The sequence below is a fragment of the Arvicola amphibius genome, chromosome 8, assembly GCF_903992535.2.
Source record: "Arvicola amphibius chromosome 8, mArvAmp1.2, whole genome shotgun sequence".
NCBI classification, from domain to species: Eukaryota; Metazoa; Chordata; class Mammalia; order Rodentia; family Cricetidae; genus Arvicola; species Arvicola amphibius.
The window spans coordinates 19,060,241-19,348,598 of NC_052054.1; the positions used below are offsets into that span (position 1 = coordinate 19,060,241).

Sequence of the window (288,358 nt, forward strand, 5' to 3'; positions counted from 1 at the left end):
AACTAGAGTATTATACATAGTATGCTACTATATTGTATATAGTATAATAGTATACTAGAGTATAATTATTGGTTCATCTCTTTTATTTTATGAACAAGGACACTGGGGACACTAGGGTGACTTCTTTGTGGAGGGGCATGCTTCTATTTATAAATCATTTACTTTTCGTATGTATTATTTATTTTTCCTCTCAGCAGCCTTATAGAGGAACTATCCTTTCTGCTCCAAAAGTGAAGGCATTAAGGCTAGTGTCATCTTTGACTTGCTAAAACTCAAAGCTCCTTCGAATTTTAACACTCTTTTCTCCACAGTTAAACCAGATCATATCTCAGGAGACCCTGGTCCACTCAGTAACTAATGGGTATCTGGCCCCATTCTGGGCTTACGAATAAAGCAAGCAACAAAAGACTTTTATTTATTTATTTTATGTTTTACATGGATTCTAGGAATCAAACTCGGGTCCCCATGCATGCAAAATAAGCTCTTTACCAACTGAGCTATCTCCCAAGTTCCAGGAAAGGCTTCTTGGAAAAGAACTTTTAAGCTGAGTCCTGAAAGATGAGAAAGAGCCAGACACGTAAGGACATGGGAAACACGCAAAGAAGCCTCAGACAGGAAGAGGTTCTTTCTGTGGGGAGAGCCTGGAGCGGCTGCCATTTTGAACTTTTCTCTAAACATCTCTAAATTAGCTTTGTGGGTGCGTACCTTCGTGAACCTGAGCATGGGGCATTGCTCTTTGATGCCAGTGGAGACTTGGAGCCCCAGCCCCTTATCTGGTCGCTCAGTGATTTTGTTCTTGCAGCAGCTGTAATGACATCTTTAAACAATTTTACTTACAGCCTAGAGAAATGAGATGGCTCAGTGGTTAACACCGCATCCTGCTCTTGCAGGTCCCCAGAATCCAGTCTAGGCAACTCACATCCTCATCTAACTCCAGGGGTTTCAGGCGCCATCTTCTGGCTTCTGTTGACTCTGCTCTCCCATGCTTAAATAAACACACATAAATAATTTGTTTACTGGAGGTAAACATACTCTGCATATTAACTGCATAAACACCTTTTTTTTTTCTGTGAGAATCTTCTACAATGCTGATGGACACCCTTGCAAATATCTTCCCTGCCCTTGCCATCTATAGAAGGTTACTCAGTTTTGATTACTCACTGCCTCCTCCTAGGATTTCAGATCCAGAATGATAATTCACAGTGCCTTTTTCACTAACACTTAGTTGTTTCACATTTTATTTTTTCTCTAACCAGACTGCTCTAATTTCTAGTGAGTGGTGATAATATTCCTTGTTTGTCCATTTAAACACATTGTTAGGAAGACTACACAATACGGCATTTAAATTGTTTAAGAACTTAGGACTTTCATGATAGTAAGACACATCTGCACCTGGCAGCACAAATTAATTCAAGAGGAAGATGGGCATCGAAGAGACTTCTTATGGTGTTGGTTAGTCATTTGGGCAAGAAACTGCTCTTGCCTGGATTGCTTGATGAACTGGACATGCAGGACCCACAGAGAAATGACTGCTGAACTTGCCTAAAGTTGAAACGATCCTTCAGGATTCCTGCTTCATTCTGCAGGACACAGAAGAAAGTGACTGATAAACTGCCAATATAGGCAGACTGCCTTTGAAATTTTCTGCTTCATTAAAAAGTCTGCTAGATACTATGCGCCAGTAGGCTGAAGATGGATGCCCCAACAGTACAGAAGCACTTTGGGTGACTGTTCAGGCAGCAAGATGTCTCTGTCAATTCTAGTGTTTTGGAAGTTGCTTACAATGTACCTCCTGTTTACTTAGGTAATATTATATCCTTCTGGAATCTTTGATGGAGTTGAAGAATTTATAGTTATAGGATTTATTAGTTATGACAAATAATAAAGTAGATATAAATATTGTAAAAAAATCTTTCTACAGATTTCATTAAGTATCGATTACAATCACAAATCAAATATGTAATATTATGTGTGGTGATAAAACATATTTAGAAACTATAACTAATGATATTGATTATGAAAAAAATATTCTAACCAACCCAAAACTTAAAATTAGGCCACTCAACCACCACCCAGCAAACAAGACAATTTACCATTGGTGTGGTGGTTGAAATGATAAAAGCAGCCCCACTGGCTTGTACATTTGAGCCCCTGCTCCCCACTGGTGGCACCGTTGGTGAGACCTTGGTGGAAGAAGTGTGTCTGTAGGGGTAGGTTTTGAGAGTTCATAGTTTTGCCCTATTTCCAGTTTCCTATCTTTGCTTCGTGTTTTTAGTTTAACGTGTGATCTTCCTGCTCCCTGCTCTTGCTGCTTGCTCCCGGGCCTCCTCATTATGCTAGGTTCTTCTCCCTCTGGAACCATATGACCAAATGAACTCTTTCTCCTGTAAGTTGCTTTGGTCAAAGTGTTTTACCACAGCATCAAGAAGCAAACTAAAACACTCGGAGAGTGATGGCTTGTCAAAGACTAGCACTGCCCTTTTTCCAGGACCCGAGCCCCATTTTTTATTAGTCCATTTTTAAAAATAAAATTTTATTTTAAAAAATAAATTTTTTTATTAGTTCTACTATATTATACATCACATAATGCAGAATATAAAATAGGACAGCTTGTTTCCAATATGGGGTTTGGGGGAAATTTTGGGATCTAGGAACAGCCACTACTTGAAAAATCAATTCATTTATCCCAAGGAATAAAAAAGGTTCATGTAGATAGAATTCACATTTCAGAGGACATCAGGAAGGTTATTTCTTAGTTAACGTAGCTGTCCATGTCATCAGACACTCATCTTAATCTCTCTTATAAACCCAATCTTCTCTCCCTGGTGTCCAGATTGAAAACAGGTCCTCAGATATGTTACATGCACACTACATCAGTTAGAGAGCTACAGTCTCAGATTCAAAGCTGTTTTTCTCTGCTCTTGAATAACTACCTTCAATGGCCTTTAAATATCTTCTTTTAAGCAACAGAAAATCTGCACATGAACTAAGAAATTAAATAGCATGATAAAAACATACTCAGTCACTAAATAAAGTCTCACAATACTTGAGTGCACGAGTGCACACATGCATGTGCTCTCGAGCGCTTGTGCACACACACATACAGAATAATAGAAATGGGTTAATTTAAGATATAAGGATTAGCTAGGAAAACTCCCGAGTCATTGGTCAAGCAGTGTTATAATAGATAAAATTTTGTGTGCTTATTCGGGTCTGGGTGGCTGGGAAATGAAAAAGCAGTTTCCATTAACAGATGGTGCTCAACGTGGGGCAAGAATATCCACATAAAGCCTAAGAAAGCTTCTTTTAAAAAAAATATTTCTAGACCCACAAAAATGGGAATCAGTTGGAGCTTCTTGGCAATTTTTAGATGGGCTCTTTTTGCTGATGGTGAGCAGAGGCATGGCTTCTTTAAGAGAAGGCTTCCTGACTCAGTGTTAGCAGCAAAATCTGCACAGTTCCTTTAAGAAACAGCTTTCTGGTTCTTACTGGTGGCACAAATGGCTGGCTCTTTCAGGAGGTCCTGTTACAGAGCACTTGAATGAGGTTTGTGGGCTGCGTGCTACAAGTAACTTGGTGTGGCATGGGTCAACTGCTTCTATGAGTTGGGGTGGTAAACATGGCTTCCAGAGCTGGTGGTAAATGGACCCCTGCCATGCTGGAAAGCTGAGCAGGGTGGAACCAACAGTCAAAGCTGCTGCTCTGATGCTAGTCATGCCTGGTTAACAGTTTATAACAGTGATCAAAAATGGATTACAGATACATAATAAAGACATATGCAAACAGAAAAAACTTTGAATGGGTCACAATGTATTTAAAAATGTACACAGGCTTAAGAAAAACAGAAAATGGGGATAGGAATTATAGAAAAGAGTAGTTTTAAAATTAAAGCAAAGTCTTTAAAGAGACAGTAAAAGTAATACAAAAGAACACAGATAGTCATAGATTAAAGGAGTAAAGATAATAAAATAAATACTAGAAAGTAATAGAGTAAACACAAATAAGCCATGTAAAAATGGAAAATACAGGCCAGATAGTGGTAGCACATACCTGTAATACCAGCACTTGAGAGGCAGAGGCAGGTGAATATTTGTGAGTTTGAGGTGAGCCTGGTCTGCAAGAGTTAGTTCCATGACAGAAACCCTGACTCAAAAAAAAATGAGAGTCTCTGTCATGTATATTTTTGTGCTTTCTTTGAATTTTTTGATTGCAGAGATAAATTGATTCTGGGGCTGCTAAGCTAAAACATATATACATATATGTATATATATATATATATACATATAAAAGGTGTCTTGACTTCTTAGAGTTTAAGGCTATGTTACTTTGGAATAGAGGTTCTGTTTTTGTTTCCACAGAGGATGGGAACCTATGGATTCCTTCCAGGATAATGTGGTTTTGATAGAACAAAGACCCCCTGAAAGATCTCTGTAAACCCTAAGAATACTTCACCCAACAAACAGCAGAAAGCAGTTTGGAGAAACAACTCCCAAATTCCCAAAATGATTGCTTATGAATGTTTGTTTTCATTTAAAGGGTATTGATTATAAGTGGTTAAGAGTCTCAATGTCAAGCTCTTTCTAAAATAACAAAAGAAAAGAAGGGGATAAGATATAGAAATTAATGCTTTGCATTGGTATGAATCTTGTTCTATTGATACAAATTTTAGCTCAATTTTGTTACACTATGTATATGTATTTCTGCTCTTGTTTAAGGTTTTGTATTTGGGCAACTCATTTTAAGAATGTAATGTATCATTAGGAAATACAGACTAATAGACAGTATTCTATAATAATCAAACCTTTAGTCATATTAGTTAGGTTTTTTAGATATAAGAGATTTATTTCAGTTAGATAGATAATCTTCAATACTTCAAAGTCCTACAGAATATGCCATTTATACTTAGACTTTTATTGACAGTGAGACATATCTGCTTCTGGTAGCACCAACTACTTCAAGAGGGATGATGGACTCATTATGGAGCTTGATAGCCATTTGGGCAAGAAACAGCTCATGCCTAAATTGCTTGGTGGTATGCTGTATGAACTGGATATGCAGGACCCACAGATAAATGACTGCTGAACTTGCTTAAAGAAGGTGAGACAAACTTTCAGCATTTCTGCTTCATGAAAGAGTCTGCCAGATAATCTGCAGGACACAGAAGAATGTGACTGACAAACTGCCAGTATAGGCAAAACCATCTTTCAAATTTCCTGCATCATAGAAAAGTCTGCTGATACTATGGGCCTGTAGGCTAAAGATGGATGCCCCAATGTTATAGAAGAACTTTGGGTGACTGTTCAGGCAGCGAAATGTCTCTGTCAATTCTAGAGTTTTGGAAGTTGCTTACAATGCAATTCTTGTTTACTGAGGTATAGGAAGTTAAGGCCCACCAGGCCAAAAGGAGTCAACCTGGAGTCAACTGGAACTGTCAGAGGTCCTGTCTGTGCCTAGCCAATAAGAGATGAGCATGAGATGTCAACTGCCAATGGATCAGAATGCCTGGGTGCTGGGAGGGTATATAAGTTTTCCCTGTTGCTAAATAAATGAGTCTGCTGTAAGCCTTTTATCTGATTCCCAGCAACTGTGTTCAATGACATCGTGACTTTTCACCCCCTCCCCTGAGGAAGACATTAGGGCCTAGCAATCCTTAGGTAATATTATATCTTTCTGGGGTCTTTGATGGAGTTGAAGACAGATATAGTTATAGTTTTTCTTAGTTATGATAAAATATAAATTAGATATGAAATTTACACTGACAAAGAAATATTGCAACTATAATTCTTGTTCAATATCTGTTTTGTTATATGTAATTTTACTATGTAAAAGTTAAAACATCCCTTTTTATTTAGACAGAAAAGGGAGATGATGTGGGATTACCCTCTGTATGCTGTGAATATGTTTTATTACCATTGGTTAATAAAGAAGCTGCTTTGACCTAAGGCAGAGTAGAATATAGCAAGTCAGAAATCCAAGCAGAGAAAAAGGAGGAAAGAAGGTAGAGTCAGGGAGATGCCATGTAACTGCTGAAGGAGAAATACACCAGAACCTTACCAGTAAGCCACAACCTCATGGCAATACATGGATTAATAGAAATGAGTTAATTTAAGATATAAGAGTTATCTAGGACTATGCCTGAGTCATTGGCAAAGTATTATAAATAACATAATTTTGTGTGATTATTTGAGTCTGGGTGACCAGGAAACAAAAAAATCAGTCTCCATTTACAAACACCTCCCCCCCACACACACACACCACTCTATGTATCCTCTACAAATAATAGATTCTGCAGTGAGTCCACAGGTGTGCTTTAGAGTGTGTCTGCAGGGTTTGGATCAATTCTTGCAGGAGATATTAGCTTCTCACAAACTGCTTCCCTGATTGGTAAATACTGTAATGTTTCATTAGCTTCCATGGAAAGGGCAGGTCAAACATGCACCGAGTTAGCAATTTTGCTCCCTTTGTGATACATCATCTTTTAAATGTAGGTCCAGTCAGGTTCAGGGCAAAGCCTTGTGTAATTCATCCAGGTAAGCATCTCATCCATTCTGAAGATGGACAGCAAGGGCCAGGAAAAGCTGCTAGAAGGCTTTTCCTAGGACTCACACCCAGGCTCCAGTGAGACTCTGTGATCACACAGTTCAGCCTAAACAGAAGTTTTTTCAAGGAATTTACCCTCTTTCCTAGATTTTCATTTATGTCTATATAATTTACTATATTTGACCTTAAAGCACTTCTCTGAGTATTGTCCTTTACAGGCTTCTGTACAGGCCAGTCACGTGCTTACTGGCCTTCTAGAGGGTTTACTCTCCCTCCTTCTTGCCTGACACACTTCGACACAGGCCACTTTAAGCACCATTGGCAACTGTTCCCACATCTTACCGCGTCTGTCACCCCGAACCCAACCTAAAGGCAGCACTGTGCTAGATCTCTCAAATGTCTCCAAACCTTTCAGACGAAGGTTGCTGACACAACTCATCAGCAACTCCTACATGTCTACTGACTTCATCAGGTGGGTCTTGGTCGCCACCAGCTTTCAGGGTCCAAACAAATCCTGGTGCCTGCTCTGAATGGATGTCAAGGGCTTTCCTGGCCCAGGCAGAGTCCATAATAGCCATATGTAGCCACATGGTTCTATGTGGTAGCAACTAAAAACACACTAATTAAAATACACACACAAATATAGCAAGTGATAATTATTATTAAAATTAAAAAAAGAAACCCCAGGTTTTGAATAATCAGATTCTAAATAGAGATTCAGATTCAAATAGAGTTCTAGCACATGTGGCAGGGAGACGCTTGTTCGTCCTGGCTGCCCAGAACCAAAATAATCACACAGGAATTCTGTATTATTTAAATCACTGCTTGGCCCATTAGCTCTAGCTTCTTATTGGCTAACCCTTACATATTAATTTAACCCATCTCCATTAATCTGTGTATCACCACGTGGCTATGGCTTACTGGGTAAAATTCCCAGCATCTGTCTCCGGTGGGCTAAACGGCTTCTCTCTTCCTCTGCCCTGCTTCCTCCCAGCATTCAGTTCCATCTTTTCCACCTACATCTGCTCTGCCCTGCCATAGACTCAAGCCAGGTTTCTTTATTAACCGATCGTATTCACAGCATAGAGAGGAAAATCCCACATTAAGCACATTTAAAATAAAACATAGTTTTATATTTATGGCAAAATTCCAAGTAAAATGTCAGCAGTTACTGAACATTTTATGGCTGAAATGCAGATAATAAAATATGAAATATATAACACTTTCTGTGCAAACAGGTATTGTGAGAACTTCTTAACATAAACAAACATGAAAAGGAACTCTTGAATTGTCGGCAATTTACCAACAAATACTAGTGAACACTTTCTAGTGGACACTTTCTATGGATGCCTCATGGTAGATGCTGGTGTGACAAAGACAGACAAGAGTCTCTTCTGTCAAGGAGCTCAGAATCTAGAGAGCAGTTGAGCGTGGACAAAACAGGCCACTCTACAATAAGGACTCAGCTACAGGTAGCAAGAAATGCTTGTTGTAGCAGAGAAGAGAAAGCAATTAATCACTCCAGCTACAGAAGGCTTTTGAGAGAAAATGACATTGCAGACTGACCATAAAGGGATTAGTGCCGCTGGGCGATGGTGGCGCACGCCTTTAATCCCAGCTCTCGGGAGGCAGAGGCAGGCAGATCTCTGTGAGTTTGAGACCAGCCTAGTCTAAAGAGCTAGTTCCAGGACAGGCTCCAAAGCCACAGAAAAACCTTATCTCGAAAAACCAAAAAAAAAAAAAAAAGGGGGGGGGGGGGATTAGTGCCATGAAGGATGTCCTAGGAATGAACATTAAGAACACAGAGCTACATCATGGGCAACGAGGGCTGGAGCCAGCGTTAGCAAAGGAAAGCAGGACAGCATGTAGACACGGGTGACCATTAAAGGGCCACACTGTCAAAGAATCAACTTTACTAGAGGTCTCAGGAAGAACCTGGGATGTTTAGGAGAGAAGCAACTAAATAGGAAGTGAGATAAGAGAATATTCTAGAACAATCCAGAATCTTCCGGAGAAAAGATCAAAAATGCTCACCAGTGAGGAGTCACAACTTTTAACTCAGATAGAAGATGCAGAGGTAGAACTAAGTTTTAAACGGGAAAGCAAAAGTGATTGAGAACAACCGATGAGGGGCAGAGAGTGCCATGGTGACCAATGAGGTGTGCGGAGAAAGGGAAACAGGTGCTTGGCAGGCATGTGCTACAGATACGATTTCATGTTGTATTTTCCCGCTTTCCTCAAAAAATTTCTCGTTCTCCTTGCTCTGTCAGCTGGATTTCTCCCATTTGCCATGGATTTAGTGTTATCATTGAAGAAGTGGAGAGAAAGGAAAGTGTCACTGTTGTGTGCAAATTTCTCTATTTCAAAGTTATAAAACAGAGTGTCACATCTTGATGACCAATAAATATGCGTGGAATAAAAATGGCTGGAGTTTGGTATGGCGGCACACACCTGTATTTCCAGAGTCTGGGAGGCTGGAGTGAGAGAACCACAAGTTCTAGGTCAGCTTGTTCTACATGGCACTGGCACGATAGTGTCTCAAGGAGCAAGACAGTAATGAAAGGCAAACAGGCAAACAACAATCAAAAGGAGGGTAACTGCACTTCGAAATGGACTTTTAGAGATTGGGATCTGGATGACAATTTTGAGGAAAAATTCTTTTTGAGTAAATGTCATCAAAGTAGCAAGAGTGGAAAAAGGGGGAGGAGGGGGAGAAGGATGAGGGGAAAGTCAGTCGCCAGTCTCTGGACACTCCGTAAAAGCAGAGAAAGTCAAGGTTCTAACTTCAGGCCAATTATGCTTAAAGAGATACATTACAAATGGCCCACGAAGGGAAAAAATTCTTTATTCTATAAGAGCTAGACAGATGATTTTTCTGTCAGAGCAGCGCCTGGTGTGAGCCTGTTCCTTGTCCACGTGGTTTAGATCTGAGGAAGATTAATGATGGAACCAACTGGAAGAATAGAAATATCATGGCTCTAGTCCCTTCTGAAGGGAGAGGAGAACCCATACCATGATTACATGGCTCAGAGAAGTAACAGAAAGAACCCGAAGTGTCTAGCAGCCTAGAGTTAGTCAGCAGAACCTTTCTGAGCTGTAGGAGAGATGTAGAAGAATTTGCAATGTCGATACAGGAGCTACAGTTTAGGGAAGAAAGGAAGGGAACATTCTGTAGGTGTGGGCACTGGGAAGTCTTCGAAAAGAAAAGCACAGTGAGGACCAACTTGGAACCTGTGGAGTAGTTTCCTCTTAGCAACTTCTGAGAGCTGAATAGAGAATAAGGCTCATTAAGCTTCGGGTGTGCAGAAAATGCCTTTGATCCAAGCCTTCCCGATGCAGAGGCAGAACTCTTGCGTTGGAGGCCAACCTGAGATACATAGCAAATCCTTGTCACAAACAAGCAAGCAGAATAGAATGAAACTCTAAAGAACCCATTTTCTACCTCTTCCATGCCCTTAGCTGGGATGGACCCTGGTAACTGTTTCAGGGGCATGTGTTAGAGACACCATACCACTCTTCCCCTTCCCATCATCCTTTGTTTACCCCATCTATACTTCCTGCCTGGATACTGGCCAATCAGCATCTTATTAAACCAATTTGAGTGGCAAATCTTTTCAGTGTACAGAAGGATTATCCCCCAGCAGGTCATGGTGAAGCAATAAGGCCATATTATTAGTTCTGCTGAATGGGAGTGCTGAGTGAACTGAGTTTTACTCTCTGGCAGAGGGTTCAGATATTAAAGTCCTGATGGGGTGGGGGTTAAGGGATGAGTATTTACAGGAGAGGCAGTCTGAGATTCTTTTTTCTAACCTTGGAAGTATTTGGCAATTTGTTAGGACTTTATGTGTTTGTATGTATGTTGGGGTGTACCAATCACTTTTATTCCTATGCCACTTGTGTTGGGTTCAGAAGTAATACTGATTATCTGTTGATGCATTATCTAATTATTCTTTATCAATAAAAAATTTGGGAGTCAGATACGGGGTAAGGATCTGAATGATCAAAGAAGTGATGGAGAAGCAATCAATGACCTTCTATCTCTTCCATTCCTCCATCCAAGAGGCCTGAGATCCTCTCTAAGTCCCACCCTACTACTTCCCATCTACCTGTCCTCAGTCCTCTAAAACCTCTATGTTTAATGTTGGTCAGCTAGTAGCTAGCTCCACCCTCTGATTCAAAGCAAACTTTATCAGAATGCAGTCAAAATCTCACACAACAATCTGTGACAGAAGAAACTGCTTCTGCGGCATGGCTCTAGGTCAGGACCCTCAGTGTGGTGTGGACTGGTATACCAAGCTACTTGGGAACTTCTGAAGAATACAAGTCTTTTCACTCATGTTCACTGCACAGGAACTCTGATGATGGGAAGGAAGGGGAGTTAGTGGCCCAGCGGTCTACATCTATAGGTTGCTTTTCTACGAAATTCTCATGCTCAGATTTGAGCATGATGGGTTAGTCAAACGGCCTTTACAAACACATTCTGGTTGAAGGCTCACGGAGGTTACAGCTTTAGGAGTGTGCTATTGCGACTTAGTATTCGATGCCAGCACTTCCTGGAATCTTGAATTTTGAACACCCAGGCATGATCTGGCTAAGTCCTAGTGAGACAGCTAGGACTAGGCCTGCGGGCTCTGGCACAAATCTTTCTACCCCACCGCCTGTCTCCAACACTCATTATGCTGTCTCGGCACAGCTCCTTTATGTTTAATTGATTTATTGGTGTAGATTTCTGAGTGTCTGAGCAAATTATGTTCATAAAAATATCTACAAATTTACCTAATATTTAAGTCCCTGAGAAAGGGAATTTATAGTATTTTCTACTTAATGAGCAAAGAAGTGTTTTCTTAAGATAAAGTCAATGAACTTCAGAGCATTTGTGAGTTAGGGTGAGAGGCACGGCAGTCAGGGAGGGACTGACATGGAATGAGATGGGCAGTCAATACAGACAGCCCAGGGGATCTGGCATGTGGAGGAGGATGCACACAATATGAATTCAGAACTCCAGCTACATGCTATGTTAAGTTCTCACACTCCTTTGGTAACAAATATTCTTTTTTTTCTCCGTGTTTTTTTTTTATAAAATATATTTCTTGCTTTAAGTAGTCTTTGAGGGTGGTTAGCACATAAAGTATTGACAAGACAAATAGAGAAATTAAAAGCTTGAAAATACTCAGAGGCTTTTGTGTTTTAAAAGATGCCTTCACCCAAACAGCACACACTTTAATAGCTTCTAGTATAACAGCTAATTTTGGTACAGAAACTGCCAACAAAAAATGCCAACAGTATCTTTAAATTCATGGGGAAAAAAAAACCTTAGAATCTTCCCATATACTTGTAGGAAGTCAGAATAATGAGTATATATTCCTCTCAAAGCACTGAATGACACAGGGCCACTTTGACAAGACATACTTAGTTACCCTACAAAGGATACAAGGAAATCTTGTTTTCAAAATTTTACTTGTGTATGAAAGTACGAAAACACTTGATAATCAATCAGACCAGTATGAAACGGTACACACCACTATGTAATAACATAAAATGATGGGATGCATACATTTTCAGATAAAAAGACTATCATAAAAGCAGACCTCTGCAAAGCCTGTGGGCTCTCCTTGTGTGATCAAAAAGCCTTTTGCTCAGGGCAGGACTGCCCCCATGTGGAACAGGCGAGCATCACAGTAAGAGGCAGAAATGTTTAACAGAAACAAGAATGAGAATTACCTGTCAGCATTCCCTGAGAGACTTTATTCTGGATCCATTGATTGAATGCTCCTCTTTTGGTACAAGTAGTCCCACACTGACACTGACAGATCGATTAGAAAGTGATAACTATGGAAATAGCCATTATCCTCACTACTCCAGAGATGTAAAGTGACTTCCCGTCCGAGCTTGTCAGAGACACCAGTTCAGCCCCTGCTTGGATGCACTGACTCAGGATCAGTATTTTAGCAAGATCCTGGGTTCTTTGTGTGCATCTAGGTCTAGACCTTGTCTCCATTCCACCCCATCCACCTACCATCTGGCTGCCTAGGTGCCTTTCACCAAGAACCCGATCTCGTTCAATGTCTGTGCTCTCAGTTACCTATAAGCTTATCTTTGGAAATGTGACAATCTATTTTATAGGTTTATTTTCTCCAACTAATGTGTTAATTCCACAATGCGAAAAAATATTAAAACAAATTCCCAGAAAAGAGGGCTCTTTTTTGGTTTCAGGAGAGATTTGAGTATTTTATTTTGCCCAATCAGAGCCCTTCAGCAGAATTCATATACATATATATGAACATTTTTCAGAAAAATTAATTCATAATACATTCTTAAAATACCAGCATAATGGTATTTATTTATAAAAATATTTCATTACTTAATTTTGAACCTTTTGGCTGTGATGACAAGTTTTTTTTTTCTATAAGTTACAGGAATGCAAATAACTACAAACTTTCAAGACATTTTTAGCATTTGCGATAGTGCTATTTAAAAAACAAAACAATACATAGATAATTAAAAATACTTGGAAAGCATATTCTAGTAATTATCTTAGAGTTGCTGGACTGAGCGGACATAACGAGAGGATGCGTCAGCTGAACAGCACACATGGTGTTTACACACAGGCGAGCACTCTGGACCAAACATGCTCATCCTCAGTGTGGACAATGGTAGGAAACTAAATCTGTCTTTTTAAATATTTTTTCTTTGAAAACACATTTACAATGAACCAATGGTGTAACTAGAAAGCCCCTCACCCCAGCTCTAGCTACCATGTTGAGCAGAGGCCACAACTAAAGTATCCCCCGTTACTATTCAGACACGCAGAAATCAAGTCACTATTTCTCATCTTTACACTATTTCCATTGATATGTTAAGTTTGTTTGAAACTCATTACATTGTCTTTAATTGAAGCAAGGTTTAGATAAAATACAAATGATATTTAAAAAACCAAAACATCAAACCCCACAATTACATAAATAGAACTTCACAGCAATTAACCTACACGTTTTTAAATGCCCAAGTCAAATGACCTACAGTGAATGAATTGACACTATTTATTTACATCTTACAGACGAAAAAAATTAACTTTAAACTATGTGTCTGCCGAAAAATATTGGCAAAGTACATTCATTCTTTCTCCGGGAAACAGACACAGGACATCCCCTAAGCAGCTCTGGTGATGGTATCTGATTCAAGAATGAACCGGTAATTTAAGACCCATAACTGGAAAGTTACTAAAACCATTTACTTCCTCAGGAAAGCTCAGCTCCAGTTTTCCCCGCCAGCTGAAACAACTGTTTTCTGTCCACAGAACCTTCACAGCATCTGAGGCAGACAGCGGTGATGCCCACAGCGCTGTGCACGTAGACCAGAGGAGAAAGCCGCTGGAAAACCCAGCAACCCTGTATTCATTTCCAAATCAGAAGCACACGAGGGCATTAATCTCAACCCAGAACAAACGCTGAAAAAAAAAAAAAAAGACAAAACAGAAAACGAGAAGGGACACCAACTACATAGGCGTATTCTTTTCAAGGTAAATAGAGATTAAAAAGCCGAGAGATATTAAATATTAAACTGATAAAGAACAAATTCTATAAACCACAAAATAAAAACCCTTCATTGACAAAAATACATAAGCTCTGTTCCTATTTTTGGAAATTTATTTTTAAAAAAGGTAGAAGAAAATATCTGGATAATCATTTTCAATATATATATATATATTAAAACAATAGCTTAGTTAGGCAACCAACAGCAAGCTGAAACTACAGATAAAGTTACAGAAATTATTGTGAACATTTTCCCTCAAAAATAAAATCAGTATTTGAAAATATTCAGCAGTCTTTTTTTTAAAAAAAAGAAACTATATAATTTTATCTTGTCATGTATGAAGACTTGTCAATGCTGCATGACTTTTAAAACTTAATTGTATCTCTATAGGAGATATCAATATTTCTTATTATAAGTGTAAAACATAATTTTTGTATGGACAATATACATACTTTTTAAGTACTTTGATTTAACAAGTTCATCATTTTTAAAATTAAAGAAAACATTTACAAAAACTTATCTAAAAGTACTTTCTCTAGCAGTGTACAAAGATGACATGTGACTGTGTGACCGGGAAACAGCTCTGAAAGTGTCGCAACAAAGACCAAGAACACCGAAATGTACAGCAAATAATTTCATTTGTTTTTAATCTTCGAAAGCTATATAAAACCCTATTAAAGGTTTTAAAACTGATAGGTTTCATGTGCAGCTAGCAGCATAGTCATGATTTTGGTATGTTTCATACACACATATATCATTTGATTTAAACCGAAAATGCAGATTAAATGACAAATAAAAAGTCATTACCTAAAAAAGTGCAGAAAAATTCAAGTTTAAAGTTCAGTGCTCTTTTATTTTGCAGAAACAAATAAACGAAATCCCCCATTAAAATAAATCTTTGCCACAAAAAAATGTTACCTTTGGAGACAGCTTTACTAACGTCACATGCGAAATCCTTGGGCAAAGCACAATGATTCGAATACAGAACTCAGGATAAACTTGGAACGAATCCCCCAGTCCTCGGCTGTCTCCCGGCATCACCTTATCCTAAACATCTGTACACTTCACGCTTGTTGTGCACACTTGACATCTACCTGAGCTAAGTTCTCAGTAGATGCTTCTTTAAGAAATGTCCTGATGACTCTTCAGTCTACTCGTACAGAATGACAGGTGGACATAGAAGTATTTTTCCATGAAAACCTCAAATCTAGAGGAACAGGTTTTGTTTTTAAAATCGATAAGCAAATTTTTTTGAAACACAGTATGTCTGGAATGTGAGCGAGTGTTAAGGTGATGCCATATTTGAAACAGAGATAAAGATTTTTGACAAAATGAAATACTTTAGAGAACAGTATTCTAAGCAAACACATATTGATTTTAGTTTGAAGATGAAATGAATTGGGTATGTGGTACATACAGAGAAATCTCTTTCTGTTAATAATGTTAATTGCAGAATACTTGAATTTCAGAATCAAAGATAAATGCGATCAGTGCTGAGGGCGCAGAGAAGACACACACACACACGGCACACATGCATGTACACACACACACAGCACACATGCATGTACACACACATTTGCTGAGGGCGCAGAGAAGACAAACACACACACACACACAGCACACATGCATGTACACACACATTTGCTGAGGGCACAGAGAAGACACACACACACACACACAGCACACATGCATGTACACACACATTTTCATTTTCTGATATTTTTTATTTTGACCTCTTGTTGTTGCTGTTGGAATTCCTGAAACTTTTGGCTTGCTGGTGACTACTTCTTTTTGCATCAAAAAACGACAGGAGTGGGTTGGGGGAGGCAGGCCGTCTCAGGTTGCAATAGTTAGCGCCCTGGGTCGGTACTGCAGACTGTTTTATTTACAGAATCAAGCACAGCTTGGGAAGATCATTTTCTCTATTCAAAAATACTTTGTACTTTCTAATCTAGTCTCTTAGGTTGTTGTGCACAATATATAGATTAATTAAAATAAGAAACGAATGATTTAAAATAATGCATTAGGATGATCTTATAAAATCCATCTCATGTAAACACATCTACTTCTCTACTAATAAATAATTACAACTTTGATTCATTTTATTTACATCAGTTAAAATGACTATAGAAAGGAATTCGATACACAAATAATGCAACAGATAAAGAGGTGAGGCTCCACACAGAGTCAAGCAGTGTCTTAGGCTAGGTTAGTACTTTTCACCCTTGGAAAAGTCTCCACTATTGGTATTCATAAAACTGTACCCTTTAAAAAGGACACAACTCTTCCTATGAGGTATCATGGGAGATGGGTTTAGTGGACAATGTATAATGCAAATTAAGCAATTTGTAAACTGCCAAATGTTCAGAGCATAGACATGAAACAGAAATGTTATTCACTTTCAACAGATTGAGAAACTTTTAAAAATGATTGTAGTTATAAAACATTTTATCTTGATCAGTTCTCTACCACATATATCTAATCCTTACTTGATGCTATTTAAAATAAACTTTGATGTAAACTTTCATATCCAGTAGTGCACATTATAAAATGTAAACAAAAGAATTATTAGCGAAAGAGGAACAGGTGGGTGACAGGCTGCAGAACTGAAGATGTCTTACAGGGACCTTCACACATCACATGGAGGAGAAAACACGCAGGCTCCCATAAGTTCGAGCCCTGCTTATTTAAGGACAATAACTCAGTGCAGACTTTCATAGAAGACAATATATAAACACCACACTTCCACTTCATTTCTTCCTTTGTGGCTTTAACAATTATATCCTCCAACTGTGTATAACAGGCGTCTTCCCTTCTAGGCTGCAATGCCACTGCGGAAACCGACCGGTGTCTGCCATTTAATACACAGCTCCCTTCATTATGGAACACATTCGGTTACTGAAGTGATTATACTTTCCTTTCCTTTTTGCTTCTAGTATTTCAAAAGGATATGTACAGATTTGCAATGTATTTCTACAGGAGATATTTTGTAGGTCATTAGACTAGACTCTTGGACAATTACTGACAAAAGAGGTTTGCAGTCTTCCATGCAGCAGCAATGTGCACTAAGATTTAACTGGCTCATCACCTGAGTGTACTGGAATTGTTAGCAAATACAGGACATTTTAAACAGGGAGCTGAGCACTTTACTGAAATGATGAAACATTGTTGTTTTAGCAATTTTAATTAAATAATGCAAGGGTACATTTGGTTGAACATTTTATAAAAGTTCAAGCAAAATTAAAAACGTAGCCAATTTCAACTTTTCTACAAATTTAAACAGTAACTCTTTTGGTCAAATCTACCTTTAGCTGAATTAATGTGAGCGAGGACAAAGGACACTGAAGAATTCCCCTCACCACAATGGAGGGTTTCTTACTTTCCACACCGCATGGCCACTACATGGAAACTCTCAGAAGATGAGCGATTCAGTCATGCGCTACACTTTTCCATGAAAAGTGATATATCACCTTGTTTGCTTCTGAAAACATAGGAACTAAACACAAATATACAGTAACGAGAACTGAAGAGGATCCCATACAAAAGCCGTGTGTATGCTTAGATTACTGAAAGCCACCATTCAGCACAGTCTAAAGATAAGGGGACAGTTTGTTGTTTTTCATTAATGATACTGATGGCCAGTCTGCCTGAGAGAGGGCGAGTCCAGACAGTTTGTATAATTCAGTCCTGACACAAATATGACCATTTCAGACTTAGAACTTCTGATTTATTGCCTCTTCCCACATCGGCTAAAACACTGATGGCAGATACCACGGCACAAAATCTTTTGGCATATGAAAGTTTAATACAGGAATGATCCAAGGACTTCTCCACATCCCTTTGGGTTCTCCATCCATGAATGGGACCCCGCTAAGCTCTCCGATGTCATCTCACAGCCGGCACACGCCATATGCTGCAGTCTGCACGCGTGAGTTCTCAGGGAAGCCGTGAGACCGAGGTAAGAGTGCGTGACTGTGCTGGGAGGGGACGGGTTTCAGCAATGCGCTTCCCGCTTGTGTTCTTTCCCCAACACACCAGTGACCGCAACAAGGAAACTGCCTCCTCCTTCTGGCTCAAGTTGGTTTTATTAGACTCTGGTTGTCAGAACTGGTACCACTTCTTATCTTTGTATTTCAGCATCATCTAAAAGAGAGAAAAAAAATCAAGAAAAATATGTTTTCAAATTTCCAGAAAACTATTTAAAATCGGTGTCTATAAAGCATACCACCCTGAAACATTCCAGACTGATATTACACCCTGCTTATTTCAATTTATTTAAACTAGCAAGAATTATTCTATTTAGATTAAAAATGGCTATATTCATTAAAAAAAACCTATCCTAGAAGATGCTCAAGTTTCTAATACGTATCTTAATTCTTTTGACGTGTGACATTGTTTGTTGCTTTAGTGAATAAATTAATAAGACAGGCAACTGCCATGTCTCTAGAAATAAAAGTAACACTTTAAAGAGTCAGGGAAAGAAAGGCTGGAAAAAGTACTTCTGTGTCAAATTTCCTAAGCCCTCGCTGTGTGCCAGACAACAAATGACACACTCTTCTTACTTGATTTCAATTAATCTTACAATTCTTGGGGTTTGTATTATTTCCTCAGTTTCTCAATTAAAAAAAAAACCCTAAAGTTTCAGGTTTTACTCAAGGTTAACAGAATGCTGAGTCTGGGGTTTGGGCCTGATTATCTGAATTCAAGAGCCTAGGACCTCACCTCAATGCACGGTTCTCATTAGCCTCTCAATTATGTCTAAAACCTGCACCTACAGAAGGGAAAGGCAACCGGCTCCCGTGGCTTGGGATGAACAGACACTGTGAAAGTGACAGCAAGCCCTGCTCTATTCTGAAGGCTATTGGCCTACACTGAAGGTGCTCGTGGGCACCCAGGGCTCCCGCAGATGCTCTAGACAGATCGTCCAGGTTAAATTATGTCCTTCACGCAACGTGAGCAAAGAAGAGATGGCTGTTGGTTGAAAAACTAAAGGAATGCTAGTATTATAGACTGGATAATTAAAGATAAAAATAACATTGATACTGTTCATCTGGGCAAGAATCTAAGACATCCTAGAAGGCCAGTCTAGAAGCTGAAATGAGATGTCACCAGTCCAGAGCATGAAATCCAAGAGTGACCCACACATACAAAAATAATGTGCACTTTACACAATGGTTTTGAAGCCCATAAAAACATTAAAAATTTCTTTTTATTTCACACACATGAGGTTTTTGCCTGCATTTTTCTATGTGAACAACCTTATGCTGCAAGCAGGTGAGAGAAGGGCATGAGGTTTTCTAGAAGTGGAGTTAGCAGATGGCTGTGAGCTGCCATGCGGGTTCTGGGAACCAAGCACAGGTCCTTTGTAAGAGCAGTAATCACTCTTACCTGCTGGGTCATCTCTGCAACCCACAAGTTAATATTTCATAAAGCCCTGTATCAGCCAACAAAATATAGTTGTGCGAGCATCATTTAGAGATCCCTACACTTTATGGCATCTGTTTCTGAGGTCAATGAGTTCACTACAAAAGCTGTGTTGCTACCTCTCCATGAGCATTAGCCTACAACACACACAGATACAAGATGCTAACTGATTTTTAGATATTTAGAACCCAGGAGACAACTGATTTCCTTCTTAGGTCAAGATGGTTGCAGGCTCTAGAGAGTTAAGGAAGGTTAACATTTTTATTGAGGTCACTGACAAACAGCTGCATATCTTCTATATTGCTTATGAAGGTCCTAAGTGGGCATGTTCCTTCAAAAATGTACAGATTTCAGGAGTCGGAAAGCACTGCCTTATTCTTTTTAAGGGTTCCCTCTTGTGGAAAAAATTGGAACTTGCAATTTTACAAAATACATGCTTGTAGAAATAACAAAATATGCAATATGTAGTCATTTTTATATTATCTTTCTCTAGTTCTTCGGGTGACTGTCTGCATGTCAGGCATACCTCATGAGCGTGTTTAGAAAACGAATCTGCACTGGATAACATGGCTGCAGTTCTCTCTTCCAAGTCACCAAGCTTCTGCCCTCTTTCATCCAAAGCCAACCTGGCTCGGGCTAATTCACCCACAACTCCAGATGCAGCCCCTTTCACACCTTCAATCCCACCAGGACCCGGGATGTGCTGTGCAAGGCTCCTCGAGGCCCTTCCTGAGGATGACTCTCCAACTGGAAGGTTTTAATAGTGGAGAAAAAAATGAGCAATAACCCTACCACATAGCAGCGTTAGATTACAATTTTTGGATCATGCGGCAATACAACTAGAATATTAATATTTAACTTTATAATATACCTTTATTGTATTGTAAATTATTTCTAGATGCTTTTCCAAACATGCAAAACAACAATGCACTATAAACATCCTACTCTCTCCTCATTCATAGAGCAGAGCTCTGGGAAAATCAGGGCTAGCTAGCCATTGTTGGAAGAAGTAAGTACATCAATGCAGGTTTTGTAACTAAAATTGCTTTTTGAGTTGTTAACATAGTTTATGAATTTTAAGCTTTTAACTTTAAGCATAAAGATCTAAGTTTTAATTTTCACATTTGATTTATTGTTCTTATTCCACACGTGCTTATAAAAATATTATTTTCATTTGGTAGCCCAGATCTGTAGACAAGTTTTCTTTGTCTCCATTAATGTTTTCCAGATACATGAAATCACATTTTCTTTAAATGGCTTGCTTCTCCCCTTCAGTACCCAGGTTTGGACTCTCTAACACACAGATCACAACAAATCTTAGGTCCCTGAGATCAGACTCAGTTATACGCCCTGTACTTCTTCATGTTTCCTTGACCCCTCACACACACTGCGCAGTCCCAGAATGCCTTCATCATGCCCATGGCATGTCACCATCACGCTCCACTCTTCCTGTCCTGCTTGTGTTCACTACTCTACTCCTCTATATCTGCCATTGTAAATACTCCACATACATATATCACACAGTGTGGGCCTCTCTTGGCTAAAGGATCCACACTGAAGGTCTCAGTTTCTTCTTATGGCTGAAAAATGAATCATTTTTGGAGCATACCACATCTTGCCTACACTGTCATTAACCAATAGGTAGTTTCCACTTTTTTTGACTTATTATAAACAATGCTCACTTGAATACTTGTGGAAGTGTTTGGTAAACATACATTTTTCAGTTCCCTTGGGCATATATGCCCAGGAATGGGATGGCTGAGACATGGGCTGGGCACTTGGTAACTCATGTTGAACATTCTGAGGTCTAGGGGACAGCTTTCTCAAGAGCATGCAGCATTTTCATCATTTCTACCAACAACATGAGCTGCAGCTTCTCTACATCCTTCCAACGCTCCTGTGTCCGGATCGCAGCTATCCTAGAGAACAGGACCTGATGCTCCACCAAGGCTTCTGCCACACATTGCTTCCTTAATGACAAATGATGGTGGACATCTTTTGATGATTACTGATCATGGATACTTCAAATCCAAACCTTCTGCTCATTCAAAATTGTGCTACTTATTCTTTTATTAGTGAATTATAAATTCTTTGTATATTCTGGATAGTAGACTTCATCATGTATCAGATATGATATGCATGTGGTTTGTCCTATTAGTGGAATGACCATCTTCTCTTCTTGCTACTCATTTTCTGAAACAAAGCTTTCACACAGATGAACTACAAATTATCTCATTTATTCTCTGGTTGTTTGTAAGGTAGATGAAGTATCTGTGAACCACTGACTGAGGTGAAGATTTTCTTCATTCTTTACAAGAGTTTTGTATTTTAATCCTCATGTAAAAGTCCTTGGTTCTTTTGACTTAATTTTCATGTTGCTGGTTTTTTGGCCACATGAATATCTAGCTGTGTCAATATCAATTGTTGAAAGGCCATTATTTCATCTCATTGGATTTTCTTGGCATCCTTGCAGAAAATCGACTGAGTATAAATGCGGTAGGCTAATGTCTGTACTCTCAATTGTTTTCTATTGCTTATGTTCATGCCAATACCCCACATCTTACAGACTACAGCTTTGTAGTAACTTTTGCCATGGAAATGTGTCTTATCAAGTCTGCTTTCAGACTCTGCTTATGGAAGGGGTATCTTCACTTCCTTCATTTCATATAAATCTTACAAGCTGTTTATTGTTTATTGCTGCACTGATATAGCAGCAGGATAAATAAAGTCTTTAAATTCAAGAACATGAGAATCTATTCTGTTTACCTATTAATTTTTTAAAACAATATTCTCAAGTTTTAGAGAGAATGTCTTTTACTTCTTTGGTGAAATTATTTCTAAATGGTTTATTTTATAATGCAGAACTCTACCAGACCTTCCAAGAAGAGCTAACTCCATATAATGTACTCCCCTAGTTACTCCATAGAATGTAAAAGGAAGAACATCCCTCTTGTCTCAGGAAGTCTACACTACTACAACACCAAGACCACACTGAGATATAATAACTTTTTTTTCATTTTTGATGCTGAGATACATGGAGCTTTTTCCTGCTTTTTCCTTTGAGATTATTCATTGCTATCAAATAGAAACCCAGGTATCTTTTAGAGACTGATCCTAGATTCTTTGACCTTGCCAACTTGTTTATCAGCTTTTTTGATTTTTGATTGGTTCCTTAGGCTCTTCTACAATCAAAATTCTGTTACCTACACATACAGACAGTTTGACCTTTTTCCACTCTGATTCCACTTTTCTCCCCCTCCTCTTGTGTAATTATCCTAGGTTTTGCTTCTAGGACAATTTGACAAGAATTAGTGAAAACCCTCTGCACTTGCAGATGAATTCACTATTAGCCACACTATGGGGGAAGGAGTTCAATTAGAATGTCATTAAGTATGTGTGTATACATGTGCAGGCATGCACACATACATGTTGCTGTTCAGCAGCACCCATGAAAGGAGCAAGAAACACATGAGACTGGGAGGTAAACAAACTTTCTGGCCTAGGGAAGCAGGAATTTGGATGGTGAGTCTCTAAGCCCAGCCTCCAGCTTTACAAGAATGAAGATGTGTTGCAGAACGGCATGGTCAGCAGAGCTGCTGACAGACTCCTGGATGGTCCGGCTGTCTGCAAGCTACGTGAAGAGTTCTAGGGTTTGAGATCTCTTAGATATCACCTGCATTGGGCTGTTCCGTGTTGCAGCTGCTTTTGAGGCATCCTTACTCCTGTAGAAGAAACCCCTCATTGTTCGGCCTATTTACTAGGAACCCCCAATAAAAACTCATTGATTCATCAAGTTGGACATGGGTGCAATTATTACTTTGGTCAGTGATGGGTTCTCTTTCTGGGATGAACACATATGTGCACATTCCATTTTCCCAGGAAAAGTTTCTCGTGTAGCTCATGCATATGTCAGGGTTTTGAAGAACTCAGCCATTCCAAGAAGGCAGTATTCAAATCCATTGACCCTTAACTTCTCTCAACAAGTGTTACAAAATTTATATCCCCAATGGAAGTTTTAATTTTTGTTAACATTTATTTCTAGTTCATGCAGTCACGCATGCATCCAATCAGGACCTTGTGTGTGGTAGGCCAGCCCCTTTCTACTGAAATTAACCATTGACTAAATTTCTCTAAAAATAAGTAACTATTGTGAGATAAAAAAAATGCCCCCTTCCTCAAGATGGCTATACTTCAATTTCTGGAAGGCAGGGATATGGTACCCTATCATAGAAAAGGGCTCCCCAAGTAATTGAGCTAAGACTCTTGACCTGGCTTGGTGAGTGTGCATCATCTAGGCGAGTGCAACCAAATCACAGGATTTCTTAAGAGCACAGTGTTTTCGTGTTTTTGGTGGGCAGGGAGAGACACAGATTCAGAAAAGCAGAGAGATGTGACATTGCCTTGCAGAGTGACAAAAAGATGGGGAGCCATGGGATAGAGATGACCTCCAGACGCTGAACAAGAAAGGAAATGCCTTCTAACCCAGAGCCCCCAAATGAAGAACACTGTGCTGGTAGCACCAGGATAAACTGTGGTTATTTCCAACAGACAAAACTGAAGCCTAGTAAGCTGGGTTGTTTTAGGTCAATAGATTTGTGGAGTAACAGCAATGTTAGAAAACTAAGACAAATAATAACGTATAAAGATCTTATTTTAAGGTTTTGTGTATTGATTTATTCAGCAAGTCCTCGGACTTGGTACTGGTAAAGTCTTAGCTACAGGTTATTTTGCCCTGGAGGAGGACAGTAGGACCTTGGTCCTCCTTACTCTCCACTTCGCAGCTGCGATGAGGAAACAAGCTTTGCTTCCAGCAGACGGAGGATGGAAATGTAAACCACACAGACTCCTGCTGGGCTACAGCTTATAGTGGGAGAGGGCTTGTCTGGCACGCGAAAAGCCCAAGGTTCAACCCAGTAGCAGAAAAACACCCCAAACAAGTAACACAAACTTTTCCCCTTTATGTCAACTTCTCTCTGGTGTTTTATAAAAGTGACAGAATTGCAACACACTCATCAATGAACGGCAATCAAAAAATAAAACAATAAAGATCACATGTAATATAAATAAAGAACATAATTTCTAAACTACCAATTAAAAGTTGTAAACATCCTCGTTTAGCCATTTGAAGTTGTGCTGATTTTGGTTTCCTGAGAAAAACATTTTCCTGATTAAGAACAGAATGACACAGTAATTTTATACCTTTTGTTTAACCATGGGTATATCAATTATTGCGATAAATATGGAAAAGTAAGCACAGCTTATACATGTAACAAAATATTTATAATGATTGAACGTTTTTGTCTTATAGGAACATAAGCCAAATTAAACTAGCCGACTTACATAGCTCTTCTCTATCCAGAGACTGTGCGCCACCTCCGAACAGGCCTTTAAAGAAACCCCTGTTGGGTGCCTCTGGTGTTTCTACAGGAGTGAAGAGCTCACCCAGCATCTCCTTTAAAGGCAAAACCAGTTATACTGTTAATGATCCAGGGAAACAGAAATGTAATTATCAAGGTCTCCACTGTAAATGTCATGAGGTAGTGACAATTTCCTGGAGATTCATCAACAATTCACAAGACAATTCCAAGTGGTCAGAGCAGAAACACACTGGCTCACTCTAACAGTAGGGTTCAAGACCAGATCTACTAAGACAATCTATTGTTTTCCCCGCCCATTGATTCTTTGTTAGCATTAGAGTCAAGACAGTATGCCTGCCTAGAAGGTGAGGAGACCTAACTTGTGCCTGAGACTATCTTGGTATGTACCCCAGGCTGGTCTGGAACACAACATCTTTTTCTGAGTTCTGGGACTGCACTGCCATGCCCACTGAGTATCTTATTTTCAAGATAACATTTAAATCTAATTCAAGAAGCCGATAATTAAAAGATAACCAGATTATCTTCTAATAGAACATTCTCTACCAGCAGGCCGCAGCATTCAGTGCAACATTGGCCGTTGCCAGTTTCAGAATTGTCATCTTGCGTGGGGCCAGACAAATGTCATTTAGACAGGTCAACTTCATTTTCATAAACATGTAATTTCCACAAACATCATGTGACACATGGAAATTCAGAAAGCCATAGGAAGCGGGAGGAGTGCTTTGACACTGACAGTCTTTCCCTGAACTGACTGTCGGCATTCTTCAGAGAGAAGAAAAATAAGAGCAAGTTTGGAGAGAGGAATGGCTACCAACAGGGAGTAGCCAAGGAGCACAGCTCAAACATCACAAACCTACGGCCAACATGATACTAGAGGAAATGCTCCACTCATGCCCACTAAGAGCAGGAACAAGACATGGTGTCAGCCCTCTGCATTTCCTTCACTGCAGTTTGCAGTCTTCGTGAGAGCACGGAGAGAAGGATGAAGGGATGCAGCTGGAAAGGAAGACGTCCTCTATATGCTTGCAATCCAAAGTCTGACTGGAAAGAGGCACTCCTAATGTCTTAATATAGCTATGGCTTGTCTTAATTTCTCACGTGCTTCTATCTAAATGAGTAGGAGTTTATGTTCTGACGTTATCAGTTGTGTTTTCATAAGAGAAAGACACTGGGCTACAGCCAAGAAGCCATTGCTAACCCAAGGCAACAAAGAACTTTTTCCTTTAGAGACTTTATAGTTTTGAGGTTAAAATGTAACTCAGTTGATCTATTGTAATAGTTGTGTTAACCAAATTAAGGCTTAGACAAAACTTACATGTCTTTTTTTCTCACTTGTAGGCTCTAGATTTTCTATTGATCTATAAAACTGTGTATGTATAAATGACATGAGAGAAGAAGAAAAACATACTGTATAGAGTACAATCAGGATTAATTAGGGGGCGGGCAGAGAAGAAAAAGCAAAGGGATGTGGGGGTATACCCCAAGTATATTGCATGCCTACATGAAAACTACCCTCTGCAACCCAGCATACAAAGATCATGTGCTAAACATAAACCAAACAAAAAGGTTCTGAGTTTTCCTACATTGGCGTCTATGTGCATTCCAGGAGAAAAGGGGACACAGATAGTATGAGGGCCCCCAGAGAATCCTTAAGTTCTACAAAAGTTCTAATACTTGTGTTGCTCACTTGAAGATTTTCACACGTCTCTTGACTGTAGGTGAGTCTCTGGATTTCTGTAGGCGAAACAAGGTATAACGCTTGTCCATTGTTGGTGAAGCAAAAGGTCCTGGCTATCCGCATGTTCGTAAGGGGCAAGTAGTAGACATCCAACAGAGGTCTTAGGCTTGGCAAACTTGAGGGAAAGTAAACAATTTGTTAGTAATAGGCAGCAAGTTATTTATAGGGTGGGTACAATGTATAGTAACACTATGCATGAAGACATGGTGGCCAAAACCACCACTCTGAGCGCTAGTCTAGAAAAATCATGACAAACAATACAAATATGGCTGGGGCTGTCGAATCGTTTAGTTTATATAGCTGAGGGAGGGAAAATAGGGTTTGCATTGTTCATACTCTTGTTTACTATATTACCTATATAAAAATAAATTCTTAGTGTATAAGATGAACAACTCAATAAATTCTTTCAAGCTAAATTTATACTGTGATCCAAGAAGGAATGCTGTTATGTGTTAAGAAATGACCTCCTTCATACCTGAAAGTCATAATATGGCCGTTGGCGCAGAAGCAGGCGAGGCAGACACTGTTGCTCAGTGCTACGATATCTCCACGAAGCACGAAGGACGTCTCAGTAATGTTCTGCTTGTACGCACAGTTCTGGGTCGGCAGTGAGATGACCTTAGCTTGCTTTTCAGAACATATCACTGCATACTGGTTCTCACTAATTTCCTGAGAAGAGGAGGGGGACACTGAGACAGGGCGCCGCTTTTTCAGCTTCTCCTTTTCGTCTTTTTCTTCGGGAACGTTGTGCTCTTTCCAGGGTTCGGACGCAGGTGGCATTAAGCAGCCCGTGGCATCCAGAAATGCCATTCTCAAGATTGCACCTTTTAACCTCAATATAGTACCTAGAACGTAGAAGTTTAGTATATACTTCCATTTTTAAATTCAGAGTAAATATTCTTATTCCAACTCTGACACTAAATACACACAAATATGCTGGGTGCACCCTGTACTGAATATGTAATTGTATCAGGTTACTGATAAAAACCCAAAACTCAAGCCATGTTACTTAAGAGACTGGAAAAATATGTCATCCTTATTGTTCCAAACATAATGTCAACAGTTAATAGTTTATAAATTAATCAAATAATTAACTTTGCTCACACATATCTGACCTGCAGATTAATAATGAATGATAAAGTGTTTTGTTTAATGTAGAACTAGAAAATTTATTTTCCTTAAAACATTAAAACTAATTTGCGGACAAAGACACCCATGAAAGCGAGAGGACAACGTGGAGAGTTGAGTTTCTCCTTCCCCTCATTTCTGAGGCAGGGCCAGACTGGCTCGCCTGAGAGCTCTGGGCCAGTTTCCGTCTTTCCTCCTACCTGACACGGGAGTGCCGGGATTACAGATGTGTTCATGCTGAGTTCTGGGGAACTGAACTCAAGTTTAGTAGGTTTGAGTGACAAATGATTTTACTGGCTGACCCTCCTCCATAGCCCTAGAAAATTTATTTCTTAAAACAGAAAATTGCCACTAATACCATTTGTCCGTACAATGCTTAGATCAGTAAGCACTAACTGGGTCAGAGCATGTCCCGCACGGGGCACCATCTGCATGCAGAGCCAGGGCATACGCACCACTTGGAGACACAATCACTGGCTGAAGGAGTCTTTGGTCAGGCCCTGGAGGAAGGTTCAGCGTGATGATGAACACTGTTCCCAGCGTTGTTCCCACCCACAGACATGGGGACGGGGAAGAGTCCGCCTTCCGAGTATAAGTTTCACAGAAATGAAGAGCAGAGATGGCCTCTCGGGATTCCTTGTCAATGCTGGTTACACTTGAACTCCGTGATCTGCTGAAGGAATTATCTTTTATATCTGAAATGATTTAAAATGTGCAATTGTTTTAGTTATAACATGTCACACTTTTTTGTTGTTATTGCAAATTTGGTCAAGTAGTTAAATTTTCCCCAAAGCAAAATCTAAGGCACGTGAAGCTTTTAATGTCCTTTCAGGTGAAAAGATAATTTACTTTTATGTTAATCAAATTTCCTTTTTGCTTAAACACAAAATGCAAATTAAGTTTCAGAAGAGAGCAGCCAGAATGTGTGACCTTTGCATGACCTCTGTATCTAGTACCCACTGTCCTTGCAGGGCTGTTACTTCCTCGCCATCAGAAGACATGATTAGATAAAACTAGAGATGTGAAGATCCTTTCATGTCTTTACATGTACAAACTGCATCTAGAAGTGCTTGAAGGGTGAACCACGTCTCAGTCTGTTCACATGAACACCCTAAAAACCAGTGGAATTTCCCTCATTTCCCTTGAATAGAAAATATTTATCTACGGAATTTGGCTTCCAAATGTGTACGTGGCATCTGGCTCACTCTAATGCCAGGCGTATTTCTCCACTCACGTTTGACTGTAGCACTGCGGCCACTGTATTTTAACCTGCCTGAATGTCTGTCCGTGAGGGCAGCCGTCACCTGGATACGGAGTTATGACAGCTGTGCGCTGCTGCACGGGTTTTCTGTCTACTGAACCTTCCCCAGAACCTGAGGGATCTATTTGAAAATTATACTCACTACTTTTTCTTCCACTAGCTTCTTAGGTTTAATTCTAACTCCATCTGAAGCCTTGGCCTCATTTCTCTGAGAGCATGCCCAAACACTTACCAGGCATGCTCTCTCTCTGCTTTGTGTCCTGAGAAATCCTATCATCAACAGAGCTTCAAACTCCACTGACATTGGTGACATTCAGGTTACCTTAACCAACAGGCCCCGACCCGCCTTCCATGCTTTCACTGTGCCTGCACAGAGTGGGGATGCTAAGACCCGTGGCATATTGTTTCCTTTCTTTTCTGCTGTCAATCTAGTTCCATTAGTTTAAATTCGCGTTCTCATCTTCATTTACCTAGACTGACAACGCCACCTTTAGTTTCTCACTGCTAATACATCTCAGTTTTATATAGCACAATTATAATTACTGTGATTAAAAACATCCCTCAGTTGCTCCTACTTGTCTATTAGATCATGCTCAGTCTAACTATGATCGTCCAGAGCCTGTCAACAAAGTTCGAGCACAAGTTCCTGGCTGTGTCTCCGATGTTAAGCCTCTTTAGTTCATTATGGAATCTAAGTGGAGACTCCTGTTTTTTTCCAAACCTAACCTGTATTTAACTTTTGGGATCTTCTGAAGATCCTTGCGTCCGACCCTTTAGTACCAGCACCAGCTGTCATCTCTGCCATTCTTTAGGCCTCTGCTGTTGTGGGAATTCATTCGGCCAATAACTTTTGGGGTACCAGCCATTGGGTGTTGTCTGAGTTAGCTAATAAGAAGCCTAAGCCATTGTCCAAACAATTATATTTAATATACTAGCCTCTGAGTGATTATTTCAGAAGTGGTTGGAGGGACCCGGTGGGCAGAGAGAAATCGGCCCAGTGGGAGTGGGCGAGACGGACAGAAATCTCCATCCATTTGCACTCTGCCCTTGACTCTGAGCTATTGGGCTTGTTCTCTCCCTCAGCTGTCCCAGAATAATGGGGCCCACAGCTATTTCTGATCTGTCTTTTTTCCTGTTCTAAGACTGCTGTAGTGCAGTGTTTTGATGCTCTGCAGAATTTTCTAATGTTTCACTTATGAAGTTTATTCAATAAACACTTACTAAAGATGGATCTATAATCGATAGTTTAAGCCATTTTGTTCAATGGTGTCATTAGGTGTATTAAAATTCCCAGAGGCCTCCATAAATCAATCCTAGTGCACCTCACTTCTGAAATCACGGCTTTCAGTGCTTTTTAATGTTATTAATTAAAAGTGCAGGGAAGTTTTCTAAGGTGTATTTTAGTAATATAAAAAAGTATAACGCAATCCTGATACTCCATGGGCTTCCTGCAAACAAATTTAGACTCATAAATTGAAAATATTTCCCCAACAATTTCATGTGGCAGATTTTGATGATAGCAAGCCTCTACCTCACTAGAAGCTTCTACATCAGCCAGGGCCATATCTAACTGCAGGTTCTGAACGTTGCCTTTCTTTTGTTCAAAGGTCTGTACTTCTCTGACAGGTGACACCACGATGGAAAAGATGACTGCTCCTGTGTGGAGAGAGTGAGTGTCACCCTGACACGGATGGCTGGGAGTCTCGTCCCCAGAGTGGCAATGCTGACACGACAAGGCCTTTAGGAGCAGGGCCCACAGAGGACATGCATGCAGTTCTCAAGGAATCCTGGTCTGGCTGGCACAAGAAGTACTGGAGAACAAACAGTAAGCCTGGCCCCTGTCTGTCTCACTTCTAGCCTTGCCACCACATGATCTGTCCTTCTGACACACTTGCCCACTCTGATATCATACACTGTATGAGAGCCAGAAAGCTCTGACCAAAAGAAAGAAGCAGATGAGGGTGCCAAGTGAGCAAATATTTAAAATAAAAATTATTAATAAATAAACTCTTTATTAAAGAATTGGGTATTTTGTTACAGCAACAGAATATAACTAAAGCCCTTCATGTAAATGAAACAAAATTTTCCATAATCAATAAATACATTTCAGCAGTTAAGAGTACTTCCTGCTCTTCCTAAAGTCCTGAGTTCAATTCCCAACAACCACATGGTGGCTCACAACCATCTGTAATGAGATCTGGTGATCTCTTGAGGAAGAGAACTGGTCAGTCGTCCTCATCAACTTAGATCACGAAACCCAATGTGGACAAGTTCAACAGAACCGCCACATACAGGCTGCCCATGCATGCTTCAGCATTGCCAGGGCATAAATTTCATTTCATTTTTTTGAATTGTAAGCTTTTATTAGATGTATTTGAAAATAAATGTGTTGTACAACAGAGACAATCATAGAAACACACTTGAGTGGGCCTGTTCAAAGCTCCTTCAGAATTGTCGAACAATATTTGAAATTAAAATAATTCCCATATCATCTGTAACATTTATAAAAATACTAACTATAAGAATTTATGAACGTTTTCAAATCTCCAAAGTTACTTTTCAAAATTAAAATTTAAATGTATTTTCCAATGATGATATATTTTGTTACATAAACAATACACCTAAATGACAGACAAATTTAGTTATGACCTAGTGATAAGAATGGAAAGTAATGCTACAAGAAAAGTTGAGAGTACAAATTTCTGTAAACTAACAGATGGAAAATGACATATTTGTTAAAATTATAGGGCAGTTCAACCAAAAAAAATAATTTAAATTTTGAATGTTAATTCAGTGAAGTATACAGTGTATTAATTTAATAGACTGATTTAATTTCAAAATTCTAAACTATATAGCAGTTTTTACTATATGAGTTACCTATAAAAATTATATCACCAGAAAAACTCCTCAGGCTATATCAATATGAGAAAAATGGATTTGTCATAACGACAAAATTCCACCTTGATGGACATCAGTTGCCTATTTGTCATCTACCTAGAACTGTTTAAAATTAAGTTAGAATTCTCAGTGTTTCATGAAACATGACTCCACGTATTCAGTCAGTTGGTATGGGTATCTGTGACTTGATTTATTCTTAGAAAGTGAGCAAGCTAAACGAAATAGAACAGTTAATTAATTTGTTTATTTGAGACATTGCCTCAGTGTATAGATTAGACTTGTTTCAAACTCTGGATTTTCTTGTCTCAACTTTTAAAAGCTTGGATAACAAAAGGACTATTAGAAAATATTTAGCAGTTCTAGTATGAAGAACAGAAATAAAAATTGCTAGAATAGAACCAGGCTTGCCAAAATCCAGGTATGATCATAATATTATATATCATCATTTTTGTTGAATCTACATAATCACCTTGAAAAATACTGTCACTATTTAATTAGTAATTAAAGAGGTCTAAAGAGGCTTATAAAAGCAGGGTGGGCACACATTGACTAAATGATTTGTATAATTTGACAGATAGTATGTGTTTTAAAAATAACTGACTGTGCCAGGCAATGACGGCACACACCTTAAGTCCCAGTACTTGGGAGGCAGAGACTGCAAATCTCAGTGAGTTTGAGGCTAACCTGGTCTACAAAGCAAGTTCTAGGACAGCTGGGACTACACAGAGAAACCCTGTTTCACAAAAACCAAAAAAAGTTTATTGTAATAGACATAAACACACACACACACACACACACAAACACACACACTCTACTAGCTTAAAAAGCACTTTAAAATGAGTACTTGAGAATATGAGACTTTTAAAGATACTGAAAGACTCACAGTCAGTTTAACTGGCAATATTAAATGTTACTGAAACCATGAGCCTCTCCAAATGTGTGATGAAAATCCTGGGTCCTCTTCTAGAACAAACATGTACAAGTCTGAGAAAATGCTTGAGTTTAAATTATGACTTTCATTTTTTTTAGTTATAAATTTTACTTCTATAGTTTATATAGTTTATATAGTATAAATGTTTTTAATTAACTTATTCTTTAACAATTCTCTTTCTCCCTCTCCATGTTTCCTTCCCTCCCTCTTTTCTCTTCTCTGTCTCTGTCTGTCTCTCTGTCTGTCTCTCTCTCTCTCTCTCTCTCTCACACACACACACACGCACACACAAATGCACACACATATACCTACATCTACATGGCACTCAGATGTTCATTTTTATAATAAAGGACATTGCTCTTCTGGAAACAGGAGCTAGCTTATATTCTACAGTTAATTTCATTCTCCTTTAAGAGTGGTACTGTAGAATTCTACTAAATTGGATTTCCTACAGTCAGAACTCCTACTGATGATAGCTATGTATATAACAGGCCTCTACTGATTACCACGTGCTGCTTCTCAGTACAACAGAGGTAAGGAAAATAGTGAGAGGCTGAAGTTAGTATGTTATAGCATACAGAACAAATTTCTTATTAAGCACTGTCATTGTTGACTTGACAATAATTTAGAAATCCTCTCTTATAATACTTTTATGTAGCTCATTCACTATGGAATCAATGGGAAGGTACCCACACACTGTGTTCAGTCTGATGCCTGAGTCTGACAAGGACTCTAGTGAGCACAGAGGAAGGAAAACGGTGCAGTCATCCTTAAGACCACAGTCAGGAAAAGCATCCTTCACTGCTACTTCTTCCACCAAACCAAACAGGCATTTCAGGGAGGGGGTCTAGAGAGAAATGTGGCTTCACCTGTACTACATGGATCTTGTTCCCTTGTTACAATCCCATTCCACTACACGAAAGCCTGGGAGCCGTTCCGAGACAGACTAAACACAGTGTGTAGATGGAATCCTTCCCATTGACTTCAGAACAAATGAGCTACATAAAGTATTATAAGGGAGTATTTCTAAATTACTATCGAAGTCAACAATGACAATGTTTAATAAGAAATTTGTTCTATATGAAAAACTGGTTATCTATTTCAGAAATATTAAACTAGTATAAAATTAAGTTTGTAGAGTTTAAAATGGTTTTTGAAAAAATGGGATATAAACAGTTTTAGTAAAAACTAATCTAAAATTGAGAAAATTTTACTTAAAAAAAAGCAAGAGAAGCAAGGAAATATGGATTTTGTCTTGCCTGAGTGTGCACCCTAAATACTATTTTTAAAGGTGTTACATCAGGGATCATTGTAACATTGACTTTCAGTGGGATTTGCATTACAATAATTGTAATATTCTGATCTCCACTTTCCTACTATGAAGTTCAATTACTTTGCATATTTATTCTACTCACCTAAATCGGGCTTTAGGTCAGTTGGCAAGCTTAATTTCCTTGACATCTTTGCTGAAAAACAAAATAAATTTTTAAAATTCTGAGAAATATTTGACTGATATTTATCATAGCAACTGATTTTCAAGAGAGAAGTGAATAGTTTTATTACTGAATCTAGATCCTGAGATAATTAAAATACATTTATAATCATATCAGAAGTGGAATATAAATCTTTCTAAAAAATTTCTAAAAGTGTGTACTTACTTGATGTAATATCTTTGTATGCTTGAAGCTCTTACTTCAAGGCAGCATTTTAAACTTATAACAGCTACTGCTCAGGACTACGGAGCATGGCCGCTCCTCAGAGGGAAGTGTTGCAGACGAGGCAACAGCCACAAGCACAAGCTAGGGCACATGACAGAACATTTTCCTAGCTCCTAGCTCACGGGTATTGGACTCCTTGTTTTCGTTTAAAGTTAATTTTTAGAATATAAGACATGCTTATATCGCTAAACAAATAAAAGTATTTATGCAATAAACATATTTGATGGAATCACTATTTGACATAAATTAATACTTCCATTTCTATTTTAGTGAGAAAAACACAAAGTCATACTTAATCTAAAATTCTTGTATTTATATAAAATATCAATACAGGTCCTTTTATATAAAAGAAACTTCAAAACTTCATCCATAAGTTTCATGGAATTCACTTTCCATCCTCAAAATCAGTTATTGCCTTCATTTAGGAAGTGGTTTAAGGTTAGGAGTCAGTCTGCTACATCTATTATGTTAGTGGTATGGCATGCGGCATAGACTAGTGCTCCCAATGGGAAAGTTTGAAAAAAAATAGTGGTTAATACACGAATGCACACATTTGGTTACAGTGGGACGGTTAGGAGATACTTAAAGCACAGACCCTGCTAGTCCACAAGGGCGCCATATAAACAAAGAGAAATCCAGTCACAGTACATGACTTCCACATCTAAAAAAACCACAAATCCAACGTTAGGAAAAGGCATTAGGTAGGCTGGAAAGGTCCTAGGGTGGGGGAAGAGAGTCAGCGTGTTACTTCTTAGCTTGACTAAGCTAATTAGAATGTTCTAACAAAACAACTGGCCACGTTTATCCATCAGCTGTCTCATCTTCACCAGCTTACTAAATCTGAGACAAGAGATAAAAGGTAACACACAATCAAAGTAGCTGAAGATAACCATAGCTGTTGACCTTATATACCTGGGTGCTATTGTATTTGATGTACAATATGCTTAGAGTCAGAAGACACTGTGTCCCTCAAACAGTGCTCTAAAGACAATATTATTATGTCAATACTTTCAAAGAATTCACAGCAGCTTTCCCAAGATACCACAGGTCCAATATGGATAGATAAGTAGCATGAAATAGAAAAATCAGGCTTATATAGCTCAAAAATAATTTTTAAAAGACCCTTATGCCATCTCTCTGACACCACTACTCTGCTTGGTCAGATTATTATGAGCCACTAGGACCCTTTCTCAGATGTGAATGTGTTCATTCATCACTTGTTACTGTGTCTGTGATGCTTCCTTACCCTAAACCTGATGACATTTCTAGTAAAAGAGGCGAGGGACCTTTAAGACAAACGTATAGAATTTCATGCATTACTCAAATGTTTTTTTTTTTTATTGTTGTTTGTTTGTTTGAGATGGAATTCTCTATGTAACAGTCTTGGCTGTCCTGGAACACACATACTCCATAGAACAGGCTGGCCTCAAACTTACAGAGATCTACCTGCCTCTGTCTCCCAAGTGCTGGGATTAAAGGTGTGTGCCACAATGCCTAATTCAACCTTTTAAGTTCATTTCAAATCCAAAATTCAATAGATATGTAAAAAAAAGAAATATCACAACTGATTGTTATAAATAACAAGTTTATCTTTCTTGAAGTAATTTACATGAAATGAACATTTTATTAATTAGAAATGTTTTATTATTACTTTCAACAATCAGACTTGTGGTCCTGCTAAATTTTTTTCTTAGCAACAAAATTCTGAATTTCATTAAATACTTTTGCTTTCTTTAGGATTTCCACTAGAAGAAATTCATATAATCTCAAATATCTTTAGAAATGTAAACAAATCTCTCCAATAAAATAAAAACTTCTGTCTAGCACTATGATTTCTTTATTATATAAAATATTGAGTATAGTAAATATTTCTCTAGCAGTTCTTCAGATGATCCAATTCCAAAAGTTTTTTAATACCAAGAAGATAAAAAAACACATACAATGACTAGGAAGATTATTCACTATCATCTTGTTACAGTTCTCAAAACATTTTAATTATGTACTTCTGCTAATTGCTTTGTCTCCAAACTCTTTTTAACTGTAGAACTTTATAACCCAGTGTCCACCAACTCAGCTGGTCCTGAGGTCAGCACCACCCAGTGAGACCATGGACACAGCATAGGGAGGAAGAGTGTGGACACAGCATTTAGCTTTTCTCAGTATCTCTTTCTTGAGAAAAACAAGGGTGAGAGGACTGAAGCTGTAGGGTTTATTAAAGTCTACAGAATAAAGGCAGAGAGAGGAAATTGAAGCTGTGTTAGAGCCATCAGGACTTGTATAAAAAGAACCAATAAAAAGAGCACATGACCAGGTACCAGCACTCACGTCACTTACACTGACTCAAAAATTACTTCAGGCTTTACTGAGAAATGAGCCATTGGCTGAATATCCATGCTCTTAGAATTGGAGAGATAAGGGGCCCCTGAGGTATAATCTTCTCCATCAACCAATGCCATAGAATAACACAGAGAGGTGTCCATTAAAAACAGAGTTGTATTTCTATTTGTTTTGCCACAATACTTACTAAATAGCTTAATTTTGAATCTTTATTCTTTAGTTTCTAAGATTGTTCCCCCTCGCCCTGGTTTCACACATTCAGGCAATTTGGTCATCTTTCTTGACACACAGAAACTAAAATGGACCTGGAGCTAAGACAAGAGTATGGGATCCAACTAGAAATCTACTTTTAGCACGGCATGAAACAGGATAATCATCAAATGGGAATTTCCACGAAAGTTAATTCTGATTTTCTTATCAAATAGTGCTAGCATATGAATCATAGACTATACACAAGGATATCTTGGAATATTTTATATATATGTATATACATAATATTTCTATGTATAACCATTTCTATGTAAGCCAAACTATCATTTATTTGTTATTTGTAGCTTCTCACTTAAAATCTTTATAAAATGTAAATGAAGAGTAAATAAAAACAGTGACAATACTTCCTAAATGATTTATGGAAACCATTAACAGTTAAAGAAAAGGTGTTTATTTGAAAATTACTGGTCTTTAAGATTTTACTACAGCATGAAGATGCAAGCACGCTGCATGTGAAATAATGTATGTACCTTCCTTTGTGCATGATGTCACTGCATTATATTCTGCTTTAATTTCTTTAAAGGTTGTTCTTCTTACACAAAAGTGAAGAAGTCATCGCCAGAGCCATTTCCTGGGGTAGCTGCCAAAAAGGAGCCAAGAGATGAAGTGGGGCTTTGGGTTCAGGGGTCAGTGTATTCCAGTTTACTCTTGTTCACTGTCTTGAGCCTTGTCTTTGAGACAGACTTCTAAGAACTATATAACATGCTTAGGCAATGATGCCAAAGTGGTGGACAAGATCTGGTATTCAGACAGAATTTGCTGTTGCTTTTCAATAAATGTATTTTACATTTTTATAAACTTTATTATAAAAACCTTGTAAAACTTACACACAGAATTTGGTAATGAGCCATTCTTCCCAGATTACTGTGTATCAGATCAGGTCCATAACAAGATTATCTATCAATGAATTAAATAATATGTTTCATATTATATACACACGGTGCCAACAATGGCTTACATTCTGCTCTGTGATTTGGCTGTGGAGCCAACAGCTAACTCACACTCTGTCCCTCATCTGTAAACACAGAAATAACCGTCCCTGAGGTCACTAAGTGCTGGGACAGAGCTAGAAATGACACTAGATAATTATTTTAAAAAGCCGCTTGAGCCATCTTCCTCTGCTATCAAGGCAATGATAAGGAAGAAAAAAAAGAGGTTTATTTTCTATGCTTGGGGGAAGGGAAAACATGATCAAAATATACTGTATGAAAAACAATTATTTCAATGAAATAAATTTAAAAATAATTCTAATGTATGAAAGGCACCCTGTACCAGCTCAAGCAACTCACATACAATCTCTGGCACCACCACCAATTATTCTTCAACATGTGAAACTTAAGAACAATGCAATTCCGTCAGTTACCCAAGGCAGTCCTCTCATCAGTCTCCAGCTGTGAGTCTGAATCTTATTTCTCAAGGCTACTGCAAAGTCACCTAAAACCTGTCTGTGAGTGTTCTGCATTATGCTGGCGATGCTGAAGGAGCCATAGTGGTTTTTATTTTTAAGATGAGAAACATATTTTAACTTCTGTGTGTATGAGTGCTTTGCGTGCATGTACCTAATGGCTTTGGAGGTGGGAAGGGGGCTAGATGTGGATGCTGGGTACTGAACTTGCATCCTATACAAAAACAATAAGTGCTCTTAACTGAATCTGAGCCACCTCTCCAGATCCAAGTCCTAGCTGCATGTTTTGTGGTAATTATTATTATAAAATATATAGTAATGTAGAAAGGTAATATAGTATTTTTTTTTTTAGAGATTACATATCTAATGGAGAACATTTCAACCACAAAACCTTCACAATGGAATTTGGGGCAGACTCCATTTGAAGAGGGAAAATCTTGAGATGTTAGCTTTATTTTTATATACCAAAACTGTTAAATCAAGAAAGACACACGACAAAATCTTCCAATGTACAATAAAGATACTGCAGAGGAGGAAAATGTTCCTGGTTAAAACAGTTAGGAAGAGTCACACACTGGTATAACTTTGGAAAGCTGGATAAAGTCAACTTATTTTCTAAGAAGCAATCCTAAAGTAGTTGGCATTACAGAAAGAAAAAACACAAAGAATGTAGAAGAAATGAACAGTATCCAAGTATTACCCTTCCACGCGTGTTGTCTAGCCTAGCATAATTGTTCATGAAGTCTTTCAAATATGGGAACACAAATATTTCCAGTCACATATCTACTTGAAACAGAAAAAAGGGGAAGGTACACATTAATAAAGCTATATTGCAGTATAAAAGACGTCAGGCAGAGGCTACATTAATGAATTTAACCATCAGCAAATTCTTTCCTGTCAGGCAATTTAACAGTATAAGTCACACAGAAAAACCGCTGTAGAAAAGAACTTCTACGGTGCTGACAGAACTGGAATGCAACAGGATACAAAATGCTATACAGAAAATTAGCTGCAAAATTAATACATAATTAAAGCGATTTAATTATTATTACCAAAAGATTTACTAGAAAACCACAATGAAGAGTAAATAATTGATAAGAAGCCCTTTGCCCAAGAATAAACCACTTTATTTAAGATTGACCAGAAGACTAACAGTCATTCACCATTAATCTATCTAAACAGGGTTCAATTTACAATGCTAAGAAAACAAGGGTTTTCTTGCAGGAATTTCTGAAAATTCAACCACATATTCAAGGTTATGAAGTGAGAGAAAGCAAACCTCTTTCAATCACAGAGAAAACTCATCCTCTTAACTACATTAGAGGAGTATGTGGTAGGGATGTTGATAACACTTGCTTGGTAGAAGTGCTTGCCTTGCAAGTATCAGGACCTGAGTTCGATTCCCAGAACCCACATAGAAAATCTGGCTATGGTGTTGTGCACTGACAGTCCCTGAGCTGAGCAGGCAGAGAAAGAGATCCTGGGGTTTCCTGGCTGGCCAATCCAGTTAGTTACTTCGTGAGCTCCAGGCCAGAGGAAGGCACTGTCTCTGGCAAAGCCAAGCCAAGCCAAGCAAAAGGAACAACAAAAAAGTAGATAGTTCCTCAGGAATTACAAACAGGTTGTCCTGTGTGCAAGTATGTGTACATACGCATGTACACACAGGTGATTTTCTCATACTATGATCATGCACATACACATATGCCCAACAACCCCAAAAATATAAAAAGAAAAAACAAAAATCAAAACAGATGTGGCAATGATGTAGTGAAAATTAAAAATACAGCAACAACATATTAACTGTATAATGAACGTTTCATGGTTAAGTCAAAGGTGAACTGGGGCTTTTCTATATATTATTTTGTCAAGACTTTCAAAGTTTTGAACATCCTTAAATTTTTATGACCAAATAAGACAATTCTAATTTGATTATGTTTCCAAGCCTGGTGGTTATATATTTCATTTTAGGCTTTAAACTTCAAGGATCTTAGACCGAGTCACTCATTACAAAATATGCACAAAACATCAAGAGTAGAATAAAGATTTTCATGCATGGGAGGTGTTTAGTACGAAACTGCCAAACACCCTGACACCAGTGTTGATTATAGACTGAAAAATGCCATCTTTCAGAAAATTGTTTCTTTGAAAAGAGACCTTAAAAATATGAGAGATGGGAGTAAGGGCACAAAAAATACAAGTAAAACTCTAAAGGAAAAGCTGATTCAGTTTAACATGAATGTCAGTTGGGTATTTAGAGCATAAATTGAACCCTGCTTTATTTTAAAACAAAGCAAAAGTTAACAGAATAATTCACACTGTAAGTTCAGAGAAAGAGCCACAAACCCAATTTAACTGATTTTAAGAATTATTTCCCAAATGCATTAAGAAGAGACATAGCCCCAAGATTATTATTTGGCAAAGGAATAACAAATTAACACACAAGATGCAATGCACTGGATCAGTTTCTGCTGTTGGTTAGCATTGCATAGAGCAACAATTAGAAACAAAATAAAAATTTCTATTTCCTACCTAGATCACTGGCTACCATCTTGGAAAACTTTCTGCTTTTGGTCTTCACTGAAAATAATATTTTAATATAAAATGTCAAAATCTATTCAGAGTAAACTAAATGAATTAAGTATAAAAGAAGATACTTTAAAATAAAGATACTATACCCTTTTCTATAAAATTATTCACTTTTTGCTCATCATCTGAATTTTGTGGTGATGAAGAACCTACACAAATGAAGACAATGGAAGGAACAGGGCACATGGTCAGTGACAAGCGCAGTGATGGCACAGCAAACAAAGACAGATTAAAATCCTGGCGGCCACCAAGCCTTGGTGACCTCAACTCTGAGAATATTCCAGTACTGCATTCAGTAATATACAGTCTTGTATAACAGAACCAACTATATAGAAATTTATTTCTAATAAATTTTAATTCATAATAACTATATATTATTTATAAGTCAAAGAACACAGAAAGAAAAATATGACATTTAAACACCTATTAAGTACATCTTGACATATCTTATAGATTAAATTAAACACTACCTTCCTAACTGGAGATTCCTTCCCCCTCTAAGTCCTCATGATACTTGACATACTTCCGGTACAATATTTACCATTTAGTTATGCAGTATTTTCAAATTTATACACAGATGACCTTCCTTCCCTGAAACAAACTTGGAATCAATTTTATTCCCCATTTGTGATCAATGGTGTGTATTTCATGTGTATGTCACTAGTTCATGTTAGGCAAATGAATGAAGCTTTTCTGCTAGAAGAAAATATATAAAAAAATAACTGAGAGCAAATAAAAAAGATATCCTTTTATGCTTAAAGGAATCCCAGTAAAAATAAAAAACCTTAGTGAATTAGGTAGAAACTTTAAATCTTGAATTTGACTTCCCCAAAGGCATCTTTCTTTACTATGGCCAGGGAGACAGTTTCACTAGGAAAAGTCTGCCAAAAAGGGCAGAATCCAACTGCCCATGCAGAGGTTTGCAAACACTGCTCTCTGAATAGTCCACGCTGCTTTTATTAACAGCGTCCAGAGTCTCCCCAGTCTCACTCAGAACTATCACAAAGCCATTGCTGACCGCAGTAACAGTTCCAGAGCAGAAACAGGGACAGCTGTTTTTCATATAAATACAACAACATAATTAAAGAGGATAAAGGTCATAGGAACTTCACACTTTAAAATATTGTCATCTTTGATACCAAATGGCTGTATAAATTTATGGTAAGTGTATATTATTTTATATATTTCATATCAGAGTAACAATAGGCTAGCATGTCCATATATTAATATTAAAAGAAGTTTGTTGTTTTCTAAACATAATCAGGCAATATGGTTGAAAATGCTTACTACTGGTTGTTGTAATTTTTATGACAACATATGACAAGTTAAAAATTTATTTGAATAAATGTACTAGATTACTGTAATTTAACAAACACGAAAACCATATACAACTTCTTATTTTTTTCCGGGCCACATATAAATACCAAAAGTCAGCATTTTTATCAAGCTATGTGTGAATCTTCATTTTAAAAGAGCCCAGCAGATCCCTAAACTCATCGCAGCATTCTATACGCCTATATAAATACAAACAAATGGATTACAGAGACTGCACCACTTCTGAAGTGCGGCAGAACACAGTCGGCGGTCCCAGAAATAACAGTCTGTGCGGTCATCACGTCCACCTGCTCCTGTGATGTCAGCTTCAGAAGACCACTGTTTATCAAAGGGTTTCTGAAAAGAGCCCTTATAGAAATTATCTGAGCAGCTGACTATTTTGGTTACAGGATTTAAATGACCCTCAATTTTCTCCACTGCATGCATAAGCTTGGTCAATGTTGGTTTTGACAGAAGGCACACGGGCATTCACACTTCCAAAACACTGATCTCTTGTCAGTACTTCTGAGGAACTCATTCTAAGTTCCAATTCACTTTTATACCTATTTTTCTCTTTTACATATAATAACTTTTAAAATACCAACTATTGTTTTTCATAATTCATTATGGGCATTTAACAATTTTATTATCTCATTGTGAGTAATTCAATCAAGCACTTTTGTTATTTTCACTCCATTGAAAACAATTAAAAAATAAAGAGCTGTCTATTCTTACTTTTAATCCCAGCACACAGGAGGCAGGACCCGACCTGGTGTGAATAGTGAATTCCAGGCTAGGAAAGCCTGCCTCAAAATACCAAAGACAAATAGATAAGAAAAAGAAAATTGTGGCTTTTGAGTCACCTCACATTAATTTAATCCATGTTTATCAATAGACTTTAATTTGGTAGTAAGATAAATGGATGATAACAAATCTTTCCTTTATTTCTCAATTAGGAAGTAAAAATGGATGACGGCAAAGCAATTATAAATATTAAAAGTAAGATAATCAGGCCATGGTAACAAAGAATATTAGTAACTATCATAACGGAAAATATAGCCAAGCTGCAAAGGTAGCGACCAAAGGGGGCCTGACATGGGCACCCTAGCGCCCACTTCAGTGTGCTCAGCTCTGCACACTGACATCCATACTGTTTTAGATGTTAGCACGGTGAAGCTTGGCCTTTTCGAAGAACATCTTTTCTTGATGTGTAACAACAGACTTGAGTCCTCAGAATTCTGTAATCTGAGCATGAGCAAAGGCTGATCCGAATACACTGCAGGTTTTACTTTTAAGAACAAGAATTCATGTCTTATCATTGATCTCTTTGATGTTACAACTTTAACACTATTTCAAACTGACAGAAATGTTAGAAACAATAAAAACAGGTAGAGTCTCATCAATGTTAAAATCATACCAAGTTTTCATATGAACCAAGAAGCAAAATATATTCTGAAACGTTGAGCCACATTTGAGTTTCCTCTACTTTGAGGATCTCTGGGGCAGGATTTAGAGTATAAATATTTTATGTAATTTCTATACTTATATTTAAGTATCATTTTGCATTTATCTAAAATTGTGTGTGAGTATTAAATGCTTCATTCACCTGCCATTTTAAAGCTTGGCCTAGTATGAAGAGATTAATTTATTTGGCCTGAATGTAACAAAACAAATTAGCAATTTAATGATGATATGTTTCATGCCTGAAATACTCACTGTGCTCAAGCCCTTAGTATACTGACAACTATATTTGGGGAAGGTAGGAAGAATAGAAATAAACTTAATGCACTTGGAAGGAACAATGAAGATAAACTATAGTTCCAACTCCAAATTTAAAAAGATTTCAGTCTACAAGAGGGAAAGTAATTCCTTTCTATTGTCCACAACTTTACTGATAGGCAGGCAGCAGTGTGGCTTCTGTGGCTCTATGTTTTAGGAGTTTAATGGGTAAAGTGAAATAGGAGGTTTAAATAACAAAATACCTGTGTGAACAGACTCTATGTGAGTCTATGTTCATGTGTGCGCTGTGTGTTGGTGTGTGTGTTGCTGTGTGTGTGTGTGCACATGTGTGTGTGTGTGTATGCACAAGTGTACATGAGGAGGCCAAAGAGCAATCCCAGGTTTCATTCCTCAGGTGCTGTCCACCTTGTATTCTGAGGCAGAGGTTCTTATCTTGGAACTTGTCACACAGGCAAGGTTAGGAGGCCAGGAAGCCACGGGAATCCACTGTCTTCACTTCCCCAGGGCTGGGATCACAACAGCCCATCACTGTGCTTGGCTTTTCTGTGTGGGCTCTGAGGAACAAACTCACATCTTCTCAAGGGCAAGCACTTTACTCATGGTCCCTCTCCTCAGTCCACTCTTCAAGCTTAAAACATCAAATGATCAATTTGTGCAAAATCAGAAAAAAAGCAATTGTAAAAAGAAAACACAAACGCTTTCATCAACGTAGGGCTAACGAAGTGGAAGCAGAAACATGACAGTGATAAAAATATTCTGCACAGTGCACCCTACAACTCTTCCCAGCATAGGAGAATGGCTGGCGTAGGACAGAAGTGTAAACAGGGGTTACTGATGCCGAGAAAAATCTTGCTAAGAGAAAAGCTAATGAACATTCCTAGGTAGAAAACATAATAAATTTAATTAAAATAATAAAGTTAAATTTACTAATGACTAGCAAAGCTACAATCTTGTACAATAACAAACTCAAGATTGTACTTCTAAGGATACTCAAATGTAGTACAAACAATGTTGCTGTGAAATAGTAATATGCATATGGGTCACAGAAAGACCCTGCAAATAAAATGAACTGCTTTGATAAGAACATAAGTCCCCAAGAATGACCTTGCTCAAAATGAAAACCAAATGCAAATAGGCTACAATTTATTTCACTAAGAGTCCATTTTTCATACTGCATCAAAATCTTTAATTCCATTTGGTTCTGGAGGTGTCATGAGTGACAAAGGGCTTGCCTAGTATGTACAAGGTCCTGGGTTTGAGCCCTATCATTGAGCAAAAAAAAAAAAAAAAAAAAAAGGGGGGGGGGGAATCTGTCATAGCATTGGAATGGATATTATTTTATAATTATCAAAAAGGTGAATTTTCAACTAAAAATTCAACTTTCCATGATCCTACTTCATTCTACTAAACATCAGGAGTATCTAGAAGCATAGATCTGAGACAGCTAGAGCATCGATTCAGTGGTAGGTAGGAAATACATTTAACACTGTTATCTGTAAGAAAGCTAACTGAGCACTCAATCATTCAAGCCTGAACAGACACAAGCTATGGATTTTTATTAGCATGAGCCACATTTATTTCCCCTTATTAACACTGTTATGACTTTAAGACAAAATGTGATATGTTTCTCACATTTAGTTATAAGTGTGTATAATATTGTACTGATAAGCCATCTTAGTTTTTTTAAAATCTTAATTGTTAATGAAATAAAAACCAGATTACCGGAAGTTGGAGATTTGCAGCGATCCTCTGAGACAACAGTCCCTTCAGTAATATCACACAGGCCTGCTGAAAGGCAAAACAAGAGCAAATGACACCACACCATTTACACAAGCTCGTCTTCCACGTGGGGTCTATTTCACTGCTAGTCACTTAAAGACAGATTAGAGGATATGGCAATGGTGAGGCTCGAGGTGGGAGCATTCTGGTAATAAACTATCTCCAATTAATATGGCTGTGGTCCACTGAACAAGAAAATTTGGAAACGGAATTTCTAAACAAAGTGACTTATTATTCTTGGATATCAGATATGACCCAAGACCTGTACAACACCAGAGCTGTGGAGACATGTGGCTTTCTCAAGGGAGAAGAAACACTTATGTTTGGTAATTTTTATATCACAAGAGTCCTCAACTCATCTCTCTAAGTGGTTTTCCTTAAGTCTTGAACACATTGCTTAAATATTTTTAAATGATTATAAAAATATTTTGTATCTCTTGAATTTGTAGTATTTTAAAGATTGCTCATTATCTATCCTATTCAGTATCCCTCTTAAAAAACTATAGTATCACATTTTAAAACCTCTTAACAAAGACTTCTCTCAAGGCAGATATGAATTGCATAAATTATATATGATCCATACTATAAGTAGGCAGAAATTATAGAAAAAAACCACTGCAAAGTATTTTATGAGGTAAAGGGAAAGGATTAACAGAAATGAAGATATCTGAAAAAGTCACATGGAAACTTATCATATCATAAATCAATAGTAATAATGATAATAATAAAGACTGTAAAGGGATGTACACTGAATAGGTGGATAATGGTGCTCAGACTACTCAACAAAAAGGCCAACATCGTGTGCAAGACGCCTCCCTATGAGCTGTTGGTCTGGAAGGCACTAGAGGCCCCCAAGCAGGGCAGGTCACTGCTGAGGGTGAGGCCTTTCTGCTGAACACAGCACATGCTCTGGCTTCACAGAAACCAAGACTGGAACAGGGTCACCCATATCAGCCACTTTCTGATTGGACTGAGGCATATCCCACAGGAGAAAATTCATGCTTGGCACTGTAAAAGTAATTAAAACCCCATGCCAGGGGAAGTGAGGGGCACATGTGTGTCGTGTGTGTGTGGGGTATGCGGGTGGGTGGTGTGTGTGTGTGTGTTTGTATGTGTGTGTGCATGTGTCTGTGTGGGTATGTTAGTGAGTGTGGTTGTGTGTCTGTGTGGTTATGTGAGTGGGTGTGGGTATGTGTGTGTATGTATGAGTGTGTGTGTGGGTGGGTATGTGAATGGGTGTGGGTGTGTCTGTATGTGTGTGTGTGTGGGTATGTGAGTGGGTGTGGGTGTGTGTATGTGTCAGTGTGCATGTGTCTGTGGGTATGCGAGGGGGTGTGGGTGTGAGTGTGTGAGTGTGTGTGTGCGTGGATGTGAGTGGGTTTGTAATCTCCTACTGTTTTTGCTAAGCTGATCCAGTGTCGAACTTCCTTCTAAACAGTTATGTTTGTACTCATAGATCAATGCTCTCTGCCTCTTTCTGCAGTGGGTTAAGCGAGAGGCCCATACTTGGTCATATGTTGAGAATATGTGACTTGTGTCTCGCCCCTAAACAGGACATCTGTACCAACTCCTCAAGGCCTGGAGAAACTGCAGAAGAGTGGGCAGAAGGAATATAGGGCTGAAGGCTGGCACCAAGTGCTGTGGACTGCTGTCTTTGGAAGATGACATGCTGTTTCACCCATGAACCCACAGCAGTGGTAGTTTCTGATACAAGGCCTCATGTGACTGGGCCAGTCACCATTCCATCACAGGTGTGGAAGGGGACTCTTGCGCCTCTATTACTCTTTTCAGAGTTACAGGCAGCTAATGGTTGCTGAGGGTGAGGGGACCACATTCCTCATTGGTTTAGCAAATGGTAAACTGACCTTGTTCAAGTAAATAACCTTCCCTACCTATTTCATGCAAGAAACCCTAACTGAATGTAGTAGGATGGAAACAGAAGTGTGCACTAGTGCGCTTCCACGCGCGCGCGCGCGCGCGCGCACACACACACACACACACACACACACGAGGGGCACTTATTGAGAAATTTGGATTAGTTGAGAAACTGGATTGTACATTAAAGCCCCAGAAGAAGATAGGTGTTATACCATGGATGTCACGGGACCATTCAGAACCCGCTTCCTATTATTTCATGAAATAACAATCTTACAATTGCTATGCATAGTACATAGTACATAAGTGCATTTACACATTCTTTAAAATACTTTTATATCCGTCTGTCTATTCAGTGAGTATGCATGTATGTATGTGTGTGAGGAAGAGCATGCTCCAGTGCACATGTAAAGGCTAGAGGACAACTTATGGGAACTGGTTCACTTGTCCCACGTTTAGATTCAGGGAACTGCACCAAGGTCACCAGGCTTGGCAACTAGTGTCTCAGCCACTAAGCCATCTATGCCTTTTGCAATCCTGTAAACCCATTTTACTGAACACACACACGCACACGCACACGCACACGCACACGCACACACGCACACACACACACACACACACCTCTTCTTACAGCTTTACTTTCTGTGGTTTCAATTACTCACTGTTAATCTGGTATGAAATATAGACGGTAAACTGTAAAAATAATTCTTAAATTTTATGTAGGTACCTTGTTAGGTAGTGTGCTAAAATCTCACTGCATAGGGCATCACTGCTCCATCAGAGGACTAGTCCTGCTCATTGACTAAACAGTCATAGTGTGGTAGTGCTTATGGCCAAGTACCTCACAAAGGTGCAGATGCTGATGTGCCTACGAGAGCCATAAACTGCTTTGAGTACCATGCCATATCACCACAGGGAGGAGGAGCATGCATAGCAATAAGACATTTTGAAGCAGAGAGACCATTTGCACAAAAGTGCAATATAGAAATATGAATTGTTCATTTTAGTATGTTACTGTTGATAATCTTACTGTGCCTCATTCTAATTGAACATTATCACAGGAATGTATGGACAAGGAAACATAATACACAGAGGGTCTGAAATGGGTTCGGGTATCCCCTAGGAACGAACATCCCTGTGATAGTTTTACAATAATCCTTGTGAGGCCTCAATCCAAAAAGTTAACATTTTCAAACTTCAAATGATAATATTTTATTTTATAAAGCAAATTAATAAGTGACTCTAGAGTCCTAATCAAAATAGACTCCATCTGTTGGTAGTAAATACAATTCTCCATTCACACTGGCCTTTAAAAAGGTTGAAAACAGCGTGACGGCACTTGTGCTACAGAGCAAGAACGAACTACAAAAAGGAGGAGGAGGAGGAAGAAAGCAGCAAGCTAGGTTCCATATCTGTAACCCCAGACCAGGAGAGGGAGCAAACGCAGCCCTTGAGCTCACTAGCCTGCTTCTAATTTTAAGACAGGGTTTCAGCAGCCAGCCTTGAACTGGAGGAGATCCTCTTGTCTCGGCTTCCCACATCCTAGAATTGTATGCATGCACCCTAATACTAGGGTAAGAATATCATTCTTTTTATATCAATACAAATTCTAATGCCAATTATTATCCATTAATTTTGTATGAAAAATAAATAAATCAATTTTGAAATCAGAGGCACAAATATTCTTAAGATATTACTAAAACGTCAAACATTAACCCTCTTCTCCTTCCTTCTATGAAGTAGTCTCTTCTACATAGATGTACACCCCCAGTTTTTAGTTAAGAAATCTTAGGTAATGATAGTATGGCAAAATTACAACGTGAAACATTTTAGCATAATAAAACCTTGAAATAGTTCTCATATGCCTAACATCTATCTCTTCAATATAAAATGAAGCAAATAATATTATAAATTATATTAAAGAATTTACTATAAATAAATAATAAAGTAGGATGCAGTAAAATTTAAGAAAAAAATTAATTGTATAATAAACCTTGACCTATTCTTAGATAAGTTCAGACATTCAATAATAAGCAATTTAATGTAAACCTTCTAAAGTATAAAGGAGAAAAGAAATTAATTTTAAGACTAGTAAGAATTTTACAAGTTTGTAAAATCTGAATTTTTATAACAAAATGTTTTAATATATTTTCATAACTATTTCTTTCCTGGATTTATAAAGAAGCTTGGTTGGGGCATATTGCTTAATTAGCTGTTATGAGATAACTCTAAATAATGAGTTTGGTCTTTTAGATGTAAAGTATTTTAGTTAATTAGTAAAATGAAAAAGGAAACAATGATCTTACAGAGAACAAAAACGTCAAGACATAAACGACTTACTTATAAAAGAAGAACGGAGTCTTTTCACTGACTCAGAGCTAGGAAGACCGCACATGCAAGAAGCCACAGCCAGCATACCTTAGTGAAGCCATGAGGAGGGAGGGAGAAAGAAAGGAGACAGATACTAGAATGGCATGGCTGAACAGAACTTTTGCTGGAGATAATACATGACAACATGATTGGACTCACAGACAGATAAAGCAGAACAAACTGTGAAAAAAAATTCTGACCATTAAGCAAATTGCCAGAAAAGCCTAACATTACCTTTCTTTTTCGTTTCCTTTCCTCACATGGTACAAACTTGGTAGCAATCATTAGCCAATAATGTACTGAGAGCACCTTAAATCTGAGAGAATGTTAAAATGCTCTGTGTGTGTGTATGGCAAATACGTATATGCATATGTATGAGTATATATATGTGTGTGTGTAGTGCTAGACTTCATGGCTTTGGGCACCCTGAATCAAAAAGAACTTTAATTCCATGGGCATGCGGAGAATGTACAGACATTCTCTAAACCAATGCTTACCAGGATTCCGCAGACGAATGAAGCAAGCCCTGAATAGCGCTCCCCTTAATCCTGGTCCAGCTGGGAGGGACCCCAGGAAAACTAAGCTCACTGCCGATTATTGTTAGAGGTCTCCTTAATATACCCCCATATCGTATATATGAAGTTATCTGATGTATATCACGAAGTAAAATATAGGCAAGACGTACAGGATACTTAGCCAGAAATATGTGTATTTTATGTTCTAAGAGATATCAGCATTGAGGCGGTATTAATACTAGATATTTAACAAACAGCAAAGAACACTACGAAGATTTTTTTTTTTGTATGAGCCCAAGTTTGTGCCAAATCAAGGCTATCTACACATGCTCATTATCAGGGAAGCAAATCACCTCTGAGCCCACTTTCACACAGGAATGATTGCTTTCATAAGATGGTTCAAATTCAATTATTAGCTGAAAGGGACCAAACAAGAAAACTTTGAAATCCATTTCTATTCTATAATAACTGGATGTACATTCCTAGTATTCCACCGTAGCTGAAGTGTGACGCTGGTTTTCTTGTGACATTAAAAGTAACCCTATATTATTAAGAACAAAAGAAAACAAACCATGAAGGCAACACAAAACAAAAACAAGACTCCTATGTCTAGCTGGTCTTTGGTTGTTTACATATCCAGTTTAAAGCAGACTCGCCGTTTGCTTAAGGGAAGCACTCACAGACACAAGGGACATATGCATGCGAGCATCTGCAGCATTTAAAGCTCAGGAAGGTTTTCCTTTCATTTTACCTCCTGAAGGTTGGCGTGATTTCCGAGGCGACCTGGGTTCTCTTCGGTAAGGATCGTTTGAGCCGTACAGTTCTATGGTGCTGAGGTTGAGCAGTACTGCCTTCTGGAGGTAGTCAACCATTGCGATGCCGTTACAGTTGCCAAAAACCACACTAGCAACGAGAAGCATAAGTAGCTCAGTGCAAACAAGTTATTAGAAGAAATGTGCACTACAACGCTGAAGGATAGGATGGTGGGCCTTTCAGAAAATTGTTTTTCCATTTATTTTATTGACTGTGTGAGTGTGTGTGTGTGTGTGTGTGTGTGCTCGCATGTGGAGTTAGGGGATCTGGGGACTCGCCTCAGTTGCCTGAAATTAAAGGCAAGGATAGGTATAGGAATACAGAATACATAGTCTTTCTAAAGGAGCTATTCTATTCATATCTCTGTAGATATTATCTATATCATTAAGTCAAACATTAGCACCATTTATAAGAATATTTGACACAAAAGCTGAAGCTTGATCAGACCCCCCTCCACACACACACACTAAGCAATGTAAATGTCTATTTTTCTGTTCCTGGGAAAATGGAATTATAGCTTAGAATAATCTGTGGTAACTCCTCTGTCAAGAACAAAAAGGAAATATAAACCTTGGGAGACTCCCTTTGAGCTGTGCAAAATGCTTTCTTCATTACAGTTTAGGAACCACAACCTAACTTCTAGTGTATAATGGATTCTTATTCTAAGAGCTCTTAAAGCATCTTGATAGCTGGCATGTACAGGGGAGTGACGTCATAGTCAAAGAGGATGGACAAGACTTTGGCTAGCAGACGATAAACTCAGAGAGGAAACCTTGCACTCAGGTGCAGAGGAGCACACTAGGCATGAACACACAGGAGCCAGAGAGGTAGATGTTTCAACTGAAGCTTTAAAAATGAGCTACACATTATAAAGTCTTGGCAAGTAACTTAAATTTCAAAACTAGAGAAGGAGCAAAAATTTCCACCAAATAAACAAGCCCACACAGCTGAGGAGTGAGAGCCTGAAATGGCCCTTTCCTATAGCCATACTGATGAATATCTTGCATATATCACCATAGAAGTGATGGATGGAGATAGAGACAGAGACACTGGAGCGCAGGACTGAGCTCCCAAGGCCCAAATGAGGAGCTGAAGGAGGGAGAACATGAGCAAGGAAGTCAGGACCGGTGAGGAATGTGCCCACCCACTGAGACTGCAGGGGGGGGGGCGCTGATCTAATGGGAGCTTACCAAAGCCAGCTCAACTGGGACTGAAAAAGCATGGGATCAAACCAGACTCTCTGAACATGGTGGACAAGGAGGACTGACTGAGAAGCCAAGGACAATGGCACTGGGTTTTGATCCTACTGCATGTACTGGCTTTTGGGGAGCCTAGTCTGTTTAGATGCGCACCTTCCTGGACCTAGATGGAGTGGGTTGGAACTTGGACTTCCTGCAGGGCAGGGAACCCTGACTGCTCTTTGGACTGGAAAGGGAGGGGGAGGAAAATGGGAGGTGGGGAGGAGGCGGAAACTTTTAATAATAATAAAACAAAATTAAAAAAAGAGGAAGAAAGTAAAAAAATAAACAAGCCCACAAATATAATAAAAACGTATAATTAAATGATCAGTTTTTAAATAGTTTTGAAATTTCCTTTTTTTTAAGTCTGTAGTTTTTGATGTTGTTGTTGTAATGCTCAATAAAGTATTTAGAAGGTAGAGCTTTTGTTCTTCCATAAGAACAGCCAATAAAAGATATCAGGAGGCTTCTCAGCTTACAACCAGGTTAAATTGGATGTACAAATCCAAGAGACAGAGGACTGATAGTGAGTTAGTAGATTAGCAGGAACAAAAGTACAGGTGACTCTCCATGACTACTACTGAGGACAAGACAGGTCTGTGCAAAAACACTACTGTAACAGAGACCACAGGGCTGTGCAAAAACACTACTATAACAGAGACCATAGGGCTGTGCATAAACATGGCTGTAGCAGACGCCGCAGGGCTGTGCATAAACATGGCTGTAACAGAGACCACAGGGCTGTGCATAAACATGGCTGTAACAGACAGTACACAGCAGTTTCCTACTGTGATGCTGAGGTTCTAAACCTAGACAAAGTATAACAATTGCTTTATCTATATGCTGAAGGCATAAGGACAATTGCACTTGTGTACAGAGGAGTATTTTGTTAAGACTGCTGCTATACCCTTAGAAATCTGTACACGTTGACTTTGGAAGCTGAGAAAACATGACACTGTTCCAGTTCCACTTATACAGAATACAGAATCCATTTATAAAATCTATGTTAGAGTTTAAGGGAAATGTGAGAACACTACTTCTCAGGGCGACACTGGGAGGGCACACTGACTTTCCCTCTGGTAAGCACGCCCAATTGTACATCAGTAGTCACAGCACAGACATACAAGAACTCTGCAAAACAAAACCATATCCGCAAAAAAAGCAGAAATACTGAAATGATAGCTACATAGCAGCATTTTAGGTGACGATACAACAAAGCCCAAGTATTTTTATACTTTTATACTTAAATGCAAAATTACATAGGGAATACTACAAAGAGACTGAAAAACAAAATCCAATAAAACAACAAGAACACTCATACTTACAGCCCATAGGAAGAATTGAGTGCCAGGCTGGTGATCTGCTGTGGAGGTTCTCCACCCACCCACACCAACTGAATAACTAGTTCTGTCTGATAACCCGGAGACTGTTTAAGTGGTGAAGTTTTGACTCTGGAAAAGAAAAGGGAAGACACATTAGCATTTTAACACATTTCTAATTAACTAATTGCCTTTCGCACATGAAATCATACATAGTCATTCAAGAATAATTTTATACAGGAGACCACACTAGATTTCCTAAAATGTAGAAGTCAGAGCACTGTGTTCTAGAAGCATTTAACCTCGTTGCAGAGATGAACACATGCCCGAGTGACAAAGCTAGAAAAATACTGGCAAATTATGGCTATAATGTGATGAGACAGGAAAGGATGACGGGTAAGAGAGAATAAGTGGGGAATAAAAGAGGAAAGGAAGAACAAAAAAAAAAACAGGAAAAAGTGGGTTTAAAAATGAGCAAAAGCAGCAACAAGCAACCAGAAAGAAAAAAAAGCAAAAGAATAAATGAATGAAAGAATAAAGCTTAAAATCACCCCCCCACACAAAGCAAAAATAAGTATAGAAGTCAAAAATTAGTACAAGCAACTGATTTGTAATGGGTAACTTTTTACCACATAAAACAAGTAAAACACTTCTCCACACTCTGCTGTTCAAGACCCAGCAGATGAGGTGGACCAATTAGGAAACTGTTCTGATCAATTAAACGATATTTTTAAAGTAGATTTAGAATACAGTATGAGGTAAGACTTGATGTGGCATGTAACTTTCTGGTAGGTATAAATCAAAAACAATCTTACATTTATTTACTAATTTTTACTGTGTGCACGATGCAAAAACCTACATGCAGAAGACAACTGCATGAGTCAGTTCCTTCTTTCCATGGTATAGGTTCTAGGGATCAAACTCAGGTCATCAAACAGGGTGGTAAGCACCTCTCCCCTAGAAGACAGAAATCCTGTACTAATTTTAACTTCTGTATACAAGATCCACAGAAAAAGTGAGTAAAGGAGAGGTTGGACCGAGTTACATAAAGAGAGGAGAAGTCACAGTGACTGTAAGGTCAAAATCACTAAATAAATCCATTAAGTGCGTCAGTAACGAAGGTTTAGTTCAGAGGAATATCTGGGAAATTTGAGGTGATGTTACACATCTATGAATTTAGAACCACTTGGCAGAGAGGTGTCGAATACCCAAATCTCACAAATAATGGATTAATTTGTTATAAACTTGTTTCAGCTAAGTCTATAATATTAGAAAAGAAGGGGAGTGAGGGAGAAATTTATAGAAATATGAGACTTTCTGAAGAATCCTTAGATGTCACCCCTGCCTTGCATGTATCAGCAACCTTCATGTGAAAGAAATAGATTTAAACAAGAAGAGCAATTTATTTGCTTGTGTAACTATATTTTAGGCTGAGGGTGCCTTAGACTGCACAAATGCTTGCAAAGTCTGGTCTTCCACTAATTCTTTGGCTTCTGCCTTGGAGTGATAGAGTATAATGAACAGCAAGATGACTGCTCACTGTCAAGCAGCCTGTGGCTTCATGAAGAGGCAGGAGCACTTTCGAATAATTTTGCTGGTACTTCTGTAGTGAGAAGGACTCAGGTACTTGTTAGCAATGTGCTAAGAAAAAGGTAAGAGTCGGTTGTCAAGACTACCAGGAGGATGAGAGTCACTGTACACACGTGTAACAGGAAGTGAATTGGAGTCACCTCTGGCCCTCAGAACTGTACCTGCTGAGAGGGAATTTCTGTTGCTTTTCGTGGAACTGGCCAACATCCACCTGCACTTGTTGATCTTAAGGAATTAAAATGAGAATTGAGGCATCTGACCTCTCACCCAGAGGTAGTTTTGACACATACAGGCTGAGTCCAAATGGGGCTGGCTAATCTTGCCCGAATTAGGCAAGAAGACAAGCCTGCAGGAAGCACGCCTTGGACCTGGCATACAGAATGCGCATACTGGATTAGGTTCTCAAGGGCAGGAGCAGATCCTACAGTAATAACTTTAAAAGCACATACAGGCTACACTTAAGACTAGTCGTGAGGATAAAGCGATGGGTCAGCAGTTAGGAGCAGGTAGTGCTCTGGTAAAGGACCACAGTTCAGTCCACAGGACCTATGCCAGGCAGCTCACAACTGTCTATAATTCCAGCTCCAGCTGATTGGATGCCATTTTCTAGAGTTCAATTACAGGCATCCACACCCATTGTGTACATAGAAACACCAACATACACAATAAATCAAACACAAAATAAATCTTTTAAAAACTTCACTTTGCTAAGAATAAAAAAAATAAGGAAATAGCAAACCAAAAATTTCTCTAAATACTAACCTGTTGCAAAATACCTATTTTTTTTTTTTGAAACAGGGTTTCTCTGTAGCTTTGAGGCCTATCCTGGAGCTAGTTATTATAGACCTGGCTGGCCTCGAACTCACAGAGATCCGCCTGCCTCTACCTCCCGAGGGCCGGGATTAAAGGTGTGTGCCACTACTGTCCAGTTTAAAATCTCTAATTTGTATTTAAAATAAAACCTAGAAACCTGGGCTAACGGGGGAATATTTAGGTAGTAGAGTTCTTGCCTGTGTGGAAAATTAGGTCCATCCCCAGGAATAAAAAAACAAATGCATAATCAGAAGCCTGGCCAAGAAATAATAGAAAGGCGCAAACCAAGAAGATGGCTCAGTAAGTTACAACACCTGTTGTCAAGACCAAACACCTGACCTTGAAGCCCATGGCCCACATATGGAAGGAGAGGGTGAACATTTACAATCATTTTGACTTCTGTGCTTGCTGTGGCATGTTCTTGTGCCCACATATGCACGACTGTGTGTGTGTGTGTGTGTGTGTGTGTGTGTGTATAAATGTAATAAAAGAAGAAATGTCAGAGTTGGATTTTAAAAACAAAGTGTGAAGGACTGATAAATTTTTGTCTACAACTATTAAAGCTATATACTTAATATTTTAAATATACTCAATTTTCTTATTTGCTAAAGGTAAGCTGTAAAACATTCATAAGAGGTTTCACCATTGTATAAGTACATTTTAAAATGTTAAAATGATATTTGGAAGTATCATAGTTTTAAAACAACTGTCTATTTGGACAAGTACTTTGCAAAGGGTCACTTACAATATCTAAATAAAGAAACCATAAAATTGGATTGGTAAAAGGGACAAATAAAACAGCTTGAAAATATTTGTTTAAAAAATAGCCAGTTGGGTACAAAGGCATTGTGTGAGAAGCAGATGAACTCCCAAGTGAATGCATATTGCTGACATGAGCCCTGCCATGCAAAGGATCCCAGTGCCTCAGACCCATAAAAAGGGGAAGGCCTCTCACTGGTCGAGTGTGGATGCTTATTACTGCGCTGGAAAGAAGTCTCCACCAGAGCTTCTTCCTCCTGGAAGACTGCAGCTGAGACGGCTCCCTACAGAGTCTCTATGGATATTAGCTGAACTGCATTTTCTTTCTTTTTTATTTACTTATTTATTTTAAAAAATATCAATCAAAGTTCCCATTCCCTTCCCTCCTCCCATTCCCTCCACACACCCTCCCATCCTAATACTAAGATACCTTCCAATACTAAGAGATGGCAAAACACTTTGCTTTGTGTAATGTCCAAGGCCCTCCCTACTACATCTAGGCTGAACAAGATATAGGTCCAAAGAGAATAGGATCCCAAAAAGCCAGCACATGCAGCAGAGACAAATCCCATTGTCACTGTCAGTGGCCCTTCAGTCTGCTCTTACTGTCAGCCACATTCAGAGGAACTAGTTTGGACCTATGCTTGTTCCTTCCCAGTCCAGCTGGAGTTGGTGAGCTCCCATTATTAGCTCAGGTAAACTGTTTCAGTGGATGAATCCTTCACGGTCTTGACCTCTTTGCTCATACACTCTCATTCCTTCTACTCTTCAACTGGACCTTGGGAGCTCAGTCCAGTGCTCTTATGTGGGTCTCTGCCTCTGTTTCTGTTTTTGGACGAAGTTTCCATAGTGATATTTAAGATAATCATCAGTCTGACTACCGGACAAGGCCAGTTCAGGCACTCTTTCCTCTATTGCTTAGGGTCCTAGCTGGGGTCATCCTTGTGGATTCCTGGGAATTTTTCTGAGCCAGGTTTCTTGCTAACCCCATAATGGGTTCTTTGCTTTCATATCTGTCCTTCCTCCATCCATTCCCTCAAGCTCTCCTTAACCCTCCCTTTCTCCCCTACTCTTCCCCTTCTTTCTACCCTCCACCCCCATGCTCCCAATTTTTTCAGATGATCTTGTCTGTTTCCAATTTCCAGGTGTATCTACATATGTTTTACTTTGGGTTCACTTTATTATTTAACTTCTCTAGGATCATGAACTATAGGCTCAATGTCCTTTGTTTATGGCTAGTATCCACTTATGAGTGAGTACATACCATATTCATTTTTTTTGAATCTGGGTTACCTCACTCAGGATAGTGTTTTCTAATTCCATCCATTTGCATGAAAAATTCAAGATGTTTTTTTTAAAATATTTATTTATTATGTATACAATATTCTGTCTGTGTGTATGTCTGCAGGCCAGAAGAGGGCACCAGATCTCATTACAGATGGTTGTGAGCCACCATGGCTCACTCAGGACCTTTGGAAGAGCAGGCAGTGCTCTTAACCGCTGAGCCATCTCTCCAGCCCCGTTTTCTGTTTTTTTTTTACCTGCAGCAAGAACAATTGGGTCAGTTTATATGATAATATATATATATATATATATATATATATATATACATATATATTCATATAAATATATGAATATCATATAAATATATGAATATATCTCCATATACATATATGGAGAGAGAGAAAGAGAGAGAGAGTAAGGAATAGTTATAGGAATATTAAACAATATTTGTGTAAACTTCTGTTTCCTTCCTACCCTGTGGCTATGCCTCTTCCAAGTACCTTCCACAGAGCCCCCTTCATATCCTTGTTTCTCAGGGTGTAAATCAGGGGGTTCAGCATAGGAGTAACTATGGTAGTACTCTAATGTGTAGATGTGCCACACTATCTTTATCCATTCTTCAGTTGAGGGGTATCTAAGTTGTTTCCAGGTTTTGGCTATTACAAATAATGCTACTATGACCATAGCTGAACAAATGCTTTTGTAGTATGATTGAGCATCTTTTGGGTATATTCCCAAGAGTGGTATTGCTGGATCCTGAGGTAGGTTGATCCCCAATTTTCTGAGAAACTGCCATACTGATTTCTGAAGTGGTTGTGCAAATCTGCAGTCCCACCAGCAATGGATAAATGTTCCCCTTACTCTACATCTTCTCCAGAATATGCTATCATTAGTATTTTTGATCTTAGCCATTGCAGATGATATGATAGTGTACATAAGAGACTGCCAAAACTCTACCAGAGAACTCCTACAGCTGATAAATACATTCAATGATGTGGCAGGATACAAGATCAACTCAAAAAAAAATCAGTAGCACTCCTATATACAAATGATAAAGAAGCTGAGAGGGAAATCAGAGAAACAACACCCTTCACAATAGCCACAAATAACATAAAATATCTTGGGGTAACACTAACCAAGGAAGTGAAAGACCTATTTGACAAGAACTTTAAGTCTTTGAAGAAAGACACTGAAGATACCAGAAAATGGAAAGATCTTCCATGCTCTTAGATAGGAAGGATCAACATAGTAAAAAAGGCAGTCCTACCAAAAGCAATCTATGGATACAATGCAATCTCCATCAAAATCCCAACACAATTCTTCACAGACCTTGAAGGAATAATAATCAACTTCATATGGAAAAAAAACCTAGGGATAGCCAAAACAATCCTGTACAATAAAGGAACTTCTGGAGGCATCACCATCCCTGACATCAAGCTCTATTACAGAGCTACAGTAATGAAAACAGCTTGGTATTGGCATAAAAACAGAGATGCTGAACAATGGAATCAAATTGAAGACCCAGATATTAATCTACGCACCTATGGACACCTGATTTTGACAAAGAAGCTAAAATTATACAATGGAAAAACAAATGGTGCTGGCATAACTGGATGTCAACATGAAGACGGATGAAAATAGATCCATATTTATCGCCATTTGGACTCAAGTCCAAATGAATTAAAGACCTCAATATAAATCTGACCACACTAAACCTGCTAGAAGAGAAATTTGGAAGTAGCCTTCAATGCATGGACACAGAGGACCACTTCCTAAATATAACCCCCGTAGCACAGACAGTAAGACCAACAATAAATAAATGGGACCTCCTGAAACTGAGAAGCTCCTATAAAGCAAAGGACACAGTCATTAAGCAAAAAGGCAGTCTACTGAATGGGAAAAGATCTTCAACCTCATATCAGACAAAGGACTGATCTCCTAAATATATAAAGAACTCAAGAAATTAGACATTAAAATTCTAAATAACCCAATTAAAAATGGGTTATTGAACTAAACAGAGAATTCTCAACAGAAGAATCTCAAATGGCCAAAAGGTACTTAAGGAATTGTTCAACTTATTTAGATATTAAGGAAATTCAAATCAAGACAACTCTGAGTATGCTAGAGCCATTGGCCAAGCAGTGTTGTAATTAATATAGTTTCTGAGGGATTATTTTGGGCAGCCGAGAAACGAATGAGTAGTATCCAACTACAGCTCTGCTGTTCCCACACCTATACCCTGGCTTATAAATCAGATCAGAAGGGGAAAAGAAGGCACAGTTACTTCCCCTCCTCTCTCTGCATTTGTATCAAGTGAGCTCAGGGCTTCCTGCAAGAGTATTGCTACAGCAATCAAGAGGTCAGCCTCCTAGACAGCTTAGAATCAGGAGACCCACTGGGCTCTCATGCTAGCTGAAATCACTGACTTCATCATATTTCATCAGAAATTAGGGTAGTATCATAAATTATCACTTGGAAAATATTCCATTTTTAATGTACTGGAGATTATTGATGGGAAATGAACAGTAAAATTATTGAATGGTCTCACAGACATCAATCACAAGTTCTGGGTGGTGAGATTCTGGGTAAATGTTTTATGTATATTTTCAAAGTTAAAACAGCTTGAACTCCCCCCATCTCATTTGATAAAGTGATGAGGTTGTTTACTTCTTCATGCCAAATGTTGTTTACAAAAGAAATTGCCAGATAAAACACTAACAGTCTCAAAGTAAAGTGAATTAACAGTTATATTTTATGTGAGGCCAATGCCTTAATGGTTACTCCAGAAAACAAATTCTTACATAACTTAAAACAAATTAACCAGACTATAGGTGTTAGCTGCTATTCTCTTTGCTGTGACAAAATAACAAAGGCAATTTAAGGAGGGAAGGATATGGATCTTGAGTGAGTGGTTACTGTCCATCAAGATGAGAAAGGCATGGCCCTAGGAGCATAAAGAGCTGGTCACACTGCATTTGTATCAGGGAGCAAAGCGATAGGCAGATAAGCGGTGGTCCTCAGCTGACTTCTACTTTTTCTCTTTCTTCATTACCATGGGATGAAGATATTTAAGTAAGGTAAGCTTATCTGGAAATGGCCACACTCTTAGATGTCAGTCTCAGTGTCTTTCAATCTAGTCATGTTTCAATAAAAGATTAATTATGACATCTACATATGTCACCTGTGGGTTGTAACCCTGTTCCACATGGATCACATACCAGTTATTTATTTACATTACGATTTATAACAGTAGCAAAATTTACTGTTATGAAGTAGCAACAGAAATAATTTTATGGTTGGGGGTAACCATACCATGAGGAACTGTATTAAACAGTCAGAGCATTAGGAAGGTTGAGAACCACCGAAATGTAGCATTTGCTCTGGTCCTCAATAACCCTTGACTATCTGACAATACCACAGCTGAGGAGCTACTGACAGTTGATAGCTGTTGGAGGAAGGAGAGCCAGTATTCGTTAGAGGTATTTCCCCTTACAGGTTGGCCATGATCCAGTGTGCCCACACTGGAGGAGTATATGGGCAGCATACATTGGACTCAGTGGGTCATTAATAAGAAAGGGCAGGATGTTGCAGGGGATCAGGAAAGTTAAGTGGAGGGGTAGGAAATGAATATAATCAGCATGCATTGAATACATGTATGGAATTCTCAAAGAATGAAAAATATTTTTAAAAATTAATCACAGATGAATACAACATCCTTTTTATAGCTATTATTACTGATTGGTAACTATTACATAGCAATTATTAATAACTGCTAGACAGGTCTAGAAATCATATTTTATTCTGTTGTTAGACTCTTCAAGAAAGGAAGTTGGGTTCCCTGAATTCCATGTGAAGATAAGAAGAGGGCAAGAACTACATTATCTTAACAGAAATCAAGGTTGATCATATGAGGTTAAGGGAGAAACCCCTTCAAAGCAAGCTTCTCCAAAAATGGAGACAACACCACAGTGAATTTTCAAACTCAGTTATGGCCTAGAAGTCTAAAATGTCACTCAAAGTGAAGAAGAACATTATTATCAAATCAGAGTTACCTCAATTCTTCCAGGATTTTATATATATATATATATATATATATATATATATATATATATATATATATATATGATATTGTATAAGACCAGGATAGGGAAAGTATATCAACATACAAATGTTAACAGCTAATGGTAATAACAAAGATTATAAATTAGTAATAGGTTGGCTGATGAGACTTTCTAGATACAAAAAGTCTCTTGAAATTCCACCTGAGAATACTTGCAGATTAGAAGTTAGTCCATCCCACCACAGATGTGAATGTCAGACAGTAATGATGGCTATCTATAACCTCAGGTCTATGGACAGTACTGAAAACTCAGTTCCAGAAACAGTGTATCTTACAAGGATGTAGATGTCCAGACTGTGTGTTTCAGTTCCCTGGCTGGAGGTTTGAATTGTTCTTGATTATTAACTTCCTGATCTCTTTGTCCTTTCTTTCTGTCAGTGCAGAAACTGGAAAAACACCTACCTAAGCAAAACCAGAGGACAAAGACTCACTTATTGGACCTGCTTTTCATTTTAGCTGGGAAGCCAAGGCAAGGGGTCCTGTAACTTTGGATTGAGAGCACTGTGTTCCTTGTCATAACTAGTTCCTAGCCTCTCTCGGTATGGGAAAGCCATGTATTGGCAGTGCTTACTCCTCAGGTAGAAAACTAATCTCATGTTTAAGACAGGTGTATATGAAGCTTATGCACATTTAGATGAACAAGTAATTCGAAAGTCCAGATAAAAGTATTCTAATTTTGCTAATGAGGACAATATTATCTCACATTTTATGTGACAACATCATGCTAAATATACTAAAGTGTTACTTCATATAACTGATAAAACCGAGGAAATACAGAACTATTTTATCAATACCCATAAAAGACAATTGTATTTTATCCATCTATGAAATTAATAAAAAATAAAAAATGAAACCAATATAAAACATTGCAGTAACATTTTAAAATTTAGTCTTAAACTAGTACTGTATAATAAAAAAGCAAAAATATAAAACTCTATATTGTAAATTTTGTTCTAGTAACATATGCAAGAACTGTAGCTAAAAGGAGGTATGTGGTGTGTGTGTCTAAGTGTGAGAGGTGAAGAGAAGGTTGGGTAAGCAAGAGGGAGAGAGAGGAGGAGGCACAGAAAAGGGGAGGTAAACATGGGAAGAAAGGGAAGAAGCCCACTTGGGCCTTTGAGACTACCGCATTTTAAAGAAAGCAATTCTTTGCTTGTCCACTAGATATCTGAGCCTCATCTCAGGTTCCTGTCTACCATATCAACAGCAGCCCCAGCCCCTGTTGGGAAACTAACAATGTCTCTAGACACTGGCACATATCCTGAAACAGGCAAGGCAGTCCCTACTCGAGATTCACTTGTTTAAAAACCATGCTCTCAAGTTTTTGAGAACATACAAAGAATTTCTGTTAAACGTGTACTTTGAAATAAAATTTAAAAAAAATGAATCCTAAAAAACAAAATTGTATTTTTTTTTTCTTTTTCTTAAATGTCTGTTTGTCTTAAGTGGGGAGTTGCTTTTTTATTATATCGACATCCTATCCACTGCATACTCACTAGAAGAGATCCTAGCAGATGAACAGTAAAATCAACACAAAGCCTAGTTCTTCACTGAGTACAAACGCTGTCCTGTCACCTCTCCACTTAGGATCCACTACAAGAAGAGCTTTTGTCCCCATCACGAGTTTAGCTGTTTCCTGTGTGGAGACGGAGTCACAGTCTCCATGTCATCCCCTGACTACAGTTCCTCCCTCGTCACCTTAGTTCTCTGTGCTCTCTCAACAGAGACAGCCACTCAAAAACAGAAACTCAACAACAACAACAACAACAAAAAAAAAAAAAACGAAAGAAAAATTTATCCAATATATCTCTGCATGAATTAGTATGGTCTTAAAGTAACAGAAAATACAATCTTTTAAATAGAAGTGAAATTGATGCTAAGACTCAGGAAAAGATAAAATAAATAAGAGAACATTGACTTCCAAGTGAAGATGATAGGAAGGAGAATTTTCAGAGTTCAGTGAAGAGAATGATCTTAAACCACACTGAACCTGAGTTCAGAAGGCAATCATGGCTAGCTGAGAAGGTGTAGTGGGTAACCCACAGCCATTAACCTCATTATTTTAAACCTTGGCAATATCAGGTGTAAGAGCATACCATAGAGAGACAAGCTCAGTCAACCACAGCCGAACACAGAAGCACCTGTTCTTACAGGAAATGCCACCAGAGGTGTACTAATGATTAGCATTTTTCTAAATGAAGAGATAACATGGAAAGCAGACCTAATGTTTTCAACTTACTTTAAGCAAGGTACATTATCACGAAGCCCATCAGATGAGCTGCTACTGGTGGACGGATGAGACTGAGGAGGAGTGGGCTGAGGGTTGGAGCTGCCCACGGGGGTGGACAAAGGTGGCGGCTGCTCACCCTCTGGCGTTTCCACATCATTTATTTCATATAACAGTCGAACTTCAAGCATCTGTCATAAAAGAATGGCTGTTTACCTATTCCTAATAATTAAAAATCCTTGTAATATAATGTACCAGAAAGAATATCTTTAAAAGTTAAAGCTTAAAAACGCTATATTTCTAGAGATAAAAGAAAAGAAAAGAGTTTCAACTCAACCTTTAAAAACCGTGTGCATGGGTGGGAGTTCATACATGCACACATGTGCATAATGGCTTTAGACTCTATGGAATACCAATAGTTGATATTCCTTAAATAAAAGACATAACACACTTAAAAATTCAGATAGTACATTAAATATATGCAAAAGTGCTATTTTTCACAAACTAGATGGTGGCATAAATACTAAGGTGTTTTCACATTTTTATGTACAAGAAAATTGTTTACTAAATAATTTTTACAAGCTTAAAAATATCAAACAACTGACAAGGAAAACAGTGGAGAGGTGATTACCGGGATGACTTCTGTGACTACTTCCTGCTTGCTGAATCTGTAAACGATGACATGAGCGGACACTCCAGCTATGCACAGCATTCTGCTCTCTGGGCACCAGGAGATGATCTGAATGGCATATGGATCTTCATCTACAATGTCGGTGTTTGGTCTGTCATCTTTATTTCTTGACTTTTCAAATACTTTAGACGTTTTTAATTTATACAGTACTTGTAGAGTTACTAGAAGAAAGTATATTATAAATTTTAGCTGAAAAATAAAAACAAAATGCTAGTTCTTCTCTGCCAGCCCTTGCAGCTATTCCTTGTGCAGATCCATTTTTTGTGACCCCCTGCCAACCCATAAATCTCTCTCTACCAGGGACCAACAGCTCCCATACTTGGTTGGGATTTAGCCCCCGCCACCCAGATATCACACTTGGCTAGAACTCAAATTGGGAAACAGCAAGCAAAGACTGGAACAAGCACCCAGCAAAAATAAGAGCAGATATCTACAAGAAATAATCTAACCATCATAACCGTAGATACCTAGATTCCAGTGCAAAATCATAAGGATGAAGAACCATGATAATGATAGCAACCATGGGAACCTGCCTCCTTCACAAGGCAGGAAACCTACTGTAACAAGAACCCAGAAAACTAACTTAGCTAAAACACAACACAAAGACTTAAAAATAGCAGTCATGAAAATGTTCAAGCACATTAAAAAGGAATAGAATGAATGCCCCAATGAAGACTGAAAATATAAACGGACAACTGATGAGGCAATGGAAATAGTTCAAGAAATGAAAGTAGAATTTAATAAAGAAATAGGAAAACTAAAAGAGACACAAACTGGAATCAAACTCAGGAAGTCAAACAAAAATCTCACCTATAGCTTAGAAGACATGGAATAAGAAAATTTCAAGTCTTGAAGACAAGGTAGAAGAACTGGGTAGGCCAGTTAAAAAAAAGTTAAATAAAAAAAATCATGAACAGACCATCCAGGTAATCTGGGACACCATGCAAAGACCCAATCTACAAATTACTGGGATAATGATGGGAGAAGATACCAAGGTCAAAGACTCAGAAAGTATTATTTAACAAATTCATAGAAGCAAAGTTACCCAGTCTAAAGAAAGAGATGCCTATCAAGTTAAAGAAACATACTGAATACAAGATAGACAGTGCCAGTAAAGAAATTCTCCATAACACATAATAACAAAATAATAAATGTATAGAACAAAGAAAGAATATTAAAATTTTTAAGGGAAAAAAGCAAGTATCATAAAGGCACGCACATGGAAATAACACCTGACTCTCAAGGAAGACTTTCCTTGAAAACCAGAAAGGCCTGGAAAGATTTTGTATAAGCTCTGAAAGACTACAGATGCCAGACTAGACTACCATACCCACCCAAACTACCAATCACAATTGATGAAGAAAAAAAAATTCATGATAAAAGCAGTTTAAGGAATTGCTGCTCATTAATCCAGCGCTACACAAGCACTACAAAAACAACTTCAGTCTGAAGAGATTTACTGTATCTGAGAGGACACAAGGAATAAACAGTCCTAGAGTAATTCATCAAATAGGGGCAAAAAACACTGATACCACCACAACAAAGTATCAGGAACGTACAGATATGTCACCGATAATTCTCAATATTAGTGACCTCGATTCCTAATAAAAAGACACCGACTAGCAGACTGGATTAGAAACATGATCCATCTTTTTGATGCATTCTAGAGATATACCTCACCATCAAGGACAGAAATCTACTCAGGATAAAAGGACAGAAAAGGTATTCCCAGAAAATGTGCTTAAAATGAGCTAAGGAAGGACACTACATATGCATTAAAGGAAAACTTCACTAAGAGCTATTGCAAGTTTAAACATTTATACACCACACACAAGTTCAGAAACACTACTGTAGATAACAATCACATGGTGACCCCCCCCATAAAAAGATAGTAGACGACTTCAACATCCTACTCTTGCCAACGGATGGGTCAAAAATTAAGTAGGGAAACGCTGGAGCTAACTGTTGTCAGAAATCAACTGGACTTAAACAGACACCTTCAGAATATTTCATTCAAGTACTAAGAATCTACTTTCTTTTCAGCAGCCCATGGACATTTCTCGAAAACTGACCACATGTTAGGATACAAAGCAAGTCTTCAGAGACACAGGAAAACTGAAATAGCACTTGCATCCTCCTTGAACACCACGGATCACAGCTGCACAGTAACAACAAAAGAAGTGGTGGGGACTATACGAACCCATGGAATTGAACACTTTATTACTGAATGAAAACCGGGTAAAGGAAGAAATCAAGTAGGAAATTACAAACATTTTATAACGGAATGAATGTAAGAACACAGCACAGCCAAGCTCATGGGAGCAATGACATTGGTTCTAAGAAGAATGTTCATGACACTAAGACAGAGCTAAGTGCTACACCAACAGCCGGCAGAAATTGCATATTAATATCTTATTTATGACACACTTGAAAGTTCTAAAAAAACAAGAAGAAAGTACTCAGACGACAAGAAATAAATTATCAAACAAGGGGGGAATCAATGAACAAGAAACAAACAAAGCCAATACAAAGAAACAAGGAAACAAAGATCTGGTTATTTGAGAAAATCAACAAACTTCTAGCCAAATAAAACAAAAGACACAGAGAAAAGATCCAAATTAATAAAATTAGAAGTCAAAATGGAGGAATTACTGAGGAAATTTAGAGAACCTTAAAGACAGTTAAAAATCTCTTCTCCATCAACCTAAAATACCTTAAAGAAATTGATGAATTTAAAAATACATATGATCCACTAAAATTAAAATGAAATAAATGATTAATACAGATCCATAATCCATAGAGAAGTTGAAGCAGTATTAAAAGATTCTCAACCAAAAAAAGCCTGGATACAGATGGTTCAGTTCAGTATTCTAACGACCTTCAAAGAGGAGCTAATGCCATTACTATTCAGAATATTCCACTAGATAGAAACTGAAGAAATACTTCCCCGCTTGTTTTACAAAGCCATTATTACTCTTATACCAAAACCATATAAAGAACCAACAACAGAAAAAAAGACCAACACCCCTTCAAACATATATTTAAAAAATGTCAATAAAATACTTTGAAGCTGAATACAAGAACATATCAAAAAATGATTATCCACCATGAACAAACTGGCTTCATTCCAGAGATGCAGGGATGGCTCAACAAGATTAACAAGTAATCCACCACATAAACAAGACTAGAAGACAAAACTGTACAATCATTTTATTAGATGGAGATAAGTTCTTTGACCAAACCTTTCATCATGATAAAAGTCCTGGAGAGACTCAGGATAAGCACAATAAAGTCAACTTACAGCAAGCCCATAAACAACATCATCCTAAATGCAGAAAAACTCAAAGCAATTCCGCTAAAATCAGAAACAAGACAAGGATATTCTTTTCATAGCTATTCAATATATTTTTCGAAGTGTTGCTAACAGTAAGACACCTGAAGGAGAGCATAAAGAGATGAATACAGGAAAGGAAAAGTAAAGGCATCTTTATTTTCAGACGTATTGTTTTATACACAACAGACCCTAAAAACCCCACCAGGAAACTTCTATAACACTTTCAACAAAGTATCAGGATACAAAATTCACACACACACACACGCACGCACGCACGCACGCACACACACACACACTCACACACGCACGCACGCACACACACTCGCACACGCACACACTCACACGCACACACACTCGCACACGCACACACACACACTCGCACACGTACACGCACACGCACTCACACACGCACACGCACTCACACACACACACACGCACACGCACTCACACACACACACGCACACGCACGCACACACAAAGCTTTCCTATACACAAATGACAGACAGTGAAGAAATCAGGGAAACAGTACCTTTCACAATCACCTCAAAACAAACAAACAAAAAAACCTGGAATAGCTCTAACCAAAAAAGTGAAAGACTTGAATAATAAAAAGTGTAAAATACTGAAGAATAAAGTTGAAGACAATATCAGATATGGAAAAACCTCCCATGCTCTTGGGTCAGGAAGATTATTTTGTGAAAATGGCTACCATACCAAAAGCTATCTAGATTCAATGTAATTCCCATCAAAATCCTCACAATTCTTCACAGAATTTGGAATAAATAAACAGACAAAAACCTCAAAAACCAACAAGCAAATTTCTACATTTTATGTAGAAACATAAAATGCCCAGGATAACTAAAATAATTCTATTTTGTTGGTTGTTGCTGTTGTTTGCTTTTTCAAACAGGGTCTGTCTATACAGTCCTAGCTGTTCTGGAACTCACTCTTTATACCAAGCTGGTCCACAGAGGTGTACATGCCTCTGCCTCTGGAAAGCTGGAACTCAAGACATAGGTAGCCACTGCCTGGATTAAAATAATTTGGAATAATAAGAGAACTTCTAGGTACCACCACTATTGATTTCACACTGTATAGCAGAGCTATAGTAATAAAAACAGCATGGTATTGCCATAAAAATCAGACATGTTGACAAGAAATAAAATTAAAGATCAAGATATAAGTCCACACACCTGCAGATACCAGAGCTTTTACAAAGAAGTCAAAGTTGTACACTGGAGAAAAGACAGCAACTTCAACAAATGGTGCTGGTCAAAGTACATAGTTACATGTAGAAGAATGAAAATAGATCCATAGCTATTATCCAGCACAAAACTCAACTCCCATAGAAGGCAGGCAGTTATTAATGGGCAAGGATGGGAATAGAAGAATTTCCAATGAGGAGAAACTATCACTGAGCTACAAACTCTGGGACCTACAGCGGCTGCATAAAAAGCACACTGGTGCAATAGTGGCAAAAAGAGCTGGAAAGGAATAAACCACTTTTTTTTTTTTAAATTGGATTTAAGCCTACTTGATGACATAGAGCCCATACCTGACACTGTTAAATTGGTCAAGAACCCGAGACTGGCTAGGACATGTGCCTAGGGAAGGAGATACTACTGCTCTACTGGTAAGGTGACATAGGAAGAAGGTGACTCATAACGACACGCTGTTCCAGCCATATACCAGCGCTGTGCCCATCTCTGATCAGAGATGCTTCTTCCTGCATTAGATAGTAATTAACAAAGAGACCCACAATTGGATGATGTGTAGAGTGAGACTTTAGCACTTAGCCCTGGAGGTGAGGGCTGTCTCAAATCTCTCCTCTCAAGGCTTAAGATGCTGATGCACACATGAACTCACAGAGACTATGACAGCAAACATAAGAACTGCACAGGTTCAGACCAGACAAAGTCTCAGCGTGGAGAAGGAAAGCAGACATAAAATCCAGCCCTCACCAAAAGTTATTTCCAACTGTTACATGCTGGGAAAGAGAAAAGCAGTATTCTCCAGTAGTAACATATCAACCACGCTCCAGGGTAGGCCCAGGAATATTTGGCTGATATAAAATGACTCTATTTTGTGTGGGGGTGGGCATGCTTTTTGTTTTGTTTTGGTATTTTGTTTTGATTTTATTACTTTCTAAAATTTTTGGAGAGCGGGCATAAAGTTAGATGCATTGGGAGGCAGGAAGGATCTGGGCAGAGCTGAGGGAGGGTAAAGAATATAACCAAAATATAATATGAAAAAAATCTGTTAAATCTTTAAAAACCAAATATAATGGCTAATTATCATGTTATGAAAAAAAGCCTATATTTACCTAAATCATATTTTCATTTCTCTATCTATTTTCCAGTATACTATATATTCAGACATTTCTACCATTACAAAGGATTTAGATAGCCTGAAGAAAAACTTCAAAAGGAGATTGGAGCAAAATCTTTACTGTAAAATATGGAGAACATACTTTATTCCCTGAAATGACATTCTCTCTATAAACTTTCTCCCAAAAGGCACCAGTATTATCAAATATTCCTATAAAGCATCAGCTCTCCTGAGTTAGGTGATTTCCATAAATGCTTGCTATAAATGGTCTCCAATCTCTAAAGGTGTCTCTTCCCTCTTTGCTACTATCTAATCACAAGGTCTGTTCATAAGGACAGTATAATCTTTTGTGATAGTAGTTTAGAAATGGATAAAGCATTTTCTAATTTGAAATATATTTTCATGTCTATTTTTGACTTCTAAAGAGAGAAGTTCTGAAGATATTTGAAGAGATTGGAACACTATTGAGAATTATTATTTGGCTTACTAATAACATTAACATAGCTCGATTCTTCAAAATTCTCAACTCACATATTTGATAATCCAATATTGAGCTTATAATCTAGTACTTTCAAGTCTAATGCTGTTTGTACAATTATTTAAATCAACATGTATAAGGGCAAAGGCAATGAAACATGACCAACAGTTAAATTTTCAAAGCACTTACTTGCAGAAGCATCCCAGAACTTTACTGACCCATCAGCATGCCTAAGACCAAGAAAGGAGAGAAAAACGTGATGAAAAAGGAGAAGAACAACACAGAAATCCAGTTACATTGTTACTTGTCAGCACACTCATTCACAAGGACGAGTAAAGGCAGAAACAGCTGGGGGTCAGCACATCTCACCAATACTTGCTTCTCATTATACTGTAACACTGAGAAAAGCTTTACTTACCGAATGAGTTAAAATTCAAACAGCCCTAAGAAGCATACTAGCAATTAGTGACTTAATTGGCAAAAATATACTTTCACTTACCCTGTAATAATTATTTCTGGGTAACTTTGAGCACCCAAGCCCCAATTACCTCCATTGATGGGCCATTCCTATAAAAAAACACATTGGAAATTGTCTTCAAAATATATATTCTATATAGTAGATATGTAGCATACAATGTATAGGTATATTATATAGGTATGAACATAGTACACATAATTTACTTCTAAAAATGATATCCCAAAAAGCTAACAGTGTTCCCAATACCTCAAGGTGAGAAATTTAAAATAATACTATGTTACATTAAACAGTGAACTCAGGCTTGGTACCTTTTTGCTGTAGCCTTGACGTTTCTGTCTAGCTCCAACAGAATAAAGTGCAGGAATGAGGTCCACAGGACAATCAGCAAAATATTCACAACATGTAACAGGGGACTCGTGTATGCTCAAAGGGTAGGGATTCTCAAATATAGGATATCTTTAACAATAGGAATAGGAAAAAGAAAAACATTACACATTGTAATCTGTGACAATGTAACACAACCATGAAGACATTACTACACATTCTACTAAGATTACACTGATTTACTTTATGTAAATATGAAAAAAACATTTAAGAGTTTTATTACAGAAGATGATCTTTTATCACCAATAAACAGAAAAACAATGGTTGTACCTATATATCACTACTACACACAAAACTGCATGCTACATATGTATTTGTCTTATGTGCTTCTTACACCCAACTATAGTACATTTTCCTGAAGAAAAAAAAAAGGCTTAATGTGTCAGCTAGGCAGTAGCTGAGGCAGAACTCAAACTGCTGAGAAATCAACAGACTACCTGCATCACAGATCAAATACCTCACCCTTCTGCCGAACACCTCACATAAATTTCAATTCTCTTTTTCCTCCATCAATGTGATGGAGGAAATATCATCAATGTGATGATATTGGACCTCTTCCAATACCAGACCCAGAAAGCTGTTTTGCTTTAAACACGAATGTAACTCACTGAACTGAGAGTAACCGGCAGAGCATGTCTCTGGGTCTATCTGAGGGCATCTCCAGAAAGGACTAATTAAAGGTGGAAGGCTCACTCTGATGAACAGTTAGAGCCATCTCATGAGGCTGGTCCCCACCAGGCATATGGAGAAGGAGAACCTGTGGGCACCAATCCACATCCCCTGCTCTCTGGCGGTGGGAGCTTGTGAGCCTAACAGCTCTGCTTAAGCCTTCCTTCCTGCAAAGGTAAAGTGCTGCCGGCACCAATGTAAGCCCACAGTCAGGGGCCAAACCCTCTCAAACACTGATGGAGAAATAAAGGCTTTCTCTCTGAAGAGTTTTCTCTCAGGCAGCTTGAGACACTGGCAAAAAGCTAACACATTTTAGTTCAGTAAAAATCTAAATTATAACTTTACTTTTCATAGTTTTCATAGATATGAAGCCAGGAACACTACAGTTGAGCCATGAGGTTCCCTTGTTTTCTGGTTATGTAATTTATCAAGATAAGCAAAAAATGCTTCAGTCATGAAGTTAGAGTAAAATTCTTTCTAGACACATAGTAATGTGTCTAAAACTAAAAGCACAGAAACGTCGCTTAGAATGTGATTAGTTACTTTAAAATATCTGGAAAAAACCTAGGCACTAGCTGAGATACTTAAAAAGTAAAAAAATGAGTAGTCAGTAGATTTATTAATTTATCTACTTCTAATAATACTAAATAAGTGATATTTCAGGGGAAAAACCTTTATAAACTATAAAATGATCCCAATTATCTCCACTTTTACCCCCAAACAAAAGATGATACAGACACACAAAAAGAGCAGTGATAAAAATTAGCTTTTTTTTCTTCATCATAAACCTTTCCGTTAGCTCTAAGGACCTAGTATGTTACACATTTAACTGACAGTTCTGCAAAAATAAAGCATCTTATCCCATGTGATTTGAGTAATATTTTTCTTGACTTAATCATATCTCAGTACAGAGCACATGCAACAAATTCCGCTATTAAAACAACTTACCTAATAGATGAAAATGAAGAAAAGTACATTAATAACATTTTTCTAGAACTGTCATACAGAATTATCTTTCAAATGGTCTGTTATTTAAAAAAACAAAATAAAACTTACAAAAAATTGCTATAAGTAACAGATAACTACTCTGAAATGCAGTTAGTATTGTCTTTAAAACAGCACCATTCCCACACATTAGATTTCCAGCCTTGGCACTGTCCACATCTACAGAAGCCTCTACTTGGGAAGATGTCCCAACCACTGTGGATGTTTGAAGTATATTTGCCTTTTATCCACTAGATGCCAGTAGCATTCCACCTAATAAATGACTATCTGGACACAGTCAAATAGTCCCCCCTCAGCCCAAGGGTGACTGTGGATGATGGATGCAAACTCCAAGGAAGCTATGCTCAATGATTATTTTTCAGGAGAAAATAAGTAATACAGTGGTTCCATTAATAGCTCAGAGAATATCACTGTATATCAGTGTATGAATATAATGAATATCAGAAGCTGTTACAAAGAACTGAGATGGGGTCTAGGGATTTACAGATCAGACAGGCATGTCTGTAATTTAGGAAAGTCATAAAGCACATGGTGAATGAAAACTGTGTGGATTCTAACAACAGTGAAACAAGCAAAGAGTCCCAGCTGCCAGAAACTGTGTAGGGGAAGGTATGAAACATAAGGTATGCTAAACATCAAGCTGTTGCATTATTCATAATAGCCAGAACCTGGAAACAACCTAGATACCCTTCACCAGAAGAATGGATAAAGAAAATATTGTACATTTATACAATGGAATACTTTTTTTACACAGTGGTAAAAAACAATGACATCTAGAAATTTTCAGGCAAATGGATAGAACTAGAAAAATCCATCCTGAGTGAGGTACCCCAGACGCAGAAAGACAAATATGGTATGTACTCATTCATAAGTGGATATTAGATGTAAAGAAAAAGATAACCAGGCTACAAACCACAACCCCTGAGTAGGTAGGTAACAAGAAGGACACTAAGAGAGACATGCACGGATGTCCCTAGGAGGGGAAATAGGTAACATTTCATGATTAAATTGGGCACACTGGGTGGGGGATGGGAGTAAAGGGTACTGCAGAGGCGGATGAATTGTGGGAGGAACAGAGGGAGAGCAAGGAAAAGAGATCTCTTGATAGAGGGAGCCACTATTGGGTTAGGGAGAAACCTGGTGCTAGAGAAACTCTCAGGAATCTACAAGGATGACCCCAGCTAAGACACCAAGCAATAGTAGAGAGGGTGCCTGAACTGGCCTTCCCCTGTAATCAGATTGATGACCACACTAATTGTCATCATAGAACCTTCATCCAGTAACTGATAGAAGCAAATGCAGAGATCCACAGCTAAGCACTGGGCTGAATCCAGTCGAAGAGAGGGAGAAGGGATTATATGAACAAAGGGTGAAGATCATGATGGGGAAACCCACAGAGACAGCTGACCCGAGCTAGCAGTGCTCACTGACTCTGCACTGACAGCTGGGGATCCTGCATAGGACCTAACTAAGCCCTCTGAATGTGGGTGACAGTTCTGTTGCTTGGGAAGTCTGTGGGTCCACTGGAACTGGGACCAGGATTTATCCCCGGTGCATGACCTGGCTTTTTGGAGCTCATTCCCTAAGAAGGGATATCTTGCTCAGTCTAGATACGGGGGGAAGGGGTTTGGTCTTGTGTCAACTTGATATGCTAGACTTTGTAGACTCCCCATGGGAGGTTTTATCCTTTCTGAGGAGTGGATGGGGGGTTGTGTTAGAGGAAGGTAGGGGAGAGCAGCGGGAGGAGGGGAGAGAAGAATTTAAAAAAATAAAGGAAAAAAAAAATGAAGCACCTGGCCAGTCAGTGGTGGTACACACCTTCAATACCACTACTAGGGAGGCAGGTGGATGTCTGTGAGTCAAGGCCAGCCTGGTCTGCAGAGCGAATTCCAGGACAGGCTCTAAAGTTACACAGAGAAACTCTGTCTCAAAAATATATAAGTTGCTAGCCCATAAATTAAGGCCACTATGGGGAGACAGGAAGAGAGCAGGTGAGAAACACTACCACGGTCTTTTTATATCAGCAGGCAGAGAAGGTAATGATAGCAAACAAAGGTTTAACTTAGAATAATAAGGATCATGGCGTAGGTTACAGTTAAGCTGACAGGGACCTGCACCAGACATCACAGCAGACTGAACGGAGGGAACAAGACTGAGATGGCCCATTTTGGACAGGCTTGTTGTGTATGGCTTTAGCATGAAGCTGAAATGTAAGAAATTCTAGAAACTTTAAGTATCACCCTCCCCCTCGCAGAGTCATTGACCATGAAGAAGCTGAACTGGTGCCTACACAGAGCCCTCACCTCTCTGTGCTAACACCTTTGGTACAGGAAGGTACTCTGCAGGCTACCAAAGGGAAACCATAAACAGCATCCAGCCACAAGCCCTCTGGTCTACAATCCGTCCTGCCTGTAAACCACACAAGGGCAGTGGTGGCAAAGGGGTTGGGAATAACCAATCAGCATCTGACTGGACTGAAGGCCCACTGCACAAAGTGGAACTCATACTCGGTATTGAGACCACATAGACCAAGGACCTAGTATAAAATCAAATAATGCTAGTCTATAAAAAAGTAGCAATAAAATTATTCTTAGTGACACTCTTATGTATTCATAGATGAGTGTCTTGCTTAGCCATCATCAGAGAAGCTTCCTCCTGCAGCAGGTGGGAAGAAACCCAGAGACCCACAGCCAGCCAGACACTATGCAGAAAATGAGAGACCTCACCTAGCCCTAAATGGGTTGTCTCCACCAAGCTCCTCCCCTCAGGTCTCAGGGAACCCCATGGAAGAAGAGGCAGAAAGTGTTCGAGAGGCCAAGAGAATGCAGGACACCAAGGAAACAATGCCCTCTAAACCAACATGACTGATGCACGCACGGAGGGGCAGGCACGCAAGGCTTGCACAGCTCTACACCACATGAGGTCCCAGAGCAAAAGGGAAATGGACACAGGCGCCCACCACTAACACAGAAGCCATCACCAGTTATGATACCTGCAAATGAGCTGATGGCCTCAGAAAACAAGCTCATCAGTATCTCTGTCTCATAATGACATGTTGGGGTTTTCTTTTTTTGGTCTTTGTTTTATTCTATTGTTCATGTCTATAAATTTTAACTTATTTTTATTTTATTTGTATATTTTTTTCTCTTTTTACCCTACAGGTCCTTTGTGAATAAACTATGGCTTTTAATTAGTGTTTTATATGGGATTCTTGAGTGTGTGAATAAGTGGGTCTCTTTCTTCAGCCTTCTCTTGGGTTCTTATCCTTCTGTTTGTTTTGTCCAATTCCAATGTGTTAGATTTTGTTTTATCTTATTATATTTTATTATTTCCATTAAAAGACTGTTTATTTTTTAAATTAGAGACAGAAAGGGAGAGGATCTGGATGGGAGATGAAGAGGGGAGAAAGTGAGAGCAGAGGGAGGGGAAACTGTAATCAGGATTTAACACAGAGGAAACATCTATTTTCAATGAAAGGAAAATAAGAAACAAAAATCTATTAGATTCATTATAATAAATAAACTTAAGATTATAGAAATGTGGATCTGGAGCACTGAAATGAGATCATGTATGTACATATAAAGTTTTCAAAGGAAAGTAATAGCTAATGACATGTTAAAAGATCCTATAGGTTTGATTCCCCCCGACATACACACATAGTAATAGAATTGCTCACCCAGTGTTCTTACCCATTTTGTGCAAGGTCTATTAGTACTAAATCCTTTTCCAGAAGAACAACCACAGCATATGGTTCTTGAAAATCTACAATATGAGAGTAATGAATGACCATTGGTTGCTTTACAGTCACAAGAGGGCAGTCACAGATAATGGGCTTTTCTGGCTTCTTTTTCTTGTTCCAATTTCTGAGTGTTTAGCATACTGATGAGTCCAGGATAGTTCATACAATTTATATGTCTTGGGTGAGATACATTTACAAAATAACCCATCAAAATTTTTGCACATATGAGTAAGACAAGAACATCAAAGAAACTTCTGTGACATCACTTATTTCAGGGATGTGGCAAAGACATCAAAACCACAATTTAATCCTGACCAACTCCATTATGGACTCTCAGATAAACTGATAGAGTTCTGTTATCTTTTTCAAATGTTAATATGTGTCTCTTAGTCACTATAAAATGTATTCATTACATATTTAAACTTCAGAGAGATCCAAATGAAATGAAAAGATACACATTTATGTTCCTTCTCTGTGTTAACTTGTCTATGCTTCAGTGCCTCTAACTACCTGACCAGTACTAGTCTAGATGCTGTCATGAAGGAACCTTTTAGAAATGACTAACATTTGATCTGGTAAACTGAAGAAAATGTTTTCTCTGAATGGCTGGGCTGGCTGGCCTACACCTATCAGGCTAAGGCCTTAAAGGCAAAGACAGCTTTCCTTCGAAGACTTACTTCTGGGTGAGGTTTAAACCCACAATTCCTCCCCAAGATTCCTGAATCATGACTTGAACTCACTCTGTAATTTTTAGACTGTCATTCACCCCAACCAAGTCCTTCATATACACACACAAACCTATATTGTCTCCATTTCTCTGGAGAAATAGGAGGCACTACTGTGCCACAAAATTGAAAATACTTAATATGGGCAGTGTCTACTTTAGGAAGGTATTTAATATTGATGTACAGTGCAGAAGAGATAAAGTGTATTGAAAAAAGGAGATGAAATAAAATCGGGCCATGTTATGACAGAAGGAAATCTTCCCTTAAAGCATTAGGACATTAGTACGTGGAAGCTACTTAAGACAGCTTGTGTCTTTTTTGAATATTAATATTCATGAAGAGTGAGTCTTACCGTTTGGGTATGGCGTTTCACAGAGAGTGAGAAAGTCAACAATTGAATAGTCCATTTCCAGCACAGCTGTGCTTTTCCCATGCATCACTGTTAAGCAAGGCCTTCTTCCCACAGTGTCATATGACAAGCCCCCGGACAAAATGATGAAAGGTTCCCTGGAAACAGAAACAATAACATGGATCACAATTGTTAGAGTGAATGCTACCTTTTCTGCTGCATCATACAGTTATTCAGTGACATTATCATCTAAAAATTTATATAGCACATAATGGAAGAATTCTATGTGGAATTTTTAATGTGATTAAGCTCAAACCTAGTTTGCTGAAGATTAAAATACAATAAAAATGAGCATAATCCACATGTGACTCCTTGGCCTCCTCCTGGTTCTTATTTTGTTTCCTATGGACAGTTGCCATAAAGATTTCTCTAAGCTTCTGTGCAGTTTCTACCTTAGTCCTAATAAGGATTCTCAATAAATGCTCCCCAGAAAGTTTTATGGCTTCAGATAGCTGTGGTACACAACACACTGCCCTTTCAAGGATGCATCAAGAATTGGGCTAGCGACAAACCACTCAACAACTGGAAAAAGAGTCACTCAAAAAATGTTCCTATAGGCCTTAATGTTTCCTAGCACAGCCTTGAGGGCTGTCACTTGCCTTTTTAATACTTATGTTCCCAGAACCACAACATGGGACACCTATCCTCACTCCCCATATTGGTCATGAGAAAAACTAAATGATTTATCTAGAGTCTGGAATCTAGACCTATGTTTTAAAAGCTGCACCTATATATCTTTTCATATATCACAATATGGGTACATTTCTTTATCTTTGCCTTAACTTGATATTTGTTTGAAGTTATTTAATGTGTGGCAGGCAAATCATTCAAAATCATCTATGTGCTTTTTAAAAATCTCTTCATTTATACATTCAATGAAAGGTGTATATGTAGGAATGTATACATGAGTGCAGCTCCCTGAGGAGGCCAGAATAGAATGCCATATTCCCTGGAGCTGGAGTGACAAGCAGTTGTGAGCTTCCTGATGTGGATGATGGGAACCAAACCTGTACTCTCTAAAGAGCATGTTCATCTGGATCTCAGCCCCTCATATACAATGTTTCAGTTTTAAAGAAAAATGTTTACATTAAGGCTAGAATATTTAGTTTTCATGGTAGCATCCTACTTCTTCACATGTGTGGGATTTCTAAGTCTTCACATCTACCATAAGCAGCAGGTAATGACATGCAATGGTAACAGGGCCAGGTCTGGAGCTCAAGCACCAGCATTCACCTCTCTGCATGCTGGATTCCACATCCATAACACAAAGACATACCTAACCCTGAGACAATTCTGTAAACAAGAGGTTCCTGGTCCACAGAATCCTAAGAGCTACCCATTATAACTGTTGATGTCAGCAAATCATTATGATTGTCCACTATTTCCTTTTGGGGCATGTACCAAAATACATACACAAATAATAAAAAAATAAAAATAAAAATTTTAAATTATTTTAAATTAAACAAGAATAAATTTCACTGAGATTTAGTTAGTTAGATACCTTATAATTAAATATAAGTATTGGGGCAAATAATGATTTTTTTCTTACTTATGTACTTATTTAAAGTATAGAAAATGTGGGGGAATAAAAATATATGTGTATGTTCCTATATATGATAATATTGTAAAAATATACCCTCATGTATCCTACCTTCCTGTTGCTTTGTTTTCCTATAGTTTTTATGACTTAAAATGAATTTATTTTGCTCATGGTCTGTTCCATCAAAACATAGCTTCCATGAAGCCTTTTAAACTATGTTGCTCATTGCTCTATCTACAAGTGTCTTGAACAGTGTCCACAACACTAGAAAAATGTTATACTGTCCTTCAAATAAATTAATAAAGTATATGCTTCATGACCATTTTTACTTATGATTTATATTTATCATTAATATTATTTAGATAATATTATTTTTCTGGATAAATTCCAAAACTCAAATTTCAAAGACTCATCTTGAGTAAAACCATGCTCCCACAGCCATTGTTTCAAACCCTAATCACTGCATAGTTATAATCATGGTGAGCAGATACTATTTAATTTTCTTGTACTTCCTATCACATAAAATCAAATTTATCTTTATTTATCTCACCGCTACTTTGCCTCTCCTATAACTTACAACTAAATTGAAAATAGTTAAAAAGTTCACTGGTTAATAACTATTACTTAAATGTCTACAGAGTGGGATCCCTGGGTGGTTTTATAAATGTTATTCAAGGCTGTTAGGTGTTTATTTACATGCAACCAATTTCAAAAAACAAACAATGACATCAGCACCGGCGCTATGAGCAGAGGACAGCTGAGCTACATCACAATGTCTACAGCTACCCTTAGTCCAGTGAGCTATGCGATCAGTTCACAGCCATAAATAACACTGTGGTAATTAGTTGGGACTATCCTCATGAGACAAGCGACTTTTTCTGTTCTGTGGCTTTGCAAGATCTATTTCTTTCCTTAAGGCAGAAGGAAAAGAATGGTGTGCAAAAAAAAAAAAAAACAAAAAAAAAAACAAAAAAAACCAGTTGAAGGGAATGCCAGCTGACTTATCACTCAGTCATTTTCTATTTCCCTGTAAGCTTGCTAAACCTAACAGCAACACCTTTTCATGTCACATGCTGTTTCTCTATTTGTAGCGTGGCTATGATGAAACTCACAGTAAGTTCATTATACTCTAAGCTTAAGAGAAAATATTAACACTTTACCAGGATAAATTAGTCAAATATAACGACAAGTTTCAAGGATTTAACTCTACATACCAAAATCTATAAAATTTCAAAGTTGTACCTGGCATTTGGACTTATAAAAGGTCTAATGATCTAGATTTATAGGTAACATATGAAGTATAGAGGTGAAAAATATTTGATCTTTCTTAAATGAAAAGGCTAAGCTTTCTGATGTGATGTGGAGTCCTAGAGCTCACATAATTTTATTCTATGACTTTAAGAAGAATGTTAGCTCAGTCTCTAAATGGCATTGGATGTCAACCAAACCCTAATTTAGAAGCTCCCTATGTCCCTTTGCAAGACTTCTATTTGTTTAAGAAGCTAAGCCCATCATTTGGTGCACATGCTTTCTTCACTTTATGAGCCTCTCCAACCCAGCCTTGAGGTAGCTTTAGGGTAAGCTGTGTTCCCATCAGAAGCCATCCTCATCGAATGAACCAACTTTAGGTGTCCACAAAGACTCATCTATTCACTGACTCAAATATTTTTGAGTATTTGTGTTTTGGGGGATAAACAAGTGCTCTCACGTCCAGTCTAGCCATATAGTTCCCATCCAGAAGAAATCAATAGAGTGGAGAGATGGGCTGGCTGAATCTGTCAGGTCAAGCCACTAAGGTGGTGACAGATGATATGAGGCCAGAATGAAAAGAGACCAGCTGTCCAGAGTAGTTAGTTTGGTGGAGAGAAGTAGGTGCACACTGTCTATCAAAAACGACCAATGAAGACTGGGGAGATGCCTCAGAAGTTAAGGACACTGGCTGCCCTTCCAGAGGACTTGGGTTCAGTTCCTAACACCCACATGGCAACTTAAAACCATCTGTAACTCCAGTTCCAGGAGATTGTGTGCACAAGGTTCACTTACATACATCCAGGTGAAACACTCACACACAAATAAAAGAAAAACAAATACGGAAATTGCAAAGATGAGGAGACAGTTTAGTCTGAGGAAACAAAGGGCCATAACAACAGTCAAGGTGTTCATGATAACAGGATGCAGGGTTCTGATCCTGCAAACACTGTGCACTCTGTTGGTGTCTATGGAATTAGCCACCACCTCTCCAAGTCACAATTCCTTGGGTTGTGGCCTTTATATAATATTTGGAAGGATATTCACTTTATTTGGTTAATTCCTGTTTTAAAACAGTTCGACCAATACTTCTACAGACCAAATGCCTTTCTTTACTTATCCATACAACAGGCAGTCTTCTCCTGCACGTCCCTAAGAACCTCTTTCTGCCTTAATTGCCAGAGTTTATCTATTTTCCTTCTGTATTCTCTGCTATTAGAGATCCTGTGCAAGCTCACAAATACACATATAAATTTAAAATGTTTTGTGAAAGCCATTTTGACTATGACTAAAGGATAACCTTACTTTGACAGTAACCCCAGTGCTCTGATTTCTGGCCTGAGGCCTGACTCCTTGGACTCATACACCAGAGTGGAGAAGGCACACAATACAGAAGCCTCCAGTGAGCCTCCACATGCCTCGTCCTAAAAGCCAAGACCAACACTCACACTAAAGCTGCAGAAACTCAAGTAATTCATGCAGTACATGACTCTTTGCCTTAAAACATACTAAAAAAGAACATAAGCACTGACTGCCTATAATCTCCTGCTTCTCACTGTCTGTGTCTCCACTCCTCCCTGCTGCTCTCTGATCCTGCTAATTCCTTCACTGTGTTCCCAACTTTCTCTGATCTCGGACAGCCTGCCAGTGATTAATCATCTAGCCACTGAATAAACATTTAAGAATAAGTTTACTTAAATTATAAACTATTAAAGCAATTAAAAATACAGGTGAATAAGCAATCATCAAATTATCAGTTTAAGCTATAAACTGTTACAGATAACTTTCATTTAAATTATGAGCTACTAAAGATAATTTTAAGTACACATGTAAGTATAAAGCAGAGCTACTTGCTATACTACCACAGTGCAGCTACTTGATGTCCTACTACAGCAGAACTACAAGATGTCCTAGTAGGCTGCAGTGGAAACACTAGAGGATGGGTACATAATAGTACTCTTAACCATGGTGCGGGAGAATTGTCTGTATTCTGTCAATTATGCTTCAAATAAATGCTGATTGGCCAGGCAAGAAGTATAGGTGGGAAAACCAGACAGGAAGTAGAGGTGGAGCAAAGAGAACCGGAGTATTCTGGGAAGAAGGAAGTTTTTTCCCCAGTCCAGCCCAGACCACCAAAGAAGCAAGATGTGTTCTACGCCGCTGAGAAAGGTACTGAGCCACGTGGCTAACATAGATAAGGAGAATGGGTTAATATAAGCTACAAGAGCTAATAAGAAGCCTGAACTAATGAACCAATCAGTTTTATAACTTATGGAGATCTCTGTGTGATTTTTCTCTGGGACTAAATGGCTAGGGGACCGGATGGGACAGAAATCCCCAAAAGCCCAGCCCTCATGTTACATAACTATATCATTCATTAATCAGACATGAAATGCTACACTGTCAATTTTGCCATTGTCCACATTACTAATTAAATGTATTACTAATCTTTGAAAGCATCAATACTTGATTCCAAATGGAAAGCACAATTTTACTTCAGAGAGAATAAAACAGTCTCTAGTGCAAATTATTAATATTTAACCTGGATGGTCTGATGGAAATATATGCCCTGATATTTTGCATCAAAAAGTTATGTTTATATTGATTTTGCTGATTATATGACAATAGTAAATAGATTTGTGAATAAATATGAGCTACAGTTTTAATAAGTGACCACAGTCACAGCCATTCTTCCTTTTAGAATGACATTAACTCTTTATTAGTGTATACTGTAAATACGGAGGTTTGGTTTTGTTTAAGACAGGTACTCAAGAGAATTTTCTGAGTCCCAGCAGACTCTGAGTATAGATTTTGAACAACGTTGGAACTATTAACACTTTGCAGATTTTCCGACACACCAAATGTGTGTTACATAGAGATGAACGGAGGTGGAAGATTATGGTTTCAAAGCGGTATCTTTGGTCTTCAAACCAACAAGGGCAAACTTGTGCCTATTGATCTTGGTTGTCAAAGGACTTAAAATCATCTCTGGGTGATAACACCTTAAGATAAACCTCTGGGTGTGGCTGTAAGGGTGTTGGCAGTGAGGCTTAACTGTGACAGGAAGCTCACCGTGCCTGTGGCTGGCACCCTTCTATAGGTGCTGGTCCTGGAGCGGGAAACAGCGCGGCCCGAGCAAAGCACAAGCACTGACCACTTTGCTTTCTGGGTATGCAGAAGATATGACTACTGTTTACATCCCTACCGCCTCAGGCAGAGCTGCCCTCACGGTCAGGCTCCCTACCATGATGGACTGTACAGCCTCGTGAAGTCAGCCAAGAATAGCCCCTCGTCCTGACGCTGTTTTTATCAGATATTCTGTCGAAGCAACAAGTAGCCAATGCAATGTGCAAAGTATTTGTTTTGTTGGAGATACATCACACAAAAACCTGCACACGGTGTTTAAGAAAGAATGTCTGCTCTATGTTTGTACGTTTGCCTCACTCTGGCTCTTTTCCGAAATCTTCATCTTTATACTTTGCAGTTTCAATAGCCCTTTCTTTTCTCCATTATTTGTATTTTATTTACCATGAGAATCTCCAGTTCCATCCATTCTCCTGACATTGCCATAATTTCATTCTTTATGGGCAAATATCTGTTATAAATTCCACATCTTCACTCATCTGCTGATGAACCTCTAGGCACATTCCATAATTTAGCTATTGTGAGCTCTAGTGATAAACACAGGTGTTCAACTATGTTAAATACTTTTCTCTGGTTTGTTTCATTTTGTTCTCTGACAATCACACACATACAAAAACAAAACACACTATTATATTCTGAATACGTTCTTCCCGAAACAGGGTTTCTCTGTAGCTTTGGAGTCTGTCCTGGAACTTGCTCTGTAAACCATGCTGGCCTCAAAGTCAGAGATCCACCTGTCTCTGCCTCCTGAGGGCTGGGATGAAAGGCCTGCACCACCACAGTCTGGTTCCCTCCCTCTCTTTATCATCCTCTCTTCTATCTATCCAAGACCCTTTCCTAGATGCATGGCTTTTGTTCCCATTTTGTGACTGACTCATTTAGTTTAACCATCTCTGTGAGCACTGGATTGAGCCCTAGCAGGGCAAAAAAATAGGTACACAGCTGAAGGCAACGACTTACCTCCCTGTATCTATCAGTAACAGTTTAGTGATGAGATATGGAGGCCCCTTTCCCTTCCTCCATACATGCCTAAATGTCAGCAGATTTACTCTTATGCAGACATACAGGCATTCACAGGCTGTGTGTTCATGACTCTAATGTCTGTGTCTTGCCAGGAGACAGGGATTCACTGTATAGTCCAACCAGCCAGAAATTCAGTATATAGAAAAGAGTGGCCTTGAATTTGCAGTGATTTTCCCATCTCTATTGTCCAAGTTATAGAAGTATAAGAATATACCTAGTGCAAGTTATCTCTATGGTATATTGATTTATCAATCTTTGGATATATATCCCAAAGTGGTATATAGTTGAGTATTTGGTATTGATTTCCAATTTATATTCTAGTTATATAAGTCTATAGCCACTTTAGCATACAAGGGACCCTTTCCCACATCCCTGTAGCATCTGTTGTTATAAGTATCTTAGTAATAGCCATCTGACTGGGGCAAGATGGAGCCTCAAAACAGAATGATATTTCTCTGATGACTAGAAATGGTGAACATTTTAGTCAGTAAATATTGGTTATGTATGTTTCTTCTTTTGAGAAGTATCTACTCAATTCAAATGCTCACTTTTGATGGAATGACATGGGTTTTCAATATTTTATTAAAATTTCATTTATCTATTTTGTGTGTCCATATACTCATGTATGTGTTTGAACATATGTGCCATGGCATGCACGGGGAGTCAAAGTACAACTGATGGGAGTTAGCTTTCTCCTTCTACCACGTGAGGCTTGGGAACTGAACTCAGTTCATCAAAGTTAGTGCCAGTGCTTTAAATGGCTGAGCCTTAAACTGATGAGGTTTGAATGGCCTGGTCTTGCTATTTCTTGACCCCTTCCTATTCCCCCCCCCTCCTCCTTTTTCTTATTTCAATGATCCTACTTCTCCTTTGTACCTTGACGTTAGTGTCTCATGTGCAAAACCAGTGTTTGGGAACTGGATTCAAAGGGCTCCAAGCTGACAGGGAGTCATTCTTTCTGTATGTGTTCCCTTTTCTAAACTCCAACAACATCTGATCCATTTTAGTACTGGTTAAATGTACCTCCATAGTTTAATAAGTGTCCATTTTGGATAAGCTTTAACCAATAAATTTTCCAAAGGGATTAAGAATGGTTTGTAAATTAAGAGTTAATATCTGCTATCAATTTTAACAGCAAGTATAAAACAAACAAACAGATAAAGAGGTAAGTTTTAAACAAACAGACAGATAAAGAGGTTAAGTTTAAAGTGTGCGTATGTGGGGGACACGGAAAATGCAGCTTTTGAAATTGCTAGAGGGAGGCCTGGGGAAAGACCCATTCTTGGGCATATATTATATAACTAGTATATGAAATATTCTAATGTCAAAAACAGCAATCAATCTAGAAGATAGCTTTCTAGCCATATATCAGAAGATAAAGTCACAGACTCCCCCTCAAAAAATGAGGAATTTAAAAAAGCAGCAAGCAGTCTGATATGGCTCCAGGAGAAGTCATACTGCAAACATAAAGCTTCCAAGTTAATAAGCAAAATAACTGGATTTGAAACAGTGACAATTCAAGGCTTTTATTACTTATACTATTTCAGAGGCTTCCTGTCTTTTTTTTACCATGACCCATTCTAAGAAGGGCAGTTTTCTTCATGGTTCAGTATATGAATGTATGACATGAACCATAGTATCACGAATTAACGCCTACCCCTAAAGGCACACACTCTGTAACTTCCTAGTCTCCTTTATATGACTGCTGGGCACCAAACCAAAGTCCTCTCTATATGAGCTATAGGTGCTCTTAACTGCTCAGCTATCTTTCTAGACCCTTGCTAGAAAGCTTTTTAATAAGAATTGGCTGTTTAATGAAGTAGTACCATATTTTAAATAAACTACTAATTAAATAAATTGTTTCTTAATTTGTACTGCCACTAACTTCATTCCATCAAAAGAAGAATCCATGCTTTCTAGATTTCACAGCAATATCAAGAGTGCATATATATCTATACTTTATATATACCTTCCTATACCTATCCACATTTACACTCTAACTCCTCACATTCAGCAACACTAAGTAGGATCTGGACAAATAGACAGAGGCTGGGGATGCATCTCAGCAACAGAGAACTTACTTAGTATGCATAAGGCCCTAGCTTCTGTCCATAACACAGGGCTGTAGGATAGGTGGGGCTTTAACTGAGATAGCTGTGTTTCATGCCTAATGCTTCAATGATGTTTAATACTTAAAGAGGATACAAGCATTCAATAAGTAACTTTGTTACTAATGGCATGTGTAAGTCCTAGAATGGAAAAGTGCATCTCTCAAGAGCATATTTCTGGAGACCCTAAGCCAGCCAAGGAGGCCATTATTCTAAAAAGAGAAACATGCTGAGATAGAGGGAAAGGAGAAAAGTCCTCAGCCCTAGAAAGACTTCTAGGTGAAGAGAAGAACATGAACAGGACCCCTGCATGTGTGATGACAGCTCTCTCGACAGCCTCATAGTTTGCCAACAGGAAATGAAACTGCACACTTGGTATGACAGCACCAAATGATGCTTCTCTAGGCGGGCGGGGGTGGGTTCTTACACTAGCGAATCTAAGACGAAAGTTGTGCAGCACAGCAAAATAAAAACTTCCTTAATTTATTCAATTTCCTATCCAGAATTTAAAAAAAAAAAGAAATTTAAGGAGACAGTTAAAATGCTATCCTACTGTTCGTATTAGATAATTTAAATAATTGCCTACATATTTAAAATTTTTCCTTTCAAATCTGTGACAGGGAAGCAGCGCTGCCATCCTGAGTAAGGGGACTGAAGCAGTGGCACTGTCGTGAGAACGAGCAGGTGCGGGCACAGCGGCCGGAGCTTGCTCTTTGGTTTGGAACTCACTTTATGATGTATGTAAATACAGAGTAAATACAGACTTTTTTCTGGGATGTTTCCTTTTTTTATATTCTGCTATTGTTGCTTTTGCTATTCCTTCTTTTTTTTTTTTTTTTTCTAGTTTAAATCTTTCGTTAACAGGACATATGTGACAAATGATTAATTGAGGGTTTCCTAAGGAAAAAGGTGCATGTGTGTACATGAGCAGCTCACTAAATTCATCAGTCACCTATGGTACATGTATGTAAAAACAAGAACATCCAAGCAAAAACACATCAGATAACTCTGTACCAAAGATTATACAGTGAAGACCAAGGTCAAATAAACAATGTTCTGCCTCTTGGAATTCCTTCAACTTATGATCTGTTTCTGCATCAATTCTAGCAGTGCTTTCCTACTAGATCTCACAGGAAGGTAGGAATGAGGGAAAAATAAACAAGAGCAATCTTTTCTTCTTTTCCAAAAAAAGTCAGGGCCTTTTCTCCCAGGGAGACAGAACAAAGCTGAGTCAGGAGGCCAGGTTGAAAGGGACAGAGGGCAGTTCTCACACCTTGTTCATAACCTGGAATATGGAAATGGGCCAGCAGCGTCAGAATTTCCTGCAGATTGAATCAAAACTGACTTCTCGACCTCAATGCACAGTTTTCTGATTCAATTTGAGAACTCTGCACTATACTATATAGATTCCCACTCTTTATTAAAGACAACTAATAATAACTAGAATAAAAATTTTATAAACAAACAACCCTCTTCCTTTGGAAATTAAAGAGATACAGAATTTTCATAGAAACACTTTAAGGGATTTTTCTTTGTATATTAGGTGTACACATTCAGTAGATCTTTTGATACACAAAATTAAGACATTTAGATTGTGCGAACTGTCTAATTCATATAACTATTTCATATGAGCATCAGCATTGTAATATAATTAATAATCTTTTTAAAGTATAAGTTGCACTCATTTCTGTAACTCAAATATTATGAAATTTGATTTCTGAAGATATGACTTTTAGTTAACACACGTAGGTAGATTATATTTTAATTAGTTCCTTTTCATCACCTTTCAACACTGTTCACACTAGCGAATAAATATTACTGTTTCCAAGGACCAACAGAATAGATTAATTACGTCTGGGATGAAATAATTTACTTTACAAGAGGTAGAAATCAACTGCTAAAACCAGAAGATCCTCAGGAAATTTTCCTAGTTATTTGTTTTGCTAAATTATGAAAGCACAGAAGTTAAGACAGTGCAGTCTAGTCTGAAGTAGGGCTTCAACATCCCTCTGCAGCGTCCAGTGCTATCTGCATCACCTGTAACATGAAGGCCGCACAGAAGGACTCTTACCCAGATCTAGTCGTTTTGAACTCCACCTTGAGGATAGGCTTGCATGGCTCTGGTTTCTTCCCATCCTTTAGCTGTTTTCCTAAAATATATTGTTCTGCATTACATTCTACATTACTCTAAGTTCTTACATTGATAATTTACAAAGGAAAAATAAAATATATTAAAATACCCTTTTAGACAAAATAACAGTTAACTTCATATATGAATAGCTAATTAAGATTAAAAATGAAATATAATGAAACCCATCAATAAATGTTTTAAAATAATTTTGAAAGAAATATTTAGCATGAAATAAAACATTTTATAATCATGACATCAAATTACTATGTGAAATACTGTCAAAAAGGCAAACAAATTGAATAACCTAATGTTTATGGGATTAAATCTTAGCAACAGAACATGGTAGCCTTCTCACATGTTGACTGTGGCTATCTGATAAGTAGTATAGTTTCAACTTGCTTAGTGAATAAACATTTTAAAATAGCACAATTTGAAAAATAATATATCTCTATCACATTTTCACCCAAGTACCATGGCCTGCAAAATTAAATTGTTAATAAATTCATTGACATTTCTTCTAAAGAAAAATGATTATAAACCAACCTATTGCAATAAATATTTTTCTTTAAAAATATTGCTATTCATTATCTAATTTTAGAGATTCATGACAGAAACAGAAAAAGAACACATCTACCCTCCCTTTTTTAAAAGAGAAAGAGTAGTACTCTCCGTGTCATTACATTTCTCCTGACAAACCATGGAAGTTGGAAAGAGTCTTGAGGATTCTTAGAAACTCCCAGCCCAGCACACTCTAGGGACTCTGACAACTGGAGCTTTGTGCCCGAGTCCCTAACCACATTCTGTACTTCATGTGTGCTCTTTCCTTTGTCATTGTTCAGAGTGAGAGAAAGAGAGAAAGAGGGGGAGGGAGAGGAAGAGGAAGAGAGAGAGAGAGAGAGAGAGAGAGAGAGAGTCTGTTTTTTGCTTGTTTTTTCAAAGAAGCAATAAATATAAAATGGAACAAAGCATATTTAACAAACAGTGCTGGCATAACTGGATATCAACAAGTAGAAGAATGAAAATAGATCCATATCTATCACCATGCACAAAATTCAAGTTCAAATGAATCAAAGACCCCAACATAGAGCCAGCCACACTGAACTTCATAGAAGAGAAAGTGGGAAGTACACTTGAACACACTGCCACAGGAGACCACTTCCTAAATACAACCCCAGCAGCACAGACACTGAGAGAAACGATTAATAAATGGGAACCCCTAAAACTGAAAAGCTTCTGTAAAGCAAAGGACATGGTCAACAAGAAAAAACGACAGCCTCCGGAATGGGAAAAGATCTTCGATAACCCCACATCAGACAGAGGTCTGATCTTCAAAATATAGATGAACATGGGATGTACTCACTCATAATCGGTTTCTAGCCATAATTAAAGGACATCGAGCCTATAAATTTGGGATCCTTGAGAAGATAATAAGAAGGTGAACTCCCAAAAAAAGATATAGTAATCCTCCTGGATATTGGAAGTAGACACGATCGCCAGGCAAAATTGGGAACTTGAGGGTTGGGCGAGACTGAGCCAAGGGAAGATGGGGAGAGAAAAATGTGAAGGGGAGAACGGGGGGAGCTTGGAGGAATGGGGTGCTTGGGATATAGGAAGGGTGGATATGGGAGCAGGGAAGAATATATCTTAATTTAAGGAGCTACCTGAGGGTTGTCAAGAGACTTGACCCTAGAGGGGTTCCCAGGGAGACGCCCCCAGTTAGTTCCTTGGGCAGCTGAGGAGAGGGAGCCTGAAAAGGCCAGTTCCTATAGCCATACTGATGAATTTCTTGCATATCACCATAGAACCTCCACCTGACGATAGAAGAAGAAAATGACAGAGCCCCACATTGGAGCACCGGACTGAGCTCCCAAGGTCCTGATGAGGAGCAGAAGGAGGGAGAACATGAGAAAGAAAGTCAGGACCGTGAGGGAACCTCCAGCTGGCGACAGATGGGGAAGGTGACTGAGCCCCACATTGGAGCACTGGACTGAGCTCCCAAGGTCCTGATGAGGAGCAGAAGGAGCAAGAACATGAGGGAGAAAGTCAGGAATGTGAGGGGTGCGTTCACTCATGGAGACGGTGGGACAGAACTAAAGGGAGATCACCAACTCCAGTTGGAATGCGACTGATGGATCATGCGACCAAACCCGTCTCTGAATGTGGCCAACAGCGGAGGCTGACTGAGAAGCAAAGGACATTGGCGCTGGGCTCTGATTCTTCTGCATGGACGGGCTCTGTGGGAGCCTTCTCATCTTGGTCGATCACCTTCCTGGACCTGGGGGGAGTTGGGAGGACCTTGGACTTAGCATAGAGTGGGGATCCCTGATGGCTCCTTGGCCTTGAGAGGGAGGGAGGGGAGGTATGGGTGGAGGGAAGGGGAGGGAAGGGGGAGAAGGAGGGGAGGGAAGGGGGAGGAGGAGCAGAGGGAGGGGGGAGGAGGAGGGAAGGAGATGGAAATTTTTAAATATAAAAAAAAATAAACCATGAGAAAAAAAAAAGAAATTGGTCATAAAAAGAACAAATAATCCAATAAAAAAATTAAGTACATGCTGGGTGGTGGTGGCACACGCCTTTAATCCCAGCACTCGGGAGGCAGAGGCAGGATCTGAGTTCCAGGCCAGCCTGGTCTACAAGAGCTAGTTCCAGGACAGGCTCTAGAAACTACAGGGAAACCCTGTCTTGGAAAAAAAAAAAAAAAAAAAAAAAACAAAAAATTAAGTACAGACCGAAACAGAGAACTCTCAACAGACGAATCAAAAATGGCTGAGAGACACTTAAGGAAATGTTCAACATCCTTAGTCATCAAAAAAAAAAAGCAAATCAAAACAACTCTGAGATTCCATCTTACACCTGTAAGAATGGCCAAGATCAAAAACACCGATGACAACTTATGCTGGAGATGTTGTGGGGTAAAGGGAACACTTCTGCATTGCTGGTGGGAATACAAGCTGGTACAACCCCTTTGGATGTCTGTATGGCGATTTCTCAGAAAATTAGGAAACAACCTTCCTCAAGACCAAGTAATACCACTTTTAGGTATATATCCAAAGGATGCTCAATCATGCCACAAAGACATGTGCTCAAATATGTTCATAGCAGCATTACTTATCATAGCCAGAACCTGGAAACAACCTAAATACTCTTCAACCAAAGAATGGATAAGGAAAATGTGGTACATTTACACAATGGAGTACTACACAGCAGAAAAAATAACGACATCTTTAATTTTGCAGGCAAATGGATGGAGCAAGAAAACATTTCGAGTGAGGTAACCCAGACCCAGAAAGACAATTATCACATGTACTCATTCATAGGTGGTCTTTAAACATAAAGCAAAGAAAATCAGCCCACAAATCACAATCCCAGAGAACCTAGACAACAATGAGGATCCTAAGAGAGACATAAATAGATCTCATCTACATGGGAAGTAGAAAAAGACAAGATCTCCTGAGTAAATTGAGAGCATGGGACCTTGGGAGAGAGTTGAAGGGGAGGGGAGAGGTAGAAAGGGTAGCAGAGAAAAATGTAGAGCTCAATAAAAATAATAATAATAAAGAAACAGAAGTAAATCTGTTTAGCTTTTATGTATTGAAACTGCATTTCTAAGCATTTATTGCACAGACACAAAAGGACTGGTTAAGAGGGCATGTGTACAAGGACAGAACTACAGCATCATGGCCGGTGTCTATAGATGCAAGATCCCCTGGGACTGCAGTCGCGGTGACTGTGAACTGCCTGACACGAGTGGTGCTCACTAAGTTGACTCTCCAGCCCCAAACACTGTCAGTATTTAGAGCCCACTAGTGCACTGACCGAGGTTTTCTGAGACTACGTTTGTATATCTTCTATAAAAACTGGCTAGGGACAAGAATGTTCTATCTCCTTTTCTTGCTCAACTATCTTTTGAAATTGCTAATATTGTATTTTAGCATTCAGTCTTTTATTTTTATTAATTTGTAAGCTTACTTAAGTAAAAGCACAGGACAGTTCTTTGAACTCTGTAAACTGATTGCCTTGTCAAAACACTGAAAATATCTGGTTGATTATAAAATACAGCTTCATAAATCAGAATAACCCTACTCCACATCTTCTTTCTTTCTTATCAGAAAGATAATTATTACGTTTCTTTAACTTTTTTGGTCATCTAGCTACAATGAGTTGGTCTAAGACCTACTGACATTTTATTCCAGAATTTCATCATGCATATCCATTTTCCCCTGCCAATACTGAAACCATCCTTATTTACTCTGAATACAACTGATCACTAACTGGCAGCCAAGTCAGGTTGTCCCGATGTATTAGCATTATAGTCATGTTCAAGATGTCAATTTTATGTGTACCACTGAAATGTCATTTACTACATCTTGGGCATGAGGTTCAAATTTTCATTATACTCTGATGTATATTCTTCATCACACATAGCTCTGTTTTCATTCCTGCTACTTGTCAAAGCTCTACCCATTCTTGTCAAAATTCCTCTACTTGTGAAGATAGGCTAGTATTGATTTGCAATAATGCCCTGCTTTTTATCCTTTTGTTCCTTTATATATTCTCACTAAAATAATCTTGTGCTTCTCTTTTCTACTTCATAATACCCCTCTTCTTCAAGATCCAGCTTAAATATACTGAATTTGTGAAATATTCCTATTTATCCTCAGTCCAAAAACATAGCCTTATAGTATTACATATGCTTTTATCAACAGCTGTTAAAATGTTTGCAGTTACCAGTTTATCAATCACTTTACTTGACTGTGAAAGTTTATCAAGGCTGATAACATTCTAGTAACTGATCCACGAGAGACTGGAGGTCCTCAATAAACATCTGTTGAGTAAGGTTCATTTAAAAAAAGAATCTGACAATTAGCCTATAATAGTTAATTTATTATATTATATATAACTCAGAACTATCCCAATTCTGTATGTTTGGTTCCATAACAAAATATTTTTGCATACTGAAAAGAATGAGAAATATCTTTATTTGTCTATTTAGTCACATGATGAAAATTATTTCCATAATTTAGGGTTAGATAAAATATAGTATTAGTTTTGTCTGATTTATTTTACTGAATTTAATACTACTATTAGTAAATTTTATGTTACCTTAGTGCTCAAATTATATTCCAATTAGGATATGACTTTCTAAAAAAATTAGTTGGCCAACTGGAAAAACATAATGCCAATATTAATAACATTATTTTGAAATAATAGACTGAGAGAATTTACCATGCTTATTTAGTGAGGAAATGAAGCTCATTTCAAGCACTAAAGACTAGGAATGAGGTGGAATCTGGGCTCTGACTATACGGCAAGAAGAATATGATATATGATGTATTGTTGAAAGTCCATATTCCCCTGGGTATGCCCCAAGAACTGAAAGATACTAGTCCTGACCACTCCAAAAGAATCCCTAAGTGTTTCTCTTGGAGCTCCAGAAGCCAGATGTGATGGTTGCAGCCAGAGACTTAACACAACCCTGCCATGGGGAGCTGAAATACAGGAAGCTTCAAAAGTCCTCCATGTATCCATTCTTCTGCCTTTTGATTCTTTGTATTTAAGAAACAGTCTTATTTAAGATAATCATCAGTCTGACTATAGGGCAAAGACAGTCGGGCACCCTCTCCTCTATTCTTAGGGTCTTAGCTGGGGTCATCCTTTTGGATTCCTGGGAATTTTCCCAGAGCCAGGTTTCTTGCTAACCCCATAATGGCTCCCTCAACCAAGATATCTCTTTCCTTGCTCTCATCTCTGTCCTTTCTCCATCTCAACTATCCCATTCCCTCAAGTTCGCCTCAACCTTCCCTGTCTTCCCTCTTCTTCCCCTTCTCCCCTCCCTTCTACCCCCTTGCCCCCATACTCCCAATTTTGTCAGGCAATCTTGTCTGTTTCCAATTTCCAGGTGGGTCTATATATGTTTTTCTTTGGGTTCACCTTATTACTTAGTTTCTCTTGGATCATAAACTATAGGCTCAATGTCTTTTGTTTATAGCTAGTATCCACTTATTAGTGAGTACTTGCCCTGTAGTCAAATTATCTTAAATATCATCATAGAACCTTTGTCCAACAACAGATGGAAACAGAAGTAGAGACCTACATCAGAGCACTGGAATGAGCTCCCAAGGTCCAGTTTAAGAGTAAAAGGAATGAGAATATGAGCAAACTTGATGTTTCAATGACATTGTCACATATACATCAACAGCTTGTGGCAATTTTAAGAAGACAAAAGTTAAGTCTCTTACAATTAACAACATGATCTGCCTTTGGACAGATGAAGACATGATGTTCAGGCAATATCACAATATTAGTTCCATGAAATGATCATAATATTCTTCACTAAATCAAAATCAACTCCCCCAAACCATACAACAGTCTATCACAATTTGGGCAGTCTTTAACATGGAGGCGTCCTTACCATGAGGAGTGATGGTCTGTACAGGTTTAGCAGGGGACCTCACATTCCATATGGTCAAAGTGCCATCAGAATGACTGCAAATAAATTGTTTTCCTTCATGATGCCAAGCCACAGAGTGAATAGCCTACACAGGGTGAACAATTCTATTATCATACTAGTGACAAATGGTTTGGCAATTGATTTTAATAAATTTTTATAGTTTCCAAGCTAGACAATATATTAACTACATTCTCAAAATAACTTAGTCCTCCCACAATACAAATAAGACATTTCATAATAGAACTGTTTAATTCCTCCTAATAATGCATTTCTTAAGCATACATTAGGACACTGTGACAATGACATATACAATATGACATACAACAAGTTCAGGCAAAGTGTTCTTAGAGCATATCAGAATCAGCCCCACCAAAACATAAACTACCAAGTTACTACAAACAATGCCTGATGGAAGGAATCAGCCACCCTGAGATAAAAGATTTGTTTTAATTAGCTAAAAATCTATCCTAAAATTCAAAATTTTTATTAAGGATTATGATCAATGAAAACTCCTCAGGATGAACATCAAAGCTTATTTTCAATACCTCAGAATAATTATGGAGGCAATTTTTAATCTGAGAAAACCATACTCGTTTCCTTTGAATTACTTTATTCCATGTGTATTAGTGTTTTGCCTCTGTGTACGTCTGTAAACTAGTGTGCTCCTAGTGTACCCAGGGGCCAGGGAGGACACTAGATCGTCTGAAAATAGGGATTACAGAGAGTTGTGTGGCCCCGTGTGGATGCTGGTAATCAAACCTGGGTCCTCTGGAAAGCACCCAGGGCTCTTAACCATCTTTCCAGTACCCCAAGGAGACCCTTAATTCCTGTGCTATCTCTTCAGACCCATGAGAAGATCCTTTCTGATTAGAATATTATACTTCTAATCCACATCCAGAAAGTTTATGTGACTGACGAGTTTTTCCTCTATTTTCTCCCTCTAAATTGTGACTTTTCTCTATAAAATCATATTTTTAGAAAATCAATTCCTGAGGTTTGCTTTGAACTTCTTATTTTCGAGTTGGCGTGATGCACTTTTCATTCTTAATGGTCAGCTGACTTTCAAAGGTGCCCTGCTGAACTATGGGAACTGCACAGCACAGCAAGAAAGCAGTTAACGTAAATGCACAAAAAAGTCTATCATACAATTACAGCCAACACTTTAAATTATTTCAATGTCTCCTTATTTGGGTTCTTTGTGTGCTTATAAATTTAAGCTAAAATTATACAGCATTTTAATTCAGGTTGGATGAAAACATTTACATGATTAGCAACACAGAGTGTACATGTGAACATTTAATACACATTTCTGATTCAAAATATTTCTACCAAAATTTGAAATAGAGTAGTTAGGCAAATAACTCCAAATATACTTAAGTCACTATAAAACCTCAATTTTAAGATAACTTTTACGGGGGCTAGAGAGATGGCTTAGTGGTTAAGAGAGCTGGCTGCTCTTTCAAAGGACCCACGTTCAATTCCCAGCACCCAATGGCAGCTTGCAACTGTCTGTAACTCGAGGATCTTACACCCTCACATACACATACATGTAGGAAAACACCAATGCACATAAAATAAAAATTACATTAAAAATAAAATAACTTTTACCTTTATATATACTACCGTGAAGTTATTTCCATAGAATGTGATCAGTGTTGAGAAGTTAACCAAAGCTATTCAAAGTATTTTTTTAAAAAGAGAAAACACATGTATTGTTTGGAATATGACTGCTGAGCGGTGCAACCTGAATCTAGTGAAGGGGAAATATTAGAGAAATGGATAGTCCTCAAAGCACCGAATGCTCTGCAGAAGGAGCACACGAGGACTGCTGCAGCTACATGAGCTGCGGGTACAACAACGTTTCTCAGAGAGAGCGCCATGACTCAGAAGGTTCACTGATGACTGATACCAACAATGCACTGTGTGCTCTAACTCCTTGGAAAGGAAGGTGATATGAATGTATTACTAATGGAATATATATATATATGTATGTATATATATATATGAATGTATCTTAATGCAATTAGAAAAACTTCTGTAACTACCCTAACATCAAATCTAAGCCAAGACTGAAAATCCAATTCCTTGAAAAGCTGTTGGGAGCTATAGCAATGTCAAGATCTTTATGGACAGCATTGCTGTTACCTCATCATACGTGTATCTGTAGTCAGCCTTCTTCGACTTGAGGTCCCAGAGGACAACTGTTCCAGACTCAAAGCCGATCAAAAGCTGGGGAAAGGAAAGAACACCTTACTGAGAAGTGACTTGTTTTCTGTATAAAATATTTATTTTGGACAATAAAGCTAATCATTCATATGCTTCATGCATAAAACTTTAATATAGTCAAACACCTGCACTGGGAGTTACTAATCACACAGACGACAAATGAGAACATGGCAGGGCGGAGTTACATGCCTTTGATGATTAGCGACTCAAAATACAAGTGATAGTGCAAAGAGAAAGCAAGTTTCTTGAAGTCATGAGCCTATATGCTGATACATTTCTAAAAATTACTAATAAAATTGTGCATTTATATGTGTTTGAGATATTACAATTTCAAAGATCTATATATCATCAAGGAATTTCACTCAATGTACCTACTGATTAATTTCAATAAATCATCCCATATTCTTTCATGAAATTAAAGCTGAAGGTTCCGATAACCATACTGCTTCCCAACATAAAGCCAGATGTATGTTCTACACTATGCACACCCTCTGGAGCCTGACAGTCTCTATACTGTGTGCCCTGATGACCACAAGGAATCAGTTGTCTGTCCCAGACCTGGCAGTCATCATGAATGCTAGTCCTGCCTTCAACAAGAAACACCATTAACTAACTTTAATATGATGTTCTGCATATCTCTCATTTATATCCTCCCCAACCCTAGTACCTCCCTCCTGGAAAAATACAGAGATCTCCTTTCTGACCCATTCCATATATTGGAAGACTGGCTACGATATCCCGAAGCTGAAAAAGAAATACGTATGCTTCTATTTAAAATCTGTCAGCCTCACCATTCTATTCATGATAAAATAAAAAATCAACTATACAGTTATCAGATTTATCACTGTCTGATTTCTACTAAGTTCTCCAAAATTGGCCCTCACACCTCTCCTGCCCAACACACTCCATTTGCTGATTCTGGAATTTGTTTCTCCAAGCATTCTCATATTTAACTTTTGTACATGCTGCCTTCCTGTCTGGGGGGCAGGGTGCTGTTTAAATGGAATCCCCTGATTAGCCCCACTTATCATCAGATATGCTCATAGCAGCTGCCTCTGGGGAAGACTTCCCTGAATGACCACATGTTACATCAATGGCCTTCCATTGTGCTCCAGTAATACTCCATCCTTTGATAGTCAGAAGGGTTAGTTTTTACTATACCATTTTCATCTGAATTCTCTTAGACTATAAAACTGGCTCATTGGGTAAGGACTAAAACTATCTTGTTCACTATTATACTTTTAACATATGTCATGGAGCCTGATATGTTCTTGCCTTATAAATTGTATACTGTCTATCTGTGGCCCCATACCCCTGCCCAGTGTGATAGTTGTAAACACTGACTGTCATTTTGCTAGGCTCTAGAATCACCAAAGAGACATGCCTTTAGGCATGGCTATAAGGGGTTATCGTGCTTATGTTAACTGGAGTAGGACAAACCATCCTAAATGTAGATAGCACCCTCCATGGGCTGGGGTCCTGGACTGAAAGACAACAAAGTGAGCTAAACATTAGCTATGAGAGGTGAACATTAGCTATCAGAGGTGAAATACATACTCCTGAAAAGACCTTGCCATGGTTTCCTTTCCTCCAGAAAGCTTGGATACAAGATATGGCAATGTCCCATAGAGGATGGAGGACATTCAGAAATAACAAGAGGAAAAATTTCCAAACTGATAAACTATGTTAGCAGCTCAAGGTATAGGTAAAGAAAGAGCTCTGGATGTGAGAGTGCCACTTCACAGACTTGTAACTTTAAGGAATTTGCTTTGACTGTTCACATTTTTAATAATCTAAGGAGGTCACAGTACTCTTTAGCCTCTTTCAGCCTAACACAACATCCAAATGAAGTCTGAATTATGTCCAACAAGTTAGGGTTGAATGATTGCAAGCTTCTCAGATCTTCTCTGCAGAAGCAAGTCAAGGAAAATAAGAACCTCAGTTATGTAAGTCCTCGGAAAATCTCCACACGATTTATTCCTGCTAGAAGGCTTCATTTGGCAGTGGGTGGCAGTTAATGTATGGGGCCCTAACTGGTCAAAGTGCTGAGAATGACTATTTAGTGTTTAGTCCTAAAAGGGACATCTTTATCATGACCACTGCCATGCCCCCCAGACTCACAAATACACATAAACACACACACACACACCACAGAGAGAGAGAGAGACAGACAGAGAGAGAGAGAGAGAGAGAGAGAGAGAGAGACTAAGTTGGTGAGCATCACAGAAGAGGGAGCACAAAGAATATGAAAGGCAGGGGAAGGGAAAATGTTTCTGGCAGGACATGGCTATTGCATTCATAAACTCACAGCCACTGCGGTCACCTGAACTAGAGCTATCCTGCCAACACTGTAGCAGGCATGGTACAGGGAAAACCAAAGCTCCATCCTAGCTGAGGAATTACAAACAGTTAAGGTGCTGAGGTGGGGGGGGGGAGTCATTTTCCATAAGTGGTACAGGCACTTGGAAGTTGTCAATGCCAACCCAATTAGACCCAGTGGTAATTTAAAAATAAAAATAAAAAAAACGTAAGAACAGAATGGGGACTTTTTAGGGTGAAAATGAGGTCTAGAGAGAGGAGGGGGAAGTAATAGAGAGTAATGTGGTCAAGATGCATAACATACATGCAACATGCAAGAGAGCTTCACACATGTATATGAAATTAACATACGTTTAAAAAGAACTGTTGCTACTAGAATGTTAAATAACTTAGAAAGATGTAAAAACTCTGCAAATCACTTGCTAATGTCCTAATTTTTCTCCTCTATAACCAAGCATAGTGGTTAACACTTCTAATCGTAGCACTTGGGAAGCCTTTGAGACAAAAGGACTGTGAGATCCAGGCCAATTTGTGCTACACAGTAAAATCCTGCATAAAAAAACAAATAAGTAAGTAAAAAGCGTGGAGTTATTGTTAGATTGTTGGTAGAGCACTTGTTTAGCATGTGCAAGCCCTAAATTCAACGTCCACCACATAAACAAGTGGTTGCACTGAGTATGAACACAGCTCTATTTGGTTCATGGCAGCAGTGATATGCATGCATTTCTAACATGGCAGGGAAACATGCATAATGTAACATTTGCATGGCTGAAGTACTATGGATGTAGAAGAGAATATATTTTCTGTCAGAATTATCTGGCCAGCCGGGCGGTGGTGGCGCACGCCTTTAATCCCAGCACTCGGGAGGCAGAGGCAGGCGGATCTCTGAGTTCGAGGCCAGCCTGGTCTACAAGAGCTAGATCCAGGACAGGCTCTAGAAACTACAGGGAAACCATGTCTTGAAAAACCAAAAAAAAAAAAAAAAAAAAAAAAACCAAAAAAAAAACAATTATCTTGCATTATCTTGCCAGACATTATTTATATATACTTTTAATTTGGACCTTACGGTATAGAGAAGTCAGTAGTGGTGAGCTAGCCCTGGACACAAGACTGACAGAAGCCAAAGCAAGGAGGCAGCAAAGAGCAGTCTGCAACTGGAGAAAAGTGACTAAGCCTTCAGCACGGCCTTCTAGAGAGGATACCGTGAAAAATAAGGAAATCCAGACTACAGTTTAAGGAAAACTCAGTCATCCTGTCAGACAGTGCAGACACACTCAACACTTAAACAAGGAACCACCAAGATGAAAATGACTCTCTAGGAAGGTTGGACTCAGTCCTAAATGGGATATCTTCATCAGACACTTCCCCTTCAAGGCTATGCAGAAGAGGAGGTGGAAAGATTGGGAGAGTCAGGGGTGGTGCATGGTTCCAAGGCAACACAGTCTTCCAGACCCAGTGGAACTGATGCACACAGGAACTCACAGAGACTGAGGCAGCACTCACTAGATCTGCACAGGTTCAAACCGCACGCTAAGTCCAGAAAGCTATTTGCAGTTGATACCTGCTGGGAATGCACAAACTGGTTTTCTCCAATGGAGCATCACTGGGTACAACAACCATGTCAAGGCAGTCTCCACACTCAGGAACAGTTAGACAACACAAAACAAACTCCACTTTGTGGAGCGGGGAGGGGCTTTCTGCTTCACTTTATTTTGGTTTTTGTGGGTCTTACTTATTTTTTTGTGTGTTTTGATTTTTATTTTGTGTGTGTGAGTGTGTGTAAGGTGTAAAAGAGAAAGCGAATGCAAGTAGTTGTTGGGGAGGGTGGTGGAGAGGAGTAGGGAGGGTAGGAAATGAGTAAAATATATTATATAAAATTTTTAATCAATGGAGAAAAAGAAATAAAAGGAGTATTGCTGATTGCCGTCAACTGTGACAGACCTCATGAGAAGAGACACTACAACGAAAAGCTGGAATGACTTAGGAAGTAACTCCACGTCAAGGGAACCTTGCTAATTCTCTGGGCTTTCGAGTCAGAGGCTTGGCTTTTAAACAGACATCTTTTGTAAAAGAAAAAGAAAGCAATAACCAGGCTCCTGTACATTTGCTGTATGTGATGCTTCCTTTCAGCCATATAACCCATGGTCACTAGCCAACTAGAAATAGTCCAGGTATGCATTTGTGTTTCGGTGGCAAGCTGAGAATAGTGGTAAATATTTTATAGGTTCGCCCTTTCTCACCGAGAGAAGAAAACATTGAGTCAAATCCCTTCACAAGATAAAGTTTTCCATCATTGATTTCTGACAAACTTTCTGGTGCTCATTCAGGTTAATGTTCTAAAATTATACAGGTAGGAAAGTGCCATTATTAAGTGGGACTACATGAAAGATGGTTAGTGTAAGAAAACAGAAATTCACAGAAAAGGAACTTTTATTATTGTTAAATGTATTGATTAACCCAAGCTAACAATAGCTAGATAAAAGCGGCATAAGTATAAAAAAATTGAACAAGACTTTTAGAACATAACAAAAATGTCTCTATATTATTAATCAGGCTTATTTATGAAGAAAAACTTAAGGAAGTTGACCCGTAGAAGCTATTTATGATAATGTAACATGTGATAAGCATTATAAATCTGTAAACTAGATTAAGAATCACAATCCCTCCCTCCCAATCCCCCCAAAATACCTGCATATGTTATCAGAAAATCAGGGAAAATATTCCGAGTCTGTTGAATACAAATGAATACCTTATATTTATTAAGTTCTATTTATGCTTTAAATTTTTTAACCCTTTTAATTAGAAATCATTCTAATTCTTCCACTTGTTCTTCATAAAGAATAACAAGCCGTTACATTAGTCGATATACAAACCTTGGTCCAATCTCAACTTTTAGGCAACAGTGCTGCCCTAGGACAGTTTGCATATTTAAAAGTCAAAACAGCACGGATTAATTAACAAATGTTTGTTTAGAAAAAAATTCTACCTTCCCCTCATCCATGGGATTATCACTTATATGGACAACAGGGCCTGGGTGAGATTTAGATGACCTGAAAAAAAAAATAAGGCTTTTTACTCAAATAAAAGTTTTAGTATTCATCACAATAAAAAAGACTAACTTACGAAGAAAATATTTACATTGTCAATAAAAGAAAAAATGGTGAAATTCATATGATTGTAAGTTAAACTTTATAATTGCATTTTTCTATATAGAAGAGGTCTTCAATTTAGTCAAACATTTAATTTGGCATAGAAAATCTCCTTTCATTGTGAAATTAATATTTCAAAACAATGTAACTTTAGTGCTAGGTGTCAGTTGGAATATCCCAAACAATTCTACAGCTCCTATCAGAAGCAGAAAAAAAATCTGTTTTAGTTTTTCTGAAAACCCAGAAATGAATGGTACCTACACCTAAACCAGAGAGAGAAAGAGTAACAATATTACTGGACTATGTCCAAGCACTGGGAAGAGCATGTCCCTGTTCATAAATGCTGGAGCCTGGGACACTGCACCCCTTCAGCACTGCGAAGGCTTAGAGCACCCTGCTCACTAGGTGTCATGATCAACACAAAGAACAAACGGGAAACCCACACTTCCAAGAAAGGGAAGAATGTCCCGTCATACAAAGTTCTTCTGTTTTAAAAGATTAAAACTGTAGAATGTGTTTAAAAAGAGTTTTTTGCAAACAGCTTTAACCTTTGTCCTCATATAAAGACTGTAAGTGGAACTCACAGAAACAGTCGACACAAAAACCTTTCGGGAAGTACAAACTGCATTAGAGATTCTGGGCACCACAGTTCAATCCGATTTTTGTTAATCGTGGGGATACACTAATTTTAATAAACATTTACATTGCATAATTATTAGAAGATATAAAAGACATATAATTAGAAGGTTAAGAAAAAATTGAATTAGAAGATAAAAGAAAAATGAATGTTTTCAAACTAGCAAGGATAACTACAGCATTGAAACTATTAAATGTAAAGTTTATATACAGATGAAAACATATATTATGCATTTATAAATATATATGGATATAAAGGGCTTAAATTTAATAACCGTCCTGACAATAGGATATTTATTTTAAAAAAACAAAAGAATTATATCTAATATCACGAATGCCTGATATCTCAATCCCACATGGATTCACTAACATAAAGCTATAAGATACTAATACATGATACTTTCAGATACGGAATATTGGCTCAGACTTACAGTTCAATGGCTTTATTCCACATAATGACATAGCCTGAGAGTGTGAAGGACTCCACATTGACAATATGTATATTACCTCGTTCAGTGCCCACATAGAGCCACTTACTCTGGAAAGGTAGATGGCAAAATGTAACCCTGAAAAAGAAAACACAAACAGGAAGAAAATTAGAGTATCTGATATCCTTTCCTGACTGTATTACATAGTTACTTATGAGGTAATTAGTGTGCTTATTATATATAATAATTATATACATAATTTTAAAAGGAAAATATAAAATAATTATATTTATAATCAGAAAAGGCAAAACTGACAATGAAATAATCTGATTCATCTATTCACTGTCATCAATATTTGATCATGCTAATTCAACTTGTATATCAAACATATAGCTTTACAGTAAGGCATGGTAAAGAGAGAATGGATTCTGAAGTAAGAACATGTTCCAAATCTGGCTACATTATCCACTGTGTACCCATGCGTACATCACAGATCTAACTTTTAAGTCAATATTCAACCATAATAATAATGTTCAAACAATTATACCAATAATATTATTAATAACAACAAATAATACAAACTGAGAATAACTACTACAAGGTTATATGTACGAATGCAATGCTAGGCATCTGGCAAGAGCGTATATACGCATCTTTGTTATCTCATTAAATGCATAATTTCAATACAGAGATTCTGCAAGATGAAAATACATATTTAACCAATGAAATATAGCTCATTTTTATTCCTTTTTAGAGTTAAAGTTCAGGCAGACATTAAGGTTTAGACATTCATAATTTCTAATATCTCATGATAAAATATACTCTTTCAAAAAGATTTGTGTGAATTTATTACAATGAACTACAGACATACCTATTTAACCAGCAAAATAATTTTATAGCGCAGTCAGAGTATCACTTTTCTGACATTCTTGGGATTAAAGTGTTTTAGATTTCAGACACTGTCACATTTTGAAATAGTAGTATATAAATAATAAGATATTTTTGGAATAGGACATGAGTCTAAAGACAACATTGGTTTAAATCACAGCTATACCTTGTAATATAGCTTGAAGGCAATTTTGTACAACTTGTGTGTGCCTACGTTTTGACTGAATCCCGTCCTATGAAGTAATTGCAGAATTTTCCATTTATTGTCATATGGGTACTCAACATTTCAGATTAGAGATCATTTCCTACTTTATGAACAATCAGCCTGTTCTTTGCTATTTCCAAGGTTTACATAACACCTTTTTGAAAACCTTAAGGAATAAGGAAAAGGAAGAAATTTGGATTAATGGGTAAGTGTAATAACTTAGTTGTGACAATGGTTCAACAAAGTGTGCAGATATGAATCAAAAGTGAAACATTTTTACATTTTTAATTTATGTTACTTACAACTCACAAAAACTGCTGAATATTTTTGTTTAAACAGATCTGTGGATTTAGGAATTATGAAAAATTATCTAGCTCCACTTAACATATAGACAGAAGCAATAGTGTTAGACTGCCCAGGTTCAATTTCCAGGTCTCCCATTTATTAGTATGTGTTCTTAAGCAAACTATTCAGTTTTTCAATCTCCATTTCTATGTAGCAAAACAGATTTACTTCACAGTATCCATCAGTGATTAGTAAGACAAAAATTTAAGATACTTAAAACAGGGCCTGACGTTAAATATTCAACGAATGTAAACTGTATATTGTTAAAAATAAATTATATTCTCAGGCTGGAGAGATGGCTCAGCAACCAGATAAAAGCATGGGCTGCTCTTTCAGATGACCTGTCTTTGATTCACAGTCCCTGCATGGTGGTGTACAACACGACATTGAACCGACCCATGTGGATGCTAGAGAACCAAACTCTGGTCCTTTAGAAATGTGGCCAGAGCTCTTAATAGCTTAGCCAACTTCCCAGTCCCCCAAATTATTTCTTTCTAAAACTACCCTCATTATTTAAATGAGCTAAGGGAGAGGGAAACATAATGGTGTTGATTACAAGTTGTCTGATAATTTCTAATCCACTTTCTTCCTCTTTCTGAGCATATAGTTGTATGACGAGTGGAAAAACTAAAATTCCTCTAACAACCAAGTGAAAAAAACTGAAATAATACCCTGCTAGTCATGCTAGTGAAAGGACAAGGAGAAAGTGTCATTCCCTAAACAAACTTCGGGGGGGGGGGGCGCTCAATATCTCACAATTCCTACCTAAAATTTCAAACTGTATAATTCAATAATTTAGTAACACAATGCAAAGTCATGCTTGGGACAAAATGGATTCGACTTGCTATATCTAACAATGTTCTTTCAATCTGCTATACAAAGTTAACCATGTTTCTCAATTTATAAATTTAGAATCTTGCGTTTATATTGAGAAATTAAAGGGTAAGCTTAAGGTGAAGCAAGCTTTTTTATGTAGTAACAAACAGTTTAAGGAGACTGAGATGAACTTAAAAATTTTATATATGTATATGAGTGAGCAGGAATTGCAAGGGATTTTTTGCCATTTAATGAATCCAAGAAAGTATTCCATAATATAAATATAACACTGTTGACATAGAACAGCCTTGAGACAAATAAATGTCAAACTTGGAATATCTTGACCAATGGCTGAAGATCACATGGTCTATAACACTGATCCACCACTGAGTTACTGTATTATTAGCAACCATTCCAGAGACAAGAATTGGAAAGATATTTGCGTACTCTGGCTAACTTGGTTTTTTTAATGTTTCTAGGACCCAGATAACACACGATGATGTCCACATAAGGCAGACATTGCTCAGGCCTGCAGGCAGAACCAACCGGGACATTTGAGAAAGGCTGGCTGGATCATCTGACAATGGAGCAGCTATAACTGCAGTTGCCCAGCTGACTGAGGACAGGGAAACCCACTCCCACTCCGTTCCCAGAGCTGGGCTGCTGACCCAGAGGACAATGAGCGAAGGGACACTCATAGCCATCTTGGCAGTTTGAGGATGTTTTCCTACGCAGCAGTAGGTACCTGAACTACTACTATCATAACTCAAAATTATCTTAGCTGAAAATGAAGACAAGCATACAAATCAAACAGGAAAATAAATTCTTATATTTATAAAATCAAGTTTTAAAAGGGCCAGAAAAACTTGTCAGGAATACATACAGTTCCAAGTAGCATGAGGCTAAAATACTACCTTGAATCAAAACCAAATTCTTGTTCATTCTCTGATTCTCATACTCTGTCTGTCTGTCTGTCTGTCTGTCTGTCTACCTACCTACCTATCTATCTATCTACCTACCTACCTATCTACCTCCCTACCTGCCTCTCTCTCATTTCTCATCTCTCTCTCCATATTTGCTCACACACACACATACACACACACACACACACACACACACACAAACACACCCCTATTCATGCGCTTACACAAACTTGCTATATAAAGTTGGTCCTTTTGCCCAAATTTGCTATTCTTGTTAAGTTTTATGAACAACTGGAATATGTTTTCTTATCTTTCTATCATATTTCCAAAAAAAGCAAAACATGAAAAATTTGAGGTTGGGAGAGTTGTTCCTCCCTCCCTTTTTAATTTTTTTTTAAAAAATTATAGTTTGTGTGTGTGTGTGTGTGTGTGTGTGTGTGTGTGTGTGTGGTGTATGTACTTGTGGATATGTCTATACCAGGATACATGTGTGCAGTTTTGGACACAACTTTCCAGAAGCAGTTCTCTCCTCTACCATGGGTTCGGAGATCAAACTCAGGTTGCCAGTATTCTGTGGCAAGTCCCTTGTACCCACTGAGCCATCTCTCTTGTTTTGCGTTTTGTCAGCCAGTGTCTCGCACACATAGCCCAGGCTACCCTTCACTTGCCATGTGCATGTCTCTCCACACATGGAATCCTGGACTCATTCTGAGTTTCAGTCCATTTATTCTCTCCTGAAAATTACTGCTTCTAATTTCTACCAAGTTTTGGTGGAGGGAACAGGGGTTCCTAGTTAAAAAAGTACTGCCACCTTGTAGTTCTTTTTCAAAACTATACTATCTTGGGTATTCTAGATTGGTTTTTGGCATGTGAGTTTTAGAATCATGAGTAAACTTTCTGAGCTTCTGATTGTAGTGCTACCCAATTTATAGATGGATCTGGGCTGTCTGAGCACTGGATTGAGACTATTGCCAGTGGATAAACAACCGAAGGCAATCACCCCTTCTCTCCCTGATGTATGGACAGGAATAATAGGCCTGCAGTGATGGGTAGCCCCCTGGGTACCTCCTCTATCCATGCCTTGCTGTTACTTTCTTGTTTTTAAATCTGACGAACTGCATAAGAGTTAGGTAGCTCTTTCAGTGTAAGCTTATTTTAGCTCCAAGTTTTCTTCAGCTATACCTGATCACTCCTTTCCCTCCAAGGTTCTGTTTTTACTACCGTTTCCCTGGCAACTATATGAAGGAAATCTCTGTATTATTCATCTCATGGCAGACTCGGCTCACTGCCTTGCAGTGTTCGTTTTTTATTCACATAAATTAATCTTAACTTCATTGGAGAATCATAGAAATGAGAATCGGCACTAAAACATTAAATCCCCAATAACAGGAAACTAATAAATTCATGAGCTGCTTATTTTTAGATACCTAAGCAAAGTCTAACAAACTGTATCAATAAAAATAAGGCAACATAAAGTATAAAAGAAACACAGTAAGCATAAAGGGGAACATGAGCCCTCAATACAATGGGGTACAAGCCTCTCTGATCTTCATGGTATAGACGCTGATCATTAAGCTCAGTCAAGAAAACCTCCAAACGGAGAAGCAGCGAAGGGAAGACAGCACGTGCCTGCGGCTGAGCAGCCAAGGCCTCCCTCACCCTGTCCTAGCTCTTCTGAGCCGAGCTAGCAGTGTTCTTGCTGACACAGTTTTCTTACTAGAGAATTAAATAAATAAATAAATCCCACAGGCTCTCACTCTGATGCACACAAATCGCGCTGCTTTCTGAGAGAAATCCCTCTAGGCTCCTGCTAATGCAGGAGGATGAAATTTTAAACTTTACATAGGCCTTCAGTCTGGCTGAGAGTGGTGGGGTCACCTTTTATTTCTTAAAGGAACCTCTTGTGCAAATAAACACTGGGGAGACACTCAGTGTAGCCGTCATCTTCTAAACTTCCCTAGATACATTTGCACAAGTCACTCTCCTCTGCCACCTCACCGAAGTGAGAATTCTACTCAAGTATGTTTCCTTCAATTCAGCACTCTCTACTTGCATTTTATCATAAAAAAGCAAGGAAAAAATATCACACCTCCAACATTTTCCTGGGAAGTATCAACTAAAAATAGACACTAATCATGCATTCATTATGAAGGAGACAATTTTCTGAGGCCTTTGCCCCGTGTAAAGAGGAAGCCCCTTCTCCAGGTCCCATTAACACGTTTCTTGCTCCGTTCTGAGCTCTACTGACAACCAACAGACAGGTGTACAAGAGTAACATGCACACAGCCTGCTAGAGGCAACTGAAGGCTTTTCTCTCATATGCCTCAAAATTCACGCCCAATATACCCACTGGTGCATTCCAAAACCACTTCCATATGGGTTAGGTAGTCAACAGGCACATACAGCACAATACTATTTGCGATTGATGTCATAGTGGTGCTAAGTTCATTTAGATTCATTCTACAAATGCTGCTGTGAAATATTTTTCTCTAGACATAGTATGGCTGCTACCACCTGGAAATTAGAGCAAAGTGATTGCTCCAAGCAGAGACTCATAGCTGTGGTCTATGATCCTCACCAAGCATTGGAATCACTCCCTCCCTCCAGCCTGTCTCCAGCCTGCACATGATTCTGCCCCAGCTGCAAATGTTTCTGGGCAGTGCTAGAGAAGACAAGAGGGAGGCGGTCAACTCAAGGGAGGATTCCACCCATGCAACTTTCAGAAGTGGGTCATCATGGAAAGTGGGTTTTCCATGATAAAGCTGTTTTGGTATCATTCACATTCTGGTAACCCTTCACCCAAAGCTCCTGTAACCCAGCCCTCTAAACTCTCTTGTTCAGCAAGCTTGACTTAGGAAGAATCATTGTTTTCCATTGTCAGTGGGTCTTGTTGAGTATATGTTTGTTTCCCCCAAGGAGAAGTACCAACAGATGCTCACAATATAAAACCATAGAACGATTCATTTCTCAGAACACAGCCCCCTTGCTAAGTGATAACCTACTCGGATTGTAAAAATCTGCAGTAGCTTTTACTGCTGTAAAACAAATCATAATAAACATAGTGAATTCAAACTCATTTACTGTTTCAGTCTCTGTTGGACACATGTCTAAACCCTGTGTCTGGAGACTATGTTTAGAAGCCCAGAAGCCTGAAAGGCAGGTTACTGAACAGCCAAGCTACATCCTACATACTTTTCCAAAAACTGAAAAATCTCCAAGTTCAGTTGGGTTGCTAAAAAAATTCAACTTCTATAGTTGCAAGACAGTCTACAGGTCCTAGCTCTCCTTCAGGCCCTACAATGTGACTCCCTCTGTTTTCAAGACCAACACAGAACAAGATTCTTTTACTAAATCCATCTTAGACTCCAAGCTTAAGTGTCAGGAAGACTCCAGGGCTTTTTAAAAAATTCACCTGTTTACATCAAACCCACTGACAATTAATTGTCCTATCTAAAGGAGAACTAAACTGGGAACTTAGTCACACCTCACTTAGAGGAATGTGTGTTTAAATAGCAAAGGTCCCAGGCTAGCAGCTGCTCTTAGGCCATGCTTAGGAGCAGAGCTCTCAGGGAGCATGTGAATACCATGACAGCTTTCCCAGAATGCCTGGCGCAGTTTTCCTACCAGCAAGTCATGAGAAACGAAGTTTCCTTGCACTTTCTGAAAAGGAACTGTGGCTTATTTAGTATTTTCCTGCTGACATATTTCCAATTAAAAATAACTGCAAAAGACCACATAATAATTTCACTACGTGTTTTAAATCCCCAAATCTGAAGCACTCATGCCAAGTCACATGACACAAGAGAGTCTACTCGCACTCCAAGCTACACGCTGTCCACTGTACAAACATAACAAACAACACGATTTCCAACTGTACCACTCACTGTCTAAGTATTTTATACAGGAGGAACTTACTCTATTTAATAAAACGTATGAACCCATGCTTGTATTTACATCTTATTACATCTTTCATTTAACCTTTTACATGCTAATTTATTGTAAGTCTTCTACATGAGCTACTAGTCTCTTTGTACAAAGTTTTGGCTATGACAGATACTTCATCTCAGAAGTTAGCCAATATTTTTTTTTTTTTTTGGTTTTTTGAGACAGGGTTTCTCTGCAGCTTTTTTTTAGAGCCTGTCCTGGAACTAGCTCTTGTAGACCAGGCTGGCCTCGAACTCACAGAGATCCACCTGCCTCTGCCTCCCGAGGGCTGGGATTAAAGGCGTGCGGCCACCGCCGCCCGGCTTAGCCAATATTTTGTAATCATCTTTTCTTCTACAGTTTCAAATTCATCAAATGGTGAGGATTCTTATTTAACTCTGCACACCAGGAGGACTCACCCCCACTGCTGCTCTGCTACGGGAGGGAGGCACCCCACTTGCCAAGCAGTTCTTTTCTTAGGAAGTTTTTATTAAATATCACTGATTCTTCCATGATAGTTAAACCAAAATAACCTCTGAGTATGAGAACTAATATATCAGATAATTTAATTTAGAATACATAAATGATTTAAAAATATGCATCTATGATTAAATGAAACAGTCATATATGAAAATGCATCTTTAGAAATGTATTTCAGTATCGCCTGCAACTACTAGGACATCTGAGGAGAACGAGTTACCCTGCAGCATTTCAGTGAGGAGCATTTCCTTGACTGCCTGAAACTGGATCACATTATATGGAAGAGTTTCACAAACAATAGGAACTGTGAGTTCAAGGGAAATATCAGACAACTTTAACCCTGAATCTGAATAGGGAGTCTATACATTTAACTCAATTCTTAGTTTTCATTTTTTATCTTAGTATTCAAAACTCATGGAAATAATAGCACTGTTGAGAATAATGCTCATTCTAACTCATAGTGATGAGTTTAAAGGAGGAGGAGGTAGTGTATCTGTTTATTAATCCATGACTTCTTCCTAATTAAATGTCCTTCAAAGGAAAAAATATCAAAGTGTAAGCCAAGTGGAACACTTTCTGCAAAATGCCAAATAGAATTTCACTTATCAAATTCTCTGTTTCTATCAAAGCCAAGATCTTCTCCTTTGCATGAATAAATTCAGTGGTGCATGACAAGGTTGCCAATTCCAGGCAAGAACAACAGAAACATGTTAGTTTCTAGGGCTGGCACAGTAAATTGGCACCAGCAGAATTTCTTCGCTTACAGTTCTGAGAGCTACAGGACATCCAGATGTCAACAGGGTTCTTAGGACTCTGGAGCAGGAATTGCACCCAGATCCCGGGCCCTCTCTTAGCTTCTGGTATTGCCAGCTATCCTTTATCCCTTAATTTAAAGATTCAATTCTCCAGTCTGAAGAAGATATTATCTCAAATATCATTACATGATATTCATTCTCCCCTCCCTCCCTCCCGTGTGTGTGTATGTGTGTGTGTGTGTGTGTGTGTGTGTGTGTGTGTGTGTGTGTGTAAGAGACACCGGTCAGATTAGTACTGGCCACATTAATTAATTTCATCGCAAAGACCCTACTTTTAAATAAGGTCACATTTGGGAGTTAGAACTTGAACACTATTTGGGGAGACACAATTCAGTTTATAACAGGGGTCAGAGCAGTAAAAACCGCACCAAAGGTCTCCCTAACACGTATCACTTTACTAATTCCTTTCGATGCTGTGGTTCACACTACTGGCAAATGAATTCCTGTGGTAAAAATTACATGTTAGATTAATTTCTAAAGGGTTCTGAACCTGGTGATAACATATGAAGCTATATACTAATTATAGAAAAAATTAAAACAAGTTTTTTTCTGAGTTTTGAAATTATGAGTACTTTTTCTTTTAAGTACTCACTTCTACCCTTTATTCTGGTTGGCTGCAAACTACTTCCTTTTGTGATAAATCAACCTCCGTCATAAGTTGAAGTCCTAGTCATCCCTGTCCCACAGAAGAGAAGACTATATTTAGATATTACCAAGATAAAGTAATTGTATCAGCCCTAATTCAAAGTGGCTGGTGTTCTCATAAGAAATTAGGGCCCAGCACCCAGGGAAACAATGGAAGACAGGGAGAAGACAGCCAGCTGCCCGTCTACAAGCTACAGCTTCAGAAGACAGCAGGGAAACGCAGCTCTAGTGCTTCCCCTGCCTCTGGATAATCAGGTGACTCTCAACCAGGACTTTAGGACATTCCTTAGGGTTTTTTTTTTTCACAACATTAAAAGTCATTCTTTGGAAACTGAAATGCATATTTATTCTTTCAGTATTAATAAATGACATTTAATTGGGCAGCAGGGAAGTTTATCTAGTCTGCTTAGCTTTGACCAATATCCCAAAAGTAAGACTCATGCTCTTTTTTTTACTGCACCAAATATCTGCCCAGCAGTCAAGACTAAGATGCATGTTGTACAACTACCCTCAGAGTAAATAGGAAAATAGTGGGGAAAAAAAAGTATTCAGCATTGAAGAGAAATAAAACTGGTAAGACTATGAAACTTAGAGAAATTTTCTGTTAATCAGAAAAACATCACACAAAGCTGCAAAGTAATTTTCTCAAATTTGCAGAGCTAAGGCAAGACTCGAACTCAACTACCTGTTTATTTTTTCTTAAACACCACCAAAGCAGAACCTATCAAAACATATTCACATTACAGGTTTGTGCAGAACTATATGTTTAACACTAACTGTAAGCAAAATTTCTAAAGAAGTGGAAATTTTAATACTACAATTTACTACAATTCAAAAATTAAACTATAATAAAATATATATTATAGAAAATAATTTTAATTACTATCTAGTATTTCTACTGTATGTACAGAAATTTTTACTAGCATAAAATCTAATTATTACTGAAGACAAAACAATGCACAAACATGAAGGCTTAGGGTAACAATTCTTCAATATCTTACAAATAGCATTTAGTGCATTTTTCATATTTTTCCTACCGTTCTTAAGTTTCAGAAGTAAAAATGCAAATGGCATAATAGGGAAATAGTAATTTAAACAAGTTAACTCAGATTCATACTGGAATGAGAACAAACTAGGCTCCTGCTCTCAGAAGTTTGAAGCCAACTATAAAAGTAAGCAGTGTGGTCATAACCCCCTGCTGCAGCGTGGTCATCATCACCCCTGCTGCAGTGTGATCATCATCACCCCTTGCTGTAGATTTCTTTTTTGCTGGGTCTATCACTCAAGTTAGGGATAGCTCTGGCCCTTGGAATAATAGTACAAGAGATGAGTATCACTTCAAGGTAGGATCTTCCTCAAGGGTTATAGATAGAGGTTTCTCTCCTACCTGGTCCTGCAGCTGTTCAGTCCCAAAGAAACACACTGAAGTCTACATTAGTTATACACTGTTGGCCTAGTAACTAAGGCTTTAATTTACATCTTAACCCATAATTCTTTTCTGAATTAGCCACGTGGCTTGGTACCTTTTAGCATTCCCACCTTGCACCCTCTGTGTTTGTGTGATGACTTCAGACTGAGCTTTTCCTCTTCCCAGAATTCTCCTGTTCTGGTCACCTCACTTATATGTTCTGCCTGGCTACTGGCCAATCAGCATTTTATTAAACTAATACAAGTGACAAATCTTTACAGGGTATGAGAGCATTGTCCCACAGCACTTTCCTTTTTTTTTTTCAAAATAAAAACTCTGAATCTAATCTCCTTTGTTTAATTTTCTTCTTGACCATTATCCATAACAACTGTAACCAACACTCTAAACAAAGACACATCATAATCCATTTTGGGGAATGTGGGTATAGTTTTCCAGGCTACTTCCTGCTGATTGGGGATGCTGATATTCTTATGGGGACCTAAAGAAAATTTAGGATTATGGTCAAATCCTGACTGAAATATTCTGTGAGGCTTGATCATGTCAGCCAGCAGTCTTGTGGCTGTTCTGGATGTAGAATTCAGAGAGAACTCCTACAGAGGTCCTCTGAAATGTTGGATCATCTGGGCCATTCGCTCCTATCGGGGATTTCTTCAAGGGGGTCTTCCTTGATCAAACCTGATTTTTATTAACCCAGAATGAATCTACAGCACCTCATTTCCTGTGGAAACAAAAGCAAACCCTCTTCTCCAAAGTAACATATCTTTTGACTTAAATTTTGAAGTCAAGGCATTTTCAAAATATTAATGTTGGATTAATCCATCAGTATTTATAATCAAATGTCTTTTAGCAGCTGTTGCTTATTCCTCAGCCATCAACAATTCAAAGACAATACAATAACATACAGTATTCAGATTGTCTGTGTATTTTTCATCTTTATGTGATTTAATTTTAAACTCTATTTCTTTTATTTTTAATTTTTGTTTTTTTGAGAAAGGGTTTCTCTGTGTATCTCTGGCTGTCCTTGAACTCACAGAGAACCTCCTGCCTCTGCCTCCCAAGTGCTGGGATTAAAGGTATGTGCTACCACACCCAACTACCCTGTTTCTTTCTTTTTAAGGACTTTATCCTTTTTCTTTTCTCTCCCAAACCTACATATATTTTTAAACACACTGTAAACTGTTTAGAGGGTTTTTTAAAATCTGAATCTATCTTTACTGTATTTCTCTCTTTTTCTGATCATGTGAGTCTTTAATTTGCTACATGATATGGTTAGGATTAAAGCTTTCATGGATAGACCCACCCCATTCCTTAGCTTTCTAAGAGCCTAGCTTCATGGTAGAGGTACTGGCAGGGGCCATGTTTATTGCCACAACTCTGTGGAGTTTCAAGGTCTCTGCTATCACCAATAAGCATACTGTCAGCTATTCATAAACACCATTAAAGTGTTTGGTGGCAGGGCCTATTAAAAGAGCTGCAAGGTTTTTGCAGGTAAGAGAAAATGTTCCTACCAAGAAGCTGTGCTTAACTCTGTTCCTTTGTGTCTAGAATTACTTCCCAAACTCCCTCAGATTTTATGTGGATGTAGTTGTCCATGTTGGCGCCATTTGTTGATAGAGGGTTTTTTTATGTCAGTGTTTTTAGTGTGCTCTCTTTCCCTTTAGATTAGGTAACTGACAATATTTAAAGACTGACTGTTCCTCTGAGATTCTGGGGTAAAGAGGGCAATGAGGAATAGCATTTTCAACAAGCCCACAAAGGATGTACAGAGAAGCAAAATAAGTTATTGAAGAAAATCACTGAGAATTTAAGAGTACTTGTTACTACAGCATAATGCAGACTATATACCCTGTTTGATATAGAATATAAACACCAAATATAGAGTACTTACATTAAGCAAAGAAGAACAGATTCCTACAAATGAAAGATAGAAGGATAGCCAAAGCATTGCAGATTTTGGCCCCTTTTTCCTCTTCCCGGTCTGGTGAAGCTACTTTGATAAAAAATCTTCAGAGCACCACAGAATTTCTGAAAGCCAAAGCAGTCAGGTGGAGCCAGTGCTGCTGCAGTGGGCAGCCCCACAGCTCCGGCAAACCCTTTATTCTGCTCTCTTTGTCGAGAGCCAATGCTGAGAAAAACTGGAATCCTGGTCCACTACCTCTCACCGGCAGCCACATGAAGACACAGTACCAGAACAAGGTCTGTATGTGAAGACCAGGGCCCATTGCTAGCAAGGTTCTATCAGTCCAACTGTTAGCAGCCATCACAGGGAATCTCTTCCAAAGAGAATGCATTCAAGAAGCATTTAGTCCTGCCCCAGTTTCTTGTATACTGCTGCTCTCATAAACACTTCGGGAATCTGAACTTTGAGCAGGCTTCACCAGGCTCTGTGAGCTACGTGGACAATGCTCTTACAGATCTAGAATTTGGAACTCCATCAGTTCACTTCTTTTTTTTATTTTATTTTTTTTAAATTTATTTATTATGTATACAATATTCTGTCTGTGTGTATGCCTGCAGGCCAGAAGAGGGCACCAGACCCCATTACAGATGGTTGTGAGCCACCATGTGGTTGCTGGGAATTGAACTCAGGACCTTTGGAAGAGCAGGCAATGCTCTTAACCGCTGAGCCATCTCTCCAGCCACATCAGTTCACTTCTTTTACCAATTTTACAACCATGCACACCACAGTGCAAGGTGTCAATCTGTGCCTTCTATAATGGTGCTAAGTCAAGGATGGGGGACGGGTAGACAACAAACACCAGGCTTTGTTTACTGAAAAATGCCCCCTTGTGTATTTCTCATGAGGGACCTTTTATCTGCAAACACATTTTAGACTGGCTTGTAACTCCTCATCAATGTCTACCACAATTTCTTACAGACTCTGTAATAGTTAACTTTCACTGTTGTGACCAAAGTACCTGATTAAAACAAATTAAGACAGGAAGGATTCATTTGGGCTTCCAGTTTCACAGGCTCAGTTCACAGAAGGTTGGCCCCATGAAGTTAGGCAGAACATGATGGCTGAAGGAGCACGGGACAGAAGAAGTTCACCCACACCTAATGACGTACTTATTTCCACTAGGTCCCACCTCAAAATTTTCATAACACCACAAAACATGGCCTGTAGCTGGGGGGACAACATTTTAGGATGGGATGGGACAGGACAAGCAAGGAGAGAGCCACTTGTTTGTTCTTGACTGCTTAGCCCTAAAATAATAACACAAAAAAATGTATTAATTAAATCACTGCTTGGTCCATTAGCTCTAGCTTCTTATTGGCTAACTCCTACATCTTAATTTAACCCATCTCCATTAATCTGTGCATCACCATGAGGTTGTGGCCTACCAGCAAAGTTTCAGCACATCTGTCTCCAGCAGGGGCTCCATGGCTTCTCCCCAACTCCACCCTTCTTTCTCACATCATTCAGTTTAGTTTTCCCCATCTAGCTCTGTTCTTCTGCCCTATCACAAGCCAAGACAGTTTCTTTATCCATTAACCAAAAGAAGCACCACATAGACAGGACCTCCTACATTACCACGAGAAAACCATATCAAAACTGTAACACTATCCTTAAAAAGAGCACTATGCAAACAACCCATATTTGATTATCATCAGTTCCTAACACTGGCTCCCTTGATGTTCAGTTATTTCATTAAGAGTATTTAACAGGTATCCCACAGTGAATTTGTTTGTGAGACTGGACAATGTACTGCCATGCTTCTCTGCCTAGTGACATGGGCATGCCACTGACAACTGAGGCAGCAGAGATATCCTTCTGTTGGAATTCTTGTTCCTGGTAAACTCTCTCTAATGAATAGTGTCCAACAAGAATTTCTATATCACTAGACTGACCAAATATCATCATTTTGACTTGCTACAATTCAAGGTTTCTTGATTTTGATGCATCTGATATTTGGACCATATGGTTCTTTGCCATTGGTACCATCTTCTGCACTGTAGCAGAGATAGTGGATCTCATACCTGTAACAGTGAAAGTTGTCTCTCAACACTTCCAAATGATGAGTGTACAACCATCCTGCTAGATCTCCAGCTCCACAGAGGCATGCACTGATGATGGGGTAAGAACTAGGACCAAATGTCCATCTGACATATATTCTTTGACATGGAAACTGACATAGAGCTTCCCCTGAGATCCCATTGGCAAACGGATCAAAGAACTCTGTGCAGAAGTCAAGAGGTTAGACTGATTCTCAAGAGAAAGAAAACAACTGAATCTTGACTTTTTTACTTGTTTTCCCCCATAGACTTTGCTATTAACTTCTTTTCACTTCTGCCCTTCTAAAGCAAGCATGACTGAACTGATGTAACTTATGTGTTTTATCTTCCCAGTCAAATGTAAACAGCAGCAGTTACTGACCTCTCACTAGGTCTGCTTTGTATTCCCACCCACTCACATTTAATGTAGCTATGCTCTCAGATTGGTGGCACTATGAGATGCTGTATTTTCAGAGGTCACTTTAGCTTGCCTTGCCCGAGTTGGAAGGCAGAATCTCAGAGTTAAAGACTGATCTATAAATACAACCTGACAGGCAAATACAACACTCATCAAAACGGCATCATAGGCTAATCCTTGGAGAAAAGAAGTGATTTTATCTTTAATGCCAACTACTATTACTATACACAACATACATACACATTCAGAAATAGTCCCATAAACTGTGGAGATTATATAATAATTCATATTTCATTTGGAGGACAGTGTTTAATAAAATTGGGATGAAGACTTCTTCATTCAATGTCTAAAGTTTACAATTCTTATGAGAAACTTTTCATACCATTTTACTTCTAGAAATTTACCTTTTAGCTATATTTACATATGTGAATATATACATATATCATATATGTGCATATATACATATATCATAACTGCACAGCAATACGAACAAAAGTCTGAAATGCTGTAAATGCTGAGACTGCTATGGAATTGATGGAGATTTACTGAACACATTATCACTGCCTTACAATATGAGAGGGAAAATGAGCAGGAGAGATGTAAAGATGCTGGTATAAGATAACCTTACAGATAAGATAAAGATGCTGGTATGTAGTTAAGTGAGACAGGTTAAAAAAGCCTGTATGCAATGTCCTTTCTTCATTAAGAAGAAGAAAGGAGCTACTAAGAGATTTTGTTCACCTCTATGCCTATACTGCAACTACTATGAAGAAAGGACAACTGTACCATTCTCTTTGGAAAGGAAGAACTCTGTTGTCGTTGTACATCCTGTGACACAGAAATTTCTTCTTATGGTCTACAGTGAGTGTAACACACACAACCCCAAGAGAACACTGCTCAAAAGAGTGCATCACAACAGAACAGCAGATATCCTATTTGTATGTAAACAGAGAATTCTTACCTTTCTCTGCAAAATTTGAGGGAATGTAGTATGGCAGGCCTTTTCTGACGTAAATTCCACAAGTGTAAGGTGTCATCAGCCAAGGCACTCACGAGGGCTCCCTTGAAAACAGAGTGTATTTTATATACAACAATGTATTTATATGGAACAATGTCACAACCGTGTTTCCAAAGAGCTGCCAAAATAGCTTCAGTATGAAGCCCTTTTGCCAATAGATTATAGTTTTAAGAAATATTTGTCTCATCCAAATTCTCACCAGCAGATTTAGAAGAGTATGTTGTTATACGTACACACACATATTAATCTTTTAACTTCTATGGTGATTTAACACCTTATAATCCAAAGTATACTAGGATCTAGTGTGAGGGTTAAAATCTCTAAAATTATTAGATATCAGACTGCAAGTCATTTGGTCATTAGTATAAATACTTGCTTTACTAAAAACAAAAGATAAAATAAAGCGACCTCATTTTATCTATGTATATCAAATACTAATGGAAGTCCTTTATTTAGGTTATAGCAATAGAATAATGATACTATTCAGCTCCGAACAATCGAAACCCCTGATTAACTGGTCACATTAAAACACCCTGTTAGTTTATTCTATCACTCATGGGTAAGACAGTGAGTGGCCCAAGAGCCACACAAGTGGCTCAGTCTTGCTCAGGTCCCAAAAATCAGAATTTTCAGAACAAGGACCTCTGCTTGTGCATTTCCATTAAAGCCTCAGAGAAGACAGTGATACATAAAAAGGATGAACAATATGTTGATTAAGGGGTTGACTTAGTAAACTGTCTAAACTTATTAAGATACCTTTATCAACTGAGCCATCTCACTGGCCCATCTTTCAGACATATTCTGGGACTTATTCCATAGGCCCTAAGCATCTGGAGCCACAGAATGTCTTTAGACTAGCCTCAAATTTAAAGAAAGTGGAGCCTTTCTCAAGCAGTCTCCCTGCAAGCTGTTCCTATACTGTAAAATGGTATTTTTCCCTGGCTCCTTTTACACTTCATTCTCAGAAACAAAACCAATAAGCAACACAACACTTTTGAATGGAAACTGCTTCCTGGGATATGTTCTGCAGCACTGGGTTAGAGTACATTCTCTTACCTATAATGTATTCTGTATTTAACACTATCTCAATATGATCTTTTTGATGTTATGTAATTTTCAAAGTCCTTGAAATAATAGTTAGAATATACCATCAGGAATCAAAAATACCTACCCACACAATTTACTTGCAACACTATTCCAAGGAAACATATTGGGTGACTATCTGTGGTAACACCTTAATATGAATTATGACTGCCTCTGACTCACAAGAAATTGCATTTTTGTTCAAATATTTAAATATGAGTATATGTAAGCAATCTGAAAAACCAGACATGTTCTAATTTCGCTCTACGTAGAAGGAATAACCACAAGTCACTAACCTCATTAATCAGGAACTGGAGTTGAATTACTGCCGCTCCACTGTCGTGCTGGCAATAACACTCCACTCCTGGACGACCAAAGCTGCCATCAGGCCCATTAAGGAGTTTTTTAGCATGTATATGTTTAAAAGAAATTTTCTGATTATCTAACTAAGAAACATTCTAATGTGATGTTTAATCCAGAGCACTTAATGAGGCTGAGAAAATCAGGGCTTTAATTTTCTTTTTTATAATCACAAGTCTTAAAGAATATAGTTTTAAAACAAATAGGAAAACTGTTCCCTCTAGAAAAAAACATAAAGCATTAAAATAAGTAATAAACAAAACAAGATAATATAAAGTTCATTAATATAACTTTACTTTGACCCAAACTATTCAGTTCCTCTCAAAGTAACAAGAGGAAAGATGGTAGTTGATCTTCAGAGTACTGATTTTTCCCCTAGCAGGCAACTGTCACTTTGAAATATCCTTTTTATTCTGTCATTTTTCAATCCCACAGTGTCATTTTAAAACTAAAAATATAATCAATAACTAACTATATAACCATGCTGCTCGGTGCAGCATGAGAATAACACTCAATGTTCCAATGCTTTTCAACTAGAGTGGAAGGGAACTATTAAAACTTTGCATATGTAGAGCATACATTAACTAATATACTTTGTGTTAGATATTATTGTAAATGTCATATAAATTAATTCACTTAGCTGTCATAATCCAGAAAAAAACATATTATTATTCCCCATTTAAACTAAACAGACAAGGAAAGGGAAGCACAGATGTTAGTGAAAGTGAGAGCTGTGTATACCAGAAACTAGCAGAATACAGCCCTAACAGCAGAATACAGCCCTAACAGCAGAATACAGCCCTAACAGCAGAATACAGCCCTAACAGCCATCATGGCTCCATGGTCTCCACTGTCCTCTCCTCACTTCCTCCTTCCGTTTCCCCGTGCTTGGGATGAACCTGGATTTTGCGCATGTTAAGTGCATGTTCTACTAGGTCATATCCCTACCTCTATTCTCTTAGATACACTGAACAAAGATTAAAATGTAACAAACACACACTTCCAGAATTTCCTGTGAAGTACTGTTGGATGCATTATACTTTCATTAACCTGAAACCAGAATGCAGATATTTAAACACATCACTATTCTATTTTTGGTAGTTAGAAATAATACCAAGTAAAAAGGCAAGTTTAAAACATTTGGTGAGTTTTAATACACTGCAGCCTTCTGTGGAGATGCAGAGACCATTTGTATTCTAATTAGCCATGCCGTGAAGTTCTGCTCAATGCAGAAGCAAGTGCACCATAAGTTAAATTCTATTTTGTATACTTTTCCTTTCTTGCTATCCATCAACCTCAGGGTCCCACTCATGAAACCAGATGCTCTTCTACCACTGAGCCTCACATCCCTCCAATCACTAGATCTCTAGATAGCAGTCAAAGACATTTTCTTCAGCTTGGGCTGTGACTGGAGCTCAGCGTTGTTTTTTAGAAGCTATCCAACTATAAGATCTGCAGATCAGCCTTGTCTCTGAAGAACTTTAAAAGATACCAGCAGTGAGACAGGAATGCAGCCCTGAGAGTCTTATGAGCCGAGTGTGGTGGTGCACGCCTGTAATTGCAAGGGTGAGGTCAGCTGGAGCTTTGATTTTCAAAAACCAAAGGCTAAGGATATAGCTCATTTTCCAAACTTGCCTACTTTGTATAAAACCCTGGGCTTCCATCTCCAGTAACACAAACACCAAGGAATCTTATTATTGTTTTTCAATCATCGACAGTTATGTTAACCACATGGGAAAGACGGAAAATTGTAAATAATAGTTTTCTGAAATCTTCTGAAAGTATACATTCTTGATTTTTTAAAAAAAACAGACATGTTCTGCAATTCAGATTTTAACAAGTTGTGCAATAGTATGGAGAACTGCTTTATAAGAATATATAATATAATAGACAAAAACAGATTTAAAAATAAACAAAAGTGACTGCTAGGAGCAAAGACTATAAAAGCAGCTCTCCTCATTGGGGCAGTCTTAGAAAAAGCCTCCTGGCCTTGAAACTTCTCTTTACCTTGGGTGTCAATTAGTAGTTTATCATAGAAAACATCTTTTAAGTTCAGATGTCAATCACATTCAAGTCAAGAAAGCTTTTATTCTTGTGTTTACAGATACACAGTGCTATACAAAACTGCCCTGTACAACCTAATACAGTCACCTAAACAGAACAACTCTTACCATCTACCAAACCATTAGCATTGTGCCTTAGTACATCTTTGTACTTAGTCTAAGAAGTCATACTTCCCAGAGTTCCTGATTTCATTCCTTTCCCTTTGGCTAGAGCAGTACTATGCAGATGTAGCCAGTCTCATGGGCTACTACCAGCATGGCCCTATGGCCAGAGGACAGTTAGGGAGACATCATAGCAAGTCATTATTGCCCTTTAACATAGAACTTAAATAAACTTTAAAGAATGGATATGGTGTGTGTGTGTGAGAGAGAGAGAGAGAGAGAGAAAGAGAGAGAGAGAGAGAGAGAGAGAGAGAGAGAGAGAGAGAGAGAGGAAGATAGCATGGGATAAACATAAAATTCAGATCAAGTAGTGCTGACCCTGGTAGTATGTAAGAGTTCTTACTCTACTGCAAACATAGTAAGTCCACTCTGCAGGAGGAAATGTGTATGGGGGTAAAATGGTTAGATAGCTAATTCACTTTGGGTGTCACAAGGGCATCTGAGACACAGTGAGAAATAAGATTTCTACTTCCGAGTCAGTCTATATGCCAGCTCTACCATCTTCACTATGACCTTCAAAGAACTGGTCATTCTATCTCTTAATTTCCTAATCCACAAATGCACAAAGACCTATGCAGTCTGGGGTACAGAAATGCAGTGAGCACTAAAATACACATGGACTCATCAAATAATAGCCTTTATGTTATTTAACTCAATGTATTTTTTACACTAGCTAAAATTGTTAAAGTGGACAGAATTATTACACCAAAACAAAACATCAGTTGAGAACACATTAACCATAAAACAGCAAGTCATAGCCACAAACACTCACATCTTTTCATACCAGTGACTATGCATGTATGCTCCCCAATGCTGGCATTTCTAAAAGAACATTGTTACTACAAAATAATCCAACTTTCTAACAATCATCTACTTAATAAAATAATTCCACCATTCACAACCGGATGAAGGCACAAAATATCTCAAATTCAAGTTAAAAACAAAAGAACTATAGATTGAACGATTCTGTTAACGTATTTGTTAAATGGAGAAATGTCCATTTATTATTCTGTACTCTGACATATTAGTTAATTATGGAAGAAAGGTGACTAATGATAAATGTTTTCCGTAGTGTTATTTTGCCTTGTCACTCTGAATTCTAGTGCATTCTGCTGAAAAGGATACAGATTTCCTACAGTTTTTCTGCTCTTTGCCTATCAGTAACCATGATGCCTACCTAACTAGTCGCCTTTGCTTCTGAGGCAAATCTATTAGTTTCCTTGAGGACCAGCACCTGCCAGTCACTGCTTGTACAGTTTGCCTGGCTTTCTTCATCCAGCAGAAGAGCTGTGGATGTCAGAACTGAAACATGCAAGAGTTTGACAAAGATCCTCTGTGTATGCGACAGGGGAAAATACAGCATTACACATACAAAACACAATGAAAGTAGAAATGAATGAGGGATAGTAAGGAAGTAGTATATAAGGTGGATAAACAGAATAAAAATCAGAACTAGTGAAATCTTAACTTTTGGGTATTGCTGAGTAATGAGTCTTAATTACATGCTATAGAGATCACTCTGCCTACTGCTGATCCACATTCACAGCCCAGAGGGTTCTAAGGACTGATTGAGAGAATCAAAGATCAGGTGGGCTGGGGAGATGGGTCCAGGATAAAACACTGTGGGATAAGTACAGGGACCAGAGTCTGGCTCTCCGAACCCATGCAGAGACTGGAAATGTGTGGTGGCTGCCTATAATCATGGAACTCAGAAACCAGAGACGGCATCCTTGGAGCAAGGTGGCTACCCAAAATAACGCAATCAGGGAGTTCTGGGTTCTTCAAAAGGCCTTACCTTAATAAGTAAAGTGGAGATAATAGGGGAAAGACAGCCAACGTCAACATTAAGTGTCTAATGATACCCACTCAGCATGCACACATCCATAAGAATACACACATACATACACACATACACACACCAACCACATAAATCATAGTTAGCAAAGGATTTTACTTATTGTACTGCATATCCATTTCAAAATAAGCCTGAAGTTCACTGTTTAAATGACTTCATTGTTGCTATGACTGGGTGGGTGGTTAGTAAGGGAAGGATAAAGGGGAAATTTAAAGGTAACAAAGTTCATTATGCTCCCAACTGAGATATGTGGAACATTCAGTACACAAAAAGCATTGTGAAGGATCATCTCACAATAGCACCGGAAATAAACTGCTTTCACAAATTAAGAAAATTAAAGAACGAGTGTAAGTAATTTTCCCAGAGACACACAGCAAGCTGCCTAAGAAGCTGAGACCTGACTCAAGACATGTAAACTCAGAACTTTTGGTATACGTCATCAAGCATTATTATACAGAGGAGTATACTAAGGGCAATTTGCATTTGTAAATGTTCATTCCTACCTTATTGTAAGTCATGTTAAAATTGATGAATGGACACAGAAGAAGCATATAGTCCACATTTCATCTATAAATAGTTAATAATGTCAGAGTGTCTGATAAAGCTGGGTCACATGTAACTTTTAGCAGCAAGTAAATATAATAGATTAATTAGATGGTCCTAAAGCTTGGACCCAGACTATCTTCCCCAGACACTATGTTAAAGTGCTTGCTGTTGGGCGACATGAAAATGCTGAGTAGTGGAACTGGGGCTAAGTTCTTAGGTCATTGGTAGAGATGGTGAAAGAGACTCCAGGACCCTGGTCTCTTAGTGAGACTGTGACTTCGTGACCCACTCCCTGCCACTGCAACCCACTGTCCTCAGAGAAGTCCCACAAATGAGGCCAACTGTTCTTGACTGGAAAACTGTAAACTATATAGACCTTTTCTGAGTAATTCCATCATCATAGTAATGTAGAACAGATAAATACAGATAGAAAACAACAATGCCAATCAAAAGGATAAAATCCTAGGTTCATTTTTATGTTACCTCATGGGGGTTACATTAAATATTAGCTCACTAAAGAAGCAATGTGGATCAGCAACTTAGGGAGAAACCTGGAATTCTGTATTCTAATTCTACTTGTAATTTTAAGACAAATTTTGAAACATTTTTTCTAGAGATATTTGAAAAGAGTAAGACTGGCAGAAGGAAGCTACTACTGCTGCTGCTACTACTACTACTAATCCTGCTACTATTACTATTACTACTACTAAGAATAATAATAATAATGTAAAATCATCTAAATTGGAAGAGAAGAAAATTCAAGGATGACATAATCCTATATATGTTAAAAAATTCTTAACCATTCACCAAAAAACCCTCCTATAACTAATGAATAAGTTTAATAGGACTACAGTGTTATGCAAATACAAAAATTTATATATATAATACATTATACACACATACACGCACACACATATACACACACACATCCTTCTTGACACTGGAGAGTAAATTAAGGTTGTAGATGCAGTGAGTGCAGGGATTGGAGGTGTAGCGCATTAGCAGAGCTGGCTATCTCGCACATACAAGATCCAGGCTCTCTGAACACTATTCCATTTATAGTGGCATCACAAGGAATAAAAGGACTAAAAATACATTCGTCCAAACAAAAGCACGGTTAACATACTATGCAATCTTGCTAAAAAAAAAAAAAAAAAAAAAAAAAAAAAAAAAAAAAAAAAAAAAAACTAAATAAATGGAGATATCTCACATTCATGGGTCATACAAGTTATACTATAACTACCTCTACAGAATTCCAACTGTTGGCTGAAAGGAACTGATAACCTGATGAACCTAAAACTCCTATGTAAATGCAAGACACGCAGGATATACAAAACAATCTCTGGAGGCAGCCCAAACATCCTCACAAGAGTGTTCCCAGGAGAAGGAAGCTTGACCACTATGCCATCATCAAATTCTGCCTGATCACTGAGTCAGCCATGACTGGAGTTGAAAAACAAGGAAGAGGAAATCAAAACAGGAAGAATGGTGGGTGTATGCTCGTTTGAAAATGCAGGGACCCACGCACACAGAAGCTATACATGCTTGATAGAGCAAGAAATACAGAATTAGCTGTGATGTAACTATTGACATTCACAAAGATATCCAGCAGAAGCTAAGAACAATGGATGACTGGGAGAGGAAGGAGAGAAGCAGCAAAGTCTTTAGTAAGCCAGGAAACACACAGGTCCTCCCAGGAATTGATAATGCAGGAAAGATGGAAAGCTAGCTAGTGAAGGCAGCTCCATGACCAGAACTCACATGGCTTCCTCTGAGAAGGCCAGGACATGGCCAGTGCACACTTCCTACTCAGCATCTTTAAACATGGCCATACCTACTGATGCAGTGTCTCTTGAGCCTGTTTTCAAAGTGCAGAACAGTCGAAGACAAAGGTCGCAGGACAGAAGCGGGCCCAACATTCTGGTTTTCCCTGACTATGTCGCTGCAGTTGACTGACTTGACCAACGGAACTGAGAGCCTTTCCCTAGATCCTCTGCACAGAAGAAAAGGCCTTTAGCGCACATGGCACGTCGCCTCACATCAAGGACTGACGACCAACTCATCTAGTCTCTCTTCCTTACCCAGAACCACTGGTTTCTTTCCCAGCAGGGCTTCTTTCCTCCACTGCTTACAACTCTGAGATCATGGGCTAATTAAATTAAAGAGTTAACAGTACTGAAGAACATAAATTTACCTCTGCTTTCCCATACTGCAGCTCCTGGAGAGTACACACATGGCAAACCATGAAACAATACTCTGTAACCCACTCAATTTTTCTTATTTGAGAACTTTAACAGGCAAATTATAGTCCACATCCTCAGAGGTCTTAAGGTCCAATAACAGAAACATAAAAACAATACAACCATTAGGTTCAGACACTGACAAAGACAAAACATTGAGTGAATAGCACTGCTTGCAAAGACCAAAGCATGATCATCTGTGCTCACTGAAGACTACTGTCTCGAACTATGACTGTGCCCACATTGTTCTTCTGTTCCCGCTTACTGATTCTACAGCTACACTGAATTCCGTAGCCACTACCTGATTTCCTTCATGTGGAATTATCTTAGAGCGTCTATTGCTTCAATGAAACACCATGACGAAAAAGCAAGTTGAGGATGATAGGGTTTGGCTTATATTTCCACATCATAGAAGGAAGTCAGGACAGGAAATCATACAGGACAAGAACCTGGAGACAGGAGCTGATGCAGAGGCCATGGATGGGTGCTGCTTACTAGCCTGTTCCCCATGGCTTGCTCAGTCTGCTTTCTTATAGAACTCAGGACCACCAGCCCAGGGAAGGCATCACCCACAATGGGCTGGGCCCTACCCCATGGGTCACTAATTAGGAAAATGCCTTACAGTCTTGCCTACAAACCCAGTCTTATGGAGGTATATTCATTGAGGTTTCCTGTCTCAGAAGATGTCAGCTGTGTCAAGCTGACATAAAACTGTGCAGCACAGGATCTACCCACAGCTTCTGTTTACAACTCTTCTGGCCCGTGGGCTAGGTCATCATTAGGCCAGTCTCTGGTAACGGAGATAGCAGGCTCTTCTCTTTACTCCCAGAGCTAAAGGAAAAAAACATGCACCCAGTAGATACTCAATAAATACTTATGGCTAAATGAGCTTTTCAAAACAAGAAGCATGTTTATACACAGGAATATCTTTTTTTGGTCAAATATTAGCTCACTTTTCAGATAAACAAAAGCATAGGTGGGTATAAAGATATTCCACTCTTGCACTTACAATTAGACTGGGCTAGGATATAATACAGCTATTAAATCTTCATGAATCGACGTTTCCAGCCAATTCACTTTACCCTCTGTCTTAGGCTCCTTTCCTGTGCCTGCTATAAAACAATCCAACAATTTAACAGGAAGGATGTGGCTCACGTTTCCAAGTTCTAGTCTATCGCTGCCATAAAGTCCAGGTGGCAGAACGTGAATCAGCTGGCCACATTATATCCACAGCAAAGATCAGAGCGTGATGAATGAGTGCCTACACACCAGTGCTCAGGCTGCTGTCCCCACTCTCAGGCAATCCAGGATGCCCTGCCTAGGGAATGATGCTACCGACAGGTGGCAGGCGTCCACGTAATCAAGGTGTCCCCCACAGGCCAAGTTACACACGAGCCCTCATGGGGAGACTCCCCTTTCATATTATTTTATATTGTGTCAAGCTGATACTTAAAACTGATTACCACACCCTCTGATCATTTGTTAGGTTACTTTTGTTACTTATAATATTTTCGGAGATTTGGATTGTACTATCAGCAAGGTGGAGCCAAGAAGCAGTGAAGAGCAGGCAAGGCACACACAGCTCTTGGGCAAGGTGTCACTGAGACAGTGAGTTAAGACGATGCCAACACATGTAGCATAACCACCATTTCAGACAGAATGCGTCAAGAACAAGACTGGCATGCAGCTAGTAAACTATTAATGATTTAAGGAATATAACTTCGCTGAGCACTCGTTCATCAATTACTAGTGATTAAGAAAGAGCCAAGGGAAATGGCATTACCCTGAGCTCCACAGCAGTGAGCATCAGCGGTGGACAGAAGACCAGAAGATCAGAGTGCATAGGAAACAGCAAAATCTGCATGACTCTGACACCCTGGACGTTTCTGAAAATACAAATTCTCCACTGATGAGGTTTGAAAATGAATATGACAATGAGTATATTTTCCCCAGTCCTGCAGCGTTATATATTTAGTCACATAATATTCCCTAAAGGTAAACAGAGATAGTCTGTTTCCAAAGCAAGGAAGGATTTTAAGGACAACTTGAAGTCTCCTGTTATCCTAGTACAGGCCAATACCATCACATGGCTTTAATTTGTAAGAAACACTGCACATATCCTGGTATGGAGGTTCATGCCTATAATCCTAGCACTTGGGAGGCTGAAGAAGGAGAATTGGGAGTTCAGGGTCCATAGATGTTCGGGGCCACTAACCCTGTCTCAGAAAACTTCCACTGAGCACAGCTCTGGAAGCTTTACGGAGGCTGCTGCTCCACCGTCTGGAGGACTGCACCAGGAAACATCAGCGAGAGCTAGTGTTAATGGCAGAAATCTTTAGATTTAACATGAGATTGCTTCTCCAATAACCAAGCTTACAAACCATTGCGATGTGATCCAAGAACACTGACTGAAGTCTCTGTGAAAAGGATGAACTTTAGAAAAGGTTCAGCATTTTATTTTGTAATATAACTGCAATCCCATATTGCTATGAAAGATAAATGAAAGCGAACATGTAACAGGAGACACTGCATCACACACTTAGTTTACTAAAGAAAATGGAATCTGGTAAAAATGTGACATTTTAAGGCAGCTGTGGTGAACAGCGCCTGCAACGCCAGCGTGGGAAGGCTGAGCCAGGCAATTGGTCTCAGTGCGAGGCCAGCCTGGTCTGTACAATGAGCACCAGGCCAGCAAGAGCTACCTATAAGACCCTGAACCAATAAATAAATAAATGAAAAAAAACTTTAATATAAAATAACAAGACTAATATTTCTACAAATAGCAGGTTGCGGGTGGGGCAGGATATAAGACAACACAGATGGGGAGGTAAACTGACCCGTGATGACAACAGCCTGTCTGTTCTGTGATTTGTGACATAACACTGGCATTCAGACTCACATTACCACCTGAACATTCAGGGCTGTGCTTCTCAACCTCAGTGTTAATGCTATAAAGTATTTTCTACTGCTGGCTTCATGTCCACAGATAAACTACCAGGAAGAGGAAACAGCACAGCTCAAACCCAGAAAGCCAGCTTCTTGCCAGTACAGTCTGCTCGGCAGATCACGGCACAACAGCAGAGCCGAATGTCTCTCCACTCACACAAGCTTGAGTGCTTCAGGATAACGCCCTCTCTCAGCAGACAGCAATGAATATGGCTCCTAACTACCATCTGCCTCGCTGAGAGTGCTGCTGTGCATATGGCCAAACATTTAATCCAGTATTTCTCAATTCTGATTCGGAATCGCATGCAGCCATGGATATTACATTTTAAAAAAAAAGAAGAAGAAAGAGAAAGAAAAAAACTGCGGATGTCACACATCACGCCAGGTTTGGGGAGCCAGAATCTCAGGAAAAGCAAGCAATGTGCTTGTACTTGGACTGGTGTTGTTTTCTGTTTGTAAATGACTATGGTGTGTAACACTGTCTTTAAATTATTTATATAAATGTGAGACACATTAACTTCTAAATATCATCTTCCAACAATCATGAATTCCCTAAAATACCTCTTCACAGTTATTTCCAAAACCTGTAGGAATTTCCTACTCCTATGTGACTCCTCTTAACTGTCTAACAAAAATGTGCTCCAAACAACTGTGTAAGGAGTATTTATCAAGTGATGTCGCTGTCGGGGAACAATTTACACCTTCATAGTTTTAAACTAGATTATATAGTTTCACTTACTTGGCAAATGTCAGTTTTAAGACCTCATTCTGAAAGTTACATTTTCCCCCCAAACCATTAAATATTAATACAGAATCACAGTTTCTGGGCCAGTACATGAGGATCTTTGGAAGCCATCACACTGTTAAGAAGCAAAAAGCTGAAAAAAAATTGGTTTTTCCAGACAGGATTCCTCTGTAGCTTTGGAGCCTATCCTGGAACTTGCTCTTGTAGACCAGGATGACTTCGAACTCACAGAGCTCCACCTACCTCTGCCTCCCAAGTGCTGGGATTAAAGGTGTGTATCACCACCGCCCAGCAACAATAAATAATTCTCAAGTCTGTTAGAGAAGCAGTACTGTACCAACTTGGACCCACAGATGACTAGAGAGACTCTGGAAACTGGGGAAGCCATGGAGTGAGGGAATGGGCACTGTCATTGATGTGCTGTTGGGAGATCAGAGTGGCCAAGTTTGAAAGTCAAAATCAGACTGCCCACTCATGGGGGAGAAGAGAACGGAGCCACAATTCCATGAATTTTAGAGTCAAAGCTAAAGACGTTCTCACAGTAAATATGGCAAAAATATTCTCTTCTGCCCTCAACACAAGAGACAGCGAAACCATTCTCAAGTGTGTCAAAGCAGTCCATTCCCAAATTGCCTTTTCAGAGGGAGAGTTCTGCAAGAGCCTAAGATGCAAAGGCTCTCCTGAGTCAGCAAGCACACAGGAAAAAAACAAAACAAAAACAACAACAACAACAACAACAAAATTCAATGGGCTGAAGCCCTGCAAACAAAGGAAGAGAAATAGTAAAGTACAGCATAAGGAGTTGGTGATGAATGGAGGAGGAACAGAGACAATGTGAGTACAGGCTCACTGAAAACCAGACCTAACCAGAGAACTACAGATACCTCCCTTCCCCCAATAACTGGACCACCCATTAATAATATGTCTTCACAGATACCGCCCTTCCCAAGTACCTGGACCACCCATTAATAGGGTGCCTTCACAGAAATTCTCTTTACTCAGTATACCACATCCAGATAACAAGAAAAATAATAACAACATATTCTGAAAGGTTAAAAAAAAGTCTCAAAGAGACAAAGCAAGCATAAAACCTCAGAAAAATTAGGGGACTCAGGCTTAAACCAGCTACCTAAGACAACCATGACCAAATATGAGCAGTTATGATCTATAACACTGTGTTCAAGTGCAGACAGCAGAAGTCCTATGATGGAACTAAAAGCGACCCTGGCTATGAATTTATATTGCAAAGTCAAGAAAGAAAAGAGTAAGAAGTATAACAGTTAAGTGAGAAAGGAACAGAACATAAATGAGCCATCTAGAAAAGTCAGTGAGCAAAACAGTGACAGAAACGTCATACGATCTTAGCGGTGAATCAGATAACCAGTAAGGAGAAGAAGCCTGAATATAAATGGCATCATACAAACCTCCCTGTAAAAACAAAAGACAAACATAAAATCAAATGAAAAACGTAATCCTTGCTCTGCCCCCAAAAGAACAAAACCAAAAAGTCATAGAACAAAATATCAACAAATTGTGGACACTTACAAAACAGAACTTTTGTGTAAGTGGAATTCTAAAACAAAAACAAAAAAAACAAAAAAAAAAAAAAAACAATGTTTGAGGCAAAAACTGAAAATTTCTCCTAATTAGTGTAAAACACTAAATCATATGGTAATATCTTGTTTATTAAATTAAGCTTGCCTGAAGATCAGAAGGCGGAGCTAGCCACTAGCTAACCATAGAGGTCTGGAGGTCTGTACAAACAGACAGGAAGCAAATGGGTGGGTGGCTAGAGGAAATGATAAGGCAGGAGGGAGGAAACAGGAACTCAGTTTCTTTTTGTCTGGGAAAGTGGAGTAGATAAGGTGGCTTTGGTTTTGCTCCTTCATCTCTCTGATCTCTCAGCATTTTTCCCAATATCTGACTCTAGGCTTTTATTATTAATACCTATTAGAACTCGTGCTATAAGGAGTTACAAAAATTCAGTTAACAAAACTGCTACAGATTACTGATAGCCATCTGTCTTGACAGAAAAGTTTTAAAGTTTATCTTAGGGAGAATTAGAAAATTAAATAGGTTATAAATTCAGATCCGCAAATAGGAAAAACATTCGGGAAGAAACAGAAATAAAAACTTACTATTTTTATTCTTAACAATGATAATTTGTTCAAAATAATAGCAATGCCATAAGCAATCATGCATGCTTAAGTATAAGTAAAATGAGTGTCATCAACACTAGAAGAGACTAAGAATAAGATTTTTATCATAAGATGCTCATAGGACCTACGAGTCTGCATGGTGCTCTGTGAAAATGGACTCTGACTATATTCCACTAATAGAGCAGGGGTTCTCAGCCTTTCGCAGGAGTCACATACAAGGTACCCTATAGATTATAATTTACATTATTATTCATAATAATAGCAAAAATGACAGCTATGAAGTAGAAAACAAAAATAACTTTATGGTTAGGGGGTCACCACAAATGAGGAACTGTATTAAAGGGTCGCAGCATTAGGAACGTTGAGAACTACTGACTGAAAGTAATTGCTACAAAATGTTTTTTTTAAAAAAAAAAAAAAAAAGACCTGTTAAATAATGAAGGGGAAAAGGAGCCATATATTATAAAATGCACAACTAAACTAAAGAGGTAGAAGACGGAAAGCAGGGCAAAAATAAGGTGCGCTCCGAGCTGGTTTGCAGCAGTAAGTTACTTTAGTCAGCTGTGCAGGTACAGACCCCACTACTCTTGCCTGTTCCTCAGGACTGCTCCTGACTAGACCTGCGCAGAGCTGCCCACTCTACTATGCTTACTTTATTTGACTCTTCTTTTTCATCTTAATTGCTTTACCTCTATATGGCCCAAAAGCAATGCTACCTTTACATCATTAAATGGCAAGAATACAGAAAGAGAAAAAGGAGGCCATGGACAGTCCTTTCTCACTGGACGCTAACAATGAATTTGGAGGAATCCATCACAAGCAAAAGTAAACAAGATTCATAAAGACAGCATGTGTTCTAGGTGATCAATGGAAGGAAAGGCAGCGCGCATAAACAGGACTTTGCAAAGCTTAACAAATATGGCAGATACAAATTCAAGATTGAACATCAATGATCTAACTGCAACAATTAAAAAGCCACTGTAATGAGGATAGCAGCAGCAGATGGATGACAAGATTCAGCTATCTGTTGTCTACAATCTGCTCTAGTTTTTGTTTGTTAAGAGAGAAATCGGCTTTACATACAAAGACACAAGTTGATAAAAAGTAAATGATGAAGAAAAGTGTAACATTCTATGAAAAATCAAAACAAAGTGGAACTTTAAGTATTCATCTCAGACATAGACTAATTCAGAGGAATCAAAATGGACCTTAAACAAGGTAACGAAGCCAATTCTTCATTAACAATAGTAACAATACTATATAGAATATACTTAAAAACAATAAAAAATAATTTGCGATAAATACTGTAAGAATTGTAAAGACCAGAGATGAACTGACTACATATAACAACTGGAGACCTACAACACATTTCCATCAGAAACAGATCATGCAGGAGTGGGAGACACCTCAGTGGGTAAAGTACTCCTGGTGTCCCAGTTCTGAAGTCAAAGAAACCCAGCATAACAGAGGTAGAGACAGCCAGATCCCTGGACTCTGATAGCCAGGGAGTCTTGCCAAATGGATGAACTCAGAACTCAGTGAGACACCCTGTCTTTAAAAATCAGGTCAACAACAACACTTAGCATTGACTTCTGGCCTACACCCACAACCCTACACACAATTAAACAGATCAAACAATACTAATCAATATTTATAGGCTACTTCACCCAGGAACAACAGATTGCTCATTCTTCTCAGACTCACACAGGAGGCTACTGCAAAGGAGGACGATATTTTGGGAACTTACATTCACTCTCATCACCCCAGAATCACTGCCCCAGAAATCCTTGCTGATAGTAAGAAAACAGAGAAGGAGGAATACACTCGCAGGTGACACGATAACTTGGATTACTTGCGTAACAACTCGGAGAGAAGCAAGCGGCTGTTAACACGTGATCAGTGCAAAGCTGTGGAGCACTTTCCTTTGCATTCTAACGAGGGAAATTTCAAATGAAAGACAAATGTTACTCACATGTGCACGTGCACACGCACACACACAAAATGAATTAGATACTTAAAATGTATAAAATCTATATGAGGAAAACTACAAAATTCTCCTCAAAGAATTTAAGTAGAATTAAGTCAATGAAGAAACATTCCACATTTTCGTATGTTGAACCATCCCTGCATCTCTGGGATGAAGCCAACTTGATTATGGTGGATAATGGTTCTAATGTGTTCTTAGATTCAATTTGCCAGTATTTTATTTAGTATTTTTGCATTAATGTTCATGAGTGAGACTGGTCTGTAATTCTCTTTCTTAGTAATGTCTTTCTGTGGTTTGGTTATAAGGGTAATTGTAGCCTCATAAAAAGAGTTTGGCAATGTTCCTCCTGTTTCTATTGTGTGGAATAATTTGAGGAGTATTGGTATTAGTTCTTTGAAAATCTTGTAGAATTCTGAGCTGAAAACATCTGGTTCTGGGATTTTTTTTTTTTTTTTTTTGGTTGGGAAGCTTTTGGTGACTGCTTCTATTTCTTCTTATATATAGAAAATCTGTCGACGTAATCCACCATAGACAAACTGAAAGATAAAAACTACACGTCATCTCATCAGGTGCCAAAAACCTTTCAACAAAATACAGCATCCCTCCATGATAAAGGTCTTGGAGAGAGCAGGGATACAAGAAACATACCTAAACATAATAAAGGCAATATACTGTAAGCCAACAGCCAACATCAAACTAAATGGAGAGAAACTCCCAGCGATGCCACTGAAATCAGGAACAAGACAAGGTTGTCCACTCTCTCCACTTCTAATCAATATAGTTCTTGAGGTCTTAGCCAGAGCAATAAGATACCAAAAGGAGATCAAGGGGGTAAAAATCGGAAAAGTCATCAAACTCTCACTATTTACTGATGATATGATAGTTTACAAAAGCAACCCCAAAAATTCTACCAAGGAACTTCTACAACTAATAAACACTTTCAGTAAAATAGAAGAATACAAGATTAATCCCAAAAAAGAAATCAGTAGCCCTCCTGTACACAGATGATAAAAGGGCTGGGGAAGAAATCAGAGAATCAACACCCTTCCCAATAGCCACAAATAGCATAAAATATCTCGTAGCAACTCTAACCAAACAAGTGGAAGACTTGTATGACAAGAACTTTAAATCTTTGAAGAAAGAAATTGAAGAAGACATCAGAAAGTGGAAAGATCTCCCATGCTTTTAGGTAGGTAGAATTAACATAGTAAAAATAGCAATCTTACCAAAAGCAATCTACAGATTCAATGCAATGCCCATCAAAATCTCAGCAAAATTCTTCACAGACCTTGAAAGAACGGTACTCAACTTCATATGGAAAAGCAAAAACCCCAGGATAGCCAAAAAAATTTCTGGAGGCATCACAATTCCTGACTTCAAACTCTACTACAGAGCTACAGTACTGAAAACAGCTGGGATTGGCATAAGAACAGACAGGAGGACCAATGGAACCGAATCGAAGACCCTGATATTAATACACACGTTCGAACACCTGATTTTTGACAAAGAAGCAAAATATATCAAATAAAAAAAAGCTTACGTAACAAGTGGTGCTGGCATAACTGGATATCAACATGTAGAAGGATGAAAATAGACCCATATCTATCACCGTGCACAAAACTCAAGTCCAAATGGATCAAAGACCTCAACATAAAGCCAGCCACACTGAACCTCATAGAAGAGAAAGTGAAAAGTATACTTGAATGCATTGACACAGGAGACCACTTCCTAAATATAACCCTAGCAGCACAGAAACTTGTAGTGGGGAGCTGCCAGCCGCATTCCCACTGCCAGGCTCCCAGCCACCGGCTAGCTTTACCAGAAATAATTACACGGAAACTGTATTATTTAAACACTGCCTGGCCCATTAATTTCAGCCTCTTACTCACATCTTGATTAACCCATATCTAATAATCTTTGTAACACCACGAGCGGTGTCTTACCGGGAAAGATTCAGCATGTCTGACCTGGTGGCTGGCTTCATCGCATCTGGCTCCCTGAGGAGAGGCACGGCAGTCTGCCTAACTTAGGAGAGGCATGGCATCTGACTGAGCCATCTACCTCACTTCCTTCTTCCTGTTCTGTCTACTCCACCCACCTAAGGGCGGGCCTATTAAATGGGCCAGGCAGTTTTTTTATTAGCCAATGAAATCAACTCAAACAGAAGACTCTCCCACATCAGAAACTGAGAGAAACAATTAATAAATGGGACCTCCTGAAACTGAAAAGCTTCTGTAAAGCAAAGGTCAACAAGACAAAATGACAGCCTACAGAATGGGAAAAGATCTTCACTAACCCCACATCAGACAGAGCTCTGATCTCCAAAATATATAAGGAACTCAAGAAATTGGTCATAAAAAAGAACAAATAATCCAATAAAAAAATGAAGTACAGACCTAAACAGAGAACTCTCAACAGATGAATCTAAAATGGCTGAGAGACCCTTAAGGAAATGTTCAACATCCTTAGTCATCAAAAAAATAGAAATCAAAACAACTCTGAGATTCCATCTTACACCTGTAAGAATGGCCAAGGTCAAAAACACTGATGACAACTTATGCTGGAGAGGTTGTGGGGTAAAGGGAACACTTCTGCAATGCTGATGGAAGTGCAAGTTGGTACAATCCCTTTGGATGTCAGTGTGGCGATTTCTCAGAAAGTTAGGAAACAACCTTCCTCAAGACCCAGTAATACCACTGTTGGGTATATATCCAAAGGATGCTCAATCGTGCCACAAGGATATGTTCATAGCAGCATTGTTTGTCATAGCGAGAACCTGGAAACAACCTAAATGCCCCTCGACTGAAGAATGGATTAGGAAAATGTGGTACATTTACATGATGGGGTACTACACAGCAGAAAAAAATGACATCTTGAATTTTGCAGGAAAATGGATGAAGCTAGAAATCATTTTGAGTGAGGTAACCCAGACCCAGAAAGACAGTCATCACATGTACTCACTCATAAGTAGTTTTTAAACATAAAGCAAAGAAAACCAGTCCACAAATCACAATCCCAGAGAACCTAGACCACAATGAGGACCCTAAGAGAGACATACATAGATCTAATCTGCATGGGAAATGAAAAAAGACAAGATCTCCTGAGTAAATTGGGAGCATGGGAACTTTGGGGGAGGGTTAAAGGGGAGGGGAGAGGCAGGGAAGAGAGCAGAGAAAAATGTAGAGCCCAATAAAAATCAGTAACAAAAAAAAAGCTCTCTCAGAAAAAAAAAATCCACATTAGTAATATTAAGAGATCAGCTTTTGTGACTGACGTAAACATTCCATGTAATCCCCCCTCTGAACTATTTTGTGTATATTAACAAAACCATCCTAAGGTTTATGTGAAGAAGTAAAAATGTCTAAAATTATATCAGAGGAGGTTTGCCATTTTCAAACTTCAGGAGTTATTACAAAGCTATAGTAATCACAATGGTGTAGAACTGGTAAACAATACACAGATCAAGGGATGAGAAAGAGGGAGTGAAAACAGCTGCATATAAATAGAAAAAAACCTTGCATCCTGAACAACACTTTACTAAAAATGCCCTGCAGAAGCCTCATAACTGGACAGTCACCATGGTATACCTAGAAAATGGGTTATTAGACGCTCCAATGGAAGACATGACCGGAAACGTAAAGATGTTATTAAGTGAAAGTAACCAAAATGAAAGCAATTCATGATGTGTGATCCACTATATGACTTTCTAGAAATGGCAAAAGAATAAAGACTGAGAAGACCAGAGGCTGCCAGAGTCTGGAAGAGGAAGGAATGGATAGGCAGAGCAGCAGACACAAAGAGCACTAAACTCTCTCATTCACAATAGTGCATGTGCACCATCACTGATCTGATTTATATAACCCTGCAACTCGCCAAGAAGAAAGTCCAGCTAAAGCTGTGCAGGCTGTGGAAAGAGCCAGTCTATGATACATTCACCAGTGTGACAAAGGCAGCATTCTGGTGGGACAGCTGCCATTACAAACATGGGCAGAGAATATACGGGAAACCTTCAGTATCTTTAAAAATGAACGTATTAAGTAAAAGACAGACTCACAATGATATATAAAGAAAAGGCTTAATTTTTTACTGCTGATTCATGAGTCTAACATTTTATTAATCTGTCATTAAAGTGAAATTTACTATGTCTTATTTCTGAAGTTTGAAAAAATGCTAAAAACAACTATGAGAGATACACAAGTCCCTTGACGTAGCATGGTGACTCACCTAGGCTATCAGGAAGCTGAGGGAGGGCTGTCAGCAGTTCCAGACCAGCCTGGGCTACAAATGTGAGAACCTGCTGATCTAATCAACATCAACAGTAGAGGTAGCAATGCCAAACCTTCTTATATTAATAAGCGTTGACATTCTACTATATATGTCACATAGTATTTGAATTGGCTCAACTGCGCTCTTTTAACAGAAATGAAACCAGCACTGAAAGAATAAAGTAACTGTAACCATTTCTGAGCTTTCTGGTAATGGTCAAGTGCAGTAATGGATCGCAATTCTACTATATTAACAGGTAGCAGAGCCCCTTAACTGTGGAAATGGACCTCTGGTTACTTTTAGTTAAGAATTTTTTTATTCATAAATGAAATAGAAGAGCTAAATGTGTTCATTCATAGTTAACTATTTTGGAGGTAAGATTATCTGCACTACTGCATAGACACTATTTCAGAACAGCTTTTGGTGCACTTTGGTATTTTTAAATGAACTACTTACTCAGTCTACTATGAAATGTACTCGTACATAACAGTTGTCTAGATTAAAGAAACAAGGAATGCTCATTCTCACACATAAGCCAAAGCCATCTATTTTCCTCTCAACTATCTAGAGACTCTGTTTGTTTTTCTAAGAATACTAAAGTGGGCCTTGTGTGGTGAGGTGTACTTTTAATCCCAGGAATTGGGAGGCAGAGGCAAGTGGATCTTTGTGAGACTAGCCTGGTCTACATTATGAATTTCAGGTTAGCTAGAATCACAAAACACAACAACAACAACAACAACAAAAAAAAAAAAAAAGTTAATTTTACCAGAAAAATACAACATATTATGGACAATGTAGCCCATAGAATTAGTACATGGAGAAATATATTTCAACATGTTTTCTTCATCTTCTTTTCAAAAGACAGAAAGGAAAAATACATGTATAAAGCAAAGTCCATTCGCAGAAAGAACCGCAGTGGCTGATGCCACTCAATGTCAGTTCTCTTTGGCAAGGATTCTAGCGGCAAAAACAGAGGCGCTCCTCTTAGGGGAGATATGCTCTTTTATGGAGCAGGATTAATCACTCTCCAATAGACGGTCTCACAGCAAACGCTTCAAATGTCCCAGCTGACACTTATTCAAAGGGGAAACAGGATCAAAAGCTATACGAAAATTACTCTAATAGGTAAAAAATTACTTGATAATGACCACAGAAGTTCTAAGACTGGTTCTACTTTGCAATTGATATGTTTTGCGCAAACCTTATTTTTCAAATGAAGAATAATATAAATCAAGATGACTAGTTACTTATTTAAAAGCTTTCATTCTCTCCATTGTGAAATAATATCACTTACCATAGAATACTATGGATTAAAAATTACCACAAGCCAGGCAGTGGTGGCACATGCCTTTAATTCCAGCACATGGGAGGCGGAGACCAACCTGGTCTACAGAGTTCCAGGACAGGCTCCAAAACTACTGAGAAGCCCTGTCTCAAAAAACAAAAACAACAACAACGAAAATACCACAAAGAAACATAAATAAATACACTCTGAATGTTGCCTTTTTTTTTCAATGCATATGAAATACACACACCCTTCAAAAAGGATTAATACTATTTGGAAAACTGGAAGCAAGTAGAACTTGTGATTTTCTGCTTTTACATCTACATTTACTATTGGAAAATTATGCAGAGAGCATCTATACAACACTCTCTTTAAAATTAGCTACAACTTTAGCTGCTAGTTTATGGGCCATACTTGATTCTCAAGAAATGACAAAGTGCCTGAATTTGCTTCTAGAAGTCTATGAGTGAGTTTTTGCTTTTCAATATGTATTCATTTTTCAGGTTATTTTTTTCACAAGTGAAAGGCATATCTAATGAAAGTTTGAACACATCTGAGGAATCATATTTTAGTTGGATGCTTTCATTCTTTTTACCTTTAAAGCTAAAATATATACATCTATGTTTATTATAGGAATGAAAAGATTAACTCCCCGAGCACTATAAACTCAAATATCTTTTAACTAAAAAAGAGAGGAAAGGCAGGCTGTCTGCTATGAAGCTGCAACTGAAGGCAGAGCTGCTCTCTAAGGACAGATGAGGAAATAGCTTTATTATTATACTAATTATAATTCAATGAAAGATCATAAAGATTCAAATTATGTTTGAAAAGCACTTCTGCAAATACTAAATATCGTTAGGAATTTACTCATACTTTTTCAAAACAGCTTATTAATCACTAAAACTTTTCATTTCAACTGGCATAATGGTAAAACTTCTATAGTTTAAATATAAAAATGTCAGTAGTAAGTCTTACATACAAATCCCTCCACATACATATATTAGAAATAAGGCATATTGATCAGTCAAACCAGTGCAAAATCTACTGCCTGCTGCCTGATTTTTACTGAAACATACTCATCCCTTTACATACTGTCTCTGGCACATTTTGTGTTGCATGTAGGAAGAGTTAATATTTATTACAAAGACCATATTGTCCACTCCCCGATAAAAAAAAAAAAAAAACTTACTAGTTAGCCCTCTACAGCAATTGCTGCTGGCTCCTGAAGTTGAGAAAGATATTACTTTTACTACATGTGTACAAGTACATATATACATACTTAGTAATAACTAGAAAATATATTGAGCTGATTGAGGAGAGTTCCCCACTTGATTTGGTCAACTGTACAGTGAATACTGCCTACCTTATGGGCTCCAGAGAATATCAGGATACGGACTGATTTTGTTAATATGCTGTTATTTGGATTATGCCACAACTTCTCACATACATTAACACTAATAGCTTTTTAGGCATGCAATATATGTATTTTAAAGACTGAAATGCAGAAACTTAGATTTTAATGTTAATAAAAAGTTGCCTACAGGTAGCATTCAATCAAGTGAAAAAAATATATGATACACACACACACACACACACACACACACACACACACACACACACACGTGACCATGCCTCTAAGCTTTAAACATAAGAATTATTTCAAAAATGAAGAAAATGCTCTGGGTTAAGGACTCACTGAACATAAACACAATACCTGCTGTGGAACACTGAGCAGTAACCAATGTTAACAACTGTGTCCCCCAGCTCCAAGCATCTCTTAAACTTCCTTTCCACCCACAGCCAGAAGGAAAAGAGGATACGTGATAAACAGAATTAGTATCACAATTTCTTTAAAGGAAAACTAAAATTTAAAGCAATTTGAATTACTAAATCTGAAACTAGATGACTGTCCTGGATCTAACTTCTCCACAAATATTAAAATGAAAACATATGCAGATATTCCTACTTTGCCCTTTTTCCTGCTCAATGGTATATGGTGAAATGTACAGGTTAAACAAAAACTAGTCCCTTACCCTGCAATCCCACAAGGCTAAGAACATGTATTCTGAGGGTACTAAATGCCAATCAGCTCAGAGAATGCTTATTAAGGCACTGTAAAAAAAAAAATCAATACCAAAGGTCTCATAACAAACTGTCCTTTGGTAAATAATGTGTGTCTTTCAATGCATGACATTAATTATTTGCACAACCACCAAAGATTACCTTCTTTTTTACACAGAGAGAGAAGTGTGAGAGTTCCCCTAGTGCAAGTAACCAAGTAACAACAAGAGAACAAGTAACAGGTGCAACAAAAGAAAAACTTTACGCTGGTTAAAGGCAAGGAGCAGACTTTATTCAAGAGGGTGCTATGGCAGGGAGCAGGGGAGGTTGGATTCAGCTTGAGCACAAGGACGTGCAGAAACTTTTAGCAGGGATGAATGTTGGTGGTGCTGCAGTGGTGCTGGGGTTTGAACCCAGAGCTTTGTGCGCACTAGGCCAGCCTGCTCTGGGAGCCACACCCCAGGCTTTGGGTAATCCTTTACTTACCTTCTCAATGGTACTCTATCCTATAGGCCAGTCACATACACACATGTAGTAAAAGAAATTAGCTTTCCAAGTTACTCTATTGTTATCAAATTTATAACCAATTCCATACCATCAATTCAAGGAAGACAGTCTCTATACTAAACAGTAAAACCACTCGGCCTGGTTGTCCAAACCTTTAATCCCAGCACGCAGAAGCAGAGGCAGGTGGGTCTGTGAGTTCTAGGCCACCCTACACAGGGAGTTACATGGTGAGACTCTGCCTCAAAGAAAAAAAATGGGGAAAACCATATGTAATTAGGAACTGTTTTTAAAGTATACTTACATCACAATTATTAACACCCAAAAAAGAAAGGCAAGCTTTACTAAATGTACTAAAAATGTTCAACAGATCCACCAGTCAGGATTCAGCATGAATGCTGCATTGACTCGCATGCACCTTCCTGATCCCTTTAGCAAACACTTATGCATCTATTGAAGGGTTATGAATGCATTTGAGGACACAAAACAAAGCAGGCCACAACAGGACGGAGGCAAATACTTCATCCGGTGTGACAGGCACTCACAACAGTTAATCTGATCCCTACAGGCAAACAGTCCAAAGAACCACAAGGCCTTCCAAGGAGAAAGAGACCACAGCATAACAGAGCTAGAAGGACTCTCAAAGCCTGACTCACAGCAAAGGAAACAAACACATCAAGATTTCAGTTCACCTTTCAGACAAAAATCAGTCTTTAGACTGAACACTAATCTAATAATGAGGTAATTCTTCTAGGATTTACTTCACTCCTTTAGAGCAGCAATAGTAATTTTAGATAGAATCACACTAAAACTCCAACAGGAAAAAGAGTATCAGAAACTATGCCATTTTACTTAAAGCAAAATAGGTTTATAAAGCACAGACTTGATTTTCCCATATGTAACATGATTTTTTTCAAGTCAATATACTTTCACGTTTTATTTTTCATCACACACACACACACACACACACACACACACACACACACTGCAATTCTGTTTCCAGAGCCACACTTCTTTTTTATTAAGAGAGCTGAGAACCTTGCCTTATAGTTAACATGGGACTCACTCTTCCCTTTAAGCAAAGTAAGTGCTCTTAGCAGAGAGCAGACTTGAGATGTGAATGTGTATTGAGTTGCTTACTTCTCCTCCACTGCTCCATTTCCAAAGACAAGAGCTCGCTTAGAAACAGACACAACCCCTAAAAGGGGAGCAGATGAAAGTGTGGTTAAGTATCAAGTAGTTTATTTCACTACTTAATTTCAACTAGTTTATTATTTAATTATTTCATACCAAGAGCTTTTCCCAAGTCTTTTTTTTTTCAGTAGTATACTTATGTTTCGAAAAATAACATTAACAAGCAGGAAACCAAAACATTCTAATGCTATCTTACAAGTATAAAATCATTATGTATTAATTTGTTAAGTACTATATGTACTATACTTTTTCTTTGGTTTTTAGAGACAGGGTTTCTCTGTAGCTTTGGAGCCTGTCCTGGAACTAGCTCTGTAGACCAGGTTGACCTCGAACTCCCAGAGATCGGCCTCCCAAATGCTGGCATTAAGGGTGTGCGTCACCACTTCTACACATGCTATTTATTTCTCAATAGCAACATTGCGAACTCACAGTCGAGAAGAGTGCAGCGATTTTAAAGGCACACTGGGCTGGAGACGTGGCTCACAGATTAGGAACACTAGCTGCTAGCCCAGACTTGGGCTCAGTTCCCAGCCTACACAGTGGCTCCCAACTGTGTGCCTCTCCTGGCCTCCAGGCCTGCAAATTCGCACAGACACATGCAGGCAAACATCCATACACATAAAAACACTACAATAAAGGGTAAAATTAAAGCAAAACCCAGTTACTTTCATGAACTTTTTTCCAAAGACTGTATCTGCTACAAAACTGGCAAAACGGGGGCCATTCCAAGGCCGGGCACTGAGCTGCTCACGTGCATTTGTGGAACACACAACTGAACAGACTGAGAACCCACACTGCAGAGAATTCTCATAACAATGGCAGTCACACCCGAACATCTAACAAGCAGCCCTGCAGCTCCAACAGCTGCACATGCTTGCTTGTACTGAATCCTGGCAATCCCATGAGGTGGAACGGACTCCTTTTTAACTAAGGGCAGTGATTTACAACCAGACACTTCTGAAGCATGTGCCTGGAGTTGTCATACTGACCAAAAAGCTGGCACTGACATCTAGTAGGTGAGAGCCAGTTTTAAATTTTCCTAGTGTCCTGAACAAATCACAGAATCAAACTGTCCAACCAGCTACCAACTACTGACAAACACTAAACAGATCCCAAAAGCTAAACAGCTACTCACCACTCTATATATTCAATTATAAAATTCACAATATCAAGCATAAAACTGTTATCAGATTCTCATGCTATATCAGCAGCCAAGTCTGCCTTCTCAGAACGTCGCTGCAGTAAAGCAGAAAGTGACATAATTTCCAACTCAACATTCATCCATCTCTGTTCGGTAATTTCCAGGGCACTTTCACCCTGACTCACTCCCTGAGATTTCATAGAAAGCAGCCAAGCCCTTTCCCGGTGCCCATTCTGCCGCATCTGCCCGGGGTCCACGGTACTACCTGCATGATTATGGTAACCCAGGAAGTTTCACCTCTTCTGTTGTTTCAACCATGATGCTGTTGTTTGACCTAACACACACACACACACACACACACACACACACAGGAACCACAATTTCTTCCTGTCATATGTTCCTAAATGACGTCTATGGCAAAAACACCTCCAGGCTAAAATTCAATTGTCTCATGTTCTCTCTTTCTCTCTCTCTCTCTCTCTCTCTCTCTCTCTCTCTCTCTCTCTCTCTCTCTCTCTCTCTCTCTCTCTCTCTCTGTGTGTGTGTGTACATGCTATGTAGTGTGTGCAATCCACATGTATGCACATGCACATAGCCTCTAGGCCAACCTCAAAGCTGTTCACCTTTTTTTTTTTTTTTTTGAGACAGTGTCTCTTACTGGATCCTGAAGTTCACCCATTCTTCTAGGCTGCCCAGCTATCTCCGCAACACTAGGATGCCAAGCACACAGCACTATTCCTAGCTTGTACACGGGTCTTTGTGCTTGTGTAGCGAGCACATTACTAACCCAACTATCTTCCCAGCCCTCTAATTAGCCTGTTTCTACTCTCAAAGCAATTAGGATCATTATTCCAATCAGGAGCTCTCCCCAACATTCCCTGAGTCTACTATCATTTCCTACAGCACAGTTGTGCTACTGCATTCCCGCTCAGGATTCTAATTCTCCACTCTGCTGTGCACCCTGATCTACCAATGTGCAGTCACAGTTATCAAGGGCTAGGGACTTAATCTAATCTAGAGTCTGACTCTGTGAAGACAGTGAATCTCTATACAAGTTCCTCATTGCAATATTTGACTAGTTCCGGCCGTTTGATTAGAACTAGAGACCTCTACAATGGCCATAGATTCATTTCTTTTGACTTACTTGCTGAGACACATGGGAATCTGAAATCACAGAACTGCCTTTGAATGAATGCTTAATTTTAAAGAGAAAGACTAATTCCTTGCTGAAAAGGCGAGAATGGGGCTGGAGGGATGGCTCAGTGGTTAAGAGCACTGGTTGCTCTTTCAGAGGACCCAGGTTCAATTCCCAGCACCCACATGGCAGCTCACAACTCTCTCTAACTCTAGTGCCAGGGGATCTGACATCCTCACACAGACACACAAGCAAGCAAAATACCAATGCACATGAAATATATGAACAAATCGTTTAAAAAAATGTAAAAACACAAATTGAAAAGAAAGAAGGCAAGAACTAGAGTTCAGCCCACACAGTCTGCAGACCAATGTCTGTGGCCTTGTTAAGCCTTGCTGAGCCTTACAGACACCATTCTGTAACCCTCTACCAACAGTGCATTGCGAACGAAGACTTGGTCTCATCAGAACAGACTGCCCAGCACCCAAACTCTGCACAAGTACCATAAAGGAGGTTGTCTGGTAGCTTCCTCTCTAACTGCTCATCCAGTAAATCTGAAATTCTGGTTTCCCTTAGTCCTTTAAATAGTCACAATAAAATGGCCTAACTTTAACCACCCCCCCATTGTTTACAGATAAAATTATACGTTAAAATGTGATCAAGACCATGGGAACTTAAGAGGAAACAATGATCAATTGCACTTGTGCCCCAGCTCACAGAGACAGCAGCTCGGTGAGCTAAAATGACTCCATTCTTTAGCCTGGCTTTTCTTTCCAAAGTCAACATCCAAATTACTCATAAAAATCAAATTTTATTTCTTTCCATGTGACAAACAATGGAAGACAAACTATATCACTATTACATAAAATTGTGTTTCCTTGTTTATTATCAGTAAACACATGACAGGCACCCTCATGTCCTCTTCAGAGGCCAACAAGGTTGATGAAACAAAATGGTATCATTCTTCAGGTGTTGTACATTAATGCAATTTTGCCTCGGTATCGGTTAGCTATTCATTAAGGATTCAATTTTCACTACCTTTAAATGTAACCACTAGCTATCAGATATAGTTTACTCAATCAGTCTTTTGGATTTGTTTAGCTTTTCAACTCCACGTAAGACAGCCAACTCAGACTACACTGTCATCATTTTTAAAAGTATCCCATTAACAAACAGGTCCAAACCCTCTTAAGAAATGATCTATTTTCTGCTACATTATTAATCAAAGGATATTTTATTTAGAAGTATTTTTCTTCCCTAAAACATTCTTCTTCCCTTTTTGGGAAAACATATTCTAGACAATAAAAGTCTAAAATAAGAATGCACACAAGGACGGGAAGAAACCAGTTAGAAAGAGGAAACCAGAACAAACATGATAATAGGCAGGCCTGAAACAAATATGGACGGTAAGTCAATACGGAGTTCTAAAATTAGAATGCATACATTTAGATATCTGCCTAGTTTCCAAAAATAAAATAAAAACCTAATTAATTAATATACGTGGTAAACTTTTTAAAAGGTCTCTGTTGTTTTCCATAAATCAGAGCCAAGATGAACAGAGCTCTAGGCTCATCCATCCCTAACAGGAGGAATGAGGGTTGAATGAAGGGGTGTGGTGGGGGGAGGGGTGTAGCGGGGAGCTATCCTGCTGGTAGGCAGGATAACTTGCCAATCTAGAATGTGGGAGCAAAGCTCTCAAAGGGAAAGTCAAGAGACTCAGTCAACAGGTTTCAGGATTTCATTCTAAACACAGCACAGAGTTCTAGGAGAAAATGACAGCGCCCCTGGACCCTGGAGCAGGAGTTCCACTTTTCAGTCACTAACCCTTGACTCTAAAAAGACATAGAAGCCCAAATGCCCCTGCGAGTCATCATTTTGGATGCCTGATCCTTTGAACTAGCAATTACCACAGCCTGCCATGGTAATCGTTCTGTTGGGTCCACTTGCTAATTATGCAAATTAGAGTTTAAGGTCCTTGTAAGACAAATAACTGCAGCTGCTTTACAAAGTCAGTTTTGCTGGTTTTGCTGGTGGCACATATAATTAAATATCAAAAGGCTGTTAAAAAGTTATATAATAAAACTGTTGAGGCCATAAAAAACAGAAAGAAATAGGGGGGAAAAACAACTCTTTTAGAAGAAAATAAAAAGAATACATGGATCTAATTTACATGGGAAGTAAGAAAAGACAAGATCTCCTGAGTAAATTGGGAGCATGGGGACCATGGGAGAGGGTTGAAGGACAGGGGGAGGAAGGGAGGGAGCAGAGAAGAGAAAAATATATAGCTCAATAAAAACAATTTTAAAAATTAATTAATTAATTTAAAAGTTTTAATTAAAAAATAACTGATTAAATTCTTTTTTTCCTTCAGTCACGTAACAGAATGCTTTTGTTGGAGGGAAAAATACTGCAGTTCCAAACAGAACCCTGTGGTCCTGAAACCAAATTTCACTGGACACTGAGAAAATTCACAATGCTTATCTTTACAAAATTAAAATAGAATGCTTTTGTAGAAATAAAAACATCTAAGCAACTGAAGTCAGAGAATGTTCTAGTCTCAACAGTTTAGCCGTCTGGCCATTAGCGATCAGTGCACACTGCAGAAGGCACCAAGCTCAGGCTTTACCACCAGAGACAGGCCTGGACTGCCCGTGTTCACTGTGCACTTCCCTGAGAGCCCGTAGGGCTTGCAAGACAACATCCTCAGAGTTAAAGCGGGGGCATATTCTCATGTCTTAAAGGACACCTTTGAAATGTTTTAAAAGTTCATAAACGAAATTCCTGGTTCACGTTTAAATCAAATGCTGAAAACCCTGAAATGTAAATAGAATAGGCCCAGCACCTCCCACTATCACTCCCCCTTTTTGGTCAATAATAATGTCCAGTGAGATCGCCCGGTGGCTTGCTGGTTTATTACAAGCACAGCATCTCAATAATGGGCTAGTCAAGCATGTTTAAATGTCAGAGTGAAAGCAATCACACACTTTATTTGAAGTTAAATAGTATAACAGAGGAAGTAAGAAAGTCCTCATTGTTCATACCAAAAGGATGCTCTTGAAAAAATTCTCGTAAAGAATCTGAAAAATCCCTATGACAAAGCTACACAATTCACAGATAACCAGAAGAAAAACCTTCTTCTAAAAGCTAATGTACTTCGTAGCTTCTGCTACGCATAACAAACAGAAAACAAAAGACAAAGTCTATCGCCACAGTATATTCAGACCTATGCATTTTACAAAACAGTGCCCTGCAATCTGTAGAAATATTAGCCCTTCTTATTTATAGAAAACTAATTAGATAACTTGTCACCGGTAAATGTTTTTTATCTGGGAGGGCATGTGGAAAACAAATCAAATTCAAATCCAGCATTTAATTCATGAGCATCATGGGCAGCTGAGTTTAACACCCAATGGATACAACATCTAACAAGCTGACCATGCTCTACCCTCACCATCTCTGGTCCTTGAACTTTATCTTTAGGCACTTGGCATTAATCCCCTAAAACACACATGTGTATTCCCCTCAGGATCTTGAGTCATTACGAACAAAGTAGTCACTACAATGAACTTGAAACTGATGTTTTGATTCCTGCTGAGGAACCCCCAAGATCCCAGAGACCTTAGCGCAGCATACCCTCTAAACATAGCTATCATAAGTGGAAGCCGGCATCATATGAGTTCTTATGATACAAACCCAAAGAGGAAACACAGGATTAATGAGCAATACTGAATAGCTGGGGATGACAAAGCAAGCAAACAAAAACATTTCTTTCCTTGTCTTTGTTATCACGATTATTATTATTATTTTAATTAAAGAAAGGATACAGCCTTAAAGCACCAGTCTGAGTTCCTACTGCCAGGATCTTCTGTACTGGATCAAAGGCCAGGGCTGAGGGCTGGTAGGGGAATCCATGGCGAACAGTCTGGGGACGGACAGTGACATCACAGGAACCAAGGCAGCAGGCAGAATCCGAAAACAGAACAGCCCACAGGGTGTTAGACCTGGAACCAACTACTACACAAAGCGCACACAGGAACTTATCGCTTTACGGGGGAGCTCGGGGTTGGAGGGTGGACTCTATCCTAAGGATCACAGCGCCAGAAGAACAAATCTACTTAAATTCCTGCTTTGCTAGTATGCTAGTAACTCCACAGAGGGCAATTTCCTATGAATAGCGGACACTATTCTGCTTGACTCCACGTTGCTCAAGTTTGTAGTGGTTCAAAATTCTGTAAAGTCCTTGCCAAAGGAGATTCGTGTTGCATCTCAAGAGAAATCACCCAAATTGTAGCTTTATTTGAATGCTAAAGGGAGGGGTGTCTAAGAAAAAGTTGTAACGAAACTACTGAAGGATTTAGTCAAAGAGGCATCAACCTCAAAACCAACACGAGCAATTCTAACGATGAAAATGGGTGCAAAAAATAATCTTACAATTTTCTATTAAGTCTGGAATAATTTTAGGCCATAAGAACAAAAATTGTGCGCAGGCTTGTAAGCCCCCGACATAGGAAGGACCGAAAGGCTATCTATGAGCAGGCAAGGAGGTCTGAATACGGAGGCTCGTGTGCTTTCCTCTTTGAGCAGCTGGAAGTTAATACGCTGCATCATTCTTTCTGAATACAGGACCGTGGGGCAATCATCGTGCCATTCACAGACAAAAAAATAATAATAATTTTTTTAAAAAAGAAAACCTCTGCTCTAACTTTTTTAACCAAACAAGCTGAAGAATCCTGCGACTTCAGGTGGTGAGCGGCTTTGCCCGCATTTTAAAAAGTGATGCGCAAAAAAAAAAAAAAAAAAAAAAAAAAAAAAAAAAAAAAAAAAAGATCTGGTTGAACAGGTTTGCCTTGCCCACGAACGACGTTCATCACACACTGCTGGAAAATTTCGACGTCAGTGAAAGAAAATAAAATATGCGCGAATATAAAAGTATTTCCAGACCATTGTTACCAGTGTCTGGATGGGAATTAAAGACAAGGGAGTATGCTTGGGTTGCCTCGAAATGACTGCTTTTTATGAAAGGGACTAAAAGAAGTAGGGGATCTCTGTCCAAAATCCCCCGGTAAGGCACGTCTGTCAAAGGTGGGGGGGGGGGGGCGCCTTCCTAGAGCTCTGAGCTCTATTGGCGCGCTCTGCCCTCAATCTCCCTATACTGCCCAGAGGACCCCTCAAACGACCCCAATCTTCCCAAGACAGCTCGGCGGGGCTGCGCGCTCCCTTCACCTTGCAGAGTTGGAAGTGTTCGGACTGGAGCGTCTCCTGGATCTCGGGCTCCCGGTTCCCAGGCGGGTGCTGCTGCTGTTGCTGCTGTTGCGAGGCCGAGGACGAGCCTGCGGTCAGGCCGTCCAGCACCTTCCTGATGTTGAATTTCCTCATGGTCGCGCCGCCCAGGGGGGTCTGTCTGTCTCCTCGAGGCCCCCGGGGGAACGGAGGCACCGGGTGGGAAGGAGTCCGAGCCGCTGGCGGCTTCGACCGCGGAGTGCGAAGGAGCGGAGAGCAGGAGATAATCCCAACAGGAAGGGCTGCGACGACGGGCGCGCGGCGGCGAGTCCTCTTCCTCCGAGGCCGCCGCGGGCTGCAGTGGCGCCGGACGCCGCCTCCTCACCTGGTCGCGGCCGGGCTCCCGCCGTCCCGCGCCGCTGCCGCTGCCGCCGCATCCATGGCCCCGCGGCCCCGCAGTCCCTCGGCGCGTCCCGGGCTCGGCCTCCGCTCAGCGCAGCCGCCCGGCCCGCATGGCCCGGACACCCGGAGCCGGTCCTCGCGCCTCCCTCCGCTCTCTTTCAGGCCGCCCGGCCGCTCGCTGTCACCTCCCGGCAGCCTCGGTCTCCGGCCCCCAACGCCCGGCCGAGCAGGCGGCGAGCCGCGGTTCCAGCGCCGGCCGCGGCGGTGGCGGCAGCTGGGCCTCCGCGGAGCGGGCTGCCCGGTGCGCATGCGCGCCGCCGCCCCCGCCCCCGGCCCGCGGCTTAAATCATCCTCAGCCGAGGGCCGGGGCAGCAGCTGGCGGATCCGCGGGCTCCACGGCCCGCACCTCCAGCCCTGTCACTCAAGCTCCCGCTGGGTGCTTTCAGGTGGCTTTGTATCTGGGCTCTCAAGGGAGCGTCCAGGCGATGATTATGTCAGTGGCGAGATGACAGCTAGGAGACACCCAAAGGGAGAAGCCCAGCCTCCTTCATGAAGGAGTTGCTGGAGGTAAAAATGAGGGTGGCGGGTGGCGGCTAAACTGAAATCGGTCCCCCTAAGGGAAAGAACTCCAACGCCCCGACCTTGGTCACCCACCACTCCGACCGAGTCCATTCGGCAGGCAGAGTGGGTGGCAGCCAGCACTCCCCGCCACTCCTTGTTACAAAGTCCTGTCTACCTGCCAGTTTAATTAGTCAATCGACAACCCCCTGGAGCCTCTCTGATCATCGGACCGGAGAGGAAGGTGAAATTTTGCTCAGGTCTGCCTGCCAATGTTCTTGCGTGTCTCCCCGAGCGCTAACTGACAGAGGAGTGGTTCAAGTTTGCAGCGGTGGAGAGAAATGGGTGCTGGGGGCGGAGAGAAGAATCCTGGCCAGTGCTTTCTACAGGCGAAGGTGATGGGCGCTGATAACCAGAAGGGAGAAATGCTGGAAGAGCTGTGCTTTCAAGGGTCGCAGCGAAAGGCCAGTCTTAGGTTTACTAAGACCCGCCCCGACTAGGAAAAAAACAAGAACACAAATGCTACCAGGTTTTGTTAGTTCCGCACCAAATTGAGAAGCACCTCCCTTTGCCTTGTGATTGGCTACTTTCTCCCCTTCAGGACAGTCTCCTCACTGCATTGGCCTATGGGCAGATAGAACCTGCCTTCAAGAGCAGGCAGCAAACCAATTAGGCTCGGGGCATTTCGGGAAGTGTAGTTCTCTGGAGTTCTGTGGTCCAAGACGATGCCTTCCACTTGGAACTTATAAAACTTTGATTTGTAGTATCATACTTGTTGAAGTAAGAAGTTACTTCGCCGAAGGGAGAGAACATAATAAAACAAATTTGAAGCCTTTCTTAAGCTATTTCTGAGTGCCTCTACGCTTTTGGTTTTATTAATTTATCTTTGGTGGGGGTGGTAGAGTGTTTTTTGTTGCTGTTCTCTGAAACACATTTTGTCCAGTTTGACACATTATATTGGGCACAAAGGGTTTAAAAACGCAATACTTGTCCTCAACAGATTTGCTTCTATGTCAAGGGGACAACCTCACATAACCAAATGTAAAATCGTATGAGTTCAGCGGTGGAGGGCCGAGGGGGACATTGAATTGACCAGGAAGGCGTGGAAATGGTGATGCCCTTCTTATGCTGAATGAGCAGGCAGTGGTCCAGAGAGAATCAAGGTGGCAAGAACTTCCCAAGGGTGGCAAGGGAGGCTTTTAAAAATTGAACTAACTCAATAGCTTTCTTAAAAATTCAAATGACTCCCCAGAGCAATCACAGAACAGGTAAGTCACACCCCTAAATTTTATGATATGCTTTCCCATCTAGGTTTAGGATAAACTTGTTGAGAAAGATCATCACTGAATTAGGAAACTTTACGGAGATCACAGTTTTCTGTCCGGAGGTCTTGTGATGTAGCAGACGATTTCTGGCTTCCATATGCCTGATGGGAATTTCAGTGCAAACTCTGGCTGTCTCTGAAAATTTGGGCAAAGTTATTAATTTTCATCAGAAGCAAGTTCATCATGTGAGATGCTTCATGAGTAAAGGTGAAATCGCTCAATCAAATGAGAGTGGGGGAAGGGGTAACAAAACCATTAGTGCCACATTGCTTAGCCCTCTGCTGTTCTTCAAAAATGTCAGTTTCTTGGTCCATCACGATCTTTGAGATGAAAAGGAACTTCAAGAGGTAACCAGGTCAGGTCAGGCCCCTATTTTCACTACAGAGATATTGCTTTGATTTCTATACCTTAGCAATGTCACTGGATTCTGAATTCATCCTGCCATGCCCACATCAATCCAGAAGAGCCCTAGAACTAAGGTGAATGTAGATCAGTTTTTATTATATTACAGGATAGTGCAGCACATCCAGAAATCCACTCAGCAAAAAAAGATTAAGGCCTTAAATAGTCACTATTATAAGAGCAAAGATAACATGATGTGTCCTAAGCTCCTTTTATTTTGTTTTACATTATGTTTCTTTATTTTCCATGTGTGTGTATTTGGGGTGGGATAGGTGCCCACATACAGAGAACACGGACAGAGTACACTGAGAATAACCTTCTGGGGTTGGTTCGCTCTTACATTTTGAGAAATAGAGATGGGGTTGACCTTGGGTTTTCCAACTTGCAGCATGCACCTTCAGCCACTGCCCCATCTTGCCAGCCCCTACTGGTACTTCTTAGAAATCAGTTTCAACTGATTGCTGTTTTAAAAATTAGGATTGAAAAATCTTAGTAATTAAATGTTAAATGTATTAAAGTGTGAAAATTTGGCATAGAGTAAAACCTCAGTAATTTATAGTTCAGTTTAATTTTTAGCAGAAAGCATTTAACTTGACCTGTGGTGATTTCTCAGCAAAGTTTGTGTTTCCTTCTGATGAATGAGTCAGTATGTTGACTTGGAGCACCTCCATAGCTTTATGCCATTGGGCAAATGATGGTCTTCTTCTCAAACGGAAAATATTCTTACCTACTTATTGGAGAATAAATTCTGGGACTGGGTGTTATATGAACTTACCAAGAGGTAAACTGCATTTAGCCAATTCAGGCTTGACATTAAGCAATACTATCTAACTTGATACAAAGCAAAAATAAATCTAAATGCACACCAGAAAGACAGTCCATTACATTATGAGGCATGGAATGCTAAAATTCAGAAAGGTATACATTTCTGAACCTGCAAACCTAAGTTATCAGATTTAACAGTTACCAGAATAATGAAGACTATGTACAGGGGCAGCTAGATGTAGCTTGATGTTCATTGAAATAACCTGCGGGTATTTTTTATTATTTTTGTTTATTGGTATACTTTCTGGAAAGTGAATGAAATCTACATCACTGAGTAACATTCATTTTTTTTGACTTAACTTCAGTTTATGAAGTCCCAAAAGGTTATAAGAAGTTGTAGCACAGATGTTAATTAGTTCGGGCTCCTTTTTGGAAAGTGTTTTCTAGATCCTGTTAGACAATTAACCTGGGTGTCTGTTTTGAGTCAGGGAATGCTGTTCCCAGTTCACAGAATCAGAGGTGGGAATCTGAAGTCAGTCAAGCCCAAGAGTAAGAATTCTGGGAATTTGGAATTGAATGATAAAGCTCCCAGGGGGGCTGAACTCTAGAGTCAGATAGTGTCTATAGGCCTGGTGGTTTATTTTGCTTCGGATGTACTGAAGTTTTGAATGACCATGACATATGAGTCTGAAGAGCAACATGTACCACATCATTGGCTCCAAGCAGGCGAAAAAATAGGCTTGCCATTCCCAACATGCCATTCATGTCCCGGTTGCTCCCATGTGCAGTCATCTCCTATACATTCCTTCCTTTTTGTGTGTATAAATTAGCTAAATAGATTTCTCCTTTTACAATTAAGTTTTTTAAACAGACATTTAGACACCATTTGTCTCCATAAATAAAAGAATGCAAGGTTTTGTAGCCATCTTCCACTGGCCATTTTTACATCCTCCTGCCAATTCTCTCTACGTTTCAAAGGCTACTGCAATAATCCTTGGTAATTTGGGTTGGTAATTTGGGCCAGAAGAGCTGATAACAATAGCAATGAAAACTGTCAGTCAGATTCTGAATTACATTTGACTAGTGGTACCAAAGGATTTGCTGACGGCATGGGGAGAGAAAGAAGAGGAGCAAATAACATACCTCAGATTCAGCCTGAGTACTGCAAAGGTTGATGTTGAAGCTCCCTTTCCACAGTTATGACTCATGGGTAGGTAATTTCCAGTCACCATTTGTACCTTAATGGACTCCACAAACACAATTAGCTAAACAAACAAGCCTTGCCTGAGAACAACAAGCTGGACCTATTACATTGTGATGTTTGTCCAGCTCTAACTTTTCTAGAAAAACTGAACAGACTTTAAGTCAGACGAAATATACTCACACACTACCTTTGACACTTTTATGTTGTTTTTTTCCTTCAGTTTTGGATTTTTGTTTGTTTGTTTGTTTTTTGTAAGATATGGTTGAACTATAAGCAAAAAAAAAAAAGTCATAAAGACTAGTAAGGTCAAGTGAAAAGAAAATTCCAGAAGTAAAAATCAAAACTAGGAGAATCAAGTGTGTGTAAGCTATATGGCATTTATATAAGGTGTGAAAGAACAATCTTGTCACATTCTCTATAAGACTCTCTTAAGCAATTAGTTCTCCAGTCAGTTCAAAGGCTATTTCTACAGTAGGAATCATTTTTGATAATGAAATGGGTAGTTCACTATTTTTAATTAGGGTATCTTATTTGGGAATTTAAATATTATATTTTAAGCATTTTGCTAAATTTTTATCACGGGGTTACCTTTGCTTTTAAATCACTTGTGGAAACTAGACTTGTGGGCTGAAAAAACTCATAACAAAGTATTTTATACAATTAACTCACAATAAATAACATGTGTTAACACAGTAAACTCTAAGCAGAAATTTAATTTCATACTTTTTTATGTGGAATGATCTTCTGTATATATATTGCTTTATTGGTTAATGAATAAAGCTACTTTGACCTATAACAGGGGAATATAGTCAGGTTGGAAGAGATGTATATATAGAGAGTAGACAGAGTCAGGGAGATGCCCTGTAGCTGCTGAAAGAGAAGGAGATAGACGCAGGAGCCTTACTGGTAGGCCACAACCTTGTGGTGATGCATAGATTAATAGAAATGTGTTAATTTAAGATGTAAGAGTTAGTTAATAAGAATCCTGAGCTAATAGGCCAAGCAGTATTGTAATTAATATGGTCTCTGTGTGTTTATTCGGGTCTGGGCAGCCAGGAATAAACAAGCTATCTCTGTTTACAAAATGGCACCCACCATCTGGGGCATAGATCCACAGAAGGCCTCAGAAAATCTTTAAAGAGGGGGCTCTAGACACACAAAAATGGGAGCTGATCGCATTTTCTGGGGGTCCTCATTTTTTTCAGATAGGCTCGGTTTGCTAGAGGCAAGCAGAGGCATGATTCCTTTAAGAGAAGGCTTCCTGATTCAGCATTAGCAGCAAAAACCCATGCAGCTCCTTTAATATCCAGCTTCCTAATTCATGCTGACAGCACAAATGGCTCTGGCTTTTTTTTTTTTTTTTTTGAGGTCCTGTTATGGATGGAGCATTTAAATGCAGTTTAAATGCAGTTTGTGAGCAGAGTGTTATAAATTGCTTAATGGCAACATAGACCCACTACGTCCCTGGAGCTGGGGCAATGAGCATAGCTCACAGAGGTGGTGAACATACCTCCACCATACTGGATGGAACAGAGCCAAAAAGCAGGGCCACAGAGTTGGTCATAGACATGCCTGCTTATCAATTAAAAAAAAAGCAAAACAAAATAAAACAAAAACAGCTCTCCTGTCAGATACACAACAAAGACAGATTCAGACAAAACAAACAAAAAAAGATCTCTGAATGGATCACAATGCTGGATAAATGTACATGGGCTTAAGAGAAAGAGTAGAGACAGTCATAGATTAAAGGAGTAAAGATAATAAAATAAATATTAAAAGGTGATACAGTAAAAAAATAAGGTATATAAAGAGGGAATATACATAGAGAGTCTGGCTTATATATGTCATTGTTTTTTTTTAATTGTTTGACTGTGAATAAGCTAACTACAGAAAGACATTGTGTGGGCTCCTAAGCTAAACCAACATATATATTTTAAAGGTATCTTAACTTCAAAATTTGAGTCCAAGGATATGTTACTTTGGAAAAGAGGCTCTGCTTTTGTTTCCACAGAAGATGAGAACCTGTGGATTCCTTACAGGTTTATGTGGTTTGATTGAATAAGAACCCCCTCCCCCCCCCGGAAGGTCTCTGGGAACCCTAAAATTACTTCACTCAACAAATAGCAGGAAGCAGTTTGGAGAAATGAATGCTCAAATTCCCAAAATGATTGTTTATAAATGTTTGTTTTCATTTAAAGGGGGATATGATATAGAGATAAATACTTCGCATTGGTTTGGATCTTTTTCTATTGATACAAATTTAAGGTCAATTATGTCATACTGTATATAGGTATTTCTGCTCTTGTTTAAGGTATTGTGATTGTGCAGTTTACTTAAAAATGTATGTGTAATTAAAAATTACAGATTAATAGATAGTCATTCATAATAGTCAAACTTGTAGTCATATTAGTTAGGTTTTCTAGATATATATAGAGAGATTTCAGTTAAATGGATAATCTTCAATACTTCAAAGACCTACCTACAGAATGTGGCAATTAAAAGATTTTAAGAACTTAGACTTTTCTGAACAGTGAGACATGTCTGCTCCTTGCTTGATAACTGTTTTGTGTATGTAATTTTATTAGGTTAAAGTTAAAACCTTCATTTTTATTTAGATAGAAAGGGAGAGGTGATGTGGGATGTCCTTCTGTATATGTGTTGCTTTTATTGGCTAGTGAATAAAGCTCCTTTGACCTATGGCAGGTCAGAATATAGCCAGGCTGAAAGAGATGTATATATAGAGAGTAGACGGAGTCAGGGAAACCCTATGTAACTGCTGAAGGAGACAGACGCTGGAACCTTACTGGTAGACCACAACCTTGTGGTGATACATAGATTAATATAAGTGAATATATTTAAGATGTAAGAGTTAGTTAGTAAAAAAGCCTGAGCTAATAGACCAAGCAATGTTGTAATTAATATAGTTTCTGTGTCATTATTTGGGTCTGGGAAGCTAGAAATGAGTGAGCAGTCTCTGATTATAATTTTTCCATGGCTTCACCCTTTTTATCCTCTTGAAGTTTATCCCACACTGAAGCTCTTACCTCATGTGCCCAAAACAAAGAGATGCTGCTTGACAATTATGCTGTTGCCTGGGACAAACACACAATCAAAGGAAAATATCCCATTTAGACAGCATGTCACCTCCAGGCATTGTGGCCTCTCCTGCTGCTGTTGGGTGTCTTGGAGCCCTGGGCCCTCAGGTGGACTCTGCCTCCATCCTTTCGTGACCTTGCTTAGGCCCTTAGGAGTCTTCTCGCGTGTGGCTCATGCTGCATGCTTCTCATGTGTCCCTCACGTGTCACCCCCTCACTTGCTCACAGGCCTCCAACCTGACCCTCACATGTATCACTCAAGTACCCCACCCGTTAGGGGGTTCTCACAACCTCTCATGTCCCTCTCATGTGTTTGGCATGTCTCTCTCAGACCTCTAACCTGACTTTTGTGCATCTCACATGCAGCCTTACATGCCTCGGCTCACGTGGCTGCTCATGCAGCCCTCATGTGCCTCTTGCAGTGCTCACATTCCTGGCAGGTAACTCTCACTGACCTCTGCCCTGCCTCTCAGAATCACTCACATGCCTCAAACAACTCACACGCGCCTGTGCTGCTCATCCTTGGGCGAGGAAAGATGAGAGGCTGTGATGCCTTTGAGCTGTCCAGGAAGGACCCGAAGTGCATCTGCTGTTGTCCAGGAAGGACCCGAAGTGCATCTGCTGTTGTCCAGGAAGGACCCGAAGTGCATCTGCTGTTGTCCTGCATACCTGACACTTTCACACCATCCTAAAAAATTGTACGTAAGTGCAAACAAAAACTTACTAATTGCACCCCTACTTAGGTACTTAAAAAAATCCCTTAGACCCAATCAAGTATATTAAATGCAAATATGAGGTAATTACCAAGGTCTCCATCTCCCTTCCAGTCCTCCACAATTTAATTACCACAAAAATATGTCCTTTATCTAGGAAACAGGGCACTCAGTGCCAGCTCACTAACAGAAAGCTGCCTACTTTTCTCCCTGATAGTTGCTGAGAGTGCCCTCCAGCAGGTAGCATCTACTGAGATCGACGTGGCCTGTTCCAACTGAGGCTCTGGGACTCTACACAGGCTAGTGTCACAACTCTTAGTCTCCTGACTGTTGACTTTTAGGTGCCAAGGCACATTTCTTTCTGGCCAATTCTTAAGACAACTTGATAAAATAAAAGCAAGCAAACACAAACCTTAATTCATGGAGAATACGAACACTCCTCTCTCCTTGAACCCATCAGAGCAAAGAGGGAGAGGACAGTAGTAAGAATGAATACATGTATAAGGTCTAAGAGCCTCTCAGAGGATTAGCACAAAGGATGGGAAAGTGTCTTCATTCCTATCTATTGGCTGGAGTTTCACAACAGAGGATCTAGCATCTAGCTGTAATTTCAGAATGGATTCCTTGATGTGTTTTTAGTAAACACTCCATGCTTTGCCCAACAGCAGTGGACCTACAGGCTTGCAATTTGAATATTTCTTTCTCTACCTCCAACTTCATAATCTCCCACTCTTGAGTAAATTTCTGTTCTAATGTTCATTTTAATTGCACTGTGTTATATTTTCAAATTGTCTTACTTTCAACTCTACCTTCAGTGGCAGTGGCTACCACACTGTTCTTGGTTCTGTGATAAATGACACAAAGTAAGTTTTGTTTGGGGCATCCAAGTTTTAGTGCAAAATATTAAAAACCTGTTAGCATGTCAGTAGAACCAAACATTGAAATAAATATTAACTGTACTCCTGTTAAAACCAGGCATGTTTACAGTCAGCCAAAGATACTGAATATACCCCTGACAAAACTGGACCTTTTTATTCCTAGCACTAAAACACGGGTACATGTGCATGTGCACACACACACACACACACACACACACACACACACACACACACACACACCTAACCTATTTTTCAACGCCTTGGAGAATACTTTAGATATTTGTCTGTAAATTTAAAGTTACCTTGAAGTAATATTAACACTTGCCATAGGGGGAAATCCCAGGGATTCTCTTTACACCATATGTTCACTAATCTCCCCACTGCATTCATGGTAGTTTTTCAAATACCTTCTGTCAGAAAGCCAAGCTTTTGTTGAATAACTTTCTTACTGCTTATGAATTTCCTTTCATTCCAGCCCCTAGACTTCTCTGTTCTTTGAGGTTTTTAATACTGTTGTAGAAGTTGTAGAATAATCTTCTTTTGTACACTGTGAAGATGTGTCTTTGCCAAGGCACCTCCTGACTGGTATAGTAAAGAGCTGAATGGCCAATAGCAGGGCAGGAAGAGGTTAGGTGGGATTTTTAGGCAGAGAGATACAGACAGACAGACAGACAGACAGACAGACAGACAGACAGACAGATAGATGATAGATAGATAGACAGACAGACAGATAGATAGACAGATAGATGAAGAGATAAATTGAGGTATGGAAGAGACACCAGAGGAAACTGAGAGCAAACAGGAGATGCAAGGTGAAAGAGAGGTAAAGAGCCATGAGTCCAAATGAAGATTAATATAAACGAGTTAAGTTGTAAGAGCTAATGAGGTAAGCCTAAGCTATAGACCGAACTTTCATAATTAATAACAAGTCTCTGTGTTGTTACTTGGGGCTGGTGGCAGAAGAGAAAATCCATCTACATAATACAGTATTTACTGTATTTTTGTTTTGTTTGTTTGTTTGTTTGGGGGTAAAGGAACACAGGGAGCACTTCCCATGCCTAGTGTTTGGAGGTCATAGGACAACCAGTAGTCCTGGGTTTCAGACTCAGGTGGTCAGGCTTGTCAACCAAGACTTTAATTTGTTGGGCCATCTTCTTACTCCTGACATTCTGCTCTAGGTCCTGTCTGCTGCGGTAGCATTTACTCCATTATCTAATATCCTTAGGCAATGAAGGCACTAAAGGATGAGTAGCCTGGAAACCCAAAGAAAGGATTAGTCTTTACAAAAGAGGGACAAGGAACACAATTGCTTATCTGTTAGTAGTTTAGTTCCAATTTGGTCTTGCTCCATAAATCATCCAGAAAGAAAAGAACTATGACTTTAAGGACATAAATATTAAAGTCTCCAAAGCCAAGGAGGTTCCAATAGCCAAATACCCATGCAATTTTCAAAGAGAACCTGGGATCTGAGTCTTCCTGCTTATGTTTATAGGCAACAGGCTGATGCTCTGTGTTTTGCTCCACAAGCAGCGGCTGGGTAAAAGACCACATGGCAGGCATTTTGCTGAGTATTGTGAGTTTTACAGTTATGATAACATGATAAAATCGGCTTGGAGCATCCTACAAGATAGTGCTAAATTGACAAGGAGGCAAATCCTTAAAGAAGACAGCAAAACCCAACACAAAAAAACCATTTTTATTTTTTAGGATTATTATTTATTATTTAACAGTTACCATGGCAACACTCCCCCATTATGTATGCACACATCTTCATGAGTTTTTTTTTTCCACCATAGAGTGAGTTTCCATAAGAATAACACTCTAAGATAGAAAATAGGTAGGTCGGAAGAAGAAGGATACTAGAATCGCTGGGTTCCCAATTATCCATCCCAAATCAGCCAATCTCCCTTTTGTCCAACACAGCATAGTCCACACATTCCGTCAAGACTTGATGGGTTTTTTTGTTTGTTTGTTTGTTTTTTAACAAGCCACAAGCATGGTTTTGTTTTGTTTCCTTGTAACTGCGATGAGGGTTTTAGCCTCACAGTGTGGCTTTCTTATTGCAGTACGGGAAAGTGTTTGAACTCTCATATGGGATAGTGGTTATTCAGCTGTTAGCATGGGTACTGAGCCCCTAGTGAGCTACTGGGATCCATTTAGTCCCAGCCTGTAGGCGGTATAAAAAGGAGGTGGGGGAAGAAAGAGGGATTCCTGACTTTTCCTTATTCCACATTATTGTTGCAGTGGTTAAGTACAGCTGCACTTTTGACAAGTCCATGAAGAAAACAGTAATTTGAGACTGGATGCCAAGCCAAAAGCTTTTGCTTAGGGCCAATGTATTTGTGAAGGTAAATAGAATATTGTGAAGTATTTAGTGCCACTGTGGGTCACATCTATTGATGTGTAATGGCTTCTGACCTCCTGTGGTTTCTAATGATTCACATTTAGTTCTAAGTCATGAAGTTTGCTTTCTCCAACATAAAGTGGTATTTTTCCAGGGTCCTAGGACAGCGTTGAACATCTGAAGTGATGGAGGATTCTCATTGGTTAATAAAGAAACTGCCTTGGCTTTTTGATAGGGAAGGATTTAGATAGGTGGAGTAGACAGAACAGAATGCTGGGAAAGAGGGAAGTTAGTCAGATGGCTGGAACTAATGGGCCAGGCAGTGTTTAAATGAATACAGTTTGTGTGTTGTTATTTCGGGGCATAAGCTAGCCAGGCAGCCAGGAGCGGGGCAACGGGAATGCAGCCCGCAGCTCCTACTACGCTGAAGGAACATGTAGTTTGGCTAAAATGCAGTGCATGCTGTTGCTGCATGGCTCCTTGAAGTGACTGCTTTTTCTGCTCTCCAGCTAGACCTGTTCTGCCTGTTCATGCTGAGAACACTTGTGAACTTCAGGAAACTGGGAAGGAAGCTTGTGAGAACTTTGTTATAATTCATAAGCCCAGTGGGTTTCCTGAGAGAGGACTGCTCATTGGAATTTGAAAGAGAGAGGTACCTACCTCTGCCAATATGAGTGCCAATGTGTACCTATCAGATGTCCCCAGCTGATGTTTGCCTCACCAAATTCCACGTGTCTGTGCTCATATTTCTAAATTCATGAAATGATGGAGAGGGTTGAGGCCAGTGAAGTGAGATCCTTGAACTCTAGTTAAATAGAGTCAGACAAGTCATGTGACAGTTAAATTTCTGTTTCTTATGTGAAAAACTGAAGGCACAAATACTTACCAATGGAGTCAGGGTAGAGGGTTCCCATTCAAAAGCCAGGGGTTTTTACTAAGATTAAGTGGTGAGTATTGACATCATTTCCTGATGCCTATAGCCAGGCTATGGGTGATTTTATTCTGTTCTTGTGACTTACAAATTGGATAAATGTGAATGGCTCCCACATCTGCATGCTTGTTCTAACCTCTTTCCTGAGCTTCAAGGGTTGCTCTATGAAGCCTCTTTCACATCTCTACTTGGTCTTCAGAAGACATCTCAACTTCAATGTTCCAACTAAAGCTGTCTGAGCAAATTCTCACCACCATCCCCTTCTATTGCTTGGTCTAAGCCAAATTATTTTTCATCTGCATGTTTGTAGCTTGCATCAAACTAACCACTGTCATCTCTTCTGAAAAGAGAGATCAGTTTAAAATGTGAGGCAGATGTTCTTCAGAGTGACCTGGAAATGTTGGGCAGGTTCTGTCCTTTCCCCTGCCCTTATCTCCTCTCACTGCTGTCCCCTCTATTCACATGGGGACACTTGCTGTCTTCCTGCTCTCCAAAGACCAGTGTACATGCAATTTAAAGGTGTGTAATATTATTTCATCCTCTAAATAAACCACGGGTCAGTTTAACCAGTTAGTCAGGCACTAACTATTTTCAATGTTGTGGAGCATGTATTTCCTGAATGACAACCGCTCAAGGCTGCCGAAGTGGTCAGAGATAATGTGTACGTACCTGACTGAGGATGGGTGACTTCTAGTAAATCTTTATAAGGACAGGTGGCTGGGCTAGACTTGGCCTACCCTCCTCCTCCATCAGATATTTTCATGACACATTCCAATAATGCCTTCATGTGCTTGCCTGGTTGTCACAAGCTTATAATATTACAAATCCATGGTAATGTCACCTCATTAATTAGCTCTCCTAGATATTTTTTCATAAATAGGAATAATCCCCCCCGCCACACAGATACATAGGCTCTTCCCATTTTCATCCAGTACCTCTACCCCATTTTATTTTCTTCCTTAGCACTATTTTCTGAAGCACTGTGCATTGGTGTGTAAGAGACTTTCTTTCTTTTTTATTGAACCCCTGGGACAGTTAATTGGGATAGAATGAATCAATAGACTCTGGGCTAAAATACAGAGCTTTCTAAAGCTTCCAGCCTAACCCATCATAACCCACCACTCAGCTGACAAACATTTCTCTGAAATGGGAAGAAAATAAGATGTGCTGTAGAGATCAAGTCTAGCAGCAAGTGCTAAAAATAAAAGATTGTTGCAAGCTACAGAAAAGCCACCACTACCTGTTGCCACCCCTGATCTCTCATAGGAAAAATGTAAATACTTTTCACATCAAAACCCTCTGACTTAATACCAACTTCTAAGGAATCCAAGTAGTTTCTGCTCTATGCTCAATTTTTTCTGGTCATTATTTTTATCTTGAAGAAATTTTGTATCTTCAGAAATAATTGTATATTTAATGTAATCTCTTTTCCCTTTCCTCAACCATCACTGAATAGTCAAACTATCTACTACAAAGACCAAGGACAGCAACCATTTAGGTTCCCATGTTGTTATTTAAGAAATAAAGATTATTATATTTTAATGACCTGATCCTACAGTAATATCACTGACCCACCTGTTTCTCTCAGTAATTCAACTTGAAAGCCATCAATTATATTTTAAGTGGAATGATTGTATGTCATGAATTGTCTCTGACTTGCACTTCCTTATGCACTAATTCTCATATTAGCTTTTATTAATTCTAAAGTGATCAAGTTTCCAAGATACATAAAGCCATTTCCAGTATCAAACCCTCATCTCCCAGAAAAAGCCTTGGCATATTCAGATAAATTAGAATGAGTGAGTTCTATGCCTTTAAACATTGAGCCTATAATTCATGATCCTAGAGAAACTAGATAGAAAGGCGAACCCAAAGAAAAACATGTTGTTATCCTCCTGGATATTGGAAGTAAACAAGATTGCCAGGCAAAAATTGAGAGCTTGGGGGTGGGGGTAGGATGGGGCTAAGGGGATATGGGGAGAGAGAAGTAAGAAGGGGAGGATGGGGAGAGCTTGGGGGAATGGGACAATTGGGATAGAGAAAGAGTGGATATGGGAGCAGGGAAGTATATATCTTAATTAAGGGTGCCATTTGAGGGTTGGCAAGAGACTGGACTCTAGAGGGGTTCCCAGGTGTCCAAGGAGATGTCCCCAGCTTTCTCCTTGAGCAGCTGAGGAGAGGGCACCTGAACTCGCCCTATCCTATAGCCACACTGATGAATATCTTGCATATCACCATAGAACCTTCATCTGGCATTGGATAGAGATAGAGACAGAGACCCACATTGGAGCATTGGACTGAGCTCCCAAGGTCCAAATGAGGGGCAGAAGGAGGGAGAACATGACTAAGGAAGTTAGGACCGTGAGGGGTGCGTCCACTCACTGAGACAATGGGACTGATCTAATGGGAGCTCATCAAGGCCAACTGATGGAGCATGTGATCAAACCGGACTCTCTGAACGTGGCTGACAAGGAGGGCTGACTGAGAAGACAAGAACAATGGCACTGGGTTTTGATTCTACTGCATGTACTGGCTTTGTGGGAACCTAGTCTGTTTGGATCCTCACCTTCCTAGACCTGGATGGAGGGGGGAGGACCTTGGACTTCCCACAGGGCAGGGAACCCTGACTGCTCCTTGAACTGGAGAGGGAGGGGGAGGGGGAGTGGGGAGAAAGGAAGGGAAGTGGGAGGAGGTGAGAAAGTGAAAATTTAAAAAATATTATATAATTTAATAAAAAAAGAACTGGAATGCTATTGGTCAGAGAAGTGCATGTTAAGGTTCAGAGAACTTGGGGAAAAGAGAGTGGGTGGGGCTAACCAATAAACAGAAAAGCAAACAAATAGAAAAGTAAGTCTGACAGAATAAAACCCTTTTGCCTGCTGCCCTTAAGCATGGATTGTTACGTCCAATTAGCAAACACAGGACCTGAGATTTTCTTGGCTTCTGTACAACCCAGATTATTGCTTTAGGAGCAGCCAAATGATTATCCAGGAACACACCAGGGACAGGGACAGAAATCCCCAGAAGAGCCCATCCACGGCTTAATTATTACAGTGGCAAACACAGGGGTCCCAGTGTACAGGAGAAGCTCTGCATTTTCAAAGGCTAAAATTAATTTCTGATGTGTAGACCAGCCTCTTTCATTTTTCTTTGACGCGGAAAATTAATCTTGTTATATCAGATAAATTTAAGGGAGGCCATTTGAAGTTTAAAAATCAGCCTTTTCAAGATGTTTGCTTCTTGTGCACATTGCAATGACACCATGGTGGGGGAGAGACAGCAACACAGCTTTCCCTGCTGTATTGATTCTCATTACTGCTGAGGCAAAAAAAAGCAAGGGAGGAAGGGAAGGTTTACTCTGACACACAGTTCAAAGGTACAGTCCCTCATGGCCACAGAAACTCCAAGAAGCTGGTCATATCGCATCCATAGTCAGCAAGCAGAGATGGATGAATCCTACTGTGGAGCCCACTGTTCTGGACACAGCCCATGAAATGCTCTTGTGTCCATTTGAGATGAACCTTCCTACTTGAATTAATTTAGTCAAGAATGTACCTGAGAGGTCAGAGGCGAACCAAACCTAGATAATCCCTCGCAGGTATGCCCAAAAGCTCCTCTGCAAAGCAATCCTAAATCTTACCTAGTTAAACAATCAGCATAAACCATTGTACTCACCTTGGTTTGCCCCTTCCAGGCCTTTAATTCAGTCCTCAAAAGAGAAAGACCACAGGGTGGGAAGCGGATCCAATTCTGTGTAGCCAACAAAGTTGTCAGCTAATGATAGTGAGGGACACAGGAGACTTCTGTGAGGAAAGCCATGTCACAGCACCTCAGACGTCATGCCTTTGTGTGGAGAGACACAACTGACTGTGGGGAGTCTTTCTCCCTCTCGTCTGCGGTCATGCTCTGTTTCCATTTCATTGTTGACAACACATCTCCGAGGGAAGTGGCTTTTCCGGGAAGCTGACATATCCCTGGACCTCACCAGGACAGGTGACACAGGTTGTCTCCAGATGAATTATAAAACAAACCTTAGTCCCCACGTTGTTTCAGACCCCATTGGATTTTCTACGGCTGAAACCGTAAGGCTGAGAGCTGAGATTGCTTTCCCTTGGGCACAATTTCGGGTCGTATTATTTTCCTAATTTCACCCATCACCATGGTAACTAAGAGACATAGGCAGGGCATCTGTGTTTCTCCTACTTGCCTTTGTGTCATGTCCTTTGGGACAACGCTATAGCTGAATATACTGGAACATGGTGATGAGGAGGGGAATGAGTCCTTGCTATATATAGATTAACCTTTGGCTAACCAGTGCATGTTAGAATAAATGTATAAAGATTTACAGGCTGAGATGAGAGAGTACAATATCTCATATGCAGTATAAATTGAACTAGTTGTTTAGAATCTGTTTGGGGTCCTTTCTGATTCCACATCAAGGTATCTATCCTTCCTGGTCTGAGTTGGCAGGAGTTTGTATGACATAGGACTTGTGTTGAGCTGTGGGCTCAAAATTTTAATTTTGCCTCAGGTTCAGCTTTAGTTGCTTGATGTGGGATTCCCCTCTGTATGCTGTGATTACCACTGATTAATAAAGACAACTGTTTTGGGCCTATAGCAGGGCAGAACAGAGCTTTGTTGGGGAAACTAAACTGAATGCTGAGGGAAAGAAGGTGGAGTCAGGAGAAGCCATGTAGCTACCACTGGGAACAGATGGGTCAGAACCTTGCTGGTAAGCCACAGCCACGTGGCAGTGCACAGATTGATAAAAATTGGTTAAATTAAGAGGTAAGAGCTAACCAATAAGAAGCAAGAGCTAATAGGCCAAGCAGTGATTTAATTAATACAGTTTCTGTGTGGTTTTTTTTTCGAGTGGGCAGCTGGGAACAAACAAGCGGCCTCCTATTTCAGTCACACTTTACCTCTCTGTCATCAATTGCCTATCCACTTAAGAATTTCAGAAGCTTCTCAAAACAACACTAAGCTGATACCAAAATAAGAAGCAAGAAAAGAAAAAAATATATTCAGTAATAAGCTGAAAAGAACTATGTTGTATCATTCTGTCTGTATAGAAGATCACTGAGATGTATAGAGTTTGGAACTGGGCATGTGGTTATGATTTTTTGTGTGTGTGTTCATTATAATAAAATGATATTTATATTAAAAAGTTTATTTTATTGTCTTGTTACTATTTATAACAACACCTACATATCATTGACCCTGTTTTAGGATTGAGACAATAAAGCTCAGAAAAGAGAGACTTGTTAGTCACATAGCCAGTAAATGTTAGGGCAAAGGCAAGAACCAAGCTCCGCTGACAGCTGTGGTAGAGAGTTCATTATTTACCAGAGTGCCTGTGAGTAGTTCGGGCTATGGGATTACAAGCGAACAGAACCCAGAGCTGTGTGTTTCACTCTGATTTTAATTCACGATCCCTGCTGGCCACCAGATTGTCCTCATTCCCTTCATAAACCTTTTCTTTGTACATCCTTAAATTTCCAGGTAAAATCTGATCTGGTTCTAAAAGTGCTTTTCTTTTTCCCACTGCTGGGCTGTTTTCCCTTATTGAATGTCTTTGATTAATCCTAATTGTTAGGACTGCCCTAGAGTATATTCTTAAACTGCACTAGAGGAAATGGATTTAAGAATTAAATTTTATATACTAATTATGTCCTTGTCTTTATTAATTTCAAAAACATTAAATATTTTTGAAAATTTTTATTAACATGTAGTAGTTGTGTATTTGTGTGAGTCACAGCATGATAAATCAATACATATACACAGTGGCTATATTTCCTCCTCCTATCATTTCCTTGTACTTGGAGTCTTTGAACCCTTCTAGTCCTTCATGAAATATATAACAGGTGGTTGTAACGAGAAAAGCTTCAGGCTCTAAAATTCAAGATAGTGCTACCATCTACCAAGATCCCCATTCCACAAAGTAATACCATCACAGGGGATTTATATTTTTATCATGTTTTATTGTTTGAAAGTTTCATATATATGTGCATATAATGTAAACTCATTGTAGTGGCTTGAATAGAAATGACCCTTATAGACTCACAATTTTGAATGCTTGATTACCAGGGAGTGGCACTATTAGAAGGCGTGGCTTTGTTGGAAGAAACGTTACGGGGGATGGGCTTTAAGGTTTCAGATGCTCAAGCTAGGCCCAGTGCCTCTCCCTTCCTGCTGCCTTTGGATCTGTACATAGAACTCTTAGTTCCTCTCCAGTAGCATGTCGGCCTTCATGCTACCATGCTCCCTGTCATGATGACAATGGACTAAACCTTGGAACTATAAACCAGCTGCAATGAAATGCTTTCGTTTATAGAAGTTGCTGTCATCATGGTGTCTCTTTATAGCAATTAAAGCCCCTAATTAAGACACACATTAATCAAGTCTACCCCGCATCACTGTTTCTTCTGAATTTCATATGCTCTTTTAAAATAAACCCACTGGATCCACTTCATTCTGCCAGTACATGTATGGTTGTGGGACGGTCCACTGGAGTGTGTGTAGCTCCGACAAAGAAAACCTGAAGAAATCAGCATCCCTGAAGAAAACAGCCACCAGTTGTCAATATCTCCTCCAGAAGGGGTGAGATTGTGTGACCCCTCCTGTCCTATCCATGCTAATGGCAAGCAATGCTTCTAAGGCTGGTGTTCTCCAAAGACTACAGAGAGACTTGGGGATGCCTGTGTAGCAAAAAAAAAAAAAATAAATAAATAAAAAAAAAAAAAAAAAAGAAAGAAAAAAAAAAAAAAAAGCTGTCTCATTTCTGCTCATTTATCCCTCCCAGATCTGTACAACGGCATTTGATGACTTAAGGTACTAATAACTCATTACTTCATTTGTTAAGTTTCCTACTAAAATATAAACAGGTGTGCTTCTTTCATAGGCTTTACAGTCCAGGATTAACAGGTTTCTGGCATATCTTCAAAAATTCAGAGTTCCCAATTCCCTTTAATTGTCTTCTAAAATATTCCTGTTCAAGTTGTCTTACAGATACCTGCAGGTTGCTGAAAAAAACTACACCCATTTTCAAGCATATTCTACAGGTCACTCCCGCTGTCTGGGCCAAGACCAACTTACAAAGGGCTCTCCAGACCACCAGCTCCTGGGAATTCACCATTGGTACCAACTCTCAAGAGTCAAAAGGACACCAACCAACTAAAATCTGGTTTTAAAGGGCATATCTGCTCTTGTGTCTCACTTATTCACCCAACCCTCACCTGTACAACCAGGACACATCTCTGTCCCATTCTTTATGATAGTTAATGACCCTTCCCATGGCTAGCCCCATTCATAGGGACAATAATAACAATATTTTTTTCTCCTAGCCACCTGCCTTCTCATCTCCCTCAAGGAAGAGATATCTGGGTCTCCAGGATGGCAGTAACCAGATTCCTCTCCAACCACACCTCTTGCTGAGCATGAGCCCACCAACTGCCAATGCTCCCCTCTCCCACATCACCCCATACCCGCAGGAAGTGACCAGATTTGAGTCAGTACCCCATTTATCCAAGGAGTCTGGAATGATTGGTTGGAAGAGTCACCTCAGCTCCCTTGTACTTCTTTATTTAAAGAATCTGGAATGTTTGGTTGGGGGCTTCACCCCAGCCCCTGGCATCCATTTTGGAATGTTGGGTGGAAAGCTCCATTTCAAGCCCTCTCCCCTGGGAGTTGCCGCAGTCCAAACTCCACCTCCAAGAAAGCCTGCTAAATGGTGACCCCTCCCCAGGGAGAGTCAAGACCACTCCCACAGGCAATATAAACTGCCCCCCAGAGAAGGAACACGTGGTCTTTCTGGTTGTCTGTGGTCTCTCCAGTTTTCTTTTCTCCTCTCTGTGTTTTCCCGGAGGGCCTCCCAGGAGCAATGGCATCCATTAAACGTGGGCTTCTTCTAATTTGGTCTGATTTGGATTATTGCATCAGCAGAGAGGTTTTTTGGGCCAGAAAAATTTAACAGCATTCACAAAGATACCAGCTAAACACTGTCCTGATCATAGAGAAGACAGATCCCACATTTTCTATGCAATCATCCTGACTGCAAAAAAACAAATGGCCCACAGTATTCAGGATCAGCATGAGACTTCTGTTAAAGGACAGCCCAGGTTGCCAAGCACACGACCTTCTGCAGGTTGTCTGATCCCCTGTGTATACACCTAACAGATCTTGGGAAGCTGTACATTCTGAAGACACCCATTCTTCCACATCACAGCTGTCATCTGATTGTTCCATGGAGGAACGATCACACAGGGATCACTCTTTCAGAACAACAAACTGTGATGTACTCTTCTCTTTGTGCTCTCCTCCTCACAGAAGATGATAGCTGTTAAACTCTCCCACCACATCCAGACACAAAACCTCAGCACTCTGCTTCCAGTCCCAAGTTCCAGCTCTCTGCCTCTGGTTACCAAGCGTAAGCACTCTGTCTCCTGCTACCACTTACTCTCCATTGGGCCCTGATTATTTCACTTAGACTCATGGCCTAATCCTGTCTCCAATAAAAAACTCCTCTGGGTGCCCAAGAATTATTTTTTTTCTAAATTATCATCTGCTAATGTCAGTCTTTACTCATCTACTAATGTCTGTCTTTATTAAAAGTTCTTTATGTCTCTCTGCTGTGGGAAAATGGTCTGTACCCTGTCATTTGTATTTTAAATAAATGCTGAATGGCCAGTAGCCAGGCAGGAAGTATAGGTGGGTGATCAGGAAGTAGAGGCAGGACAATGAGAATTCTGGGAGGAGGGAAGTTTCAGTCTGTAGTTCTGACCCAGCCACAGAGGAAGCAAACTAGCAAGATGTGACTGCCTTGCTGAAAAAGGTACCAAGTCACGTGGTTAACACAGACAAGAATTATGGGCTAATATAAGAGTTATTCAGAAGGCTGAGATACTAGGCCAATCAGTTTATGATTAATGTAGATGTCTGTGTTTATTTGGGACTAAATGGCTGTGGGACTTGGTAGGACAGAAGCCCCCTGTCAACATCTCTCCATTCCCTGCTTCCAGGATCCGATCTTACTCTCTATCAGCTCCATCTGCTCCCAGCCTGCTCCTCCAGTTTATCTCCTGCCACTACCCACCTTGCACGTCACATTTCAGAAATATGGTGAGCTTGCCTTCCCCTGCCAAGTCTTGTTTTCACTTGTGCTTGGGAGATTTCTTCGTTCTTTCATCTGCTGGTGTCAAGTCCTATGCCATCTGATCCATGAAACTGCCATTTCTTCCAAGACATTAAGTTCTTAGTCATCCAGTTTCCCATGGCCTGTGCTTTCTTTGATTTTGTAACTTTTTGTGACTGCTGAGAAACTCTGAGTTATACCATTCATTCCCTAGTCTACAGAATGGATGGTCCCTTGGATTTAACAGACTACTGAGCACACCCCTTGCCGCCAGACTGCAGTCTCTTAAGGGACCAGAAGAGTTTGTATTTGTTAAATCACCAGCAGTTAGTACTATTGTCCTTCTCTTCCTTCCCTTCCTCCCTCCATCTCCTCTCATCTGCCTGTCAACACAATCACTCCTAAAAATTAATTGCCCTTCTTAGGTAATTTAAGCATAAAATATAGTGGCAGATAAGCAAATGTGAATTCCATTCAGTTGGAGTAAATCTCATTCAAATAGAATTAACCCAATTAAACCTGTTTCAGTGATTCCATGATTCCAGTGGTAAAAGAATTGCATTTCAGGGTTTTATTTTCATTTTTATTTGAGACTGGGTCTTCTACATACCCTAGTCTGTTCTCTAATTCTATCTGTAGGCCAAACTGTTCTCAGCTTCCTGAGGGCTGGAAATACAGATATGCTCCAATACCCTTAGTTTGCCTTAGAATTTATAAGAAAGTTTATTTTCATCAATGTAAATGTTCTTAAATTAACTTTATTTTCTAGAGCACTGTTAAGGATTTTTAAAAATTACAAAAGTAATCAAGATTAATATTAGAAAGTTTGAGAAATGAAGACAACATACACAAATATAAACCAAAGCAGTCTACGGTGGCTAGTCATCAGCGTGTTAACATTTCTTTTTGTTTCTAGTCTATATTTTATATCTCTCTATATGTCTGTGTGTACATAAACACAAGAGCATTAAATACATAATTACACATATTTATATAAGTATAGATGTTTGAACCACACTTCCTGAGGATTTTTGTATTCTCTTTTTTATTTTTTTATTTATTTTTTTTAAATATTTATTTATTATGTATACAATATTCTGTCTGCGTGTATGCCCGCTTTCCAGAAGAGGCACCAGATCCCATTACAGATGGTTGTGAGCCACCATGTGGTTGCTGGGAATTGAACTCAGGACCTTTGGAAGAGCAGGCAATGCTCTTAACCTCTGAGCCATCTCTCCAGCCCCCTGTATTCTCTTTTTTAAATAAAATGGTGTGCTAACTAGTTTTTTGTCATCTTGACGCAGATTGAGTCATCTGGGAAGAGGGAACTTCAGTTGAAGAATTGTTTTCATTAGATTGAGCTGTAGGCAAGTCTGTGGGCATTTTCTTGATTAATAGATGATGTAGCAGGACACAGGTTTGCATGGACCATGCCACCCCTGGCAGGTAGTCCTGAGTTATGTGGAAAAGAAGGCCAAGCAAGTCATGGGGATCAAGCAAGTGAGTGACATTCCTTCATGGGCTCTGCATCATTTCCTGCCTTTAGTTCCTGCCCTAACTTCCACTTATGATGGACTGTAAGCTGTACAATAAACTCTTTCTTTTCTACAGTGTTCTTGGCCAAGGTGCTTATCCCAACAATAAAAAGCAACTGAAACACCTAGTATGTAGTTTCTTGTGACTATTAAATTTCTCAACAAAGTGTACTAAATGTATTGTATTTAAATGAATTGTATTATTTGACATTTGAGTTGTTTTATACATGATTTTGTCAGGCTGGTTAGCTGTTTAGGGTGTATCTTCTCATATGCAGTGTAGGCTACTTCATCGGGAGAGAGTTTAGAAAGGCACTATTGGGTGAGAGGATAGCACATGGACTCTTGTGGAATTCTATCCCATCCATCAATCAAGTAGTCTTTTTTGGGATATTTTAAGTCTTTGGTATTTATGTTATTCAGAGAGGGGAATGAAAGCAAAAGGAGAATTGACCTTGTCTTTCTGGTTCTACAGGGGTAAATTTCTAGCTCAAAGTTTATGTAGGTTGTATGAACTTGGAAAAGCCATTCAATATAACTTTATTTTACTTTATCATTTGAATTCATTTTGTAGGGTTGGGGATTTGAATTCAGTGCCTCATGTATGCTAGGTAAGTGCTCTGATACCAAATAGTATCTCCAACCCTTCATAGGTTAATTTATGAAACTTGGATGATTAAGTTTTATGCTACTCCTTTTAGAAGTATAGCTACACTGAATACATGGGATATCTTTAAACACACATATTATTACTAGTAAAGCTGGATTATAACCCCAAAGCTCTTCTGGAGTAAAATTCCCTAAAACTCCCAGTTCCCTGAAGAGACATCTCACTTCAGTATCCAACGTTACCTGTGTGGATAGGGCCTGAGAAGCCATACCTGTAACATGTTTGGATATTTTTTTTAATATTCCAAATCATAGTCTTTTAGGTCTAACTTCTTTTCTTATTTTGAAGTTAAGCTACTCAAACCTAACTACCATGTGATTATAAATGAGAATATATTCTTTTCAGAATGGGTTAAAATTACATCAAATGAAAGCACAAGGTTGAAGAAGGAAAAGAGACCAGTCTTTCTATTGTTTCCTGTGTACATCACTCATGGAAACTTCTTGACTATTGGAATAAAGATGCGTTATCCACTGGATCTATTTACCAGATTCAGAAAACAAAATTTGATAACTCCTTAAATCACATTTAAACCATTTTCTTTTTCATTTTCTTACAGAAAAAAATGCAAAAGTAATTTTATTGTGCTGACTTCTTAACATTTTCTCCATTTCCTTAGCATTCGTTCCCCTTTGTTTTCATGCTAATGTATTACAAATAATGGAAATGTGGTTCCTAAGGACATTCTTTTGCAGCACCAAAGAACTTTTGTAACAATCAGCAACATAATACAATGTCATTATCTAATTCATGAACTTCTATTGATTTTCTATTAATTTTTTTAAAAAAATTCTTGCTCATGATACAAACAGTATATGAGGTGCCCCCATGAAAAACACAGCCCTCATCCCAAAGGGAGTAAGAAAGCACTTGCCCTAGAGCTAGGTTACTCCATGTTCCATGTTCCCATGTGGAGACAGTTTCATGAAGCTTAAAGTAACAGAACTAGAAGATATCAAACAAGGCATGTGAAAAATGAGCTGGTGGAGAATACAGCAAGATGGGGGATTCTCTCCAATCAGCCTCAGATGCTGTCTGATGACTTTCTTACCTTTGGATTAGTGGAAACTAATTGTCTTCTAAATTGACAGATTTCCAATGGTTATTAATCTACTGGTCGTAAAATGTTCTTTTTGACACAGAGGTTGACAAGAAATGGCTATTTGGGGTAAAATTAGCCCAAGATAAAGTAAAATTGGTGTCTGACATGCTACGTAACTACAACTGTTTTTCTCTATTTCTTTGCTTGGATTTATTCATTTTATGTGTGAGTGTTGTGTCTCCGTGTCTGTATGTACACCATGAGCATACTTGACGCCTGCAGCAGTTAAAGAGGACATCTCATCATGTGGAGTTACAGAGAGTTGTGAGCTACCAATGTGGGAGCTGGGACTCAAACCCTGGTCCCCTGCAAGAGCAACAGTCCTGGTAACTGTTGAGCCACCTGTGTAGCAACAATCTTGCATTCTCATCAGTCCATGCCGATACAGCTCCTCTTCAGGAGGTTTTGTTTACAAATCTCAGAATTTATTCACTGACCTATCTCTTCCATGTGCAGAGTTCTTTGTTGGCAGTAGTTTCTGTCCCACTTGGTCTCACAGCTGTTTAGTTCCAAAGAAACACACAGAGATCTACATTAATTATAAACTGGTTGGCTTAGTAGCTCAGGCTTCTTATTAACTCTTACATCCTACATTAACCCATAATTCTTGTCTGTGTCAGCCTTGTGGCTTGGTACCTTTTACCAGTGAAGCATTCTCATCTAGCTTCCACTGTGTCTGGGTGATTACTACAGACTGAGCCAGAATTCTCCTGTTTTCATTGCCCCACTTATACTTCCTGCCTGGCTGCTGGCTTGTAGACCATTCTTTGATGTCTCCTCACAGGTTTGTATATTTTATTACTAGTCAAATGATCTTGTATCTTTACAGAATCCTATAAGGAGTTTCATTGTTTTAGGATTACTATTGCTGTGACGAAAGAGTGTGACTAAAAGTCAGTAAGGTTTTATTTGGCTTATGCTTCTCTGTTGTATTCTACCATTGAGGGAAGTCAGGGCAGGAATCTGGTGGCAGGAGTTGATGAAGACATTATGGTTGAATGCTGCTTCTGGCTTGCTCAGAATTCTTTTATAGACTCTAAGGCCACCACCTCATGGTACCATCCACAATGGGCTGGGCACTGCCTTATCAGTCACTAATTAAGAAAAATTCCCATTTTCAGATGACTCTAGCCTATGTCAAGTTGGTATAAAATTACTCAGTACAGTCATGATGTCAATTCATTTTGCTATTAGGGATAGTAACTTTCATTGTTTAATTTTGTGTCTGTTAGGTTAGTCTACCAAAACATTACTATTTTCTCTTTGTAGTTCAGTATTTTGTAGGCGGTTACTCTAAACTTCTTTGTAAATATCATCTTACTCATCAAACATGATTTCATTTCTACTAGCCTTAGGCTCTTTTCCAGTGAATTCACTGGACTTTGTTTTTCTGTCTTTTCTTAGTAGTTTAGGTTTTTCTTACTTCTTGTCATAGTGAAATACTCTAGTTGTACTTATAGATTCTCTGAACCGGTCTTTGATTTGTCCATTTTTAAGGATTCGTGGTTCTTTTGAATTAAAAAATAATATTTAGATACCAAGTTCTCCATGTTTGGTGTGCTAATTGGTCTTCTGTTTTTGAAAAAACAAAACAAATAAACAAAACCCATACACTCAGGCTTATGTTTCATATCTTCCTTTCTGTCAGGTCATGCATGTATTATTTGTATAATGTGTGCATTATATAATATATAATGTGAGTTCATTAAGTGCCACAGTACCAGTCTCAGCTTTGGTGAGAGCTTGTGTTTGGCAATTTACCAAAGCCACCCCAGCAAGTAGCTTTTGGGTTTTTTATCTCACACCCAAGAAGAATAAGGAAACAAGGACAGGAGGGAAGAGAGCAAACATAGGGAAAGCAAAAATATTCAAAGTGTGGGAGGGACTCCAGGAGAAGGACTGATGCACTGCTCGGCTTAATTATTCAGTATCAGACTTAGGGTAGCAGTGGGCTAGAGACTGAGGCAATCTTTACTGAGACTTGTTATTTGTGAGCTCACTTTGCACGGAGTAAAGAAGTGCCTACATAGCCTTTGCATCTACTTTCTACCCAACTGAAGAGGAAATCATGTGTTACTTGTACAATCAGGAAAGTAGTCATGTGTGTGTCATGGGCAAGTGGGTCTACTGTCTCTCCCATCTCTTTCCACTTGTCTTGTAGGCTATTGATCAAGCTACTTCTCCTTCTTGTCTAAAGATATATACTTGCTGGTAAGTAGCTATGGGCCCTCATTTTCAATGGAGAGTTAACGTCTAATGAGTTAGGAGTTAACTTTCCATTGACAATGAGGGTCTTCTACCAAATTACTTAGAATTTCAAATCAGTACCATAAAGGATCATGAACTGTTTTAATAAATGAGACAATGTTGATTAGGTGCTGTGTAAAAGAGAGAAAGAAGCAATGAATGTTGGGGCAGCTGGCCCAATCCCTGCGTTCAGGGGCGTGGCTGCCCCAGGGGAGTAGGATACCCTTAAAAAGGATCGGGGTGCCAGAAGGAGCCCGTTTTGCGATCCCCCGTGTTACCTTCTGCTCCGCTGGACCCTTGGTTCTGTAAGTTCCCTTATTTCCCCTTTTATTAAAACTGATTTATTATAAAAGGACTATTTTGGTTATTTCCAAACCCCTCCAACCGCCAGTACACGCCTGTACCCGCCGGTACAAATGAAGTCTTATTAGAGTGGAATGCCCTGTTTTGTGTACCAACAGTTTTTGCAAATGTAGCAATAAAGCTAAGATTTAACAGCTATACCAGAGTATTCCTGTATATGAATCCTATAGTCAAATAAAATCAAGTCCTTTTTTGTTTACTGATGCCGAAAACAGGTTTCTGCATCCCTCCTTATGCATTTAATTCTTTAAAATGCTAATGCTTGTATGCCTGTGAGATTTTATGATGTCACCATTAGACTACCATCTATTAGCCTCAAACTCTTTTGACCAAAAATTAGTTACATGTTTATTTTTCTCAAAATTGTTATATGGACATTTTAGAATATTACTCTTTTGTGCTTGGGATGATTTCCACAGCAGATAAATTAGATACTCTAGAAGTTTCAAGGTACAGCATGTCGGTGTGTGTGTGTCTGTGTGTATATGTGTGTGTGTGTGTGTGTGTGTGTGTGTTAACCTTGAAAGAATAGTTGAGCTATGATTTTTTTCATATCACCTTCCATTAATTTATAAAATAGCAAAGCAAGAGTTACTTGGTGTAGGAGGTCCTTCTGTATTTGTGTTGCTTTCATTGGTTAAATAAAGAAACTGCCTTGGTCTTTTGATAGGGCCATACTTAGATAGGCAGGAAGACAGAACTGAATGCTGGGAGGAAGAAGGCAGTGAGACAGACGCCATGATTCTCTGGTCTGAGATGGACATAGGTTAGAATCTTGCTGGTAAGCCACAGTCATGTGGTGATAATAAGGAGTTAATAGAAATGGGTTAATCAAGATGTGAGAGTTAGCCAATAAGAGGCTAGAGGTAATGGGCCAGGCAGCAATTTAATTAATATAATTTCTTTGTGGTTATTTCAGGGGTTAAGCTAGCCAGGTGGCAGGACACAGCCCGCTGCTCCTCTTACAACAGTTACTAGGTTACAGAAAAAAAGAAAATGAAAGTAAGTTAAGAAATATGCTAGAAACAAGATAATATGACTTGCATACCTAATGATGCCTAAGTAGCCTGGAAAGTGCTGATGGTGTGTGTGTGTGTGTGTGTGTGTGTGTGTGTGTGTGTGTGTGTGTGTATGTGTATGTCCTCTTACTTGTCTCTCCCTAGGTGTCTTAGCTAGGGTTTCTATTGCTATGCAGAGATACCATAACCACAGCAACTCTTATAAAGGAAAACATTTAATTTAGGCGGCTTACAGTTTTAGTGGTTTAGTACATTTTCATCAGGGTGGGAAACATGGTAGCATACAATCAGGCATGGTGTTGGAAAAAAAAGCTGAGAATTCTATGTTTTGATCTATAGGCAATTGGAAATGAACTGTGTCACTGGGACCTCAAAGCCTTCCCCCACAGTGACATATTTCCTCCAACAAGGCCACACCTATTCCAACAAGGCCACATCTCCTAATAGTGCCACTCCCTTTGTGGGCCATTTTCTTTCAAACCACCACACTAGATGATCCAGTCTACTATGCCTTTAAACTCTCTATAGCCTCTCCCAGAATAAGGAATTGAACTAATCCTTTTCTCATTATAAGAGAATTTAATAGTTTATGTCAAGCAATGGGTATGCATTTACTGGTCCTACTGCAGTAGATATGGACATTGGTGCCTTCCAGAAGCTTGCAGTGTAACTAGAAAGCAATGCACATGGTTCACCTCTACTTACAGAAGGAGAATGATTTGGCCTTAGATTCTCACTCTTTTTCAGCACAAGGATCCTAGAGAAACATGGGACTTAGTCACTGATATGAAATACCTATGATGACATTTTATGTGATTTTATCTGAGTCACCTTCTGTCTCATTTGAGCAATCACGCTTCTCATGCTTCTCTTGAATGCTTCCCATTTGTTCACCAAATAACTGTACTTTACCCACCAAGGTTGGTGCAGATCTGACATATTTTCAACTTCTTTTTTCCTATCAGCTTGCTATTAGCAAGTAGGGGTATTATTGATTGTCTCTTTTCTCTTTTGTTTGAATCTACCCTGAACAAGATTTTTATTTCTATCTGACTTGTTTCTTCCTCCTCTACCTTTCTTCTCCCTTTTCTGGTTTAATGTGTCATATTAAGCTAAAGTCCTCTTAGGCAAGGATTAATATAACAATGTAATTAACTGGCCTTTTTGGTTTATTTTTCATTTCTAATCTTGTTTCCCTTAGATCTGTTCTTGACTGTGATTATGTATTTGCTAGCATCATGCTGGAAAGTAGGGCCACTGAAGTGCCTGTCTCATGGAGATCCATAAGAGCTAGCTGAGATGATGCCAGTCAAGCACTTACCATGGTACCTGCAATATCTGCTAGCTATTATTTATATAGTCATTAGCAGTTTAGCTGTGTATATCATGAGACCCTGTTTTTATTATTATTAGTGTTCCCATGTCATAATTTTTCTTATCATTGCCTCTAGGATGAAATCAAATTCCCTGGTGATCATGGCTAATACTCCATAATTTATTTTCCAACCAGTCCCCAGATTTATCTCTGGTTTTTATTACCTTTGTAGCCTGAGATCATGTATATTAAAATACTTTTAGTTGCTTCAAGGTGTGCTAGACTCTTCCCTACTCTTGTATATGCTTAGTCCTCTGATTAAGCAGCCTAGTTCATAGTCTTTCCCTAACTTATATTATCCACCTATTTTTCAGATATGTTTGACTATCACCACCTTTGTGAACTTCCCATGGTGATTTCTGCTGTAGTTGAAGTACCTGTCTATATAGGCTCATAGTAGCATACACTCTCTTTCTTTGCAACAAGTAGGATAACATTCAATTGAGCTTTACCAACACAGGCACATCTTGTTTTCTTTGCTCATCTTCCTTTCCTGAGAAATTATCCCAACTTGGTGGACTTTTCTGGCATTAGTTATATGAGGTTTTATATTATATTATTTGTTATATCTGGTTGACACATACCCAGAAACTGGGCTTGGGAAAGATGTTATGTCTATTGAAAACTTGAATTGCTGTACAGCTATGATTGATGAACATATAGTCAAGAACTATACAGCATGGATGCATATTTAGAACCAGACTCTAAAGGTCTTTAAAAGGAAAGGAAATAGAAAGCTTTCAATATGAAACCATGGGCAGAATATAGAAAAGCAGGGGTAGTAAATAGGTAGAAAAACTAGATCTTTAGAGGGAAGTTTAGGACTGAAACGTAAGAAGAAACTTACTAGGAGAGTAATTTTCTGACCAATTTGAGTTTGAATTCATAAACTTAGAAAATCTTTGCCAATACCAGAGAAGGGCCATGTTCCCAGTGTATTTTGATGTTCATTTTGATGTGCATATTCAAAGTAATATACAACAAGACACTGATGATGTTGATTAATAACCAATTACAAATGGATTACATCATTAGATAAATAAAGTAGTAAAAATAGCTGGGGTCGGTGTTACTTCTCCTGTGACTACAAGTTTCTCTACAGTTCAGAACAGCAAGAACTGGTAACTCGTGGTCATGCACCAGCCATTTCCCTTCTGTTGCCATCATAGACTAACAAAAGAAACTGCAAAACTGCTTTGCTTGTCAGATACTGTTACAAGAGGAACTGAAACTTAAGGCACCTCGTATTCTAACTTTTTTTTCTTTTGTGGACCCATTTTTTTTTCTTTTGCGGATATAAGTCCCAGTATTCCAGAGAAAGTGTTTTTTTTTCATGCCTAAGATGTGATATGGTTTTTATGTTTTTGCCTTTCCACCTACTTTTTCTTTTTAACTCAATTTCCTATTGTGGGTTGAGTTGTCTATTTCTGGAATAGTTAAATTCATCAAAGCCGTAGGATACAAGGACTAGAGGGGCATAGATTCAAGAAGTACCTGTAGGCATCTACATGGAAAACACTGAATGAGCCATCAGAAGGGCAAAGTTCTAGCTCCAGCCCTGCTATTACTTTACTGTATGTTCTCGAGTTCAGTAGCTTTGTCTTGAGGCCTCCCCCATTTCTTCAGTATATGTTCCTGGGTGTGGCAATTTCCTAGAGGGCCCCTGCACCACTTCAGCTGTCTAAGAGTAAGGTTCAGAATTTGTTCACTGCGTACCTCGGTTCTAACGATCAAATGGATGCTTTGCAAGCGCGAGCAGTTTGCATGCAATATCCTGCCGTAGAATATTTGCTAAGGCTGAGGAACCTGCCAGCCCACAGATGCTCTGTTGTCGCAGGAAAAGAGACTCCCAGTTACATACCACATCTTTGCAAAGCATAGGGCTCCGTTTTTCACAGTTCATGAGTGGTGGTTAACAATTACAGAAGCAAACAGGACCGTGAAGAGTTTAACACAACTCCGGGCATAAGTAAGAGTTCTTGGAGAGTTGGGCATAGAAGTAAAAGCTAACTCAGTTATTTGACCTGGGGTGGAATTTAGAGAAGGGGATTGCTGATAAAAGGCTGGCCAGGTGCAGAAATGTGTTTTCAGGTGTGGAATTTCACAGCAAGCCATGTGTTCTGCTTTCTGTAAGATTCCCTAAGGAACAGGAGGACCTGGGTCCTTGTGTTGGTTACATGAGCCAAAATGTGATTGATCTTTAATTCCTGTGTAATGTTTTTTATCAAGTGATTGTAGTCAAAAAGCCCCAAAGCAATTTTAGCTAGATAGAGAAAATTATAGATACCTTTTTTTTTTAAAAAATGTAAAACCTTATGGAACCAATCTAGTACAAATACTGAAATTTATCCAGCACTGCCTAGTTTATTTAAGGGTGTTCAACAAATAGTTATACAAAATTATCATTGAAACTCATTTGTATTTTAATAGATTGTTAAATAAAATACTTAAAAACACGGAGTGCGTTTACCCATTGAGACGGTGGGACAGATCTAATGGGAGACCACCAAGTCCAGTTGGAATGGGACTGATGGAACAGGGGACCAAACCGGACTCTCTGAATGTGGCTGACGGTGGAGGAGGACCGAGAAACCAAGGACAACGGCAATGAACATGAACTCTACAGCATGGACGGGCTCACTGTGAGCCTTGTCAGTTTGGTTGCTCACCTTCCTGGACTTAGGGGCAGCTGGGAGGACCTTGGACTTAACATAGTGAAGGGAACCCTGATGGCTCTTTGTCTTGGAGAGGGGCGGAGTGGGGGTATGGGTGGAAGGGAGGGGAGGGAAGGGGGAGGAGATGGAAATCTTTAATAAAAAAATGAGAAAAAAATACTTAAAAAAGCATTTGAGATAGGGTGCCGAAATTGAAAAATACTCAAAACTTCATAAGGAATATGACTTTATAGACATACAACATTTTTTTCTATGTTTGCTTTTTGTTTCTCGTTTTTGAGACAGGGTCTCATTCTGTAGTCCAGACTAATCCGTAATCGACTGTATAGAAACAGGCACAAGGCCTCAGACTCACAACATTCTCTCGTCTCAACCTCCCAAGTGTTTCTATTACAGGCATGAACTACCATGTGATCTTAAATGGACCTTCTGAGAGTTTTAGCTTGTTTATTTCCTTAGATTGTTGTTAGATCATTAGAACTATTGTTCTGAGTTACATTCACAATTTTCTTTAGGATGTAAGCATTCTAAATGCCTATAATCAGAGGCCGGGATATTTAGATGTCCTTAAAAGTCTAGTTGTTATTGAGATAACACCTCCAGTGTGGCAATAATAATTATGAACTATGCATAGGAGAAATAATATGCCATAACTTTAACAGGGGGACAATCAGATAATATTAATTCATAGTCAGAAAACAGTGAGAGAGAACTTGATTATAAAACACTGACCTATATTCATGGGGATTTTTCTAATCGTTACTGTGTTAAGGCATGAAAGAATTAAAGTTTTTTTGTCTTAAATCTTCAAAGAAAAAGATAAAGAACCAAGCCCAAATTAGCATTATACAGGATTTTCTGTAGATTTCACATCTGAAGTGTGATTTCCTGGTTTATTGAGCTTTAATGTCATGTTTCTAATTTTGACCTATATCTTATTAAATTCTAACCTTTAGTAGTATTCAGTTTTAATTAAGCTATTTTCTTTTTAGAGTCACGAATGCATTAAAAGGAGAAATTATGTGACACAAAGACACTGTTTTTGATCACAGTTTCTATGCCATTATTTTCGTTTGAAATACCTGTAGCATTTAGACTGTCTTTGCTGAGACACATTACAGAATTAATTGGTGGCTGTGTTTACAAGCAACAAATACAGTACCTTACTTTTATTATAAGCTACATGCTTCCATTGGTTAAGTCTTAAGTTTGGGTGACTCCACAGATCAGAAAGTAGGTGAGAAAACAGCCCTTTGAAAACTCACTGGAGTTTATAGAGAAAGTGCTAGTAGATCCGGGACTTTAAAGCCTATTGGTTTTCAAGTAAATTAATGTTTTTTTTTTCCCTCAAATTTAATCATTCCACTCGTGTTAATGTCTGTAACAGAGTCTGGATGTTAACAGTTCTCAAATTCCATTTTTCACAACAATGTCCTGAGTTGTCTTTCAAAACTATAGACTTTTAAGTTCTATACCTCATCCCATCTGGCAGGTCTAAGGCGGATACAAGAATCTGAGATTTTAACGATTTTAATGTCATATGGATGTTCTACTAAACATATTGGAAAAGCACTGATGTGTTTTGTTTTGTTTGCTTTTTCCCCCAGGACAGAAGATTAAACTCAGGGTCTCACACTTGCTAGGGAATACTCTAGTACTGACATACACCCCTGAACCTCATGTTTTCTTTTTTAATCTTTTGAGACAGCATCTCACGATGTAGTGCAGGCTAACCTCTAACTTGTGATGCACTTGCTGTAATTACAGGTGTGCACGGCCAGGCTAAAAAGAATTTAGAAATATCTGTGTGAGAGAAAATAGCTTGTTTGCAACTCATGCACCGTCAGCTTTAATATGCCACTAAGCAACTTATAGACACATTTCAAGATAGCTGATATTATGTTTGAAGGCAGTGCACCAAGTTCTAGATTCTGCCTTGCCTTTGAGGTCTGTGTTACTTCTCTTTTATTTTTAAGGGCACATGTATGTGTGTGTCTTGATTTTGTCTCAGAGGCTTTCCATGCCGTATGATTGTGCTCTCCTTGGCTTGCAGGTTAGATTTCCCATGAGCTGAGGCACATTCTCAAGTGACAATCTGAGCAATATGCCTCAAGACCAGAGTTACTTCTGAGAGTTTATGGTTACCTTCTCTTACCTTGGAAAGGGGAAAATGAATAGAAGGGACTGCAAATCTGACTTTTTATTTATTTGTAGGAATTCCTGAAATAATAAATCAAGCTATAGAATCTTTAAATGGCATAATGTATCTAAACTTTTCCAGTGAATGAGTATCCATGCCTGAAAACTAATTTTATGTCATCGTTTACAGTTTATAAACTTATATGACGATCTGAAGAAGGTAGAGATGTCAGGTGACTCTGCTTTATTTTCTGTTTATAGGCATTCAAAAATGTTTTGTTACCCCTTAGAAATTTAAAACCACCAGTCATTTAATGCGAAAATGAGCTCGGATGAACTAGCATGGCAAATTATATCTAGCTCAAGCATCTGTCATTAAGTTCCCATGCTTCACTAACCCATGGAGAGAAAAAAAAGCCTTTTGATTTTTTAAGCCTTCTAACTTCAGAGACAAAATGTCCCTAACTTAAAATGGATCCTCTCCAGGATGTGTGTTGGGGGGGGGGATAAAAAGATCCTGACATAGTAATAACTGCTCATGCTTTTAGTTTTTCAGAAACTTTCTGTGTATCTTCTCTCATTGAAATGTGCAGTCATGACATTTCAAAGAAGCAGTGACATCTGGTGTTAAGGACAACGATTGGGGTTTTGCCACAGGGACCTGATTCTCCTGCATGTTCTGTCTGAAGAGGAGTGTTATCTGAGGACACATATGGTATCAGGTACTGCTAATATGAGAGAGACATACAAAAGCTTGGGGCTGCTCACCGGCTTTGCTGCTAGGGAATAATAACAAATATCACAAACACTTGTAAGTCTGTGCATGCACACACGTATAAATGCACATGCATTTTAACGTAAAGCTGTAATAGCAGTTGCCATCACTGCCATCTTGCAGGTATAGAACTGAGCCATGAACCTTGCACAAGCTTACTTGTCTGGCCAGTGGCAGAGACGGGATTGAAATACAGCCAGTGCAACTCCAGAATTTCAGTTCTGTTTCTATCATTACTTCTCACTGTAAAACCATTCGTTCTTTTAAGTGGACATGGTAGGAGAAAGATGTACAGCAATTCTATCAATATTGACATTACTGAGAGCATTCATGCATTGCCTTTAATGTGATGGATTGCTGATGAATTAGAAGGCAGTCCAGACAAAAAGTGAAATACCCCAAACAGCTCAATCCAATAATTTAGAAGGAAAGTGAGCCATTCCTCTGGCTAGACACAATCCACAGACAAGCTTTGTTTGGTCTGTGGCTTTGACCTTTACAGTGTTTTACATTTTAATTAGTTACCAAAATAGACAAAATAGACACAGTAAAATTTAAAAGCCTTACACACAGATCCGAGTTTCTGTTCTCTTAGAAAACTGGAGGCTTCAGACCACAGGCCTTGCCATTTCTCCCACAATCTGGGCCCGCGTGTCACTTTGGGACATCTACACTTATTCCAATATGTCAAATTTGTATGTTTTGGTCCTTATGCATTTGATTTTTTGACTCTGAATAAAAAAATCATTATTTTAAGGGACAAATGAAAACAAATTTTTGCAAACTGTATAAATATAACTTCAGAAGAGTTGCTGTTAGGGTGGAAGGACATTTATTTCTGAGGCATATCATAGGTTATTAAAGTCAGTTTCTCAACTACTAGGAAGAGCAGCATTATTTTTTCTAAATTCTGGACACTAGTCACACTGACAAATGGCTTAAAGAAGTGTCTTCAATGCACTTGTCAATATGTACTTTTTCCATGGAGGATGCACATATTAACGGAATGACAAAGGAAAAGATACTATAGCAAATCACATTCCCTTTCTTTTTCCTCCAAGGATAACATCAAGTCTTTAACAAATGATTCCTCTTGGAGTAATGGCAAGAACAGACACAGTTTAGAAATGTTTTCTGTGTTAGAAATGCACACATGTGTTTTCATAGTATGATATTTTCACTGTAATTGTAAACAATTCCCAGCAACTGTCTCGTTGAGAATTATGAAACTAAATGTGCATTAGGTGGTGTCTGGAAAATGTTTGCATAATCCATTCTCCAAGTTTAGTAACTGCACTGAAAATTACGGGTCAAGAAATGTTTAGAATTTTGGTACTCCCCCCCTTTCAGGTGTGTTTGTGTAATGTGTGGTGTGTGTAATATGGGATCCAATTTTAAAATCAAAGTTTATTTTTGTTTTATACACACCATATATAACTACCCAAAGATAATTTTAGGCAGTATTCCTAGCACACCTGCGTACTGAATATGACCCACCACTCGAGATTAGGTGTAGGGTTTCCCACATGTGCTATGTTAGCACTCAGAAAAGTTTCTGGTCTTGAACCGTTCTAGACTTTGGTTTCGTGTTCAGTCTGTGCCTGAGGACTGATCCATTCCATATGTCAACTGGACTGAAATGTGTGATGCTGTACAGCTAAACCTCCAGCTAGTTATCAACTCACATATTACCTTCTATTTTGATAATTACTCTGGTGGTTTGAATGACAATGTCCCCTCACCCCCCCAAAAAGGTCATATATTTGAATGCTTAGTTATCAGGGAGTGGCACTATTCAGTAGGTTGTAAAGTATTAGGAGGTGTGAGCTTGTTGGAGCAGGTATGGAATAGGCTGGGTTTTGAGGTTTTAAAAGCCCACACCAGGCCCACAGACCACCCCATCTCTCTTTGTCCCTATGGATCAGGATGCAGCTTCAGGGCTATGTTCCTTGACATAATGATAATGGACTAAGCCCCTGAAATGGTTAGCAAGCTCCCAACTAAATACTTTCTTTTATAAGAGCTGCCTTGACCATGTATGTGTTTCTTCACAGCACTAGAACACTCATGAAGGCAATTACTGTCTGCCTGCCACATGCTAGCATGTTTCAGCTTTGTGGTTCTACCCGAGAACTGTTAAAATGGTTCCGGTTATCTATTTAATATGCAGGGTGCTCTATGTAACCATTGCTCTTTTTTTTTTTTGGTGGTTTGGTGACACTGATATTCATAAATAAATTTGTACCCGATTTGAGTTTGAAAGTAGCTAGCAAAGTAGCAAATACCATATACTTACACTGTTTTCAATGTCTGGGACCCAAGCTAAAGGCATCTGCATAGTGGTATAACACCAATCTATCACCAGTCCTTTGGCCTGGTAGCAGAAAGAATGATGAGAGTTTAGTGAACCAATGATTGTACATTGCAAAAAAGTGATGTTTCCCCTGTATCCTGTGAATTCTCAGTTTCTCAGTACTTTTTTTTCATGTTTTATTTTTTTTTATTTTTTTCCTCATTTTTTTTTATTAAAGATTTCCATCTCTTTCCCTCCTCCTCCCCCTTCCCTTCACTCCCTTCCACCCATACCCCCACTCCATCCCTCTCCAAGACAAAGAGCCATCAGGGTTCCCTTCCCTATGTTAAGTCCAAGGTCCTCCCAGCTGCCCCTAAGTCCAGGAAGGTGAGCAACCAAACTGACAAGGCTCACAGTGAGCCCGTCCATGCTGTAGAGTTCATGTTCATTGCCGTTGTCCTTGGTTTCTCAGTCCTCCTCCACCGTCAGCCACATTCAGAGAGTCCGGTTTTAAAGATATGCTATGCTTGCTTGCCCAATTGTTTTTTCTATTTCTATTGCCTTTCCTACTTCCTACCTTGTTCTTTCAATTGCACTTGTTTGAGTATAATGAAAAAGTGTTTTCTGCCATGAACATCAAGGCTTCTTTCCTACCAATAAATGGTATAAAAGATGATACCTGTGAGTCAGATTTTAGTATCTCCGTAAACTTTTGCTCTGAGGTGAAAAGGAGGAATTTGTAATTTTATCTAAATCTCTTAAAGCTTCCAGGGTATAATTCAGTCATCACCTATTAGGAGTTACTTCTAAGCTTGCTTTCCTGTCCTTGCTGCTGTTTGAACCGTTAACAGTGTCCTGGTCAGGTGTGCACCAAACAACTGCAGCTGGTTCCAGTTGAGACTGTCAGCCTGAAGCCCCTTAAGGCTCTACTAGGAGCAGTTTATGTTCGCAAAGTCACGGGAAGGCACAAGAGGAAAAGGGTTATTTCTGTAAACGATGTCTTGGTTTTATTTTAATGAAAAGTACACTACAGTAATCATCTTCAAGAATGTGAAAGAATTAAACATGCACACTTTATTGCCTAGAAGTGTTTTAAGTTGTGTTTATTTGTTTAGCTCTTATAGCTTAGCATGACTTCTCTTGAAAAGACCTCTACTTTTGCTCCACTAAAAACGTTTCCTGTTTCTTAGTATACCTGAGGGGAATGAATAAGAAGTGTGTGTGTGTGTGTGTGTGTGTGTGTGTGTGTGTGTGTGTGTGTTTTGTAGGGAAGGCTGGAAGGGAATGGAATTCCCCCCACTAATAGAATGAGCTCTAACAGTGTTCTTGGAGACTGGAAACATAGTGCAATTGGTAGAGTGTCTGCCATTTCAGCATGAGGATCCAGCTTCAATCTCCAGCACACACATTAAAAATATCTGAAAACGATGGCACACATATAGCTTGTAATTCAAGAACAGTGGGTGCTTCCTAAGGAATACTGCCAAAAGTTGATACCTGAGGTTGACCTCTGGCCTGCACATACAGCAACAGCAACAAGCAGCCAACAATCTAAACAGTAAATCAAGCACACAGTAGGTTCTCCTTTCTCAGCTACTATAATCAGAGGAACACATATCTTCTTAGATATTTGTTAATTTCCCAGACCACACAATCTATCTAATGAGTTCAACTCCATCAAAATTTATATAGTTGTAATCAACCAAATATGAAAACATAATTTATACTGATTTACTTTCTTTTTCCTGGGAAATAAAGTAGATATTATATGTTACATTGTCATCTTCAATGTTTGTTAGCATGTTAGCATAAGGATAGTATTTAAGGCTTAGAAATAATGCATAAATACAAGGAAATGTGGCCATCACCTATTTTTGTTTTATTTTTAACTACCTATGAGTGTACAATTTATGTAGGGAAACATATCACATTCATCTAGAAATGATTAAAGATGTGTATTAAACATGCAGACATGACGTAAGAACAGGTGAGAGAGGAAGTTAAAATGTAGAGTTTTGTGGACACTTACTAAATAGTTTTCTAGAGATGAATGCTCTTGGAGCCCAAAACTAGCCAGGAAAATGACCACTGAAGAGAATTTAAGAAATACCAATGGAATAGAAACACATTTACTTTACCTCTTTTCAGTTGCTCAACTAGCGTTGACTTCTTTTGGCCAGATGACCTTTTGCACTGCCCGATAAATTGGTTTAGAATTGGGGCCAACTAGATTTTTCTGTGAAGTGCTACTAGTAAATATTTTAGGCTTTTCAACACATACCATTTTGGCCACGAGTACTAAATTATACAACTGTGCTGTGAAAGCAACCATAGACCTAAGATATAAGAAATGGAATGAGGAATATATCCAGGATTGCTCACAGTTAGATTATACTCCTCACTTTAATGTAAATATATTTAAATGAATCAGCAAACAATATAGAGTGCTGGGTCCATTCAGGGTTTCATACTGTATATGTTTCTAGGACTGAACACAGCCTTAATAAATATCTTATCAAAACTTAAAGAAACCAGTTGGCTTTCAAAGGAGAAGCAAAGTGGAAGAAAATATAGATTATATTCTCATTAGCTAACTAACCTTACTGTAAATCTAAGGGATCCTGGGATTTCTGAGGTAGACCAGGAGTAGTTTTCTACATCAGATATATATAGGGGCTGCCTAAATGATTGTGACCAGATAAATTCTTTGGGCTCCACCCCCTGGCATTCTGATTGACAGGCCTCATCCTCTGCATTTTAGAAGCCCTTGCTCAGGCTGTCGCACAGACTCTTATAGATGAAACCCACACCTCTCCTTTGGAGGAGGCTGGAATAATGGGAGGATAAAGGTTGAAGAACTGAACTGAGCAGAGATGGGAAAACTGAAGGCTGCCTGTGCCTAGGGAGGGGGAAAGGGATAAGCAGCTGCGGTTTGAAAATGGTTCTGCTGCTATCTGCAAAAACACAGAAAACACTGGAATTAGAATTTGCCAGTTGCTTTATCTGTCTTCAGAATGACTTCTTCTGATTCATGGTTTGAATTTTAAAATGTCTCTGTGTCAGAGACTTCATATACAGCTAACTGTAAGAATAGAGCAGCCATCAGGAAAGTTCTGCCACTCTCCAGCCCGTACTGACTGATAGTATCCTACTGTTCCAGTATCATTTTATTTCCTTCCACTTAGGAAATACTTTTGTAGTAATAAAATAAATTATATTTTCAGATTTAACACCCCTTTGTTAAGCAAATTTTGTAAAAAGGCTTTTTACAAGCCATGTTATTTTTTTTCTAGAAACCACATAAAACCCCTTTAGTAATGATTCATCTCTACATGCAAGACTCTATAAATCTATAATTTATAGCATGAACTACTATTGAAAATTTTCACCTTCATTTCTGACTAACAGTGTATGACGCTTTTGTGAATATTCTCTATAAGCAATCTAAATTCCATTTTCTTCTTAGCCATATTTTGTTCTATAAGGCAACTCATGCAACTGAAATCTTCATGATAAAATGCCATTATTAAATGGTTTGATGTAATAAGTACTAAACACATATTAACCAAAGGTATGTTACTGATAAATTTGCCAATGAATTTGTTACAAGAGATGATAATGAGCAGGAAGACTGTCCATGCCTGCTGCGTGTAGAGATAAAGGAAGAGCAACCATGTGAGAACAATCAAGGACTGTGTACTTAAGCCTCAGGTCAGCATCCATTAGCGGTGTTGGCAGAGACTCAAAGGCAGGCAGGTGAGCAGGAAAGCTCTGTCGAAGGAAGAGCATGGGAGGCTTCAGTTCTGCCCTGAACTGATGCTCTTGGCATGAAGAAAAGTAGGCTGTCAGATGACTAACCGGAAGCTGTACATCCATGTGATCAGATATGTGTGAATATTTGACTTGCTCTGTTTGACTCCAAGGTTAATTTTTTTAAAAAATAGAAAATTTGGCTTGGCATATTGGTACAAACCTGTAATCTATACTCGGGAGCCTGAGGTAAAAGCCTGGGTGATACAGGGAGATTCTGCATATTAATTTCAAAAGACCAGAGGGAAACAACTCACGAAGGAGGGTTTACAATGGTTCATAGTTCCAAAAGTTACTTCTCTATTGGAAACTATTTCCCGATTACTTGTTGGAAGTCCCTTACAAAGAACATCTTTCTTCCCCACAAATCATTCTCAAGTTAGTTGACTATATATTATAGCTTACATAATTCATGAACATGAACATTCTTATACAAAACATAATACAACAAACCAAACTGAGAGATTAGCATCATTGCCCTCCAATCTTCAAATCTGGTTATGATGTTCCAGTTACCATTTAAGGAGCCCACTTTGGGTATGATATGTCATCTGTTGATCTCCTCAGCCTCATCTTTCACCATTCTGGCTCACGTGGGTTCTGAGTCCTTTGTTTTTAAGTACTATATGTGAATGGGGGTAATTTCTTCTCATGCTTTGCATATACTGTTTCCTATTTTATGGCTTCTTCTCCTTTGCCACTATACCTTTTTCTTCTCATTATATTGCTTGACATTATTATTTATTTCAAAGTAATTTTCTATGAGACTTATAAGGGAAATAATGCTAAGATAAAAATAGAGATTTTGTGTATGTGTGTATATATACATGTGCACATATATGTGTGTGTGTTCATGTGCATGTGTGTGTGTATTGTAGAGTTCAGTCTCAAGTGTCTTCCTCATTCATTCAACAGGTTTCTCACTGAACCTAGGGCTCACCGATTCACCTCAGCTGGGGAACCAGTAAGTTATAGATTCTTTAAAGTCTTAAGGACCAATTTGACTTGAAAATAAAAATACTAACTCTAACTCATACTAAATTGGAAGATTTTTTTTATATTTTCTAATCTTAAGGGAAAAGCAGGAGTAATTTAATTCTTATTGATTTTATAGCCACATGTCTATAAGAGGGCAGTTTTCTGGTGTAAGGGTATGCATAAAACATAGACAGAATTTGCAGTTAAAATGCCAAATAACCTCACTGAGGATAAATTAAAAAGTTCTCTAAAATGGATCTGTTAATTAAATTTATAAATGAGGTACTTGTTCTCAATAAGTTGAAGCAAGCTATATTAGCAAAATAGTAATTTTTCCCTTTCCACTGGAGATAGAAGACAGACATGAACGATCAGTCTATTTTACAGTATAGTCAACATTTATATATATATATGTATATATATATATATAATTTAGTCATGCACAGCACATTTTCTACTGAGCTATACATTCTTATACATTGACCCTTATAAAAAAAACTACTGAGAGTAAATCCTATGCTACTATGCATATTCCATGACAAGCAGTAAGTAACTGCTCTGTGTTGCCAAGCAGAGTAAGAGACCAAATGTATTTAGTGCCAAGCAAGTGCTCTACAAGCGTGTGAGGCATGTTCACAACCTTGACGTGTCTAGCGTTTTATTGAAATAAATACTACTTGCTTGTTTTACTCATTTACTTAAGGAGAAGATAAGTTTTAATATATTTTATTCAAATATTTTAGTGAGTAAATAGTGGAAATTATTGATAAGCACTAAATCTACGAAATGGGTTGTTTCTTTTATATTAAACACACATTTCTTCTAGCCACATTTAATTTGTTTAATAAACACATATTGGGTATAGCTACTGTAAAACCAGTGTGTATATTAAGTTTTGTACGAAAAGCAAGGACAATATAACAAAAGGCAGATAGACAAGAAGGGAAAAAAAGAAAAAGAAGTGAACAAATTGGTGATGATTCTCTTGAAACAAGATCAATGGTCTTTCAAAACTAGAAAAAATAGCATTATTTACATAGTTAAGGCTCATGGCAAATATGGAAGCATGTAGCTTGGTTTTCTCAGTTTCTTGAGTATGTGGAAATGGGCAGTACCTATGAATAGGGTTCTTTCCTCGCTCATATCATTGCTTAGCTAACATGGCCTGGCATATACAAGACATGTGTTTTTATTGACTCTGTGTACAATGAATTGATGGCAGCACTTTATCCAGAATACATGAGTAGTTATTGCTGCAATAAAACACCATAACCCAGGCAACATAGAGCAGAAAGGGTTTATTTGAGCTTACAATTTCAGAGGGCAAAAAAGTAGCCAGCATTACATCTGGAATTGAAAGCTGAGTTCACATCTTGAACCTAAAGCTTAAAGATAGACTGAACTCAAGATGGCAAAAATCTCTAAACTATCAACGCTTACCTCCACTGACATAATTTCTTTAACAAGACCATGCCCCTTAAGCCTCTGAAACAACACTGTCCTGTTGGGGACCAAGTGTGCAAATGTCTGAGACTACGGGAGACCTCTCATTTAAAACACCACAATATATGTACTGCAGATATTAAAGATATTCTCTCAGTCCCTTACTCAACAACTTGCCTGTGAGATTTAGGGAAAGTATGGAAGATGTAAATTTCATGCATAGTTAGGGCTAGGATTAGACAGGGAGAGAAGTGATTGATATCTTACATGATCAATCCTTGTGATACTCATTTAAGCACACCAGCAAGCTTAGAACATATATGTGATAGCATCCTAAAATAGTATGCCTCTAGAAAGCTGTTTTTCAAAAAGGTGGCTCTCAGATACAGCATCAATTCACTCAATTTTAGAGGATCATAGTCAAGTCCCATAACAAAGGATTCCCTCCCTTCCTTTATTCCTTTTTCCTCCCTCCCTCCCTCCCTCCCTCCCTCCCTCCCTCCCTCCCTCCCTTCCTTTCTTTTGTTTGTTTTTTGAGACAAGGTTTCTCTATATAACAGTCCTAAAGTCCTGGCTGCCCTAGAACTCACTCTGTAGACCAAGTTGGCCTCGAACTCATAATATTTGCCTGTCTCTGCCTCCCGCATGCTGAGATTAAAGGCAAGCACCACCACCGCATGGCCCCATAACAATTTTTAAGAGTTTTCTTCAAGGGTCTTCTGTCTAGGCTGTTACTTTTTTGGGGTGTGGGGTGTGGGTAGGGGTTGTCACAGAAGCCTGCCATTTGCCTCTTTCTCAACTGTGAGTCTGTGGTCATCAATAACATGGCAAAAGTGGCTTCCTTGACCTTCACAGTCAACAGAGGCACAGTTCACAGACTTCCACATGGCTTCTGGTGACAGCATGGACAATGGATATCTCCAGCATCAGCACATGACACAGATCTCAACATGGTCTCTGGTGGCAGTACAGACTACAGATATCAATACAGCCCTCTGCTGCTGTCATGAACACCATCATAGCCCTCAGCAGCAGAGACCAGAGATATCTGCAGAGTCTCCAGTGATATCACAGGCCATGGACAGCAACACAAATCCTGGTTGCAGTAGGCTCACAAACCCAGACATGGCCCTAGGTGGCAGCCCCCACCAACATCATCATGACTCTTGGCAGCAACATATCTCAGAGACACCAAAATGGCCTCAGGTTACAGCACAGACCACAGACATGACATGGCCTTGGGTAGTAACACGGGCCATAGATATCAACACAGATCCCAGCTGTAATAGGGATGTGTATTCCATATTTAAAGGGGATCTCAAATATCCTCATCTGCTTTCCTTTTTACTAACCAGATGCCACTTTATAGCAAAAGCAATTTTGCTGAGTATGACCCTAAGAACATCTTTGCAATAGCACTTACATTTTCTTATTCAGGTAAGCAACAATTCCTCCTCGTGGTAAAATATTTACAGAAGACTACGAAAAAGTAATAATAAATCACAATCTCTTTATTCAAAATAACTGTAATTTAGTATATTTTCTCCTAAAATAATAAAAATTAAAGGTTTTTATTAATTATCCGATAATTTAATATAATGCATTTTGATCATATTCACCTCCCTCACCAACTCCTTCTGTATCTACCTTCCCAACCTTTCCTACAAAACTAAATTTGAGTTTTCTTCTCCCTACTCCGAGTAAGTCAGTTCATGTTACTCTACTACTCTTAGGCATGGGGCATGCCTAGAATTTGGTTGATCTACCAAAGGTTACATCACTAAAGAATAACTTTAAGAATTCAAGTATATATTAATTTTCTAAATTCTGTATTACATATAAGCTTATCCCAGCATAGGAATTTTCAAGTCTACGATCAGTTTTTAAAACTAGGAATTGAATCACTTTATAAGATCTGTAAGAAATTTAATATGTATAATGATATTAAAAGCATATAATTCATACCATTTATTTGTATAGAAAAATAACTGTCAATTATTGCTAGAATGTGAGCTAGATGTCTCAGTGGTTAAAAGTATGTATGGCTTTTCCATAGGATCTGAGTTTATTTCCTAGTATCCAAATTGGATGATACAAAATTGCCTGTAACTCCAGTTCCAAGGGATCTGATGCCCTCATCTAGCCTAAGCTGGCAGCTGCACACACATGGCACACACACACACACACACACACACACACACACACGAAAATAAATTTTTAAAAATGAAAACATGTGCTTTTGAACTGTTTCTCTCCTGACTCCGAGTCATCAGTATTGATGACATAAAGTTTTAGTGTCCTTGGTACGACTTGGTAAGTGAGACAGTAAAATGAAGAGATTGGAAGATAAGAGGAAGCCAATGGCAGAAGGTGGTATGGTATGAACTTCTGCCATTGGTTCATTGTCTCAGCTAACTCTGGTTAGTTAAAATCACCAGGAGATTTATATGTCACACTTCCACTAACAAAGTCATACCAACTCCAGGAAGGCCACACCTTCTAATATTGCCACTCACTATAAAATTATGGAAGCCAATTACATTCAAACTATCACATTCCACTCCCCGGCCCCCATAAGCATGTAATAATATAATGTAAAATGCATTTAGTCCAACTTCAAAAGTCCCCATAGTCTATCACAGTCTCAAAGATATTTAAAGGTTCAAAGTCTCTTCTGAAATTCATGCAATCTTTTAACTGTAATCCCCTATAAAATAAAAATAAAAATACCACATGCTTCCAACATATAATGGCACAGGATATACATTACCATTCCAAAACACAGGGAAGGGAGCATAGAGAGGAAATACTGGACCAAAGAGAGACTGGAAACCAGTTGGGCAAACTCCAAACTCCTCATCTCCATGTCTGATGTCAAAATGCTCTTCAGATCACCATTCCTCTTCATCTTAGTTGACGGCAGCACAATTACTTCTCTTGCACTGGCTCCACTCCATTATCAGCTCCCCTCATTAGCTGTGCCATGACTCTGGCATCTCTCACATCTTGGATTCTCCAAGACAATTTAGGCTTCAACTTCACAGCTTGATGAAATGGTCTCTCTGGGATCATTCAGGGACACTCCTGACACATTCCTGACCTCAGTAGGTCTCCTTACATGTGGAGTCAAAATGTAACCCATTTCTTCTATCCTTCACTCTAAAGCCAGAACCACATGGCTCAAACCTGGCAAGTTCTGCTGTGTGCTGGGGCTGGACCATGGCCCTCTCATTCAATTACTTCTTCACCAGTTTTCTGTCTTTCACTGCTGAAGTTTGGCTGCCCTGAAACTTGCTCTGCAGACCAGGTTGGCCTCAAATGCAGAGATCTGCCAGTCTCTGCTTTCCCAGTGCTGAGATTAAAAGTGTGCCTTCTACACCCTGCTCCAATTTTGCTTTAATTCTTTTTCACAGATTGGAAATGTAACTGGGTGGGATCTTGCCCTGAGGTCACTACTCCCTTTACTCAGTTTCTCAATCTGTTCATCTTTTGGAACACAGGACTCCATTCTACTTTCTGATGTTCTTTTTCTCCTAAAACATTTTTCCTTGCACAGCTTCCTTCTTTTCATTATAAATCTTCATCAGAGTTATCACTAATAACCATATGACAATCTATACCAGGTAGTTTTGAGATTTCCAATGGAATTAATCCCAAACTCTTCACTTTAGCCTCAGGCAGACTCTTTGAATAAGGGCAAAAAGCAGCCACATTCTTCATCGAAATATTGCAAGACCAGTCTCTATGCCACACACCAACATCTTTCTCCTCTGAAACCTCTTGATCCCTACAGTGCATCAAGTCACAATCAGCACCACTGTCTTTCATGATTCTACTATTACGGCCCACTAAATAGTGCTTAAAGCATCCCACTAATTTCCAAACCCAAAGTACCAAGTCCATATTCCTCCAAACAAAAACATGGTCGACAATACTCCAGGACCTGGTCCTAACTTCTGTTGTAGTCAGGGTTTCTATCGCTGTGAGAAGACACCATGAGCACAGCAACTCTTATAAGGAAGACATTTCATTGGGGTTGCTCACTTGCAGTTTCAGAGGCTCAGTCCACTATCATCATAGTGGGAGCATAATGGCATACAGGTAGACATGGTGCTGGAGGAGTAGCTGAGAGTCCCATATCTTGCAGGCAACAGGAGGTCAACTGAGACACTGAGTGATCCTGAACATAGGAAACCTCAAAGCCTGTCCCCACAGTGACACACTTCCTCTATCAAGGTCATACCAACTCCAGAAAAGTCACACCTATGAATATTGCCACTCATTGTGAGATTATGGAGGGGCCAATTACATTCAAACTACCACAGCAGCCTAGACAGGAGATCAGAGAGAAAAGTGGTTTTCTTCTTGCCTGCTTGTCTTCATATCTTGTAAAGAGAGACTACACTTTAGTTTCCTGGCTGTTCATACCTGAATAATCACACAGAAACTATATTAATTACAACACTGGCCAGTAGCTTAGGCATATTCCTAACTAGCTCTTACATCGTAAATTAACCCATTTATTTTTTATCTGTGTATCACCATTAGGCTGTGGTCTACTGGTAAGGTTTTGGTGCCCCTCTCCTTCAGCAGCTTCTTTATTAACCAATGCTAGCAAAACATATTCATAGTGCACCACCACTACCCGGCTGTGTCTCTGTATTTTATTCTTCACCCAGATTTGTCATTTGTCCATCCCATATCCCTTAAATTTACGGTGATGTTTAAGTTAGAACACTGTTCTTGATTTGTAATGTTTTTGAGGGAAGTGGGAAGAAAATTAAAGAACTTTATGATCCATTGTAAGATAAATTAGCCCCGAGGTATGAATTCTTGGCTTGCATTTTACATTTTGTTTACTAAAAGAGGCCTTCATAGTGCTTTTGATGAAGAATCTAAGAGTGTTACGGAGACTGTTATATAAATATTTAGAGTGCCATGCAAGAAAAACTCACTTTGCAAAATGGCTGCATGTTTAATTTATTCTTCCTTGGAGAATTGCTCAGCACTAGAAGCTATGTTGTGAGAAGTGGCTATGTGCAGTGTGGTTTGGAGGTTAAGAGCCGACTGTACAGACTGAGGTTATTTCGTTTCCCTTTAAGTAGCTGTGGTCTCTCATCCAAACATGGGCGAATGACTGAGCATTGGAGTTCCATACATACCATTTAAGTAGACTTCAAGTTGCTTTGTAGTTAGCTGCCTAGAAATCATGTCTGGGTTCTAGAAAAGAAAAAAAAATACTATCCCTTAATCTACAGACATGTTTAATTATTTTTCCTGAGTGTTTCTATTTATTTTTAGCATAGTAAACAAACACTTATTTCGCTACTGGTATTATATTATCAGCTGGAAGTGAATATGTCAATTGGGTGTGTTACAGTACAATTTGAATATCTGTATTTGTGTAAAAATCTTTTTGATATCCTGGCACTAACATTTCGGCAATTTTTAAATTGCTTTATATGCGGTTCTGCCAAGCAAATGAACATAATGCGATTAGGTGGATCAGTTGTAAACTTTGTTGGCCATTCAGTCAAAAACACAAGAAAAAAATGACTTTTCTTTGAAACCAAGAAAGAAAATTACTTTTCTTCGAAACATTCAACTAACTTTTATTAATAGCATGGCCTTCCAGGTTTACACGGAAACAAAGAAAACCAGAAATAAACAAAAAGTTTATCTAAAGTTTGTCACCTTTAATTTTAACTTTATAACAGTAATTGTGGTAGGTGCTGCAGATGAAAGTATCAAAAGAGAAATAATGATAATGTAGCTCAAGGGAAAGACATGAAATAAAAGGAAATGCTGCAGGGGATGTGAAGGAGGTAAGGATGCCATGGTCACAAAGCCTGTGTCCTTTGATAAGGACCAGGGCTGCTTATGACTCAGTTCAACCACATGAAAGACTTAGATATTAGGACCAGTGCACAAAACCTACTAGGAAATTAATGCCATTTTACTGTATTCACTTAAGACCATGTAGTGACATTCACTTAAGACTGTCTTTCTATATTCACTTAGAACCCTCTGACTCAGCTCCCCACTTTCTTGAGGCTAGCCTGTTAGTCACCATGGCTGCTGGATTTTTGATTCTATTCCGTCTTATTTCTGAACAATTTTGAAAAATAACTCACCAGCTTATTAAGCAAATGTCTTAAGATTTAATTTGTGCTTTGAACGTTATTTATGCCAACTAGTAAAATGTGCAATGTATGACTTATTGCATCAGATTTATGTACATATGTTATCAAGACATTCTATGGTGGAAGAAACATTTTTAATATTGAAAGAAACATTCAGATTCAGATCCTTACTACTGCAGAGATCTTCTCTAGGGTAAAAATATGGGCGATCCCAAGTTCAAATAAGAGTTGTTTGTTCTGTCCACTTCCATTTAATAAATTTTAGAAAGACAGTCTAAACTGTAGATTATGTTAATTTGAAACCGCCTTTACCATTATTTAATGTGCTCCTCAAGGTATCGTCACTAGGGAGATGACTCAATGGTCCCCAACATATGTAAGTGGCAAGCAGTTTATTAATAGAATGAGGAGCTGAGGCTCTATACCTGAATTACAAGTTTGAGGCTCCCTAGAGAGTCTAATACAGGCTGGTCATGGTTTCATTTAGCACCTGGACATTTATTCTAGAAGGACAAGATAAAAGTAATAACTGTTATGCTTTTGTGGCTGCTTTATGCCACCACAGTATGGTTTTCCTCATGATCCTAACCAAACTCAGGTAACTTAAAGTAGCACAGAACGTCTGAGTCATCATTTGTAAACTGCTGAGATTCCATTGGATTATAGGAATCATCTGACTCAAAAATGAACAAACAAACAAAAAGATATAAAAATCTTTCCTAAGGGCATCTGAGGTAATGCTTAGAAAGTTCTGAGAAGATGAAAGTGGGTGTCTGCTGGGTTTTCCCTCAGTCTATGTCATTAGAAATGGCCACGGGCTACTATGCACTATTTCTTGTGACTAATCACAATTTTGCATGGCTAGAGTATTTCCAGTCTTTGTTATTTCTCCATCCTTTTGTTCTGCCTCTCCTCTCTTTATTCCTCCTGCTCTCTCCCTCCTATCTTTTTGAGGGAGGATTCATCCTGATGTGTGTGTGTTTTTTTCAGTTTTGAAAAGCTATAGGAGTGGTCCCTGAGTTTGGTGAAAGAGGATGAAGGAGGAAAAGGGGCGTGTAAGAATTAAAAGTTACTAAGAGAATGTAGATGTTGTAGACCTCCATCTTCTGGGTGTGGTATGCCAGTTGCCATACTGAAATCAGAGCATGTGTGATTACCCATAACTGTGAAACTGGGCCCACTAAAGCTCACTTTTGGAAGGGAGGAAATGTTCACAAGGGAACACTTCACAAGTCTGAAGCCTTCCCCCCTCCGAGTGTGCGTGTGTGTGTAGGGACTTGTATGTCCTTGAGAATATGTAAGAAGTTGAAGATTACTAGAAGTGTGTATGAGAAGCTTCTTTTGGGGTGATATAACCTAAGCTCCTATAGGCAACCCCTCACCCATGTTCTGGTAAGAATCCCAGGTAAATTCATTGTTCCACCAGGTTAGACTGAAATTGTCTCTCTTAGTAGCCACTGACCCTGGAGAGAGATTTCAAGTCTTCCCTGGAAAAGTAAGCATGGCAAAAGATAAAGCTGAAAAGATGTATCATTGCCCCATCATGCTTCTGTCTACCCAATGACGAGTTACTCGTCTCTCTTCCACGGAGCTTTGGAAGGACAGGCGGGCTCTGTGGTCTGTGGCTAGTTTGACAGGAGGTGCACAGAGGCCTGTCCTCTGCACAGGATCACAGCTTGGGGTCTAGCACTGGCTCGTGTTTGGTAAGGACCCGAACACAGAGCATTCCCACGAATTCGAGTTGGAGATCTGCACATACTTGGGAAGAAGATTAATGTCAATCTGATTGAGGGAACTTCCTTTCTGATACCCACAAACTTGAAGGTGCCTGAACTGGTGCTCTGATACCTCCCGGCTGAGGTCAGAAGGGTAGGGACCAGGAAGCCGCTGCACTTATTGCTACCCCAACCTGAAAGATAGAGAGACTAGCAGAATTTGAAGAGACAAAGTCATGGAGAGAGAAAGGATCAGGAAGGGAGGGTAGGATAGAGATGGGGTGGGGAGAGGGAGAGAGAAGAGAGAATCTTTTTAAAAATATTTTTTCACTTTTATTGATTCTTTGTGGACTTTATGTCATGTATTCCTATCCTACTCTTCTCCCTGCCCCTCGCATCTGCCCTCTGCCCTTGCAGCCTCCCCTCAAAACAAACCACATTTAAAAGAAAGAAAAATCAAGCCAACAAAATAAAGCAAAACAACAACAAACGACAACAACAAAAGGAGAAGAATCTTGCTATGGAGGCTGTAGTGTGGCCCTCTGAATAACACAGTCTTTCTTTAGTCCATTCGTCTTTACTTACACCTGTGTACTGCCGGGAGTCAGGAGTCTGGCTAAGGCCTCTGGTTTCTGCTACACCACCAATAGCGGTCTCTCACTGGGGCTCCTCTCGGATATCCTGCATCATGTGGATCCTGCTGTTTTGGAACTGTAGGTTTGTCCCCTTCTCATGCTCCAACAGTTCACAGATTTGGTGAATGGAGGGGTGGGCCAACTCATGGCCCTGTTTTTGGACCTGGGTGGTATCTGGGTTGGTCAGCCTGCCAGCATTCCCTCATTATCTCTATCCAGGTGAGCTCTCCAGCATTGCCTTAGCTAGCTCGCCCAGTACAACCTGCTGCAGGGAGCAGGGCTGGTTCTCCTGCTCTCAGGTGCTCAGATCCGGGTCATCCACACTCATATCATCAGGGCCAGCTGATGTTTTCCCAGGTGAGGTGTAGGGCTCTCTCTTCAGTAGGGGGCTTATAGGATGGGGGCCGGGGTCAGCTCTCTTGCCTTCATGCCCCCAGGGTTGCCCCCACACAGGGTCAGCTCTAGGGTGCTGCCCAGGCCCAGTGCAGGACCCTGCTCTCCTGTATGCTGCAGCTGGTGAGGGGCAAGGCTAGATCTCCCAGAAAGGGAGAATTTTTAACTTTCTCCTCCCCTCTCTTTTCCTGTTCCCCAGTTATTTATCTGTTGTTATTGCTTTCTAAGATCTATGCCTATGTCTACCATGAGAGTAGAGACTAGAATTGGGAGTGTGTAGAGTGACCATGTCTGTCCATGAACTGTGATGGTCTCCAAGCGGGTGGACTGTATTCTTGTTAAATAAACACACAAACATATATATGTATATATATATATATATATATATATATATATATATATTCAACAGAAAATATATATTATATGTATAGAATATATATTAAATAGATGTGTTCACACACATATATATGAATATGAATATATATTCAATATATATATTCAACCCCAAATAAGTTAAGCTTTCCATCCTTGGGAAATGGAATTTCCTGTGCTTGTACAAAGGGGCTCTGGAGGACAACGGGAAGAAAAATCTCTATTACAAACTAGTTGAGAGAGAAGGCAAGAGATGGAAGCAAAATTTTAGCATGTGGAAAATGAGGACCCTCTCTTCTTATAAGTCATGCCTATATTTCTTTTATGTTTATTTTTATATGTTTGCATTTGAGAATTTATCCATGTTTGCTATCTCTCTTCACCTGACTTTTAGCACCTCTAAGGCATTTATTCCTCTCACCTTCTAGCATATTCCATAGCTATGGAATAATGAACACTGAACTTGGTAACTCTCTATGCAGTTATGATCAATGCTATCAGTATATGAAAACGGCAGGTGTTACAATACCCAAACTGCCACATAAGGCCAAGTTCATGCCTGTCTTTGCTGAATTGTAAGATGTTATAACTGGCTCATAATGATGAGCAGGGAGTGTGTCTTCAAGAGCAGACAGTGGTGACAGCACTTGTCCCACTCAAAATGAGCTTTACTCCAAATTGGTTAACTCAAGTTAGGCTGAGCAATGAGGTGAGAATTTTGGAAATGAATTAGGTGGATATGAGGCCCCCATGATCATGAGTCATTCATCATTTAATGCTAAGTGGAAATAAATTCAAAGTTGCTATTAGGATAGTCATTTTTATATATTTTCTTTTATTATTATTATTATTACAAATTTTCACCTCCTCCCCTCCTTCCATTTCCCTCTCTGCCACGGAAGCCACTCAGGCCGTGGGAGAAGCAGGGTCTTGGTACGCAGGAAGGCACAAGTTCAGCAAATGACAGACAGACACAACACACAAGAGAGTGGTTGGAATCTGCCGCGATTTTACTAAATTCATGTTTTCATTATATAGTATTCAAACAAAGAACAAATCAGAAGGTCATGTGTCATCAGTTGTCACAGTATGAAAGCTTCTTTTAGTCACATTATCAGGAACAGGTGTTAGACATAAAACATCCTTAGAAAAGGAAATCTTGTCCTTGGGAACGTAAACCTCAGACAAGTGGTTTCATCTTATGAATAGAGAGTTTCTGTCTCATTATCGCTTTCATGACCCTTCCTCTTCCTAACCCCTTCTTTATCTCATCTAGTGACCAAATATGCCTAGTCAGCTCTCTGCACCTGTTGAAATATCCTTTTTAATACCTTCTTATGCAGCAGACACCATGGGGGTTGGGAATCTAGCAAGCCTATTCATAAAGTTCAAAGTATAATACAACAGTTTTTGTCCATCAACATTAACCCATCTATTCCCTTGCTCATCATACACCCCATATATGACAAGGGTTCTGCTGTAGTCTTATGCATTCCCATACTGTGATTCCCTATCTCAGAGCTGTTCCTGACGAGATAATCCTTGTCCTGTAAATATATAGAATATCATTATTATAAAAGAGATTGTGCAAAGCCCATATCCTGCATAGTCAGCTACTCGAGAAACCCATCTATGCCTCAGCGGTGGCTAATACCAGGCCATCTGCCATTGACCTCCAGGAAGCCTAGTCCCATAGGACACTTAGCTCCCACCTGGCATAATGACATATGTCATGTCACACAGATGACACTGGAGTTGGTGTGGCACCTCCCCCTCCCCCCATTTCCTCTCCATTTCCTTCTCAAGTCTAAAGAGCATTCAGGGTTCCCTGCCCTGTGGGAAGTCCAAGGTCCTCCCCCCTCTGTCCAGGTCTAGGAAGGTGAGCATCCAAACAGACTAGGTTTCCACAAAGCCAGCACATGCAGTAGAATCAAAATCCAGTGCCATTGTCCTTGTCTTCTCAGTCAGCCCTCCTTGTCAGCTACGTTCAGAGAGTCCGGTTTGATTACTTGCTCCATCAGTTCAGTTCAGCCTGCCTTGGTGAGTTCCCATTAGATCAGTCTCACTGACACAGTGAGTGGACTCACCCCTCATGGCCCTGACTTCCTTGCTCATGTTCTCTCTCCTTCTGCTCCTCATTTGGACCTTGGGAGCTCAGTCCAGTGTTCCAATGTGGGTCTCTGTCTTTATCTCCATCCAACGCCAGATGAAGGTTCTATGGTGATATGCAAGATATTCATCAGTGTGGCTATAGTATATGGGCACAGGAGACCACTTCCTACATATAACCCCAGTAGCACAGACAATAAGGGCAACATTGAATAAATGGAAATAAATAAAATAAATAAATGGAAATAAATGAAACTGAGAAGCTTCTGTAAAGCAAAGGACACTGTCAATACGACAAAAAGGCAACCTACTGATTGGGAGAAGATCTTCACCAACCCCGCAACAGACAAAGGTCTGATCTCCAAAATATATAAAGAACTCAAGAAACTAGACTTTAAAATGCTAATTAACCCAATTAAAAATGGGGTACTGATCTGAACAGAGAATTCTCAAGTGAAGAAGTTCAAATGGCCAAAAGACACTTCAGGTCATGCTCAGCCTCCTTAGCGATCAGGAAAATCCAGATCAAAACAACTTTGAGATACCATCTTACACCTGTCAGAATGACTAAAATCAAAAACACCAATGATAGCTTATGCTGGACAGGATGTGGAGTAATGGGAACACTCATCCATTGTTGGTGGGAATGCAAACTTGTGCAACCAATTTGGAAATCAGTGTGGTGGTTTCTCAGGAAATTTGGGATAAACCTACCCTAGGATCCAGCAATACTACTACTGGGAATATACCCAAGAGATGCCCTATCATACTACAAAAGCATTTGTTCAACTATGTTCATAGCAGCATTATTTGTAATAGCCAGAACCTGGAAACAACCTAGATGCCCCTCAATGGAAGAATGGATAAAGTGTGGCGTATATACGCATTAGAGTACTACTCAGCGGTAAAAAACAATGACATCTTGAATTTTGCATGCAAATGGATGGAAATAGAAAACACTATCCTGAGTGAGGTAACCCAGACCCAAAAAGATGAGTATGGTATGTACTCACTCATTAGTGGAATCTAGCCATAAATAACGGACATTGAGCCTATAATTCATGATCCTAGAGAAGCTAAATAGAAAGGTGAACTCAAAGAAAAACATGTAGTTATCCTCCTAGATACTGGAAGTAGACAAGATTGCCAGGCAAGAATGGAGAGCTTGGGGTTGGGGGTAGGATGTGGGTAAGGGGAGATGGGGAGAGAGAAGTGAGAAGGGGAGGATGGGGAGAGCTTGGGGGAACGGGACAGTTGGGATGGAGGAGGAGTAGATATGGGAGCAGGGAATTATACATCTTAATTAAGGAAGCCATTTGAGGGTTGGTAAGAGACTGGACTCTAGAGGGGTTCCCAGGTGTCCAAGGAGATGTCCCCAGCTTGCTCCTTGAGCAGCTGAGGCGAGGGCGCCTGAACTCGCCCTATACTATTGGGATAGCCCCATTCCTGTTCATTTCACTCTCTGCTTAGCAAGGAAGAAAAAGGTGGGGCTAAATCTGCTTCCCAGTGCGTTGAGCTTCCTGAGCCTTTGAAAGCATTGAAGTGTCACCGATGGAGCAAAACTTAAGGACCAGTCTCTCCAGTTCTGTTTGGTGCCATGGTGCATTGCAGTTTCCATCCGCAGGTGCCTCTGTCAGGGGTTTATGCTGTGTCTCCGGTAAGAGTTACCTTGTACTGTTTTTCTGTGACTTACAAAACTGTTAAATTTACTAGATAGCCAATATAAATACAGTACTACTCCAAAACCTAGACACCAAGACTTTACTGCAATCCTTCAACTCCATTAGGTTACAGAGAAAATGCAGACATCACCTGCCATCTATTAACCTTATTTAGCTATCCCCATTCTCTATATGCATTACATGTGAAAAGTAAACACTCAGCATAAAACAAATTGTGGTTTCTGACCACATATTTATCTTAATATAGATGGTATATTCAACAATTTTAACTAGAAACACCCTTAAGACCTAGCTGTGTTTATGTTTGCCATGAACAAACAGGGTTGAATCATCAGGCCTTAGAAAGAATTTCAGTAATACAGTTCAAATAATCAGGAAGTTCTTTTCCTAGGAAAAGCTTCAGATCTGAGGCTCTATGTCTACTCATCATGATGGTATAACAGTACCGACTGTAGAAAATTCATCGGTCACAAGAACAGATTGCTCCAGCCTGCTGTCAGGTGTCCGTATGCTGATTCTCCAGGGCGGTCAGTGCCTGGAGAAGAAATAAGAATGAGTGATGGCTGGCTGGTCCTGAGAGCTTGCCCTTCACTGTATCTCTGTCTTCTACTACATGGTATGAAGGAGTTTGCAGCCTCATCACCAGAAAACATTGAATAGCGTTAAAACACTTGCCAGGATAGAAAGGGAAAGGCTGGACAAGGGCTGCCTCTGTGTGAAGGGCACTAATTAAAGCATAACACACTGTGGTTACAGGGTGAGAGGGGTTACCCACAGCAGTCAGGACAAAAGTGCATGGGATGTGGGTCAGAGTGGCAGCTGATGCAAATCCCTCTGCCTCAGAGAGTTGGAAGCAACAGAATAGAGGAAAGTCTATCTTTCCCTTTCAGTTCGAAAATACTAGCAAACCATACTGCCAGACAGACTAAAGTCCATTTTACTATCTTATAGTATTTCTCTTTGGAAAGTCTTACAGTGAGAAAAAACCTGCATGGAAGCATGTTTTTCTATCCTTTGTCTTTGTGCACAATTTCTTCATTATTTTCTTAAACAGCTATCATGTCAGGATATCAGGCATCTAGGGATGAAAAGCAGTCATTGTTATGTTGAAGTCCAAAGATATTGTCTTTGCCGAGGAGATGTGCTAGAAAAGTAGGTAACAGAAGGGACAAGGCCAAGGTGGCCTGGAGATGGTACCCATTGTTCAGCAACAGTATCACTCCTAGCTTGCAGTCTTTAGTAACTTACGGAGTACGCTGGCACATGTGTTTGCTTTTGGAGCCTACTATTTTCTCAGTGTGGATGAAGTATAGACATGCGCCTTACACACTCAGGAAAAATCTCTTTTCTGTCTAATGTATTAGGCCTATTCTTCCCCGTGAAGTAACAACATCAGATTTCTAGCAGTAGAGGGGCATCTGGCTGAGCTGGAAGAGCCAAACAGAGAACTCGAAATCCTCTGGTCAACTCCAACTGAACCTGCTCTTATGGGTTGCTGAACGGGTAATTTGAGAAGTGAGATTTCAGGAGCGGACAGAACAGGATGGGATGGATGACAGTCGTTTCCTAGAAGAAAGTAGGCAGTTACATGGCGAACAGAGGGGGACTGGGGGAGGAAGTGCCAGAGCTGTAGTCCCCTGTATTCAAATCTTGCTCTCTCACCAGCTGACACCTGAAAAATTACTTGATGACTCTGAACCTCAGTTTCCTTATGTAGGAAATAAGGGCAGTTAACATACTAAATAGAACATTCCTTGTGAGGCCCTTAACTCAGTTTCTGATTTTTAGACCATAATGTGGTAGAGGAAGACATGATAAAGAAAATGTTATTGAAGAAAAATAATTCACAAAACATGGTCAATTATGTGGGATTCACAAAGAGGAAGACACAGATACGTTTTTTTGTTCTCCCAGAATGTATAAAACAGATAGTTACAGTGCACCAAACTGATAGCTACTGGGGAGGAAGTATCCCAAGAGCTTCCATGAAGAGTCTAAAATTTGTACGAGGAATCTAGGGGAATGCTTCCTCCAGGGAGAATCATTCAAATAGAAATTAAAACTTAGGTCAGTGTAATCTAACAGAGGAAAAGAAGGTAGGGCTCGGGAGGGCAGATGAGCCTTGGGGAGCACACCGAGGAATGGAGGATGCTCTGGTTCAGGAAGAGGACCAGTCAGGAAGGCATGTGCAGGATGAGAGTGACAGGAATGAGCCTGCCGTACGTGCAAGCAAGACCTGCAGCCCGAAGCGCAGGCCCATACTCTAGCAGAGCAGGCCTCAGGAGGTCGTATGTAAATCATCAGTGATCCTGTCCCGTTTCTGAAAGCTCTGTCTAATGGCGCTCTGGATAGCTCCTGGCAGGGAATGCGACTTAGAGACGTTGTTTTAATGATTGTAGACATCTACAAATTGAACTAGGAAGGGATGAAAGTATAGAAAAAGTGGTCAAATATGAGATACACTGAGAAACTAAAATTAACAACATTTTACAATATGCTGTGTGGTTAGGGGAAAGAAAGGTGTTTAGGGAAGCATGTTCAGGCCAAAATTCTGCTTTTGACAATGGGCTGCCTGACTTTCTCTATACATTAACGTGCTTTGGGCTGTACAGAGTAGGCAATGCCAGGTTAATTATTTAAGTCAGTGGTTCTCAAAGTGCACTCCTTAGTTGAGTAACAGGAAAAATGAAGAGGAGAATGTGTCTCTGATATTGAAGGAGTCTAGCCAGTTGGAAAGACAAATTTAAAAGACATAAAGCTGGCTAGTGTGCTTGATACGTGTAACCCAATATGAGGATCTCAGCTTCGAAAGGTTGAGAACCACTGCTTTATAGGAAAGGCCCGGCTCTGAACACTTCTGAACGGCTTTCTGTGTTGATGCACAACCGTTAAATGTCACTGTTTTCTACACTATTAAACCTTTCCTAATTAACATGGTTTCTACCAGTATAGTTTTACTTACCTACTTCATCGTTTACCAGTGTAAAGATAAGATTTACTAGCCCGATTCAACCATGAAGAATGAAGTGAAAATTAAAACTTAGTAAGAGACAGAAAATGCAAGGGAAAGAGTAATAATTAGCAAAGCAACTTCATTTTCACATCTAGAATTTTCTGAATTTTTATGTTAGATTAAAACATTCACACATTTAGATGAATCTGTTTTCCCGTTATGAATTCATTCTCTGGGTAGCAGATTTATTTTGTGTGGGGTGCCAGCAAATAAAAGTCAGCCACAGAAATGTTTCCTCATAATTTCACTAGTCATTCTAAATGAGAATCTAAGCCTAAAGGTAACAAAGGGTCAGTAATAATTTTGTGGCATGCATACATACATACATACATACATACACACATACAATTTACTTACTGTTCTTGTGTTATTTGACTTTCATTTTGGTAATTAATATATGGGTACAATTTACTGTTAACATGTTCATTGTAACTGAAAATCTTCAAAAAAATTAAATATTCTCTATTTATTTTGTGTTTGTGCACACATATGTGTGAGGGTTTATGTCATAGGATGCAAGCAAGCATGCCACGGTGTTCCGGTGGAGGTCAGGGCATAGCTTGTGAGAGTCATTTCCCTCCAAATATAATGTAGGTAGGTGGGAGTTATTATCTGTTGGTATCAGGTTTGGCGGCAGGAGCTTTTACCTGTTGAACTGCGTTGCAGTCTAGTTTATAATTCTTTATCTTAACTTAAGGGAATTGCTACCTTAAATCTTGCAGTAGCACTTCTTTGAATTAGTCTCTCAGACACATGAATAATCATATTTAAGTGGTCTTCATTGTATGTAGCTTCCTTTCACACTTTTTTGTGGTAACTTTCATAATTGAAATATTGAAATATGTGCTTTGCTTTAGTATAATTATTTTAATGTACATTTGTTATTATGTAAAGATCTACTTATCAGGAATTAGTGCTAATACTGGTGAATCAATTATACATTATTAATTCAGTTTGGTGTGATTATTACTATTAATAGTGATAAATGCTTAAAATGGAAAAAAAAAAGCCCCATAACACTAATGATGAGACTCATCACAATTGTCAGAAGAAGCTTTTTTATAAGTATAAAAATTAGCCAAAATTTTCTAATAACTTAGGAAGCATTTTTTTCAGGAAAGAAATCCTAATAAATGGTGGTCTAAATATTAAACTTTTTTGTGTTTTAAACTAATTGTATTTCACTTCCCAGTTCAGAAACTGAATGTTGGCACACTGAGAGAGCCAGCATCCCTAGCGGTGGAAGTAGCAGACCAGTCACGGTGTTTATAGCAAAGCCCCACTCCTATAGACTTAGGTTGATTTGCCTAACAAGTCCCTTTGAGACCTACCAGGAAAGGTTTGTCTTTATACAGCCTGACCCAGGCTTTGCCAGTGTTAAAGGCTCTATCACTTCACAGCCGTTTGCTGAAAAGATTTGCAGGCTAATGCATGATAACTAGAGGCTATGGCTAAAAGATCAAGAAAAATAGTAGTTTCTGGCATTTATATATGTAAAAAAACAAGAAATGCCCCCCTCCCCCGAAAAAGGGCTTTGGAACACTCACAAATTCCTGGGGTTCTAAAAGGCCATGAACAGAAATAGGGGCCTGTGCCTATTGAAAAAGGAATTGAGGAAATAAGATTTACCTTGCAGCTCTCTGAACAGCAGAGAATGGAAGAGAAGATGAGTTACAAACAAAATTCTGAAAAGCTCAGTCCTTCATGAACACATTCCCTCAATAGTGATTGGAGCATTTGTTGATTCTAGCCACATAAGAAATTTCTGAGCCAGGTGATGTGGTGCATGCCTTTAATCCCAGCACTTGGAAGACAGAGGCAAGAAGATCTCTGTGAGTTTGAGGCCAGCCTGGGCTGCAGAGCCAGTTCTAGGTCAGCCAGGGATACACAAACCCTGTCTTGAGGGAAGAAGAAAGAGGAGGAGGAGGAGGAAAAGGAGGAGGAGGAGGAGGAGGAGGAGGAGGAGGAGGAGGAGGAGGAGGAGGAGGAGGAGGAGGAGGAGGAGGAGAAATTTCTGATCACTAAGCTAGCTGGGTGGACACTTTACTGGCTACATTTAACAAAGGACGATAGCTTTACAGAATTAGTTATGAAGCTTTAGAAAGCAATAAATGCTGAATCCTACTAAATATTTTAGGAATTATTAACTCAAATCCTTTATAAGTTTTCCTGCCCTCCAATAAAAAGAAAATATTTCCTAGTTTATTCTGAAACTACTCATATCCCAAGACCAAAACCAGAATCATTCATTGTAAGAAAAGAAAACCACAGGTCAGTAATAGCCCTTATGAATATAAACACCAACTTTCTCAACAAAGACTAGCTTATAAAGTCTAAAATGTATTAAAAATGTATACAATTTTATCAAATGGGATTTTTTTTTTCCTCAAAAATACAATAGGTGCTACTGGAAGGATGGGTCAGTGGATAAGAACACTGGCTGCTCTTCCAGAGGACCTAGATTTGACTCCCAGAACCCACACCGTGGCTCACAATATAACTCCAGTCCAGGGCATCTGACCTTCTCTTCTGGCCATCTCAGGCACCAGGAATGCAGAGCTCACAGATGTACATGCAGGCAAAACAAACTTGACAAAAATCTGGTGCCATTTTTAGGATGAAATACTCAACAAGTTAGAAATTACAGGAACTTCCTCAGCCTATTTAAGGGTGTCTAAAACAAGCTAACAGTTAATGTCATAGTCAGGAGAAAGACTGAACACTTTGTGTCTAAGATCAAGAACAACACAGGAAGATTTGCGCTCACTCCTTTTCTTTATCATTGTAAGACTACTAGAGATAGGAATAAAAGGCATCCAAATGGAAAGAAGTTGAAGCATCTTTGGAAATGGCATTGCTGCCCATGTAGAAAATACTAAGAATATACACAAACATGATATTATAGCTGAAGAGAAATGTAATCTTACTTATATAAGATCAAGAGACAAAATTAACTGCATTTTTGTATACCAGTAATAAAAAATCCTACAATGAAATTCTATCTACAGTCAAATCAGAAAAAAATACCAATAATTAAATTTCCTTTAAAAAGTGTAAGAGCTGTACACTAAAACCAAAAACTACATTATAAATAAAGGAAGCCTGAATAAGAAAGACATTTTATGCTTATAACTTGACTCAATCTTGCTTAGATGGCTATGCACCCTCCTGTAATCTATAAATGTAATAGCTATCAAAATTCTAGCTCCAATTTGGAGAAATGCACATGCTAGAGCTCACATGAAAATGCAAGAAATCCCAAATATCTAATAATATCTTCTATACATAGAATAAAGCTGGAGGAATCATAGTTTCTGATTTTAAAGTTTTCTACAGGATGAACATTCCAAATCCTAACACCCCCAAATCTAAAATGTTCCAAAATCGGATGCTTTGGGAACCAATATGATACCATAATTGAATAATTTTACTCCTGATGTCATGGATAGGTGGTAGTTAAGCATGAAGGTATACTGAGCACATACTAAATTAATTTCAGCCCATGTAAATAAGGCCTGTACGAAAATGAATATCACATCTAGACTTGGGGCACATGATCAAAATATTCAATTAGGCAGGTGTTTTAAAAATATGAAAAATTCTAAAACTGAAAATGTTTCTAGTCTTAATATTCCAGAAAAGGAACTACTTAACCTCTGATAATCAATGCTTACTGATAGTTGTAACAACCTTAAGGATAGACACGCAGATCAATGGGATTCAACTGAGATGCCAGTAAATTCACATATCTACGCTCAACTAAATTTTGGCAAGGGAAGTAAGAAGAGCATTTTCAGCAAATGATCTTAGGAGTAGGAAATCTTACATACAAAAAATAAAATGAAGTTTGATCCTTATTTCATTCCATGCCATTATAACAGCTCGTTATAACAGTTTGATGAATGCTACGCTGATGAGCTAACATGTCAGAACCCTTAATAGAAAAGCATGAAGTGTCTATGACTTACGTTTAGACAGAAGTGTTTAACATGTGTTACTAAAGCATGACCGAAGTGAAAAGAAAAAAATTCAGATAAACTTAATTCTAGCAAAATCCAGAATTGTGTGCTTCAGAAACATTACTTAGAATCTGAGAAAGAGGGTAGCATGAAATTTGTCTGTAAAATATCTGATAATGATTTTACATCTAGAATGTATGAAGAATTCTTCCACCCCAACAGAAAAACAGGCAGATATCTGAGTAGAAATATGGGCAAAGCATTTGATAGACTTTTTTTTTTTTTTTTTTTTTTTTTTTTTTTTTTTTTTTAGTGAAAATCTACAAATGACTTAGAAGCACACAAGAAGATAGAGGCACAAGAATACGGAATGCTGGAGAGCTCATTGTAAAGAGGCTGCTTTGATTACCCTCTTCAAGGCATAGGGAATATCATGGGAGAAGGGGCAGAGAGGATGGAAGAGCATGCAGATGGGGAGTGGTGTGGCCAAAAGACAGCTTCTCAAAATTGGAAGCACCAACTCTGCAGCTGTGTTTACCTGCATGAGACCTGATAGCAAGGGTTCAACCTAGAGTCTTGCATGTGTTGGGCAATTGCTCTCCCACTACAATCCTGTTCAAGCCTTTTGTTTAATCCCTGAAATGGAGTCTCATTAGGATCTCAAAGCTTGCCCATTCACTCTGTAGCTCACCTAGGCTTTGAAGTGGTGATCCTTCTCCTTTGGAGTGACTGAGATTATAGGTTTATGCAACCTTATTTGGTTGAGATGAAGATGCATTCAATTTTAAAACAACAACAACATAAATCTGCTTAGGGTCGTGAGGCTCAAACATTTGAATATTGGAAACTGTCAGCAAGATGGGCCCTTGCATAAGCATACAAAAAAGGGTCATGAGACAGATTCAAGGCAGTGGTGGCATATGCCTTCAATTCTAGCAGCAGAGGCAGAGGTAGAAGCAGAGGCAGATCTCTGTGAGTTTGAGGCCAGCCTGGACCACAGAATTTCTGAACTGAGAATGCAAGCTGTTAAAATATCCCCACATGGAGATCCATCTCAAAACAAAACAAAACAAAGCAAAAAACCCAAATACTTTGCTCATTTGAACTTAGCCTGATTCAAATAATTTTCGAATTTATGTGAATTTAAGGTGAGGAGTTTTGTTGAAGAAAATCATAATCAAATTTAGATAGATTCCAGTAGGATATTTTACTTTATGAGTTAATTTCTAAAATGTTCTGCGATATTATTAGAATGGAATTAATACAAATTTGTTCTTTACAGTATCCCTTTGTACAAAGGCTGTAGGAGAAGTGTCTTCCATATGTCATATGGAGAGGTATTACAACATTCCAGCTTTAATGAAAGCACTACAATGAGCATATTATTACAGAAAAAAACAGACCCACATCAGTGAGATTGTAGTTAAAAGTATAAAATGAAAAAAATATTTTCGTCACATATAAAATACTCTTTCTATAAAGATCACAGGATAGATTCATCTATAAGTGACACTGTTCTTAATATGACATATGGTACAGTATTCTTAAGTTCACATGTATTCAAGAGAATTTAATTTGAAAAATACATGTGTTTATATGTGATGTATTAGGTATCATGTTGTATACTTGACTTTTTTGGGCTGTGAAGAAAGAAAACCAAAAGGCCAAAGAAGAGTTAGAAAATGTTAGATAAGCAAATGATTGACTATTTGATAATTTCCACAGAAATACAAACAATTTTTCTTCAGTCTGCTTCAGGGAAGAGCAATAAAGAAGGAAAGTAGTGCACACAAAGAAAGACATCTAAGAAATCAGAGAAAATATTGCAGAGGGGAAGCAACAGGGTTAGAAGACACATATAGAGAAAGAAAAAGGTAAACTATAAGGAACCAAAGGACAAAAAGACAAGAAGTCAGGAGACTGACTCCATAGTGAAGGCAGAAAGGGACAAAGATTTTTATCTGGAGATGGAATAAACAAAATGAAGAAGGATGACATCTTGAAATACAGATGGGGCAAGGCTGACATGTACCAGTCTGCATTTCAGCTTTGCCCTGGAGGGAAGGTTGACCCCAGGACTGTGTTTATATTGGACAAATGACTACTTTTCATTAAACGTTTCTGGAAAAATTCAATATCTACCTGCAAAAGAATTAAACAAGACTCATATCTCTCGCCACTTAAAAACAATCTAAAATGCATACAGGAGTTAAATGCAAGACACAAGACACAAAACTACCAGAAGGAAACAGGAAAATCTTTTATGACAACGTATAGGTGAGGGTTTGATGGAGGATTCCCATTAGCTAATAAAGAAACTGCCTGGCCCATTTGATTGGCCAGCCCTTAGGTGGGCGGAGTAGACAGAACAGGAAGAAGGAAGTGAGGTAGATGGCTCAGTCAGATGCCACGCCTCTCTTAAGTTAGGCAGACCGCCGTGCCTCTCCTGAGAGAGATGCCAGACCAATGAAGCTCCAGCCCAAGATGGATGTACGCTAGAAACTTCCCGGTAAGGCACCACTTTGTGGTGCTACACAGATTATTAGATATGGGTTAATCAAGATGTGAGAATTAGACAATAAGAGGCTAGAAAATAATGGGCTAGGCAGTATTTAAAAGAATACAATTTGTGTGTTGTTATTTCAGGGCATAAGCTAGCCGGTGGCTGGGAGCCGGGTGGCGGGAAGCCGCCCGCAGCTCTTCACTACAAGGGTTCTTTTGCGCAAGCCAGAAGCACAGGAACAAAGGGTGGAAACAGATGGAGAGAATTACATTAGGCTGAAAAGCCTAGGAGACAGGCACTAAAGAGCAGACCCAATTCTATTCCTGTTTTCTTACTACTTCTTTAGCTATTCCTGTTTTCTAACTACTTCTTAGCTCACCTTTTGAACCGCTGATATCTAGAATATATAAGGAATCTCAAAAGATCGATATGAATCAAATAACCCAATTTAAAAATTGAGAATAGATCTAGATAGACATTTCTCAAGACATAGAAATGTTCAGAGTGAGTAATCATGAGGAAAATCCAATCAAAGTCACAATGAGTTATCATCTAACCACAGTAAAAATGACTTAGTAAAGAGACTAAAGAGAGGAAACACTGGAGAAAATGGAATTGCTGTTCAATGATTTCAGGGATATAAATTGACACATTTATTACAGAAAACAGTATGATTAAAAATAAACCTGTCATGTGATCCTGCAATCCCACAAATGGCTATATACCCAAAGCAAATGAAATCATCATGCTAAAGAGACATCTATACCCCAATGTCCATTTTTGCACTATTCACAATAGATATGAAATGGAAACCACTTGGGTGCTGTTGTTTTTAACCGTTGGCTTTTTTTTTTTTTTTGGCTCTTTTAAAGAGCCCGGCCACCTAGCTCCCAAATCAATCACACATAGAGCTTTATTGGTACTTATGAATGTCCTGCCTTAGTTTGTTTTGTTTCTTGCCAGCTTTTCTTAACTTAAATTATCCCATCTACCTTTTGCTTCTGGGCTTTTTACCTTACTCTATTCCTGTATATCATTTCTTTCTTCTTATTCCATGTCTGACTGTATGGCTGTGTGACTGGCCCCCTCGTTTCTTGCTCCTCGATCTCTCCTCTCTTCTCAGATTTCTCCTATTTATTCTCTCTGTTTGCCAGCCCCACCTGTCCTTTTTCCTGCCTTGCTGTTTGCACTTAGCTCTTTACTAGACCATCAGGTGTTTTAGACAGGCAAAGTAACACAACTTCACAGAGTTAAACAAATGTATCATAAAAGAATACAACACATCTTTACATCATTAAGCAAATGTTCCACACCATAAACAAATGTAAGTATCTTAAAATAGTATTCCATAATATCTAAGCATTCATTAACTGATGAATTAATAAAGAAAAGGTGATAAACATACAAAGAAATAAAATTCATCCATCAAAACAGTAAATCCTGTTTATTTGCGACATGGATGGATTTATCTAGAGATCATTATGTAAAGTGAAGTAAGCCAGGAGATGAAATGTACCACATGATCTCATTCATACAAAGAATCTAAGCAAGTTGACTTCATAGAAGTTGGGAATAGAACCATGTTAACAGAGGTTGGCAACAGTAGCAACGTATGAATGATAGTAAAAGGCTGATCACGAGTTCTAAGTTACAGTTATATATGAACAAGGCCTTCTGGTGTGCTATGCATGGCAGAGTGACTATAGCTGACAATAGCATAATGTACATGTTAGAAAACTGACAAAGTATTTTGAAAGTTTTTACCTTCTAGAATTGACAGTGCTTAAGGAGATAAGTAGGTTTAACTGTGCTTAAGTATTACGCAACATTTCTATGTGTTGAGAAACCACTTAGTATTTGTATTTATTTATGTTTTACTGCGACTACCTGTCAAACAACAACTTTCAGAAGGAAAGATAGGTATGACTCATATTTTTGAAAGAGTTACACCCATGATGGTTGGAATGTTATAGTGGTAGACACATGTGGGTGGGACTCCTTACATCTGTGCAGACTGGAAAGCAGAGAGTAGGCAATTCTGGTGCATATCACTTTTTGGTTAGCCCAGAACCCCAATTCATGGGATGGTGCTACCACACTCTGGTTCTGAACTCCGCAGTTAAACCTCTCTGGAAACATCTTCACAGGTACACTCAGACATATGTCTTCTAGGTGATTCTAAACCCAACCAAGTCCCCAGTGAAGACTAACTATTGCATTACTTTATTAATATGAATGATTTTTTTGTTTTAGCTAAAAATAAATTTAAAAATAAGTACATTTGTAGTGAAATGATTAGCTGTATATGACTTCAAAGTCCTGTCATCTTGATGAGAAGAGAGACTTTTTCAGCACATTTATACAAAAACGTCATAGCACAACCCCAAACCTATCAGAGCCTGCAAGTTTTCATGCACAGGAATATTATACAAGGCTGTGAACTATCAAATATATAATATATTTCTAAGACAGGCTCTCTCTCTATCTCTCTCTCTCTCTCTCTTACACACACACACACACACACACACACACACACACACACATACACACGTTCCTATCAGCTTCTTCCATCATGCTCAAAATATAAAATTTGTTGGAATTTACACTTGGTAAATACTTGGTGGGAAAAAGTTTCAAGTGTGACTTTACAATTTGGTTATACGGCTGAGCAGTCACTAGAGTCTAGTGACTTGAGGAAGTTGCTTCTATCAATGAACAGAATGATAATGGAGAATTCATCACCCCCTGGTGTTAATTGTCAATTTCATAGAATCGAGAATCACCTGGGAGATGGGACTCTAGATAAACTTGTGGGAGATTGTTTTGAGTACATAACTGATGTGGGAAAATTTGCCTTAATTGTGGGTGGACCATTTTGTGGGCAGGGCATCCTTGGCTGTAAAATAGAGACAGTGATCCTCGCATCCTTCGTTTTTGTCTTCTGACTGCAGATGTGCTGTGATTAGTTGCTTCAAGCTCCTGCCGCACTGGCTTCCTTGCTGTGATGGACTGTGTCTTCAACTCTGAGCTAAAATAACCCAAATCTCCCTTCATTTGCTTTGTGTGTTTCATCACAGCCATAGGAAAAGGAACCAAGGCATATGTGACTACAGAAAAGTTTGCTTACTAAGAAAAGGGGGAAATCATCATAAGAAATAACCATAGCATTCTGAGTTATGTTTATTCTATACCTAGATACTAGATTTTTAAGACTTGCGAACACTTAGAGTGAGAAGCATGGCATGCGACAGAATATGCAGAGGGAAGCTGAAAAGAGATGGAAACATCAAGGTAAAGAGCTCTTCAAACACTGCAGGGTAGAGGGAGCTCAGTCACCTGCTTCCGCTGCTCCTTCTCATCTTCCTGTTCATCTTCACTCTCTAACCCTTCAGCCTAGATTACATGGAGGACTTGAGCCACCAGGCACATTTATTTTATTTATGAAGAGAAGGGGTAGTTTTCTGAGAGTAGATAGAAAAATCTTCATATGGCTATTTAAAACCTGTTTTAAACCTGCATTTATTTAAAGATGTATTTTAGTGATTCCTAGTACAGCTTATTTTCTTTTTAAAGAAAGCAAGTATTGTATAAATTCTATCATGTATAGTGAAATTTACTAAGATATTCTTGGAAAAAAAACCCACATATGTGAATTCTGCCTTTCGTAGACAAAGAACTAAGCAAAGAAGGTACAATGACTATTTTTGTTGGGAAGAATGGTCTACTTGGATTTATGTTATTGGGAAGTCAATGCAATTTGTGACCTAGCTTTTTTTTTGATACACTTTTGATTATTAAAAGCAAGCAATTCATCCATCGATCTATAGATTAAGCAGTATTGAATAGTGGAGTATTCAGAAGGTTAGGAGCCACTAATTGAACATAAAAGTCACTGGCGTACCCACATTCCTGTGAAGGGTGTAGTGAAGGCTGAACATTCTAGATAAAGTTCCAAGTGAGTTAAACTGAAAATTTAATTTTAAGACACAAAAAGAATTTGACCAAGAATAAGAATTAGCATATTGTAGTCAAGGATAAGTGTTGGGGGCTATTCGATCACACAGTGAACCCTGAGTTTGCATTTGCGTTAATTAATAAAATTAAATTTGGATCAGGAGCTGCCTTATCAGCTAGTTGCCATAGACATCAAAGGGCATCCTGGAGAGATAGAGAGGCACAGGAAGTAGTAGGGTGGGGTTTGGAGTGCTACAGGTTTTTCTGGTTTGGCCAAGTGGAAACACAGGGACTTTGGAGATGCCAGGAAGGAGAGAGGGTTAGCTAGTTGCTACTCGGCCTCTCTGAGCTAGCCGGTTTGCATCCCAGTCATTGAATCTTGAATCTTATTCATAAATAGAAAGACAGACACTTAATTAGAGTTACCTTTAGTAGCAGCAACAGGGCCAGTGCCTGTGGGAACAGAATGCCCATCACCCTGTGGCCTAAGTGGCTGGGCCACTGCTGGAGAAGTGGGCCAGTAACTGTGGAATCACAACTGCTGGCTGAAATAGCAGTAATTAAGGAATAGCCACTGTGCCTAAGTTAAAATACGAATTAGCATAGTACAGTCTAAACCAGTTTTGGAAATGTTTTAACCAAGCTCTGGTGGTTACTCAGTGTTTCTTATTCTGTCATCCAAATTTTAAAAATTGCTTAATTATGCTGGCTAGCATTTTTTTTTGTGTGTTCAGATTTAATATGGTAGTTATCTCTTTATTTTTAAAACAATTTTATTTTTAGAACAATTTGTGATATTACAATTCTCTCATAGCTTTGCTTATCTTACCTATTATTAAAGTCATAGTTACACATCTGGACTGAACAAATACTGATTTGACAATTTACCTGAAGTCTGTAGTTTGCTCTGATATTCTTAGTGCTTTTGTTTTATGCTGACTTTTTTGTTTTGGTGTTGTTTTTCGAGACAGGGCTTCTCTGTAACAGTCCTGGTCATCCTGGAAATTGCTTTGTAGACCGGGCTGATCTCAAACTCACTGAGATCTACCTGTCTCTGCCTCTCAAGTGCTGGGATTACAGGCGTATACCACCACCACCACCCACTTTGTGTTTACCTTGAATTTGATATTTTGAGAAGGCATTGCACTTGGTATCCCAGGCTGGCCCTGAACCCTGCATCCTCTGCCTTGGCCTCCTACTGTTGGGTTGCAGGTGTGTGTCGTTACATCATAGTCTTTGTCCACTTAAGGTCCCCAATCAGGTTACAATGTTGCACTTAGTTATCATGTCTTTCTGGGCCCTCTTTTAGGTGGTGACACTTGGATTTTTTTATAGTGACCTTGATAGTTTTGAAGAGTAGTGGTAGAATATTTTATGTGATAACCCTCATTTGGGAGTTGTATGATATTTGTATCATTGTAAGGCAGGAGTAGTAGAACTCCTGGATAACAGCTGGACAGGAAACATGTCATACTCAGCAGGAAGCAACAATCTTTGTCCTGTCACCATGAATTGTTGCTACTGATGTTTTACTGTGATCCTCTGTGTGAGCTAGCATTTGTTAGGCTTATTCTCCGTGAAGCTACACTTTTCTTCCCTTTCAATACTATAATCTTCGGAAGAAAGTCAATATGTGGAGTCCATACTTGAAGAACAGAGACTTTCGCTCCATATCCCAGAGAGTAGAATTATCTACACACTTAAATTTTTTTTTTTTTTTTTGCCTGGGATATTTGTTTGTTTTTCTTATTTCTTTGTTGAATTAATTACCTGTGTTTTATGGAATCATCTTTTTTTTTTTAGCTTTGGATTATGTTTATTTTTGTTCAAAAAAGCAGGTCTGACTATTAAGAGCCCTCTTAGTCAATTGCTATGCCTTTCCCACACCTTATCATTGTGGTTCTTTTGTTCTTTTTCTTCTTATTTTTCCCCTATAATTTCTCATGTTAGAAGATGCTATAAATATGCTAGTTTTTAATAGAGTTCCAGGAATTAATCCTTCACCAGGGATCCTCAACTGCTTATTAAAAGATGTTATTAGAAAACATGATGTAGATATTATTTTTGCTTAGTCATGCTGGGTGCCACTGCTTCCTGGCCCTTTACATTGGCAAAGGTATGGAATAAGAATGTCTATGAGAGTACATAAACATCTACAATTATTTCTAAATGTGTCCTCTTATAGCTACCCTAAGCAAAACATGAGTTTATATTGATGTCTTCAACTCCCTCCATCACCCTGTGATTTTCTCCACATAATGTCTCATGCTAGCAGTAAGAAAACTCATGTCTACCTATTTCTTTCTATCCTTTTACTTTATTGCTCAGTTTTAGTGTATATAAAAAGAGCATGAGTTACTCACTCCACTATGAGGAACGCACTTATCATCTTGGGTACAGTTTATAAACAGACTTATCGACAATTTATTTTGCTTTTATCTTACAGATTTCATGCACTTGCAAGGTTGTCTGAGTAATCCTTGAAATCTTTGTTCCAGTTCTGAAGGCAATAAGGAGCCAAGGAGTACCTCAAAGTCACACCACACAACAAAACTCATGCAGGAGATTTATTGAGAGAGACTCAGGAGGATGACTGCCTCTGCTTGGCTGAGAAGCAGCAAAGGACTGAGGGAAGACTGGCTTTTATAGGGTTTATTGGGACAGTGTTTTGCAGGGTGGGGATTCCTAGGGTAGGGATTGGTGCGATTTTGAGCTTGGGGCAGGGGAAGGATTGGTAGGTTTTCATACTCAGGACTTGGTGTGTTTTGGCGAGTTTTCAGACCTGGAGTGAATTTAGACCCCACAATCTTTCCTTCTCTTTCCTTCTTTATATGGTTATTTTGTACAATTTCAACATTATTAGATTTTTATGCTTATTTTTTCAGTTATTTAATTTATTTTTTCTTTTTTCAAATATATTTTTAAGTTAAAATATAATTACACCATTTGTCCCCTACCATTTCGTCCTTCCAACATCTTCCATGTTTCCTTCTTCCAGATCCTTCCTCGTCTCCCATTTCCCTTCCTCTCAAACTAGTGTCCTCTTTTTCTTTTATTATCATTGTTACACATATATGTATATATACACATAAAATGTCCATATGTATCCACTTGTGTACATATGTACAAATATATAAATACTACCTGGTGAGTCTGTTTTGGTTATTCACATGTATATATTTTCAGGGTTGACCACTTTATACTGGACAAACAACTAGGGCACTTAACTTTGGGAGAAGCTAACTCACCCTCTCAGAAATTATTAGTTGCCTGTAGTGCTTAGTCTAGGGGTTGAACCCTATGAAATTTCCCCTTTTCGTGTTCGTATGTCTATACTGTCTGTACTGTCACTATTTTAGTCTATGAGATTTCCCTTTTTTGTGTTAGTGCATCTACTGAAACTGTCACCATTTAGGCCTATGAGATTTCCCTCTTTGTGTTAGTGTATCTATTGATGCTGTCACTATTTAGGTCTTGTTTAGGCTACTGAATCAAGAAGACCATTCTCACAGCAGACTTCCTGGTTTTCTGGCTCATTCAATGTAATGAGGGGCTGTGGGCAGGCTTCCTGCCACCCAGCTCCTGGCCACCCAGCTAGCTTTACCCGAAATAACAACACACAAATTGTATTCTTTTAAAACACTGCCTGGCCCATTATTTTCAGCCTCTTACTCACATCTTGCTTTAACCCATTTCTAATAATCTGTGTAGCACCATGAAGTGGTGTCTTACTGGAAAGATTCTAGCATACGTCCATCTTGGGCTGGAGCTTCATTGCGTCTGTCTCCCTGAGGAGAGGCATGGTGGTCTGCCCCAGAGAGGAGAGGCAGGGCAATTGTCTGAGCCATCTACCTCACTTCCTTTTTCTTGTTCTGTCTACTCCACCTATCTAAATCTTGCCCTATCAAAAAGCCAAGGCAGTTTGTTTATTAGCCAATGGGAATCCTCCATCAATTCAATCATTCTGTCCCATTTTCTGATATGTTCTATGAGCCCTAGGTGAATGAGTTATGCTGTAGTTGTATCTGATAGATCTGAGATCCCCAAAATTCTTTGATTCCTGCAATGTGCTGTGGTTTTATGTAATATTCTATTTTACATAAAGAGAAATTTCTTTGATGAAAGAGGAGAACTACACTTATCTGTGGGTAAAAGAATAAATTTAGGTATTATGCTGGTCTAGTGAAATGGCCTTAGTAGGTTCTCTTCTAAGATCTGTGATCTCACTAGCCCTGGGGATTTGGCTACTTTTCTAGATCCAGCAATGATTTTCTTTCTGCTTAGTGGGTCTGAAGTCCAATTAGAAATCTGTTGGTTACTGCCAAGACATTAGTGCCACTATTGCACCGTTAGGGCTATTGTGCCATGCTGGTCATTGCTGTGGTTTATAGATAGATAGCACATGTGGCTATGACTATTGATTGCTTCCCTCCACTGGTCACTTTCACAGTACTTTCTGATGCTATTGAAGCTAGACTGCAGGTAGGAGACATTTAGGTTAGATTAAACTTGAATCATATAAATTCTATGTTCTATTCTAATGTGTACTGTCCTCAGCAATACGGAAATACCTTCAGCCTCTGAGAGGAAACCAAGGACCACAGAAATAGCCAACATTACTTTGGAAGTCATTTCACTACCAAAACCAAAAATTCAAATAGAGTTTGTGGTGAGTTTTCAGACTTGGAGTGGATTTAGACCTTTTACTCCAAAATCTTTACTTTTCATTCCTTCTTTACAAGGTTAGTTTGTACAATTTCAGCACCATTAAATTATTAGATCATATCTGGTACTAGGGTTTCTGTTAAGTGGTTATGGCTCTTGTGGGGAGCGTTGTCAGCCCAAGTGAGGTAACTTTAAGATACAGATTATAACTTGGTGGTGGTGGCACACTTCTTAAATCTCAACACTCAGAGGTAGAAGCAGGCAGAACTCTATGAGTCAAGGCCTTTTTGGTCTACAGAGCTGCAGGACAGCCAAGGCTACACAAAGAAAGTCTTGAAAAACAAAAAAAAAACCAAATAAGCTAAAGATATAGATTGTATATAAAATTATATAGATATAATTTTAGGTAAATATAAAGTAATATAACTCCTTAAGGTTTCACTGTCCAACCTTGATATGATTTGTAACTCTTCTTTCATTTTTCTGTGTTGGCATCCCTTCCCATCCCCAGTTAGAGCCTCTCCCATTTTCTAGTGTCTTTATTAAGATTTATTAAGTCTTTCTTTGGAGATTTAAATTTTTAATATAGAGGTCTTTCAGCTCCTTGATTAGGTATAGTTTAAGTTATTTTATTTTTATAAAGGATATTGTAAATGGGAGTGTTTCCATGATCTCTTTGTTGCACGCTTGTTGTTGGTGTGTAGGAAGGCTTCTGCTTTTGTACACTGATTTTATATCTTGCCACTTTGCTGAAATTGTTGATTTTTTCTGGAATATTTCAGTTAGAAGTTTCGAGATCTCTTATGTATAATATCATATCACTTGCAGACAGGGATAATTTGACTTTTTTTTCCTATCTGAGCCACTTTAATTTCACTCTCTTGCCTTATTGCTCCACTAGTGCTCCCCACACTATATAGGGTTAATGGATAGATTTGTTTCATTCCTGACTTTAATGCGATTACTTGAAGTTTCTCCTTATTTAGTATAAAGTTGGTTGTGGGTTTGTGATATAGAGAGAGCTTTTATATTTTGATCTATGTTCCTTCTAATCCTAGGAATTTTATCATAAGACACACATGATTTTGTAAAAGGCTTTTCTCTGCATCTATTGAGAGGACCATGTTTTTTTTACTTTAATTGCATTAATTTTATGCATTTCCAATCCAATTAATTTTAGTCACATTATACATTCCTTATCTCTAGCTCAAAACAGTTTTAATTAAAAATTGCATCTAATCAGATTTATTGTGCCTATTTTATGAGTTTTGACAAATGCGTAGGGTCATATATCTATTACTATAGTACTGAATGGAATTATTTTGGCACTCTAAAAAGAACACCTGTCCTATTCACATTGTCAGTTTACTCAAGAATATAATAAATATTCAGTGTTATAGTTTTGCACATTCTTTGGTGTTACAGTTATTAATACAGATGTCAAGTACAAATATGTGCCGTGTGTTTGCCTTTTTCACAAGATCTCAAGTAAGTATTTGTTACCATGCTTTCCGTCAAAGGCCTTCAATTAGCCATTAGATGAATTATTGATGGTTGCTAAAAATAAAACTCAATATTTGGGAACGTTTTAGTGTGCCTTTGACCTATGAGCTGATAGATAGATACCATTCTGAGTATTTAGATGTGTCTCGAATATTAAAAATAAAAACCTTTAGTGACCACTTATGAATCTTTTATCATGTTTCTGATAGAAAAACATTTTTTCAATAAAATAACTCTCTATTAACAAAAGATGAGATCATGTAATAAAACACAGGATGTAATAGCTATGTAAAATATTTGCATATGTTTTCCATGAGACCATAAAGCCATCCAGCTGTCCTCTGTGAGTTAGCACAGTGGCATGCCATGGCATCCTACAAAAGAAAGTGCTAGACCTTGCCCTGTGCCTTGAAAACTGTTTAGATTTTTCTTTTTTAAAAAATAACATTTATCAGTTCTAGAAGGTAGAAGTTTAAAACAAATAACCAGCATGGTTGGCTTTTAATGAGAACTCTGAGGGTATCTGTTCTATGTCTCTTTCCGAGTTCTAGTAGTTTTCTGGCAGTCTTGGATTTGTAATTGCGTCACCCTGGTTTCTGCCTTCATCTTTATCTGACCTCTTTTCTATTTTATCCCTTCTCATAATCTTTTCCTCGGGCATGTTAGTGTCTGCACATAATGCTCCCTCCATTTTAAAAGATGTTGGTTGTATTAGATTAGAAGTGATTCTGGTGACCACATTTTAATTTGATGTCTTTTTAAAGACACTATTTCAGAGAAAGGTTGTATCTTTTTTTGTTGTTATTGGGCTTTTGTTTGTTTTATTTCTTTTTGTTTACTTGATTCCTGTGCTGGGGATTAAGCCTGGAACTCACACATGGTTGGCAAGCACTCTGCCTCTAAGAACCTAAGGTTACCTATTATGTTGAAGCATTGGAGCTTAGAACTTCAGCATTGCTGTTTTGGAGTACATACTATTGATCCAGAACAGGACTACTAAGATTCTTTTGCTAGTACAAAGCTCTATTTTATGATACAAATATGTTTATTTTTTGACAATTACATCAGCAATACATGGAAATGTTGTAGGACAATGGATTTCCCATAATAAGCACTTAAAAAATTATTACCTTATTTTCTTTGTTCTTAATATTTTTGTTTCCCAAAAGCAAGACCTCGAATTTACCCTTAAGATGCTTATATTTTATTAACAATAGCTTGAATATGGATACAAGATTTTATTGTAAGTTCTGTTCATGTTCATAGCTTGTTTTTTATTTAGTCCCTTTTGTTCTGTAATTTTCATCTCATCAGCTCCCACTCATCCCCTCACTCTGTCTATGGTTCATGAATCCTCCACCACATACTTTTGTGATGTCATCCTTTGAATCATGGTGTCCTTGGAATCAGAATATCTATACATATGCCTTTCCCATTATGAAGGTTAAATGTTCTATTCATTCCTGTGTCTATCGGGGCACCTGGTATATAAAGGAGCACGATAAATACTGGGGAATGGGAGTCAAAGCAATCTAAGTGATTCAGAACCCAAAAGGCCCTCCTTTGGGCTTTGATTTTCTCTTACATTTCTGAAAAGTGTTGTATTTCCTATACATTGTCCCTCTTTGTAAAAGTCTTCCGCTGGTCTCTTCTGTCCCCCAGTCCATAGTGTCATCCACCATTGCCACACAGGTACATGCTGTCCCCAGGCTGGCTTTGTTTATGGATGTCCTTATTGCTTGCACAGTTAGTTTTAGGTTATATGTATGAACCACTCAAGGTTCAATTGCTCCCCCATCCCTCAACCTTTCACTAAGCTATGGGATTGGGCTGGTAGTAGATGAGAATATATATATATATATATATATATATATATATATATATATATATTCTCATTTAATCAATGTGCTCAGTCAGTTTGCTTAACATAAAATTGAAATCATAGGTAGCTTTTTATCCTTACAACATGCAGGTGATCAATCTGTCTATAGTTTTTTTTAAAAAATAAGATGAACCCTTGGAGAAAAGACAGTACAACTTATTAATAGCATTAAGCCCTATGAATCCAGCTGTGACTCAAACCAGATCTACACATGGCCTTCCAATTAAACCAATGAGTCATCTTTCAATTTGACTTAAGCTAATTGTAAGCTAAGTTTCTATCCTTTGCAACTGGAAGAATTTTGATTACTACAAACAAGTTTCAGCTTTTACTTTCTTTGGTTGAAATATCCCACTGAAAGTCACTTAAAATTCAAGAAAATGTTGTTTTCTTCTGTGTAGTCAGGTAGGAAAATCTTACCCTGTAATTTATTATTCATGAGTTTTTACTGAAACAAGTACAAGTATCTGACTCTGTCATGATCAGAGGAGGTCATATTCATACAGTAGGGGATGCAAATATTTAGCTTATAAATATATGCAATGAGTTTTGGCTGTCTTGCAATGAGGCATAAACACTAGTAAGCACAGCATGTATACATACCGAGATTTACTTAGAAGCTTTCTTACTTCAGGAGCTCACAATCTAGCTGAGAAGATGAAGCATATATACAACCCCCACGACAATAGACCAGTACCATTGTTCATCCAGTATGCATCCAAGGTGCTTCCTTGGAGTGTTAAAGACTGAGAAGTAGCAAGGAGAAGGAATGGGAAATTCTATGGTGGATATGGCATGGCCACAAACACATCAATCACTAAGCAAGAAAATGCACTACAAGTTTACCTACAGCCCACTCCTATGAAGGCAGTTTTCCCAATTATCATTCTCACTTCTCAGATGACTATAACTTGTATCAAGTTGACATAAAACTAGACAGCACATTGCCATGCTCAATCCATGGAACATTCATTACTTACTTTTGTGATGAGAACATTTAAGACATGTCTAAACTACTTCCAAGTGCATGAAGTATTATTATTAACTATAGTCAACTTGTATGCTTTACAGCCTTAGAACTTACCCCTCTTAGTATGTGTATGGGATAGAGAGCCTTGGATGCACCAGTTCAGTTGATAGACTGATTAGCAAGTCCCAGGATCTCCATCTCTGCCTCCACAGCTCTGTGATTGCATGTGTATGTGATTGTACCTGGTTGTATATAGGTACCGGAGATTGAGTTATTCAGGTCTTCATGTTTTGACAGGAAACATTTTAGCAAGTGACCTATCTCTCCAGGTCTGCAACTGACTCATAACTGGAAACTTGCGCACTCTGACCAGTATGCTTTCACTTGTTGCATCCTTCGGTTCCTGGTGGCCTCTCTTCCACTGGGGCTCTAGGAATACAACTTCCTTAGCTTCTGCATGTGGGTGAAATTATCTTTCTATGTCTGGGTTATTTTTCTTTGTAGGATGCCCTTCAGGTTCATCTGTGTTGTTGAAGAAATGGGACTCTTAAGGATCTAAGAATCTTTAGCTGTATTTATATAGACACACACACACAGACACACACACTCACATATATATCACCCACCCCATCCTATATTTTTTTTTACCCATTTATATGTTGGTGGATATTAGGTTGTTTTTGTATTTGCCTGTTGTAGATAAAGCAGCAATGAAAATGCAATGGAGATTTATCAATGAGATAAAGATTTCTTTTTCTTTGGAAATATGCCTAGCAGTATAATAGTTATATGGTATAATAGTCCTCTTTTTAATTTGTTAGGACCAACCATATATTTCTATAATTATTGTATCAACCAACATCCCCACAAACAGTACAAAAATATCATTCCTCTTATCTGTATATGGCCAACACATGCTATTTTTTACTTTTTTCTCACAGCCACTCTTAATAGAGTAAGGCAAAAACTAACTGTAGCTTTGGTTTGCTCTTCTCTGATGATTAACAATGTTGAATGTCTCTTCATATACTGGCTGCCCATTTATATGTCTTTTTATGTGTATTTGCCTGTTTTCTAACTGGGATTATTGCTCTTCTTTATATTGAGTTGTATGACATATAGTTTAGATATTCATGCATATTGGATATGCATTTTACAAATATCTTTACTTCTTCCTCTAAATAGCTTTTAATTTTGTTGCTTGTGTTTTTTGTGTGTCAAATTGAAAAACTCACAGCTAAGAACAACGTAAGGCAGTTTTGCCCCCACATTTTTATTTGTTTGCTTGATTTCGAAGCGTGAAGAACATTTGGTTAGAGCTTGCAAGAAAAGCAAGGCAGACAAACTTTAAATCTTGGCAGGAGAAAGAGACAGAAAAAAAAGATAGTCATGCCTTTTAAAATTAGGTTTCTAGGAAGAAAGCATATTCAGCCACGAAGCTGCATGGTGGGAGTTGAGGCTGTTGAGAGGGTCAGGGAAAGAGGCTGTTTATGGAAGGAAAAACGAGCCTCGGCACAGGGTCAGCTCAGGCGCTCAGCCCCAAAGACCTTCCTTATCTTTTCTCAGAGGATTTACAAGTTTATGTCTAAATCTTTAATTCACTGTGAGTTGTCTTCTGTGCATGGTGTAAGGATGGATATCTGCGCTGCCTCTTTTGTGTGTGATTTTTTTTCAGCTTCTGTTGGGGAGCTTCTGCTCTCCCCTGTTGTGTAGTCCCGTGCTCTATCTAAAGTATAAAACAGCATCTTTAGGAAGACGCACATTATACCGCCAAGTGTTATAAATAGGAAAATAACCATTGCATGTGTTCAGGAATCTGAATGCAAAATTATAAAATGCCTCTTACACAGATGATTTCTTCATTTAGGAAAGCCTCGCTCAGTTTTATTATGGTACAGTTTTCAAATTTTGTCATAGTAATAGGAAACTGTCACTAAATTCTGTTCAAACATCATAAAATTTTGGATTTGGCCCTGAAATCAGGTGCTGCCTGTATTCTAAGAAGCTATGTGATCTTGGGCAAACTACTCTACTTCTTTGAGCTTCAGTTGTATTCGTAGAGATAATACCATTCTCCTTCTATTGCAGATGTAGTTATCAAATGAGACAGATACAAAGTTAAGCCTGGCACATGGCGCTGCGGTTTTGTTATGATTATCAACTTTATGCATTAACTTTTGTAGGGGGTTTTATGTTGCATGTATGGGCCACAGGTTGGAGCTCCAGCGCGGACCCCAGGAACGTTTGCAGAATTGAATTAAGGTTTTCTTGTTGAGGATGGCAAGGAGTCCGGGGTTTCTAACTATTGTCTCATGTGCTTCAAATTCAGGTTTGGAAAATGTAAAGTCATAAGAATCTTTTTAAATAAAGCCTCCGCAAGTAAATACATTAAAAATTTTAAATTGAGGCAGTAGGAGACTATCAGGAAAATAAGGATGTACTTGTGCTCTCAGAAGGTGATCGTTATAACTCCTTTGTTAAAAATAGACTTCTTTGCTAAAACTGACCTCATATATGCAACTCTCAAGCCTTTTAATAATTCTGGTGATAAAAATCTGCGTTGTCACTGTGTTATTATAAAATTGTGTATAACAGGTAACATACACACAGGCATACAACTTTACTTCTATAAGGACAAAGTTACGCTATAATTTGTTATGTGGCAGTAAGATTTATTTTGGACATGGATCTCGTGGATGTGTTATTTGGGAAGGTCAGTGAGAATGCTGTTTCTGTTGTGGAAGTTTCTTTTAAAATAATAGATTAGAGAAATTATTTCAGTGATAGTATGTCAATATGAAACTTATGGCTCATTTGGAAAAGGTTTTTCCAAACAATAATTGCAATTATTGTTGCAATGTCAGCTGAGGATGTTCGTTAGTTTGCTTCTCTACTGAAGTCCCCATTTTCTGAGCCTGCACTGAACCTGTAATACTTATGGAAAGAGTAACCATAGCAACCTATATTGATGTCACAAGCTCAGGCTTCTGACTTCATTGCATAATGCGGTAGAAAGTGGATTTGCAGCAGAAACACCCTGCTAAGGAACAAGTATCTTGATTCACAGCAAAGAGGACAAAGAGGAGCAGCAAGCTGTAAGGGTTGAAGGCTGGATTGTGAGTCAGATCGTCTGAGTCCTTATTTTAACCTTGCCTCTCACTTGTTGCCTTGTTTGGAGTAATCGTGTTTACATGTGTGCACTGGGATTTGAGGCAAAAAAGAATCTCCTGTCTGAGATGGACAAGGCAGGGAAAAAGAGAATATCACATGTTTTGTGTTTATTAGAAATCTAAGTAAAGCTAAAACACCTTTAAAAATTGAGAAGGAAAAGAATTATTGATGTTAACTTGCAGATTAATAGCTAGCTCAAAAAGAAAATACTGAAATAAGAGCCATTTAGCTAGGCTTTCTTTGTTTATCTTTTGGAGTAGTATTGCAAAAAGGAAAAGATTGATGATTCAATCTTAATTTCAGTAAAAATGCAGAAAAGTCATATAGATTTGTCACTCTAGGTAAATGGACACTCTAGGTGTTTATTTAAATGTCTTCTGTTGTGTTCAATGTGAAATCAATAGTTAATATGTGTCTGTTAATCTGGGTAATGCTCCCTATATTATATGATGCCCATTATAATAAATGTTTTTCAGTTTTACCATGTAAATGAAATGCTTATTAGAGAACAATGGAATGGGACTGCTAGTTTAAGATTCAAAAAAACCTTAAAATCAATTTTATTTTATTTTTAAGGAATAGTAAACTTTTCCATTAGATTCTATAACCTATTTGTTTCCATTCATCTAGTAATTTTTATTATATGCTATATTTTAGAGTTAAGATGGGAATAATTTTATTTGAAAAGACACCAAAAAATCAGCTTGTTCTTTAGAGTCTAAGGTGAAAAATGACATAGTTTAATATTGAACATGTTTGTTGGTTTGTTTGTTTCTTTGTTCTGAGACAGGGTTTCTCTGTAGTTTTGTAGCCTGTCCTGCAACTTGCTCTGTAGACCAGGCTGACCTAGAACTCCCAGAGATTTACTTGTCTCTGCCTCCTGAGTGTTGGGATTAAGGGCGTGTGCCACCCCTGTCCGATGCTAAACATCTTAATAAAGGGAGCTATGAGCCGTTATACCCCTTTTATTGTCAACTCCATGATAATAAAACCTGAACTTTTTTGTGTTGCATGTATCTTACACCTGATGGGCCACAGGTTGGAGTCCTGCACTGACTTCAGGGATGTTTGCAGAACTGAGTTAAAGTTTTCTTGTTGAGGATGGTGAGTGAGGGAAAACAAAGAATCATAGGAGAAAGGTTTCCAGTGTCTGTAACAGTCAATCCTTTAAAATCATGTGCAAAAAATTTACCAAGGCATACGACTTATTATTTCAGTTCTGTATTGAATATTCCTCATAAATACATCATTTTTCAAGTTTTGGGAAAGTTTAAAAACATTGAAAAATACAGAGTATGTTATAAGATTGGGGTGCTTCTGAGTAAACTGGGTTGCATAGGATTGACAGCTGGTATTGACCTGTTGAAAGTGTTGATTCCTAAAATCTTGCAAGGTCATTTTAAAAGCAAAATTTAGAGAATAGTGTTTTATAGTATATATAAAATACATATCAATTCTTTTAATGAAGTTATGTCTATCTAATTAAAAATGTCTTTTATATACACAAAAATGCATGAATCTAATACAACAGGCTTTAACTGAGAACGTCCTGAACATACTAACATGTTGTAAAAGAACAGAGAGATAAATAGATAAATAAGTATATTTTAGACATTTAAGCTCAGAAGAGCAATACTGGCTACTCTCTCAACTCTACTTGGTTTTTGTTTCAATTTCACTGTTCCCTGAATGTAGTTCTTTGAAAGAGCAAAGACTAAACACTAAAATCATAAATACCAAAGAATTGTGATGATGGGAGGTTCTTAGATGCATATATCAGATGATCTGATGCATTCAGGTGACTTTTCCTATGTTAACCAGCAGAAGAATTTAAACCCCCACCAAATGCTTGTGATTGGTGTATTACATCAATTTTGTTTTGACTCAGCTCAATAACTTCCATCCAGACTCACAGCCTGCCCAAACTTCAGTGATTCTATGTTATTCATCTTTCAAGTTCCATTCTTTAGGCAAAGTTTGTGACTATAAACTAAATTTAGCTGCGGAGAAGTGATTCAGCTAAATTCATTTAACGTTTTGAAATGTCTGTGTGTGGAGAAATGTATGGTGTTCAAAAGTAGTATAAAAGAATATTTATAAAACTTTGCGGAGTGATATTATTTTGAAAATAAAATAATTAGAAAACAAAATCAAGTACATGGTATAATGTTGTCAAAACCGTGTGCGGAAGAGCTGGTGGAATTCCAGAAAGGAGGTAAGCAGATGCAGTGCTGTTATGCATCCAGACAGACAGCTGTCCTTATAGAAAGACGTACAGAAGCTAGTGTTCTCCTCCATCTTATTTATCATCCTTGCTTACCATCTGGCTCTCGTTCTCTTTTCGCAGCCTGAAATCATTACCATTCATGTTTATTGTTGATGCATTTTGTGAAATAGCAAAGAAGATAAACGATGAGACCACAGTTGAACAAATGTTTAGACTATGTTCCACATAGTCTTCCTAACAGAATTTTAGGATTGGGGCTGAGAGAGAGCTTCACAGTTAAGAGTATGTTCTGCTCTTCCAGACAACCTAGTTCAGTTCCCAGCACCCACATCTTGTAGCTCACAACTAACTGTAGCCCCATCTTTAGAGGATCATCTACCCTTTTCTGACCTGTGTGGTACATGCACACATATGTGCATACTAACAGACACACATATGCATACACATACACATTAGGATTAAATGTAAGATTCAAGAATCATCTTTTTTATGAAATGGTAATAAACTCTGAACATTGATTTCTAGCTTGTCTTTTCGTATTACTTTATTATGCGATTATTTATTGATATTAATAGTCATCTAGCTAAATTAAAATAATGTAAAGTTATATTGTGATAAAATACACATAAAGTTATATTGTGATAAAATGGGTTTACAAGAATCAGTCTTAAATGAAGGTAGCAATGGATACATTTAATGTTAACTTTTGATCCATTTATACATTTGTCTTTCATCATAGTCATCCTTTGTGTTTGTGTGACCTCCTATTTTTATGTCTACAATGTGTTAATCCTCTAATGGTTTCTACTTGTGTCCACAAGGTGCTGGGGCGGGGGGAGCTGTCTCAGCCAGTGACGTACTTGCTGTGCAAACATGAGGACCTGAGCTCCTGGCACCGACATAAAAGCAGGTGCAAGCTTTAATTCTAGCTCTGGGGAGAAGAAGACAAGAGAGTTCCTAGTTAAATTGTCAAGTTCCAAGTTGAGTCAGAGACCCTTTCTGAAAAGAATAAGGTGGAATGTGATTGAGCAAGACACCTTACATTGATCTTGGGGTTTCACATGCGTGTGCCCACACAGCCACATGCACTCCTATTAATATAAGCACACACAAACATGTAAACATATATGATACACATTTGTCTATTTTTCCTGGTATCTTTTCATTTATATCTTCTGAGGTACATATTGATGTAACACATTGAAATAGGGTTAAACTTCATTTGAAAAATTTCCAGTTGTTTTCCATCCCTTTCTTTTCATAACCCAATTTCCATTGCTTCTTGGCCTTCTGCCTCAGAACAGGTAATATGCACCAAGTCTGTATGTGGTTTCTACAATTCTGTTCCATGATCTAATTACCATACTGCTTTACTTATTAATTGTGGCTTAAAGCCTTTGAAGTAATTCCATGATAATCTTATAAAATAAATTAGAAAATGTTTGCTGTTTTTCAGTGAGTATAGATAAAATATTATGCCCTATTGTTCTACTTGACTTGCTGTTTTTATTCAACTTGATAAATTTTATTTTTATTTTTAAATTCATGAGAATAATTTATTCTAAATGGTATGTAACAATTTGTCCATCTAATATATGATATCATTTATTTTCTCAGAGAACTACTTCATCAAATGTTTTTTACATGCCTAACAAGTTAATCTTATGTTTGTAAATGTATTGGCATATATTATGAATATTATTATACACAATAATATTACAGTACAACATTTTCTTACATGTGAAAGATGTATTTCAGTCATTCACCCCGTTACTATCTCTTGTCCCATCACTAAATTCCTTCTTTTAAAAATTTATTTGCTTTTTAAATGTTTTTAATTGAAATAGTTACATCACCCCCACTTTTTTCTCATCTTCTCCTGATTACCCTCCTCCACTCCAATTTCTAGGCTCTTTTTCTTTGATTATTATTATTGAATACATGTATGTGTGTATGTGTGCACAAATATTTATAGATACAATATGCAGAGTCTGTTTTTGTTTGTGTGTATGCATTCGCAACCTACTTTGCATTGTACAGCCAGCAAGGGAACTCATCATTGGGAGAGTCTAATTCTCTCTCTCTCTCTCTCTCTCTCTCTCTCTCTCTCTCTCTCTCTCTCTCTCCACTCATTAGTTGCCTATAGTCTGCTTTTGTCTAGGGGCTGAACCCAGTAAAAAGTTTCCTTTTGAGTTATGTTGTGGTCCACAGAAGAGGGTCTGCGCCACCTTGACGGAAGGCTTAAGCCTACTCTTGCTCTTTCAACGTTACTGACTATAAGTTTAAATTAAGGAGTGGCTACAAACAAGATATCCTCTCCTTGGGTGTGGTTATTTGGTGTTTTGGATATTAAAATGGCCCATGGAGGTGGATCCAATCTACCTTGACCAAAGGTTAGAGAATTCAAACCTATTTCTGCTCCTTCAATATGACAGGAGGTTTGATCCAGGGAGTGGCTGCCTACAGAATGTTTGGTCGAAGGTGTGAACGTTACATGTCCTGCCTAAATAACAGAATACTTAACTAATCGATATAGTTGCTTGATAGTTCAAGTATTGAAGCAAGTAATTGTCTGCTTGTCCTTTGTGTTATGTTAAAGCATCCTTTTGCCTTCCCCATATAAGCATATGGAAAATAAAAGTATGCATATTCAGTATTCAATGACTAGCCCTTCCGGTTATATCCAATGTCTCTATATTTATTTCGTATCTCTGTTCCTCCTACCTAATTTTTCTAATCCACACATCTCTACCCTGGAACATGTGAACCCCATTGCTGCTGGACCTCAACAGATGTCACTCCAATGTGTGGCCATGACAGCGTTAGTGTTAGCATAACGATTGGTACTGCCATTGTTCCAGTCTTGTTTATACAGCCATTTCTTTGTATTCCGGCTCTTGCAATATTCCCTTCCTCTCTCTAGTAATGTTTTCTGAGCCATAGATGCAGGAGTTGTAATGTAGATGTATCTTATAGTGTTGGGCTCCCCAGAATCTGTTTATCTGCATCATGCCTACCTTTTTTTTTTTTTTTGGTGATGCTATCCATTTGTTGTATGATCAACTTTTTCTGGGGAAATGCAACATACATATGATGTCTATCCATCCTAGACAGAGAGCCTACAACAGACCAAAGTTCAGATACCACCAAAGTTCAACTTTGTGAATGACTAAGTTTTATTAGAGTTACTTACAGGAGTATGGGTGACGGGTTACAGGAGCAGAAATGACTCAAGGACCGCTTTATCTCCAAAGTCCACCACACCATGGATGACAGCTCCTGAAAACTGGTAGGTAACCTGGAGCACACCACAGTCTACTGGAATCTCAATAGGTTAGATAGCGTCCTTACAGGTGACTTGGGTTGTCTAAACCTCTTTGGGGCAGCTGGGCTGGTTTCTCTTATCTAAAAGTGATTCTCAGCAGACTTGACTATTTACTCTTGGGGAGGGAGGGGCCTAGTGAATCTGCTCTATTGTGAGCTGTTTACTTTCTATCCTAATGAGCTTTCCTAAGATGTTCCAATCTCCGAGGAAATACCATTTGCTATAAAGAGAGGCTTCTTTTAATTAAACTTCTTTCATGTCTTTTTCTTTTTCCTTGTGACCCATTACTAGGGCTATTTGCAGGAAAAGAGTTGAAAACATGGACTCGATACAAGTGATTACACCACTGAATAAAACGTTTCTCTCCATCTCCCTGCCCCTCCCCCTCCTCTTCTTCCTCCCCTTTCTCTCTCCTCCTCTTTCCTTTCCCCTTCCCATCTCATATCTACCTGTCTGTAGATTCTCAGGGAGAGGCAGAGCCCTATGTGCCCTTTGTGCATCCCTGGCAGGGCATGGACAGGCCCAGTTTAGTGCAGCTCTTGTGCAGGCATCCATAGCTACAATTTTATTGTTTTCTTTTTTTTCAACTCTTAAAAGTTAATGGACTAAATTCGAATGGATAACTATACCAAGGACAGGTCACTTTCATGCCGGCATAAATTTAACAGTCAAGACAGCGTCATTTACTGCACTTCTGGGTCAGCTTAAGGACACAACTTTCTGGCTGCCTTCCAGAGAGATTTTTCTTTTTTCCTCCAAACTTAATTTTTGACATGAGAATCATACATTCTTTAAAGTATGTGTTTGGAGTCTTTCCGTTTCCTTTTCTGCAAAAAATATGTTTTATCTTTTATTTATGGTTCAGTGTCTGATAAATTTTCTATAAAACAGTGTGCTTCTGTTATTACTTGTTTTGGAAGAGGTGTGAGTTCATGCGTGATGGCAGAATTGCCTCTAATACTGTAAGAATTGTTGTTCTTGTTTCTTTGAGGAGAAATGAAAGATTATTTAAATTAATGATTTGAACACTTAGTGCTTATAGATTTCCTCAAGTTTTCTGTTTTCTTTGGTTATTATACTTTTTTCGAGGAATATACCCATTTGTTTTTAAGTATTTGTTTACTTTTTAAATGCCTACTCTACACTTGTGGTTTTAATTTTTGCTTAGTTCTTTTCAGTGCTCAGGGCTGACATACTGGGCAAAGAATACTACTGGGATACATCTAGTCCACATCACTAGAGATGGTACGTGAATGTAAGTGTGTGTGTGTGTGTGTGTGTGTGTGTGTTTGTGTGTGTGTGTGTGTTTTAATCAACATTTGGTTTTCTTCATTGTTTCCTTTGTCTTTTGATATCTAATAAGATACTGGGAAAATTAGTGGCTTGACATAACCATAGTTTCATTATCTCTCATGATTTGGTACATCGAAAATACAAGTAAACACCCAGGTCATTCCTTTGCTCTGCATGGCACTGATTATACCTATCTGGCAGCATTCAGATGCTACTATTAGGTTCAGAGAGTTCAGGACAATTTCATTTGTGAGCTTTGGACTTTGGTGAGGCCATATGAAGGGCTGAACCTAGCTCCTCATTCTATGTAGCACAGAGCTTCTCCTCATGTCCCCTCCTCAAGAGTCATCATCATGCTCCTTTTGTTGCAACTGATTCTACATGATTGTTCCAAGGGACAGAAAATAGAAGCTACATGTCTTCTGAAAGCTTAAACATGCAACTATGATAGCTTCACTTCTGCCATAACCTTGATCAAAGCCCCCAAAGATTGTAGATCCCTCTTCTCAATGGGATGAGGTGCAAAGATCTACAGCCATTTTCATCTGATTCCATCAATTTATCCTATATGAAGTTTTAGTTCTTCATTTTGGCAAAAACAATGATAAAAAACAATGACTTAATATTTTAAGAATTTTTTTTGCTCATTTTTGAATTTATATTATTTCTTTAGATAACTGACTTATATTTTATGTGAAAGTTCTTTGTTTTACAACTATTGGGTTCTAGACATACTTTTGCTTTTCTGCTGGTTTGGATTCATGGATTTTACAGTGACTTCATAATCTAGGGGACTCCATAGAGTTAAAGTAAAAATATGTTCTAGAGACAGCAAAGCTTGACATACTTGGACTTAAAGGCTTCTATTAAATTGGGTCTGGTTTGTTGCTATTCAAGACAGACAACAAAACATTGTCAGATTTTGACTACTGCAGAGATATGCAGTGTATTATATAGAATTTTGGGGCTGGGCAGATGGTCTAATCCATGAAGAACTTTCTGTATAAGTGTATGGCTTTGAGTTTGTTCCCTCTGAGTCTGACACCCTTTCTCAATACAATACAGAGGACAGATTAAAGAAGATGCCTGATGCGGAACTTTGCCTCCACATGCACTTACAGTCATGGACCTGCACACACATGTTCACACACACACACACACACACACACACACACACACACACACAAACACACACAAAAGAGAAAATCAGACTTTTTATTACTTTAAAGGAATTCTTTTCATATTTTTCCAATATGTACTTATTATATCATTAAATCTTTCTCTTTGGTGAGATCAGATAGCATTCAAATGAGAATCAAAATGGATTCCTATAAATCATGCTTGAGGAAAGAGGGCCAGAAGATGTAGGGTTTTGTGAATAAGAAAATTATTTTGATTTGGGGAAGCTGGGAATACAGAGGTTACCCCTTTTCTCATGAAGAAGAAATTCAGTGAAAACAGCTGGAGACAAGAGGCAGCTCATGGTGTGAACTATGAACCCAGTTATTCATAGCAGCTGAGAACAACTTGCGTAGTAGGTAGGATTCGAGGAGGAGTCTGAGGAGGAGGAGGCGTAGGAGGAGGAGGAGGCGGAGGAGGAGGAGGGAGGAGGATGCGACGAAGCAGCAAGTAAGGCCTCCTCCTCCTCCTCCTCCTCCTCCTCCTCCTCCTCCTCCTCCTCCTCCTCCTCCTCCTCCTTCTCCTCCTTCTTCTTCTTCCTGGATCTTATACATCAAGGCAAATGCTTGATCACTGAGCCACACACCAGTGCCTGGAGCCTAGTATTTAATGAACCAGATATTCTTGCAAAGGGCTGAATTTTTAGTGAGTAGGATCTGGAAACTGATTTCCCCAGGGACTTAAGTATAGGTAAGTTAATAAAATAACCAGTCAATAAATGAACACTGATGTTGTAATTAGTATAATACAGATCTATCCCTGTAGACTTAACATTACAATACGTAGCAGTATCTCTTGTTACATTATCTTCTTATCAAGACTACATTTGTGTTACTAAGTTCCATAACTTAAATAGGCTGTGCTCAGCATTGCCTTCTGAATCAGACAAGCTTTGTAAACCTGTTTGTGGTCTTTCAGCTTCTTGTGGTTAGTTTCAACAGGTGTGGCTCAGAATGCCTCTGTATAGTCTCAGTTGATTTCACTTAGACCACTGATTCCCAACCTTCCTAGCTCTGCCACCCTTTAATACAGTTTCTCCTATTGTGGTGACACCCACACCATGTAATTTTCATTGCTATTTCATAACTGTAATTTTGCTACTGTTTTGAATCGTGTGTAATTATCTCTGTTTTTGATTTTGAGAACTACTGTGATAGAGGTTTCAGAACATTTGAGGAGGGAATTCCTTATCTTATCTTCTGAAGGTGCGTGGTTGATCGGCAGTTATGATTCACCAGACAAGCTTTAATATATATAATTCAGTTTTAATAAAGGAAAGGAAAGGGAACTTACAAATCCAAGGTTCCAGCGAGGAGGGCAGGAAAACAAAGAGCAGGCGGGCCGCAGGCCCACAGATTTTATAAGTCAATATTAGCCTAAGGGGGACACGCCTAAGAGGGACACGCCTAAGAGGGACACGCCTTTAGACCAAGGGGGACACGCCTTTAGACCAAGGGGGACACGCCTTTAGACCAAGGGGGACACGCCTTACAAAACAAGGTTTTGGGCTAGGCTTCCCCTTCAATCTTCCAGTTAGCTCCTATGGTGGTTTGAAAGAAAATGGTCCCCAAAGGGAGTTGCACTATTAGATGTGGCTTTGTTGGAGTAGGTACTGCCTTATTGGAGGAAGTATGTCACTGTGGAGGCGGGCTTTGAGCCCTTTTATTTGCTCAGTGAGACAGACCACTTCCTGTTGCCCATGAGTCAAGGTGTAGAAGCTCCTTCTGTAGCACAATGTCTTCTTGCATGCTTCCTTGCTTTCAGCCATGACGACAATGGACTACATCTCTGAACTGTAAGCAAGCCAATGCAATGAAATCTTTTCCTTTATAAGAACTGCTTGGTCATGGTGTCTCTTCACAGCAATAGAAGCCCTAACTAAGACAGTTCTTCATTCTATAACTTTGATCTCTCATTTTTATTTTTGCCCCAACATTAGCATGGCAACCATATGCCAAGTATTAGGCTAAGATCTGTGTACAATTTATTGCATGAGACATTGATAAAACTTTCAAGAATTGTTATTACCCCAGTTTACATGTAAAGAAAGAGGGCATGAAGTTTGGGTGATTCCATCGGGTAGTAAGGAAAGAAGGTAGGCTGGGTGTAGGTAAGTTAACTACAAAACCTTTCAGCACGCGATAGCCTGAATATCATTTGCTAACTCCAGTGATTTTTGAAGTTTCTTGGGATTGACTTGTGTCCTTTGAAGGACAAGGAAAGTTCATCCAAGTCTTTTCTGAGAGTCCATATATTACAAGGCTACTGTCTTTTCTATTAACATTGCTACAGTGGAGTCAAGGCAATGGGAACATAAGAGTGCCACATTTCCCCTGATAGCTATTTGAGCATCTTCAAAGTCTTTTCTCCTACAGTTTTGGTGGCATTTAGAGAAAGCTTCAATAAGAAAGTGAGTGGTTTAGTTTTCCTGATGAAAAGTTTAATTTAGCTCTCCGGCATGTTGCTTTTAGCTTGTTTGTAGATATAATCGTTTAGTTAATGAGGATGCATCCATTCTGAGTACTGCCTTTAAAATGAATTTCCATAGATTTACATAAATTCCCTGGGGATCACTATAATGTGAGCAAAGAAAGAATTGCCCAGCTGTGCTTTGATTTAATGGAATTATGAGGCTTTAGGGTATGGGTTCTGAACAAGATATCTGTGGAAAAGAGTCACTCAAACTGCTGGAGAAATAATCCTTAAAAGAATTTGTTCTCACTTTGATAAAAGGCTATTCCAGAAGTCAGCAATAATCCAAGGATTTAAAAATTGGTCTTAGGCAAAGCTCATGAAATTGCTGTACATTTCAGAAATCACTCGTTCTATTTGAGTATGGATGTTAATATTTTATTATAGCATTTTCAAAGTAGAGACTTATTTTAAAATAGTTTCTTAAAAAATGGAGAGAATTAGCAAAGACTCTATATCTCATGTCCCAAACTCAAAATCAATAACATCTTTATATGTTTATCTTGACACTTGGTAAGAGTTGCCCAAATTTTTCCAGAATGTATTACTTGTGTTTTTCTGTGTCATATTTCAGTCTCTGTCAGTAATAGGCAAAGGGATTATTTCCATCTATTTAACTTTGTCAACTTTACATCTGGTGTCCCAAACAGTTATGTGCTTTTGTACTCTATGGCTAGTTCTCCAGGTTAGTTAGAAAGACCAAATGGCATGAGAAAGACCTTTTGACTCCCTTTGCATTGGATCATAGAAACACGAATTATATTCTTTCCAAGACAATACTTGGCCAGCTCTCTGTGAATATTTGTCTTTGGCTCAAGTAGCCCTTTTTTAAAATATAAAGGAATCAATACTGATTTATATTCAGTATTGAAAAGATAACCACTGATTATGAGTTGATAGGCTCATCTTTGTTCATAAATATATAAATTGGTTATATCTATGTCCTCTGCTCACTCTCAGCACTGTGAGCTGGGGTTTAGTGTTTGAAACAGCTTAAGTCCTTAAGGATAGATGGACAATGTTTACGTGGGATGCAGGAAAAGATGAGGTAATGTTTCCTGTGATATCAAAAATTGCTTACTGTAGCAAAGCAAATGGTATCAACACTCACTACTACATTTTGTACATTCATCATGTTCCAGGATTTTCCTTTTGACTGTCTCACATAAAATTCACAACCTTCTGGCTTACGTGCTCAGATGATCACATTTGCATATCAGAAAATGGGAAACAGAAGAACTGGATTCTGTGTTATAGGCATCGCAGTTAGTGTTTGTTATAGCTGTGGAGATGTCCTTGACACTTGAGCTACACATACATACATACATACACAAACATACATACATGCATTCATGTGTGTGTTCATGTGTGTGTGTTCATGTGTGTGTGTGTGTGTGTGTGTGTGTGTGTGTTTGATGTTTAGACAGAGTCTCTTTATGCAGCTCTTGTTGCTTGAGAACTTACTCTGTAGACCAGGCTGGCCTCGAACTCATAGAGATATTTCTGCCTCTTCCTCCCAAGTGCTGGGATTAAAGTTATGCACCACCTTGCCTAGTGAAATCTAGTATTTATAATGGACCAAAACACATGTTTCCTAAATTTTTCCATTGCAACCATTTTTTAATGTATGGTCCAGGAGCATTGACTGTATCCATACTGTGGAATAACCAAAACCACCTTGTATCTCTAGAAGTCGTTTTTATCATTCTAAATTGAAACTTGGCCACTGCTTAGTTTCTACATTGCTGTCTTCCTGCCATTCCTGGAAACCATCAATAAATTTCCTGTCTCCATCAGGTTGATATGTTTGCATAGCTCATTTAAGTGGATTCATATAGATTGCTTTGTGGGGCTGGTTTATTTTACTTAATATAATGTTTCAGAATTCATTCATATTGTAGCATTTATCAGGATTTAGTTCTTTTTATGACTAAAGATCATTCTACTTCATGAGATCCCTTAGTTGGTTATACCTGGAATCCCAGAAAGAAAGAATTGTCAAAAGTTTTAGACAAACCTTGGTATAATATAAGACCCTTCTAAATCTAAAGATTTTTATATATACATAGATTATTATTGTTATTTATCCATTCATATGTAAATAGACCTTTGGTTTGGATTTATCCTTTAGCTGATGCCACTGATGCTGTTATGAATATGGTTATTCACAGGTGTATTTGAGCCCTTATTTTTGCTTCTTTTAAGTCTAAAAATGGCTCTGCTATACTTTATAGTTCTAACTTAAGTTTTTTTGAGTAACTGTCATAGAATCTTCTATAATGGGCAGATCACTTTACATTTATCCCCAGGAAGACACAATGTGTTGTCAGTAACATCATTAAACTTTTCTTCTGTTGGCTGATGTCCTTATGACATCACAGTGTGGCTAGTGATGTTGTGCACAAAGACTTACACTTAGTGTCCATTTATAAATCTTCTTTGGTAAAACATCTATTCAAGTTCATTGCTTATTTTTAAAGAGTTGTATTTCCCCACTTTTGTTAACTCTAAGAAATCCTTGATGTACTCTGGATGTCAGTTGTATAACACATATATATTTTGTATCTCATATACAAGTTAATCACATATGAATTTCATGGGTTGTTTTGGCACTGTTAATGTTCTTTGATACATAAAGCTTTCTAATTTTGATGAAGTACAATCTACTTGCCTTTCCTTTTAAAAATATGTGTTCAAACTATATGCTCTCAATCAAAATAATAAAGCACAAAACTCTATCAACTACATGATTTGGTAGAAGTTATAATTCTTGAGTTATAGGTGAGGGTCTGTGCTGTCAGGAAAGACATAAATGACACAGGAAGCCTAACATATTGTGGATGTGTTTATGTCTGATTTCTTCTTCTTCTTTTTTCTTTTTGAGACAGGGATTCTTTATGTGGCCTTGGCTATCCTGGAGACCACAGAGTGGCCTTGAACTCATAGAGACCCATCTGCCTCTGCTTCCTGAGTGCTGGGATTAAAGACATTTACCACCACTGGCAGGCTCAAGTTTTTTTTGTTGGTGAGTGCTTATTTTCTGTTAAAATTGATGCAGAAAAATAATGTTCTATGAACCATGTAGCATATTTTTTGCCTTGTCTTTAATACTTCAAAGGTGTTTAATAGAGAGGGAAAGACTGAAGAGGATGAGATCGTTAGTGGTAAATCAAGACACAGAGAAACCCTGTCGCAAAAAAACAAAAAGAAACAAGCAGAGTTATCCATCCCTTGGTTCCAGGTGAATTGTCAGGATGTCTTCTGCTTGAAGAGTCAATTAAGCGCGATTTAAAGAAATGACAGACTCTCTCCTGTCTCTTGCACAGTTTGCTTTCCTGTGGAGCTTTGTTTAAGCCAAATAGAAAGCAAAATAAAAGATATCCTTCATTTTGCCTTCTGTTCCCTGCCAGAAGAGCCTGTACCAAACTTACCCTCTGCTTAGCATGGAGCAGAGGAGATGGGTGGAGATCGAATCCAGGTTGTGTTTCTTCATCCTCTGGTTTCATGAATTCTTTTTCTATTGTTTTTTTGTTTGTTTTTTTAGAACCTGGAATACACGTAACTGATTTTCTATATACTCTCAGAGACTTGTTCACTCTCTGCCTTAGATTCTGTGCTTAGATACAGATGCTGCCACAGTCCCACAGCTGGTAAAATAAAACAGAGAGTTTTCTCCTTCCCACTCAATCCAGGGACACGCCTCAAGTCTTCACCTTGTAGGCACTGGCCTGCTCTAGCTCTGCAGATCCTCTGCAAGTGAGCAATTATGAAAGGGATGTGCAACTGTCATGGGGATAGTTTCAAACATGTCAGGAAGCTTGCAACAAGCAGAGCACTTCTGCAAACCTCCCAAGGTCTCCACAGACATAGCATTGACTGTTATTGTTTCTGCTCCTTGCAATGGCTTGGGCAACAGGGGAAAGACTGTAGTGCTGCTTCACTGCGGGGTGGGAGGTGAAGAAGGTGTGATGGGGTATGGGCTCATCTCACTGAATTCCATCTGAAGGCCTCTCCCCCTAGTTAGACACCCTGTGTATTCCAGGATACCTATGCCACTCATTCTGTTTCACATAAAGGCCAGGGAGATTTAATTTTATTTGCTGTATTTATAGTGCTTACATATTTTATTAGATACTGAAAGCAATCCTAGGTAAACATACCCATGGTATTGTATTACTGAGGAAGCTGAGGCTGGGGAGCGGAAGTCAATGGCTCTGTTGCTGTAGTTCACAGACCAAGCTGAATAGGACCACTTGCTGCTCCAGAGTTACCCACCCTCCTTGTCCCTCTTTACTTTGGCCTCTCCCTTGTCTGCTCTCACACTTCTACAATGCTTCTTCCATTAAACTCTCCTTATAGACGCCAGAGAACAAGGGGAAAACAGGGCTATGCTATGCAAACATGTTAGCCGAAATCAGAAATAATTCATGCATTTTGGGAGAGAGTGGCCATTTTCTGCATTGACATTTTAGAAAGTCAACAAGGGGCTGATGAAAACCTTAGTGGTGGTCCTGTCCATATTCACATCCTTCCCTTTGAGGTCTCTGTCACCTCCATTATCACAGTGCACTAAGGAAGCATTACAGACAAGTTTGTACATGACGTATGGGATCAAGGTAGTGAAAGAATTGCTGCATTGGTGGAGACAATATCATTCAGCCACCACCAGGACGCTTGTGAGAGAGCGGCACTGGCTTTCCAATCAGCCAGTGACAGAATCCTTGGTTTGCAGTTCACAGCAGAAGGGACTTTGTGGGACACGCTTTCCCCTCCTTGCAGCTTGATTATTGGTTTGTTCTTTCTTGTTTCCATCGGAATAATGATTTTTCTGTAGTGTCAGTTTCACAGCATAATTATTTGTCTGCCAAATCCAGTAATCACTGTGAATTAAAGGCATTATTTATTGGATTTCAGGGAGAATAGGCTTTTGTGCCTTAAATTTTTGGGGGGGTAGGCTTATTTGATACTCAGAAAACCCCCATCTGGATCAGACTGGGTCTGGAAAAAAATCCATTATTTTCTTAACGATGGTGCCAATGTGGCAATCATTTTCAGACGATCTTTACAAGACTGCAAGAAAAGGCTCTACATTGCCCATTACAAACAAGCGCGGGCTTCTAGCAGCAGCATTGGCATCAGGCTTCTTGGGGGAAACACTGAGCCGGGTGAATAGTAATTATGTAGGAGCTGTCCAGATAGTCTAGAACTAGATGCTTTGTAAAAAATACAAAGAAATCGTCTTAGAGGATCAAGAGGTGAAGGATCAGGACACAGGCAGTAAAGGGCACGCTTCTGAGGTGTAGTGTTTCTAAAGTTGGTGTCTGGGGTGTGTGTGTGTGTGGGGAGGGTTGAGTAATATCTTTATCACTGTTATAAAATCATCAGCAAGCATATAGCGTACCAAGTTGGGAAATGCTTTCCTGGTGAATTTTCATGAGTATGTTTGTTTGATCCTATGGTAACCCTATGAAGCTGGAGCTAATCAAAGGTGAGGAGATGGAGGCACAGGCATCAGAGGCAACTTGCCCTCAGTTACACAGTGGGAGATGTGAACGTTGTATTCAAATAGGTGGACTCCAGTAGCTTTGCTCTCAATGGCTGTCAGTCAGGACACCATTTGCTAACATATCATGCAGCTCTCCAGTGTACACAGACACAGTCTAACTTCCTGCCATCCCTCAAGGTCAATTCTAAAATTTCTGGTGCTATAAAAATATACTCCCAATTGTCAATGATTTTTTGTGATCTTTGAGAAAGAAACACTAGTCTCCATGAAGAGACTGGCCCAATGACACTTTTTATTTAGTGGTAGAATAACAGTTAATTCCAGGTGCATCCACTTCCTGAGCATGTCTGCAGAAGCAGGTATCATGCTGGGTACACACACACACACACACACACACACATACACTCATGGGACACACATAACTGCATGAGCGAGGTCTTTTTAATTTAACGGGACCTCTTCTCTATGGTTTTGTTTTGGGGTCTGTCTTGTTGGGCTCATTGGGAAGCATTCTTCCCACGTTCCCGAGTCACAGAAAGGTAAAGTGTGTTCCCTTGTTGGCTCTATGGTTTCAGCTACATGACAGCTTTTCACATTAACACCCAAATCCCACCACATACTCAAGTTCCTCTTCTGGTTTAATGAATTTTGTGGGAAGAAAGGTCAGCTAATTTCCACACCCCCTAGTCTGTTATTTTCATTAGCATACCTTCCTGCATTTCCTATTTTCAATTAGAGCTGAAAACAGCGTTATAGTTACAGGAATACGAATGTCTATCATCAGAGTAGTCTCCCCCGAGGGAAAAGAAATCCCTCACTCAGGACAGGAAACTCTGTAGCAGCCTTCCTGTGAATGGCAATGGATTTGTCTACATTGGGTAAGTTTTCAGAATGAATGAGCTCAAATTTGATGTAAATATTTAAATTAAACTTCTAATTTTAAGTTTGCCTGTTGATGCCAATTTGGCTTAGGTAACCATAACTTTGTGATGCTAAATTGGACAACACTGGACTATGAATTGCTACAATTTGTGTTTGTAGAACAAGCACCATGTAGCCAACTCAGACTCCATGTGAAAATTAGGTGAAATGGCCCCAATTCTGAAGATGCCAGAAAAACTTTTCTTAGCTAATGCAAAAAATCATGGTATCAAGATTTTCTTTCTTTATTTTTCGGTACAGAACATGGTGCATCTAGCATGCTAATCACATACAATAATACTAAGTTACATCCCTGTCTTTGTGTCATAATATTTTCTGTAAACTTGGAAAACACTTCCATTTTCCTTTTATTTGTACATCTGTTTCCACATGTGAGGTGTGTGCACATATACATGCAACACATAGGATGTGCAGCAAACAGGATTGAGAGAGACTTTCTAATGCTTTATGTATTGATATACTTTTTCTCTGTTGTAATTTCTTAAAATATCTATTTCCTGTGAAATTTATAATTTAAAATAAAGAAGCACAATGTTCTAGAATACTCAGAAGAAAACCTTATATCTTTAGGGCTGGAAATGCAAGCAGTGTTCTTGGGAATGTTTGCCATTCTTTCTGTGAGCCTTAACCTTCTCTTGAACAAATGTCTACATTTGCATAACCAGTTGCTAAAATAATTCTCACATTAAATCATCCATTATTGACCTGCCACACTACATGACAAAATAGTCTTGGAGTGACTGTATAATTATACTTTTTGATGCTGTGTCTATGGCTGCTGAAAGTCAGACTTGCCAATCCGATGCATATTTTATATTCTTTTTATACATAAGCAAAGGCTAAAAATGGGCAATTTGAAACATTTATCATCGTATTGTGTCATCTTTAGACAAATTATTGCACCAGAATAGGCAAAAAACATTTTGATGAGGCAAGTTTTCTTTGGCAGTATTGTATTCTTTTTGTTCAGCTATCAAAATAGTTGGGTCATTTACAGAATTTAAAAGGAATCAACAATAGCCTGAAAACTTTATAATGTTTTAACCCATTTTTTATCATGATTATACAGATAAGAGAATACATGTGATTTTTGTAATAAGGCCTGTTAGAAGGCACTTTTAGCCAAGAAAGTGACGCTTAGTGTCATAGCATCTGCTCACATTACTTTGTCTGATTTGTTGTTAGCATTTCTGGTTCTAGAACATTTGTACATCCATGTTGTCTTTTGAAATGCCTATGAGAGATGCTGAATTGCTTCTGATAGCTTCTTTTTCACCTTGATGCTTATATATCATGTTCTCTAATGACTGACTACTGAATATTAAGAAACGGGATACTAAAACTACAGTGAAAACCTGTCTCAAAAAACCAGAAAAAAAAGAAAAAAAGAAAAAAGAAATGGGAGAAAATCAGAAAGGATCATTTCGAATGTCTCAGAGTTAAAAAAGAGCTCAGAATGTAGTCGACTTGTTCTATAGAAGAATTTTGATAGCATTGTTAGAGAGAGTATGAATTGTATGTACCCCCTATATATTACTTGCCAGTAATAACATATTTTACTTACATTTTGTAACGCTGACATCATTATCATTTTAAAGTCCAAATTTTAACTTGTTATTTAAAATCCAGTCACATAGTATTTCAAATATGCAAAGTATGTGGAATATTTAAAATTGTGAAATATTCCTCTGAAGTATTAAAAGATTTTATTAAACACTTAAAATGTGCCAGATCTTGTGCTTTTGGAGGAGGGCTCGTTTGTTCATCCCAGCTGCCCAGAACCAAAATAACAACACAAAAACTATATTAATTAAAACACTGCTTAGTCCATTAGCTCTAGCTTCTTATTGGCTAACTCATATTAATTTAACCCATTTCTATTAATCTGTATATCACCACATGGCAGTGGCTTACCAGCAAAGATTCAACATGTTTGTCTCTGGCGGCTCCATAGTGTCTCTCTGACTCCACCACTCTTTCTCCCAGCATTCAGTCCAGTCTTCCCTGCTTACCTGAGTTCTGTCCTATCAACAGGCCAAGGCAGTTTCTTTATTTATTAATGGTAATCACAGCACACAGAGGGGATGCCCACATCATTGTGCTAAGTTCTCTTTACAAATCATATGCTTTCGTATTTGCAGGTATTCTTGGCACTAGGAAACAATTATTCTTTAGAGGAGGAGGCTGAGGAAAACCAAACAGTTGGCTGAATTGTACATCCATAAAGTTGTATCATTTCTCCTATAGCCCTTGACTCCTCATTTTGCCCTCTATTACACTGAATTATATTCTCATATTACTAAATGTGAACTATGTACCAGGCACTGATCTTAGATGCCTATGTATGTTTTCCATTTAAATGTGTTTAAATGACCTGTCTCACTGTATACTGTTTAGAAGTGGCAGAACCATGGCTCAGATTCCAGTGTTATGATTTCAAATTGATTAATACTTCTGTCATGTGATGTAAATCTCTTAATCAATGCAACTCTGAGTGAGATATAAAGGTGATGATTAGACATGGGGTATTCAATAAAAATTTACTTAAAAAGAAAAATAAAACAATTATTAGGACTATATCTGAAATAAAGGAATCAAAAATTCACTACTTAAAACTTGATTCAAAAATCAAGAAACCTTTGTGTTTTTCATCCTTAGTGTGTATATTAAAATGAGATCTAGCCTACATTTTAATAATAATAATAATAATAATAATAATAATAATAATTTAGTTGGAAATTAATAGAATTCCAAAACTAACTCCTCAGTTGATTAAAGCAATTTACTGGGCATTCAGTTAGAGTAGTTTCAGGTACATTGAATAAAATATGAGACTCAGGAATTATTTTATATAATGGTACAATGGATGGTAAGTAGTTCTATGAAAAGGACAGAAGATTGAAGGAAAAGCATATTGGTTCCATGACCGAGAACCCAGGTAAGGAGAGCTGTAGAGGGAATTGAGATAGTATACCAGAAGTAGAGAACTGGCTAAATGTATGTTGGGTGTGTCTTGTGATTGCGACACTCATTCCTTGGATGGTAAGAGTGGTAGCATCTCCAAATCCCCAGGTCTTTTTCCTCATTCATTCCCTACCACTTTCCCAGCACTTTCAGAAAGAACCCTCACATCTACCCCAGTGATTTCTGAACAGGAATATCCCATACTGTGTGAACAGATCCTCTCCAGAAGAGGCCTCTACTAACTGGGTGAGTGCTCTCAGTTTGGAGGAACAAGGAACTAGCACAAAGTGGAGGGCACTCTCCTTACACACCGAATAAACTACTTTTGTCCCTGAATACCACAGCACACTGATTCTGTAAACAGTCACCTCCCAATCTGTTGTAGAAGAGAGTAGCCATTGGATTAGATTTTAGAGCTCCTATCACAAAGTTCCAGGAACTCAATGGCTTAAAACTCAGAAATTTACTTCTTCTCTCACAGCTTTAGAGACTAGAAGTTCAAAATCAATGTGACACCAAGGTAAGGCCATGCTCCTCAGGGGCTTTAGGGAAAAAAATCCTTCCTTGCAGTTTCGATGTCTGGTATCTGGTAACATTTGGCATCTGCTGTAATTTCTCTGCTTAGAGCTATTCAATTACAGTCTCTGGCTTGTCCAATATTCTACGTCTAGTGTCCCTTTCCTTATCAGAAGAGTGTCATCAGACTCTGATGTCATCAGACGTTCAGGTTGGAGCATACTCATCAGCCCACTGGGAAGTTCTAGTTTAGGTCTGCTGTTTGTTTGAAGATGAGGACGCAGTGATGAGAAAAGTCCAAGGTGAGCGTCTTTTTGCCTGGATGCTGCTGTCTATCATGAAAATTAAGCATTCCTCAAATCGCTGCTTAATGTATATAAAACACTATAAAGGACTCCTTAAGTTAGTACAGCAGCAGAAATTGGTTGCCTCAAGAAGCTGAAAAAGCCTTCCTGTATGGTTAAGTTTGCTCTTAAATATGAAAGATGAGTGCAGAATGGACAGAAAGGAGTGAAAAGGACAGTAGACAGAAAAGAATAATAGAGAATGTTCCAGGCAGGGGCAGTAGCAGCCCTAAGTGGCCCACTGTCGAAAGAAGGCATTGAAAAACCTCAAACAGTAATTGTGGCTGGCATTTCTCATTTTACAGCATTAAAAATAAAATTATGATCAAGTCATAGGCTCTAGATGTTTCTATATATTACAAAGATTCAGGAACATTGGTAACATATCTGGTTCCTGGTTAGGAGTGTGAAAATATACTACTTCAAGAATCAGGAACTAAACAGGCTGCAAGGGTTGGTTGCATTGGAAAGACTCAGGAGCCAACTTGAAAAGGTTCCTTCTAGCCAAATGGGAAAATTTGAACACCAATGAAACAAATTGAAACATACTATACATTAAAATGTATGAGTATGAAGTGATATTTTTAAATGATTTTAAGCTTTGCATGAAAGAACGGATCGACTCAGTGGTTCTTAATATTTCTGAAATAGAAATGATAGGATGTTACGTAGCTCTACAAAACTCTACACCCAAATTTGAGCCTTAATTAAGGACAGACTTTTTGATCTAACTATACATTTGCAGGAATCCCTTAAAGGATGTGGCAGAATCATGGCAGCAGAGTCTTAAACTATCCAGAACATGAAGGGATGGATAACCTGGTTTCCTTAATAAGCTACCAATAGAAACACAAGAGAGGAGGAAATACTTGAATTATAAGGCATTAATACTATATATAGTATGCACATTTTGTTTGGCTCTGTATTCAAAGCAACCCAGTGCTAAAAGACAACTAGAAAGGCAGAATGCAACAGACGATAAAGCTTGAAATCTGCCTAGATAGTGAACGACAGTGGAGAATATTAGACATTCGTGGGGAGAGGCATGAGGACAGGGATACACATATTATGCTTTTTAATATTAATTATTTTTCATTTAGTTTACATCCCAGTGCAGTTTCCTCTCCCTTCCCTCCTTCTGTTCCACTCCTCCCACCTCCCCCCTCGCCCCCACACCTCCTCCCCACCATCTCCTCCTCCTCTGTCTCCACTCAGAAAGGAGCGGGCCTCCCACGGGCATCAATGAAGTATATGACACATCAAATTGAGGTAGGCCCAACTCCTCCCCTCCATCAAAGCTAGGCAAGGCAGTCCAGCTTGGGAAATCAGTTCCCAAAAGTCAGGTCCTGATCCCATTGCTAGGAGCCCCACAAAGAGACCAAGCTACATAACTGTCACTACATAAAGAGAGTCTAGGTTATTCCCATGCAGGCTCCCTAGCAGTAGGTCCAGGATCCGTCAGTTTCTATGAGCTCAGGCCAGCTGCCTCTGTGTGTTCTCCCTTCAGTCATGACCCTGAGCCCCTTGTTCAAACAACCCCTCCTCCTTCCCCTCTTCAACAGGACTCCCAGAACGCCGCTCAATCACATTGTGCTCTTTTTAAATAATTATCTTTTTGAAATACGGACTGAAATACTTTTAAGTGAAATGATAAAAATCACCAAGACTTGCTTCAAAATATTCTGATGGCTGGAAGTAAGATCTCTGTGTTGAATTTGCAACTGGGCGACAGGTGCAGAGGCAAACTGTGCACGACTCTTTTTTGTATTCTTTTCTATTTTTTTTTTTTTCAATGAAAAGCGAAAGCAAACGGGAGGGCACCAATTAGGAAACAGAAAGGAGCCCTTTGTGAATGCTTCCTTTGTGGACTTCACTGCTTCATCGAAAGGGTTTCGGTGCTCGACTAGCTCACGTCCCCTTCTTCCAGCATGGTCACCAAGGCAACAACTGCTGCGTCTCCAGGCAGGGAACATGGCAGAGTTATGAGGTCAAGATCCCTTGAGGTCTTCTAAGGGTTGAATTATCAAGTACCACGGAGAACCGTGAAAGAGGATGGCCACAGGAGATGGTGCAGGAGAGAGCTGTGTGTCTGCAGAGAGCTGTGTGTCTGCGCTCTCCTCCTGAAGCACCCGCTTCAGGGCTTCCTGAAGGAAAAACGGTGCAGCCGAGGAGAGGAAGGACGTGGCAATCTTGGAAATAGCAGCCATGTTTTCCTTTTGTCTGAACACAGCAAATTTAGGCTAAATAACAACATAGCAATTTAATAAAAACAACTTAGCTTTTAAAAACCGTTGTGTAGACACTACCTTTGAAAGAGTAACTCCAGTGTAGAACATCACATCCATAATATTGAATAGTCTACTTTTTTCCAAACTTAGTTGCTGTTTTAAACTAGTTAACTAAGAGTTGAATATTTATTTTTAAACACACTTGGGTTACTTTCATATTATTTAAGGGGTCAGCTATTTGGATTTGGATCCTTGGGGTTTATACATACTGCTAAAGACATAGGAGAAGAGTTAGAAAAACCAGTCTCTGCTTATTATTACAGTGTATGAGGCACACACAGAAATCATAACAATTATAGACATTAACCAATATATATTATCACTGTATTTGATTTAGTAAAATACAACTCATGGGAATCAGCCAAGAAAGCAAATATGCTGATGCCACCCAATATATTTACAATTTTAACCTTTCTCTTGAGCCCTAAAGTGACAAACTGACTTCATACATTGCCACCTTGATGACCTTCTTACAAACAACTAATAATTAATAGCCTGATTGAACTCAATTCAGCATTTGGTTGTTGAGCCCCTTTCAGGAGACATGTTAGAATTTGAAGAGACAAGGATAATTAGGAAATGACCTCTGCGCAGAAAACTTTCCCTCCCTCCCCTGCTTCTCTCCTCCCTTCTCCTTCTCTCCCTCCCTCCCCCCCCACATGCACACAAATGCACAAGTCACACAATTATTTTTTTCATCGAAAAACTCATTGTCTTTTTCAGCTCCATTTCTTTAGTTGATGGGAGCACAAAAGTCACTAAAACTAGAGACATCAAAGTCATTTTGACACATTTTTCTCTCAAGACTCATTTTCAAAAAATTTTAGACAGAGTCTTGCTGCATGTCTCAGGCAGACTGTGAACTCACTATGTGGTAAAGTGCTGGTCTCCAACTCAAAATCATCCTCTCTTGGCCTGCTGAAGTCTGAGATTGTAGGACTGTGCTGCTTCTAATGATTTCTGACGTCTGAAAATTCTGCAATTCCTTTTCTTCTCTCTCAGTCTTCCCTTTGTGGCCTGGTATTGCACTTTGTCATGGTTCTCTAAGAGCCTCAAAAATGCCTTCTTTCTCCCAGGTTGTCTTGTTTGCGCTCTATCTACCTATCGTCTTTTACCATCAGAGTTGTCCCATAAAAAATGGAGGCTATATTGTATGGTTCCTGTTTTAAATTCTTTTCTAGATGTGTTACAGACAGTGGAAGTTTTCAAGAAACTTCTTATTTTCTCACCTAGTTACTATAACAAAAAGATGAAAAATTTAAAGTTAATAATCTCTAGTGAAAAATCAGAGTTTGAAATATGTAGGTAAAAGAGGTGGCATTTTCAATCACAGAGAGAACCCACGCTTCAAACACCCCTTTACCTCAATAAGGTGCAGTAAAACTAAGATCAAAGAAGACCAACCAGAGTGGCACACTCTTAGACAAGATGGACAGTCCCATCAGGCAGAGCATGGACAGACAGACTTGAGAGAGAATGAGACAGCATATGGTCTCCAGGATCCCAGCAGGGATACATTCTCTAGAGGAAGGAAGGAGGCCCTAAGTATAGCCAATCTTCTGCCTTTGAGAATTCCACTTCATATTTTTAGCCAATCCTGGGTGGAAAGCCATTAAAAAAAAAGCACATTGTCTTTACCGAGCATGATCAGAAATTTCTCTTACCTTTCTCTAAACAAAACATTAAAACATTTGCTTGGTTAGCAGTTGCATTTTAGTAAATTTCAGTAATCTATAAATGGCCTACATCTGTGATAGACTTAATAACTACTTGCATTACATAGGTTATTTTTAAATAGTATGCAATTTTGTCCAACAAAGTTGAATTTGCAGGGATTTGGTAGCTACAAAGGGTCCTAGAATCAATCCACTGGACATTCTGAGAGGTGACTGCACTTGGCGCACTATGGAAAATTACCACCCAACTGTCTTATTGGCTGGACCTACTAGGGAGAAGCAAATACATAGTTCGGGTAACATCTTTAACTAACAGAAGAAAAATACAGAAATGAAAACAAAGGCGCAGTGGAAGTTGGGAACTAAGGAAAACAACATTAGCCAAAGGTGGTTGGAGGTTCTCAAGTGAGTACATGACTGCAGACAAGGACTGAATCCCCCACTTCCATAATCTATTAGTAGCCTGTGGATCGGCAGTGAAGAGTAGGATCCCAGGAGTTCCTCCTTTATCCATTACTGATTGACAGGGCCCGTCTTGTGTAGGCCCAGTGCTCGTAATGACCATTGCTTTGAATTTATGAATGCAAAGGTTGTGTCATGCCCGGAAGATGGTATTTCCCGTCCTGTCTTCCACCAACTACATTCTTTCAAAACCCCTCCCCCCCCATTTCCCCATGTCCCCTGAGCTTTAGAGGGGAGTATAAATATCTTGTTTAAGGCTGAATACTCAGCCTTCAACTGCCACTGATTCTCAGTGCTATGAGCAGCATTCAGTGAACACATACAGTGATGCACTCTCCCTTCACCGGAAAGAAACACTTTTCTGACTAAGGCTGAGAAGGTTGTCTGTCTATGAATATATGCAGATATTTAGAAGCTAGTTCAATGCTATGCCAACTTAGCTAAAGAGTATTCAGTTCTCCCCTGCGACCTATGATTTCCCCAGTCCTTTGTCTTTGGCCATACTTAACAATACTAGGCATGAGTTTCCTCATATGGGGTGGGCCTCAAATCCAATTAGAGTATTTGGTGACTCTCAGAATAGCCATACCACTATTGCTTAAGTGGACTCACATAGGCTGCCGGGTGGCAATGAAGTTTGTAAACATCACAGTTGAGAAACATGATTGAAGTCTTCTTTACATAAGCAGTCTGCATAGTTCCTTCCAACACCAAGTATGCTAGTCACCGAGAAGCAAGTTATAGCTCAGTTCTTGGTTGATTTCTCTGTATCTTGCAACCAAGATATGTGGTGTCTTTAGCAATAGGGTGTTATCACCTAGTTTGCATGGGCAACCAAAGGAACGATAAGAACCTGTATTGTTTTGGGGACCACCAACTCATCATGGGCATGCCACAGCTGTTTTGTTTAGTATCCCATGACTTCTAGGAGAAATAGCATCTGACCATACAGGATATCTCCCTTTTAAATCCATTAAATTATATTCTGATTGTATTACAAGGTAGTAGGTTTCCATATAGCATTTTTCATACACTGTTAGCTTTGGTTAATCCTCCCCACTACCTCCTTTCCCATACCCCATTCTATTCCTTGTCCAAAGCTTTTCACTTCCCAAATCCCCTTCTCTATTTTTTTTTAACCCATTCTTGTTAATCCCCACCTGTTGTGATGGGAGCGGTGGGCTGCTTCCCACCACCCGACTAGCTTTACCCGAAATAATTACACAGAAACTGTTTTTTTTTTTTTTTTTTTTTTTTGGTTTTTTGAGACAGGGTTTCTCTGTAGCTTTGGAGCCTGTCCTGGAACTAGCTCTTGTAGACCAGGCTGGTCTCGAACTCACAGAGATCTGCCTGCCTCTGCCTTCCGAGTGCTGGGATTAAAGGCGTGCGCCACCACCGCCCCACCAGAAACTATATTCTTTTAAACACTGCCTGGCCCATTTGTTTTAGCCTCTTATTGGCTAATTCTCACATCTTGCTTTAACCCATATTTAGTAATTTGTGTAGCACCATGAGGTGGTTGCTTACCAGGAGAGATCTTAACCTGCATCTGTCTCGGAGAGGAGAGGCATGGCGACTGCTTGAAGCGTCTGCCTGACTCTGCTTTCTTTCTCCCACAATTCTGTTCTGTCTACTCTGCCTACCTAATTTTCTGTCCTATTAAAGGGCCAAGGCAGTTTCTTTATTAACCAATAAAAGTAACACATAGACAGATAACCCTCCTCCATCACCCACCCCTTTAAGGTCTTCTCTCCTCCTTTGGTCACATTCTACTCTACTGTTTCCCACAGGTACTTCAAGTTAAATACTTATAACTAAGGATTTGAAGCTAGTATCCACAAATGTCAGACCATCTTGTTTTTATGGGTTTCGATTACCTCACTCAGTTTAACTTGTCCACTTGAATCCATTTTACTGACAATTTCATTATTTATGTTTTCTTTATAGCTGAATATAATTCTAAATTCCATGTTAGTCTGTATTAATAAACAGTGTAAAAATTAATGAAAGCTTTGTGACATGTTTTAATAAACTAGTTTTCCTTATTCTTTGTGAGTTTTTTCTGGAACGTAGATGTCTCTGACATTTTTTAAGTTCCAGAAATATTTAATTGAATTTTAAATTTCAGTACACGAAATTTCATATTGAGAATAATTTATATTTGATAATACTTGATCTTTTTGTCAAAAATATGACTTATACAATGTATGTGAGCCTTTTATTTTTTAGTGGCATCACACTTATTTTTATATAGGTCTTATCTCTTTCTTGTTAAGTGTATTTTAGATGCTTCATATTCTTGGTTGCTGTTATTTCTGGTATTTTTCCTCTACTTATTTTGTCTTTATTATTTTTAGTTAGATATGCAATGGTGCTATAATGTTATTGCATATGTATCTGTATATTACAAAATTGTTTTGGTTTGTTTATTATTTATGTTTTTTGAGACAGAGTTTCTCTGTGTAGTTCGGTGCCTGTCCTGGAACTAGGTTTTGTAGACCAGGCTGTCCCAGAACTCACGGAGATCCATCTGCCTCTGCCTCCCGAGTGCTGGGATTAAAGATGTATGTCACCACCGCCCGACTCAAAATTGGTTTTATAATGAGGTGCATAGTCAAATTTTATACTTACTCGTACTTTTTCATCAGTCGATTATCTTAGGCACTGGAAATGTCTCCTTCACCTAACAAGACTCTGTTCTTGATCTTCCTTCCTTCACTGTATGAGCTCACTGCCTTTAGAAATGCTAAACAGGATCAAAGAGTAGCATTAATCAAGAACCAAAGGAGGCATTAGAAATCAGAAATTAGACTTTTGAAGAATGATTAATCTATTAATATTAATTATTATTAATCTATCGATCCAGTAAAGGTAAGTAATATTACTTGATCTAAGCCAGTAGTAAAGATATAATAGAGACAGAATAACCAGGAGGGTTGAAAGGGAGAAAAAAATTTAGGAGATAAATGCTAAGTCAAAAACGATGGTGTCAGGACCTCACTATCAGACTTCTCATATAGTCTCTAAGTGAAACAAGAAAATGGATTTCAAGAATAACAAAAGAATCAACAAATGGATTGATTTTATGTTTTGTTATTAGGCAATAAATAACCTGAAAATCTCAAACTGCTACCTGGTTGCCCTTGTCAAGCATGAATTTGATAGACCACCGCGGGAGAAAGCAGAAGAGCAAGCATTCTGTGAAAGACAGACCACAAAAAACAAGAAGACACTTTAGGAAACAAAACCTCAAAGGCCTTTCCTGTACAGTTCCCTAAGAGAGCATCTCTATCTCTGACATCTGAAGCTAGGCAGCAGCTCCTGCAGATAGGACAGACCATGTGACAGAGACGATCCTCTTGCCACTTTGTAGAGACATGAACCATCTAACTACTAGAGAATTCCCATGCCTTTAAGTATTGAGTAGTTCTTGTAGGCAGGGAGCCCGGTTCTAAAAACCAGACTCCTCTCTCCTAATTAGTGCCAGATCGTTGTTCAATTTTTTTCTTTATATGGCTTTTTTTTATATTTAAAAATTTCCATCTCCTCCCCTTCTCCTTCCCCTTCCCTCCCTCCCGTCCACTCATACCCCCCCTCCCTCCCTCTCCAGGCCAAGGAGCCATCGGGGTTCCCTACTCTATGTTAAGACCAAGGTCCTCCCAACTCCCCTCAGGTCCAGGAAGGTGATCAACCAAGCTGAGAAGGCTCCCACAGAGCCCATCCATGCAGAAGAATCAAAGCCCAGGGCCATTGTCCTTGGCTTCTCAGTCAGCCTCCACCGTCGGCCACATTCACATTCAGAGAGTCGGGTTTGGTCTCATGTTCCATCAGTCCCATTCCAACTAGAGTTGGTGATCTCCCATTAGTTCTGTCCCACCGTCTCCATGGGTGAACGCACCCCTCACGGTCCTGACTTTCTTTCTCATGTTCTCTCTCCTTCTGCTCCTCATCAGGACCTTGGGAGCAAAAGTATTTCCTTTTACACTACCCCTAAGGCGTGCCAAGTATAAAATGCAGAGACATGAAGGAGAAATGAATAGAAACATGATCATAATATATTATTACCTAAAGTTTATAGTCTATAAAAAATTAAGCAGACAAAAGAAAAATACATAGCATTGGAAACTTGTATTACTAATTGCATATTTTTCATTTCTTATCAGCTTGTCAATGTGAATCACCCACAGATAAAGGTGAAGAACTATCATTACCAACTAACTCCATATTTTTTGTTTATATTAGTGCTATTTAATTTTAATAGTATGCTCAGTTATTAAAAAATGGCATTTTCCTCCTTAGACATATTTCCCAAACATGGCTTTCCATTAATATTAGGGTTTCTCATTAATAGTCTCTTTGTTGTGAATGCTCCAGGTGTCTCTAACTTAGTAACTAAGTGGTGTCCTCTGTTCAAGAAGCCCTGAGAGTTGCCTTTCTGCTAACTTATCAGATGTTTGAAAGTATTGACCAGAAACTGTAGATTATGGTGGGAACTTAGCTTTGTCTGTTGCCATGAGACCTTGAACAGATAACTTCTTGCTTCCATATCCTTAAAAGGAGGGCATCTGCATATCCCATTTATTCTATTTGTTCTCACATTTGCTTAGGTAGTCCTGCTCTGCTTCATTCTATCCCAAAGGCTGATCGCTGGCTACCTAACTTCCCAACTTCCAGCTGGTGTTGGCCAATGGGAAGCACTTACAAGTGTTCTGAGGTTGGCAGGAGAGAAGCCATGTCTTTTTCAGGCTTCCTCCCCACATCAGGAGCATATCTCACCACTTGGTACTCTTTATGAGGATCGTCCCTGCACACACCTACTTCTACAGAGAGTGAATTCCACCGAACAGCTAAGAGGAGAACTGAGCCCCCTTGAAGGAGACATAAAGCAGATCAATAGGATCCCGGGTGCTTCTCAGTTCTTTTAGAAGAACAGAAACATGATAAATACTACGGGCTCACTAAGTGAAAAGGTTGTCAAATTTTAGTTTGGGGTTCATGCCAAGCTTCCTGTGCTATTATGACTTGAAACTTCATAAGGTTTTTATTAACATTTTAAGTTAAAATATGAATACATCATTTCCCTCCTTTTTCTTTTTTCCAACTTTCCTATACCCTCCTTTCATTCCTTCTTATACTTCTGGTTCCCCAAACACACATACACACACAACCTGCTGACTCCATTTACTGATGCGTGTACATGATTTCAGGCTGATCACTGGTACTGGCTAACCAATTAGGAGTATCCTCTATGGACGAAGACTCACATTCTCAGCCTCCCCGAGTTACTTGTAGTTCTTTGTCAAGTGATTCAGACCTTTGAATTTTCCTTTTTCCAAGTCTGCATGTCTACTGGTGATGCTCTACAAAATATGCTCAAGGAACAGGGACGGGAGGTGCAGGGCACTAAGAGACAGAAGACCAGAAAATGTGCTGTGAGATTGTGTCTCCTAGTTATTATAAGAAATCTTTACCCATGATAACTCAACAATATGAATGCCTGAAGAAATTTAATATAACATATTTCTAAAGTGTTGAAAGTCTGACTTGTGACAATATGCAAATTGTATCAGGGTTTATAGATAAAATTTGAATGGAACTCAGCCACAGGATTTTGTTGGTGGATGTTTTTCTGCTCTCATGTGATTAACAGTATAGAAACTTTTGTTGATCGTTGCTATGTAAATGGAAATAATAGTGGTAAATGCTGCCTTTAAATTGAGATTTCATTTTCAATGGGAGTGATGAGATCCTGGAGGCAGAATCCAGAGATGGGGTGGGACTCAACTATCAAGGAAGTAATATATGCTTTACATCAACAAAACTTGCACAGTTGAGTTACAGCCATAATATAGAAGACAGGAACCAAAGAATGGATTTATTAGTGAGCTTCTCTCATCACTTAATAATTAAGCATTCCTGCTTCTTATTCTAAATCTGTGGGTTTGTAGTTAGTTGGGAGTTGCCCGGTCTAAGGAAAGGATGTTTCTCTTCAACAGTTTTTGATCAATTGAGTTAAAGAGAAGATGGTGACTAATTGATTGTGGCTAAGACATGGAAATGACAGTCTAAGAAGCAACAGTCTGGTAATTAGTTCTTATAACCATAGAGAGCTTGTACTACTGGTGTTGTGTAAGAGGATATGAAGAAGTCAGTGCTAGATGTAGTCATGGGCTGCACTAGCCACTCATCATAGTACACCAGTGTAGAAAGAGAATGTTTAGCAAGTTAGTTTGTGAATCAGAAGTTACTCAGAACTCCTTCAGAGGCAACTGGGGGCAATATTTTACAGAGTGAATACTGGGCTGTAGTAGAGAAAGTATTTGATTGATTAAATCTGAGCTATGGCCTTACTTGAACTCTCTCAGTGGGAAGATCAAGAAAATGATATTAGGTCTTTCTGTCATGGGCCTTTAGTGGATAGGTACAGCATGCCTACAAGAGTCAGTATGTCAATTGCCAGGGTCTGTCAAAACCTATGAGATCCCATGGAGACCCTTCAAGAAGTTGTGTCTCAACCAAAGACTGAAGCTGATTGGAGAATGTGAGATTTAGAACAAAAGTGAGTTTTGGAGGATCAAATTTACTTTGGCCAAGATCTGCCAGGTACCACCAGAGTGGCCTGACACTGGGCAAAAAGGACCCACAGAGTCTTTTTGAAGGTAATGCCCCGCCGTGACAACTTGTTCACTTTGGAATGCTAGACTAGGGCAAGAGGAAGCTGGATGATGTCCTGGGCCTGAAGACTGAGGAGTTCTTGGAGAGGCAACCTCGGAACCAGGTCTTTAAGACCAGATCTTTAATATAGGTCTATTCACCATACCTGTGTATTAGCTGCAGTGCCACAGCGCTGTCTGCAAGCAGGTGGTGAACATCCCATCCTTCACTGTTGATCTCAGCTTCTAGAATCATGCTGACTTCTATTCTTCCTATGTGGTGGCTTCTCTCTTGGGTCCCATGAAGAGAAAGAATGACAAGAAAAGCCAGAATGGCACAGGGGCAGGTGGTGACAAGGAGGAGGATTAATTCCACCGCTCCCTATACTGGAGGATTGTCTAGTTTTCCAGGTGGCCAATAAGACAGAATTAACACTCTAAAAAGATTTAAGAGACCAGTGCTCGTCTGGCTGTCTTGTCTGGGCTTTGGGTGTCTTTTAGGCTACTTACAGAAAATAGGGCTGGTTCGCTTCATGTCCTTTTGTTGGGCCCAGGGATTGGAAACTACTTCTTTCTTGCCCCATGGAAGCTGTGAGCTGCAAGATGGACCCCATGAATCTTTTTCATGACTATAGTCCTGGTTCCTGTGGTCTAACAGATGCTTAAAGATTAGCCAAATTAGTGAATATGCAGTGACATTATCAACTAAAGTTGAGTTTTATATTCTCTTATTGGTTGTGTGTATTTTCCAGTATTTTCTCCCAATTTGACCTGAGAAAACTTGTGTCCTGAATGTTTCCTTGCTTTAGTTTCTTTAATTGTGTGTCACCTACTCTTGGTTCCAGTTTTCACAAGTCCCAAATCCAAAGTGTTTACAAACTTTATTTTTTCTAAGTTTGGCATATGTTTATTTAGTGCCAAAATGGCCCTAACTTTAAGTGATATCAGTTGTTTTATGGTACTAATGTTTCTGATTTAGTAAAAGTAGTCATTCTTTATAGCACGCTATGCTTGAATTCTGTGTGCTTCTCAAGGGCATGTGAATATTATGCCTTTTGGGGAATATCTGCATTAGTACCTTTTAAAATCAGATCATCTGACTTTGAAGATGCATTTGTTTCCAAGGGTTTTCAATATAAAATTTTGTGTCCACTTTTTCATTTCAGAAACAAAATACCTGAAATAAAAAACCTAAAAATGTTTACTTTGGTTCACAGTTTGACAAGTTTCATTTCATAGTTCCTGTGCACTGTTGGCATGGCTAGAAGCACGTGGCAGAATGAGGTCTTTGGTTTCTGGTTTTGCCAGAAAACAGATGGAAGGAGAGGAAGGGCCATATTGCTAAAATATCCTTCAAGAGTGCATACCCAGAAACCCAACTACTGCACACCCCCAACAGTGTTATGGCTCTTAACACATGAGGCTTTGGAGAATATTACTCAATCGGTAGCAATAATAATAATACCCATCATATCGAGTGGTTGTGTGGACTCAGTTACTACAGTATTAAAATACTCAAGCTTGACACATAGGAAATAATAACCTTTGTTTTTCTAACCATGAGACTCTGATTTCTTTGATACAGTGAGAGTGAGTTCTCTAACTCCGTCTTATCTGAGCCCATGTGGTATCTTTTAGAGTTTATCATAGAATCTGCATGATGTGTGTTGTGTCTGTATCCTATGGCCCAAGGGTCAGGATGGAGAACTTAGTAGGATCCTTGAGGTGCTATAGTTTTTGAACCTAACATCTTTGCTCTAGAGTTTGCTGCACATTCTGAGATCTTACCTAGAGCTGAGAGAGACACTCAGCTCTGGTTAGGGACTCAAAGCTGTTCTTTGCATGGGACATGGTACCACAGGATTTTATTCTTTCTTTAAAACCTGCTTCTCCAGTTGCTGTTTCTTCTCCTAAATCCACACACCAGTGGGTGTAAGAGCCAGCTCTCAGCTGAGACTCCACGGGACTTTTCATGCTGAGCCTCTTACATCACTGAAGAAGGCTATTTTAGAACCTTCAGTTTTGGTTTTCTTTGATTTTGGTCTTCCATTTTAATATATATAAACATTGGATATAATTAGCTCTAGGTGGCTGTGAATTTTCTGCTTTCTCTTTACAGTTTTGTTCTTAACGGGCACAAAACAAAACAAAACAAAGCAAAGAACAAAATATCCAGAGACACTTGAACTCTGGAGATACAGTTTCTGGTTTGGAGGAAAAAAATAGCACTTTTGTTAGTCTGTTTTTTAAATCTATCTTGCCTTTGGATTTTATACAGTATTAGTGGTCTTCTTCCTAAGCTGGAAGTATATGCATGTATTATATGTATGTGACCTATTGAAACCCCATGGACTTGCCCTCACCAAGACTCATTGGCTCTTGCCATAGTGAAGTGTCAGATCTGTCCATGGCAGAAGCCAGCACTTAGCTCCTAGTGTGGCTCCATTCTTCAGGGACCAGCATGACTAAGTGGTAAGTTGAATGGACTGGCTCCCTTCCATCATGTGAGGAAAAGAGTCCTCATAGGATTCATATTCTGGCTGTAGATTACGCCTCCCAAAGAGGAAAGTTCAAGCTACATCACTTTCTTTGATTACTCATGGTTAATTTTTTGTGTCTTATTTTCTGTGTGATTGCTAAGGTGTTTAATTATAGTGGGAAAAATATGTGATGGTTTTACTATTATATCGCTTAGAAAAAAGTCTCATTTATAGCATTATCTGGTTTAATAAAAAGGTATGTGTCCCCACAAGAGAGTTCAGAGGAATTCAGAGAAAAGGATGAATATACTTGGGTTATTTATTTATTTAAGATTTCTAGGAAAGTCAAAAGATTATCTAAGAATTGAGGTCCACCAAGTACCACGGTGAAAGACCTCCATCAATTTATATGCACTGATAATTCATTGCATATAATTACCTTTTTTTCCTACATAGATTTCTTGAACATGTAATGAGCCATAGACCTGTCGGTACAGAAAATAAATGAAAGAAACATGAACAATTTCTCCTTTCCTAGAGTTTACATATGGAGAAAACAGACAAAATAACATAGTGTAACTTATTAGAAAATTTAAGAGTTGTGGAGAAAAGGAATGAAATATTGTTGGGAATGCTGGGGAATGGGAGATTGCAATCTCCTCTGTATAGAAATGATGTCTTCAAGATGGTGACATGCAAGATAATATTTGAAAAATCGGAGGAAGCAGGTCACGCTGGTTTCAGAGCAGAAACACTCTAGAAGAGGAAATAAGATACCACCCTATCTTATTTTATTAGTTTTTACACTCTGAGTAAAGCTGCACAGAAAAGTTTCTGTTGGTCCCTGAAATCACTGTATGTCATGTAGCTCAAATGCTCTACAGACTTCAGCATGACTATTGATGCTTGTAATACAATTTAAGTAAGCCTTGGAGCCGCACAAGGAGAATGTGCACAAATCAGTACCTCCCATGACTACCCACTGATTTAGCACCTCCAGGGGCTGGGTGAGAAGCACAAGCAGACAGACTGTGTAGTTTACACAACACACACAAGCTCTGGAAGTTGACAGATCTGTCCGTTTATTTAGTTTTTAGACCAACGCATCATCTCTTTCGATTTGCATTCCTTCCTCACTCTCAATGGCTGTGTAGTGGTCTGGGTGTGCATTCTGATTTGCTCTCTAATCTCCACATTGATCTGCCTCATAAAACAGAGGAAAATGATCTAAAAAGGAATCAGAAGCTTTTGCTTCAGGAGTCTGAATGGTTTTATTAGGCAGCTTCAGTATGAAAGTAGATTGTTCTCTGGGCTTATTACCATTGTCTTTAAAGAGGAACCTCGCAAATATCGTTTAACATGTGCCTAGTTCTACTCGAAACAGGCATTAATAAAACAGTATTTGGTTTTCAGAACAATGAACTAAAAATAGCTGAGAGACAATACTCCCATTTGGGAAAAATTACTGTGAACTGATTTTTTTTCTTTTTCTTATTCTGAGCATTGCACAAAGCAAAACCAATTCACAGTAACTCAGTGTATATTCTCAAAGAGACATCTCCAGCCATTTTCTCCTGGACCCTGGAGACCTCATTATGCTACCATTACAAACAGACCGGCAGCAAGTTTATGCCTCTGTGCTGGTGAGTTAAGAGAGTGGCACAGAACTTGCTATGCAGATACATTTACTAGTTGCTGCCATATATACACACATGCCTGACATATATTACCTTATGGAATAGATGTGTTTTTCAAACAGTCTGCCTGAGTTTGAGTGTATCTTTAACGCTTCACACCAGCGACTCACTGAGCATGGTTAGCAGAATCAGGGAGGTTTAGAGGTCTTTGTAGAAAGTCTGTCTTCTCTCCCATCCTATTTTGCTATATGCTTTGAAGAGGAATATGTCTTCTACATGCACTTACCTGTTCCCATGGAGGCTAAGTATCTCCACTGAGGATTACTTTCAGAAGCACATGGGAGGTCTCTGAAATGCTGGACTGATGCCCAGGCTGAGCGCTGTGCTAAAGCTTCCTGCTCAGGAGTGCAGAGTCAAGGCTGAACTTGAGTTCACGATGCCTTCCACCATGACCTCTGTTCACATGTAGGTCTGTGTTCACATATAGATTTCTGTTCACATGTGGATTTCTGTTTACATGTAGGTCTTTGTTCACATGTAGGCCTCTGTTGGCATGTAGATTTCTGTTCACATGTAGGCCTCTGTTGACATGTAGGTCTCTGTTGACATGTAGGCCTCCTTTCCCATGTAGATTTCTGTTTACATGTAGGACTCTGTTCACATATAAGTCTCTGTTCACATGTAGATCTCTGCTCACATACAGGTCTCTATTTATATGTAGGTCTCTGTTCACATGTAGATTTTTTTACTTGTAGGTCTCTCACATGTATATCTCTGTTTACATGTCAGTCTCTCATAGGTAGATCTCTGTTCACATATAGGTCTCTATTCATGCATGGGTCTCTGTTCACATGTAGGTCTCTGTTCACCTCCAGGTCTCTGCTCCCATGTGCAAACTCTCCTACGGACATTGAAGATGAGATTGATGATAATTTTATACTCTCTTTTTACACAGCAACTGATTAAGTAAAGGAGTATTTTAAAGATATTACACCGAGAGATTAAAGTACTGTAAAATGTTTTGGGTTTTAGGGATTCAAAAGCCATGTCGGCAAAATGAAGCATACATATATAATGAAATCTTTGGTTCAAACACAACAGCTAATATGGGAAACAAATCCTGTAAATAAGGACCCACTTTAGTTTGCTGGATCACCTTGACTCATTTTTATATACAAATGGAGACTTAGCATTGATGCTTAAAGTTGAGGTGGCAGAGAAGGGTGAGATGATCCACTTACTTAATTCCAGAGAAGAAGAGGTTCACATCTGGAGAAAGCCATGCACAAATGTCTCCCAAGAATTTTCTGGAATCATAAAGCAGGGAGGGATTGGAGATACACTCACATCTTATGGCTTTAGGCTCTTGGTGGCATGTTGTTACAGATATATGAAAAGAAGAGATTGAAATTATAATGCGATATATTATGAATGTCAGATGAAAGACAGCTAGAATAAATAGTGCAGAAGTTCAAAGTGGAGGATGCTAATTGAGTTGAAACAGAGGGGAAGATACTTTTGAAGGAATGGGAGTTAAGATGTGAGTTTTGTAGAAGATCTCTGATAGAGAGTCATCATCCAGTCTGTCAGGTAGTGTGCCAGATAAGCATTTATTTTCTTTTAAATCTTCATTCAGCTCCTAAAAAATATCAAGGTAGATCATGGGTTGTCTGAATATACAGATCATTGAGACATGATGTCTGTCCATAGAACATAAAGAATAATTGGGAAAAATCAGAAGTAAGTAATAATAACACTGGGCAGTGGCATGACTCTAGAGCCCTAAGAGGGATTCACTGATTTCCCTGGAAAGGAGAGATAGAAGAGAGCTCCTGGGTAAACTGTGGGTGGGGGTGGGGGTAGGGGGTAATGGAATGGGAATTTGAGGGACTAGTTGGGTGGGCTGGGATCTGGAGGCAAGTTGGGGGAAGGACAGAGGGGGAGAGTAAAGAAAGAGTTGTCTTGATGGGGGAGCACATTTCAGGGTTAGGGAGAAACTTGGTAGTAGGGAAACTCCAAGGAATCTATAAGGATGGCCCCAACTAAAACCTCTAGCCATAGTGGAGAGGGTGCCTGAACTGGCCTTCTACTGTAATCAGATTGATGATCTGACTGGTGATCCAAATTGTCGTCAGAGGGTATTAATCCAGTAACTGATAGAAGCAGATGCAGAGATCCATAGCCAAGCATTGAACCGAGTTCTAGAAGTCCTCCTGAAGAAAGAGAGAGGGATAGTAAGAGCCAGTGGAGTCAAGATCATGATAGAGGAACCTACAGGGACAGCTGGCCTGAGTTCCTCGGAGCTCATGACTCTGGGCCAACAGTTAAAGGAGCCTGCATGGGATCAACCTAGGGCCTCTGCTTGTGTGTGACAGTTGTATATCTTGGCCTGTTTGTGGGGCCTACCATGAGATCAGAACCTGTCCCTGGCACTTAACTGGCTTTTGGGAACCTGTTCCCAATGCTGGATCACCTTGCCTAGCCTATATGCAGCAGCAGAAGATCTGTCCTACCTCACCTTGATTGACCATGCTTTGTGCAAGCCCAGGAGAGGCATGCCCCTTTCTGAATAGAGATGGAGGAGGAGTGGATGGGGAGGCAACCAGAGGAGAGAAGGGAAGGGAAAGTGTGGTCAGTATGTAAAATAAATGAAAAAAAGTTAAATAAATAATAAGAAATGCATATGGAGAAATACATGAAGGAGTAATTCTGTCTGCTTGGGTTGTTTAAGGGATGATTTCACTATACACTTGACATTTGAACTGAGTCTTGAGGGTGTATGACTTTGGCTAGGTGGAGAATGACATATACTCTTTCAGTGACAGGGAGCAATGTAAGCATCCTGTGAGGTTTGGAGCATGTAAGCATGTAGGACATGGCTAAGTCTGGTGTGCTGAAGCTCAGGGAAGCGGTAGGAGGCTAGAATGCCATTTGAGGTCAGGGGTTGAATGGGGTGAATGGAACTGGTTTCTGAGTGGGTGAGCATGATTGGATTTACTTTGTCAAAGTATTATATTTGAATAAAGGGGTGGAAATTAAAGAGAACTCCTGGTTAACTTTGCCTAGTTTCTCTGTGGCAGGTGCGTTTTCAGAGATAGACACACCTCGCTTCCTATCCCCACCTATGGGTGGAAAAAAGCTGTATCAGTTTCACAGGATATTACTGGAAAAACAAGGCTTGAAACCATCACATCTGACTGCAGAGAAAACATGGAGTCTTAACTGCTATATTACGCTGATCTGATTATGAAAACAAGAACAAAAAAAATCCAAGGTAGAAATGAGATCTCCAAATAGGAAAGTGAATGCCAGGACGATAACATAGAGATGGAATCCAAACCCCTGTCGGGAGCTTTAGAGGAAAGGTGAAGGAGATGAAGCAGTTCCATTGCTTGGATTGACCAAAAACAGCACAGATCCTGACTAAAAGAGATACACCAATCTACCAGGAAAATAAGAAAAATATAGCAGCTTCTCAGTATGTTGTGGCAGCTTTGCCCTTAACATGCACCTACCAAACTTGTGACACTGACCTACAGGGTTCCCTACTATGTGGGCTGAATAAATTCAACCATGATATATTATGCCTCCCCCCAAACTGATTGCAGAAAAGAGGGCTAACATATCTATTGATTAATCCACTGCTTGGTGTCACCTTTGGTGAACATCTGGGAGGCTTAGTGAGTTTCACTTTTGATTAGTTTCTTTGCCATTATACGACACCACATTTAAGAAATGAGTCGAGTCTCAGGAATATACAGCCAAAAGGGCAGGCAATAACAACATCTGTGGCTGTTTCAGGGTTGTAAAAGCCTTCCTAGCCCCTGGCATGTGCATACAGATTGCTGAATTTCATGAAATAATAAAAATAATAATGTTTTGTATTGGAATCATGCCTCACTCAGCTTTCACTGCTTTCCCACAAAGAAAAAGATTACAGAAGCCAATATGCATAGGCACTCCAGGGTGATTATGTGATTATTAATATGGCAGTATGTGCACCTCTGTGGTACTGCGTCTGGTGTTTCCCAACTGCTGATGGTGTGTTCGGAATAGAAATACAAGGATGACAGGGAGTTCAGAGGAGCAAAACCACATGCGGTTTTGTTCTTGTTGTTTTTTATATTTTTGAAACCAGCTGAGGAAATGCTGTTTTCTTTTCTGTGGGCTGACCTATTTAGAAGTCAACTCCACTTTGCTAAGCCCTATGCTCACACGGTGCTAATACATTTCCTGCTTTGTTTTAAATTTATTTGTGCATCTTTTCTGTGTTTAGTTGTTTCTGTGTATACTGGTTGATGCTTCATTTGCAGCTAACAGAAGGCAGAGGCTGTCTCCTTACCCATGTGACATAGCATGGCTCAGGTAGGAAGAGAGGGGGAAGCTAGATGAAGAACTCTTCTTGATGGATTTAGAATAAATGATACATGAAGACCTTCAATGCTGCCTAGAGAATCATTTATATACAAAACTTGCCCATTTTGACTACAGTATATTATGTATCTAATATGGTATGAAAAGGTAAACATGCCCCGACAATGCTGAAGCATGCATTTTATATTGCATTTTATATATGTGTTTATATTGGGTTTCATGGTCTAAATTGATGAGAATGACTAAGCAGGTCACTTCCTCAAGGGTCAGGTTCCACCTAGATAGAAACTTGGATTTCTGGATTCAGAGTTCAGTGTATTAACCATTGCACTCTAAGAACTGGTGCATATAATCTGTTATAATATATGAAAAATTTAAAGAGAAAGATGCTTTTGTTTTATGTCTATCCCAGAAAGCATTTGAAGAATAGCTCCTGGTAGCTGTATTTTTATTTTTATGCTTGCCCTGATAAACACTTTAAATTATAATAATTTATTCCAGCGTTATAAAGAGCCTAAAGTCTGAAGATGCAGAGTAGCTTTTTCAATCCATACTCTTAGTAAAACAATCATTGAATGCAGGTGCTTCATGACTATATAAGCCTTTCCCCATGTACTGAAACAGGTTTAGCCCCAAAGGAAACTCGGCGGTATATAAAGGACCCAGAGGTAAAAGTCTAAGTATTTCCATAGATAGAATATAGAAGCCATTTACAGATTATATAAAGTTCAGCAAAGCTCTCCCCTAGATGCTGCCTTTGTGGTCAGTATTTAAATGTATCTTTTCCCACATCAGCATGTATCCATTTCATGCCCCCATGAATTGGAAAAGATAAAATCATTTACACATACTATTTGAATGGAAAAATACAAAACAGTGGCAAGTAAAGTCACTGGCATCAATTTATTTAAATTCAATATTTTTCAAGCCAATTCCACACACCACTATTATATTAGTTACCCATCTCTTTGCTGTGACTAAAGACCAATAAAAGCAACTTAAGAAAAGGCTTATTATGGCTTTCAACTGATGTGGGATGTCCTTCTGTATACGTGTTGCTTTTATTGGTTAATAAATAAAACTGTTTTGGCTATGATTTTGCAGAATAAAGCCAGGCGGGAAATCCAAATAGAGTAGCTAGAGTCAAGGAGATGCAAGCCAGCTGCTGAGAAAACAAGACATGTAGGAAATGAGGTAATGCCATGGCCACATAACAATACATAGACTGGTAGAGATGAGTTAATTTACGATGTAAGAGCTAGCTAGAAATACACCTGAGCCATCAGTCGAACAGTGTTTCTATGTGAGTATTTGGGTCTGGGTGGCTGGGAAATGAAAGTGCAGTCTCCATTTACATTCAGTTCCATTGGATGTAATTCATTATGGCAAGAAAGAGATGCCCCTAGGATCAGGGGGCAGCTGGTCATACTACTGCCACAGTCAGGAAACAGAGACAGGGCTGTTGCTCTGCTCTCTTTTCCTGTGTGTTCAGTTCAGGACTCTGCCCTGTGGAATGGTGCTGCCCGCCTTTAAGATGCCTCTTCCTGTCTTCCCACTTCACCCTCAGTTGACTAAGTCAGAAAATCCCTCACAGACATACCCAGAAGTGTGTTTCCATGGTGATTTTAAATCCTGCCAAACTGATGATCAAGATTTACTGTCACAATTAGTGGCTGAGCATCTGTAATGTGTAATTTTATTGTACTTGGCACTGAAAGCAAAACGGGTTGGTTGCTTCTCTCAGTGAGCCCAACACTCACCTTACATTGGAAAAAGAAGACCTAGGTAGCAGTGCCTAGTCCCTTTTTGCTTATCCATTCATCAGGTGTTCAGCTCTGACACCAACTGCCAACGTTGAGTAAGTGTTTTCTTTGGGGCACACTCCCCAAAATTGATTGAGTGAAACCAATATATAGTAGGTCTATTTGGGAAAGTAAAGTGTGCAGGTGTAATCCCTAGAATGAGAATATACAAATCTTGGACAAATAATCAGAGCACAACACTGGGCTTAAAATATTATTAGATTAGAACGTTCATGCAGTTGGTGGAAAGTTCACAGGTGAACACTTGAGTTTGCAGAATACTTAAATTCTCTGCAAGACAGGAGGCATTTTCTTGAGTTTTCATTTATATCAGGTAGCAGAGCACTAAACTTGCTGATATGCAGGTAAAATCAGTCAAAGCAATGAGCAACTATGTATTAATGTGCTCAGGCAATTCCAGAGTTTTCCCTGAATCCTCTTATTGGATTGTGTTTAACTTTCCAGCAGAACTACAGTGTTAATGAAGATTGAAATTCTATTCCTTAGTATTTTCTGCCCATTGTCATTTCTTTGTGTTATCAGTAATTCTGGATGGCTAGTCCAAATATTCTGGGGTTTTCTCTCTTGAAGTGGAAGTCTCACCTTTAACTTTATTTATGTCCTTAGAGCAGTGGTTCTCAACCCTCCTAATGCTGCAACCCTTTAATACAATTCCTCATACTGTAGTGAACCCCAGACATAAAATTATTTTGTTGTTGCTTCATACCTGTAATTTTGTTCCTGTTAAGAATTGTAATATAAGTATCTGATATGCAGAATATCTGATATTTGACCCCTGTGGAAGGGGTAATGACCCACAGGTTGAGAATTGCTGCCTTAGGTGAATGAGAAGCTATTTCCTTTAGAATACTCTAGTGCTACGCAATCACGTTGCCAGCTTTCCCCTAGGTTCATCTATTTGTATACCTTCATTAGCAGTAGATATTTTATTGCTCTCGTGCGGTGGTGGGTGGGGCCTCCCTCACTACTTCTGAGCGATCTCCAGGCTACATTCAGGAGAGGAGACAGATCTCTGAAATGTAGACACAGCAGTTTCTCCATGCCCTAGGTTTCACTCTACATGGGTGATGGGATACAGAACACCTCATGTCTTGGAGAACTATGTAAGAGATAACGAATGTAATTCTTTTCCTCTCCGCTTCTTCTACTGGCCTACAAATTTCTTTCCTCTAGGGAGTTAGAAAAACTGAAGAGGCAGCTCTCTTTTCAACTTCTGTATGTGGATCTTTAGGGCTTGGCTCTCTAAGTTAGGTTTCCAGTACTGAGAAGCCAGTACTTCTTATTTATCAAAGAAGCTTGATTCTTGGAAATCAAAATACCCTGGCTTCCAAAACTATTGTTTCCCCCCCCCCCCCGAGTTTTAAAAAATGTATTTATAAATTCAATTGACTCAGATTTACAGTTGTATCTACCTTTCTATTTAGGAAACAAGTGTCAAGGGATGCGGTGGGTTAAAGGACAGAAAGAGAGTGCTTGGCTTCAGAATTCCATTTCTCTTCTGCATTATACTACATACTACGGGTTTTTCTCTATGTAGAAATCACATACCACCCTGCTCTCCTGACCCTTCCTCCAAATTGAGGTATTATTCACTCATTGTCCATGATCTTTCTCTATACACGATTGTGTGGGTGTAGAGTCACCCAGCCTTCTTCCTCTGGGGTTGCAGTGTCAGTGGGAGACCTGTTTTCTGACAGAAGTTCTCACTTCACTAATCTGGAAGCACTGTCTTCCTACAGAATCTCTGTTGACTCAGTTTTCTATGTTCACAGTCATAAGGGTGGGAACAGCTTCTCTGATGAAGAAAAAGCAGAGAAGCAGCCTTTACAGAAACTGCCTCTGGAACCATTTCATGATGTCTCCTGGTACTTTGACTCAATGTCCTGTTCTCTGCAGAGTTCTCTTTATTTCCTATCACTGTGCCAACAGTACTTGAGAAAGCAACATAAGGAAGAGTTTGTTTTTAGCTCACAGTTTCAGAGATTCCTGTTCATGACCATCTTGGCACTGGGTCACGGTGGAGAATATCAATGGAAGAGGCCACAGAGTGCACAATGCTGTTTCCCTTCATGGAGGCCAGGAAAACAAAAGAGCAAGGAATGTAGGTGGAGGCCACTTGTTCATTCCTGGTTGTTCAGCCCCGAAATAATCACATAGAAAATATATTATTTGTTATACTGTTTGGTCAATAGCTTAAGTGTATTTCTGGCTTACCTATCTCCATTAATCTGTGCTTCACCACAAGGTCATGGCCTACCAGCAAAGTCTCGGCAGACTCCAGTGCAGGTCTTTGGCAGCAGCTACATGGCTTCTAAGGAAGGGGCTGACACACAGTACACCCTAAAAAGCGCTCTATTTGTGATTTACTTCCTCAAACCAGGCCACTCCCAGTTCACTCTAGGTCTAAATTCATCAATGCATTAGCTAGACCCTCCACGATCCAATTCTCTCTCAAACCCCGTGAGCTTCCACGCAATCTTTGCATAGTTGAGTTGTGTGGGAACACTCTTCATATTCAAACCACAGCAGTCCTGACTCTAGTTTTGAACTCATACAATACTCCATGAGTCTCACCAAACCTAATAAAATCTACAGTGTAATTCTCAATATTCCTAGAGGCCATGCAGAAAGAAAAACTTGCCTTTTAAATGTGCTTAGCAGCTCTTTACATTTCTATTAGACTAGGGTTTTTTTTTATGATTACCTCCTGAACTAGAGGCACTGTATAATGCTAGGTTAGGGATTTCTTTTTTTTTTTTTAAAAAAAAAAATCATTTTAGAGTATTTTGAGTGCTTTAAATAAATGCAGGTTTCTTCTTACTTTCTCTTTTCTATTCCCCTTAGAAAATAAAAGTCAAACGAGTATACCTTTCCAAGGGACCTGTCAAGAGAGGTGGTTTTGGTATTGGGGAAAGGGTTCAGTTACATGATGTCATTGGTGCTTAGAACTTGCGTGAACAGTTGTGATCTGTTGACGTTCAGTTTTTTTTTATGTCAATCCAAATTGGCATCTGTAATGGGTAAGTCTTCACACTGTGTCTTCTATGTCATCCACCAGGCCTCTTTGTGTTCCCAGTGCTACTCTACACCTCTTAGGATTAAAAGACCTTTCAATTCATCTAGTCTTTCCCATTTTCCCTCCAACAAATTTTATTGCAATATTATATGTGCTTATCAGTGACTGTATATTTTCAGTCACGTGGTATACTAATGGAGCCCTTCTTTTATGTAGAACTTGAATTGTTTCACCATCATTTGCTGAAGACATTTCCTCTCGCTGACATGATGATACCTTTGTCAAATGTCGGCTGGACACGGGTTTAGTATGTGACAAAGCATTTCCTAGGGAGATGCACCACACATGTCTACTCAGCTCAGATAGGACGCCCATTACAGAGTATGAACACCACCAAAGTCCAAAGTCCAAAGTCGCTGCACAGCCTGCAGAGAGCTCAACTGATTAGAGCATGCCTTATCCAATGAACTCTGCTCTAAAGCTCTTCCAGGGAGCTCTGCTGGTTTCGTGATGTGGGATTCCCCTCTGTATACTATGAATATGATTTATTACCATTGTTTAATAAATAAGCTGCTTTGGCCTTTGGCAGGGCAGAATAGAGCCAGATGGGAAAAACTAAACAGAGTGCAGGGAGAAAGAAGGCAGAGTCAGGGAAAGGCCATGTAACTGTGGAAGGAGAAAGATGCTGGAACCTTACTGGAAGCCACAGCCTCGTGCTTATGAATAGAAATGGGTTAATTTAAGATGTAAGAGGTAGCTAGAAATATGCCCGAGCCATCAGCCAAGCTGTTGTAATTAATATAGTTTCTGTGTGATTATTCGGGTATGGGCAGCCAGGAGACAAAGTGCAGTCTCTGTTTACAGTTTCTGCTTCTTCCGGGTAACTGGTGTGCTCTCAGAGTCTTTCTTGCTGTTTCGCTTGTCTGAGATTGAGCTCTGGGCAGGTTTATTGCTTACTCTGGCAGGGAGTGGCCTAATGAACATCATCAGATCATCAGTTTAAGGGACTTCCTGATGCTCTTTGGAGTTGTTTACCTCCATGTTAAAGAGCAAAAGAGCGTCCCTGCAGGATAGAATGTTTTAATCTTGGGGGAAACTTATACAGCAAGGTTATAGCTGAACACCACCGGCCTGTATATCTATCCCTTTGTCTCCACTAAGTCTTATGTCACAAACCTTTCTTCCTTGTTTACAATTCTTTAATTTGTAAACATTTGTCTTGTAACTTCAATTTCCCCCTGAATCATTAAACCCAAGTATAGAAATCAAATAGTAAATTCAACAAGCCCTTCTTTATCTGTCGTTTTTCTTGTCCTCCCTTTAAAGAAAAAGGAGACCTTTTCATTTTCAAAATCACATATCCCAACGTATATGACAACGTAATATTTACTTTGGTCACCTTAAAATTTATTAATAATATATTTGAAAATTGAAAATATGAATGTGAGGATTTCTGGATAACATGGTAACCATTCTACCTTGAGACAAAGAAATGTTCTAAGGCAATTTAGGTAACTTAAATGGGGGTATAAATGGGCCCAAACTTATGAGACTTTAGGGAAGAAATTTCATAGAGTGAACTTCATCTTATCATGGTGTTATTTTTATTGTTTTGATGAAAATCATTATGAGGATATATTTATATATTTACATCCATTCTTGTTAGAATAGAATAGGAATTTACCAAGTGAATACAAATGGAGGAGAACTAAAATTAATTTAAGAGAGGAATAAGTAGAATATTTTCTAGAATAAGCAATGTGCGACAATGTTAAAAATTTAACATGAATTGAAATTTTGTTATTTATTCCATAAGATATTTACTAGGAATGAAAGATAAAAATGCTTATGGCCAGGGTAGAAGAAGTTCATCTCATTTTGACCCTTTGGATCCTGAAAATGCAGAAAATGTACCAGCCTGTCTATAGATACTCAGCTTGACTGTCATCCCATAAATTATCAATGGGCTAGCTTTTATCTCTGTATAAAGGATGTGCTCTGAGGTCACATGAGTGTCTCAGGCTGGAAGATTTGAATTTTCTCACTGGCACTTGTGATTTTTCTAAATAATAAATCTGAATCCAGGGTAACACATACTTTGCATTAAAAAAGTTTAAATTGTATTTTTACAGCAAGAAAAGGTATGATATTTAATATCTATGAAGGACATATCTCTCTGGTTATTCACACTGGCCATTCTAACAACAGACAGGTTGTGTGATCTGCCCTGGTAATTTTTCCCACCTGCAATGTATCTGTGGAAATCACCTGAGGAAACATAAACAGGCTGTGATACCCCTGCCAATCTTTTGAAAGCGTGACACTCATTTCTTGGCATTTAAAGATATTGTTGTAAAATCCAGATGTTTGTGCTAATATGCATTGTTTAAAGTCATGTGTACATGTGGGGGAGAAAGACAAAAGTGAAAGTCCATGAAGGGGGGTGTGGGTGTGTACCTGAGGGGGTCTGAGGAAGCTGGATGTGGACGTCAGAGGTAGGTGTAATAGTATTGCATTGTTTACATGTATGAAATTAGAGAATACAATTTGCTTTCTAACCTGGAGAGTTTGAGAAGGAAAGTGGGAAGTCGGGTACTTTTGTTATGGTGAATGAAGTCATCATTTCTTTGATCCATGATTCAGAGTACCAATTTTTCTCATGGGTCAACAGATCTGTGGGTTCACAGATAACCTTAGTGAGTAGAAATGGCTATCAGAAATAGATCTCAAATATCATGAGGCTATCTGAAATAACATGGGTTTTTTGCATATATGACTGTGTCCGGGGAGAAGCCTCATAGATATCAAAGTGTTTCTAAGTGACTCAAAAGCTGAGCCCATGTCCAGAGTGGAGGTAGCAGTGATGTTTGATCTTGAGTCCAAGGCCAGTTTTCCACTTGGAGTTTCTCGCTTCCCATCTTGAGAAGGCTCAGCTGTAAAGGAAGGAAAGATAGGTAAGCAGCACCAGACACCCCTGTATTACTGGGAATTCCTGTGGCCCTCCAAGTGGGGTGTTTTGCTTTGATTTTTGTTTTGTTTTGCTTTTCTCAAGAGTCAGCAAATGCTTAGAATCTTAAAGGAATTCTTTAAGGAGCATTTCCTCAGGTCCAAGGAAAGTGAGTTGTAGAAGGAGTATTTCAGCTTAGTCCATCAAAGAATGGTCCATTTGTTTTCAAAAGGCTGAGCGTGGGTTTAGGGTTTTTAAATATTTCTTATTTCCTGATACTTTGTACATCAGAATCATTAAACTCCTTCAGCAGTAGAAGTACATTTGTACAAAAGTAGCAGATTCAGTTGTTAAATGCATAAACACAGCCCCTGATTAACTGCACAGCTGCTGTGAGTCTGCATAAAGAGCAGAATTTGGTTCTCTGTGAGTATGATTCTGTGAAGCCAACATGATAAAATAGGGAATTCTGAAACTGGTGCATGGGAGAGTTCATGACAGAAATTTTGAAAAATGACTCCCACACTAACATTATTGGGATAACTGTCTCCCAGGGTCCTGGAAGTTGGATGGGCATGTCATCTCCCCTTGTCTTCCAGGGGAGGAGGAGTTAAGAGTGACCAGGCAGAGATGCCGGCTGTCTTCAGTGACATGGATTTGCTGGCTGATGAGGATCCTTTACCAGTGTTGCAGTGTTGTGAAGCCCTTTCTTCTCACTTCTTACTGGATATATTGTAGATGCTGGTAAAGTTCTGGAAGAAAAGCCAAACCTTCCATGGAGAGGTGTAGCACCTGTGAGTCGGGCAAGGGACTGGGGATTAAGGAATACAAGAGCTGGGGGTTCTTCATGAAGAAGGAATGCTGAATGCCATTTATTCAAGCTTAGAGCAAACCTTATATACCTAACTGCTTCACAGTGGAAATTATCAGGCTCAAGATGGAGCACACAACTCCCCTATAGCTAACCACCAGGGTGGGCAGAGGGAGCACAGGAACAAACAAGATATTTTGCCAGAAACTGCAAGCATCCTCAATATGAACCCTGAGAGGAGGGGTAGACCTGTGGGCCATACAGAGAGGCTCTAATGTGCCAACAAATTTAGACTCCTCACAAGAGGGAGCACAGCACTGAACTTGGTGCTGGACACACAGACACAAATCAGACATGAGTTCTGTAGCTGAGACCTTTACATTCTTGCAGGGGTCTTTAAATGTGTTTACTAAACACTCCAACAGGGGTGGAAGGCCAGCAGTTCCTGAGAACAGGCAAGCTGTCATAAGAGTTCCCAGACAAGACCTGAGGACCCCATAGTGCCTGCCAGCCCTGTCCACTGCATGCTGGCTTTTCTGCATCCTACTTTTGGTGTGTGGTGATGGTGTGGTGCCTCTTCTGAAAAGGAAGCTGCTTAATGTTCTCTGCTTAGCTGTTCGGGTATTAGAATGCATCTGGCCTCATCTTATGGGCCTTACAAGGGGAAACTGAACTCATGTTTTTAGAAATATTCACATTCTTATATAATTTGGCAATTTGTCTTACTGAAGCGCCATGCAGATTTTATTTTTAGTTGAGTCAACTTTGATGTGCTTCTTCAACTATACCTTAGCCTTGTCTCAACTCCTGTCAACGGCTAAAAAAACAAAAGAAAAATTACTGTTGCATTGTATTAGGTGCCTGATAGTTAAAGTGTTCTTAATTCTTTTGGAAATGTTACAGATTTTATGCAGTCAAACTCAGCTAATTAAAAGGAGGCAAATAGAAAGCAGAGAAGAGTTAGATTCAGGGGATAAACTTGGAATAAAAAGGTCTCCCCTATTACAAAGAAACTGTTAATTAATATCAAGAAGCAATCCCTTGCAAGGAGAATGGGATAATTAATTGCTGTTTTCAGTAGGAATCTTGTGTAATATTTCAAAAATGATTCTTAATGTTATAACAATTTACTACTGTATTCAAGAAAGAAAAGGAGAAAGGAAGAAAGGAAAGAAGTAGGAAAGAAAGCTGAAGCTCACAGAATTCTGAATATCTGAATGATTAAACCAACAATTATTATGTTAGTTTCAAGACACTCAGGAACAGCTAGAAACTGGGGAGGAGATCCATTCCAGACGCAATGCATTCCTTCATGCCATTCTTTTCTCCTTGCCTTCACCTCTTGACTGACATAGTTTGTGTGCTATCATTTTTGAGGAATGTGGGCAAGCCAGTCTTTAAGAGATCGCGATGCATGTTTCATAGTGACCTTTATGCTGTCCCTTTTTGTTGAGCAATTAAAATGAGCAGAATCAGCAGCGTGCAAGTAACATGTAATTTGGCTCAGCTGTCTTTGACCTTCTTCATGTGCCATGGCTCATTATTTGGCTTCCTTTGTACACAGAATCTAGTCAAGCGTTCATGCATGCTCCTAGCAAGAAGTAGGTTTGCAGGATGCTTGACAGTTCAGGGAAAGCGATGAAGCACTGTTGTCAAACAGCTGTGCAAAAGCCTTTAAGAAGCACCGAGTGAGCTGTCAATAAGGGATAATATCACTGCCAATTATCAAATCAAAACATGTTCGGTGTGAAAACACTGAAGTCCTAGAAATAGAATTCAATCATTTGCAATCCCAAAGATTTATTTAAAAATGAAACTTCCAATTACCAACTAGGTAATGTGCCGACACCCGAGCTTTGGATCCCCTTTGTATTGCTCATAACTCTTGTAACAAGGGCCAAGTCATTAACTATGCTCTTGTTTTCCTATTCTGTTATATGTCACTGGTGAAACAGCCTTGCCAACTTTCAGGGTTGCCCTGAGGATCTAAGATGAGGCACTGTGATGAAAGCTTTGCATAAAATCTTACCCACTGGAAAAAAACTGCGATGCTAACACAGCTGAAGTTTGAAACTGTTAAAAAATATGTTGCCCTCAGAAATCCTCATTGAGAAATAGAAAAGCATTTTAAAATATTTTAGGGAAAAAGAATGAAAACATCGTTTGCTTTCTGCAGACATCTCTGA

The 288,358-nt window shown here is 38.9% G+C and overlaps 1 protein-coding gene across 5 annotated transcripts; it reads right to left on the bottom strand.

The window, feature by feature from the left end:
• Positions 1–16,157: 16,157 nt before the first annotated feature.
• On the bottom strand, positions 16,158–154,796 carry Stxbp5 (syntaxin binding protein 5). 5 transcript variants are annotated; one of them, XM_038338741.1, is made up of 28 exons: positions 154,401–154,796; positions 153,002–153,099; positions 122,825–122,906; positions 121,389–121,489; positions 105,547–105,681; positions 104,317–104,380; positions 98,931–99,014; positions 96,747–96,870; positions 90,278–90,356; positions 79,087–79,241; positions 77,960–78,032; positions 72,521–72,668; positions 72,234–72,301; positions 71,924–71,964; positions 65,535–65,755; positions 64,916–65,094; positions 54,117–54,242; positions 51,492–51,643; positions 45,924–45,986; positions 41,237–41,296; positions 41,091–41,138; positions 34,247–34,297; positions 28,197–28,436; positions 27,089–27,458; positions 26,563–26,728; positions 24,838–24,949; positions 20,024–20,244; positions 16,158–18,216 (listed from the first exon to the last, which is right to left on the bottom strand). In XM_038338741.1, the coding sequence occupies exons 1-28, from the start codon at positions 154,551–154,553 to the stop codon at positions 18,175–18,177; spliced, it is 3,456 nt and encodes a 1,151-aa protein (XP_038194669.1). In that variant the 5' UTR covers positions 154,554–154,796; the 3' UTR covers positions 16,158–18,174. The 5 variants fall into 5 exon arrangements, with proteins under 5 accessions (XP_038194669.1, XP_038194668.1, XP_038194670.1 ...); XM_038338740.1 differs by having other exon boundaries at positions 45,924–45,989; XM_038338742.1 differs by lacking the exon at positions 41,091–41,138 and having other exon boundaries at positions 45,924–45,989.
• Between the last annotated feature and the right edge of the window lie 133,562 nt (positions 154,797–288,358).

Bases quoted from the DNA above. Each gene is read 5' to 3' on its own strand.
- Stxbp5 (XM_038338740.1), bottom strand. From the start codon at position 154,553: ATGAGGAAATTCAACATCAGGAAGGTGCTGGACGGCCTGACCGCAGGC. The intron at 122,907-153,001 runs GTATCCTTTCTT...GCCTGATGGCAG, and splicing joins CAGACTGGTGCTTTAAGGCT to CTTTGGTCGTCCAGGAGTGG. The intron at 28,437-34,246 runs GTGAGTAGAATA...AAATCATTTCAG, and splicing joins TGACCTAAAGCCCGATTTAG to ATATAAAAGATAATTCCTTC.